Source organism: Trichosurus vulpecula, chromosome 2 (genome assembly GCF_011100635.1).
Source record: "Trichosurus vulpecula isolate mTriVul1 chromosome 2, mTriVul1.pri, whole genome shotgun sequence".
Lineage (NCBI taxonomy): Eukaryota > Metazoa > Chordata > Mammalia > Diprotodontia > Phalangeridae > Trichosurus > Trichosurus vulpecula.
Window position 1 is genome coordinate 426,448,180 of NC_050574.1, and position 288,358 is coordinate 426,736,537.

General features: G+C 37.8%; 4 protein-coding genes and 1 pseudogene across 7 annotated transcripts in view; 3 read left to right on the forward strand and 2 right to left on the reverse strand.

Moving 5' to 3' along the window:
• Nucleotides 1-36,472, forward strand: part of GABRR3 (gamma-aminobutyric acid type A receptor subunit rho3) — a gene marked incomplete at its 5' end in the record, with an annotated part of 51,100 nt that extends 14,628 nt beyond the window's left edge. The window contains 6 exons of the mRNA XM_036747321.1: nucleotides 8,772-8,995; nucleotides 14,344-14,426; nucleotides 16,955-17,095; nucleotides 23,753-23,905; nucleotides 31,536-31,732; nucleotides 36,170-36,472. Coding sequence (XP_036603216.1) covers nucleotides 8,772-8,995; nucleotides 14,344-14,426; nucleotides 16,955-17,095; nucleotides 23,753-23,905; nucleotides 31,536-31,732; nucleotides 36,170-36,472 — 1,101 coding nt within the window. The remainder of the gene's footprint in view (nucleotides 1-8,771; nucleotides 8,996-14,343; nucleotides 14,427-16,954; nucleotides 17,096-23,752; nucleotides 23,906-31,535; nucleotides 31,733-36,169) is intronic.
• Nucleotides 36,473-63,188: 26,716 nt separating this feature from the next.
• Nucleotides 63,189-113,778, forward strand: RIOX2 (ribosomal oxygenase 2). 3 transcript variants are annotated; one of them, XM_036747826.1, is made up of 11 exons: nucleotides 63,189-63,269; nucleotides 71,174-71,609; nucleotides 80,040-80,159; nucleotides 83,026-83,154; nucleotides 87,044-87,147; nucleotides 90,686-90,788; nucleotides 91,725-91,896; nucleotides 93,067-93,155; nucleotides 95,864-95,959; nucleotides 97,246-97,437; nucleotides 113,110-113,778. In XM_036747826.1, exons 2-10 carry the CDS (start codon nucleotides 71,178-71,180, stop codon nucleotides 97,402-97,404), a joined length of 1,404 nt encoding a protein of 467 aa, XP_036603721.1. In that variant the 5' UTR covers nucleotides 63,189-63,269; nucleotides 71,174-71,177; the 3' UTR covers nucleotides 97,405-97,437; nucleotides 113,110-113,778. The 3 variants fall into 3 exon arrangements, with proteins under 3 accessions (XP_036603721.1, XP_036603723.1, XP_036603722.1); XM_036747828.1 differs by having other exon boundaries at nucleotides 91,728-91,896; XM_036747827.1 differs by lacking the exon at nucleotides 63,189-63,269 and adding an exon at nucleotides 63,514-63,570.
• On the reverse strand, nucleotides 96,887-243,149 carry CRYBG3 (crystallin beta-gamma domain containing 3). 2 transcript variants are annotated; one of them, XM_036747824.1, is made up of 22 exons: nucleotides 242,858-243,149; nucleotides 226,918-226,984; nucleotides 213,712-214,136; nucleotides 182,919-187,869; nucleotides 181,440-181,487; nucleotides 181,098-181,213; nucleotides 179,694-179,841; nucleotides 172,776-172,912; nucleotides 167,936-168,050; nucleotides 164,582-164,617; nucleotides 153,680-153,810; nucleotides 152,397-152,523; nucleotides 147,793-147,935; nucleotides 147,554-147,680; nucleotides 146,576-146,608; nucleotides 130,438-130,547; nucleotides 128,409-128,535; nucleotides 110,477-110,616; nucleotides 106,365-106,488; nucleotides 102,533-102,691; nucleotides 101,285-101,444; nucleotides 96,887-99,970 (listed from the first exon to the last, which is right to left on the reverse strand). In XM_036747824.1, the coding sequence occupies exons 1-22, from the start codon at nucleotides 242,992-242,994 to the stop codon at nucleotides 99,882-99,884; spliced, it is 7,650 nt and encodes a 2,549-aa protein (XP_036603719.1). In that variant the 5' UTR covers nucleotides 242,995-243,149; the 3' UTR covers nucleotides 96,887-99,881. The 2 variants fall into 2 exon arrangements, with proteins under 2 accessions (XP_036603719.1, XP_036603720.1); XM_036747825.1 differs by lacking the exons at nucleotides 96,887-99,970; nucleotides 101,285-101,444; nucleotides 102,533-102,691; ... (2 more) ...; nucleotides 128,409-128,535; nucleotides 130,438-130,547 and adding an exon at nucleotides 134,852-134,928.
• Nucleotides 215,827-216,239, forward strand: LOC118840345 (annotated as a pseudogene).
• A 27,402-nt stretch (nucleotides 243,150-270,551) lies between the features above and the next one.
• Nucleotides 270,552-288,358, reverse strand: part of ARL6 (ADP ribosylation factor like GTPase 6) — a 38,975-nt gene continuing 21,168 nt past the window's right edge. The window contains exons 3-8 of the mRNA XM_036747786.1: nucleotides 286,690-286,751; nucleotides 282,739-282,807; nucleotides 279,525-279,619; nucleotides 278,813-278,942; nucleotides 275,273-275,328; nucleotides 270,552-271,960 (exon numbers count right to left, since the gene is read on the reverse strand). Of these exons, the coding sequence (XP_036603681.1) occupies nucleotides 271,935-271,960; nucleotides 275,273-275,328; nucleotides 278,813-278,942; nucleotides 279,525-279,619; nucleotides 282,739-282,807; nucleotides 286,690-286,751 (438 nt within the window). The 3' untranslated portion in view covers nucleotides 270,552-271,934. The remainder of the gene's footprint in view (nucleotides 271,961-275,272; nucleotides 275,329-278,812; nucleotides 278,943-279,524; nucleotides 279,620-282,738; nucleotides 282,808-286,689; nucleotides 286,752-288,358) is intronic.

A 288,358-nucleotide genomic window follows, 5' to 3' on the forward strand; every position in this document is an offset into this window, starting at 1 on the left:
TAGCCATTATTGTTATTAATCATTCTTACAGCTATGCCCCCATTTTCACAGCCTCTGAGGTTTTTCTGCATATCATTGGGCACTATGAAAAGGGTGCTAGGTAGAAGGTGAAGGTGTCCTCCAAGACCAGCATAGCTCAACTCTAAGCCTCTGTAGTTTGGGACTAGGCACAGTGCCTACAGAAATAGTCTGTCCTAGGTCCAGCAACAGAGCAGTTGGCAGAAAGAGAAGCTATTTACATTGGCTATTACAACACTGACATCTGGTCTGAAAGGATGGAGAATGAATAGTGAATGGTCAGCATTTCATTTTTGGTAAGTTTAAAATGAGAAGTAGGTGTTAATTACAATGAAATGAGCTTAGGATGTGTTACAGTGGTGACAGAGTGATATTGCTAATAAGGAAATAAAGAATCATGGAAATTTATAGTAATTATAAGATGCCTCATGTAAGGTGTTCATCTAGTCTAATTATCTCATTTTTCATTTAAAGAAAAAGAAGGCCAGAGAGGACAAGTGACTCCTTCAGGGCAACACAGTTAATTAATGTCAGAACTCAGACAGAAGTCTGGGGTTTGAAATTGGAAATTCTAAAAATTTGAATTGTAGAGTCTTCTCACCTCTCCACTGCTATGGCTAATCATGCTGAGAAACTTCCTTGTATTCAATTAAATTCTTTCAACAAGCATTTACTAAGTGCTTATTATGTGCTACTCACTGTTCTTGTCATGAGACAAAATCTTGGCCCTCAAGGAATTACCTTTCTAATAAAGGTGAAGGAGAAAGAATAAACATGTGTCAGGTATTGTGCTAAGGGCTTTACAAATATTATTTCATTTAAATCTCACAACAATCCTGGGGGGGTAAGTGCTGATATTATCCCCATTTTATAGTTGAGAAAACTGGGTGCATTGGCAATCAAGATGGGCTCTTAGCGCTTATTCAACCAAGTGCCCTTGAAGAGTTTGGCCTTTGTTTCCTTGATGAAATTAGGAGTCCTTGATGACCTCCTTGTCTCAAGGGAAAGCCTAGTTTACATGGGTTTGAGTGACATGTTTGTGACATCAGAGGCTTTTAGACCACGTGGGTTTAAGTCAAATTTTTGTGACGCTTTTAGGTCACGTGGGTTAGTCACATGTGTGATTCACCTTTGACCCTGAACAAGATATATAAACCCAGAGGTTGGCTTTCTCCTTCGGAGCTCTGAGCCACAGCAGGAGTGGCACATGACTCTGGGCCAGCCGTTGTTATGAGCTACCTGGCTTTGGAGAAAACTCAGATGTTGATGCTTCTCTGGTAACTGTATATTGTGATTTTGTCAGATGGGAATCTGTCTGTTGATTTGTGTTTATTTGCTCTGTTTGTATTTGCTCTGAAGCTCAGGGTCCTGGCTTTTCCTCCTGAGCTGAGTGAATGATATTTGTATGTTGGATTAAAGTAAGATTGTTAACCCCTTAACACTGCTTTCCTCAGTAAAGCAGATCAAAAGAACCTGTGTTGGCAGCTTTCTGTGTGCTGGTTGTTGGTGGGTCTTACACCCCTTCAGCAGCTGCTAGCAGATTGTTGCAACACTGGGGCATAGATTAAACCCAAGGTCACACTGCTAATAAGGGTTAGAAGTCAGATTTGAACTCAGGTCTTCCCAACTCCAAGCCTGGTACTGTATCCACTGCAGCACCTAGCTATCCCAATGATACCACCTAGCAGTCTACTAGACTAGAAATATATAGATTCTTTAGGAGCAGGATCAATATTAAGTTGATTTAACTGTTTTGATTTAGGTGTCACATTGCCTAGAGAACAAAAGCTTAGTCAAAGTGATCACTAAAATTCATGCAATCTCTTGTATGTAGTTTTTGATTCTCACACTTAATAAGGCACCATACATGCTTACTAAATACAGTAAGGTGAAAGCACTATCTAATTCAGTAAAGTGAGAAAAGTGATAATAATTTATGGATGGTGACATCCCCTAGAATTTTTCCTAGTCCAATCAAATTAGCATTTGCTAAGCACCTACTATAGAAACTGTATTAGGTTCAGGGTATAAAAAGACAAAAGAAAAAAAAAAACAAAATCCTCTGGTGGGTATTGAAAGACTCCTTCCTACCATTAGAGTCTTCCTACACTTTAATCCCTGCCATATCCTCTTTGATCAAGTAACATTTGCTTCCTTGCTGTTCTTCAAACGAGACACTCTATCCCTTGGCTCCTGGTACTTTTCATGGCTGTCCCCATCCTCAGAATGCTCTCCCTTCTCCACTCTACCTACTGACTTCCCTGACTTCCTTTAAGCCCCAACTAAAATCATATCTTCTATAGGAACATTATCCCAAGCTTTTTAATTCTAATACCTTCCCTCTCTTAATTATTTCCTGTTTATTTCGTATTGTTTGTATATATCCAGCTTGTTTGCATATTATTTGTTTGCTTGTTGTATCACTCATTACATTGTGAGTCCCTTGAGGTTAGGAACTGGCATTTGCCTCTTTTTGTATCCCTAGTACTTAGCACAGTGCCTGGCACTTAGTTGATGCCTAATAAATACTAATTGACTGTTTGACTAAAACTATTCCTATCCTTTAGAGTTTACATTAGACTGGGAGGATACAACCTATGAAGAGAAGTATATTATAATTATATATGATAATTATAATTTAAGGAAGGGAGAGTATTAAGTATTAAGAGAGATTAGGAAATGGTTCCCATAGGAGATGAGACATGTATAAGTTGAGTCTAGAAGAAAGCTAGGAATTCCAAGATTCAGCAGAGATGAAGAGCAAATGCATTCTAGAAACGGCAGGCGAATAGAGAGGGGACAGCCTATTTAAAAGTATGAAAGTGGGAGATGGAATGCTAAATTGTCTGGAACAATGAAAGCAATAAGCCTGGAAAGATAGATTGTGAAGGTCTACTACTACTACTACTACTACTACTACTACTACTACTACTACTACTACTACTACTACTAATCTGGGGTTATTGACTCTGAAAGTCATTCAACTGGCATTTATGGCACGATGCCAAGCACAGGGAAAGAAAGGCAAAAGACAGTCCTTACTCTCAAGAAGCATGCAATCTAATTTGAGAGCCAACATGCAAACTACTCTAAAAACGAGCTGTGCACGGGGTAAATTGGAAACAATCAACAGAGGGGAGGCACCTGTTTGCCTCAGTTTCCTCATCAGTAAAACGACCTGGAGAAGGAAATGGCAGAGCACTCCAATATCTCTACCAAGAGAACCCCACAGAGAGTCAGACTGACGGAAACAACTCAACAACAACAACCAATGTGCCAAGCACTGTGCTAAGAGCTTTACAATTATTATCTCATCTGGTCCTCACAACAACCCTGGGATATAGATGCTATTACTATTCTCACTTTGCAAGTGAGGAAACTGAGGCAAACAGAGGTTTAGTGACTTCCCTAGGGTTACACGGCTCTTCCTGATGCCAGGTCTCATGCTCTAGGTACTGTACCACCTAACTGCCTCGAGAAGACTGGAAAGATCCCAAAGAGATCACACAAGTGGGAAAGGGACCTGTACGGACAGAAATATTTGTGGCAGCTCTTTTTGTGGCAGCATAGGATTGGAAATCAAAGGGATGCCCATCAATTGGGGAATAGCTGAATAAGTTGTGGTATATGAATGTAATGGAATATTATTGTGCTATAAGAAATGAGGAGTATACAGACTTCATAATAACCTGGAAAGACCTACATGATATGATGCTGAGTGAGAGGAGCAGAACCAGGAGAACATTGTACACAACCACAGAGATACTGATTCTGTGATGACTAACTTTGATAGACTTGTCTCTCCTCAGCAATACAAGGCTCAAAGACAGCTCCAAAGGACTCATGATGGAGAGAGCTGGCTACATCCAGAGAAAGAACTGTGGAGTCTGAACGCAGACTGAGGCAAACTATTTGATATCTTTTTTTTCCTTTTTTTTTTGGTTTTGTTTCTTCTCTGTCATGATTCCTTCCATTGGTCATAATTCTTCTTTGCAACTTGACTACTGTGTAAATAAGGTTACTGCAAAGGTTTATGTAGAATCTATATCAGACTGCATGCTGTCTTGGGGGGGATGGGGGAGAGGAAGGAAGGGAAGAAAATCTGAAACTCAAGAACATGTAGAACTAAGTGTTGTAAACTAAAAATAAAAAATCTAATTAAAAAAAGAAGACTGGAAAGGTGGGCAGGGGGCAGGTTTGAAAGTGCTTCGAATGTCAATCAGAAAATTACATATTTAATCCTAGAAGTGATAGGAAACCACTGGAGTTTATTAAGTAGGAAGGTGACATGGTCAGAGCTGCATTTTAGAAAGATCGTGACAGCTAAGTAGAGGGTGGACTGCAGTCAGGGAAATAGGTTACTGTGATAGTCCAGGAGTGAGTTGATGAAGGCCTATACTACAGTGGTGGCAGGGTCAGAGGAGAGAAGGGGTTATATGTGAGAGGTATTATGAAGGTAAAATTGTCAGGCCTTGGCACCAGGTTGGATATGAGAAATGAGAGGGTGTGAGGAGTTGAGGATGACACCTAAGTTGCAAGCCTAGGCTACTGAGAGTTTGATGGTGTTCTCAACAGTTAGCAAGGAAGTTAGGAAGAAGAAAAGGTTTGGGGAGAGTGGGGAGAATAAGTTCAGTTTGGGAGTTTAAGATGTCCTTAGAACATTCAGTATAGGTCTTTGGAAATGGGAGACCAGAAGGCCACAGAGAGGATAGGTCTGGATAAGTAGATTTGGGAATCATCAGCACAGAGATGATAATTGAATCCATGGGAACTAATGAAATCACCAAGAACTATAATATATAGAGAAAAGAGAAGATGGCCCAGAACAAGATCCGGGAAAGGAGATTGAGAAGAAGACAGGGAAGAGGAGAATCAAGAGAGAGTAGTATCATTAAAAAAAATCTAGAGAAGAGAATATAAAATAGAAGAGGGTGATTGACAGTGTCAAAAGCTTCAGAGAGGTCAAAAAGAGAGGACTGATATTTGGCAACTAAGAGATTGTTAATAAATAAAAATGAAGAGGTAAGAATGAGGGATTCACTGGGCAGAGAGGAAAGGGAGAAGAAGAATGGGGGGGAATTATCTCACAAAAAAAGACACTCAAGGAAGAGCTTTTACATTGGAGGAGAAAATGGGGGAGGGAGTAGTGGGCAATGCTTGTACCTCACTCTCCGTTAGGATTGATTCAAAGAAGGAAGAATATATACACACACTCAGTTGGGTATAGAAATCTATCTTACTCAACAGGGAAGTAGGAGGAGAAGAATAAGATAGGAGGAGATGGAGGGAAAGGTGATAAAAAAAGAGTACAGATTAAAGAAGGTAGTGGTCAGGAGCAAAACAGACTCTTGAGGAGGAACAGAATGAAGAGAGAGAGAAGGATAAACAAAAGAAAATAGTATGGAAGGAAATACAGAGTTAGTAATCATAACTGTGAATGTGAAGGGGATGAACTCACCCATAAAACAGAAGAGGATAGGAGAATGGATTAGAAACCAGAATCCAACAATACGTTGTTTACAAGAGACATACTTGAAACAGAAAGACATACACACAGAATTAAAATAAGGGGCTAGAGCAGAATCTATTATGCTTCAGCTGAAGTAAAAAAAAAAAGGCAGAGTAACAATCATGATCTCATACAAAGTAAAAAACAAAAAAAAAGAACTTAATTAAAAGAGATATTTTAGGGAAACTACATTTTGATAAAAGGTACCATAGACAATGAAATACTATAAAAAGCTATCAAAAACTTTTACAAGTTTTTCTGATAAAGATCTCATTTCTCAAAAATGTAGAGAACTAAGCAAGATTTATGAAAATAAGAGCCATTCCCCAATTGATAAACGGCCAAGGAATATGAATAGACAGTGTTCAGAAGAAATCAAAGCTATCCCTAGTGACATGAAAAAAAATCCTCTAGATTACTATTGACTAGAGGAAGGCAAATTAAAATTCTGTGGTACCACTTCATACCTAACAGAAATGACAAATGCTGAAGGGGATGTGGGAAAATAGTAACACTAACAAACTGTTGGTGGAGTTGTAAACTGGTCCAACCATTCTGGAAAACAATTTAGAACTATGCCCAAAGGGGTATAACACTGCACATACATTTTGACCAAACAATACCACTATTACATATTATCTATATAATGGACCTATACGTACCCAAAAAAAGGATATGTACAAAAGTATTTATTTGTGGTGCAAAGGATTAGAAAATTGAGGGGATGGCCATCAATTGAGGAATAGCTGAGCAAGTCGTACTATATGATTGCAATGGAATACTATTTTGCTATAAGAAAAGATGAGAAGGATGATTTAAAAAAAACTGAGAAGTTCTACATCAACTGATACAAAGTAAAGTGAACAGAACCACGAGATCACAATACACAGTAACAGCAATATTGTAATGATGGTCAACTGTGAAAGACTTAGTTATTCTGATCAATACAGTGATCTAAAACAATACAGGACACATGATGAAAATTGCTATCCACCTCCAGAGAGAGAACTGATGAACTCTGAATACAAATTGAAATACAATTTTCTCACCTTTATTTCCTTGCTTTTTGTGTGTCATGGCTAACAGAAATATGCTTTGTACGACTTCACGTCATACTGTTTTTCTTCTCAGTGGATGGGAGTCAGACTGAAGGAAGGTAGAGAATTTGGAACTAAAAAAAATGTAATGTTAAATTTTTTGAGAGATAGAGATTGTTACTAACTTTGGAGAGAGCAGTTCTCATTAAAAGATAACTTTGAAAACCAAACTGGAATATTTAAGAAGAGAATGAGAGGAAAGGAGGTGGAAGCATCAGTTGTAAACAGCCTTCTCAAGCAGTTTAGCCACAAAAGAGAGAAGAGAAATGGGATGCTAGACAGTGGAGATTGCATAGGATCAAGTGAGGATTTTTTGAGAATGGTGGAGATATGGATGTGTTTATGGACAGTTGTTGTTTGTCTTTGACTTGCAATAAGAACAAGAGTGATTTGGGTTTAAGGCACGGTACTTAAGAAAGAAATCTAGCCCATAAACCCCAAGATATCTTTCAAGATTTCAGTGATCAAATTTACATTCCTTTGAACAGAGCACATGCAGGCAAGTGTATGAGACCCTATGTGGAAAGAAACAAGGGAGAGGAAGAAAGGAAGAAAGGAAGAAAGGAAGAAAGAAAGAAAGAAAGAAAGAAAGAAAGAAAGAAAGAAAGAAAGAAAGAAAGAAAGGAAGGAAGGAAGGAAGGAAGGAAGGAAGAAAGAAGGAAGAAAGGAATAAGAAAAGAAAAAAGAAAGAAAAAAGAAAGAAAGAAAGAAAGAAGAAAGAAAGAAAGGAAAGAAAGAGGAAGAACAGAAGGAAAGAAGGAAGGAAGGAAGGAAGGAAAGGAAGGAAGGAGAGGAAGGTGAAGAAAGAAAAGAAAGAAAGAAAGAAAGAAAAGAAAGAAGAAAGAAAGGAAGGAAGGAAGGAAGAAGGAAGAAGAAAGAAGAGAAGAAAGAAAAGAAAGAAAGAAGAAGAAAGAAAGAAAGGAAGGAAAGAAGAAAGAAGGAAGGAAGGAAGGAAGGAAGGAAGGAAGGAAGGAAGGAAGGAAGGAAGGATGGAAGGAGGGAAGAGTTGTGTTGCTAACTGGCCAGTTCCAGTTGGGTCCCCAGTGGTTGTTGTTTGGCCGTCATTCTCATAGGTTGTTGTTTGTCCTTCATTCTCACCTCCCATGACATCAGGTAGGTGATGCCATGACATGGAAGTGAATTGCACAGCACAGCAAGGGCTGTGCAAAGTCACCAGTCTCACTTTGTCCTCTGGAGCCATCTGGGTCCAGTGGCAAGATACAGAACAGGACAAATGGAGATGGTCCTCTTATAGGCAGTAGAGAAGTAGCCAGTAGACAGTGAGAGACTGAAGATAAATGAGAGAGTGGAGACAATAGAGGAGGCAATCTGTTGAGAAGATGGGATGGAATGGGATCACTTGTGCATATAGAGCTATTTGCTTTAGCCATTAGAAGGACCCCCTCTTCATGTGAGACAGCAGTGAAGTAGGAAAAATGGCAAAAGGCATCTGGATGGTGTGAGATGAGGAGGAGAGGAGGAGCTCTCAGCAAATTATCTCAATTTTTTTAACAAAAAATAAGGAAAGGTTCTCATCTGAGAGGGTGGCAGAATGGGAAGACATACTTGAGGTGATATAAAAAGGTTTGTTTGGGAAAGCCTCCATAATTAGTGGGGCAATAAGTAAATTTGTTGTTTAGTTGCTCAGGCATGTCCAATTCTTTATGACCCTATAAACCACAGCACATTAAAGCTGTCCATGGAGTCTTCTTAGCAAAGGTACTGGAGTGGTTTGCCATTTCCTTCTCTAGTGGATCATGGAAAACAGAGGTTAAGACACTTGCCCAGGGTCACCCAGCTTAATGAGTGTCTGAGGCCAGATTGAAACTCAGGTCTTTCTGACTCCAGGCCCAGCACACTATCTACTGGGCCATCTAGCTGCCTTCAATAAGTAAATTAAGGACATATAAAAAGATTAACTTGCAGCAATGATGTCCAATTGAGGTCAATAAGATTTTCCTAAATAAAAGAGTGGCTTGATCAGACTTGTGCTTTAGGAAGATGATTCTGGCAAAAGACTTTTCATGGAAAATCTCTAAAGAGGCTATTTAGTGGATACCTGGGATGGAATGCTCCCAGACTGATTCCAAGATATCATCTAGAAAGAGGTTCCTTCTAGGTGTGACTTTCTTTTCTCTCTTGCCTAGGACTTTGCAATGACCTTTTACCTCAGACATTACTGGAAAGATGAACGGCTCTCCTTTCCTAGCACAAGAAACAGAAGCATGACCTTTGATAGTAGATTAATCCAGAAGATCTGGGTGCCTGATGTATTTTTTGTACATTCGAAAAGATCCTTCATCCATGATACAACCGTAGAGAACATTATGCTCAGAGTATATCCCGATGGTAATGTCCTCTTCAGTCTCCGGTAAGAATAATGCTTTCCTGTCATAGACATCAAAAATGCTTTTCTTTTCCTACACTCTTTCAGATTAAACCAAATCAGGAGTGTGTCTGACTTCCTAAATATAAACTAGAAATTTCAAACATCTCTTTTGTTCTTTGAATTAAGTTGCGTCAGGGGCTGAGGAATGTTCTAGGTTTCATTACACCAAACATCATTTTGCCAAGTACAAGCCTCTTAATCTTAGAGAATGATTTGGTGAAGATTTTGTAACTTCAGCTACATCCATCCTGCTTTCCTATGAGATCCATGTTAAATACTTACTTGGGATCATTTTTCTTCTCAACTTTTTTCCTATATTTAAAATTTACTACACTTAAGTACATAGTAGACTTCAATGAGGTAAGAAGTCTCTTTGAAAACAGCAACAAAGAGGTCAAATCTACATAAGCATCATTAATGATTTATTCATGTTGATATATATATATATATATATACACATATATATCATATAAAGTATTGTCCTTTTTCTCTACCTGAGAATAAGAATCAGGTATGGAAGGGAACAGAGGCAACAAAAGAGAGACATCACCCAAAAGCAAAGTATCATTCACTCAGCTTTTCTCAGAAGAAAAACTTCTAATATTTAATAAAAATTCTATTCAGTTTCATCAGTTGATAACACCCATATAAGATGTGGCGCAAAATATATTATCAAGAATGTTACGAGCACATCAGGAGCAGAGCCAGTCACGTAAAGAGAATGAGAAATAACAGACAGATGAGGTAGTACACTGATTCCCCTAAGATTTGGAGGAAGGCATCAGGGTACTAGGTAGAATCTCTATGGAACATTTATGGTAGTCAAGAATAGCACCAAATGGTAAAGTAGAGAAGTTGCAATTTGCATCTGTAGAAAGAGTTTCTACACTGATGAAGAACAGATGCACCAAGAGACCAAGGCATTAGCCAACTAGTGGTACCATTGGTCATGGCTACATCAGAATGAAACATGAGCAAAAGATTAAAAATAATGCCATGAGTCACAGGACTAGCCTTTTCAAAACCCCTACTATTCATAAAAGGGCACCTAGGTGGCGAAGTAGATAGAATGCTGGGCATGGATGCAGGAAGACTCATCTTCTTGAGTTCAAATCTGGCCTGAGATACTTAATAGCTGTATGACCCTGGGCAAGTCACTTAACTGTGCCTCAGTTTCCTCATCTGTAAAATGAGCTGGAGAAGGAAATGGAAATCTTTGCCAAGAAAACCCCAAATGAGGTCATGAAGAGTTGGATGTAACTGAAAATGACTAAATAAAACACATTATTCATAAGCCTACATGGACAAGTGAGTTGACCTAACAATATTTTGATCATGTCTAAATTTACTATGGTCTTATAGACGTAGTCCATACCAACTTTGCCTACTCAGGGATTCCAAAGACAACATATTGTACATTTTTCTCTCCTCAAAGAGCTTACTTATGACCTAGTTTGGGAAATAAAACTAACACGCTGGAAATAACAGTGAGCCAATTATTTCTAAGTCTGTAAGTATTGTTGAATTTTAGAAGAGAAAAGTCAATCATGGCTAGAGTAATAAGGGAAGACTTCTTTGAGAAGGTGAGACTGAAACTGGGAGTTTAAGACTGGGTGGAATTAATAGAAATAGAAGAGAAAATCAAGGCAATTCCCAGCTAAGGGAATGACATCAGCAAAGGCATGGATGTAGGAGATAAATGCTATGTACTAGTGAGACAAGGAGACTCACCCAAATAAAGTGAATGAACAGTGAGAAGTGGGTGATAAGGATAAAAAAGTCAACTGCGTGCTTCAGATGTGATACAGTAGTAGGATGGTGGTTGCACACTTTTTGGTCCTATGACTGTACACTCAAAAACTTTTGAGAATACCCTTGCACAGAGTTTTGATTTATGTAGTTTATATCTGTTGATATTTACCATATTAAAAATTAAAATATCTTATTATTATAAAAATAGTTTTGACCTTGTAGACCTGAAAGGATCTCACCGTACCCTCTCCCAGAGGTCCCCAAACCACACTTCGAGAACTGATGTAGTAGGAAATAGGGAGATATTAAAGGCATTTGGAAAGTTGAATAATATTAAGAAAACAATGTCTAATGTCTAGGTCAAACAATAAAACTCCAAAAAGCAAGTTTTTGCCTGGAATTGTCCAAATAATATCTTTAGCTCCTATATGTACAAAATTTTGCATATGAAGACCAGTCATGGTCTGTTATCTTTCATTTCCTTTTTCTTCGGTTTCCTTATTCAGAATGGATAAGTACTAAAAACTACTCTCTTCACTGATCTTACCTCCTTGCCATATCATTTAGAGTACAACATATTCCTATCATCTGAGTCTTGTGTATGTTGAATGGTTTATCAATGATTAATTTTAGAAAGGGCTTCAGGTAAACCTAGACATTTCAATTTCTTTTCATCCATGTATCCCGGAGACTTTTTTTAGATGATGAAAAAAAAATGTTTGGCTCAGCTTAATACAAAAGAGTCATTGTTCCATGCCATGAACACCCTGTAGCAGTACAAGAAAAATAGTAGTAAGCATTTCTATCTTAAATTTTTATTCAGAAACTAAGTAGTAAAAGCACCAGCCCCAATCCTTACTAGGAATTAAGAGTACTACCACAGTATTTGATCAGGGACCTACTACTTTCCTATTACAGCTTTTGGAAGCAATGTCTTAATGGCTGAAATATGCTGAATTGATTAGATTACCAGTATCGTAATAGCCACTACTTACAGGTTTTGCAAAATGCTTCACAGTGATCTCTTTTTTTCCTCAAAACAACTCTAGGAGGTGGGTGCAATTTCTATCACTATTTTAGCCATGAAGGAACTGAATCTGAGAGAGGTTAAGTGACTTGCCTAGGGTCACACAACTAGTAAATATCTGAGGCCATTTATAAACTCAAGTCTTCCTGACTCCAAGTCCAATGTTCTATCCAATAGTCCACCTAAGTTACCCCTATTATTGTGATAGCCAAAAACAGCTAACTGAATGTTTGTGGGTAGAGAGGAGAGTTTTTGTCATAAGGATATGGCCTGTAGCTCTTGGTTCTTTTCCAGATGAATATTATAGTTGTTCATTATTTTCTGCCTATGAAGATAAAGAGATGTTCCATTCATTTAATCAACTCACAAGGTTGATGGAGTCAAGTATCTGTTGTCCTTTACTCTTTGCGAATGTGCTTGGGGGCACACTATTTATTTCTGATCTGCTTTTGTTCTAATGAATCCACAGCCAGAACTTCTGCTACTAGACAGGATCAGAACAATAACTTCTGCCTCAAGCCAGGAAAATGTAGAAGAGAACAGAATAGCAAAAAACAGTCTTCATCATTATGTAAGCCATTGATGCAATCACATGAATTATACATTCTGAAATAATTTATCTTAAATTGCTTTAGAAGGTGAGGAAGATAAGGAACTAAGTGCTATTTATAGCTCATAATGAGTCTTGGGCAAAGCAAGAAACCCAAATAAACTTCAAATATGAAAGACATTGGCTTGTAACAACTCCAACTAGCATTTGATTTGCAAATAAGGACCTCAATATTTAATTCCAACTTGACACCACGTCCACCCCCTCATTGACTCTGTATCCTTAAAAAGTCATTTTGTTTTCTTTTCTAGACAAGTAGAATGGGTTTTGTTCGGATGCCCAGGAACTCCTTGTTCTCCTCATTCCATTTCTTTCTATCCAGAAAATCTCCTTCTGAAACAAAAACTCCAAAGAAAACTCAGCTGTCTACTACTGGAACTAGTTTTACCTGATAAAAAAAATCTGCTTTCACCTTCGTCAAAGCTCTTTCTATACAGATATATGTTATGTAGGGGACACTAGCAAGGAGATAGCAAATTTTACTTCCACATGTACATGATATCCATATAGAAGATAGTGCTATAACAAGGCTGGTGGCTTTGAGGGGTCCAGGTTTCTACCTTCCTGGAGCTACAATCTAGTAGGGGAATAAAGTATTCATCTGTCATCAGTTTACTGTGATGGATGACATCTGAAATGCAAAGTCACTATCTCCCCTTCCTCATTGCTTCACTTACAACATGCAAGCCTATTTTTATCACATCAAAGTGTAACAACAATGTTACTTGCAGCTACTGTGGCTGTATAAGACCAATAACACCAGCACACAGGAGGGCTGCTGGCACAGGTGGTTTGATTTGCCTTTCTAAGGGAAGCAACTTTAAGGGGTTTACAATCTCACTTTAATTAAACATACATGTATCATTCACTTAGTTCACTGAACTTCAGAGCAAATAAACAGAGTTATAAACAGAGAAAATATAAACAGAGCAAATAACACAAATCAACAGACAGGCTTCTAGCTGTCTGACTAAAGCTATATATACATAGTTACCAGAGAGAGAAGCACTGACATCTGAGTTTTCAAAGGGTGGGGGAGAGGGGGTTGCTCCTTAATGGCTACCCAGAGTCTCCACACAATATTCTTCTAATGAGTGAGCCCTCAAGCAAAACCTCTCCTGTAGTTCTGAGAGTTCTAGCTTAACAGCTACCCTCAGAATATATATATCCTTTTTCAGGGCCCAAGGGCTTCACACCTCTTGTGACCTAATTAGCAAAAGGGTGTGGGCCTACCTACAAACAAAGGCAAGACTCTGACTGAGTCAAAGACACTTGATTGCCTTGGTGCTGAGAAGCATTCCAAAAGAAAAAAAACGTAAAAAGTCCCACTTTGCTTGCCTTTACACAAAGCTACATCCATCAGTGGACCAACTGGGAAGTGAATAAGCATTTATACCTACTATGTGCTAGGTATTTGCTAAATGCTTTTACAAAAACAATCTCATTTGATTTTCACAACAACCCTGTGAGGTAGGTGCTGTTATTATCCCCATTTTATAGTTGAGGAAACTGAGGCAAACAGAAGTTAAGTGACTTTCTCAAGGTCACACAGTATCTGAAGAAAAATTTGAATGCAAATCTTCTTTACTCCAGGCCAAGGGCTCTAGAGATCCACTATGTTACCAGCTGCAAATTGTTCCAGATGTTCTTAAGTAGACCCTATAGAACTGTATAATTATGGCCACTCTCAATGGCTGGAGATGGGGAGAAACTTTCACAGGAGACTTCCCATGGATGGTGCAACATCTACAGCTGTCTTCTCCACTCAGGCCTACAGTGTACCCAGCTCCAGGCCAATTTACTACAATGAAGATTAATAACTGCCTAATGCTTGGGAATATGCAGTGAATATGCAAATGATAAGAAAGCACAAGTCATCTTGCATACCCATTTCTCTATTTTGTGTAATGTGTGCTTTCCCTTGCACTATTTCTCTTACAGGATAACAGTTTCTGCCATGTGCTTTATGGATTTCAGCCTGTTTCCTCTTGACACTCAAAACTGTTCTCTTGAACTAGAAAGCTGTAAGTATTACTATCTGGTTTAATATATTTATGTTCTCTGTACTTAAAACATATACTGGTAGGGGAGCATATCATTACTAACTATATTGCATCACTGATGCAGGTTAAATGTATTTATTTTTTAAATAGGGTTATTTAGCTACAAAGGCAAATAATGGTCTTTTTCAAGTACTACTTTCAGAAAGGTCTATCTTAACATAATTATAGATTTTTCAATTTTTAAAATTATATCTTCTCTGATTTTTTTCAAATTATAGAGTTTCCAGAATGGTATTTAACACAGTTAAGTAAAGAGAATCTGATGCCCAAACATCATCATCCTATTCCTATTTAACACTCAACAGGAGTTGAATTGAATCAATTGAATATGAATCAATAGCCTTTAAGTCCTGGCTTAAAAAATTAGCCAAATAGTACACCTTGTTACTAATCCTACATTAGAATCACCGAATCCTAGGTGTAGAACTGGGAGGGACCTTCAAAGCCACCTAGTTCAATCCCCTCATTATCAGATGATAAACTGAGGCCTACATAAGTTAGGCAACTTGCTCAAGGTTACATAGATTTAAGTGACATACCTAGGTTTGGAATCCAGGTTCTCTGATTCCAAATCCAATGTGTCTTTTCACTGTACCATGTTACCTCCCCATATTGCATGTGTCTGGGACCTATAAATTTTTTTTTATCAGATCCCAGAAAGACAAAGCCACAGAAACAAACATCTAAGAATTCATCTGACTATGTAACCTTATCATAACCTTGACCAACTAGCACTTATGACTTCAACTTGAAATCCAATTTCAAGTATTTTCATAATGTCTACACAAACATACTCTTGGATAAACACTTCTTTTTAAATAGCAGAAATTTATTTTCTCTCTCCCCCAATTCTTGCCCCATTGGGGAAAAATGAAAAATAAGTTACTTGTAACAAATCCAAAGAATCAAGCAAAACAATTTCCCTCATTGGTCCTGTTCAAAAAATATGATTCCTTCCCAGAGTCTATCATTTCTCTACCATCTTGTCTTGAAACCCATGTTGTATCATTACTCAGTCATCACTCATTGTTACTACTGCCCAGGGCCATCTCCTGTTGTAAGTAAGGCCTTTCCTGGTATCTCCATCCACTCTTGTTGTTAGTGTCCCCCCCCCAAAAAAATTACTTTATATATGCTTTGTACATGCTCTATCCCTTCTAGTAGACTGCAAGGTCCTTGAGAGCAGGTAATGTTTCATTTTTGTTTTGTATTGCCAGAGCCTAAAACCGTGCCTCATGTGCAGTAGTCACTTCATAAATGGTTTTTGTTGTTATCGTTCAATCATTTCAGTTGTGTCCAGTTCTTTGCGACCCCATTTGGAGTTTTCTTGGCAAAAACACGGGAGTGTTTTGCCATTTTCTTCTCCAGCTCATTTTACAGACGAGGCAACTGAGGCAAATAGGGTTAAGTGACTTGCCCAAGGCCACAAAGCTAAGATTTGAACTCAGGTCTTCCTGACTCCAGGCCCAGCACTCTAACCATTCTACCACTTAGCTGTCCACATAAATGTTTGTTGACATCAAATCAATGAATCAAAGAGATCAAATTGTCTCAAATATGATGGTTTTAGTTTAAATTCTGTCTACCAAGGAACTTATCTCCCATATACAGCATTTTTTCCAATGGAACTAATTGCCCTCTATGAAGCTGCTCTCTTTAAAGAGTAGTAATAACCAATTAAATATTTGATTTAGGGTACATTGAAGCATCTACGTGAAGACTAGTATGCTACCTGTTACCTGATAATACATGGAATTATACAGGCCAAGAGGCATGATATTTTTCCAAGATTTGTCTGTAAATTCCAATCTTATTCCATTTTTTTCACTCTCTTTCTTGTGAGGATTTGCAGTTACTAATAAAATACCTCAAAAACATCTTTGGAAGATACAGTTGCTCTGTGGTAGAGTCCTGAGTTTGCAGTTCAAGAACTTGACTTCAAATTCCTGGTCTGCCACTGAACTAGCTAGTAGGACTTTGGGCAAATCATTTTACCTCTATGGGCTTCAGTTTCCTCATCTGATGATAGGACTGGATGGCCTCTAAGATCTCTTCTAACTCTAGATTTATGAGCTGTGATATAATAGAGTCCTATGACTTGATGACCTTTAAGGTCATTTCCAGCTCTAAATCTGTGGTCCTGTGATCATAGTCAGATCCTTCCACCAATCCTGTGGTATTTATATGCCCAAGGCATGTAAAGGAGTGATATAGATCTAGAGGTAATGGTTTGGCAACTATATTGAAAGAACCTTAGTTCACCATGCTAAGCTTGTGGAAACTGGACATTGGACACCAGGCATGCTAGTATAATTATTGAAAAATTTATATTTCTTTTGGATACGAGGACTGATCAGACAAGAAACATTTATTGAGTACCTACCCTGTACAAGGTTCTGTATTAGCTGCTGAAAGTCTCAGGGGTCTCTGGATCAATCCTCAAAGAGTTTACAATCTAGTTATAAGGATTTTCTTTTCTTTTGTTTTAGATGCATATAATGAGGAAGATTTGATGTTGTACTGGAAACATGGAAATAAGTCCTTAAACACAGATGAGCGTGTTTCCCTTTCTCAGTTCTTTATTGAAGAGTTCAGTGCATCTAGTGGATCAGCCTTCTACAGTAGCACTGGTATAGTATGTTATTTAACTTACTAAGAAGCATTTATTGAACACCTACTGTGCTATGCACACCTACTGATTTAAACTGGGCATTTATATCTAGTCAGCCAACTGACATATAGCAGTAATAAAGTTACTAATCTATTATTGGCCAAATTAAATGCTTTATCTAAAACTGCTCTGTGCTACATATTTTACTGTTTATTAGTAAGAGAATATACTTTTAAGTTTCACATTTACCTAAGGATCTCAAGGCATTTTACTAAGTTACACATGATTCTTACATCTGATGTTAGCCATAGCCCTCTTGGAATGGAGAAGAATGCCTGTATTGTTGCTGGTCTTCAGAAGCCTACATACTCATCACCAGGAATCACCAAATCTTGGAGTTAGAAGGGACCTCAGATGCCATCAAGTCCAATCTGTACCTGAACAAGAATCCCCCTACATTAATGGGGTCAGATTCAAGTAGCAACAGATCCCTGTGGGCCACATGTTGACGCAGAAAAACCACAAACTAATATTATCTATGTTTTATTGTATTTGTATTTATTTTGTTAAATATTTGCCAATTTCATTTTAATCTGAGGGCCCTTTGGAGTTTTGCAGCCACAAGTCCTATACCTCTTCTCTACATCATTTGTCATTCAGTCATGCCCAGCTCTTTGTGACCCCATGAATCAAAGTACTCCAATGCTATCCATAGGATTTTCTTGGCAAGGATACTGGAGTGGTTTGCCATTTCCTTCTCCAGTAGATTAAGGCAAACAGGTTAAATAACTTGCCCACGGTCACATACCTAGTAAATGTCTGAAGCCAGATTTGAGTTCAGGTGTTCTTTTCTGACAGTATCAGCCAGTATGCCAGCTATTCCTCCCAACTTTGAGTCATCTACAAAAATTTAATGAGCATGATATCTATGTGTTCACTCAAGCCATTGATAAAAATATTAATTGTCGGAGAGTCAAGTACGTATACTTGAGGACACTCCATTGTAGATATCCTTCCAAGAGCATCAAATCTTTAATAAATCTTCTTGGGGTCTAGTCATCTAATCAGTTTCAAATAATGGACTAGATGTTAATATGTGGGTTTCTAAGTCAATATGTGCAAGCAGTGATCCTTATGTATGGTTTAGTGGCTTCTTTTTATTTGAGTTTGACACCATTACTGTACAGAAAAAGTATAGAACAAATGTCCTCCAAACCTAGCCTATAGATCTCCTCTAAGAAATGACAGAAGAAAGAGCTTAGCTTCCAATTCTCAACCTCTGAGATAACTCATGCTAGTTACACGACATTCTCTCTACCTCCCCTATACTTCTGTGTTGGACTTAGTCAGCCGTGGTATTTCATTTTGGATTTTCTATTTTTCTGGCCACACGTTTGAATCTGTCTATAACTCTTTGACAAGTTTATGTCTCATTAAAAGATATGTTTTAGTTATTTCAAAGTGAACTTCAAATTCTTAGCATTAAAAAGAAAACTGTAACTTCTAACAAAAATGGAGAAAAATATGTTTTTTTAAAAGATTCTTCATATTTCTGAGAGCATTGGTAGTTCCAAAAAAAAAAAGTTTCCTTTCCTTTTGGTTTAGAGCTGTGATTTTACTGGTATATGTAGCTTCCAATTAGGAAACTACCTCTATCAAAGCAGATAGGCAACTTTTGCAATTTCTAATCTTGGATACACTGAGAGGTTGTGACTTTCCCCAGGGTCAACAAGTTAGTGTCTGAAGTGGGATTTAAATCCAGGTCTTTATGGTTCCTAATCCATCACTCAGTCTATTCTTGCTGCCTCTGTAATTGGTAGGTTGGTATAGTTAGAATCATGACTTGGACTTCATTTATAAAATGTAAGATAAAAGTATTTTGTAGAATTTTTGATTTTGTATCAATAATAACTACTGCTGGATGTGACTGACCATTCTCTAAAGTTCATATTTTTTAAAGAAGAAAAGCTAACATTTAGAAACTTCCAGATGTTCCTGCCTCTCAGGTGTGTATTTTCTCCCTTCCACACAACTGATAAGTGATTAAATATTTGTATCCCAAGCCAGTATTTTCACTGATCTGTTCCTACTAAAGCACCCTTTAAATATCTAATAAGGCATCTCCCATCTACACATCAAAATTATTCAAGATTGGATGATTAAAAGATATAACAACAAATATAACCTTATTTGACAAACTTAAAATAAAGCTATGTGCTCACACAGAGTTGACCATTGTCATGGAGGAGATCCAGCAGAGAGTTCCAGTCCTGCCTCAGGTCCTATTTGTGTGACCTTGGGCAAGGTATTCAACCTTCCTGAACCTCAGTCTCTTTATATATAAAATGACGTGGGTAGAACATGATGGTCTTTGAGGTCCTTTCTAACTCTAAATCTATGACTACAACTGTATGATTTCTACAGATACTAAGGTCCTTCAGTTGCTCCTATTAGTTGATGACATTAAGCCCTGAAGCATTGTAGAACCTCCTATAAAATATATGCTACTATACTAGAGAGTTTAGGCTACCATCTACATGGGAAAAAATCAAGTCGTTAAAGAATATCATCCAAATCATGGAACATATGCATGGTAGACGGACACCCCACAGAGCTTAGATCTGTGTGTCTACATCTTCAACAGTCAGCACAAATGGACAATGAGTTGACCCCAGAATTAAATAAAATAAAACAGGCTGGGAAATCACAGAGCTCTTTTAATAGCCCTAAATATCTTTCATTTATTTAGTCCTGATGGTGTAGCATGGCTGAAAACCAGATTTCAAAGAGTTGAGGAGGAAGTATATGGTGATGAAGTGGTGACATGGTATAGACTGCTTGACTGTGAAGGGAGATAAGATGGAATATGGAGGGGGTGGAAGGAGAGGAGTCTTTAGGGCTTGGGAGACATGAGCACATCTACATGAGTAGATGGGTGGGAAGGTAATGGTAGTAGTAGTAGGAAGGGAGAGATTGAAAATTCATGATAGGGGATGATTGTTAAAATCAGAAAGGTGGAGGCACAATAGTAGAAAGAGATAGTATCACAGATCCCTATAAGACAATTAAGCTTGTAGGGACACATTTTCCTCCAGGACAGAAAGGAATGAAGAGAGAATGGGTGATCATGTTAAGAAATTTTTAGGAATAGAGACAAACTAAGGGAACTATAGTTGTATGGCTTCAAGTTTCTCAGTGATGGAGAAGAAGGAAATATGTATTTATATGGCACTTACTATTGCTAGACACTGTGGTAAGGGCTTTTTATATCTCATTAGATGAATGAAGAAACCATCTGCTATAAGCACAGGGGTGTAGGTTGTTTTTGAAAGTTTAAAGAGAAAGGCAAAGGTTGATGAAATTGCTGTGAAGCAATGATCTAGAGAGGCAAAATCAATCAGGACAGGATTACCAAGAAGCAATGAAGGCCTGGAAGAAGTTATGTTATTTTGGAAATTACTACTACACCTAGACTCACTATGAATCCTTTCATTTCGAGCAAGCCAGCACTTAATAATATTGCCTTCTATGTGCCAGGCATTATGCTATTATTATTATTATTGACTGACTGACCAAGTGACATTGGATTATATTCATTGATTAATTTATCTATTCAATGCCATACCAATTGAACTACCAAAAAATTATTTTACAAAGCTGGATAAAATAATAACAAAATTCATCTGGAAGAACAAAAAGTCCAGAATATCAAGGGAATTAATGAAAAGAAATGCTAGGGAAGGTGGCCTAGCCATACCAGATATCAAACTGTACTATAAAGCAGCAGTCATCAAAACTACCTGGTACTGGCTAAGAAACAGAGTCATGGATCAGTGGAATTGGTTAGGTACACAAGACTCAGAAGTCAACGACTATAGCAATCTACTCTTTGATAAACCCAAAGAATCCAGCTTCTGGGCTAAGAATTCACTATTCCACAAAAACTGCTGGGAAAATTGGAAAATGGTACGGCAGAAACTGGGCATAGACCAATATCTTGCACTGTATACCAAAATAAAGTCAAAATGGATTCATGATTTAGAAATAAAGGCTGATACTATAAGTAATTTGGGAGAGCAGGGAATAGTGTACCTATCAGATCTATGGGAAAGGGAAGAATTCATGACACAACAAGAGATAGAAAGCATTACAAAATGCAAAATGGATAATTTTAATTATGTTAAACTGAACAGTTTTTGTACAAACAAAGCCAATGCAACAAAGATTAGAAGGGAAGCAGAAAATTGGGAGAAAATCTTCACAACTAATATCTCTGATAAAGCCCTCATATCTAAAATATACAGGGAACTGAGCCAAATTTATAGGAATAAAAGACATTCCCCAATTGAGAAATGGTCAAAGGATATGAACAGGCAGTTTTCAGAAGAAGAAATTAAAGATATCTATAGACATATGAAAAAATGCTCTAAATCACTATTGATTAGAGAAATGCAAATCAAAACAACTCTTAGGTACCATATCTCTCCTGTCAGATTGGCTAACATGACACAACAGGAAAATGATAAATGCTGGAGAGGATGTGGGAAAATTGGAACATTAATACATTGTTGGTGGAATTGTGAACAGATCCAGCCATTTTGGAGAGGAATTTGGAACTACGCCCAAAGAGCTATAAAAATGTGCATACCCTTTGACCCAGCAATACCACTCCTAGGGCTATATCCCAAAGAGATCACACAAGTGGGAAAGGGACATGTATGTATAAAAATATTTATAGCAGCTCTTTCTGTGGTGGCAAAGAATTGGAAATCAAGGGGATGCCCATCAATTGGGGAATGGCTAAACAAGTTGTGGTATATGAATGTAATGGAATACTATTGTGCTATAAGAAATGGGGAAGATATGGACTTCATTTTAACCTGGAAAGACCTACATGATATGATGCTGAGTGAGAGGAGCAGAACCAGGAGAACATTGTACACAACCACAGACATATTGATTCTATGATGACTAACTTTGGTAGACTTGTCTCTCCTCAGCAATACAAAGCTAAAAGACAGCTCCAAAGAACTCATGATGGAAAAAGTTAGCTATATCTAGGGAAAGAACTGTGGAGACTGAATGCAGACTGAGGCCAACTATTTGCTATCTTTTTTTTTTCTCTTCTCTTTTTGTTTTGTTTTTCTCTTTCATGATTGATTCCATTGGTCATAATCCTTCTTTGCAACTTGACTTGCGTAAATAAGGTTAATGCAAAGGTTTATGTAGAATCTATATCGGACTGCATGCTGTCTTGGAGGGGATGGGAGAGGGGAGGGAAGGGAGAAAATTTGAAACCCAAAAACATGTAGAACTAAGTGTTGTAAATGAAAAATAAAAAATCTAATTAAAAAAAATAAAAATCTTGGGGTTATGAGTCTTTGCGCTACTCTACTAATGGCTTGTTAAATGAAAATGGCACTAAAAGGCACCTATGACTCCTCTCTTTGTGCCTTTACCAGCATTTCAATTGGGTCATTGACCTCTCTTGGTGCCTTGCTGGCTGTCCTCTGGGACTTAAATCTATGTGAGATCTTTTGCAATCTCCATCATCAGCCAACTAGAATCATTGGCATTTGGGAAAGGGTTTACTTAGGAGCATTCCTGGAGAAGGACTTCTTTAACTGGCCTGATAGACAAATCATCTCTTTTTCTAATTATCCACTTGAGGGAGGAGACAATTTAACACTTCAAGTTTTGAGCTTCACCTCCCTAAATTTATGACCAACAGCTTGCAATAATTTAGGTGTTGCAGATAGTGATTTTTTTCTCAAATGTTATGTATTCTAACCACAGTTAGGAAAAATTTGGAGATTTGTATGTTTTGAGCAGATAACAGGAATGCAGAATACAACCTTAAAATATTTTGTTAGATTGGCAAAAGAGCTTCCTAATTATATTTACAATATTTGGTTGAGATTATAGAGAAGCTACACAATGCCTGCTAGGCCTCCACACAGTGGAGGGCCATAATTATGGGTACCTTTTTAAATAAGTCATGTATCTGGACTTGAAAAACTGCTCTTAAATGTTCATAAGAAGGTGAAAGCATGTATACTAGAGGGAAATAAAAGGGATAAAGATACTATTTCTTTACTACAAAATGCTGTCTCTGCAGTGAATACTTTTCTGTTTTCTGATATTTTGCCTTTAGAGGAACTACACACAAAAAAAAGCTTTTTGAAACTTAAAAAAAAAAACAAAAAAGACATTCTAGGTTGAACTTAGACTGCCCCTGTCCAATAGTTACATTGAAGTACTTGGAGCAAGCTGCTTTGTTTACAGAAAACTTGCAAATATTTTTGAAGAAGTTTAACTGCGAACTGTCCCTGAAGATTGTCTACAAAGGACAGCCTGCAAAATACTCTGTCTGAATTACAGTAGCAAAATTCATTGAGATCCTTTAGCCCAGAAATTAAACAATCATACTTTCAACATTTACTTCTTGGAAATAACTTACCATATTCTTGATTATGTTAGTAAGTCTTGTTACCTGTGATTGGAATGTAAGCTCATTGAAAGTAGGAATTGTTTTATTCTGTGTATTTATACCCTCAGCTCCCACAACAGAGACTGGCACATAGGAAGCATTTAATAAATACTTGATTGATAGTTGTGAGGGGGATAGAAGGGTAGGTACTTGTACTAATGGAAATTCTTAACCTTTTCCCAACAGGTTGGTACAACAGGCTTTTCATTAACTTTGTGCTAAGGAGGCATATTTTCTTTTTTGTCCTGCAATCCTATTTCCCAGCCATGCTGATGGTGATGCTGTCATGGGTTTCGTTTTGGATTGACAGAAGAGCTGTTCCAGCCAGAGTTTCATTGGGTAAATCTTCATGAACCTTTCTGCAATGTTAATGATTGCATAGGCAGTTGAGGGAAAAGAAGGGGGAAGTGATTTGGGATGGAATGCAGAGGTTGTTTAAATGTTTCCGTGTGGATCCTTCCTCCAGACAATGGTAATGGCCAGCTGAGATTGGAATCAGCCATTAGCCATCAGGGATGAGAGATGTTTGGAGATGCTTTTATTTATTTTTCATCTTTTGTTCATTTATTTGTTTTAATTATTTATTTATATGTATGTACATGTATAGATATGCATATATTCATATATACTTATATGTATATACATACATATATTCATACATATATATGGAGAGAGGGAGAGTAAGAGGGAGAGAAAGAGAAAGAGAGAGAGAGAGAGAGAGAGAGAGAGACAGAATGTATTAAGTGTTCCAAGCACTGTGCTAGAGATACAAATACAAGAAAGCAAGATAGTCTCTGCCTCAAGGAGGCTAATGAAAGAAGACAAAACATATAGGAGAACTGGAAAGGCAGAGAGGGACAGGTGAGGCAGCATGGTATTGAGTAGCCAGGAAATAGTTTGGAAGATGCCTGAACCTCAGAAAGATTATGCCAAAATTCACCTGTCAGAGCCAAGGGAGCCAGGAGTTGAATGCCGGTTATAGGTGAGCAGGAGGTAGAGGTGATGGTCTGACAAGACGAGGCATGAGGGCTGTTTGTGAAGCACTAAGGTAGCAGAGAAGTGATATACTGAGTTGTTCCCATATAATCAGGCACAACTAACTATCAACAAAGATTGAAAAATAAGTCAAGTATAACTTTAGCAGTCCCATCTTTATCTTTCTCCTTTCTTCAACTTCCTTTTCTCCCTCCAGTTCACTCTGCCATAGATCTGATCCCCCATGTCAAGGAGATAAGCTTTCTGATCAAGTACTTAATACTAAGAAGTTTCTGACTCAATAAATCACCCCTCCTCAATGTGTTTAAGTTAAGGCTGTGTCACAGGGAGATAACAATGTTTGGCACAAAGAATTTTATTTATGATGGTAGAATTTCAGGTACTATGGCCTCTGAGTTAGGAGTCAGTTGACAACAAGGGGACTTTTTCAATGCCTCTCAGAGCAGGATACATAGACAGATGATTATTCTATTGAATATGCTACTTGCTACTCTGAAACACATTGAATTATGAGAAAGATAGAAACTAAATTTCGTTGTAATTCATGGACTTAAAAAACCAGAGATCCAGATTAAGAACTGAAAGGAAGTTCAGACATCATCTAATCAAACTCATCTCATCAAACTCTTCTCATTTTGCAATGCACAGATGAAGCAGCTAAGCCCCGAGGGGTTAAGTAATTTGCCCAAGGTTATACAAGTAGTACATGGAAGAGCCAAGATTCAGACTCAAATCTCTCTGAATCCAGTACTATTTCCACTGTACCAAAAAAAAACCATCTTATTTCTACTAATTTTGTTCTTTCTCACATAACAGTAGCCTTAGGCAGATTAAAATAAATGGTTCATAATCATTATAATTAGTGCCTAATCTCTGCCAGGAAGGGTGACACATAAGTTAAATATTCATAAATTGTAAGCATCTTTCAAAAGAGTACTAGGGTTATACAGGCATACCTTGGCAATATTGTGGGTTCAGTTCCAGATCACCACAATAAAATTAATATCTCAATAAAGTGAGTCACATGAATATTTTTTGTTTCCCAGTAAACATAAAAGTTATGTTTATACCATAGTGTAGCTTATTAAGTGTGCAATAGTATTATGTCTAAAAAAAACCAATGTACATACCTTAATAAAAAAATATTGATTACTAAAATAAAATGCTAACCATTATCTGAGCCTTCAGGGAGTCATAATTTTTTTGCTGGTAGATGGTCTTGCCTCATTGTTGATGGTTGCTGCTTGACCAGGGTAATAATTACTGAAGGTTCGGGTGGCTGTGTCAGTTTCTTAAAATAAGACAACAAATGAAGTTTGCCTCATCAATTGACTCTTCCTTTCACTTGAAAACTTAGAGGCCATTGTAGGGTTATTAATTGGCCTAATTTCAATATTGTTCTGTCTGAGGGAATAGGGAGGTCTAACGAGAGGGAGAGAGATAGGGAGCAGCAGGTCAATGGAACAGTCAGAACATGCACAACATTTATTAATTAGGTTCACCGTTTCATATGGGCGTGGTTTGTGGTGCCCAAAAACAATTCCAATGGTAATATCAAAGATCATTTATCACCATAATATATAATAATAAAGAAAAAGTTTGAAATATTGCAAGAATTACCAAACTGTAACACAGACTTGCTCAATGGAGGGTTGCCACAAATCTCCAATTAGTGAAAAAACACAATATCTGTAAAGCATAATAAAGTGAAGCACAATAAAACAAGGTATGAAGGTATTGTCCTTTATCATTACTGTTCCTCCACTACAGAACTACTCCAATACCTCATTGTGGTACACAGATGATCCCGGGTCCTTGAAGACTATGCCTCAGAGCACAAGCTCTGGCAGATCCTACTAGCTTGCTGCCTTCAGGTATGGACCTGATCATAGACATATAGACTATATGTCTATGTCCTCTATCTGAGGAACAGCTAAGCTAAATTTGCGAAGTCTATTCAGGTCAGCTTCAATAGAATGAATTTTTCAGCCCCAGAAACTCTCAGAGACCATTCCCTAAGTCATAGAGGAACTGCGATAAGTCTGTGTAAGGAAGGAGGAAGGAGAAGAGAGGGCGAAAGTGTTTATATAGCACATACTATGTGCTAAGCACTGGGTTAAGTGCTTTACAAATGTCTCATTTGGTCCTCACACCAACCCTGTAAGGTGGGTGCCTTTTATTATTCCCATTTCATAGTTGAGGAAACTGAGATGAATGAAGGTTAAGGAACTTGCCCAGGGTCACACAGTCAATAAGTGTGTGTGGCTGGATATGAACTCAGGTCTTCCTGACTCTAGTAATATCAATTCTGACCTATATGATAAAGCTTTTTTCTCCCCCCTCCCACTTTTTTTGAGGCAATCAGGGTTAAATGACTTGTCCAGGGTCACACATCTAGTGTCTGAGGCCAAATTTGAATTCAGGTCCTTTGGACTCCAAAACCTGTGCTCTATCCACTGTGCCACCTAGCTGCCCCAAGCTCTTTTCTTAAAATATATCAGCTACCACATCATAAATATGTAGTAAAAAGAACTGTTATAATTAATATGAAACTGTATTCTTCCTGGCATACATATGTATGAGGCTTAAGGACGATTTAAATTCTTGCCCTAGGCAAGTCATTTAACCTCCCAGAACCTCAACTTTCCCCACTGTAAAAAATAACAAGATTAGACTAGATAGGCTCTAAGCCTTTCTGATTTTAAATATATGACCGTATTAGCCTAAATAATCTTGTGATTTGGGGAAGGATTATACTTCCTGCCTTCACAGTATACGAGGCACATTGTTCTGTCAACGGCTTTATTTTGTCAAGGGCATGTAACAACAATGTTACTCACAGCTGCTATGGGGGTGTAAGGCCAATAACACCAGCACACAGGAGGGCTGCTAGCTCAGGTTCTTTGATCTGCTTTTCTAAAGGAAAGCAACTTTAAAATCTTACTTTAATCAAATATACATATATATATATGTGTGTATATATATCCATATATACACATATATATGTGTGTATATACATATGTACATTTTTATATGTATAATTCACTTAGTTCAGGGGGAAAATCAGCACCCTGAACTTCAGAGAAAATACAAACAGAAATTACAATCAGAAATTATATAAACAGAGCAAATACGAACAGCAAAGACCAACAGATAGGGTTTCCAACTGTTTGACCAAAAGCAATACATACATAGTTACCAGAGAGAGAAGCACCAACATCTGGGTTTTTCAAAGCCAGGTTGGGGGGTGGGAGGCTTCTTCAGGATCAGAGGGCATCACAACCCTCATGACTCAGGCTCATATGACTCAGACTTCCATGTGACTTAAGCAGGTCAGGTGGGCCTATTAATGGATGGGAAAGATCTTCCCATTAAGCAAAAATACATTAGCAATACAGGCCATCATCATCATCATCATCGCAACGTTCACATAGCACTTACTTTGTGCCAGGCATTGTACTAAGTGCCGTATAATTATCTCATTTGATCCTCATAACAGCCCTAGGAAGTAGGTATTATTATGACATTTTACAGATGAGGAAATGGAAGCAAACAGAGATCGACTTGCCTGAGGTCACACAGTTAATAATTGTCTGAGGTCAGATTTGAACTCAGGTCTTCCTGACTTTAGGTTCAGTTCTATACACTGCTCCATAATAACTACCAAAGGGGTATGAACCAGGACTGGGTTATGCACAACATAGCAGTAGAAGTTTTTCCTTTTGAAGCCACTCATAAATTAAAGCATGCATCCCAGCTAACATAGATGCAATTCTTTTCCTCAACTGGCATCCAGCTTACCCCCTTCCATCTAGTTATATTTGTAACCAGAAGAGATAATATTTGGAAAACTAGGGCTGGACTTTTTATCCACCCTTCATATTTACAAAGGCGTACAATTGAAAGGAGTCAATAAACTCAATTATGCCTAGACATTAAATAAGGTTTTGGGCAACCCCTTTGTGGAAAGATATAGATAGATAGATAGATAGATAGATAGATAGATAGATGGATAGATAGATGGATAGATAGATGGATAGATAGATGGATAGATAGATGGATAGATAGATGGATAGATAGATGGATAGATAGATAGATAGATAGATAGATAGATAGATAGATAGATAGATAGATAGATAGATAGATAGATATAGGGCTCAGGAAAGAAAAGAGAGGGATGTCTAGCTCACTTTCCCTTCCACATACATGTATGGCTCTCCCTTCCTTCCAAGCCTATAGCAGGAAAAGGTTATATTCATTTCGAGGTGAGCATTGAGTTTTTGTTTTGTTTTGTTTTTTCCCTCTGATAGACCTGTCTAAGGTGGAAGCAAATCTCTGGGGCAAGTGGATCATCAGAGATGTTTCCCAGCTGATACACAATAGGCTAGAATAAATTTTGATCAGACCAGGAAACTTTTTCTACCAAAGGTCCTTATTTCTTGAAATCTTATAAACTTAATAATCAACTTCTTTTTCCTCTCTGTTGCCTTTAATTCTGCTTCTCCCTTATATCAGATCTCCTCTTGGGTCCTGGTTCCTCCCCCCAAGAAATATTAGACTGAGGCTTATAAGGAACAGAGTAATCTGAGGTTAAAAAAAAAATAGTACAGTTAACCCTTTCACATCACGACTTTGCCCACTGCAGTTTTGATATATCTCAGGTCAGCATAAGAAATTAAATGAGATTTTTGGGGGGAGTTTTGAGGAAGCCACAGACAACACGTGAAGACCAGCAGATAACACAGAAAAAGTTTAGAAACTCAGAAATAATATATATCTATATATAGTATTGTATGATATCAATATATTTTATCTTTTAATACCATAATTCAGACTTCTTCTCTGGTACAAAGGGAGGATCAAAACATTTTACAGGGATTTTCCAGATTATAGCAGGTGGGGGGAGGCAGGGAATAATATGCCCTTAACCCCCATAATGTGGAAAAGATAACTGTAAATGTTTTTACTTATCAATCAGCTAGAAAAGCTAGTGCACAGGCACCAAAATGGGAAATGGGGTATCATATATGAGGAACAGAAAAGCAAGTTTGACTAGGTCATAGAATATATGAAGGAAAATGATATAGAATGGGGCTAGGTTGAGGCCCGGGTTGTGAAGAGCTTTGAATGCCAAATGGAAGAGTTTCTATTTGTTCTGAGAGGTAATGGGCTGGGAAACAATGCTGTGACCTGTCGCAATTCGGCCACAGTCCAGACCTTCTGAATTCTGTCCATCTGAATTCAGTATGACTAAAGTAAGCAGGAGATTTGCATTTTCTTCATGCACATTCATTTCCAGGTAATACACCCCAATCTCCAGAGCACAGAAGATTACCCTACTTCAGAGTGTAGGGAATAAACTAAGGTCTCCAATAATGTTGCACAGATTTGTGGGAATAGTGGTGGCAATAGTAAGCAGACCAGCAGTAGGTGGCACAGTGGGTAAAGTGCTGGTCTGGAGTCAAGAAGACTCATCTTCCAGAGTTCAAATCTGGCCTCAGATATTTGCTAGCTACATGACCCTGGGCAAGTCATTTAACCCTGTTTGCCTCACTATAAAACGAGCTAGAGAGGGAAATGGCAAACTACTCCAGTATCTTTTCCAAGGAAACCCCAAATAGGGTCATGAAGAGTCAGACACAACTGAAAAACGACCGAACGACCACGAGAAAATAGTAATACAGTAGTAGCAGTCGTAGCAGTGGCAGTGGTAGTAGTAGTCACCATAATGGTGGTAACTGCAGCAGCAGTGGTGACTGACCTTCATCTAGCTTCGCACAATGCGTTTCCTATGTTCTCTCATTTGCACCTCACAATAACCCTGTGAAGTACGTACTTATAGGCACTATTACACTATTTTATAGAAATGGAAACTAGGCCACTCCCTTTAATAAAGTCTGTTTAGCAACCAAATTGGAAGACATTCCATCCCTCCATTCTCATCCTGACATCTGCTTTATCCGTAGCTTTGTTCACACTATCCCTTGAAGCCTTTAATGCAACATACTCATCACTTTCCTTCCTTCATGGACTCTCTTAGTTGCCATTTCCTCAATCAGGCCTTCTCTGACATTCCCTGACCCCAGGTGACTGACTTTTCCATCTTCAGATTTCCCATTGCATTTTATCTGACCTTTGCACTTTTCAAACTCTCACTCGCATCATAGTTATTTGTGTAGGTGCTTCCCCACCCCCACTCCTTTAATAAAAAGTTACTTGAGAGCAGCTTCTCTATAGTAACTATTCCTGCATCCCTAGTACCTAGCTAATCATCCCTGATCAAGAGAAGTGGGAGAGGGGGGCAGGAAGGATGGAGAAAGAGAACAAAAGATAAGTAAAGAGAGGCAGAATGATCTTGAATTTAGATTTAATAAATGCATGCTTTAAAATTTGTTCCAACTTGGTTTTAGCATTATTTTATTTATTTATTATGTTAGCTATTATTGCTTTGATGTTAAAGTTGTCAGGCTATAAACAAGAAATTGGTTACGTGGATTAATCCAGTATAAGGTTCAAGAGGTTCTATTGTTACTTACTGTGGAAAAGTACTGAATTTAAGATAAGAGCACCTGGATTTAAAAATTGGCACTGCCACTTACTACATGTGACTTTGAACATATCACTGTACCTTCCATTGCCTCAGTTTCCTCATATGAAAAATAACTAGATGATTTCTAAGATCCTTTCCAGCCCTGAATCTATGATAAGGCACATGGAAACACAATTTATGTAGTGCCAGGCATTTTGCAAATATTGTTTCTCTCTGCAAGGTAGGTCCTATTATTATCCCCATCTTATAGTTAAGGAAATGAAGGCTGAGTCAGAGGTTAAGAGACTTGCCCAGACATACAGCTAGAAAGTGTCTGAGGCCAGACTCAAACTCAGGTCTTCCTGACTGCAGGACCAGCAGTCTCTCTATGAAACTATGATCTTACTTCATTGGATTTATAATTCATTCTCTTTGATTTGGCAGGTATAACTACTGTGCTGACGATGTCCACCGTCATCACTAGAGCCAATGCCTCAATGCCTCAGGTGTCTTACATCAAAGCTGTGGATATTTACCTATGGATCAGTTTTCTCTTTGTGTTCCTGTCTGTCATTGAGTATGCAGCGGTGAATTACCTCACTATGGTGGAGGAAAGGAAGCAATTTAAAAAGAGAGGGAAGGTACAGCCTCACATATTTGGTTTTTTCCTGTGTGATTCTTTTTGAAAAAGTCCAGTCTCACATCCAAACGCTGACTGATATAAGCCCAATATGCTAAGCCTTTGTTCCCTCATATTCCTTCACAAAGTACAAGTTTATAAAGTTAGGAAAATAAATTGAGACCCATTCTTGATATAAGGATACACTAGGAGTCCCTTAGCATCCTGGTTTGATCAGGGAGAATTACTCTTTCCTCATCCATGAACAGAACACCTCTTAAAATGTAGTCTGGAGCAGAAGTGGAAGAGCTAGTTAACATATAAATAGCAAATCCACTTTCAAGCTTCTAATAGAACAGTGTCCTCAGGGCTTATTTTTTCCTTCATGCTCACTAGAAGAGGGGAAGAAATAGCGAAGGTAGAGATTTTAAAATTAAAATTTTAAATTTTAATTAAAATTTAATTTAATTTAAATTTTTAAAATTAAATTTAAATTTAAAAAGAATCCTAGACCAGGAGCTGGATGGCCATTTAGTCCACCTTCCTCATTTTGCCAGTAAGGAAACTGAGGCTAAGGGATGTAAAAGGATTTATCCAAGGTCACAGAAGTAAGCAGAAGTGAGATTTGAACCTAATTCCTCTGACTGAAGATTCAATACCCCGACCACCGAATTTGGGGCAGCTAGGTAGTACAGTGGATAGAACACCAGGCTTAGAGTCCGGAAGACTGGTCTTCCTGAGTTCAAATCTGGGATCAGACACTTACTAACTGATTGACCCTGGGCAAGTTCCTTAACATCTTTGCCTCAGTTACCTCATCTGTAAAATGAGCTGGAGAAGGCAAAGGCAAACCACTCCAGTATCTTTGCCAAGGAAACCCTAAATGGGGTCCCGAAGAGTCTGCATACCACTGAAATGACTGAACAATAATCCTTGAATTTTGTCTTCTTCCCATCACATACAAAGAAGATAATCAGCCTCCTGGGCCCAAAGAAGAATAATCAAGCCCTTTGAATAGATTAGCTTTCTCACCTCTTTCTCCATTTATAGTAACTTATAAATTTGAAGAATCATAGACAGAAATCTGGAAAGGACCCTAAAAGTTGTCTAATCCAAAGGGGACTTTAACAGATAAAGAAGCAGAAGCACAGGAAGCTTAAGTGACCTGCCCAACATCAAAGAAGCAAAGCCAGGATTATGAACCTATAACTAAAACTCAACAAGCCCTAAGATGGATGGTCGGTTTCTATGGCTTACTTGATGAAGCACAGCTGTACAGTAAATTAGAACAATGGATTTGAAGTCAAAGGACCTGGGTTAAAATCCTGGCTCTGATACTTCTTACCTGGAAACCCTGGGAAAGTCTCCTAACATCTTTGGGCCTCAGTTTGCTTATCTGTGAAAACGGAGGTAATAAGACTGTAAGACACAAATCCCATGAAATGCCAATGTGTTACTGCTGCCACTCCTATCTATTACCAAAAGAGTTAGTAAGTATTGTTTGTGCCTGTTGGGGCTTGAGCTAAATAATTTGTGAGCTTAGAAATTGGAGAGAAATTGTGGAAATAACCATTTGCCTTTATATAAAAATTTCATTTTCCCAGTACTTTCCTCACAATAAATACCTCTGTGAGGAAGGTTAGGAACGTTTTATTAGCGCCGTTTTGCAAACGGGGAAAACAAAATCTCTTAAGCACTAAGCGGCTTGCCCTAGTTCACACGGCTAATAAGATTCTTAAATAAGATTTGAACTCAGGTTTACCAGAGTCCAAGCCTAGTACACTGTCTGTTACATCATAATACTTCTCATGGAATACAGAAACAGCTGACTCAAGGTATAGACTCCCAGGCAACTGAATTCAACTCAACTCAATTCAGTAAATAGGCATCAAATGTCTCTGATCTGCAAAACACTGCGCTGTGTGCTGCGGAATGTATAAAGGCATCCACGACCTACCCTCAAGTGACTTATAATTTGGCAGGATTGGGAAAGGTTATGTGTCTGAGTCATCACGTCCCCACTTTGGGGTTCTCTTGGCAAAGGTACTGGAGTGGTTTGCAACTGCCTTCTCCAGCTCAGTTTACAGATGATGAAACTGAGGTAAACACGGTTGCCCAGGGTCACACAGCTAGAATTCATGAAGATGAGTCTTCCTGATTCCAAGCCCGGTGTGCTCTATCCACTATGCCATCTAGCTGCCCCTAATGAAAGCATGTACTAAAACGCAAGGTAATAGTAGTAATAACGGTAGCTAACGTGTCTATGGCACTTTAAGGTTTGCCAGCATTTTACAAATATCATCTGATTTTGCCCTCTCAGCAACCTGGAGAGGTAAGTAGTATCATTGTCCCCATTTTACAGAGGAGCTGACTGAAGCAGATAGAGGTTAAATGATGTGCCCAGGGTCTCACAGCCGGTAAGGATGTGAGGCTGGATTTGAACTCAGGGCTTCCTGACTCCAGGTCCAGCACTCTAGCCAGTGTGCCACTTTGCTGCCTTTGCAACAGTGGTCCATAACAGGAATTAAAGAAGAAAAATGTTGAGAGGGAGAGTGGCAGGGTCATGTCGATGCTAAGAGGGGGAGCACTAAAGGGGCAAGCGAGGCCGGCCTGGTTTTAATCTTCTTCATCTCAAAAATATCTTCCCAAACGCTGCCTAAATTTTTTTTTACTTTATTTTATTCTACTCCCTGAAATTTTACTAACCACAGATTCATTTGAACTAACATGCATATTCTTTTTTTTTATAAAAAGCAAATGCCTCTGGGAGAGTTGGGCTTTCAGTCACTCATACTTTAATGATTATTAATGCAGTCAGATCTCTTTCTGTCTGACACAGCATTGAGATCAGCAGCCCTGAAGGAATAGAGTGTTTTTAATTTAGGCAAGTACGCGGGCATCTCTTTCTCTCTCTCTACACATGTGTATATGTGTGTTTGTGTGTGTGTCTGTATATATGTATGTATGTATATGTGTATATTATATACATAAATATGTATATACATATATAATCTGCACATACATGTATGTTTATGTGTGTGTGAACACACACATGTTTCTTAAGAGAGTTTTAGGTGCTTAAGGGCACTGTCACCTAAATCATTGCCCATAGAGGACACTCCAAAAATATTGAATATATGCCCCTATTAGAATGTAAGCTTTTACAAGTGGGGATTTTTTCATTCTTAGTATTTGTATCTCATTAGTTTAGCACATTTTGTAGTAGGAGAAATGGTTGGTTTTGTACAATTCAGTTCTTGGGAGTGAGGAGTAGGGCAGGTACAGTTGTGGTATTTAAGTAAGGGATTTAGGAAAGGAGAAAAGGATGAAAGGCCAGAGGAAAAGAAGAAAGGGAAAAAGATTTTGTCAAAGGCAAATTACGTATTTCCAAATTTAGCTTTTGAGGAAGGGAAACTTTCTTGCTTCTCATTTGTTGCTGTTGTTGGGTCATTTTGGTCGTGTGTGACTCTTCATGACCATATTTGGGATTTTCTTGGCAAAGATACTGCAGTGGTTTGCCATTTCCTTCTCCAGATCATTTTACAGATGAGGAAACTGAGGCAAACAAGGTTAAGTGACTTGCCCAGGGTCACCGTTAGTTTAGTGTCTGAGGCCAGATCTGGATTCATGAAGATAGTCTTCCTGATTCCAAGCCTAGTGCTCCTAACTCCACCGTCTCCTCCAAGGATCTAGGATTCAGTTCAGTACTAATGATATTAAAATCCTGAGATCCTTTTCAAAGGACGTTGTCCAACCAAGTTGCCCCTATGTTATACCTGCGAAGTTTCAGGTTTGTTTGTTTTTTTTAATCTCAGTTGAAGATTTAACAATTATGTCAGTTAAATTTCATCTTACTGGATTCAGTCCAACCTTAGCCTATCAAGATCTCTTTGGATCCTCATTCAGTTATCCAATCTATTTCCTCTCCCTTTCAGTTCTATGTCATCTGCAAATTTGATAAATAAGGGACTCATAGGTGAAAACCTATCATTTGGAGGTAAGAAATATAATGGGAATTTACTACATAAAGTTGAAAGGAGGTTGTATTAGATGAATATCAAATGGCAGTAATATAAGCTCATATAATATTTTTTAAAAGTCATAAAAATTCTCTGTAGAAATGACCATTTGCCTTATCAAAAAATCTCTGTGGAAAAAAAAAAGGTCAACTATGATGACTATTCCCATTTGACGGGGAAGGAAAATGAGGCCCCACAGTAATGAAATAACTTGTTTATGTCACACATAAAAAACGACTGAAACAGATTCCTTTAAAAGGAGCCCAGATTTCTTTAAATCAAGCAAAGTTCTATTGAATGAAATAAACAGTAAGTCAATAAATCCTTAATTATTGATTAAAATCTGTCACTTTTTCATCCATGGAGCTGCCCCATGTATCTGTTTGTTCCATTTTATAGCTCATGATACTCACAAAAAACTCTTTTTTTTTTTCAATCAGATTTCTGGAATATATAACATTGAAGCAGCACAAGCAATGGCATTTGATGGTTGTTACCATGACAGTGAGACTGACATTGACATGACCCCCTTTTCTATACATTCAGAAGAGTACCCAGTGAACAGCAAAAATCCCAGCATTCCCACCACTGATTCAGCTCAGCTGGAGAGGAAGAAGTCTTTGAGAGGCCATGTTGGCAGAATCATTCTTAAGAACAATCATGTCATTGACACATATTCTAGGATTGTTTTTCCTGCTGTGTTTACTGTATTTAATTTTTTTTATTGGGGCTTCTATGTATGAACAGAGATTATCAGGAGCCACTTTGTGTAAAAGCTATCCCTGTGTTCAGCAGAGAATTAACAGAAATGGAAAAAGAGGGTTGCCCAGTTCCCCTGGATTGGAAAGGCTTCAACGTTACATTTGGAATGTGTAATGGATTTGTATCTGTAGCACTCAGAGACCCTTTCACCTGTGGACCTCCAGAGAGCTACCCCAGGTTCTAGGAACTTTGTGGATCAGAATCTTCTCTATATTATTGCCCACAAGCCCCCAGTGGTGTATTTACTTTGAATAGTCTGCCATAGGACATACTTCATTCAAAGCAAAGACATTTAAGGAAATAACATAGTAATAAAATAATGTTCTTCTCATAAACTTAAATCTCACTCTCCCACAAATTGTATACATCTTTAATGAGAAGAGTTGGCACGTATAGGAAGTACATGCAATACTGATTACTCTGGCCTCTGAAGTTCAGGTATGTTGCATTTTACTACTCTTCCAGGATTTTCTGATACCTTTAAGGAGGTTTGGGGGTATCCAGATTCTCTGTCATTGGCTCCAGTCTTTGCTAATGGTGTTTCTTCAAGCATAGGAAGTCCCCTGAGCCCTAGTTCCATTTAGCCACTAATGGTTGGATTAGCTTTTACAGAGCAATATTTACTTTAAAGGTATAATAACAAATACATAGTTGTAGCCTCTAACACATGAGGCATTATCTATCTTCTCTTCCTCACCCCCCACCCCTGCCCCTGCCTCATACCTTCTCATTCTTTGGGGAGGAGAGAATTAATTTCATAGCTTATTTCACTTCTTATATAGCACAGACCCATTTCCAATTCCAAAACCCACCTTGGACTCAAGTCTCAGGTACCCTGGCTTCTCAGGACTTCCCTGCTAAACTGACTAGCTTTGAGGATTCCCCCTAGAATCCTAATCCCAAGGCTGTCATAGCTCAAACTCTTGGGTCTATAGGGATTACCACCTGCACCTGAAACTGGGGACAAATGAAACAAAACAAAAACAGAAACAGCCAACCTCACTAATTCAGTCAATGCACCAACATTTAGTTAACCTTCACTCACACAGGAAAAAGAGCATGCAGAAAAAAATAAAAGAAAAAAAGAGTGAAACTTTCCCAGTTTGGCACTTTGAAAGACACACCGCGTTCTGGCTCTACTACTCATCAAGGGAAGCTGTTCCCACTCATGTAACAGAACATAGGATATCTTCTCAGAAGCAGATACCCTGGCATTTTCCAAGTACTGCCTCCATTTTAGGTGACCTGGGAATGCTCAAAGTCCCTCTTACACACAGAGAACATACAAATTCAGAAAACCTGTGCTTAGGGGAGACATAGAAGGACCTCTCAGGCCTTAGATACTGCAAGGTAACTGATGTCTTTTTATCGACACCCTCACATTGCATTGTACTGGGCCTGTTTTCCATTTGAAATTGTACCCAGCTGCTCCATGCTAGGAGTCACATCTTCACTCCTCCCCAGAAACCTAACATCTCCACTCCTCCTTGTCAGTCTCCAATTGCTCAGCTGTCTTCAGGGCCACCTAGTACTATTTCTACCACCCACTGTGGGGATCCAATGCTAGTAAGCCTTTCTCCTAAAGAAGAGTTCTAAAACTCTTTCAGCCAGATCTTTCACACATACACATAGAGAGAGATATGTGTGTATATGTATACATGCACATGTATATATATGCACATATTGACATGTGCATGTGTGGAGAGAGAGAAAGAGAGAATGAGGAGCAGACCTTCTCAGTTTCCCTGTTCATACTCTCCAGCTCAGCCCTTTCTTAGCCTAGGGAAGGGTGGCTCTGGATTCAACCTGCTGAAGCATAAAAGAATGCCAGATGAAGAGCCTAAGGGGAAAAGTAGGGACCCCATGCCAAACCTGGGAGTAGGAGGCTTGGATTAGGTTTAGAGGGACAGAAATCCTCCTCAGTGCTTCCAGCATGTCCATATTCCCTCAGATATTGCTATTACTTTCCTTCTGTCCACAAGGGTAGAGTGGCATGTTCTCAAATCCCAGGTTTCAAACTTACATCTCCCTCATTCACATCTTTCCTACCCAGCCTCACTATACATTCAGCTCATGTGGTCAGAGTGAAGTTGAGATGCTCCCAGCCTGGTTTTCAGATCAATTACTTTCTGCCTAACGTCCAGATATTTGGCCTGACAATTGGGGTACCTTGCTCCCTACTACTAATCTGCTCCTCACTTCATAAAACTGGGAGGGGAAGACCCTCAGGGTTCCTGGACAAAAGAGTAGTAATCACACCTAAGAGGACCATGATATCAACAGGGGTCCTTTGACAATTGGTTGCTATTTTTATTCTCTCCCTACCAATAGTAAGCACTTTTGCAGATGTCTGTTAGTCTGATTCATGACATAAGATTGTCCTAAAGTCTAAATTACTGCAGAAACTGAAGGAATGCCCTGAGGGGAAGGGAAGAAGGGAAAGGAATAGGTTAAGCATCTTCTATGTACTAAAAGCTTTCCAAATATCATCTCATTTGATCTACAAAGCAGATGCTATTATTATCTCATTTTTACAATTGAGGAAACTGAGGCAGACAAAGGTTAAGTGACTTTCTCAGGTGCACATTGCTAATAGGTATTTGCAGCTGAATTTGAATTCATTTTCCTGACTTTAGGCCCGGCTCTCTATCCAGTGAGCTTCCTAGCCGCCAAAGGGAGGGGAGGAATAGACAATCATTGGTTGTTGTTATGTTTGTCCTTTGTTTTTAAAGAGGACCATGATATCAGGGAAATGATGCCATGACTTGCTGTCGACTTTGATGAAAGTGAGGGAGGGCCGTGCGAGGTCACCAGCCTCACTTTCTCCTCCAGAGCCATCTGGGTCCATTGGCCTGATATTCACCAGGATGACTGGAGATGCCCCAGGATGCATTGGGAGACTCTGGCCCTTTCAGGCTAAGGCTTTTTCAGGTTCTCACTTTGAGAGAGGTAACGCCCATTCAGGGAATAGCCCTCTCTAAGAAGTTAATCAAGGGATGACCCCTTTAATCAAAACTCAAAAAAAAAAAATAAAACTGGGAGGGGAAGACCTTCAGGGTTCCTGGACAAAAGGGTAGTAATCACACCTAAGAGGACCGTGATGTCCAGAAGGTGCTGTCACAATTTGCAAGTGAACTGGATTTAAGTGAGGGAGGGCTGTGCAAAGACACCAGCCTCACTTTCTTCTCTGGAGCCATCTGGGTCCCGTGGCAAGATATAGATCAGGACAACAGGACATGGCCCAGCCCTGGTTGCCTTGACCTTTTTCAGCAAAGGTCTTTCTCAGGTCTCAGTTTGTCTGAGGCAACACACATTCAGTGTTTAAGGCTGCATAAGAAATGAGGCCAAAATGGCCTCTTTTACCTAGTCAAGAAAGAAATCAATCTGGGAGAGAAAGACCCTCAGAGTTTCTGGTCAAAACAGTAACAATTTCTATTTACACTCATTCTGAACCACCTAAACAACCTGCCCAGAGGCCTAAAGGAGTAGCTTTGAAAGTCACCAAACTTAATGACAGAAAATAATCTGGACATGAAGAGAATCTGGCTTAAACAATTAAAAATCACAAGGAAATAAATTTCTGAGGGAAAGAAATCATATATATTTTAATGTATTCTAGATTCAAACACTGACTCTTCATACTTCCTCAGTTTAAGCTCTATAGCCACTGAGGGATCCAGTAATGCCAAATGCTGCAAACAAAAGATACTAATTTCTTGGAGTCTAGTGAGCACATCAGTTTGTCCACCAGATAGCTTCCTCTTCTCAGGATGGCAGAAATGGAACAGTTTCTCTACTGCAATGTGGCGAGTACATTTCATTTTAAGGGAGGCCTTGGATCCCGTATCTATCTCAAACCCACTCAGAAGTCTCTTCTTACTTCACTATCTTCCTTTAAATGACTAGTCAAATGTGCATTTGTTACACCCTGCAATCTTGGAAGATCCATCGATATTTTGTAGATAAAGTGTAGCTCTAACACTTGTGTTTCACGTCAGACTACTGAAGATGTTATTGGGATAGGGACTCAAAGAAAAGAAAAAAAAAAACAAAGAAGGAATCATCCTAGAAAAATAAAATACAGCTAGCCTATGGCACCTGTGATTGCCTCTGATCAAAACCTTAGTCTCTTTGGTAGAATCAAGTAAATCAGGGCAACAGGGTATTAAAGAAATGTTCATTTGGGAGAAAATCTCAAATGATCAACATTCACTTCCCAAATTGAAGATGCTCCTGTTTCCTGTGATGGTAATTTTATAAAACAGATTGAACACAAAACCAAGTGCTTGTTAGGCTGTGTGATGTGTTCTGCTGACATTCCTGGTTAGGGATTTGAGGAACAGCAATAAAATTGAAAGTATGAACCTTTCCAACTTGGGTTTTCATTTTCATGTGATCTTTTCAAAGAATGATCATGAAATTAATCAAAATGATTAGAGGATTCTTTTTTGTGACACCATAAAGAGAGAAAGAAGTAATTTTCTGTAAGTTTATCTTCCTAATAATAGGCCTGGTTTTTGCCTATGAATAAAAGAGAGGATTAGCAACTTATATATCTGGGTGATGAAGAAAAACACAACCCTTGCTTTTCCTACACTCCTTATTCCTTTTTCTGGACAGGTTTATGATGATCCATGTTCAACCCATAACAAATCTGTAATTTATGCAAAAGTATTCTAGACATTAGCATCTATAAAAAACCATTAAAAGTTGAGCCAATGTAATTATTCTAACCCTCTAAGACTATAAATTGCCTAACAGTTAGCAATCTGCATTGGTGAAGAGTGAGTCTTAATTGGGATTCCTTACAGCAATAAAATCACAAGTCACCCTCCCCCTCAAAAAAAATATTAAACCAAAAACCTTCCTCCATCTTATTGTGGTTTGACATTTTTCTTAACTCTTTTAAAGTTTGATTTGGTGGCAATAGAAATTTATTTGTATTGTGATTTCAAAATATTGGACCAGATTAATACAATATGTGGGTCTTAGGAAAATTCCTGTTAGCAAAACTGCTCACTACAGCTGGATTACAGTCTGTGGTTTTGATTCTATTTTGTATACATTAAAAGCCAAACAAAGTTGAGTCTATGAATGTGCTATAGAGAATTCTTAAAATCTACATTATTTTTCCTACCTTTTTCCCCTAGTTTTGAAGCTAGTGCCTTAAGCTTTTCTAATTTGCCTTCTTTTTTAAATTATAACTTTTGGAATATATATTTCCCTTAAACATTGTCCTCTCACAGTGTTAATATAAACATATTACTTCTTACATCTGGCAGTGCAAATGAATGAATGTTTATTATACTAAATGTATACTCTGTATGCTCCTGAGAAGCACTGAAGTGCTACTGTTGGCCAATCAAATTTGGATTTTGTTCATTTATCTTTTTTAAAGTCATATCCTATTTTTCTGTAATAAATGTCTAGCATTAAATGTTGACAAAATCACAGGGAATTGCCACTGCATTCAAAGGAGCTCATAGGCCCTTAGTCAATTTCCTTCTGCCATTAGGGGTCTCTTTGTCAGCCAGGAAGGAAGGAAACAAGCATTTGTTAAATGCTTATGTGCCAGGCGCTGTACTAAGTGCTTTAAAATGTTACCTCACTTGAGCCTCAAACAACCCTATTAGGTAGGTGCTATTTTTATTCCTATCTCACAGTTGAGGAAACTGAGATAGACATGGTAAGTGGTTTTGCCCAGGGTCATGTGGCTACTGTCTGAGGCCCATTTGAATTCTGGTCTTCTGTGCCTGCTCTGTGCACTGTGGTGCCACCCACCTGCTGAATCCTCTTATTATTAAATGATATTGGCAGGAACAATTTTAATTAAGGAACAATAAATTTGCTATTTCAAATCTGATATAAGTAAAATTGAAAATTCCAGTTGTCTGGAGAAGACATTAATGGTGGACATTATACAAGTAAGAATCTTCTAATTTTTGTTTTCACTGAACTGACGGATCACAATCCCAAACAGATGGTCAATGATTGCCTCAGTGAGGGATAAGTGCAGAATGAAATGCAGGGATTTTAGAAAAAATAAGCTGCTTTCAAAGATTACAAAAAAAGCTAGTCCGGGCCTGTAAGCATCCTAAACATAGCAATGCGAAATTTCATACTGGCTAATTTGGAAGTTCTAAGATTACTTTGCAGAATTTTCTTACAATTGTGGGAAATTTAGGTCTTTCTCTTTATAGATATATAAATTGTGTTCATGTTGAAAGGAAGGATATCAGACTTATAGCACACACCCATTGTAAGTTACACAATGCAGACATACATTCGTAGACCAGATTTTAAATGGAAGAATACAAAATAGAAATCTTTTCGTGAAGAAAGAAACTTGTCCGTTTGTTCCTGCTTCATTCACTTAGATGGGGCAGCTACTCTTCTGCAGAATAGAAGCTTTCCACATTTCTCCGAAAGGCTTGAGATGTCTATTTTGTCTCCTTTTTTCCCCTAAGATCAGAGGACCACGTCCACTCATTTTATATTTCTCAAAGGAACTTTCTAGGTTTATTCACTTCCCGTGTTTGCATTGGTCTTTACGTAAGGAATGCTTTGTTGTTCTCTATTCTAAAGGATCCATTTCCTTCCCTCCCTCCTCATACTGTATGTAGAATTACACTCAATTTTCCAAGGTAAGTTGTTTTCAGGTGTAAACCTTTTGTTTTTACCTTTCAGCAAGATTTTCTCCTCATCTTTTGGCCAAGCCATTTTGTTCACTGAACTTTTGCTTGTATTTGTTGTGGAATTATTCTCTTCTTCTTGTTTTACTTTGCCTGTTTCTTTGAACCAACAGTATTAATTATTTAGGGGCTGGGAGGTTCTGGTTATTCATATTTCAAGCTTCAGTTCTTGAATTTAAACTTTGTGCCAAGTCTAGGCTCTGACTCCTCTAGCACTCTTAGGTGATTTGGATAGGGTTTCATGGGTCCTGTCACCTCTGTCATCTGAATGCTCCTGGCATCGCCATTATGAATGAAGTGACTGGCACTAGACCCCACCCCCTGCCTCATTCCCTGACTTCTGTCTCAGTCTCCTGTTGGTCCACTAAGAATGCTACCCTCAGCCCTACTTCTCTCCTACATTTTCATAATCCCTTATTAGTAATTGATTCTGTCTTTCTCTGTATTGCTAACAGGCCTTAGTCAGATAATTGGAGGTTGTACTGATCTCAGGATTCCCAAGAAGCCCAGGCACCCACAAGCTGATTGGACCCTGATGTGGATCTTATTTCTTTGAGAAGTGCACAGGGAGGACCTATGTCCTTGCACTGTGACCTGTGGGGACAAGCTATACCTCTTGCTAATGTTCTGACAAGTCAGGGCTGGGATATGGCTTCAGGTCCCCAATTAACAGGATTCATGCTGACTTAACCCACCCTTCCCTCTAACCCTTGCAGGTTAGTCATTCAGAGCACTATCTAGCTTCAGGCCCAATTACCTGAGCTCATGCTGGCTTCTCTGGTACTACGCCCGCTCTACCAACTTCCAGTTTGTTTCTTGAGGTTTATGCTGGCTTCCCTAGGGCATCCCCAGGCTGAGTCCTCTGTCTTGAGAATTATTAGGTGAACTCATTCTAGTTTTCCTTCCTTCCATTCTTTGACCTCTGACCATCTTTTTGGGCAATTCTAGACTGGATGCAAGAGTTTGCTTCTCTTTCTCCTTAGTTTTCTTCATCATTGTTCCATCTGGGATCCTTTACGGAATGTGTATGAGAACTGTGCTTCTATTCAAACTTTCCATCACTCTCTGAAGATCAAATCTGGGTTTATTAAAGGGAACACTATTTCTTTCAATCACAAATCTAGTATCTGTTGGAATCCATTCCCACAGGCTGATCTGCCTCTCCAGGGAATAAATACATAACCCCTCGAATGTTTAGTTTTAACTTTGCTGGAATCATCACTGATAACAGTGTAGAAAGAGAGAGCAGATGGTGGAGAAGCAGCTGGGAAATGCAACATGACAACAGCAGCAGCAATGATGTAATTTTCCATCGCAGGCTAAAGGGGAAACATGGGAACTCATGGGAGTTACCAGAGAGGCAGAGATTAATGGCAGCTAGTGTCCATTTCAGAGACTGTTTCCTTATTGTGCTATAAGTTGTTGTTGGGTTTAGTTTTTTTTTTTTCTGATCTAGTTTTGCTTCTCATAAACATCTGTAGTCAACTTATACATATGAATTTCCTGTGTGAATTTGCTAGAATTCTGGGTTATGGCAGGATAGCGCTGGTTACTCTAAGCACACAGAAAGAAAATTGCTAGGAAGCTTCCTTTCTAGCTCAGGGTGAGATCTCAAATATGGTCCAAATGTTAGAGAATTTCTCTAAATGAAAGAATATTTTATGAGCCCCCCCCCCACTTTTTAATAACATCATAAATTCCCAAGAACAGAATTGAAATGAAACCTGGATTTTGTTATTGTTGATGTTTTCTGTCTGTCCTTCATAAATTAAATATAGAATTTTGGCTTGGAAAAAATAAAAGGAAGCATCTCCCTCCTTTCTGTAGAGAGGTGAGGGGACTACAGTTGAAAAGTGAAACCAGATGTACTGGCAAATGTTTAACAATCAGCTGTTTGGGAAAAGAAAAAGTATACTGATACCGGAGATATATTTAAGTTTAATTTGCATTATAAACATTTTCTCTATCACTTTCTTAAGTCTGTACACTTAATAAAACAATAAATTAAATCCTGATGTGTAGCATTCGCTGATTTCCAAGGTGTAAATGCTCACTCTGAAAATGTAACAATTAGCTCTTTCCAGCCAGTTTAAGCTAGCTCCAGCACATTTCAGATGTCAGAGAATCTACATGTCAGAAGGCTTCAGTTTCCCTCAAGGGAGTTTTTTAGGTGAAGAAGAGTATATTTGGAAATGCCCATGACATAAAAACAAAAGACATCAATAAGAAATTTGAAGAGAAACACAGGCTCTAATATCTCCAACCTTAAAGGTCTTTTAAAAGTCATCATGAATGGTAGGCTGTGGTCAAATTTAAATACATCTTTTCTAGATGTGTTAACTCATTATATCACATTAGTGTGCGTGCACACACACACACAAACACATAAAACAGATCTATTTGAGTGTTTACATGTATATGCATGTATATCATATATCTGTGTATGTATTCATATATACTTACATACATGTATTTATATATACACATATGCAGAAACAATCAAATATAGACACATGGATATATATATATACAACACATTGCATTGTTAATGTATTGTTAATGGAGTGGGAAGATGTTTCTTGACCATTAATAGGTCGATGTGACCTGCTTGAGTCATATGGAAGCCTGAGTCCCACGAGCCTGTGGTGGGAGGAGCTTGATGAAGGGTTGGAGCAGGAAGTTGGAGTGAGTTGGAGCTTGGGGAGGGAAAGCAAGCAGAAAGAGCAGACAGGGAGTGATTTTGCTTAAGGGAGTTTGTTTGTGGAGAAGGCTTGACTATATCACCAATGTGATACCCACAGGGGCTGCTATGAATATGCAGGCGAATTCCCAGGTTTGAATCGCAAGATATAACAGACTCTCTTCATTGAAGATGAAACCAAAACATTTATTCAAACACCAGAAAGCCAAATCCATCACGGCAATAAAGAAATCTATACACATTATCAGTGAAGGGGGCACCATCTCCAAGCCTTCCCTCTGTCAGGTCTCCACATGTACATAGATTACTTGTATAATATATACATATATAAATACATAAATACTCAAATGGATCTATTATCTCATTGCCTTGGGAGTTCTCTCCAATGATATAGATTGACACAGATGATCACAAACCAACTATGTCTGCCCCACTCTCATCCAAATTCACCACAATGTGCTAACAGCTTTCTTTGTTCCTGTCTCCTGATACCTAGATTGTATCAATGGGCATTCTGGACATTCATCTGTCATCTTGCGCTCTTGTCATATTATGGGTCTATAATGTCTATCATGCACTTCATTGGTGACATCATTTACTCCTGTTCTTCAGAATTCCTCACTGATTCAATGTTACATCCTACTATAAGCCACATCCACCATGTGGCTATCTATTGCCTTCTGATGCTGCTCTTCTCTGGTTCTTTGGAAACAATAGTATTCCAGGTCTTCCTACCATATAGAAACACCTGTAAAAAATGGTTTGTTTTTTTTGTTGTTAAAAAAAATGGGCTATTCCTGTTATGGGAACCTTGAGGCTATTAAATGTGCTTTTCAGTTTCCCAAAAGCAATCCAACCCACTCTCCTCTTCCTTTTCAAATCTAGGTCCAACTCGTTGCCCAACAGTATGATTTGTCCCCTAGACAAGTTCTATAAGGTATCTATTGAGAGGCATATTGAAATCTGGCTTGTTTCTGGGGTTGTTTGAGTCAAAAAAATCAATGCTTTCTTCCCAATAGCTTTACCCACTTTGGCATAGTTGCCAAGAACCGTAAAGTGGTAAGTATGACCCACCAAATGTTGCCAGCCATGGTAAAGAAAGAGTATCATGAAAAGCATGGCACAGGTTTTATGATAAGATTCTTGTGTCATTTAGTAAGAACCAATTTGGATAGAACCAATCAATCTGAAGTGTGAACTAGATGTAAAAAAGGCCTGGATAACTCCTTGAATCAATCAATCAGTCAATCATTCAAACAGTATAGGTGTGGTTACAATTATATTCAGATAAGCTGAGGGATTTTAGTCAAGCTCTGTGGGTCAGGTACAAAATCAACAATTTTATCTGGAATTGGGCATTCAAGCAGCTGGCAGTTTAGTGGTAGGAGCCATTCTGGACAAGTCCCTAAAAATAATTGCTTGGGGTCAGAGAGAAGAGCTTCAGCCTCTGCCTCAGTTTTAGTTTTATCAAACCTTCACCACTCCTATCCCCACCCACACCACAAGGAAGATCTTGTGAATTTCAGAGGACTAGAAGATCTGGATTTATTTTATCATCATTCTAATCCTAGGAATATCCCTGCAATGTTTGACACAGTGTCTGCATCAAGAGCCAAGGACAATCAATACTAAACAAATTAAAGAAAGGTAATTTCAGGACTCTACAAGTAGCCCAGTATAAAAGTTATACTATGCCCAAAGGGAACCATGAATAAGCCCAGAAGAGGCAGGAAATGACTTTCAGGAACCAGCCCTTGAGTTAACCCTTGGCCACATGCCCAACCATTTATCCTGGTTATACCAGGGTAAATTAATACTAGTGGTTTATCAGTGGTCAACAGATATGAACAATCAGTTCTCAAAAGAACAATTGCACACTATTAACAGTTGTATGAAAAGAATGCTACAAATCACTAAGAGAAACGCCAGCCAAAATAATGCTGAGGTAATACCTCGGACCTGAAAATTAGAAAAGATGACAAAAGACAGGAATAGTCAAAGTTGGAAGGTAAAGGGGGGAAAAATGCACAATAATACATTGTTTAGGAAAATATGGATTCTGGAAAACAATTTGGAATCATGCAGATAAGGTGGCTAAAAATGTCTGTATCTGTTGACCCAAGGAGATCACTGACAAAAAGAAAGGCTTTATAAAGATCAAGATATGTATAGCATCACTTTTGTGGTAGTAAAGCACTAGAAACAAAACGGATGTTCATTAATTGGGAATAACTAAATAAAATGCAAAATATGAATGTAGCAAAATATTGTTGGAATACAAAAAAATGAAAAACATGATGAATATAGCATGGAAAGACTTACATGAACTGATGAAAACCGAGGAGCCAAATATATGTGTGTGTGTGTGTGTGTGTGTGTATGCACACACACACACACACATATACACACAATAACTACAACAATGTGAATGGACTAACAGTCACAAGATGAATGTGTGTATATATAGCTTATCCTCAAAGAAGAGATCTAAGAAGAAATCTCCCCTTCCTTTGCAGAGGTGGGGGGAAGCTTGGTCCACAAATGTGAAATATTTCCTGTAACATCAGATTTTAGAGATTTTTGACTGATTTTGCTAGAGGGTTCCTTCTTTTTTCTTTTAATCTGTCAGAAGAGCTTTCTGAGAGGGAAGGAAGAAATATGATGATGTAAAAACAAAAGGTAAGAAAAACTTTTTTTTCTTTTTTGAGACTGTCTCTTTGTTTAGCTCAGGTTGGAAGTGGAGCAGCCACTCAAAGGCCTGATCTGCTGCTAGGATGGATGACGTGGAAGCTTTGACCTGCTGTGTCTCTAACCTGGTCCTTTTCATTGCTCCTTAGGAAACCTGATGGTGCCCAACTCTTCAGGCTCATCTTTTTGGTCCCAGACTTAGTGTAGACTCCTGATCAACTTTGGCTTTGTTGTACCTCAGAACTCATGAGCTCAAGAGATCTACCAGCTCCAACCTCCCCAGTAGCAGGGATTACACCATGGCTTGCAAAAATCTTTCTTTTTTAAAGAAAGAAATAGTACATGTTTTGGAGGACATTTCAGGAAAAAATGATAGAAACATAAATCCATGCATCAGAAAATACTTTTGGAATAATCTTCCAACACAAAATAACTTAAAATAGCTTTTTATTATAGGGTTGCATCCTGGGTGAGACAATGTTTGAAACTAAGTGGTGAATCAATGGTAAAATAGTCTCAAGATCTGCCAAACATTGTTCAAAATCACAGCCTAGGGAGAAAGAATGGGAAGAGAAGCCTTACATGAATGAGTTCGAATTCTTTGGTGGAATGAGAATGGAATAAATTGTATTATTTGATTAACTTGGATGTTGTCCTGGTCTAGGTTGTTACACACTAGAGGGTTTTAAAAATATTGAATAGCCAGTGTCTCTCTTGTTAGTCAGAAACAAATATTTCTATGATGATTACTAGGCAGTCAATAGGACAGTAAACTATGAAATGTTATCATATACGATGCACTATCAAAGCAACCTCATTGCCTCTACCAATAGAACAGCCTCCATATCAGAGGTATCAAACACATGCCAGAACCAAATTAAAATGCAATTAGGAAATTTTTAACAAAATAAAGAAAAAGACAATAAAATAGATAAATGTCGATATGTGCTTTTCTAAATCAATATGTGGCCTGCAAGAATCTTTATATATCGTCTAGCAGCAGCAGAGTTTAGTTTGGCACCACTACTCTACATATGGCTATTTCAGTATTGCCAATGATTTATTTCCATAGGCATGGTATAGTACAAAGAGTGAACCTGAAGACCTGAATTCAAATCCTTGTTCTTTCATTTGTTTCCTTTGTGACACTGGGCAAGTTACATCACACTCAGGGCTTCTGTTTATCATATTTTAAGATGAGGTAATTTGATGGTTTCTAAAGCACCTTCCAGCTAGGTCAATGTTGTTCTTGGTTTAACAATTGGCTCATGCAAGATACACTTTTAAATTTAATCTGCATTATTTACATTTTCTCCATCACTTTCTTATATCCAAACAATTAACAAAACAACAGATCAAGCCCTGATTCGTAGCCTTCTGAGTTTTCTTCACACTGAAAATTTTTTTTTATTTTTTTATTTTTTTTTAATTTATTTATTTAACATATTTGGTTTTCAGCATTGATTTTCACAACAGTTTGAATTACAAATTTTCTCCCCATTTCTAGCCTCCCCCCCACTCCAAGATGGCATATATTCTGGTTGCCCTGTTCCCCAGTCAGCCCTCCCCTCTATCACCCCCCTCCCCTCTCATCCCCTTTTCCCTTCCTTTCTTGTAGGGCAAGATAAATTTCTACGCCCCATTGCCTGTGTATCTTATTTTTTAGTTGCATGCAAAAAATTTTTTTTGTTTTTGAACATCTGTTTTTAAAACTTTGAGTTCCAAATTCTCTCCCTTCTTCCCTTCCCACCCACCCTCCCTAAGAACTCGAGCACTTCAACCTAGGCCACGCATGTATCATTATGTATAACCCTTCCACAATACTCATGTTGTGAAAGGCTAACTACATTTTGCTCCTTCCCAACCCATCCCGCTTTATTGAATTTTCTCCCTTGACCCTGTCCCCTTTCCAAAGTGTTTGTTTTGATTACCTCCACCCCCATCTGCCCTCCCCTCCATCATCCCCCCCCTTTTATTTTTTTTTATCTTCCTCCCTCTTCTTTCCTGTGGGGTAAGATACCCAACTGAGTATGTATGGTATTCCCTCCTCAGGCCAAATCTGATGAGAGCAAGGTTCACTCATTCCCCCCTCACCTGCCCTCTCCCCTCCTCCCACAGAACTGCTTCCTCTTGCCACCTTTATGCTAGATAATCCACCCCATTCTATCTCTCCCTATCTCCCTCTCTCAGTATGTTGCTCTCTCATCCCTTAATTTCATTTTATTTCTTTTAGATATCTTCCCTTCATCTTCAACTCACCCTGTGTCTGCTCTCTCTCTTTTACATATATATATATATATACATATATATATATAAACACACACATATATATATACACACATACATACACATGCATACATATACACATAGATACATACATACATACACATTCACTTATATATATATACATAAACATATATATATGCATATTCCCTTCAACTACCCTAATACTGAGGTCTCATGAATCATACACATCATCTTTCCATGTAGGAATGTAAACAAAACAGTTCAACTTTAGTAAGTCCCTCGCAATTTCCGTTTCTTGATTACCTTTTCATGCTTCTCTTGATTCTTGTGTTTGAAAGTCAAATTTTCTATTCAGTTTTGGTCTTTTCACTGAGAAAGCTTGAAAGTCCTCTATTTTATTGAAAATCCATATTTTGCCTTGGAACATGATACTCAGTTTTGCTGGGTAGGTGATTCTAGGTTTTAATCCTAGCTCCATTGACCTCCGGAATATCGCATTCCAAGCCCTTCGATCTCTTAATGTAGAAGCTGCCAGATCTTGGATTATTCTGATTGTATTTCCACAATACTCAAATTGTTTCTTTCTGGCTGCTTGCAGTATTTTCTCCTTGATCTGGGGGCTCTGGAATTTGGCGACAATATTCCTAGGAGATTTCTTTTTGGGATCTATTTGAGGAGGTGATCGATGGATTCTTTCAATTTCTATTTTGCCCTGTGGCTCTAGAATATCAGGGCAGTTCTCCTTGATAATTTCTTGAAAGATGGTATCTAGGCTCTTTTGTTGATCATGACTTTCAGGTAGTCCAATAATTTTTAAATTCTCTCTCCTGGATCTATTTTCCAGGTCAGTGGTTTTTCCAAGGAGATATTTCACATTGTCTTCCATTTTTTCATTCCTTTGGTTCTGTTTTATAATATCCTGATTTCTCATAAAGTCACTAGCTTCCACTTGCTCCAATCTAATTTTTAAAGTAGTATTTTCTTCAGTGGTCTTTTGGACCTCCTTTTCCATTTGGCTAATTCTGCCTTTCAAGGCATTCTTCTCCTCATTGGCTTTTTGGAGCTCTTTTGCCATTTGAGTTAGTCTGTTTTTTAAGGTGTTGTTTTCTTCAGTGTATTTTTCAGTCTTTTTTTGGGTCTCCTTTAGCAAGTCATTGACTTGTTTTTCATGGTTTTCTCGCATCTTTCTCATTTCTCTTCCCAATTTTTCCTCTACTTCTCTAACTTGCTTTTCCAACTCCTTTTTGAGCTCTTCCATGGCCTGGGACCAGTTCCTGTTTTTCTTGGAGGTTTCTGTTGTAGGCTCTTTGACTTTATTAATTTCTTCTGTCTGTATGTTTTGGTCTTCTTTGTCAGCAAAGAAAGAATGCAAAGTCTGAGACTGAATCTGGGTGCGTTTTAGCTGCCTGGCCATATTCCCAGCCAACTAACTTGACCCTTGAGTTTTTCAGTGGGGTATGACTGCTTGTAGATTACAGAGTTCTATGTTCCACGTTTGTGGGGGAGGTGCCAGCTCTGCCACACCGGCACTGCTCCTTCCCCAAGAACCCCCAACCCGAACTGGGCTTAGATCTTCGGCAGGCTGTGCACCCCTGCTCTGATCCGCCACTTAATTCCTCCCACCAGGTGGGCCTGGGGCCAGAAGCAACAGCTGCTGCAGCTGCCCCACCTCCACTGCCCCCGGGGCTGGAAGCTGAACTGCGAACTCCTTCCACTCCCGCAGCTTTTCCCACTAACCTTCTCCGCAGCCTTTGGTGTTTGTGGGTCGAGGGGTCTGGTAACTGCCGCAGCTCACTGAATCAGGGCGCTAGGGCCCCCTCCGCCCGGCTTCTGGTCTGGATGGTCCACGCCACTCAGGCTGGGCTCTGCTCCACTCCGTTCCCAGCTCCCATCTCCCAGCTCCGAGCTCCGAGCTCCGAGCTCCGTGTGGGATAGCCCTCACCCTGAGACCATCCAGGCTGTCCTGGGCTGGAGCCCTGCTTCCCTCTGCTGTTTTGTGGGTTCTGCTGTTCTAGAATTGGTTCAGAGCGATTTTTTATAACTTTTTGGAGGGTCTCGGTAGGGAGCTCACACTATTCCCTGCTTACCAGCTGCCATCTTGGCTCCGCCCCCCCACACTGAAAAATTAAAGTGAGCTCTTGTGAACCAATCCAAGCTAGGACCTGAATACCTCTGCTTCCAGGTCTAAGTCCTGCTGGTCTGTGGCCATTTTGGTATTTGAGCGACTGCTCGGTAAGAAGTCATTATGATATGGCCCCCAAAATCCTTTTTTTTTTAAATAAAGAAAGAACTTGCTCCTTTATCATGATCTACTCATTCACCATTGGACCTTTGATTTTATTGGTATAAGGAATTCTCAGTGAAGAAACTCCTTCTACCCACATGGATCAGCATGGCTCTATACCTTAGAGTCTTAGAAAGTCACCCAGGGCATTGACAAGTTAAATGACTTGTTCTTAGTCACACAAACGATATGTGTCAGAGGCAAAACTTGAACCCAGGTCTTTGGGAATCTGCCACCAATTCTCTCTCTGATATATAATGCTGCCTCTTAGACATAAGTAATATTTGACAAATTTTCAATGTTTGCCCTTTCCCAAAGCTTCACATGACATTTTGCCCACCAATTAGTAGTCCTATGGAGCTTTATACATTGCCATTTATTTTCTTTTTGCTCATAGACAATACATGCACTAAAAATTTACCTCAGTAGATAAAAGAGATTAAGAAAAAGTATTCTTCAATATTTTCCCTTTAAATACTTTGTTATAAAGAAGGACAATTTTCAGTACCCAACAGATAACATAACCATTCAGATTAGCTCATGTATCCTTACTGACATTCGGTGTGAATGAATACTGGCCTCAAATCAAGAAACCTGAGTTTGAATCTTGGCTCTGGTGCTTCCTACATCATGAGCTGTGAGAAATAATTCATTTGGACCCCTTCTCTATTCCAATCAGTATTAATCAGTCTGATATTTTACATAAATCATATACGGATGATTACATAAAAATAGGTCCTTATAGTAGGCCTTTATAGTAGGCCTCAAACTTTAACATAATGTTCACTACTTGTTTACCAGTTATGAAGCTCACTTGTGCAAGCACAAGAATGCCGACAAAGATATCTCCATCCTGCATGGGTGGGATACCTTGATTCTTTGGAAAGTTCCCCATCTGATTTTTGTACTTCCTTATTGCCGTCTCTTGTCCAACATGAGCAGGTGATCTTATGACCATCTTATAGTCACTTAGTCAGCACGGATGTCCCCTGTTTCACCCAACCCATGACTCCCCTGCTGATATATCATTTTTGGCTCTCAAGAACAAGGTCTATCAACCAATGAGATTCTGTAACTTACCATGCCTATTTTGCATATTTGGGTACCAAACCCTATAAAAAGAAGGTCCCGAGAACCAGCAGCATATAAGATTATGAGGAACATATGAGGTCCACTTCACTGGAGAGGGCCATGGACTCTCTGATGAAGTGCTATTGGCTTAAAGTTCTACCTCAGTGCCTTTCTTGCAGATTGGACAATTTTTTAATTTTTGAATACCTGTTTCTTTGTAAAATGGTCAAAATAATTCGGGTATAGAGCAGAGGTGTCAAACTTACCTTCCAGCCAGCATTACTCCTGCCCCAAACAGATTAAAATGTAACTGGGAAATGCTTAACAAAATAAATAAAAAATATAATAAAACATAGATAATGCAATGTTGCAGTTTTTTAGGTCAGCATGCCTCCACAGGGGTCTATTTCTGTTTCAGTTTGATACCACAAGTGTAATGAAGACCAGGGTTCATGTCCTACCTTTGCACAGACTATATGATCCTGGTTAAGTCATTTAACTTCTTAGTGTCCCAGGCAGCTCTTTAAAATGATGCACAAACTATGCCCATAAAACTGTGCATAGCCTTTGATCCAGCAATGCCATTACTAGGTCTGCATATCAAAGAGATCATAAAAAATGGAAAAGGACCCACCTGTAAAAAAGCATTTATATAAGCTCTTTTTCTGTTGCCAAAGGGTAGGAAATTGAGAGGATACACATCAATCGGGGAATGGTTAAACAAGATGTGGTATATGACTGTAATGGAATACTATTGTGCTATAAGAAATGATGAGCAGGCAGATTTCAGAAAAATCTGTAAAGACTTACATGAACTGATGCCGAGTGAAGTGAGAAAAACCAGGAGAACATTGTACATAGTAACAGCAACACTGTGTGAGGATCTGCTTTGATAGATTTAGCTCCTCTCAGCAATACAATGCTCTAGAATTCCAAAAGACACATGATGGAAAATGCTATCCTCCTCCAGAGAAAGAACTATGAAGTCTGAATGCAGATAGAAGCATACTGTTTTCCTTTTTTTCCTTTTGTGTGTTTTTTCCCCTTTTTTCTGATTCTTCTTTCACAACATGACCAATGTGGAAATATGTTTAATATGATTGTACATGTATAGCATGTATCAAATTGCTTGCTGTTTTGGGGAGGAGGGATGGGAGGGAAGGAGGGAGGAAAATATTCAGAACTCTAAGTTCATAGAAGTGAATGTTGGAAACCATGCGTAACTGGAAAAAATAAAATACTATTAAGTGGGAAAAAATAATGAGCATATTACTGATGTGCATATGGGAAAGAACTTTCTCCTTGGCAAATTCCTTGCAACAGTGAACTCCTGGGCTCAGACTAAAAAAACAAACAAACCAACCTTATAAGGTTCTTGTGAAGAAAATACTTTGTGAGCCATAAAGCATTATATTAAAGTTCGGTATTATTGTTATTATTATTATAGTCACAGCTCCTCAGAGAAATCAAACAGGATATGACTAAGTACATAAAATAGGAATTGGGACAAAAATGTTAACCATTACTCTAAACAGTATTACTGTGTTCTTTCAGAGATGTTAATTACAGGAACACCAAGGAGCCCCAGCTCTGGGCTCAGGCAGATTACCTTTTATCTTAGGCAAAGGTTGACCTCTAAAGAGTTAGGCTCTTCTCTTACTCTCTGGCTCATTATAGGAATGGCTCACCATTGGGTGTCTCCAAAGAAAAAGGATTAATAGGATCCCTTCTGGAAAAGTACTTGTATGGTCTCGATTGGGAAAAAGCCATAAAATACAGTTATAAAGTGAAAAACCATAAAAATTTAAACTCTGAAAGATGGAAGCATGGACTTAGATATTAAATATAACTTAGACACTGAGTCATAACTTAAGATACTATGACCTATGAAAGCCAAAACAAGAATGTTGTGACCCATATTTGACTGGTACACAATCTATACACAAGCTTATATTTGGGTATAACAAACATTGGCTTAACTCCCAAGCTCATTACTAAGCAGAAAACCAAAAATATCCACCAATTAGCAGAAATACACTTTCTAGGTCCTCCTGCCTTTGTCAGTTTTCTATAATTACCACAGGCATTTTGGGGGTTCTTAGCAGGGATCCACTGAACTGTCTGGCCACCACCCCAGACCAAAGATTGCCCCCATTTTGCAAATATTCACAATAATTGATTAAACTACTACCTATTATCAATCTAGAGCCTCTTCCTTCGGTATCAAAAGAACACTCAACATTTATGGGGGAGGTATAGGGTTCCCCAGCCAGGGGAATTCTGTACTTTACAGTACTCAATATATATAATAGATCAGGCATAGGACAGCTATTTGTTTTCACCACCATAAAAGAAATACTTAAAACACAAAAAGGTTTATCAGTGTTCAATGACAAATACTTGAAACAAACTAAAACTTAAAGGATCCCCAAAAGAAATACAGAAATAATAAGGTACTCAAAAGACTTATGGAATCCCATTACCTCTATTACATTCTCCCTGGAGGTTGGTGCGTGAAACAATATGAAAATATTTTGTGGGACTCCTAAACAGTTTATTGAGAAAATTATATACAGTAATTGCCAAGAAAACCCCAACCGAAGAACAACAACTGTGCTAAATGCTAAGTATATTAAAGAGAAAGGAGGCAAATATTCTTCCTATTGCTTTGGGGTAGGGGTATAGACAAATCTCCAGCCCTCAATAGAAAATTCCTGCAATTACTTCCAAAAAGATCTAAAGGAGTAACAGGTGGGTGGGTAGAGCATACGTTCCCTTTAGCACTGTCTGCCACAGGTTGAGGAGAGATTTGAAGTACTCATAATATTTGTCATTGCTGAGTAACAGCTTATGTGCTAGTGAATATTTTTGCATGTCCATTTTTTGTAATTATCTAAAAATTACATATTATATAATTTTATATTGTCATTATATAAAATTGTATATAATTTTGTATAAGCTCTGCATGAGCTGACATGAAATGATGCTTTTTGTATTTTGTTAACTCATTTCTGAGAAGGACTTCTGGATTTTATATTTCTCCAGTCTTTGTTTCTGTTTTACCTTGTTCTATGCTGTCTATGAATTGTTGTGTTTGTCCTTTGTTTTTGAAGAGGACCATGGCATCAGGGAAATGATGACATGACTTGCAGTTGACTTTGATTTGAGTGAGGGCGGTCACCAACCTCACTTTCTGCCCCAGAGCCATCTGGATCTAGTGACCAGATATTCATCAGGGTGACTGGAGATGACCCAGGATGCAACGGGAGACCCTGGCCCTTTTAGGCTCAGGCCTTTTCATGTACTCACTTAGAGTGAGGTAAAGCCCATTCAGTGAAATGTCAGGGTACAGGGTGGCATCCGCCTGGAATGAATTCAGGCACTCAAACCATCTTTCAGTCAAGGAGCAAATTTTATTGTAACAACAATAGAGGTAGGCAGGGTTCCTAGTGAACTTGCAACTTATCGGGGTGAGACTTATGCTTATATACAAAAGGGACAGTGAAAGGATCTAGATGGGATTAAGGAGTGGTGAGTAGCCTGGGGTGGGCCAGGTGCAATAGTGAAGGGAATCTCAAATAAGCTAATTAGGTGATCAAGTAGTCTGGTGTAGGCCAGTGATCTGGGCTGCTTCACCGTAGAGGAAAATTCATAGCCTTTAGAGGTCCAGGTCCCATCACCCCATCAATAATAATAAAGAACAACAATAATAGTTAGCATTTCTGTTTACATAGTTTATATGTGCCAAGTGCCATGCTAAGCACTTTACAAATACTGACTCATTTGATCTTCCCAATAAAACTTTTTTTTTTACAGAGGAGGAAACTGAGGTAGATGTAGTGGTAAGAGACTTGACAAAGCTAGTAACTGTCTGAGGCTGGATTTTAATTCAAGTCTTCCTGACTCGAGGTCTAGCATTCTGACCATGTCAATTCTTTGTTCTCTTTAGTACCATTTTTCCTCCTTATAAGCACTTTGGGGACTGTGATTTTAGGGTCCAGGTGTGGTAGTTTCACTATCCTTGATGGAGAAAACCATTTGTCTCATTGATTTTTATAAATCCTTTTTTGCTACTTGTCTTCCTTCAATGTTCATCCTTAAATGCCCTTGGGATGATTTTGCCTCCTTGGTCTTGCTTACCAACCTTTAAGGTGATCTTCCTTGCCACTACTTTTCTCTGTTTATTACACAATGACTCTCTTAATTTTCCATCATCCTTCCTATATATGTATGTATGTATTGTATGCATGTATATGTGTATCTATATACACACACACACACACACACACACATATATATATATATATATAAACAAGTTTATGTTCTAATCTAGTGTTGTCTTTGACAGCCATCTCTCCTTTTGGCAAATAAATTATGTATTTGCCAAATTTGCCAAACTATATATTTGCCAATTATATATTTGCTGCATAAAGTTTTTTTCCTGAGCTCTGTGGGTCTTTTTTGCGGCAATTAATTTATATTGGTTAAGCTTCTTCGTAAATATTATAATTGGAATGGGTGTCATCGTCATCTCATGTGGGATTGCCAATTACTTGTTTAAATAGTTGAGTTTTTAAAATTTTTTTCCCCAATTTCTCTCTCTCTTTCTCTCTCTCTCTCTCTGTGTATATATATATATATATACATATATATATACATATATATATACACATTTAATATATGTATAATATATATAATATATATATTTTCCCCTTTATCTTTTTTTTTTCCTAATTCTGATCTTAGCTTTGACAAATCAATAGTCTAACTCTACATAGACAACTGACCCAGGGTTAACCTGCCATTGCATAGCTCAAAATCCAGCAAGAGATTTGTAATAACTCAGAGTGCAGTATCTGTGATAGTCATCATGGTGTACTCCACTCAAGCTGTTTTCTCCTAATGGTAGCCAATCTTATGGGATGTCCCATCTTCCAGTAGGCTGCAAAATCTGTATGCCCAGAATTCACTATTGTCTATTGTCTACATTGTCTATATTATTAGAAGTCTAAGCAATAGTTGTCAGAACCCAAAGCCACAGTTGGGGGAGAGAGTGACAGAGACAGAGTAACAGGGGAAACAGAGGTAAATAGAGACAGACAGAGACAGAGGCAAACAGAGAGAAAGAGAGAGAACAAAAATTGTTTCTCCTTTTAAACTGAGTCCGTGGCTCTTGCTGCTCAGTTACCTCAGACCAACCCTGGAGCCTCTAGTAATGTATGATCCGTGGTAAGGGTCCAAAACATGCGCCTATCACCTTGCATGCTCCACAGGATGGTCCTTGTCATCCCAAAGCGCAACTCTTTCAATGAGTTCCAGAACATCTATCAACCCCATGAGGCTAGAGTGCATGCTCCATGGTCTCAACACTGATACAAAAAGCTAGGAGAAGAATTTTGTATTTTATCCCACAGAGAAAAGGGAGCCATTGAAAATTTGAGTAGGGGTGTGACATGGTTAAATATGGTTTAAAAGGATCAATTTGGCATTTGTGTGGAGTGGGGATTATGGAGGGAAGAGAATGGGAGAGCAGAAAGGAGCTTAGACAGGTGAAAGAAGATAAGGACCCTAAATTAGGTAGAGGCTTTGTGGGAAGAGAAAATAGAACATGTATCAAAGATGTAATGGCCATAGGATGAAGAATACTTAGCAACTCATCAAATAAAGGAGGGGGGTGGGGTGGGGGAAGGACTGTGAGGAAGAAGGAAAATTCAAGGATGACACTGGAAACCCGTTTACTGAAAGGATGGTGGTACCTGGACATCAAACATTTATTAATGTCCTACTATGTGCCAGGTACTATGCTAGGCCTCACAGCAAAACAAACAAAATGGTCCTGGCTCTCGCTGAATTTTCATTCACAGAGCACCTTTAGGTTTGCAAAGTACTTTACAAACATTATCTTATTTGATCCTAGGAGGTGGGTGCTATTATTATCTTCACTTTACAGATGAAGAAACTGAGGTTAAGTGGCTTGCCTGGGGTCACACAGTTATTAAGTGACCAAGGCCAGATTTGATTTAGGTTTTCTGGATTCCAAGCTTGGCAATGGAGCACCACTTAGCTGTCTACAGAGAGGGGAGATGGAATGTCTTGTAAGGAGAACAGCAAACGTTTCAGTTTGGCTGTAATGTAGAATGTTAAGAGCAGAGTACATGAAGGATAGCCATGTACTATAAGCCTGAAAAGTTAGACTGAAGCTAGACTGTGAAGGGCTTTTAAGAACCAAACTTTTGAAATTCATCTTAGAAATAAGAGGGAGGAATTGGAGTTTCTTGATTATTCTTTGTTTGCTGGACTTCCAAGTATCCCTAGAGTGACTAGCTTTATGTCTGTGAGAAGCGTGGTTTTGGGGATCACTGGACTTCCCCAAATTGTGAGAACACGCGGCTTTGGGGATCATTGGACATCATTGGACGTCCTAGGCAGGACCAAAGTCCTGAGGAAGAACCCTGTGATAATCCCTAGGGAAGGCTGTACAGACCACAGGACTCCCAGGGGAAGACCAAGTGGTAGTCACCCCTTAATCTGTGGGGATCACAGGGCCTCCTAGGGGTCAGACCCTAAGGAGAACCCAAGTGATGGCCCCTTAGGATGGCAGTAAGATCACAAGGCTCCCAACACAGGGCTGGAAGTCCCAAGTGATGTCCCCTTAAGAATGCTGTGCAGACCACAGGATTCCCCAAGGGAATCCAGAGTAGTAGCCCTCTTAACACCACAGTGGGAAATCACAGGACACCCCAAGATAAGACCCAGCAAGCTTCTGCTGCCTAGTGCTTCCTTTCACTTGACCTTAGGAAAATCCATGTGACTTGCCTATTCTCACCCAAAGAACTCAAAACCAGAGTGGGCAGAAAAAGGCATTTTATTTCGCTCCTTGAGAAAGCAGGTGTAGCGTTCCTGGGAACACTCACAGTGATACAGCTGTAGGAGCAGGGGTAACCATTCCCTCCACTCCTGTTAGAGTTACGGTTAGTTTACAGTCTTCGTTTTTTTACATAGTTTTCCTAGGTTATACAGTTTATATGAATAGGATAATAAGGATACAGAAGCAAAAGTGAAGTTAATTAGATTTTCCTTGTCTTAGTTTAGGATTAAACTATATTCTTTTACTTCCCCTACTTTCCCTCTTTAACATATGCAAATTATGCAAATCAGTAGGCCTGGATTCTTGGCCAAGACCAGACCCTAGATAAGCTTGAACTGGTTCAAGTGGGTTTGGCCTCTCTAATTCCCTAGACTGCCTTCTCAAAAAGTATGCACAAGCCTCTGACCTCTCACCTGACCAATCTTGTGGCCTGGTCTCCGCTAAAGCTGGGGTGGGGGAGGGCGGGGAAGCACACCTTTAGCTCTATGGAAACAAAACTCCTCCTCCCATTTCTTACAATGTCTTATTCTTCTGTCTTTAAATCTTGCACCTAGGAGGAATCTACTTACTATTTGTTTAATGACATATGCTGTCACCTCTACATAAAGCCCTTCTCCCAGATATCAAGAAACAGCATTTCATGGGATCCCAAGTGTATTTTGTGTTTATGTATATTTTGTTGCTGTCATTTTTCAGTCACATCTACCTCTTTATGACCCTGTTTGGGGTTTTCCTAGCAAAGATACTAGACTGATTTGCCACTTCCTTCTCCAGTTCATTTTACAGATGAGGAAACTGAGGCAAACAAGGTTCAGTGACTTGCTCAGGGTCACACAGCTAGTGTCTGAGGCCAGATTTGAATTCAGGAAGATAAGTATTCCTGACACCAGGCCCAACACTCTATCCACTGTGCCATCTAGCTGTCCTATATTCATATATACAAAATAGTTATGTTTTATATACAATAAAACCTGTAGATAATGTTAATTTGTGGTTTTCAAAGAGCCCGTGCAAGCTATCCTTTAGAAAAGGGCATAAAATAGAAAACTTTAGTTGTAAGACCTTCAGGAAGTTATTTGGTTGGGTTACCTCACCTGTAAAATGAAAGCATTAGAATACCTATCTTTAAATTCCCTTCTCCAGTCTAGTGTAGGTTTCTATTCTATAGTTTTCCTAACTCAAAGGCATTCTGCTGATGCCCAGCCTGTATGTAGTAAGCGGTTTAGTCTCACTTTTTCTTCCTAAATGTCCACACTTCCTTATTGACTCAAAGAATCTTTCTCTGCCTAATTTAATACCGTATACAGCCCAGGTATACTCTTCTGCATGAAGACTTTCCCAATTGCCCCTCCCCTACTTTATACCGAACTTCTTTGTATATATTTGTATTTATTCATTTTATATTTATGCTGCTTATATGTAAATACATATACACACAGACATGCATACATATACAAGTACCAAGAAGGAAACTATCCCTACTTGAAGTGACCTTACATTCTTATGGGGGTGGGGAAGCAAGAGAGGTGCAAGTGTGCATACGTACCACATGTACATACATGCACACGTGTGTGCATATATATAATTTGGGGGGAATTATATATACATCTATAATAGGATGTGTGTGTGTGTAGGTATGTATGTATGTATGTGCGTATGTGTGTATATTCCCTACTTGCAGTCGGTTTACATTCTCATCGAGGTAGGAGAGGGAAACAAGTGCAGGTGCATGTATGTGTGTATACACACGTACATGTGTGTATTAATTTCATATATAATACATACATACACAGGTTATATATAAAACTTGGATTACATATACACAAAAAGATCGTAGGTGTGTCCATGTGCTTACTGGCACTGAGCTTACATTCTAATGGGGGTGGGGGAGCGAGACAAGGGCAGCTCTGGCTTGGTCCCGAACCCCCAGCGCTCAGGGTGACGGTTCTCCCCACCCGACCCCAGGAACCAGACCAGGCAGTCCGGTTCGGATCCCCACTGATGACGGAGAGCCAGCCTGGAGGATCCCCAGTCCCCAGCTGCGTAGGGGGCCCTGGCAACTGCCCCGGCGGCAGACCCCAGGCCCCAGCGGTCCCGCCCCCGCCCCTCGCCGCAGCACGCCGCCCCCGAGCGTGGCCACGCCATCTCCGCCCCGGGCCGGCGGCTGCTTCCTCCGCCTCTTCCTTCTGCACGTGGCGTTCGGGGCCACATGCAACAGGCCCCGCCGGTAAGTGGGGGACGGCGCCGCTGGCTTAGCGGGGCTCTGTGCCTCGGCGTAGGTCCCCGTGCCCCGCCCTTCGGAGGCCCTCTCTAGCTGCCTGCAGCGGCAGGTGGGCGAGAGGGCAGGCTCCCGCTTGACCGCCTGGGCACCCCCGGCCTGGTCACAGTGTTGGGGGGCACTTGACCGGACAGCGTCCGTGATGACCCTCGGGCAGCCCCGCATTGATGCGGGGGGGAGGGTCTATGGACCTTTTAACAAACCCCAGGCGCGGGGTTCCCTCGGAAAACAGGGGAGTGCGCGGTGCCTGGTATGCGCTCTGCCCGCCACCCCGAGAACTTGGAGTGAAGGAGGGGAAAGTTTGGAAATCTGGCTGGCCACCGCGGGCGGAGGGGCGGGGAGCTCCCCGAAATAAATCAGCAGCGCCTTGTAATTGCAGCCGTGCACGCCTCAGGAGCCTTAGTCTGCCAGTTTTCAATTCGGGAAAGTTGGGGTCTGGGGAGATTGTACTTGCATAGGATTAAGTACCCATCCTTTGGTCTCTCCTGAAGAATCCTTGAGGTGCTTCAGACTTAAAGGTTCTCACAGACCCGCAATATGAAATAACCGGGGCTGGTGCCACTAGATGTGCGACTTCTGTGATAAATGCTGAGCACGTGTTCTGTGTTCGCTTGAGTTCACACTTTGATAACAGTGGTCCATTTTTGAGCACTTTAGCAAATGGAACTTTTCTTACTTCTGACATATTGTTTTGAGATACAGAATCGTTTAGAACTAGAACGAGTGTCAAAGGCCAGCCAGCCCTCAGGATGCAAATGAAGCAGCTCAGGCCCAGAAAAATAAGTGACATAGTTAGAATCTGAACCCAGGCCCTCCTACTTCTGAACCTCTGCGCCCCTTTCCATCGTAGTTGGGTGGGGTAGAAAGATCACCCAACCAGTGAATCACGGGGAAACCTAGTTTGTAGGTCAAGCGAGTCATTCTTCCTGTCGCTTTTGACAGCTGGCATGGGTAGACTAGGCCCTGATAATTCGGGGTTTTCTTACCCTGTCAAGTTGTAGGGCCAATGGCAGGGTTTTTTTCCCTTTAAAATTATATTAAAAACAGCTCACACAAAACTAAGTAGATGCCGCAAGTGGCTTACATATTTAGGATTCTGAAGTTTGAAACTTGAACCGGTAATGGGGAACATACTAGCTTTTTCAGTAAATTGCCAAAACCTGCCCTTCTATGTCTGTAGCTTGTATCCGTTGTTAGGCTGATAATTGAAACAGGTTACTCAGAGCACCACTTCTCAAGTTTAGGACTTGTAAGAAAGACCCAGCCAGTGTTCTGTCCTGATCATGTTACAGCAGAGAGGAGGGTCTGAGTAAACATTTATCTCTAACTAGCATTTTCTGGCAAAGGTATAGGCATACATACTAATTTTCTTTTAGGGTTTTTGTACCCCAAAGTGGTTTCGTTCTAACAATTTAATATTTGCATTGGCTGGAGTAGTATATTTTGAGTCTTTTTAATTTTTTGGTTGAATTGTGGAACTCTTCCTGATATTTTTATTTTTAAATACATTCCAATGAAAGTGGCTTTCAAGAGTTCTGATTTTCTCAAAAATTTTTTTTACACTAAAACTGCAGTGTGGGTGCTCTTATGTTTTTGTGGATTCTGCAACCAAGATGAGAATTGTATGTAACTATTGTCCAGTAGATTGTAGACTCCTAATTGAAGCCTCAAATGATTGGAACATGAGCAATATGGAAGCAATAAACTGATGGCTCTCTATATATATATGTGTGTGTATACACACACACACACACACATATACAGGCTGAGGAAAGCTTTTGTAATGTGATTTTTTTGGTGTTTTAATAATAATAGCAGAATTTTTCAAAGGCACCTTTCATTTTGGGTTTCTTTTTGAGACATTTAAGCATTTGATTTTTGGTGATTATATTGCATTTTGAGAAAAAGAACATTTTAAATTTACACTATTCTTAGAGATAAAAGACATGTGGGTGTAAAAATAACCATTTCTTTTTAGAAAACCTTTAGCTACGGGGCCTCAGAAGTTGGTTTGTGGTTGGGTTTGTGTATGTGGGTGTGGAGGAAGGGGGAGGACTTTTTAAAATTCTGAATTAGTTGGGAATAGCACTCACTGACTCAGCTGACTTCTGCACCTTTTCCTCCATCATTCTGGCTTACCAAGTACTAACAAGGCCCGATCTTGCTAAAGTTATTCATTCTCTGATGATGCATGATTGAAAATTGTAGCTGCTGTAGACCTGAACAGATAAGGAGTTAGTGTTTTCCAAAAATATGTTGATTTCCAGAATCAGTAGGATTCCAGAACTTTTTTTAAAACCCCTGCACCTCCCTATAGGTGTTTATATATTGTGAAGTGTAGCATTGCTGTACATATTTTTTTTAAATTTATTTTTGTATTCACCAAACACAACTGTAGCCCTAGCTCCTTTGAGATAATGGGGTTATTTTTTGTCATTCAAAAGCAAGAGTCAAACCTGTGGCACTCAGCTGCATAGAGAAGTTCGAAGTCTGAGATAAGATTTTGAAGTGGGACACTCTTGAGGCTCTAATCCACTCCCACCCCCAGTCCTCCTCTTCATTTTATAGGTGAGGAAACATTAGGCTCATATAGGTTAAGTGAAGTGCCCAAGGCACTGTTTGAAACCAGGTCTTCAAATCCAGGACTCTTCTTGGGATATACTATAGTATATACTATACTATACTTCATTTAACTAAAATTTATCTCCAGATCTTAATTTACAAATGAGTTGTTTTTGGTTTGGTACTTGAAATACATTTTCCCATAGAAACAACTATTGATGGGGCTTCTACCAAATCCCACAATACAACAAATATTTTGTAGTTGCAGTAGGGGAAAAATGATACCATTACAATGCTATTAATAAACTTCCCTATTTAAAAAAAATGTGGGATAGCTGCCTGGGAAAGTACTGGGTTTGGAGTCAAGAGACTGGATTCTGTCCCTGCTTTTGTGATTTTGGCCATGTCCCCAAATCCCTCTGGGTCTCAGTTTCCTTATCAGTAAAATGAGGAGGTTGTTCTGGATCAGCAGTCCTTTAACCAGACAGCATTCTCTCCGTGCCTTTAGTAGTCTTGAGTTCTGCTGAGGAAAAGCAGTATTCATCATTTACTGGCCTAGTCTTCTGGTGATACTAGTAGCCAAGTAGAGATTCTTAACTTGGGATCTGTAAACTTGTTTTTAAAAAAAAATTTTAATAACTATTTCTATATAACTGCTTTACTTTATTATCCTATGCATTTTATTTTGTATATTTAAAAATAACATTTTGAGAAGACAGACAAGATTAGGAACTTCCAATTTTATTGCATGTTAAAAAGCAATATCTCATAAGATAGGAAAAAATTAAGAACCCCTGGTGTTGAGTCAGTTGTTTTCAGTTCTGTTTGACCCTTCGTGACCCCATTTGGGGTTTTCTTGGCAAAGATCCTGGAATGGTTTGCTGTTTCCTTCTCTGGCTCTTTTTTACAAATGAAGAAATTGCAACAAACAGGGTTAAGTGACTCACCCAGAGTCACACAACTACTAAGTGTCTGAGGCCAAATTTGAACTCAGGAAGATGAGTCTTCCTGACTCTAGGCCCAACACTCCATCGACTGTGCCACCTAACTGCCAACAGTCCCTGATAGAGCACTTTACTTTCTCATTCGATCCTCACAACAACCCAAGCTTACACAGGCTCTCAAATCTCAAACTAGAGGTACTTGGGAAACCATCCATGAATTGAGTACTATTAATATCCCCATTTTATAAATCCAGAAACTGAGTCTCAGACAAGCCAGGGTCACAAGCCTAGTGTCTAAGGCACAATTTGATCCCAGCTCTTACTGACTCCAGATCTAGTGATGGGGGGGGGGGGGGAAGGGAGAAGGGAATAAGCATTTATTTCCTGATAGATACATAAAAGTTTATGCCAGGCACTGTGTGCTAAGTGCTTTGCAAATACTTCCAAACCTACCTAGGTTGGACCTCAGATGAGAAGCACACAGAGAGTAGTTAATCTCATGTTTCGAATCTTTTCAGTGTGCTGGAGTCTGCCACTTTACATTTTGCTGAGAAACCAGTGATTATTTTGAGAACCCAGGATTGCTTCCATTCTGTGTTGGAATCCAAATAGCATGCTTATTGGGGGGGGGGGTCGCTAATCAGAATAAGTGAAATGTAATAGTTTCTTATTTAATGCCGAATGGCTTGAGGGGAAAAAAAAATTTATTGTTGATGTAAACAGTAGAAAGACTTCTGTATGCCCTCAAGAGCTTCAGAAACTGATAGCACTTGTTCTTTGTGCTGTAAAATTTATCAAATGGATTTTGTTCTTCATACGAGTGTGTCATGAGTCATTCCTGTTTTTCTGGATCATAAGTGTGATAATGGGGGTGGGAGAAGAGATTTAATGCGATATATTTGGGTAAGAGTTGGAAAAGAAAGGATGAAATCAGTTAAAGGGCAGCCAGATGGCACAGGTGGACAGAGCACTGGGCTTGGAACTTAAAGACTCATCTTCATGAGTTCAGATCTGGCCTCAGACACTTAGTAGCTGTGTGACCGTGGATGAGTCACTTAACCCTCTTTGCCTCAGTTCGTCATCTGTAAACATGAGCTGGAAGAAATGGCAAGGCAAACTACTTTAGTACCCTTGCCAAGAAAACCCCCAAATAAGGTCACTAAGAGTCAGACATGACTAAAACTGTTTTGGTCCAAGGGGCCTTGGGAACCCCGAAATGCAAGGGCAGAATGCATGGGTCTGCCTCGAAAGAATTTGACCAGTCACTAATGGAGTGAAACAAGGCTTTGTGCTTGCTCCCATGCTTTTTAGCATGATGTTTTCAGCCATGTTGTCAAATGCTTTCAATGAGTGATGGGGGCACAGTCTCTGGGAGCCCCCTTGAACTCCCCTTGAGTCTTCCAACTGGATCTGGCCTTCCCCTAAGGCCATGGGTCTTGCATTATCATTGGGTCCAAGTCTCTGCCTAGCCTAGCCCTCTATCGTCCAGCTGTTTCCTACCCATAATCCTGATCAAAATATCTATACCCTAGTTCTGTTACCCTAGCCCTCTGTTGTCTGTCATCTCCATGTAGCCTTCAGCTATTTCCCACCCTGGAGTCTGACCTCATCTCAGTCCCAGCAAGCTCCTCCCTCCCTAAACCCCTCCTCTAGTCACCCAGACCACCCCTCAATCCCTCCCACAATCTTTGTGTATATAATCTTCTATCTTGCTTCCATGAAGGTGCTCAGATTCAATCTCAGTAGGTTGAATCTGGCCCGCTTGTGAAAACAGGCGTCACAAAGGGTGGGATTTCTTAAGACAACCCATTATGGCAAACCCTTAATAAACTTTGTCTTTTCCCTTGGCTGAGAAGGCTTGAGTCGAATTCTTTCGGCAGGACCTGGCATGTCAGTACTTTAGGGTGTCGCACCCCTCAATCCCAAACCTCTTCATGAGGATGAACATGGCATCAAGGTCTGCTGCCACAATGGGAAGGCTTCCACTTGGGAAGGCTACAAGTCAAGACCAAAGTGGAGGGAGTATTGGTGCATGATTTTCTGTTTGTAGATGATCGTGCACTCAATGCAGCCTCTGAAGGTGAGATGCAACAAAATGTGGATCGATTCTCCGCTGCTTGTGCTGATTTTGGCCTAACAATTAACACCAAGAAAACACAGGTGCTCCATAAGCCACCACCACACCATCCATATGTGGAGCCATCCGTTACAGCAAATGGAGTTTTGAATGCTGTGGATAAGTTCACTTACCTTGGTAGTGTACTTTCCAGGGATGTACACATTGATAATGAGGTTAACACATGCATTGCCAGAGCTAGCTCAGTGTTGGGGAGGCTCTGAAGGAAAGTATGGGAGTGAAGCAGTATTAGACTGATTACCAGACTGAAGGGCTACAGTGCCATTGTGCTAACCTCATTGTTGTATGCCTGTGGACAGTCTACCAGCGCCATGCCAGGAAACTGAATTGCTTCTGTTTGAATTGTCTTAGAAGATTCTGAAGATCACCTGGCAGGATAAGGTACCAGACACTGAGGTCCTTACTTGGAGTTAAACTGCTAAGCATTAGAACTCTGCTTCAAAGAGCGCAACTCCAGTGGGCTGACCACGTTGTCCAAATGCAGAATGTGCACTTGCCGGAAAACTATTTTATGGAGGACTAACACAAGGCAGGCTTTCACATGGTGGTCAGAAGAAGTGATACAAGGACACTCTCGAGGTCTCTCTCAAGAAGAACTTTGGAATTGATTGACATGGGTGACACTGGCATAGGACTACTCACCTTGTCATTCCCACATCAGAGAAGGTGCTGAGCTCTATGAACAAAGCAGAATTGAAAGAGCTCAAAGAAACACAGGATGCACAAATTTAGAGTATCCACCCCAAATGTTCACATGGACTATTTGTGCCGGACCTGTGGTAGAGCTTTCTGAGCTTGTATTGGTCTGATCAGCCACAGTCATTCACGTTGAAACTTGACTCTAGCATAGCGATGTCATTTTGGTCCTCTTCCAGAATGAAGGACAAAAACCTCCTAACATACCTCTCCAGCTGCTTTGATACTGGCTACTTGCCCTTTCCTAGGAGGTATAGGACCAGGCTCCCCTTCTGGTTCCTCTCCAGATCTGGCTCTCAAATTTTACACCTACTTGTTCCTGGACTTTTGAGCTCATGTCACAATGTCTAAAAACCCTCCCTCCCCTCTGCCTTCCCGCCCCCCCCATTTGTTGAACCTTAACTGAAGGGTTATGCTTATGCCAAACTCCCTCTGAAGAACTCTTCTTTGAGGGAAGAGACTATTTGTGACCCAGCGTTTGTGGTTTGTGGTTCTTTGGTTCCTTGGTGTTTACTATTAGGGAGAATTCCTTAGTCTCCCAGAATGCCTTAGTGTCTGTGGGTCAGAAACTTTGAGTTGTTCTGATTTGAATTAGGCTGGTGAATCTGGCCTTAGGTTTTTGGAGACCAAGGTAAAGTCTCTTGGAGTTCAACTGGAGCTTCAGCTCGTTAGATTATAAGCTCCTCGAAAGTAGGGACTTTTTGCCTCCCTTTGTATGCCGAGTAGCACATTACCTGGCACATAAGTGCCTATTGTTTAATTGATTGATACCCACACCCATATTTAGTGGATCTTTGTAGAACTTTACCCTCAACTTGTCCAGTATCCTTTCTCCCATGGGAAAAGGTTTTTTTTGTGTGCATGTTTTGCATTTTCTCTTTTTGTTTCCTCCTTCTTGATTTCTCACTATGGTTTTTTAACTTGGGAGGAGGGGGAATGAGAATTACAAGAAGAACTTGGTTTGTCCTCAGACCAAGAAGACTAGACCTCTTAGGAGAATGGTATTCAGCTTGGTTTATGGACTATTTGCCATTAGATTAAAATGTATTTTTTTTTAGGATATGGTTTTGTTTCCCAGCGTTGGGAGTGTTATGCTATCCTATTTAAACAAATCTGAAAAAACAAAACAAAAACAAAAGGGGCAGCTAGGTGACGCAGTGAGTAAAGCACTGACCCTGGAGTCAGAAGGACACTTGACACGCTAGCTGTGCGACTTTGGGCAAGTCACTTAACCCCAATTGCCCTGCCATGCCCCCTCCAAAAAAACCCCACAGATCTGCTTGGTGCGTAGTGTAAATGATTATGTATGGATTTTTGGGAGTTGGGAGGAGGACACGTCCATCAGGGATGGAGAGAGAAATAAAAATGAAAGCTTTTCCTCATCTCTTTGAGAGCAGTAATTGTTTTGATACTGTCTTTGTATCCCCAAGATCTAGACTAAATACTTATTAAATGCCACTTTATTGAATTGAATATTGGTTGATTCATGGCTTGGCTTTTTATTCCTAAAACAGGACCATGTCCAGGGATGGGACAAATGCAGATGTGGCCATGGAAGGAGGGCCCAGTCCTTGTAAGCGTGTGAAGGTGGAGGCAGTTGCTCCTGTTTCACCTTTGAACTTTGACAGCCCTGATGCTTTCTTTGAGAGCTTGATATTTCCCATCAAGATAGAGACTTTTTTCGAGGAATACTGGGAGCAGAAGCCCCTTCTAATTCAGAGAGATGATCCTTCACTGGCTGCTTACTTTCAGTCCCTTTTCCAGTTAACAGATTTGAAGAATCTGTGCAGACTGGGGATGTACTATGGAAGAGATATAAATGTGTGCCGATGTGTGAATGGCCGGAAGAAGGTGTTAAATAGGGGTAGCAAAGTACACTACCTCCAACTGAGAAAAGATTTTGATCAGAGAAGGGCAACTATCCAGTTCCACCAGCCTCAGAGATTTAAGGTAATGTCCAAGCCTCTCCTTGCAGAATGTATTGCTTCCATCATTTGAGTGTGTGGCCTATATGTTTTACTAACTCCACTTGGGATAATTCTTGAATTATAAGGTTGGATTCAAGAATTCATCCAGTCTCCTGTTCTTCTGCTGTGCTGTGCATATCCCAGTCTGAGAAAAGCTAGTGACCTTTTGAAAAATATAGCAGCATGGTAAGGAGATTTCCATAGATAGAAGGAAATAGATGAACATTATTATCAAGTGCTTCCTCTGTGCTAAGCCCCAGGGATAGAAATACAAGCAAGCAAGACAGTTTTTGGCCCTAGGAACTTACTTTCTAATGGGGGAAGAAAAACATGAAGGAATGCAGGAGATGGGAAATGTCTGGAAAGGGAGAAGGTATCTTCACAGGGCATGGTGAAGAACCTGCAAGGGAGTGCCATGGAAACCTTGGCCAATCAAATCAAGGAGGAGACGCAAGCTTCTAGTCAGGAGGATGTGGAGGTGGTGGTCTGAGTAGGAAAAGTATAATGAGAAGATGGCCTGGGCCCTTGCCCCTTTTGGTGACATTGTCCCAGTTTCCTAGAACTCTGGTTGCAGATGTCTGCAGATATCACTCTACTGAGCCACCAGAAGATTTTAGTGAATCTGGCTGTGATGGGTGAAACTTGTCTAGCCAAGACCTCCATGACCCTCCCTTGCAGTCTCTTCATTATGCCCCTGTAAGGATATCTTCTGACTTTCTAGATGACTCCAGGCTCTTGTATTCCTTTGTGTTTTTCTTTTCTAGAATGTAAGCTGCTCAAGGCCAATGGCTGTCTTGATTGTAATTTCTGTCTTCAGGGCTTAGTTCAGTACAGGTACTGCACATGAGAAACACTTAATAAATGCTCATCTGTTCTATCTGTCTGTCAATCCATCTGTCTGTCCTTATCTGTCTGTCTGTTTATCTATCTATCTGTCAGTCTCCTTACTGGTAAATTTACCAGTGCATCTGGTGGCTTATTAGGAAGCCAACAGAATCAAAGGAATTTTCTTTTCAAAGTTGAAATCATTTCTACTTGGAGCTCATGTACAGGTAAGTATTAGCTGTGTTTGGGCCAGGCTACCAGCAATATCTATCACAATATTTTGTTGTTGTTTGGCTCTTTGTGACTCCATTTGAGGTTTTCTTGGCAAAGACACTGGAGTTGTTTGTCATTTCCTTCTCCAGCTCATTTTAGAAATGAAGAACTGAGACAAACAGGGTTAAGTGATTGGTCCAGGGTCACACAGCTAGTAAGTATCTTAGGCTGTGTTTGAAATGAGATCTTTCTGATTCCAGGGAGGATGTTCAATCCACTGCACTATCTAGCTGCCCCATATTACAATATAAATAATGCTCATTTGTGGTTTTCTGAGTCACGCAGCTATAGGAATCCATTTGTATTTGAGTTTGACACAACAGTTTTTTCCCCTGCCAATACTAATGGTATGGAAACCCTCCACTCACACAGACAGAGTCTCGTGTGAAACTTAAGTCTTAAAGAATTTCTTGTAGCACTGAGTTTGTAAATGGCTTGCTTGTGGTCAAGCAGCTAGTATGTGTGTATCAAGAGATAGGACTCGGATACAAGTCTTTTTGACTCAGAAGGCCAGCTCTCTATCCATTATGCCACATTGCTTCTTAGTACAAAATAAACTATATTATTTTAGAAGTGCTTGGGGATTAATTTTCGTAGAGGAGTTACAAGAACCATATATGATTCCATTCCCACTGGACATTATCTAACATCTTTATTATTTCTCTTCCTCCCCACCTTCTTCTTAACTGTTCCCTTTACACACTGATACAAGCTCACTTGTAGGCAATTTTTGCTCTTATCATTTCCATAAGACTTATCTCTTCTCACTTTTCTCATTTGTATATTATTTCATCCATTCTAGACAGTTCTTTTATCCTTTTTTTGGTTGATGATATAGCTAAAGTATTAAAATTTTGTTGACTTTAGTATTCATCACCACCCTCAGCTCATTCAGAGATTTAGCACTAATAAAAATATTTGTACAGTCTTCTGTTATTCATGGTATTCATTTTTAATTACCGTCTTGCTTCCATGTCCCGTATGTATTTGGATGCCTCTCCTCCAATTTAACAAATATTAGTTTATTTAAATGGGCAATTAGGTGACAAAAGTCAATAGAGTGCCAAGCCTGGAGTCAGGAAGATCTGAATTCAAATCTGGCCTCAGACATTTACTATACCTGTGTGACCTTGGGCCAATCATTTAACCCTGTTTGCTGCAGTTTTCTCCTCTGTAAAATGAGCTGGAGAAGGAAGTGGCAAACCACTCTAGTATCTGTGCCAAGAAAACCCTAAATCAGGTCACAAAGAGTCCGACATGACTGAAAAACAACAAAGTATAATTAAATTCTCTTCTAGGAATAGATCTTTCCCCACAAATGCTTCCCTCTTCCTAACTTCCCTGTCACTATCATGGGCACCAGTTTCATCCAGGTTCTTAACCTTAGGTGCCATCCTTGACTTCTTACTTTCACAAAAACCTTGCCTCATGTCCAGTCTGTTGCCAAGTCCTATCAGTTCTGTCTTCCTAACATCTCCAGTATCAGCTCCTTTTTCTCTTGTCATGTTCCCACAGCCCTGGTGCACATCTGCGTCACCCTGTACCTGGATGATTGAAGGAGTCTTCTGGTTGGTCCCTTAGACTCATGTCTCCGCGCCCTGCCCCACCCTCCCCCACTCCATTTCAACCTCCACTCAGCTGTCGAGGTGGTCTTCCTAAACTATATGTATAACCATGCCACTCACTCTCTCTGCCATTCAATAAACTCCAGTTGGTCCCATCACCTCCAGGATGGAATACAAAATCCTGTTTGGCTTTTAAAGCCCTGTATAATTCAGCCCCTTTCCAGTCTTCTTGCATCTTACTTCCTTTCCTCCAAGTACTTGTTGACCTAGTGACAGTGGCCTACTTGCTGTTCCTCATGCCCAGGACATTCGATTTCTTGATTCCCTGAATTTTCATTGGCTGTCTCCCATGCCTTGATTCTCTCTCTCCTCATCTCCATCTTCTGATTTCCTTGAGTTACTTCAAGTCCCAACTAAAACTTTATCTTCTGCAAGAAGCCTTTTCCAGTCTCCCTCACTGTTAGTGCCTTCTCTTCTGGGAGTATCTCCAATTTATCTGGTCTGTATTTTGTTTGTACTCAGTTGTTTGCATGTTGTCTTCCCTACTAAACTGTGAGCTCCTTAATTAAGACCAGGGAACTGTCCTTCTGCCTTTCTTTGTATCTACAACACTTAGTTTAATGCCTGGCACATAGTAGGGGCTTAATAAATGCTTGTTGACTTGACTGGACTTTCATCACCTTCCATTTCTAATATACCCCCTCTTTCACCTAGAGAGCCATTCTTTATAACAAAGAATAAAAAGGAAGATAAGGAAAAAGCAATTCAGCCAACACACGAATTGAGTACATCAGCACAATAATGTTCCACCTCTGCAAAAAAACGGAAGTACATTCTTCTAGCTCTTTCTTTGGTGCCAGGCTTGGTCATTATAATTATACAGCTTTCACAGTCTTCCCAGGCCTTCCTGTATGCTTCACATTCATTGTTTTTATGGTTCAGTAATATTCCATTACATTCATGTTTTGTTGTTGAATCATTTCAGTTGTGTTGGACTCTTTGTGACCCCATCTAGGGTTTTCTTGTCAAAGATACCGCAGTGGTTTGCCATTTCCTTCTCCAGCTCATTTTACAGATGAGGAACTGAGGCAAACAGGGTTCAGCGACTTGCCCAGGGTTACACAGCTAGTGTATCTGACAATGTATTTGAACTCAGGTTTTCCTGACTCCAGGTCCATTGCTCTCTCCACTATTACTACCACAATTTATTTAGCCATTTCCCAATTGATGGGCATCTTTGTTGCCTAATTATTAGCTGTCACAAAAAAAGTGCTTCTATTAAGTATTTTGGTTATCTTTGATATCCTTGAAGTATATACCTAGTACTGGGATCTCTGGGTCCAAAAATCCACATTAGTCAATCAAGTACTTATTAAGCGACTCATACGTGTCAGATTCTGCACTAAGACACTGGGGATAACAAAGAATAAAATGCTCTTTATGCACAAGAAACTTAGATTCTAATGGAGGAGACAAGTACGTACCTAGGTATACATAGCATAAATATATAATGAAAAAATACAAAGTGGTTAAGTGCAGAATAGTTTAGGAGGGCAGAGTACTAGCAGTTCCAGTAATTGGCAGAGGCTTCCTACAGAAGGTGGCACCTTCCAGGCATGTGGCATGGCCAATATATGGGAGTGAGAGAGGGCCACTTTGCCTGATTATAGCATGAAGGATGTAATGGTAATGGTCACTGAGGCTGGAAAGGTAGGTTCAAGTTTTTATTTTTTCCCCCATCACTGGAGTTGATTGAGTAGGGAAGTTGCATAATCAGTTTTGCCCTTAAGGAAAAAATGTATTTTGATAGGAGTGTATATGACCAGACTGGAGTGGTGAGAGACTTGAGGCAAGGAGACATTTGCAGCCTGGCGAGTGCCTCAGCTAAGGTGGGAGCTCTGAAGATGGAGAGAAGCAGTCAGATGTGAGAGATCCTGTGAAGCTAAAAACACCCAAGATTTGGCAGCTTGATTGTATACAACTAACTCCAGTTCAAATCCTGGCTCTGTTGCTTACTCCCAATTATGGCCTTGGTTCTCTCATGTGACCCATCTGAGGGAAACTTAATTTCCCTCTGTAAAAAAAATGAAGCAGTTGGATTAGTTGGCCTCTAAGGAACCTTATGAGCTCTAAATCTAAGATCCAATGACAGTACTTGAGAGATAGGGCATTGTTATTAGAGAGATTGCCTGAATTGCTGATAATTTCTCTCTTGCGTGTGGGAGCCTGAGTTTATTTGCCTGCAGAGGATGATAGGAAGTTTATTTTCTTTTTTCAGGTCTCCTGTTTGCTGTAACTAGAGCCTGGCAGGAAAGGCATTTTGAGATCACTTTTTCAGAAAAAAAAAAAACCAAAAAACAGTGAAGTTACTTAACAATTTTATCATCAAGAGATCAATAGAAAGTTATGGAAAGTGCATGTTTTCTGTGGGTGTCCTCTGCACCCCCAAATATCCTTTGGTTTTTGGAATGCCCCTTTGCTGAGTCTTGTAACAGATCTAACAAATTCTGGAAAGCAGCCTTGAGAAAGTGACTCGGCACCTTCCCAGACCTCTTCCTTCACCTTCCTTCACACACAAATCTTGCATGTACTGTCTTCCTGTCTCTGAGGTGGCTGTGACCTTAGATCTGCTGCTCAACCTCTTGGCTGGGTTTATTGGAACAGGAAGAGTTTGTTTCTCAACCTACAATACCCCTCCCTGGCCTGATTGGCTTGTACAGTTTCTCCCCTCCACTTTTCCTTCTTTCTCTCTCCCTACCCCTCAGTTGTACTAATATCATTGTTTTCTTAGCATCTCCAGCACTTAGGACAGAGCTCAGCACCTAGTACGTGCTTAAGGAATGTTTCCTGACTTGACTTGATGACTTGGTATCTTAAAAACTTAACGATAGGTGAAACATACACGGGATGGAGGAAGGGGCAGTTCATTTCATTCTGTAGTTGTAATGGTGCTCGGGTGATTGGCCAAGCATTGTTGCAGGGGTTTAATTCTGATTCATTCATCTGGTTCCTGTGAAAAGGTTGTGGGAGGCCTCTGGCAAGCTACAAGAGCCTTGTTGTTCAGCAGGTTATAAACCTGATTTCATTTTTATTTTTAAGCATAGGTCATTGGTTCAGATGACAGGTAATCACATCCCAGGATTGGGATGCTCTGAGGGAGGGGGATCATTGACTCTCCCTTGTTTATTGCTCTTTCAGGACATGCTCATGTTGCCATTCTAGTTTACCCGGAAATGTTTGTGTAAAGAGAGTTGTTTTACTGTGTGTAAGAAACCCTGATGAACATGGTGTGTACTATGAATCAAAGTGTTGGTACTTCCTTTTCTGTGAGATTGGTAAAGAAGCACCAGCAGCTTTGTATGAAAACAGTTATTATTTCTACAGCATTCGGTTTTAAGTAGTGTTTTGGACTGAGTGGCAATTGAGGTGGGACTGTGGGAGGAGGATTTTTTTTTAAGGTGCGGTTTGACAGTGAGATAAAATTTATGGTAGGGACATTTTCGTTTTTATCTTTGTATTCCCAGAACCTAGCACAGTACCTGGAATATAGCAGGTGTTGAATAAAAGCTTGATGAATGAATTATTGATGGAGTATAGTTACTTTATACAGAGAATTCTTAGTGCAATTTTGAGCTCTGATACCCCAACAGAAAGCCGTTGAGGTCATTTCCCACTCTAAATTTGTGATTTTTTACAATCTCATTAGATTTCTCCTACGTTTTTGTAAATTACTTGAATTTGGGTCATCTAAGTGGCAGCATGGTGCTGGATTGACACCTGACGTCCTGGGTTCAAATTCTGAGTTAAGCTTTAATAGCTTAAAACTACATTGAGAATTCTGGGACACCCTCTGTGTGACTTCTGGTCTTCAGCAGAATCTTTGCTTTAAACTTTATGACTTTCATGGAACCAGTAGTATATGAAATTAGAAAATAGAATAAAGCTAAGTTAGCCTCCTTCCCTTTCCCATTGTCTCAGTAGTTAATGTTGGACTACTCTGAATGTTACTCTGTGAAAAGGCAGTTATTTATATTCTTGGACACAGAAAGAGACAGGAGGAAAGATTCATCTCAGCCAGTTTTTGGAAAAAGTCAAGTTCAACAAGGCTTAGCAAAAAGGGGGATAAAAGCATCCAGCAGCCAAGGAGTGTTTCCAGGTTAATGAAATGCTCATTAGTTCAGTAAGCAAGGTGCAGAGTGATGGGAAATTTTAAGAAGGATAGGTGAAAGCACTTATTTTGTAGACTAAGTTGTCCAAGTCAGAGATCACTGGTTGAGAAAAAGGCCAGATGGCAGATAATCATAGGCTAGCATTGAGATACTTTGAGAGGAAGATCATCAACTCCCTTGTTTATCCCCATTTTGGGACACAGAGAGCTATTCCAGTTGACCTGGAAATACCTGGGTGAAGAGCTACAACTTATACACAGTCATTAAAGAATCTCTGAGGCTTAGAGGCAGCATAATATGCTGGAGAGAGAGCTGATCTCATGTTAGGAAGATTGCAGGGTCCTGCCTGTTTCCCTGAGTAAGTCACGTAGTCTGTTGGGGCCCCACCCAAGCCACTCTCCAAGTGTAACTTGTAGGGCAGATGCTAGACTTCATTGTTAGAGAGAGTTCTTTCTCAGTTGCTTCCTATTATAGCAGTGAAGTTATAAGTCTCATCTAAGAAAAATATCTCCCAGGAATCCTCCAGAAAGAGCAGTGCCAAACTACTTTTTAGGCGTTGCAGTGGCTAGAGTTGTAACAGCCCAGGGGTCAGGAAGAGCCGATTTCAAATCTGGCCTCAGGCACTTCTAGCTGTGTGACCCTGTGCAAATCACTTCACCCTGTTTGCCTCAGTTTCCTCATCTGTAAAATGAGCCGAAAAAGGAAATGACAAAGTACTCTAGCGTCCAGGAAGAAAACTTCCTCCCTGGGTATAAATGTAAAGCTCTTTGGGAGCCGCTCCCAAAGATTAGCTTTTCACTTTTGGGACAGCTTTGATTGACACAACAGTTTTCCTTATATCAGGCCTAAATTTGTCTCTTTGCAACTGTAACTCATCACTCCTAATTCTGCTATCTTAGAGTGAGAAGAGCAAATCCAATGTCCGATCCCTTCCATTGCTTTTTTGGAGCCATAGAGATGCCTAGAGGTTTCTAAAAGTAGCCTAGTAGCCTAGACAAGACATTTCTCACAACGTTTTTATACTGATCTAATTTCCCCCTTTTTAGATAGTGGTAGTAGTAGAGCAGCAGCTGCAATTTTTATGGTGCTTAAAGTCAGTGCTTTACACATGTTATCTCTGTTGGTCCTGACAACAACATTTTGACGTGGGTGTTTTATTATTTTTAATTTAAAGATGAGGAAACTGAAGCTGAGAGAGGGTCTGTGATTTGCCCAGAGTCACACAGCTAGTAATTTGAACTCAGGTCTTCCTGACCTCAAAGTCAACCATATTACTTAGCTTTTAAATTTTTTTCCCCCTCTGATACTAATGGAAAAAACATAAGTTCTGGAGTCAGAAGATCTGGGTTCAAATGCCATCTCTGACATTTGCTACCTCTGTGACTTCAGCACCAGGCATATAGCAGGTACTTAATACTTACTGACTGATTTTCTCTCCCTTTTTCTTTTCAGCCTAACCTTGCTTCTTATACCCTATGACACTTAAGTCTTACCTAATTCATATGATTTGGGGGATGGGAAGGGAAGAATGGAGCTGTGGAATTGTCTTTATTTCTTTCTCTTTTTTTTTTTTCTTAAAAGGATGAGCTGTGGAAAATCCAGGAGAAGCTAGAATGTTTTTTTGGATCTCTGGTTGGATCTAATGTTTACATAACTCCCTCAGAGTCCCAGGGCTTGCCCCCTCATTATGATGATATTGAGGTAAGAGTTATTTCAATACTACTTTTCTTTAAAAATGAAAAGTGAGCTGCTAATGGCAAAAGAGGTTTAAGATACCTCTACCTATCTATATATCTGTGGATCTATGTAACTATCTACATATGTTTAGATACCTATAACTGTGTTTATATCTGTCTATAGAGCTGTAACTATATATGTGTATAAATATAATCTACCTACCTACCTCTGTGTATGCATGCAGATATTTAGGTACATGTCCCATAGTAGATTTGAAAATATTACATGGTTTGTAAAATTTTTCCTGGCAAGTGTCCCAAAGACCATTGCCTCTGCCTAACTCATTCCTCATTAAGCCTTCCCACCATATTTCCACTCCATAGCACCTTGTTGTAGGTCTTAAGCATTCCCCTACACGAATTAAAACATAAGAAATAAAGGCTTATAACCCACAATAAAAAAAAATTATTCCTGGCAGTAAATCTTTGAATGTACTGTTTTCTTAGTCCAGACCTATTACGGTACTATCTTGGCTTTAGAGAAGGTAGCAAGATATTTAATTTCAGGTACCTAGACACATACACAGACACACACACACACACACACACACCCACCCCCGTCTAGAAACAGCCTGCCCAAGACTCCATTCTGGTTGCTCCATGGACCTACAAATCTTTATGTGTCTACTGGATTGCAAAGACCTTGGGAAGAAAGATTATGGCTTATTCTTCTTTGTGTATTCCAGAGCCTTGTATATAGTATCACTCAATAAATAATTATAATATTAGATTTGGGTTGTTTTTTTTAAAGATCATTTCCAAATAAAAGTAACAGTGTTAGAGGTAACTGTTGCCAGCTCTCCCTTTGGGTTTAACAATTAGGAGATTATTGGTAACTTTGAAGAGATCAGTTTTGATTGAATGGTAAGTTCAGAAGCCAGACTGTGGAGAGTTAAGAAGAGAGGGAGAGAGGAGAAGTAGAGGCCCTCATCATAGGCAGACTTAAGGAATTTGGCCGCAAAAGGCAGGAGAGATATGGGACAATAGAAGGGATGGTTGGCTCAAGTGAGGGGTTTTTGAGGATAGGGGAGGACATGAGTGTGTTTGTAGGAAGTAGAAAGGCAGCTAGTAGACACTGAGAGAATGAAGATGGGATGATAGGAAGCAGGGAGAGATTGAAGGTAAGTGAGAGAATGGGGATGGCAAAGGCTGGAGGAAACAGAAGAGGAACACCTACAGGTGTAGCGGGGTCTGCTTTGGCAAGAAATGCCACTTTATTTTGTGAGACAGGGACAAAGACAGTGGCAGAAGGCATCTAGAGCTAGATGATGTGAGATTGTAGAGATCTGAGCAGTTTTCTTTTAAGACTTCTTGAAATATGGTGTCTAGGCTCTTTTTTTGGGATCATGGCATTCAGATAGATAAATGATTCTTGAATTTTTCTCCTTGAGTTCTTTTTTTTTTTTTTACCAAGTTGTTGCTGGGAGGTGCCTTGTGTTTTCTTCTTCTTTTTTTTTTCCAGTCTTTGGACTTTGTTTTAACATTCCTTATTTTCTCATGGAGTCATTGGCCTCCCTTTGGTCTGCTCTAATTTTTAGAGTTTGTTGATAAGGCGAGGTTTTATATTTCTTGTGCAAAGTGATAGTTCTCATTCCTAACTCATTCTAATGTAGGTCTCATTTCTTTTTTAGTTTTTTCCCTAACACTCTCATTTCGTTGACAAAAACATATTTAACCTTTTAAAAAAAATTCTTGCTTCATCTCTTCTGTGAATTCTTGTTGAATTTGTGTCTAAGCTGTATTTTTCTTTCAATCAACTGCTGTCATTTTCTTGTTCTGGGTTTGTATCATGAGCATCTCTGTCACCATAATAGCATTTTATGGTGGAATTCTTTTTTCTTTTTTGCTCACAGCCTGACTTTCAGCTCAACGTTGGGGCTAGCCTCTGGTCTTATTGATGCATTCTTGGGACATTAAGTGTTGTGTTGTTCCAGAATCTCAGGGACAGCTCCGGCTTGGCGTGTGCAAGCTTTCCATGCTCCCAATTTCCTGACCTGGGTTTTGGCTATGATTTTATAGCAATTGATCAGCTTTCTTTGTCAGACATGATGGGTTTTTTTCTTTATTTAATTTTAGTTTCCAACATTCACTTATATTTCGAGTTTTAAATTTTCTCCTCCACCCTTCCTCCCCTCCTCAAGACGGCATGCAATCTGATAAAGGCTCTACGTGTACATTTTTATTAAACATATTTTTACATTAGTTATGTTGTAAAGAAGAATGAGAATGGGACAATCCACGAGAAAGAAAAAGCAAAAAAAGAGCATTCAGACGATAGTTTTTTTAAGGGAGTAAAAGATGTTCAAAGCCTTTTGAGCTGCTTTGAAAAAGTAGAGAGAATATTTTTCTCTTGTTTGATGTGTCTTTACAAGTTATGTAATTATTTTTACCATTGAAAGTTCATGTGTCAGCAGTCATAATTTAGAGCTAGAGTTCTTAAGCTGGAGTCCAAGGCCTTGGGACCATGTGTAGATTTCAGGCGGTCTATGAACTTACAAGGGGAAAAGAAAATTACAAGAAAATTACAATTTCCTTTCTAAGCTCAATTATTTTATTTTACATATTTAAAAATATTATCCTGAAAAGGGGTCCATAGTTTTCACCAGACTATAAAAGGGATCCATAACATGAATGAAGTTGAGCATCTTTTCTTGGAATTGGAGGGGGATAGAGGTAGGAGGGGGGCAGAGTGGCACCTCTTTATGTGGAGAAAGAAACTTTTTTTTCCCCTTGAAATTAAACTTCTCATTTATCCAGGATCTTTTGAAGGCTAAGGGATTTAAGGAATCAGGAAACTGTCCAACACTTGTGGAATTTGTGCCTCTTTACAGGTGTTCATCTTGCAACTGGAAGGAAAGAAACACTGGCGCCTGTACCAACCCACTGTGCCCCTTGCTCGCGAGTACAATGTGGAGTCAGAAGACAGGATTGGGGCACCAACACATGAGTTCACATTAAAGGTATTTGACTGAAGAGTGGTATTACTCTACTTTTAGCTAGCTTGTAATCTGTTGTTGTTCAGTGATTTCAGTCATGGAGTGGTTTGCCATTTTTCCCCCCAGTTTACAGATGAGGAAACTGAGGCAAACAGGAGTAAGCGACTTGCCCAGAGTCACACAACTAGTAAGTGTCTGGGGCCAGATTTGGAACTCAAGAAGATGAATCTTCTTGACTCCAGGCCCAGCATTCTATCTCCTGCAGCACCTAGCTGCCCTGTGCGTATCGTTGTTGTATACTGAGTGCAGGTTCAGGATGAAAGTTTAATAGCTTGTGTAGTGACCACCTGGTGCAGGCTGCCTTTACTCCATTCTGTGAAAAACCAGAGCTTCAGTCTTTGCCATCCAGCATAAGGGCAAGTCACTCAACCCTCAGGTCACTCAACCCTGTTTGCCTCGGTTTCCTCATCTGTAAAATGAGCTGGAGAAGGAAACGGCAAACCACTCCAGTATCTCTGCAAAGAAAACGTCAAATGGGGTCACAAAATAGCAACAAATTCTGTTTGTCCTAGCCTACCTCCTACTGAACAGACATCCCCACAGGACAGCATGGTTTTGTGCACCAGGTAGTGGTGCATTCTTATTACTGTTAACTTGATTTTCCGAAAAGATTCATTTCCACGTTTAACTGGAGCTTTATGCCCGCCCACTCCCACCTCACTCCGCCTCCACCTTCATTGTGGCTTCAACACTTAGGCAACAGATTCACAGACTCTAACTTTAAAAATAAATGTGCCCTTAGAGGTGGTGACATACATACCTTGATTTCTGACTGACCTGGTATAGTGTGAGTGGGTTTAATTTTTCCCTTTGGGGAACCAGTAAGTACATGTTCAGGCACAACCCTTTTAGGGAGCATCTGGGTATGTTCTCTTGAAATGTCGGCCTGGCCCTGCAGAGAGCACGTGCTCCCAGGGTGCCTCCAATAGAAGAATTTTTGTTTGGAAAATACTTACGAATTTCCTTGATGGGGGGGGGCAGTGGGGTATTGTTATCCTGTGCATTCCCTGGCAAAGGGCAGCCAGCGTGCCCCTAGTCTTTTTTAAAACTCAGTATCTGAATGTTACTTGTAAGCCAGGACTTAAGACAAGAAATCTAAAACAGAGAATGGTTTAGGGGAAGGAATGCACAACTCTCATTTCTTATTCTCTTAGGTGTTATAGCGGATAGAGTGCTGGACTTGGGAGTCAGGAAGACATGAGTTTACATCGTGCTTCAGAGTCTTACTAGTCATGGGAACTGGGCAACCTCAGTTTCTTCAATATGGGGATAATAATAGTACTTAACTCCCGGGGTTCATGCGAGGATCAAGTGCAATAACATCTGTAGAGTGCTTTGTAAACTTAATTAAGCACTGTCATAGCTAATATTATCATTATTACATTTAGTACTATGATTACTCCTTACAGGGGTCCTTCTAGTTTCACAACAGAAAGGTAATGTTTAATTTGAAGCTCTCCAGTGAGTCTCTATGATTAACAAAACAAATTGTCTAGATTGTGCCCTTCATTATTTTGATTGTTAATAAAAATATAATGGTTTATATCTTCCTTTCCAGATTTAAAACTTTCCTTGCCCTTAGTTAATTGGAAAAAGACTTCTTTTCAGAATGGACTCTCCGTCTCTTAATGGCCTTTTTAAAACACAATTGCCTGACTTTTTTTGTTCTTGGTTGAACACATTCAAGTGGTTGTTCTAAGCCACTATGGCTAAATTGTCAAATATCCCTTAGGCTTAAAATCCCATTACATAAGGCCAGTTTTCAGTTGCTGGCTATGTGGGGTACACCTATATTACCCTCCCTTCCCTGGACTTCTAGCCCCTGATTTCACTGATGGTATGGGGCTGGGGAAAGATAGGGCAGGCATATATTAAACGTATCTTCTAGTGACCACACTTGTCTTCAAAAGATATGTTTAACAAAGTTCTGTGGAACCCAGAGGGATTTTATAGAACACAGTTTGAAAATCCCTGCCCTAAGGCATTAATTTTTTTGAACAGGATGTCAGCTATCTCCATAGCTCCGGACCCACCCTGGGCTGAATACAACTGTTAATTACTGGAAAAAAGCAGTGTAAACTTTTCATATTAATGTACACCTTCATGGGAGTAATTTCCTGCTTAAGGAAACTAAATATATTTAATAATAAATTAATGCGCAGCTACGTGGCTCAGTGGATAGAGTGCCAGGCCTGGAGTTGGGAAGACCTGAAGTCAAATTTGACCTCAGAAGTCAAATTTGTGTGACCCAGGGCAGGTCACTTAATCCCGTTTGCTTCAGTTTCCTCATCTGTAAAATGAGCTGGAGAAAGAAATGGCAAATCTCTCCAGTATCTTTGCCAGGAAAACCCCAAAAGGGGTCACAAAGAGTTAAACTCAACTGAAAATAACTAAAAAATAAAATTAATAAAATCTTAATAAAGGAAAAGGAAAGTAAACACCTATTCAAAAATTTTCCTTTTTTGACAGTTTGCTGTATAAAATGCTTTGGTCACCATTAGGATTTGGGGGAAAGTGTATTTTAGAACCACCAGGAACCATGGGGAGGGAGAGATGAAGAGTAGGCAGGGCCCAGAACCACAGGAATGGAGTTGATGGCTTACATAGAGCCTGTATTTCAGGTTTAGATGTGTGGGGTATTTCTCTTTACAGTGTTGTCTTTTATGTGGAAAGCTAGGCCAGGCAACATATGTGAGGACTCAGCTTATTAAACAGGAACGTGAACACACATCAGAGTCACAGAAGGGAGTTCAGAAGTCATTTAGTCCGTCATGTACCTCACAGCATCTCTGTGATATTTCTCCAAAGCTGTTATGTGGGCTCTGCTTGGTGACTCCAGAGAGGGATAACACATTCCTCCCAAGGCAGCCCATTCCACTCTGGATGAGCTTTCATTATTAGGAATTAGGCTAAACAAAATCTCTGTTAGCAATTTCCACCCATTTTTTCCTAGTTCTGCCTTCTGTGACCAAAAAGAACAATGCCAAACCCTGGGTACTTGAAAACAACTATTATTAGTAATCTAAAGCTTTAAGCTAACATTCTCAGATACGACATGGTTTCTTGGTACTTTGGAATCCTGGTGGCCTTTCTTTTGGTGGTCTTCTGGCTTATCAGTGTTTTTCCTAAAATTAAGTGTGTGTGCAGAACTGACCATGTTACTTCAATCTTGGTCTGTCTGACCAGATTGACTAAAACCAGGACTATCACCTCCCTTCTTCTAGACCTTCTTTTTGTGTCTTGGATGACTCTGGCAGACTGCTAAAGCCTATGGACCTTTTCTCAGAATAATGTTTTTAAATGCATAAAATGAAATACATAGAATTACAAAGGAAAACAAAAATATTTTTTCCTGTACAAGTTTATAGACCCCTTGAAATCAATGTGTTCCAGGTTAAGAACCCCTATTCTAGAAGCTGCGTCTTTAATTCGGCTTAAGATCACATTAGCTCTTTTGAGTGCTGTGTTACAATGGTGACTCCTTTGAATCCACCAAAATCCCCAATTTTTTTTTTACATTAACTGTCATCTAGCCATACCTTCCCCATCCTGACCTTGGGATTTTTTGAACCCAGGTACTTCTGCTTCCCCCAGGAATTAAGAGTTATACAAGTTGACTACTGGTGAATGGGAACTTGAAAGTGAAATAACCTGAATGGGATGATTTGGGGACACCACTGCCAATAAAGCCTTATTATCAGCATCCAGATTGCCCTGTGGGTCATTACACAATAGTTTAACGGTATCCAGGAGCTCAAACTCAAAGCCTTTGAAAAATGGGAGCAGGGGTGGGGAGAAAGAGTTGACGTTCAATTATAATACTCCTTTTTCCCCCTCCCCCCCCATATTTTAGCCAGGGGATTTGTTATATTTCCCCCGAGGGACCATCCATCAAGCTGACACTCCTCCTGGACTAGCCCATTCTACTCATGTGACCATCAGCACCTACCAGAACAAGTAAATATCCTTCCACTCTTCTCGCTGTCTCCCACTTTGAAGGACTCATTGACACAGCCACTGGTCACCTTCACGAAAAGGGTAACAAGGGGTAACCAGAGACTAGTGTCTCACATAGGGAGTCAAGGCCCTTCAAGAAGATTCTGGTCGCTAACTCTCCTGTCCTGGGTGAATTCTTTATTGTCTTTAGGTGTGGTTTTTCCCTCTGAAATAATGGTAGGTCAGACAATGAGAGTAACTAAACTTGCTCACAGAAGTGTTTTGAAACCGAATGTGTGAAGAATGATTGTAAGTGGGTAAGTGCCACAATCTGCTTTCTTAGTTAACAGAAAAAAATATGTCCCTGGACCAATTAGTGAGGTTGTTTATGTATCTGAGCTTCTTCCTTCTAGGCTTTCATTTAGCATATGTGTAGGAAAAGCCAGAAAAAGCAGTTATGAGCATAATTAGCTGTGCTGGAATTGTTTTCAAAACTTGCTTTCAAAACTATATTCAGCTTAGAGCAACGACTTTTTTACATGTCCATGAACTTTAAAAAATTGATAATGGTATTTCAGCATAATCGATTTCCCTTGTAACCCTATATTTTTTATTTTATTTAAAAAAAAATCAAAGGGTCCAGAGGCCTTACCATACTGTCAAAGTGGGAGTGGTTGAAATTAATAAAGTTACTGATCTTGTAAATCTAGTTAGCTAATGTCATTTGCTCCTGGTTTTTCAAAGAACTTCTTATACTTCTTTCGCTCAGAAGTATAAAGAAACAGATATCAATCCCCACCTCACTATTTCTAACAAACCAAGTCTTCTATTAGTCTGCATTGTTATGCTTTCCAAATGTGTGAAATAGTGTCATTTTATAGTCTAATTGTCTGGCCACGTTGAGGCCTGCACTGATATTGGTCCCGATTTCACCTGTGGTCTGTTCATTCTTAAAGTGACAAACGGGTATGAAGCCTATGAATTTTGAAGTGTTCCTTGTCATTTTCACAGGATCCCTTCAAGCAAAATAAATATTTATACCTGTGGTGTGGTGTGTAGATTAATTCCATCCTCTTCAAAGTAAATTCCAGAATTTGTATCAGTCACAGACTCTGGAAAGGTATATTGATGACTCCTACTTCCCAGAACCAGTCTCAGTCAATAAATATTTGTTAATCTCCTACTGTATGCCAGGCACAGTGTCATGCCCTGCCAGAAAGGCTATTAATTGCCTTGCTTTCTGATCTGTTGGTAGTAAGCCCTGGAGGCAAAAATATTTTGTGCAGCTAAAAAGATCTGAACCTGTTTTGGATGTTGAAAAATATAGTAAGAAATGTAGAGGTGAGTGTAAAGCGAAGCTGCTCAGAAAAGGTTCTAGGAGTATGTGGATATTTGGGGGAAGATGAAGGAAAGAGATGGTGTGTGACCCTGGGCAAGTCACTTAACCTCTCAGGGTTTGAGGCAACTCTCTAAGATGAAAGGTTGCAAACAGCCCGTCAAATTATATTGAAAGAGGGAGCTTCCTTAATGTAGAAGTTCCCTGTATCAGTAAAACCAATCAGTCAGTCTGTGTGCTAGGTACTGTGCTAACTGGGGATACAAGAGGCAAGCAAGTTCCTGCCCTCCTCCCAGGGCTAGTCCTATTTTGATAAAACTTTTTAAATCATCTTTTGTGGGCTTTCTGGGAGTGAGACACAAATGCGAATGTTGCTTGGCTGAGGGAAAATCATGCTGTAAATTTCTATGTTGGTTCAGTAGTAAGCAGTATGAAGTCTGCTAGTGACACAGGGAAAAATATTTCTTAGAAGTAGAAACGATCATATCTAACATTTAAGATTTACAAAGTACTTCATATATACTATCTCATTTGATCCTCATTACAATTGCAACAATGGACAGGTACTATTATTATTCCATGGGCAGCTAGATGCTCAGTGGATAGAACACTGGGAATGGAGTCAGGGGGACCTGAGTTCAAATCCAGCCTCAGATACTAGCTGTGTAAAATGGCAAACCACTCCAATATCCTTGCCAAGAAAACCCCACAGATGGTATTGGCACGAAGAGTCAGACATCGACTGAAAGACTAAACATTATTCCTGTTTTACAGAGAAGGAAATTGAATCTGAGTAAAGTTAAGTTACTTGCCTAGAGTCACAAAGTTAAGGCTGGATTTGAACTCTGGTCTTCCTGACTAGCTTCCTGTCAGACTTTCTTGCTGCCAGAGTACTGTTTCTTAATCTGACTACGCAGGAATTCTAAATTCTCCATGTTAATTAGGAATAGAGAAAGCGTGGATAATTGAAACCTACAGATAACCCAGCTTATTCAGGCCAGTAGCTTTTACCTTTTCCCACAACAGACCTCTTAAACATTATAGAACGTGTTCATTTGAGTTTGCTTCCTTTTCAAGCTCTAGACCAAATCTTAGGGGACTGCCCCTTTTTGGTGAATTATCCCAGAAGGAAACTAGACAGAGGAACAGCAGAACAAAGGACTGGAATACTATTGCTGAGAAATTGGCTTAGGTTGGTTTGCCAACAATTTAATACTGTGTGTCTCAGTGTTGTAAAAAACACTGAGTCTGTACATGGGCAGTTAAAAAAAGATTTAACCTAAGATACCCTTTGTGTTTTTTAAAAAACTTTTTCTCATTACCAGAAGACAGTTTTTAATGGTTAACATTAGCTACATGGACTAGCAGTCATGGTGTTTTAAAGGTATTAGTTTACACAATGCAGCATCACTCAAATTTAAGTTTTTCTTTTAGCATTATGTTCTGGTTTTTTTCCCTCAGATTCTATGCTGTTAGCATCTTAAAATGTAATTGGGTACATGCGCTGGATTCTGCCATTTCCTAGGAAGTGGTTCTTACAAAAATTGTGTTTTGAGACTTGTTTTTCTTTGTTCTCATGAATTTCCTGTTTCATGAAAGGATATGATTCATTTTTCCAATGGCAGCATAAGCTAGCTTATGAAAATGCACCAGTACTTTTCAGCTTCCTTCTTTGAACTTATTCAGGGGTCAGGGATTGAGGGAAGTGGGTATAAGGATTGAAGTTTTCTTGGGTGAGACAGAACATGATTGCTGGTGTATTTTCATTCATAGGCACAGGGCATTATAAAGCCATTCACAGTGTATATAGTCAAAGAAACTTTTAATCCTTGTCATTAGTATCTTATAAAGGATTTGTAATTGTAATTTTGTCTGTTGGCCTTCAATGAGTGATTATGGCTAGAATTGATCACCTGAAATCAGTATGGTGATGAACTTCTCCAGATGGTCCATCTTCCTTTTGAAACTTTTCCATCTAGACTTGCTAGAGACTGGGTTCTGTAGGCATAGCCTTTTCACTAGGACATTAGTGGTGCACACACATATATGCACATGCATATGCATACATATCCATATGCACATGTAAAACTAGAGCTTCACTTCCCATACCTTTGGGAACTGGGCTTCTAGTCTTAATTATTTCAAAGAGAGAAACTAGAAAGGACCTTTGCTCATTTTTGTATGCATGTATGTATATGTTTTTTTTTCCTTTATGTGCTCCAGTTCATGGGGAGATTTTCTTCTGGATGTGATTCCTGGGCTTCTCTTTGATACTGCAAAGAAAGAAGTAAAATTTCGGACTGGCATACCACGGCAACTACTTATGGTAAAGAAACTCAGAGGGGTAGAGGTGGGAAGAAAATCAGCAGACTCAATATCGGTGTCAGAATAGATTTTCGAGGTTGCAGCAACAATGGGACAGGGTTTCTTTCTGGAATACCTCAGATACTTTCCCACCAGACATCTCCTGAGTGAACTAAGCATTTTCTTATCTTTGTGACCAGGGTAGTATGTAGTATTACAAGATATTTATGAGTGACATGAGTCAGAGAACCAGGGACAGTGATCAAGATAGGACAAGGAGAGCTGTAGCCTGGGCAAGGGGCTATAACCTTTATCAAATTGCTTGCCTTCTCAATGAAAGGATAGGGGAAGAAGGGAAGAAAAGAATTTGGAACTTAAAATTGTAAAAAACAAATGTTAAAAAATTTTACATGGAATTGGGAAAAATATTTTAAAAAACCTTGGTGGGTCAAGCTCTCCTTAAAGAAGGTAAAGAATGATCCTTTACCCCATTTAAATCTCTCTCTTAAATAAAAAAGGATACAAGGAGTCAAAGTCACCCTTAGAAACTGTCCCCTTCCTGATCCATGTTCATAAGTTTATAGTACCTGCTGGGTAGATGGGTGGTGCAGTAGATAGAACAATGGGCCTGGAGGCAGGAAGACTCATCTTTGTAAATTCAAATCTAGCCTCAGACACTTACTAGCTGTGTGAACCTGGGCAAGTCATTTAACCTCATTTGCCTTAGTTTTCTCATCTATAAATGAGCTGGAGAAGGAAATGGCAAACCATTCCAGTGTCTTTGCTAAGAAAATGCCAAATGGGGTCGTGGAGAGTCGCACATGACTGAAATGAATAAACAACTGGTTAGATGGTACTTGGGAGTGTTGTCCTTGAGTGTATGCTACTGAACTGGGACTGGTGTAAGGAATTCTCCTCTTTGGATTCATGACAAAGGTTGTTTTGTTTTTTTTCCTAGCAGGTGGATGACATAACTATTGCAACAAAGAGATTAAGTGGCTTCCTGAGGACTCTTGCAGACCAGCTGGAGGGTACCAGAGACCTGAGATCATCTGAAATGAAGAAGGATTTCATTAGGAGCAGATTGCCACCATACTATTTGGGTGATGGTTCCAATCTCTCCACCCCAGGTGAAATTTACTGTTTACTTTTTGGTACCTGACTTGGTTAGATTTGTGGTCCTACTTAGACCTATTATGTAGTTACCATGAGGGAAGGAAAGAGCATAAAGTTGTCATGGACCTGGGGCCAGTATTAGTGTATTTTGTCATTTTGTCCTGTTAGTTTTAGGAACAACGTTTGATACCCATTAATCCAAAGTATATCCACCATTATCAGGTAGTGTTTTAAGCACTGTTCCAACAGCAAATCGAGAGTTGTGTAGTAGGAACAAAGAGATCCCAACAGTGACGGATAAAGATCCCTACTACATCCACACATTGGCTTTACCTTGCCCCTTTCTCCCCAAAGAATCTCATAGATAATTGATGGGAAGACTTAAGCAAAAGCCACGTGAGAACAAAAGGTCTGCAATAGATTGCATTCTATATCCTGAAGGGAGAACTTCATAGATGCTTTGAAATACTGAAGTAACTTAGTTAATGACTAAGCTGGAATCATGAACTTAGCAGATAACCTAGAATCTTTCATAGGAGATGCGGTTTTTGTTTTGTTATTTTGCTCTGGGGTGGTTTTATTTTTGGAGTTTTTGTTTTTTGAAATTTTTTTGGCCTTTTCTCTGAGCCAGTATATTTTTGCTTGCACAAGATTTTGGTATATTCATTCATTCAATTCACAAGAACCTTTGAGTGTGCCCAGTGCCGTACTCTTATTTTATGTCACTTATGAATGAACAAGATGTTCCCATTAGGCCAGAAGTTCTTAATCTGGGAACCATGAACCTGGTTTTTGTTGTTGTTTTTAATATTTTTATAACTGTATTTCATTGTAATTGGTATGTTATTGAGCCATGGATTTCACCAGTCTGCCAAAGGGTCCCATGACAAAAATGGTTAAGAACCCCATAATTGTTTAATCATACTTCCTCCCACAGCACCCTCACATCTTGCATATTGGGATAAGGCTAATTTAGGGAAGTAGTAGGTTAGTATTTGATTTGCTTGAATTAGAATAGGGGAACAAGGCCATTTGAGGAAGTAGTCAAGATCTGCTAAAATAAAACAAGTTGGAGAGAACACTTGGGCATTTGTTTTGTTTGCATCTTTTATGATCAGTTGTATTCTCAACTAGTTCAAATCTGAACCGTTTTATTTCTCTTCCTGAATGGGGTTTTACTGTAGGTGGAAAGTTCCCAAGATTAAATAGCCGAGTAAGACTGCAATTTAAAGACCACATTGTTATGACAGTGGAGGCAGACAAGGATGCTTCTGTGAGTATCAGTGAACCATGGTCTATGCTATGCCTCCCTTTTTAAACTGATTGGGCCCTTACTCTAAGGCATCACAACAAGAGTCAGTATCACATTTTTAAGGAAATTATAACTGGATAGTCCTGAGCTATCCACAGCTCTCTGTTAGTGTCTCCTTAGATCCTCTGCTTAAGGGATCCTGTTGGTCTTGATGGTAATAGAATTTGGAACCATACAGGAACTTGTATATGATACACTCCAAATCATATTGGTAGCAAGAGGTGGATTCAGCATTCTAACTGTCCAACATATCCAGGTGCACATGACTTTTGGATATCTTTATATACCACTGTTCTACAGGATCATATATTTAGAGCTGAATAAGACCTTGCAGGTTATCTCTTTCAACCTTCTAACTTTACAGGTGAGGAAACTGAAGCCAAAGGAGGTTAAACGACTGCCTAAACAAGTAATAAGTAGGAAAGCCGACACATTTGAGCTCTAAGCAGTTAAGAATATACCTTAAAACCAGTCTTCATTTTGACTGCCTCTTCACACTTCACTAACATGAATCAATCATCTGAACTCAAAATATATCACTATTTGCAGCTAGGTGGCGTAGCAGTTAAGAGTTCCAGACTTAAGAGTCAAAAGACCTGAGTTCAAATTCTACCTAAGACAATAGCAATGTGACCCTGGGCAAGTTGTTTGCCTCAGTTCTCTCATCTGTATAAAACTACAGCATCTAATCTGTGAAGCACTTTGTAAATCTTAAAGAACTGTACATTGAACATTGCCTCTTTCTCTCTTGAGAATCTCATGGGAGGATTGATGGAAAGACTCAGGCAAAAGTCACACAAGGACATAAAGTCTGTATAGGTTGTATCCTACACTCCAGAGTTTTCCCCTTCTTTTTCCCATCACATTCAGCCAGTTAGAAAGCTATGTTTAGTCTTCCAAATATCTCTCAAATCCATCCCTTCCTTCCTTGCCCCCACTGCCACCCCTCCGTCTGTCCCATAGTAGAAGTACCCTGTTGGCCACCTATTGGTCTTTCTGCTTCTTAGTCCTTTCCTTCTTCATTTCGTCCTGCCTATAACTGCTGGGTTAATTTTTTCTAAAACAGCTTTTTACAAAGCTCTCATGTGCAAGAATCTTCTCTTGCCTCCCCATTGCCTTCAGATACATACAAAGACTTCATCTTGGTGTAAAAAAACTTCCTAACCACTGTACCACTGAGCAGCACAGAGAGGAGTGGAGTTATTGCTTTAATGTTTATGGTCTTCAAACATCCTTGGAGGATCTGATTGACTACTTAAAAGGGTACTTGGAACTCAAGATGGTTCTTCAAAGAACAATAGTTATGTTTTATCATATGGTTTACAATGCTAGGTAAAACTAATAAAATTATCATCTATTCTTATACCAAGGAAATGTTTTGTAGATGCTATTTTGCCACTCCCAGACAGGAGTTAGGATACCTTAACAAGCTGTTCAACACCCCATTACTGGATTTTTTAAAAAAAAATTTGGTCATAAAGTTACATTCCCTTCATGTTAATCAGTTTTCTTTATGGAGTAGAGAACTTGGAACAAATCAGGAGAAGTTATATGCAAGTACAAATAGGTTCCATGTAAGAAAACCTTTTGTCACTCCTCGAGCAGAATGGGCTGCCTTAGAAAGCTGTTTCTGTTCCACTTGCTGGAAGAAAAGGCTAGGTGACTCTCAGTTATGTTATAAAGAAGATTCTTTGATTAGATCTGAGGTCTTTTCCAAATCTGTGGAATCTAAAATTCTTGCTGTTAAGGAATGTAAAGTACTTCTTGCATAACTCTGCTTAGGAAGTAGGCCAGTACTTTTAAAACATGCAAACCAATCCATTCAGAACACATGTAAAATTGTAGCATCTGCTTCTGAAGATACTCAAAAGAAAGGATTTAGTTTCTCGGGTTTCATCACTAAATATTTCACATCACCTTAACAAACATCATTGAGAATTCTTATAAAAATTTAAATCCATCTCTTCCAATTCTTATGATCTTGCCTAAATTCAACCTTGTTTTTTAAACACATTCTACATGCTGTTTTTTTAGTCATCTATAGGAATCCTTTCGCTTCAACTAAACAGGCTTATTACTATGACTTTGCTCATACTTGTCTCCTTGTTGATAATGTTTTCCCTACTTCTTTCTCTCTAAATACTTAAGGTTCACATGAGAAAACCCTTTTCAATCATGAAATCTTCCACTTCCAGCCAAATTGTCCTTTCCATCAGCTGAACTCTTGTGACCTTTCTTCTATTGTTAATTTATATCTTATAACTCAGCTTTCCATGTATAAGTGTGTATCTCTTATCTGCCTAGCTAAATGATATGATTTTATAGAGAGAATGACAGATAATAATGGAAAATCCATGTGTTCAATTGCCCACATAATGTAGAGACCTATGGAGGATTTTTGGGAGGATATGAACCATAGTCACACAATTAAGAAGTATGTATGTGTATATGCCCTTGGGAGAATGATGAGATCACAGATCCATTCTTTAGTTATAGTTTTGGACTTTTCACTAAATGAGATACTCTCTTTCTGCCAAATTAGTGAAGCTTTAGAGTATGTAGAAATTCATCTGTCAAAAACAGTAGTTTTCAACCAAAACTTTTTAAAGTTCTTAATGCTACTTTAACCCTGCAAATTTTGTAGCTAGTGACTTTTCTTTCTTTTTAAGGATGAGACTCAAGAACAAATGGTTTACATCTATCATTCTTTGAGGAATAAGCGGGAGACACACATGATGTTTGGAAATGACAATGAAACAGCAGAGGTTTGTTTCTACTGAACTGAATGAATACACTTTTTTTGAGTTTGGTTGGTAAAAGTAGTAATGTTTTGAAGTTATTTTTGCTTTGAGGGTAGTTTTATTTATTATTGGTTGATGGGCAGTAGCATAGCTTTCTTTATAACATTGCTTCCCAAACTGTTCTTTCAGAAAATCTTGACAGTATTGAGCTATCTTAAAAGAGCTATTCATTCTCTCAGTTTAGCAGATCAGAGACTTAGTGCTAAAGACTTAACAGGTCTTCTAGTTCAGCCCTTTCATTTTATGGAGAAGGAAGCTGATGCTCAAAGATAAGAAGTGACAGAGCATCATTTAGAAGTCCTTTCTTCATAAGCTCTAACTCCTAACCTCACTTCTTCAGGGCACAAGAGAGAGCACTACCCACCACTAATCGGCTATGCAAATACAGTCCTTCACTTTTTCTCCAATATACAAGGTCCCTCCCTGCACCTTGTGGTGTACTTATAGAACAAATAATCTCTTGGTCTAGGCCAAAGCACTGTTTCCTAAAGAGTCCATGTGCTTACCATTTTTGGTTCTATCAATATGTTTTAAGATCTTGAGTGTTTAGTGGCCAAATTAGTTGCTTCCATGAGTTTTTGATTGAAATGTGATTCTTTGTCATTTAAAGTTTGACGATATGATAAAATAAGGGGCAAATGAATAATGCAAGAAGGTTGCTGCAGAAGCATTTTTTATCATAGGATCTAGGGTTGAAAAGGACTTTAGATTTTAAAGATGAGGAAATCCAATTTCCTTTCCCTTTTACCATAATGCTTCCCCTCCTGTGACTCAATATATAAATTCTCTACTTTAGACCACTAACACTTTTGAAGCTTTAGAGTGGTTAACTCTTGGGAGGCTTACAGGGTAAGGACTTAGGAGCAGGACGAATGAGGAAAGAGACCATAAAGGAATGAGAATTTGTTATATTTGGTCATGGTAGTCATTGGCAATTTTGACAATCAGTATAGTAGACATAGTATTATACTTAGTAAGTAATGAGAGAAACATTTAATGCCCTTTATCTGTCATACTTATTATTTTTATTTGTGTGTATCTCATTTTTTGTCTCTATTTTCATGGTTTCCAGCAGGGACAATCAGTATCTGTCACTCAGAGTCGTCATATCTTTCTCTAATGGACATAGGATATAGGACTCTCCTAGATATCTCACTGTAGCACTGAAATTTCCTCATAGACTATCAAGGTTTTGTGGGATATAGTTTGGGAAATGTTGAACTAAGTGGGTTTTTTTTTCCCCCTTTTAGGCTCTTGGACTTCGCTTCCCTTTATCTCATAAGGATGCCCTGAAACAACTTTGGAGTTCTGAAATTATTTCTGTTAAGGAACTGAAACTTAATACAGATGAAGAGAAAGAAAACTTGGTGTTAGCACTCTGGACTGAATGCCTAATGGAAGTAATCTAGTGCCTTTGTCAAGTCAGCACTTCCTATAAAAGGGTAAAACAATTTTTTCACTTACTTAATAAAGAATCATTTGCTATCTTTGCTTAGGCCACAGGGAAAATTGTCTTACTTTCTGCCTTATCTTCCAGCCAAATCTTCATCCTGTTTTAGGAAAAAGGTCCATTTAGGATGGTTCATTTTAAACTACTCCCAAGATCAGTTTTCAAAGTATTCTGAATAGGAATAAAATGGGCATCTTAGTTAAAGTAAGGCTATATTAGCCAATGGGAGCTGCCCCAGCTTTGCTAAATATAAGATTCAGGTGGCCAGATCTAGCCCCTTTAAAACAGTACTTGTATGAATATGTATTAAGTTATCTGGCCACTTTTATTTTCAGAAAGGGGCATTTAAAAAGTGAAGAAATCACATCTGTGTATATGACAAATTTATTTTATTTAATCCAGTGTTGTAAAAAAAAAAAAAAAAGCACAACTCTGATTTCTTTTTCAATTTAAATGTGGTACCTGGCCTTGTTCTTTGGATATAGTAACTTTTTAAAGACCATCCAAACTTGTTGCTCTAGAAAGAAATTCCTTAAAACAATTTAGAAGAAATTTTTTAAAAAGAATCTCGTTTTTACAGTAAAAATATACAGGTTTCTTGTATGTGTACACAAGGAAAGCTTCCACTGAAAATTTTAAAGCCTTCAGTTTCTACTGTTACATAAAGTTCCATTAAATAACACTGGCATAGCAATGAGATGCATTCACATCAATGGGTCCATTGGATTTTTTACAAATGCTTCTTGAAAGGAGCCAAGATGACAAAAGGAAAAAAAAACCTGCTGCCTCTTTAAGTTTTAAATACCAAACAAATAGTAACGCTTAAATATTTACATTGAAAGATCAGGTTACTATAAAAAATTCAGAATAGCAAATCTACGTCTGAATTTGACTTATTTACTGCTAATTTACATTCTAAAGTGCAAGGAGGCTGATAGATGAAATAGTTTTCATCTGAGTATATAAAAATAGAGGTGTTTTCATATGCTTTCTGGCAAGAAATTTGGGGTGTTTCAATGCATTTTTAAATCCAGCCCAGAATAAATTATTTACTAGGACAGTGAAAAAGTGGAATTAATTACCTGAAATATATCAAAGATTATTATTTCCTACCTGATTGTGCTGATTGCCTGTTTGGCTACTTAAAATGTTTTATAAAAGAATGAGGGGTAGAGGGGACCCAAGGAGGCTGTAATTTAAAGAAATCTGCTCAACCTATATTTTAGAAAAAAAAAAAACTGGTTATGGTCCAGGCCTAAAACACAACTTTGCTTTAATTTCAGCTTTGTACCATTTCAACTAGACAGAATAATAATTTGGCTTTTCTTTTTGGGAGAGAGTTCTCAAATATTGTATGTATTATGTAAAGTAGAAAGAAAAGTAACTTCAAAACAAACCTGAGTCTGAATTTAATGCATCTGGGATCAGTAAATAGGAGTTAGATCCATACTGCCTTTTTTTCATAATACTTAAATTACATTGTCTTTTCTATTCAAAGGCCTTCATTCTTGTCATCTGTGCTTTTTCAAAAATAGAAGGTACCCATCCTTTAAAAGGAATAGCATCATGCTGTTGAGCAACAGGAACTATCACATACAGAGTTGTGCTTTTAATCCTGGAAGAGTTGAGGGTTTCTCTTTTAGTCACTCCCAGCTAGTCGCTTTGTGTAACATAGTGCTTCAGGTATCAAAAAAGGTAATGCTTTAGAAGATGGATTAAACCGCTTTTCAGATAACCTGAAAGCTCCTCAGTTCTTCCTTATTGCTCTGATTCTGACAAAGGTATTAGCTAGCTTGACCTGTATAGTTCCCCATGATACAGAAATATACACAAACACACACACTTGCATGTGTGCATGCACACACACAATCATATACTGTGTCATCTATGTAGTTACCCTGTGGTAGTTATTAATAGCATAAGTGGAATGACAACTCTTTGAGAACACTAACCTTTGGCAACAACACAAATTTGAGCCTGGCTAGCCAAAGGCTGAAGGACTTTTTGCTTATTTGTGTTGGATAGCTTTCTAGGGAAAAAACAGTCTAGAGTGATGCACAGTATACACTGTGCCCCCAACCAGCATCCCCATCAAGAAATATCACAAAAAGGAAAGATGAGCTCAAAAAGAAGAGGGCATATCACAAGAATCCAAGTAATCTGTCATCTTAGTGATAGAAAGCTTCTATAAGTTTATGTAGGAAGTGGCAAAAATGTTTTAACTTCACCCAGCCTGTCCATGGTTAAAACGCAATGGTTTAGGAATCCATAAAATCCATAATCCATAAAACAGATTAAAGAAACATGAAAACAAGTTCATTATCTGCTTATGTTCAAGTGGCCTGTGACTTCAGTAGCTTCCTTTTTCACATGCTTAAGACAATGAGGGACAGTTCCACCTTCCTTAACTCCTCTTGATGATGATGGTGATTTTATTCACAATATTTCAATGTCCCATTGCTGTGTAGGTTCCCCCTCTATAGGCTGGTTTATTATTATATGGGTCTTATCACAATAACTTCCTCCTAAAATAGGGAAAAACAAGGTAGTTAAACTCGGGATGTAACTAATTTACAAAGTGCTCTGAAACAGGTCAAGAGTTCATGGAGCCACACGTCTACTGCACATTAATCTAGAATATATTTCAATCAAGTTTAAAGAAAGAGCAGGAGGACTGGGTCTTGATGTAATGATTAGCATAAAACCATCAGTATGTTTCCATGAGAGTATTATGTTTCAATGTCAGGTACTCTAACAAAGTCTATTTGGGATGGAGAAAGGGAAAGTAGGGGTGGTCATTAAGGGGAAAGGGATGTGGACTTGTGATTTCATCAGGAGTAGTGGAACTTCTGGTTTGGAAAATCCTTGTCTTAGAGAATAGCTTAAGGCAGGGCTGTCCAAAATGCAGCCATGGGCTGCCTACAAGCATAGAAATTTACATAAATGCTTTAGTAAATCAAGCTGAGCTACCGCAGAGCTCTCACTAAAATGGCAAATCAAAATATATTTATTGTTTCTATAAAAACCTAAGGTTGGACAGCCCTGGCTTAAGGCATTGAGAAATCAGGGCCATATAGCCAGTGCTGTTAGAGGTACAACTCAACCCAGGTTTTTAATTAAATTGGCAGGTATGATCAAGGAAATAAGCATTGTGACAAAATTTGGGAAGACCTAGATTCAAAACCCTTCTCATTTAACTAGTTATATGACCCTGGTCAGGCTACTAAAAACTCTCAGCCTCAGTTCCCTCAGAAGTAAAATGAGAATTATTTAATAATGGTCCTTACATCACCAGGTTGTTGTGAGACTTATATGAGCTTATGGACATGAGCCTTAGAAGTCATCTAATCCAATCTCCTCCTTTTAAAGATGAGAAAAGTGAAGCTCAGCACTTTCCACACTTTATAACTATACAAAAGAAACTATCTGTAGTCAAGAGGCAGGAACAGAGAAGATGGTTTGAGAAAGTACAGGAATGTTTCTTTTTTTCCAAACAAGAGTAAAATATAGCTTACGGGGTATAGTAATTGTGAAAGAAATAAAAAATATGCTGTAGATAAGGAGAAAATCCATTTACCCATCTAAGTGATTACAAGTCCTCTTAATTTTTTCCTCTCCACTAAGGTACTTTTCTTCCATCATCCATGCAATCCAGTTAATTTATTTTGAATTGGTGCCCATGTAGGCTTTTTTTTTTAAAAAAAAAATGTATAAATGTGAAAGTAACATTCTCAGAAATATATATTGGGGTTGCTTTGACCTAGATTAATGTTTGGATAAAAAGACTCTAAGTAAATGTGCAATTATAAGATGGAATTTGAGACCCTGTAAATTCATACCTTTAATGTCAAGGACAAGCTGGTCATTAAGGTAAGAACTGATGGTTCCGTTTTTGTTCATCTTCCACTTTTGCCTAAGCTTCCCATGTTCATTCCATACAGCTACTTTAGCTCCAGGTACATCTTTTCCACCAATAACATCAAGACATGTATCATTTGCCTAAAATATTGCAAATAGATAAAACTGTGATGGCAATTGGAACAAAAAGGGTGAGTTCCATTCAGAAACGGCTCTTTTACTTTATTTCATTTAATAGAGAGGTTATATGAGGGTAACCTGATCAAAACAAAAACTGTTTTCAGTTTATAAACATGCTGAGCAAAAACTCAGAGAAAAGAAAAAAAAATAACAAATACCCAAAGATATATATTATGAACTTAAGGTCCTTTATAATGTGAACTAGATAAAAAAATTCACTTTTCAATTAATTTTCAATCTAAGTTTTCAATTAGATGTGCTAGGGTGGGGGAGGATAGTCTCACTGAACATAGCTTTTGCTACCTGGAATTTTTCTTTGAAATAGACCATTTTTTTCATATGCCATTGAAGATAGGAGGATAAATAGGAAGAGGCTCTCTTGCCTGCCCAAATGTCATGCTCCCCATCTTTTAAGAAAGAAATGCCTGTCATAAGATTTGAAGACATTTAGAATTCTGCAACATTTTTATAATTGCTACTTGTTTAATGATCCAGTGGCATGTAGCAGCATCATTTGCATTTATGCCTTTGGATCTCAAATACAAGAAAAATGAAGGACAGTGAATTGGATGGCAACAAAATTTTTCCTCCTCATTGTCTTTCCTTTTACATTCAACAGAAGCATGCTTCAAAAGTTAATTTTATCAAGACTAGGAATGTTTTTGCCTTTAGTTATCCATACTGTGCTGCTCAGGGTTAGATCTTACTCTGTTGTGCAATTACATTTACCATGTTGTTGTCTAGTCGTTTCAGTCATTTCCAACTCTCCATGGCCGCCATGTGGGGGTTTTCTTGGCAAAAATGCTGGAGCGGTTTGCCATTTCCTTCTCTAGCTCATTTTACAGATGAGGAAACTGAGGCAAACAGGGTTAAGTGACTTTTCACCCAATTAGTAAGTCTGAGGCCAGATTTGAACTTAGGAAGATGAGCCTTCCTGACTCTGCCTGGCACTCTATCCACTGTGACACTTAGCTGTTTACATATAAAATATCGGCTTAAAAAAGGAACAGGATTAAGGCGATAATGTATCAGTTTTCAAAGTCATTTACCTTGGATTTAAAGAGTCCTCGACAGTAGTACCACATTTGGGTATTTTTTCCATTATAAGGAGAAATACATACTGACATTGACCTCAAATCAGTTAGATTTCCAGTGACTGTTAGATATTCACCTTGGGCTCGGTTCTTTATTCTGATGTATACCGAAGGCTAAAACAAAAGAGACAGAATTTATTCAAACTGAGGGTGGGGTGGGGGTGGGATTTAACTTTGGCACTTAACTAATTTCCCAGACAAACTGGAGACTAAAGCAGTTGTTTCCACAGGGTGGAAAGGGATACATTTGCCTGTATGCCATTTATACATTGAGACCTGCCTATGTTTGGGGGGAGAAGAGGGAACCATCTATCAGAGTACAATGGAATTTTGACTGGAAAAGGGCCTTCTTTTATTTTACAGCAAGGAAACTGAGGCCCAGAAATGACTCAAAGTCATAAGCTAACTAATTTGACTCTTACTAATATCTCAACTTGGAGCTTAAAAATATCCAAGGCAGCATGGAAGCTGGGTGAAAGGGCAATGCTAAATAAGTAAACAAGTAAGGTAGTAAAACCTTGAAACTTCAGATCTAGTGGCAGTTGAATAGGAACCAGGTTGAAGTCCAGGAAGCAAATCAATCTTGTAAATGGAGTGTCTTGATCATCTTTCCTTTCCACCTCAACAGTGCCTTCTGTGAACATTTTCCCCTTGGTTCTACTATCAGACTGTTCCTTTATCTCCTTTTCTAGATCATCATCCTTCTTTAACTTTGAGTGCCTCCTTCCTTCAAAGCTCTGTTAGGACCGCTACTCATTTTACTTTTTTGGGGGGACCTTATCATCTCCCATGCATTTGAGTGATAACTGCGACAGAGATGGCTTTCCAGTCTGTGTAAGCAGCCTTCCTCTTTCTTGTGAATTTCTTTTTTATATTATTAGGGGGATATTTCCAACCTTGATCTTCTCACAGATGTCTCTAATTCAGTATGCCTCTAACAGAATCCATAGTATTTTCCCCTAAACTTCCTTTCTCCCCACATCCTCAGTTAGTCGCCAGATCTTGTTGATTCTACCTCTGCTTCTCTTGCTTGCATCCTCTTTTCTTTCCTCACACAGCCACCACTATGAAATAGCCTCCAAACTGGACTCCTTCCAGTCTCTTGGCTCTAATCCATCCTTCACACAGTTCCCAAAGCAGTAGTCTCAGAACTCAAATTCTGGTGGCTCCTTATTGCCTCTCAGATAAAATAACAAGGTCCTAGGCCTGCATTTTTTGTCTAATTTCATCTTTACACATTTGTACACTTTTTATTCCAGCCATACTGGCCTACTTGCTATCCTCCTACCCCTGAGCCTTTGGACAGATGGTCTTTCATATCTAGAATGCATCCCTTCCCTCTTAGCATCCCAAGCTTCCTTGAAGATTCAACTCATGCCCTCCACAAAGGCCTTTTCTGAACCCCTCAACTGTAACTATTTTCTTCATCTTTAATTGGATTTCTCTGTGTACATGTTGTTTCTCCCTACTAGAATGTAAGCTCCTTGAAAAAATTTTGGTTTTTGTTTTATATCTCCAGTACATAGCACAGACAGATAGTGGTATAGTAGAAAAATCATTCCCAGGAGTCAGAGGACTTGGGTTCATATCCTCTTTGTGACCTTGGACAAGACACTCAACTTCCCTGGGCCTCACCTATAAAATGACAAGGTTAGGTGAGAGGTCCTCTGAGGTCCCTTCCAGTCCAGATCTGTGAGCCTGTGTGTGTGAACAGGCTTAGAGAGGTAAAAATTTAGAAGGTTACAGTCAGAAAGTGGAATTTCCAAGTGCAAGATCTTAGAGTTGAATGTAGTTCCAACTACATCCATAAGCTGGTGAAATTTAAAATGCAAGTTGAGGGGGTTATAGCAGTATCAAACAATGTTGAAGTCCTTGGGGATAATGGTAGGAAAAGAATAAGCAGAATGCAAATACAGAAAAAGAACAATCCTCTGATCATCTGAGAAGGTGATCTGGGAAAAACTGGAAAGGTTAAGAAATGAAAATAATAGGCACCTCTTTCTAGGATCAAAGATTTAGAACTGGAAGGTTAGTTAGAGGTCATCCATTTTAATCTTCTCATTTTAAAGATGAAGACGCTGGAGCCCAGGGAGGTCATACAAGTAACAAGTGGTAGATCTGGAATGTAAATTCAAATTCTCTACCTCCAAATCCATCACTCCTTCCATTCTACAATGATTAGTTTTGAAGAGGAGGAGGTGTAGACCAATAGCACGAGGGAGTGGCAGGGCAAGTGAAGGTGTTTTTTTATTGATGACGAAATGGGTTAAGGGAAAACTGAAAATGGGAATGGAGAGAACAGACATCCAGAGGAGATGACCTCTTCAGCCAGTCAGCAAGCACTTATTAAGCCACACATTATGATGAGCACTCGGCATTCAAAGAAAGGCAAAAGCAGTCCCTGCCTTGGGAAAAGAATATGTGAAAATAAAATAAGTATATACAGCGAGATTCTGTACAGCAGATGAAAGATAACCTTAAAAGGGAAAACTCAAGTAGATGAGAAGACTGAGAAAGGCCTCCTGTACAAGACAGCATTTGAGCTGAATTTTGGGTTTGTAACCTCACAGCAATCACTGACAAATTGCTCTCCTACTGTCTATTCAAAATCAAGTGCTGTTGATTCTTCAAAATGTTTCTCAGAGTTATGTTTGACATTCTCACTGCTACAAATCTATTCCAGCTACTGCATTATCTGTATATTGTTGTCATAACCTCCTCAACAGGCTTCCTTGTCTAATCTCTCCTTCAACCTCGTTATTTCAGAGATGTGTGATTTCATCGGTGCGAGCATTCTGTCTTCAAAAACTTCTGTGACCAGAAAATTAAATGGTTTTAAAACCCAGATTTACCTGTACAAGGTGATGATATGAGGATTTTTAGTGGCCTGTAAAAAATCAATGGCATGGCACCAAAAAAAAAGCTAATTTGATTTTTAAGCTGTATTGAGAAGCAGTGTCCCACACTCCAGAACTAAGAAAACTACAGCCTCACTGTATCCTTCCTGGTCAGGACACTTTTAGATGCTGTATTTTAGGAAGGACATTAATAAGCCGGAGACCAGAGGACAGCAATCTGTATGGGTGAAGAGCCTGAAGACCATGCCACATGATAGTCATTTAAGGACACTAAGGATCTACGTCTAGAGAAAAGAAAATTTTGGAGAAAATGGGGGTGGGGATAGCTATCACATGGGAAAGAGATTAGACTTGTTCTGCTTGACCTGATAAGCCCAACTAAAGAAAGGGGTACAAGTTGTAAAGAAAAACTTCCTGACAGTTAAAAGTGATCCCCAAGTGGAATGAGGTGCTTGGGAAAGTAGTAGGATTCCCCATCAGAAAAGGTCTTCAGACAAGAGTTGGATGATCACTTTTCAGATCTGTTCAGGTTTGAGCTGAAGCAGATCGCTTCTAAGGTACCTACTATCCATCATTCGGTTAAATCACTTCATCTCTCTGAGTCTGTTTTTTCATCTGTTAAATGGGGTTAATAATCCCTATATGACATTGCTTTAGGATCTAGGTTTAGAGCTGGAAGAGATCTTTGAGGTCATCTGGCTCAACCTGATTTTACAAAGGAGGCTAAGGCCCAGAAAGGGCCACACAGAAAATATAAGTGTCAAAACTAGTAATCCTATTGATGTCCTCTGACTCTCAATTCTCTGCCCTTTAAATTGTTCCACATTGCCTCATTAGGTTATTATGAGGAAAGCACTTTGTAAACCTTAGAGAACATTGTGAGTTATCATTATGTGAAGTACTAGGAGGGAAAACTTTTTTCTCATTACCTGTTTGATGGGGCGGAGAGAACCAATTGTTTTCCAACCACTGAACGCTGACCAGTTTGAAATCTCACTAGGCTCCAGCAAAATTTGTCTTCCCAGGAAATTAGATCCTTCATAAGCAATCCAACTGAATAAAAGAAGAAAGTGAAGATTTCAAATATGCTGAAATATAAATATATAAGTTTAGTGGAAACTACCAAAATATGGTAGTATTTTTCATACTATGTTTGATTCTTCACTCCAGTTTTCTAGGATTATATGCATAAAAGCAAAAGATGTACTCTTGTATAAAAGCTATATATCATTTTCCTTCAATTATATGAAAACTTTCTCCAGATTATTAGAAGGTAATCTCCAAATCTGCTAATTGAGTGGGCAGCTAGGTGGCATAGTGGAGAAAGCACTGGGCTTGGAATCAGGAAGACTCATCTTCTCAAGTTCAAATCTGGTTTCAGACCCTTACCAATTGTGTGAGCCTGGGCAAGTTACTTCACCCTGTCTGCCTCATTTTCCTCATTTGTAAAATGAGCTGGAGAAGGAAATGGCAAGCTACTCCAGTGTCTTTGCCAAGAAAACCCTCATACGGGGTCACAAAGAGTTAGATATGACTGAAATGGCTAAACAGCAAGCCAATTAAATGGTAAATAAAAACATTTATTCAAGTATATCTGTGTGTACTCTGAGGTTAGTCCTAAGCTGTGCTAAGATGTACTATAGCACATCAGTAAGAAACTCCACTTTTTACAATTAAGAATGTTTCTTTGAAGATGCTTTGACCTGGATATGCCTTATGACTACTCCCATCAGTCAAGATTTCAAATATTAGCATACTTGAAATTGTATTCTCAGTATACTTAGTCATGTGATCTGCTAGGTAGTGTATGATTGCCACATGTAGTTTTCCTTGACCCTGATGATACAAGGATCTAACCTACTTTTAATAGTGGAGAAGAGGGAAGGTCTTAGAAAAGCTACTGGGAAAACATTAGTTCAAACACACACCATAGCGCTTCATTCTTGTGTTATATTACCAGTCGTACTTTGCCCCGACTTCAGGTTACCCCTACAATGTACCTTTTCTAGTTGGATATAGCTCAACTGCAATGGAGAAAGCCACACTGTCATGTTGACTAGGTTCACTACAAATTTACATCATCTAATCTCAATTAGGTACTCACTGCTCAATCCCTTTACTGGTTCTATATGATTGATCACCTTACCCACTCCACAGCAGCTATTTAAAATCTTTCCTTTGCTTCTCAAATCCTCATGAACCACTGCCTTTTGTCGTTGAAAAAATAAAGAGCCATTATGAGCTCCTCCTTTCTCACTTCATATCCTCAAACTCCTTATTCTTTCCCTCTTTACTTCTGCCTCTAGAAAAAGAGGTGCCCCTTTTCCTTACCAAGGCCAATTTTTCTGCTCATGATCTCATTCTCTCTTGTCTTCTCCAGGAGCTTGCCCCCTCAACCATTATCTTTTCCACTACTCCAAAAAAAAAATCTTTACCTGACCTTACCATTCATGCTACCATCCTCTACATCCTCTATCCTTCATTTTATGGCTAAACAACTAGAGAAAACTGCTTATGCTTAGTATTTTTACTTCCTTTCTTCTCACTTGCTTCTAAATTCTTTCCACTCTGGCTTCCCACCAAAACCATTCAACTGAAAGTACCTGGTATAAATGATCTCTTAATGGCCTTTTTTCATTCTGCATATTTGACCTCACTGCAGCATTTCTAACTATTGATCACCTTCTTCCATATTTTCTTGCCTCTTTGGGTTTCTGTGCCACTACACTGGATCCCCTCCTATTTGTGTGGTCCCTGTTCAGTGTCTGCTGGATCTCCATCCATGTCACCAACATTTACTTTAAGTGTACCCCACAGCCTCTTTTATGTCCTATATTATCTCAGTTGATCTCATCAGATCCATTGGTCCAATCATAATCTTTATGCAGATGATTACCAGATCTATATATCCAGACCCCAACTCTCTCCTAAGGTAGTCTTTCATGCAACAACAGGACATTTCAAACTGGATGTCCCGTAGGCATCTCTAACTCACAATGTCCTGAACACGGCTCATTATCTTTTCCTCAGACCTTTCTGTTTTCTGAATGTCTGTGTTTACTTCCAAGAGTACTGCCTTTGTGCCCAGCCACTGAGCCTTGCAACCTCAGTATCATCCTCCACAGCTCACTCCCCTCCTACATATCGCATATATTGATTGCAATGGCTTTCCTGGGTTCCTTCATTAAGTAAACAATTATTTATTAAGTGCCTGTTGTATATCAGGCACTGTGCTAAGAGCTGAAGATACAAAAAATGGTAAAAGACAGTCCCTTCTCTCAAGGACCCTAGTCTAATGGGGTAGACAAGAAGACATTGAGGGAATGAACAACAAACAAATAAGCACAATCTATATGCAGATGAACTGGAAATAACTGACACAGGGAAGACACTAGAGTTAAAAAGGATTGGGAAAGATTTTCCTGTACAATGTGGGATCTTAGCTGGACTTGAAGTCAGCTAGTAGGCAGAGATGAGGGAGACCTTTCAGGCATGGGAAATAGCTGCTGAAAATGCCCAGAATCAAGAGACCAAGCTCAAGTCCTACCTTCTGCAGAAGGCCTTTCCTAGTCCCAACTTCATCCCTCACCCCTAGCTCAGATGTCTGTGACTTACCTGCCCATTCATATTATCTCTTTCAACTACTCTGTATATGTCTAGCATTACCTAGTTTTTATATGTCACCAAAACTAAAATGTTGCTTCACGCACACAAAAAAAGGTTGAGATCCTCTCATCTATACTCATCGCCTCCATTTCTTTACCTCCTGCTTACTTCTCAACCTCTTGCAATCTAACTTCCAACTTCAATTTCAACTATTCTCTCCAGTATAAGCAGTGGTCTCTTACCTACTAGATCCAATGGTCTGTTCTCAGTCTTCATTATGCTGTACCTTCCTGCAGTTTTTGACTGTCAACCACTCTCTACTCTTGTATGTTTCTTTATTCCATTGCCTTGTCTGTTTGAGCTGCCCTCTCATTTTTCCACCTTCCTCTCACCACTCCCTAGAACCTTTCTGGATATTAGCCACATCCCACCTATTAAGCATAGGTGTTCCCTAAGGCTCTATCTTTAGCCTTTTTCTCTTCTCTCACTCAACTCTCACTCCCTGGGTGATCTCGTCAGTACCCATCTGGTCAATTATCATCTCCCTGAGGAATTCATTCTTCCAATTAAAAAATATGAACAAAAAGTATTACCATCCTCCTAGACATTCAGGTTCACAATCTCAAAGGTTTGGCTAAACTCTTCTCTCTCTTTTAATCTACATAACATCTCTTGCATCCCTCTTTTCTTTCACAGGCCCTGAACTGCCTCTTGTATTGTGGTAGTCTCTTAACTGTCCTAATTGTCTAGTATCCAATCCATCCTCCACCCAGCTGTCAAATGAACATTCCTAAAATACAGGCTTGATCGCCTGTCACCCCTACTCACAAATCCTTAGTACCTCCACATTTTGGGGAATTACTCTTGTGGAGCATGGTTAGGCAGATTGTAGAATCAGAAATAGCTGGTCTGAGGCACATTCTGTGGGAAGTCTTTGCTGAATCTTCCAACTAGCAAAGCCTTTCCACTACAGAAATGACATTAAATACTCAAACAGGGTCATAGTATTTGTGGTTTCCTTTAAAATCAAGTGGTTTCTCACTAACATCTCCTATTTCTGGTAGTTATCTGATGTCCTCTGGTTCAAAGACCAATTATATATTTCTCTAGTACGGTGACTAAGGAAATCTTCCATTTCCTATATTTTAGACAGTATGGTATGATTATTCTATCGGTTGTGAATGAACAGTAATTCCTTTTTTGGGGGGGGGGCAGAGATGACTATCTTCTGAACTACACCTTGGAGAATGCTGACTGGTTCTACATAGACAAAAGTCCTTTTTACCTACTTTGCCCTATTATCTGTGAGAAACTCCAGCATAGGAAGAATGTCTTGAGAACAGGACCATGCTAGTAGAGCTTTTAAAATACTAAGTAATTTTATCTGATGCTCAAGCCAGAGGGATGACTAGACATAAGCTGCTACCATACTTACAATCCACTTTTTACCCACACTGATTGTGTGTAGAAGTAGAGATCCTTATTGAGAATTGAGTTGATCGCATCTCCTAAATGGAGTTCTCTTCCTTCACAGTGTTCCAAAGCAAAGAGACTGATGAAGGGTTCTTCAAAAACCTAGTAATACAAAGTAGATATGCTGTTACGCATATGGAATATGCCAGTCACAATTCAGCATTGCTTATATCTAATTTATTCTCAAGTAAATAAAGCCTAATTCTTCAAATAGGATCTTAGTCTAGGTTTGTCATCAGAACAGCACTGAAAAAGGATGGCTTCAGCTTATTTATTTTTACAAAACAAGGTTGACATCCAAATAGTAATACTTATTATATATTAGCATAATAGAGATAGCACAATGTCTGGAATACAGAGTAAGAAAGAACTGTGTTCAAATGCAGTCTCTGACTGGTGGTATGACCATGAACAAATCCCGTAACTTGTGGGCAAATCTGGTTGGTTCTGCCTCTGCCTGTCTTTAGTCATGAGGAGAGTAAACATCCTAGTTCAGGCCCCTATCACTGCCTCATTTCTCTCCCATCTCTAATCCATCCTTCACACAGCTGTCAAAATGATGTTCCTAAGCCACTGTGGCACTCTTCTGCTCAGAAAGTTCCAGCAGCTCCCCATTAATTCAAAATATATAACAACAACGTTGCTAGCAGCTGCTGTGGGGGCAACATCAGCACACAGGAAGGCTGCCAGCACAGGTTCTTTGATCTGCTTTTCTAAGGAAAGCAACTTTAAGGGGTTAATTAAACATACATATACCATTCACTTAGTTCAGGGGAAAAAGCCAGCACCCTGAACTTCAGAGCAAATACAAACAGAAAATATCAACAGGTCAAATAACACAAACCTGTAGATAGGCTTCTAGATTTCTGTCCAACATCTCAGTACATAATTACCAGGGAAACACCAACATCTGGGTTTTCAAGCTGGGGTAGGCTCTTAATGGTGGCTGCCCAGAGTCTCCTCTAGTCACACCATAAGACACTCTTCCAGTGAGAGAGAGCCCCCAAAGGCAAAACACCAACCTCTGAGTTTATATACCGTGTTCAGGGTCAAAGGGCATCACAACCAAGCACTCAAACCTATGTGAACTAGGCTTTCTTGTTTCTTAAGCAAGTCATCAAAGACTCCCAGATTCAATCAAAGAAACAAAGGCAATTGATTACTTCAGTGCTCCAAAACCTGAAACAGTAAAAAGGTCCCACCTTAATTACCAATGCAAGATAACATACAAACTCTTTGGCATTTTAAAACCCTTCCAAATCTTGGTCCAGGATATCACACATTATTCTCCTTCATAACTCTGCTTGTACATTATCTTTCATCTCCCATCTCCATACTTTTCATAGGCTGCCTGCTTCCAATGCCTGAAGGCAGGGAGGCATGTGTGCCTTCCTTTCCCCTCCTAGAAAGCTTAGTTTCCTTCAAAGCTTAGCGAAGTAGTTTTCTACACTGTATCCTTTCTTAACTCTTATCTCTTCATCTTAGCTTCTAGTCCCCTCCTCCATAACTTTTATTTTTTTTTAACTTTCAAGTATATTGTCTTCTGATAAGATGCAGGCTTTGGGGACAAGGGACTGTTTGTTTTAGCTTGGCATCCTTGGGGCCTGGCACAGTCTCTGGCACTTTAAAAACACTTGCTGACTGTCAACAAGTCTGCTAGACATTTAACAATAAGCAACTGAATGAGGGCTTTGAGTAGTTTTCAAAGGAAAGGAATGCCAAAAATAATGTGTTTATGGTTTGAAGATTCAATCCCAAGTACCTTAAAGACTACTGAAAATTTCTTTGTGCTAAGTTTAAGAATATTCATCTCTTTGACCTGGCTGTGGCCTGATGTTACTCTGGCCAGGAACCTCGGCATCTTTTGTAGTGGCCAAAAGGCTGAAGCAGATCACCAACTTATAACTCTGAAAGTTGATGGAAGTAGGCAGGTTTCCTTGCAAGCAATAATCCAGTCCCCAAAAGGTGACTTGATACATGGTTCCATTTCAGAGTTAATGGGTTTTCCCTCTAAGGATCCTAGTTGAAGTATTATAGTTTAACAAACATTATGCCACCATGCTTGTTTGCTACTCCTATTGTCCTAATCAGCTTTTCTATCTTTGTCAGTACTTTATAGTTTGAGATATGGTAGGACCCCACCCCCTCTTTCCTGTTTTTTAAAAAATTACATTTTATAAGATTTTTGTTCTTTTGTTGCTTCTGATAAATTCTGCTATGATTTTTCTACCTTCATAAAGTTTCATAAGCATGTCACAGAATGATTAATTTAGGTAGTAGTGTCATTTTTATTCTGTTGGTATGGTCAACCACAAGCAGTTAATATATCTCAAATTATCTAGCCTTATATTTCTGTAAAGAATATTTTAAAGATGTATTCATACAGTTCTTACGTGTCTCAGTAAGTGGATTCCCAGACATTTTCTACATTCTACGTGAGTTTATTTTATATCTTACTTTGCTGAAGTTACTGTTTCAATTAATTTATACTTAAATCTCTAGGTTTCTCTAAGTAGATAATCATATCAACTATAAAAGTTGTCAGTTTGTCTATGCTTTTTCCCTAAATTACTTTTTCTTGTCTTTTTGCTATAGAGAGCATTTCTAGAACTTCTCTTCTGGATTTTGCCATCATGCCCCGGGAACCATCATCATGCTGCAAGATCACTTCTGTCCCGAACTCACATCTCATCAACTATCTTTTGCCCTTTCCTCCAACTGCAGTGGGTAGAGACAACAAGCTTCTCCCAGAATCTCCTTTTAAGGGGGGCACTTGTTTGAGCTATCTCATTTTCCACCCAAATGCCCTTCTCTGGATGGCCACTATGCCATCTTGCCTCCAATGTAACTTTTCAGCTTTCTTTTACATGTTGCTTTTCCCCATTAGACTGTAAGTTCCTTGAGGATAGGGACAGTCATTTTTTGGGAGGGGGTTATTCTTAACGTTTAAGACAGTGTCTGGCACAGTAATTAAATTTAATGTTTAATTACTGATTGACAGTGATTACTAAGTGATGACCATGAGCATCCTTGCTAAAATTTAGGCCAGATCTTACTGGAAAAGCCAGCGTTTCTGGCATTTCTCCATTATGGCTCTTGGTTTTAGATAAATATTATTTACTATGCTAAGGAAAAGTCCATTCTTTTTAGTGTTTTTAATAGAAATTGGTAATATAATTTGTCAAAAATTTTTAAAATCTGTTGCTATAACTGTGACTGTTTTAATTATTAATATGCTATAAATATATTTGCTTTTTCTGATGAGGAAACTGAGTCAAACAGAATATATTTACTTTTTCTTTATTTATGAAGTTTTTATGCTGTGGCAAATGGACAATTTTTGTAAAGATGCCAGGTACCTTGTGTACTCTATTCTTTCCCAGTTAGTAATGAAAAGACCAACATCTAACTGTGTGTGTGTGTGTATACATATGTTTACTTACACATATGTTCTACCCTCCTTTGACTGGTTTAGATAAAAATGAGGTTATATCTATTCCTCTTACCCCTTCTTGTATTGTGTCCTCCACTTCTGCAAAATACTAAGTTCCAGTCCACTCTTTCTTCTTTACTCTCTAGTATATTCCTTTCCCCTTCCCTTTTCTTTCTCTTTGTAAAAACCAACAGAACAAAACAGGCCCTGTGTTTGTCTTACTTTCCTCTATGACCCTTGAAGAAGTTAAAGTTTTAAGACAATACTTATTTCTCTTCCCCCTATAATCACTTCACAGTCCCTTCCAAATGCTTAACTTTATTTACCTTTTAATATTTCTCTTGACCCTTTTATATTTCAAAGTTGCTATTCAGTCTTTTCATTGTGAAGGCTTGAAAGTCCTCTATTCCATTAAAGGTTTTTTCCCCCATAGACATTTCAGGCTAAGTTCTTCTTGGTTGTAAGCTTTTTATATCTTGCCACTTGAAATACTGTACCCCAAGGTTTCTCCTTTTTAATACTAGCTGCCAAGTCTTATACTCCTGCCTATAGTACCTAAAACTGATAGTAATCTAAACTCATAGTAATGTAGATTAGTACTCCATATGTTTTCCAGGCACTCAGCTGCGCATACTTGCCAGTACTGATTTAATTCAGCCATTTACTTATCTCATCTAGTTTTTATGAAAGCTAACATTTATGTAACATTAAATACACACACATTTTTTCTACTTTCAGGAAGTCACTGAGAGCTGATATATGTTTTTTTATAATCTCGAAAGTTAGGCCTCTATTATTATAAAGGAATAGGCTTAAGAGCAACTGAGATTGAAGAAAAGAAACCATCAATTACATGTAGCTCAAGAAATACCATTCAACGCCTACCAGGAAGATTTTAAATCAAAGCTGAACAGAAACCACACGTGCAGAAGTCCAATCTAGGCTCTGTAAGTTAAACCTCTTCAATTTTGCCATTTATTGAACCACTTTATTAGTTAAGTCAAAAATTGAAAAGATGAAGGTATTTGTTTACTTTTGCTGCTTCTTTACTGCCATAGAGTTGAATGAAGTAATTCGATAGATTTTTGGTTATCTCTTGTCCATTTTCAAAGGACGCTATGGTAGCATGGCTGTGTGTATGTATGGCTCAAAAACCATTCCCACCTTCTCTCCCACACTGCTCACACCTCATGTATCTTTTTCATTTGGGGGCAGATCCATTGCTCCTAGCGTCCATTGGTAGCAGGACTTAAATCCCAGCTTTTTCTCCTGAAAGGTCATGATTTTCCTTGACCATTTCCTTGTGGCATTTCCATCCTCCCAGATGAAACATGTGCCTTTAGTATCTTCCTTTAGCGGGTGTGTGTGTGTGCATGTGTGTGCGCTCCCTGTTAGCAGCTTCTAACACCACCTTGTTGTCCAAAAGTGGACTAAGAAAATTTTCATTATAAAAAAAACTATGAAGTAGAACTGATAGGAGCAACAGGCCACTACTACTGTCCCTCTTTACATTTCCTCACCAGAGAAGCAACAGAAGTCCGGGTTATGTTATAAGTCATGCATCTTCACATCATTCAGTATTTAGCCACTACCCTATAAGACTGCTTTGGTGTCGACTCGCAGACTTGAAACAAATCGGCTATTTCTTTCAGATTAATCAGTTACCAAATATATCTTTATATTGCCAATGCGATTGATACCCACAGCAGCTGCTAGGAATATGCTGGCATATTTCCAGGTATGAATCACAATATATGACACACTGTCTTCCTCAAAGATGAAACCAAGGTATTTATTGAGATACCAGAAATACCAGGTACCATGCAGGGCTCCGCCCCACCCTCCCCTCCCCCCAGCCATCTCCATGTCTTCCAACCTCTGTCAGGCCTCCCCATAAATAAGCTCCCTTAGGCAAAATCACTTCCTCTCTCACAGTACTAGCTGCTCAGCCTCCCTCTCTCTCTTCCAGCTCTGCCCCTTCAGCAAGCTCCTGCCACCACAGGCTCCATGTGACTCAGGATCAGAGTAGGTCACATAGGCCTATTGATGGGCGAGAAACATCTTCCCATTGCATTATATTCTTATGCGCCTATATATCAGATTCCAATGGATCCATGGATTCCAAATTTGCCACCCAGTATTAGTAGAATTAAGAGCACTGGCAGGGCAGCTAGGTGGCGCAGTGACTAGAGCACCGGCCCTGGAGTCAGCAGGACCTGAGCTCAAATCTGGCCTCAGACACTTGACACACTTACTAGCTGTGTGACCTTGGGCAAGCCACTTAACCCCAATTGCCCTGCCTTCCACCCTGCAAAACAAAAAAAAATAATTAAGAGCAATGGAATAAAGCAGAAGACATAAGAGATGACCAAATAGAGAGATGGACCTGGAGTCAAGAAGACCTGAGTTCAAATTCAGACTCAGGCACTAATTTTGTGACCTGGGGAAATTACCTAATCTCTGTTTACCTCGGTTTTCTCATCTCTAAAATGAGGATAATAAAAGCACCTACCTTCCAGCTGTTGTTATTTTTGTTTTTATTTAGCTATTACAGTTCTAAGCGATAGAATCATTGGAATTCAGATTTAAAGTGATAATTAGATCATTCAGCTCAAAGGACTTGAGACTACTGAAAGTATTTCAAAGTTTTGTGATTCTGATAAGCCATTTTCCCTTTAACATTAACAATTACTTTGTAGCATTTCACCAACAGCTGGCAAATATAAATTACTCCGTTTTTTGGCTTAGATTTTGTTTTCTCCCCCTTCGTGGTCCTAAATCATGGTCAATGCATGGGAATAACGTAAAAGTAATAAATCCAAAATACCACCCATTTTGAGGGAATAATCTGAGACAGAAAATGCACATCATGTTAAATGCTGCTTGTCTTTAATTTGGGCTTGTTACACATGATTTCATGACTTATGCTAAGTGAAAAATGAGACACTATGGAATTACAAATTATAAAAAACTTTCTAGTTTTCATCCTGTTAATAGTGAAATGCTCTTTCCAGGTCTTTCTACTCTTCAGGCTCCTTTGCTGGAATCATTATTTATGTTCCACCCCCTTACTGTGGGTCCCCACCATTTGTAAGGTTATCTCCTGGTCTCTCTTCGTTTTTCTCTTGCTCTATATCCTTTCTTGGTGATCTTATCAGATCCCAGGGGTCCAATTATCAAGTATGTAGATAATTCCTAAACCTATATATCTACCCTTAATTTCATCATCTGCATAATAGGAGATGCATACAACAGTATGTAGGAGATGCCTAGCTGCCATCTCATTTTAGATATTCAATCAATGGATATCCAAACTCAGCATGTTCAAAATAGAACTCATGTGTCTCCCTAAACTTGTCCCACCTCCAGATCTCCCTATTTCTCTTAGGAGCACCACTAGCATCCTTCAAGTCATCCCGGTTTGTAGCATTGGAATCATCCTCCATATCCAATCATCTGTCAAGTCTTATGGATTCTACTTTAATATCTCTCAAGCTCATTCCTTTCTCTCAATTCACATGACCTCTGCTTTAGTTCATACCCTTATCACTTCTTACCTGATATATTTCCTTTACCTTCTAAATAGAAACCTGGCTTCTAATGGCTACCTTCTCTAATCCAACTACACACAGATGCCAGAATAAGTTTCCTAAAGCAAAAGTCTGACCACATCACCACCCAACTCAATACTCATCAATGACCTCCTCTTGCCTCTAGGAAAAAAACACAAAGTTCTGGCTTTTGAAGCCCTTTGCAAGCTGGCTCCGGCCTATGTTTCCAGACTTTAAGTTTCAGCTGTAGTGGGCAACTGGCTTTTCCTTGAATTCAGCAGTCCAACTCCTACCTTCATGCTGGTGTATGGGCTATCTCCCAGACTTAGAAAGTATATCTTCACTTCTGTCTCTGTCTCCCCTGGCTTTCTTTAGGGATCAGCTGTTATATCATCTCCTATAGGAAACTTTTCCTGATATCATGTTCTCTTCTAACTTATCTTGAATTTACTTCTCTATTTTTTGGAAGTAAAATGTAAACACCTCGAAAGCATGGACCATTTTTCATTTTTGTTTCTGTTTCCCCAGAACCTGTCACAATACCTCGTGACATACATACATAAACATAAACATACACACACACAAGAGAGAGGGGGAAGAAGTAGAGATGTTGGAACCTGTGATTTCATCAATGTAAGGAACTCCTGGTGTAGAAACTCTGTCCGCTCATGTAGAGAGATTAAGCATGTCAAGACAAAGGACCTGAATCCAGGCCTTTCTGAATCCATGGCTGGCCACATATCTACCGAGGCATGTGATGGATAAAATGCAGGGCCTGGCATTAGGAAGACCAGAGTTCAAATCCTGCCTTAGTCCTTTACTAGATGTAAAGTTACTGTGGCAAACTACTTAACTGTTTGCCACAGTTTCCTCAATGATAAAATGCAGGGCTTTTGTGAAGATCACAGGAGATAATAAGTGCTTAGCATAGTGACTAGCACATAGTAGAATAGAAAACCGAAGAGAAAATAAATCCCCACTAGAGCATGTTTCCTTTTATCTTGCAAACAGTAGGTACTTACCTGCTCCTGATTTGATAATGCATTCACTACATCCTTCTAAGATACCTTTTTCTTCTTTTTTATGGGAGGGAAGTTATGTATATTACTAATCTGTCTTTCTTGTTTATAGCACCCCAACCATAATGAAGTCAGCCTCCTAGACCTTCCTTTCCATTCCAATATATCTTGTTTGTTTCATAGTCCTTTCTCTACAAAATGTTTGTAATAAAGTTTTATCTTTTTGAAATAGATCACAGAATTACATATCTAGGACTAAAAGACCTCAGAGGCTTCTACTCAGACTTTGATAGGTTTAAAAAGTTATGCAGTTTTGGAATTGCTTTCAATGGCCAAAGCAAAGATACTTAAATACATGTACAGAATAGAAAGAGGCTATATAAATTTAACTTAAATTTACTAAATGTAAAAGAATTCTATTACAACCTAGTTTGAATTTAGGTTCTGGTGTCATTTTCCTTAAAACCTAACTGCATTTAGTATAAGCCTTCTGTGCCTAACACCAGCATAATTAAGTTCCATGGCATGGAAGAAAACTTGAAGACAAGTCCCTCTTCTGATACAGAGCATTAATGATGGTGTGACTATGATCAAGTCAATTAACCTTGTAGAAACCAAAGTAATATTCTATGATCACAAGGTGAATTTGGTTGAGAGAGTTTCCTTTTGGAGATTCATTATACTGCTAAAATCACAGGCGCAAAACAAAAATATGTGCTATTTAAAATCCCTAGGAAATTTTACCACTAATAAAAACAACTCTGCATCATCACACTTGGTGTTTGCCCTAGACCTCAGAGAATAGAGTGATCAGATTCATGAAATAAATTCTTAAGTATGTAAATTTCGTCAGGTTCTAAATTTTGTCTAAAACTTTACCAGGCCTGGAAGCTATAAAGGACCTTCGATCCAAGCTGTCTACTTAAGATATTCTATAAGCTAAGGATGCCAGATCACATTTCTTAAAATAGCTATAGGTTTCATCTCTTATTTGGGTTCTATCCGCAAAATCTGAGTCAATTGTTACATAGTTTTGGGAACACCTATAATATAATGCAGTAGAAATCTGGTTATATTCAAAGGGAGCTCCATGAGATGTTATCAGGTAGTAAGATACAAGGTAAACAACTCTTGCTATCCCTCCCAAAAAAAGTGTTTTTTAAAAAAATATAATGGAGGATGGAGGGAAAACTTATTAGCACTGTTTTTTTACTTTTAAGAATAAGATGGATATTTCTGGGGCAGAGCCAAGATGGCGGCTGGAAAGCAGGGACTTGCGTGAGCTCCCCACCACATCCCTCCAAAAACCTATAAAAAAATGGCTCTGAACAAATTTTAGAACTACAGAACCCACAAAATAGCAGAGGAAAGCAGGGATCCAGCCCAGGACAGCCTGGATGGTCGCTGGATGAAGTTTATCGTGCAGGGAGTAGAGGGGAGTGGAGCTCAGCATGGGTGGTGGCAGGACCAACCAGACAGGGAGTGGAGCGGAACAGGCCCTAGCGCCCTGAATCAGTGAGCTGTGGCAGTTTGCAGACTTCTCAACCCACAAACACCAAAGACGAGAAGAGAAGGTTAGTGGGAAAAGCTGTGGGCGACAGAGTTCGCCACCGCCCCAGGGGCAGCGGGGGAGGTGGAGCTACACAACTACAGCTGCAGTTACTTCCGGCCCCAGGCCCACGTAGTGGGAGGAATTAAGAGGCGGATCACAGCAGGAGTGCATTGCCTGCTGAAGATTTGCGTTAGGTCCGGGTTGGTGGTTCTTGAGGAAGGAGGAGTGCTGGGGTGGCAGAGCTGGTTGTATAGAAATAGCTCTGAAATCAACAGCGCATCCCCTCAAGCTTGGAACAAAGTTTTCTTTGCTCTACAAGCAGTCATACCCTGACAAAAAACTCAAGGGTCAAGTAAGTTGGCTGGGAACATGGCCAGGCAGTGAAAATGCACTCAGATTCAGTCTCAGACTTTGGAAACTTTCTTTGGTGACAAAGAAGACCAAAACATACAGCCAGAAGAAGTCAATAAAGTCAAAGAGCCTACACCAAAAGCCTCCAAGAAAAACATGAACTGGTCTCAGGCCATGGAAGAGCTCAAAAAGGATTTGGAAAACCAAGTTAGGGAAGTGGAGGAAAAACTGGGACAAGAAATGAGAATGATGCAAGAAAACCACGAAAAACAAGTCAATGACTTGCGAAAGGAGACCCAAAAAAATACTGAAAAAAATATTGAAGAAAACAACACTTTAAAAAATAGACTAACTCAAATGGCAAGAGAGCTCCAAAAAGCCAATGAGGAGAAGAATGCCTTGAAAGGCAGAATTACCCAAATGGAAAAGGAGGTCCAAAAGACCACTGAAGAAAATACCACCTTAAAAATGAGACTGGAGCAAGTGGAAGCTAGTGACTTTATGAGAAATCAAGATATTATGAAACAGAATGAAAAAGTGGAAGACAGTGTGAAATATCTCACTGGAAAAACCACTGACCTAGAAAATATATCCAGGAGAGATAATTTAAAAATTATTGGACTACCTGAAAGCCATGATCAAAAAAAGAGCCTAGATATCATCTTTCAACAAATTATGAAGGAGAACTGCCCTGATATTCTAGAGCCAGAGGGTAAAATAGAAATTAAAAGAATCCACATATCACCTCCTCAAATAGATCCCAAAAAGAAAACTCCTAGGAACATTGTTGCCAAATTCCAGAGCTTCCAGGTCAAGGAGAAAATACTGCAAGCAACCAGAAAGAAACAATTTGAGTATTGTGGAAACACAATCAGAATAACACAGGATCTGGCAGCTTCCACATTAAGGGACTGAAGGGCTTGGAATACAATATTCCAGAGGTCAATGGAGTTAGGATTAAAACCAAGAATCACCTACCCCAAAACTGAGTATCATGCTCCAAGGCAAAATATGGATTTTCAATAAAATAGAGGACTTTCAAGCTTTCTCAGTGAAAAGACCAGAGCTGAATAGAAAATTTGACTTTCAAACACAAGAATCAAGAGAAGCATGAAAAAGTAAACAAGAAAGAGAAATCATAAGGGACTTACTGAAGTTGAACTGTTTTGGTTACATTCCTACATGGAAAGATGATGTGTATGATTCACGAGACTTTCATATCATAGTAGCTGAAAGGAATATGCATACACACACACACACATATATACACATATATATGTGTGTGTATACATATATACATATGTGTGTCTATGTTTGTATATATGTAGGTGTATATATATATATATATATATATATACACACACACACAGAAGGAAAACAGGAAAGAGAAATCATAAGGGATTACTAAAAGTTGAACTAAAGTTGAACTGTTTTGTTTACATTCCTACATGGAAAGATGATATTTGTAGCTCATGAAACCTTTCTCATTATTAAGGTAGTTGAAGGGAATATACATATATATAGACAGAGGGCATAGGGTCAGTTGAACATGAAGGGATGATATCTAAAAAAATAAAATCAAATTAAGGGATAAGAGAGGAATATACTGAGAGAGGGAAAAAGGGAGAGATAGAATGGGGTAAATTATCTTGCATAAAAGTGGCAAGAAAAAGTGGTTCTCTAGGAAGGGAAGAGGGGGCAGATGAGGGGAAATGAGTAAATCTTGCCCTCATCGGATTTGACCTGAGGAGGGAATACCTTACACACTCAATTGGGTATCTTACCCCACAGGAAAGAAGGAGGAAGAAGATAAAAAAGGGGGGGTGATAGAAGGGAGGGCAGATGGGGGTGGAGGTAATCAAAAACAAACACTTTCGAAAAGGGACAGGGTCAAGGGAGAAAATTCAATAAAGGGGGATAGGTTAGGAAGGAGCAAAACAGTTAATCTTTCACAACATGAGTATTGTGGAAGGGTTTTACATAATGATACGCATGTGGCCTATGTTGAATTGCTTGCCTTCTTAGGGAGAGTGGGCGGGGAGGGAAGAGGGGAGAGAATTTGGAACTCAAAGTTTTAAAAACAGAAGTTCGAAAACAACAACAACAACAACAACAAAAAGTTTTTGCATGCAACTAGGAAATAAGATTCACAGGCAATGGGGCATAGAAATTTATCTTGCCCTACAAGGGAAGAAGGGAAAGGGGAATGGGAGGGGAGTGTGGTGACAGATGGGAGGGCTGACTGGGGAACAGGGCAACCAGAATATACGCCATCTTGGAGTGGGCAGGAGGGTAGAAATGGGGAGAAAATTTGTAATTCAAACTCTTGTGAAAATCAGTGCAGAAAACTAAATATATTAAATAAATTAAATTAAAAAAAAGAATAAGATGAATAATTTTTTCTTCCTCAAGCAGGGACCTTGAACATGTCAGGGAGAGGGCATAGTGAAAAGTGAGGATAATAAATGATAACAAATAACAAGCTACTAGTATGACTACTCCCCTCTCTGCTGCTCCTTTTTCTCTTCCTCTTCCTCACAATTACCTAGCACTTTAAGATTTACAGACACTTGCAAATCAGGAACAGAATTAGGAAGAGTAAATACTCTTCCTATCCTCATAAAAATAGCAGAATTCCTATAGCCTGAAGAGTACTAGAGTGGAACTACCATCACTGTGCGTAGCAGGGGTCAAACCTGCTGTCTCAGTGGCCATAGCTTCTTATAGTAGTAGGAAGTGGTCATGCAGAGGTCTAGAGGAGATGTGAGCATTAGGAGGAGACTAAAATTTTCCTACCATCTGCCAAGGGAGATTTTTATTAACAAGGACAACAAACACAATTGTCCCAGAAATCTCCCCATAGATCACCATCACTGCATTAATCTGTACAGTAAACATAAATTTCAATAATACATATAATTGCCAATTTGCCTGAAAGATTTTTTTTTTCATTTTAATGCACTGTTACCCAAAATTCAATCTCCCATATACTCATAAAATTCTCAGGCTTGCTTCTAAGGCCCTTCCAATAAGACTGTTTACCTTCCCAGGTTTATTTCATGACTCCCCTACACATCGTTCCCTGTCCTATTTCCTGGCACATATCTGAAAGGTACAAGCCCTTCTTCATCTCTACATCCTGGAATCCTTAAGCTTCCTTAAAGTGCCATTTAGGCACCACCTCCTGTGCCAGCCACTCCTGACTCCACCCTCTCACACAATTGTGAGTACTCTTTTCCTTGAAATTGCTCTTGAAATAATTCTGAATTTCCTCATACGTATACTTGTTCTGATCCTCAGTAGAAATAAACCTTCCCGAGAACCGGGGCTGTTTTTTTCTTAGCAGAGAACTTCAGTACCACACAGCAGGTGCTTAATAGATTTTTGTTGAATTATGAATTGACATTTCGGCCATTTATGAAAGGATCCATAGATACCTGTTTTGATTTGCAGTGAGCCTCTGCATTGTAATCAAGTTTACAAACCAAAAAAAAATGTTATTTCAAATTGATTAGCACATTTTTTATAAAGCTATAATGTCCCATAATAGTTATAAGGATATGCTAGTGAAACCGAACTTGAGAAATTGTTCCAATGTTCATGTTTACTGACACTGTAGAAAAGCAATTGGCTGATAAATAAATTATTCCTATAACAGTATAGACTAGTTAGCTACCTCAAATGTATATGTGACTAAATATTATGGTAAATATGATGAAAACCACTTTATAATTTAATCTCCCATCCCTATCATTCCCATTCTTCCTCCAAAACAAATGATTGAAGTATAGACGATACTCAAGGCCCTGTTCTTATACTTTTCTCAACACTCAGTAATCTCACTTAGTCCCGTGGTTTCAATTATCATCTCATGTCACATGCAAATAACTCTTAAGACCTATATACCTTACTAATTCTTCTTAAGCTACCACTGGCCTTCTAGTCATGCATGTTTACAAACTCAGAGACATCTTTCACTCCTCTCTCCCTCGTTTCCTATAGCTAATTAGCTGCCAAATCTTGTTGATTCTGCCTATACAACATTGCTCTGACCTATTCCTTCCACTTATAAATTCAGACCCTCATCAGCATATCCTATTAGCTACCTAATTAATTAGCTATTGTGTTAGCTTCCTAATTGTTCTCCTTGCTTCAAGTCTCTTTACTCCCATTTGTTTTGCATGAAGTTTCCTCCTTTAAGGCACAGGTCTGATCATGTCAATCCTTTGCTTAAAAACAAAATCAAACTTTAGTAGCTTTCGAATGCAAACTTCTAAGCCTTGAATTTAAGGTCTCTATAATCTGGCTTTAAACTTTAAAATTTTTCATATTTAGTTCATACTATTCTCTTCTAGCATTCAACACTGTAGCCCTCCTGGTATTCCATGTCCCACCTCTATACCTCTGCACAGACCATCCTCCACATCTGGAATGTACCCTGGTCATGTTTCTGCCTCAAAATCCTTTTTTTTTTTTGAGGGAAAAATTATACTATCCTTTCCCTTCTCCCCCAAAAAATTCTATACACACTGAATACAAAAAGAGGATTCAGGATTCTACATGAAACTGTAAATCTCCATTTCATACCACTTGCTTTTAAAAATATCATAAATACACACATTATTTTCAAAACTGTCCTATTGTGCTTCCTTCTGGTGTAACTTCTTTTTTCTTCTATTCATTAAAAAAGGTTTTCAGTGGTCTTCTTTATTTTGGCATTACTATTGCTAAGACCTTCGAACTCCAAAACACTCTCCCAATAAAAATGAGTCTACATGCCTAAAAATGTCTCTCTCTGAACCTTCTCTGTCAGCAGGTAGGTAACATGCTTCATCATAGGTCCTCTGCAGAAATGGCTGGCCATTGCATTGATCAAAATTCTTCATCTCAAGACACTTGACACACTTACTAGCTGTGTGACCTTGGGCAAGTCACTTAACCCACACTGCCCTGCCTTCCCCCTCAAAAAAATGTAAAAAGTTCTTATGTCTTTCAAAGTTGTTTCACTCTGCTATTTTGGCTGTGATTCTGCTACCTTCATGCTACATCAATTTATGCTACCCAGGATTCTCAAAAAAAAAAAAAAGCCATCTCGAGTCATTTTATATAACACAATAATATTCCATTACATTTATATGCTGTGATTTGTTTGGTTTTTCCCCAATTACCTCAGAAGCAATCTAAGATATTATTTTGGTTTCTAGTTCTTTTCTGTTCTCTTTTTTCCCTCTTTTAATCCTTCCTTCAGGATCAGGAAGCTTGTATTGCTTGTGTCTGTCTTTTTCCTGGTATTATTCTCCCTCCCTCCTCCTTTTCCCTGCCTGATACTATGTTGAGTTTTATACGTTTCTATACCAAACTGTTTCTTGTGTCTGTGTGTATATGTTCAATACTCCCTGGACCATTTCAGATAAGGAGGTTCATCTGATGTCCACTCCTCTTACCCCTTCCTCTGTATATTCTTCCTCTCACACACTCCCCTTTTAAGAAATAGCAAGTTTCCTCCTCCTCCTTCCTCCTTTCCACATTAGTGTATTCCTTTTATCCTCCCTTCTCTTTATCCTCTTCAAACAAAATCATTCTACCACGAAGACCTCTATTTTTCTTACTTAACTCCCTCAATACCCTTTCAAAACAGTAACATTCTGAGGGAGACATTATTGTTTCTTCCCACTCTTAGAATGGTAACACTACATCATCTTAGAGCTCCTTCAAAATGCTCAATTTATCTTTCTAGGTTGGTCTTCATTCTTGTGTTTGTTATATTTCAGAGTTCCTACTCAGCTCTGGTCTTTTCATCAGAAAAAAGAAGGCAGGAACAAGCAAAATAAGCTCCCTGATCCTAAAGAAAGGATTAAAAGGGGGAAAATAATAAACAACAGAAAAAAAAGTCCTCTATTCATTAAAGATCCATTTCCCTCTCGGTAGGAAAATACTCAGCTTTTTAGGCTAATTTGTTACCGTTCGTAAGCCATTCTTTTTTCCTTTTGGAATTCTGTATTATTTCAAGATCTCTTTTTATTGTAGAAGGTTTCAGGTCTTGTGTAATACTGACTGTACTTTCTAAACTGATTCTTTCTGGTTTTTTCTTTGACATAGGATTTCTGGATTTTAGTTATGACCTTCTTAGGACTTTTCCTTTTAGGAATCGGTGGATTCTATCATTACTTTTTCTTTTTACTCTAGATCTAACATATCTGATCAGTTTACATTTATCATTTATTGAAATACAGTATCCATACTCTTTTTTTAAAGTCATAGTTTTCTTAAATTACCTCTCCTTCACCTGTTTTCCAAGTATTTGTGATAGCAATTGTGTTTCTTACATTTTCTATTTTTCAGTTTTTTTATTTTGTTCAATCTTGTTTGGTTTATTCTAGTTTTCATGGAGTCTGTGAGCAAAGTTTATCACTTTCCCTTTTAAGTTATTTAGTATCTTTCCAATTCTTTTCTCTAGAGCTTTTATTTTTTAACTCATGCTTCATGTCTTCTAAGAATTCATGTAGTCCTTGTGGGAGATACATTTTTTTCCTTTGAGACTTCATTTGCAATTGCTATGGAGTTATTCCTTTTTGACAACCAGATAATAATTTATTTTTTTACTGGTCAATTTTTTTTTAATTTATTCATCTCTTTATCTTTAGCTCCTGATTTTGTACCTTGTTCCAGGCCCATGTTCTGACCACTGCTGCCAGGCTGTCCTGCTTCATCACCTGGCTTCTTGTGCTGATTTGTACTTCTTTGGGTTCATTCTTGACAGTTCAGAGTGCTGGATCTTCAGAAGCCTCTACAGTGTCTCAGAATAGAGTACTGCTAGAGACCTCGTAACCCCTGGGCCTACAATGTCCCAGTCTAAGACCTATAGTACCAAGCTTGTCACTACTCATGGCAGCTCCTCTGGGCTTCAGTGTTTCCCCCCCTGGGGTTTTCTGACCACCTTTGGGCTTTTTCAGAAGCCTTTGGGCTTCTTCTCCTGCCCCTTTAGGACAAAGGATCTTGCAGGTTACCTGTGTCTAGTTTCTGGCTAACCTGGGAGGCTGCAATCTGGTGTTGACTTTGCTGGTAGGGCCCCCTTTTCTATTGCCCTTGTGTTTCTGGCTGACTTTATGTGCAGTCCTGGGGTGGAACTACACTTATTAAAGTTTCTCATTAGATTTCTTGATTCATTATGGTGCAAAGTTCCAAGATATTTCTAGAGTAGGTATGATGAAGTTGAGGGGTCTGCCTCCTCTTCAGGTAATTTTCTTGGCTGGAAGTCAGTCCTTCTCTTCCTTCAAGGCAGGTGCCACCTTTACCATTGAGCCTTTTCTAGTCCCCCTGGCTTTAGAGTTCTCTCTTTCTTTAGTTATATGTTGTATAATTCTAGTAGCATATAAGTTCCTTGAGGGCAGGAACCATCTCATCTTTGTTTTCCAAGTATCAAGTATATATACTTTGCACATACTAGTTGCTTAATAAATGTTAACTGAATTTAATTTGAACATTTTCCTCATGTAGTATAAAGTCTATCCAAACATAAGATCTCAAAGTAAAAAATGTACTTACAGACTTTCCTCCTTAAATTTATTACTACCACCACTGGTTACAGAACTATATAAAGATTTTGGTCCCATTTTGTGACTGAAACTATCTTTATCACCTTGATGTTCAGTATTTGTGGTTCCCTGGGGGCCTGGGTTTATTGGCTCGAGTCCTCTTGCTCCCTCTCGTTCTTCCTCCCCTACTGTTCCTTTCCTTTACCCATGCCACCCACTCTCATTTGATGGGGATTGCCCATGGCTTCTCCCATGAGACCTCCCCTTTTTGTTGTTACCCTGTAAATATCCAAGGCATTGTCTGAATTGCAGGCTCTTTCCCTGATATAAGGAGTCCCACATATGTGTGCCTTTGTCTTATAACAAATCAAGTTACTACCCATATCTTGTGGAGTTGTGACTTTTGGTTAATACATCCTCTAATATAAAATAAGATTTCAATAAGGTTCTTACATATTCAATAGGCTTGAGGGATTTGACTGTAGCTGGAGAGCAGCCACAGGAAGTAAGGTCAGCATAGAGGCCTTCTTCTAATATACACTGGTTACTTGTGACATCCTCTTGGCAATGCATGAGCCAGCTGAAAGATCAAAGTATAGAAAATTTAGTCAGTTAGCAATCATTTACCTCTACTCTGTGCTCAGTATTATGTTATGGGCTAGAAGTAAAGAAAACATCATTAGGCAGGAAGGACAACACTATTAGACAAAGAGACAAGATTCATACACCTAAGATAACTATAGAATAAAGTAATGCAAATCCTGTAGAAATTCAAAAAGATTATAGGCAGAGAATGACTAAAGAGTCCTGAATAATGACTTAATGGAAGAATTTGGATTAGTAGTAAAGGTTAGAAAAGAAAGGAACAGCAAAAATAAAGGAATAAAAATAAGTGTACTTGGCAGTAGGGCACAAAAAAATGGATGATATACATTCATATGCCACAGTCTGTTCCACCTTTCCCCAGTTACCTAAGAAGCAATGTAAGATAGTACCTAAGTTTCTAGTTCTTAACTGTTCTTTATTATTTTCCCTCTTTTAACCCTGCTTTCAGGATCAGTTAGCTTATTTTGCTTGTGACTGTCTTCTCCTTGGTATTATTCTCCCTCTTAACAGAACTCCTTTTCCCTGTCTGTTTCTATGTTGAGTTTTATGCGTTTCTTTACCAAACTGTTTCTCTGTGTGTTCAATCCTCCTTTGTCTATTTAAGGTAAGAATGAAGTTTCTCTGATGTCTTTACTCCTTCTTCTGCATCTGTATAGTCTTTGAGAAGCAACAAGTTTTCTCCACTTTCTTCCTCTTTCCTACCTCAAAGACCTTTATTTTTCTTAACTCCCTCAATATCCTTTCAAAACAGTAATATTCTGAAGGAACACTTGTTTCTTCTCACCCTATTAGAATGGTAACATTACTTCATCTTAGAGCTCTTTCTACATGCTCACATTTATCTTTCTAGGCTGGCCTTGATTCTTGTGTTTCGAAGTTCTTCTGTCTTTGCATCAGAAATGCTTGGAAGTCCTCTATTCCATTAAAGATTCATTCTATATCCCACCTTTCCCCCTGGAAGATATCCAACTTTTCAGGGTAATTTGTTATTGTTTGTAAGCCAGTCTCTTTTTCTTTTGGAATACTATATTCTAGTATTCAGGGAGTTTACTACTTGGGTAAGGTTTACCACTTTTCCTTCTAAGCTATTTATTCTACTTCCAATGCGTTCCTCCATAGTTTTTATGTACTTTTAAAACACCCTTACTTCGTTTCTTCTGACATTCATGTAGCTCTTTTTAACCTCTGCTTGCAATTGTTGAACTATTCACTCAATCACTGGATAGTCAATAATTTTTATTTTAGTTATTTTAAAAATTTACTCATTTCTCTAGCTTTAATTCCTGAACTGGAGATTTATGCTACATTGTAGCTCTCTCTGTTATCTCTGTTACTTTTGGATGGGATGAGTAGCTGTTTGCTCTTGTCCAGGATTTCCTGTGTTCCTGTGCTGAACTTTTTTGAGCTGCCCTAGTTTTGCTCAGTGCATCCTCTCTCCTTGCTCCTTTTGGACTTAGATCCTTGCTCGCTGAAAGTATCTTTGGTAGCTACCTTTTCTATTGTCCACAGGTTTCCAGACATGAGAGGAGTCACTTAATGTAGTCTCTCATTGAATTTCTTGAAGATTTTTCAGATAGGTGGAAATTTCAGGGTTTTACTGAGTAGATAATCTATATGGGAAGTGGGCATTCTGCTTCCTATGCAGGACGCCATCTTTTCAGGTAGTCTGTTTTTGATTTTTAAAGGAATGATCTACCTTAAGAGGGTATGCAAATCAGGATTTCCCACATACTGAAATCACAGGTCCTCAATTCCACCAAACAAAATAAAGAAAAAAAATACTTATTACATGCACAAGGAAAACTTCAATAAACTTCTGAGCATTAAGTATATTACATTTTTAAATAAATATGAATATTTGCACAAAAATACTTACCATCCCCGAAGAACCTTAAATGAATGTGGTATGAAGTTTGTCATATCAGAAATATGGTCTGTGAAATCTACACAATTTCCTTGGAAATTTGATTGATCATATGCTTTGAGCTGTAAGAAAATAAAACCACAACTGAAAACTGGGGGGAAAAAGTATCTAAAGTATCTAAAAGCCAAAACAGAGTCCATCTTCTTTATGCCCGTAAAATCACAGAAATCAGTGACTATTTTAATGTGTATCTTTCAACAAAAACAGAGAGGAGAATCATCCATCATACAGTTCATTTCTGGATAATAGTATTGGAGAGTGTCACTTCATAGATTTACTCTGAACAAAACTTTATCATCTCACTGGACACGGAATTAGGAAGACAAGAGTTGGAATCCAGCCTCAGACACTTATCAACTATGTGACCCATGGTAAGTCACTGGAATTCTGCCTGCCTCAGCTTCCTCTTCTGTAAAACGAAGGTAGTAATAGCACCTACCTTTTGGGGTTGCTGTGAGGATCAAAAAGATGATATTTGTAAAGTGCTTTGTAAAACTTAAGGGAGCTATATGAATGCTAGCTATTACATTATTATTAATATTATCATCTGCCATGCTTCTAAAAATATTCTAAAAATAAATTTCATTTATCACTTTCTTCACCTTCCCATATTAAGTTCTAGCCACAGTGAGATCAACCTGGAAACAAATCCATCCTCTGAAATAAATTAAAATTTCTCCTTCCAGAAAACACTACTTGGCAAAAGAGAAAAGAGAAAATTCTTTGTTGACCCAACATTTTGAAGAGGAAGGAATAAATCAGTGCTATGTTTCTCTCTACTTGACATCGTAAGCCATTAAGGGAAAATAGGGGGATACAATAGAATAGAATCAATCCATTAATCAACAAGCATCTATCATGTGCTAGGCTCTGAGGATACAAAGACAAAAAAAGGAAACAAAAATATTCTCCCCGCCCTCCCCACCCCACACACACACTTCGGTGTCATTCTGAGCTGACATTTTATCAAGCAAAGTCAACATGACATATAAAAGTATATAAAATAAATACAAGATAATTTTGGAGAGGAAGACAGTAGCAACTGGGAAATCAGCCAAGAAGAGCTATGTTTTAAATGCTTCTAGGTAGAGATGAGGAAGGAGTACATCACAGGCTCAGGGGATGGCCAGCAAGTGCAAAGATTCTGAGATGTGGGTTGGAATGTTGGGTAAGAAACAGCAAAAAAGCCATTTTGGCTGGACTAGGGAGTATGTAAAGGGAAGTAATGTATGGAAAGTGAAGTTTAGAAAACCATGTTTACATCACTTTATGAAGGGGTTTAAATGCCAAAGAGAAGAATTTGTATTTAATCCTAGAGATAATAGGGCACCACTGGAATTTATTAAGTAGGAGAGTGATATGGTAAGACCCATGCTTCAAAAAAATCACACTGATGGTCATGTGGAAGATGGGAAGTAAAGGGGAGAAAGAAACTTGAGCCAGGAAGACTAATTATAAGGTTCTTACAATTGTCCAGGTAAGAGATTATGAGAGGTTGAAATATGGTAGTAGAGTGTAGAGAAAGTTATTTATGTATGTAAGACATGTTATGGGATTAGAATTAACTAGATTTGGAAACTTATGAGATATATAGTAAGAGAGAACAAGGCACTGAGGATAATGCTGAGGTTTTGAACCAGGGTGACTGGAAGAATAAAGATGCTTTTGAGAGAAATAGGGAACTGCATAAAAGTTTAAATATCTTTCTGTGGAAGATTTTAAGATATTTTAATATTTAATATAATATCTCTTAGAATTGAAGGGGACTTTAGATTTAACTAACATTTAAAGTGCTTAAAACCTTACAAAACGCTATCATTGTGGCTACTTAACATATACGGCATATGTAGAATAAGTAGTTGGCACAGTGGGCAGAGCACTAGCAAGGGACTCTCAGACTAGTTGTGCGGCTTTGGACAAGTCACTAACCAGTCTGCCTTTAATTTCCTCTTCTGTAAATGAGGATAATAACAGTACCCACCTTACAGGGCTGTTGTGATGATTAAATGAGGTAATATGTGTAAAGTGCTCTGCAAATCTTAAAGCACTACATAAATATTATTATTGTTAAGAAACTAAAGATCTGAGAAGTAACTTCTCCACGGTGACACACTGAGGACCCTAGGATCACAGATTCAGATCTAGAAAGGGCCTTCCTTGGAGTTTATCTAGTACAATATTTTTACTGTGTAGAACAGGTTTGGTAGAAAAGAACAAGAGTCAGACTCTGGACCCTGGTGGTCCTCTCACTCCAAATTCTATGCTCTTTCCATTATATGCTCTATCTCTAATACTGTGAAAATCGAATCAACAGGGATTGGCAATTGACATCAAACAAGAGAAAAGGAGGATTCATAGAAGTCTCCAAGGTTTCATTTATTAGGTAAATATTAAGATGCTGGTGCTATAAATCAAAGTAGAGAAATTAGTAAAGAGTACAGGATTTGGAAGAAAAGAGAGGAATTCAAGTTTCATGCATGGAGAATTTGAAGTTTCATTCTTTAAGGAGGTGGGAAGCATGCTTCATCCTAGGGCCCCCTTCAATTTAAATTAGTCATGGTATTGACTGCCCTTCAATTTTGCTTATCTTTACAATGTTGTTAATGTAAGCTTAATATGTCTTCCTAAGTTTCTCTGAAAGCATCTCCTTCATCATGTTTTAAAGGCACAATCATTACTGAGGGCAGGAAGGAGCACACTGAGTGCCAGCCCACGAGTCAGAAAGACTCATCTTCCCGAGTTCAAATCTGGCCTCAGACCCTTATTAGGTCTGTAACCCTGGGAAAATCACTTAATCTTGGTTGCCTCAGTTTCCTCATCTGTAAAATGAGTTGGAGAAGGAAATGGCAAACCACTTCAATATCTCTGCCAAGAAAACCCTAAATGGGGTCATACGTAAAGTATTGGACAGGAATGAAAAATAACTGAATGACAAGTGAAGTTTCTCTGAAATCATCCTCTTCATCATTTTTAATAGCACAATAATATTCTATTACATTCACATACTATAATTTGCTTAGCCATTCCCCAATTGATGGGTACCTCCTTATAGTTTCTAGTTCTTTGCCACAAAAGACATATGGGTCCCTTTCTTCCTCCTCAGTTCTTTTTGGGGATATAGACCTGGTATTTCTATAGCTGGGTCAAAGGGCATACCCAATTTAATAACTTTTGGGTCATTTTTCCAGTTTGCTTAGCACAATGGCTAGACCAATTTGCAGCTCCACTAACAGTGTACTTCTTTTCACTCAGCCCCTCCAACATTTGGCATTTTCCATTTTTGTCAACTTTTTCAACCTGATGGGTACGAGTGGAACCTCAGGGTTGCTTTAATTTCACTTCTCTGATTATTAGCAATTTGGAGCATTTTAAAATAGGTACCAATACTATATATTTCTTTCTTATACACTCTTATCTTTTAACCATTTATCATTTAACAGACTTAACTGTTAATGGAGTCTTTCATATATATATATATATATATGTATGTATAACACAGCATTATACATAATAGACATTTTTATTTCTATAATAATGTTGTATTACATATATACTAATATATTATGTATAAATTGTGTGTATGTATATATGTATGCACGTAAACACACACATATGAATGGTCTTCACACTGCAGAGTGATTTGATTTATTGTTTGACCCCAGAAAATAGAATATTAGAGAGAAGTTTCAGAGTGTTACCTCATATCATACATATATTAAGTATATATATGCATGTGTGTATATGTGTGCACAATACATACATACATACATATACATATACACACATAGCTCTAAAATCTAACTCTCTGAAACTTCTATTCGCTAGTGCTAGTTCTGCTTTCTGGGGTCATATGGAATAAATCTAATCCTTCATAATATAACCCTTCAAATATCTGAAAACGATGATGATTATGGCCCTCTAAGGTCTTTCTTGTTTAGGCTAAACATTTTCTAATTCCTTTGGTTGATCCTAACATGCAGTCAGGAGGTGCTATGCTACGGGGAAGAGAGGAATAGATGTAGACTTAGAGGACCTGTTTTCAGATCTCAGCCCTGCCAATCCAAAAACTGTGTGACTTCAGGAAAGCCACTTAAAGTCTTTAGTTTATCATCTGTAAAATGAGGAGGGCATAGACTCTGTGGTTCCCTTCTAGCTTTACATACATGATCTTATGATGTAATTTAGCACAGTGCTTGGCAAATAGGTGTTTAATAAATGTTTACTGATTGATTGATTTATTGATTAATTTACTTGCCACTCAGTGTCTTTCCTAAACTGCAGTGTGAAGCCCTCTTTGAGCCCAGACTCTGTCTTCAAGTGTGTTGCTTTGTGACATTTAAAAATTTATTATTTATGCCATTTATACCTTCATCCAAGTCATTGACAAAAATGTCAAACAGCACATGTCCAAGTAGAGATCCTTGGAACACTCCATTGGAGATCCTGACCAAGGTAAAATTGAACCATTAACACCTATTCCTGAAGTTCAACCATTTGACCAGTTATAAATGTCTTAGTTATTATTATTATTAATATACATTAATAAATGCATGTAGCTCTAGACAGATATCCCTTCAAAATCATCATCATAACAAGTAGGCAACCCCATCCCCCATCAAGCCTAACAGTTGTCAATGACCATCAAGTCTCAACCTCTCCAATAACTGGATCAACAGAGTATCTATTCACAAATATTCCATAACTCCTTAACAAACAATAATACTTGAAAATAACTGTATGACATGTTCACACCTTAAACTAATTTTCCTGGCTTGCTAACAGAACCTGCATGGGGAAACCCAAAAATTCTGCCGAATAAATTATGTTCTATACTTGAGGGACAATGATAAAATATACCTTAGTTGTATACTGCAGCGCTAAGTTCAGGTGGATTTGCATATAGGAAAATTAGTCTTGCTTTGTAATGCTGGAAATATGTTTTAAAAATGCAGAATGCAGGGGGAAAAGTCTGGCTTAAGATTTAAAACAAAAGTTGTAAAAACTGCTGAATTGCTTTTAAAATAAATGCAGCTGCAACACAAATGGGCCAATATAAATAACATTCTTCAGAAAGAAGGGTCATGAAAGAACAGTTATCATTAAAGGAAAGAGGACACTATGTTGTAAAAGCAACTTCTATCAATTAATTAATCATACCAGAAATAAAAGGCAAGAATCACAGTCTTAAGCAAATAAAGGAAAGAGTGAAATAGTATGTTCTTTTCTATTCTGACAACTCAAGGGACATCCTGAAAGTCCAAACATGGAACAGGAAGTATATGCAGATTTGCTGACTAGATCATCTGAACAAAAACAAGCAATGAAAAAACTACACACAAAGAAAATTTAAAAAAAAAACACCATAAAGTATTTCTAATGCCAAGTAAGTAAGCACTTGTAGCCAAAACCTGGCTCATATCCCTGGGAGTAGCACCATGTAGCCTAGATGACTTCCAACTGCAACAATGGATTAAATTCACTGAATTTAAGACATATTAATTTTTGTAGGACATATATCTAAGCACAAAGTAAATTAAGTAGTCAATTATAGTAAGACAAATTTGTGCTTAGGTATTTAACTTTCTTCCAATGTCATTTTAGCCTAATGTGCCATTGTAACAAAAGCTCAGGCAGGATCTGTCAAGCTAGAAAGGATTTGAATATGGACCTATATCTTTTGCCCAAAGACCAGCCTAAGTATGTACATGCTCATTACATCAAGCTGGATGCAAGGTGTTTGTTTTATCCTGTCAGACTTCAAAGGCTATCTAATAAGTTAGAGAGGGGCTGTTAGCTGCACTGATAGGAGTGCCCATGCTTATAAAATTACAGATTTGTTAAGTATCGAAGGAATGTATGAACAAAACCAATTTGTATTTGATCAATATTCATATTATTGTAATATATTTTTTTTTATTTAAAAATGTAATTGAATGGATCATGCACATTGTTTCTTAAGATCAGTTACCTACAACTATTGGGCACATATTGCTATGGCTTATCTTACTTTTTTGGATGGTGGATGGTAGTGAGTACTCTATCATTATGGAGGTCTTCAAGTAGAAATTAGAAAGCTATTTGTGAAGTGGTATTGCAGTAGAGACTCATGCTTCATTTGAAAATTACATTATATGACTTCTGTGATTTCTTCCAAATACTACATATTGATTCTGTTACTATTCTACCCAAATTTCAGACATAGAGCTTAGTAGAAGTAACTAAGAATCCTTGCAGATAAAACTCTATTTCAGGGATGGTAAAATCACAAATGGTATTTATTAGAATGCTGAAAGAACAGTTAAGCAGGATTATTTATATTTCTCTAGCTCCCATTAATCCTTCTTACCCTTTTTCTCTTGGGCATAATAAAAATACCCCTAAAAATTACAAGAACTTAAAAAAACTTTCTCCCTCTTACTAAAATATTCTATATTAGTACTTATTACTCATTCTCTCACAGAAAAGATATTTTAAAAGGATATAACAGGATATACCTATTACATTTTGGTCATCAAAGTTTCCTATGGTTTTCAGTTACTGGGACAGTATAACCAGGTGTACAAGGATGACTGTCTTCCACAGACTGAAAAATGAATTTGTGCTAGGTAAAAGTGTAGGCAAGAAAGAGAAAAATTATAAAGTTGGCCACTAAAAACAGCTGCCTTTATGCTGGACAGTCTAAAGCTGATTAATTTACACATGCTTTCTTTCAGAGTTCTGGCAAATATCCCTAAACTATCAGAGACATTTACTTTACTGGCCACTTAGTCACGTGCCAAGAACAAAGGGTACAGATATCAATAGGCATTTTCTGCCACTTCTTGGACAAAGTTCTGCTCGGAACCAGAAAGCAATATTAGAAAAACCAAAATGATCCCTGAGAAAGGAAAGATCGTGATGAACACTGCTCAATAGAATTCCAATCATTCTTTTAGGGCAGAGACTGTTTCATTTTTGTTTTTGTTTTTCATAACTCTTAGCACAATACCTTGTGCACAGTAGGTCTATAATGGCTGTTTTTTAAAATTGATTTGATTTTTATCCTTTCTATTTTCTCCCAGGAAATCTTTAGAATTGGATCATTCTAAATTCTGTTCAGCTTTCAGTTCATTCATACTGCTTCAAGAGAAAATATTTTAAAGCCTATAGTTGGTCTACAAAACAATAAAATAAAGAAGAATAGAAGGAAATAAGTATTTAATAGAATAACATAATTCTATTTAGGAGGGAAATGTTTCAATCAGGCCTGTGTTAATCTTTTTTTAAAAAAATTAGGACCAAAAAAGCTGTTGAAATGGAAATATAAAACTGAACAAAATTGAGAAATATAAATAACACTGTAAATGTGTACAGTATATTATGAAAAATATAAATGCTTTTCCATGTAAAATTAAATCCAGAAGACAAATTTATATTCAATTATTTGAAAATAATCTGGGTACTTTGGCTGACCTTTTTATCCAACTATCCCACTACTTGAACACGTACCCTTAAAGACAAAGATTCCAAGATATTTACTGTAGCACTTTTTTTGTGATAACAAAAAAGTGGAAACAAAGTTGGTGCCTAACAATTACAGAGCGACTGAAAATTGTGCTCAACCAATAAAACAGAATGTTATTGTTATTGTGCTGAAATAAAATAATGAGGAATGCAGAGAAACAATGGAAGACTTCTAAAGATGTAAAACCAAGATAACTGTACACAACAATAATAATATGCATTTTAAATATACTAAAAACCCAAACTCATAGTAATGGCAATGGTTCTGAATGTTTCATACACTATAATATGTGGCCAAGGTCAGTGGATTTTTTTTACTTTTATTCTTTTATAACAAGATAGCATCTTATCAGGATTGGCTGTGGTCTGAGAAATAAAAAACATTTATAAATTTTGATTAAAAGAGCTTTATTGAAAGAAATGCTAGGTTTGACATGGATTTGTCCTGATTTTTATTTTGTTCTTAAAAAGTGGCAAAGCAAAGAAAAGTATCCCTGTGTCTCTTCTCACTCCCCTGCACTATTCTTACCATATATAAGACTTAAGAGTCACACACTCTCTTCTCTGCTATAGTAGGAAAAATTTTTTTAAAAGAACTCAACAATGACAGCTTATAGCTACAATTAATCTAAATACATATTGGTTTTCAACAATGAAATGGATCTCCCAGCACACAAACAAAACTTACAAGTAAAACTAACTATCTCCTTGACCACTTCCATACGGTTGTTTTACTTTTAAAACACTTTCAACAATATATTCCTTACAATTTACTACTACTGTATTTCCCCATGGATAAGACGCATCCTTTGTTGGTTAGCAAAATGGGCTCCTTAGCACTTAGTGCCCTTGAAGAGTTTGGCTTTTGTTTGCTTTGAGTAATTCAGTGTATTACATTGAGCCTTACTAGGTGCTAAGCCCCAGGCCCAAACCCCTATTAGGTGTGGAACCTATGTGGGTGTGGATTGGTGACTGGGTTGGGGCCCAAGGTGGGGCTGGCTAAGGGGAGGTGCTAACTCCAGAGCCATGTCCTATTAAGTGTTAACCTAATCTATGTGGATGTGAACCTCCCAGGGTCCTAAGGGGAGGGGCCAACTCAAGAACCAATCACCAGAGCCTAAGCTCTGGTCATTCAGATGATGTTTGATGATGGCTGAAGCCCTATAAGAAGGGAGGACAGAGCCATTTGTGCAGGGTCTCAAGATGGTGTTGATGAGGAGTCTCCTGGGCAGCTGTAGCTAAGGAGCCCTCCAGCTTGTAAACCCGGATGCTGAGACTTTGTTGAACTCTGGTAACTGTGTACTGGGATTTGAATCAGACAAGGTCTGTCTGTTGATGTTTGTAATTTGTTTATATTTTGCTCTGAAGTTCAGTGTGCTGGCTTTTTCCCCTGAACTAAGTGAATGATATTTGTATGCTGAATTAAAGTAAGCTTGTCAACCCCTTTAACCTTGCTTTCCTTATTAAAGCAGATCAAAAGAACCTGTGCTTTCACAGCATGCTGGCAGCCTTCTGGGTGCTGGCTGTGGGTGGATCTTATACCCCCACAGCAGCTGCTAGCCGGATTGTGGAAACACCCTTTTTCGAAAAATTTGGAGTCTAAAAACTGGGTGTGTCTTATACAGTGGTTGTAGATTTTTTTACTTGCACTTCCTGCTTTTTTGCACTTGTCTTTGCGCTCATTGTTTCACATTTGTTACTGGTATATTAGGTTACATTTTACCACATTCTGCCCAGAAATGGCTCACAAAAGATTTTCGTACAGTGCTGAATTCAAGTTAAAAGTGATCCAGTTTCTCTCAGCCCAGGACAGCAGTCTGTCTGAGCACAGAGCCTGCAGCTGGGCGGAAGTAGCTAGGTTTGAAATTTGCCTTCTTGGACTCCCCATAGCCAGGATGTGCAAGTAAAATGGCTCATATCCCGCCCTTGAATAAACCCAGAGAATAAAAACTCAGCAGAAACAAAGGAGCCAGAAGGGGGACTTCGGTAGCGAGAGAAGTGGGGAAGAGGGACCTTCCTGTGGTGGCAGAAGGAGACTAGTGGAGGAAGAGAGGTGTCCCAGCAGCCCTCACCCTAGCAGAACAACAGGAGTAACTTAGCCCTAGGGGGTGGAGCTAACTAACATCAACGCCAGGACCCCAGACTTGGCTTTGCACAGCCAGGGGAAGTGGCAGACACCAACACAGACACCAGCTGAGACCACCCATGATGTAGAACAGTCCTGGGGAAAAGGAGACTCCCAGGAGCCAGACCACCCCTCCCCCACACCTCACAAAACCAAAGACCATAGCACATAAAGCTAGATCCCAACACAAGAAACTTGGGACAGAGCCCCCTGAGCCTCAGAAACAGAGATCCACTTCAGAAATGAGGAGGGAAAAAAAAAACACCATGAAAAAGAATTTTAAGAAGCTCTCAAAGACAACTAACTCATATTATGGAGGCAGGGAAGACTAAAATACCAATTCAGAAGAGGACAGCATGAATACTACACCCACATCTGAAACCTCAAAAGGGAAAGTGAAGTGGTTTCCAGACCAAAAAGCATTCCTGGAAGAACTCAAGGAGGACTTTAAAAACCAAATTAGGGAGGTAAAAGAAAATATGGGAAAAAAATTCATTGAGGAAAACAAATCTTTAAAAGGTAAAATCGGGGAATTGGTTAAAGAAATTCAGAATATAAATGGAGAAAATGTCTCATTGAAAAGCAAAATCAACCAAATGGAAAAGGAGATAGAGAAGATAAAGGAAGAAAACAAAACATTAAGAATTAGAATTAGGCAAGTAGAAGCTAATGACTCTATGAGACATCAACAATCAGTCAAACAAAATCTAAAAAATGAAAAAATAGAAGAAAACGTGAAATATCTGACTGGAAAAACAACCGACCTGGAAAAATAGATCCAAGAGAGACAATATAAGAATCATTGGTCTATGTGAAAGCTATGATGAAAAAAGAAGCCTGGACAGTATCTTCCATGAAATCCTTAAAGAAAATTGCCTGGAGGTCCTACAACCAGAGGGTAAAACTTTCATCAAAAGAATCCATCAATCACCCCCGGAAAAAGATCCCAAATTGAAAACTCCAAGAAATACTATAGCCGAATTCCAGAACTACCAAGTCAAGGAGAAAATATTGCAAGCAGCTAGAAAGAAACAATTCAAATATCACAAAAATACAGTCGGGATCGTGTAGGATCTTTCAGCTTCTACATTAAATGACAGGAGAAATTGCAATACGACATTCTGAAGGGCAAAGGAGCTTGGACTATAACCAAGGACCAACTACCCAACAAAACTGAGCATAATTTTGCAGGCAAGAAGACGGACATTCAGTGACACAAAGGAATTCCAGACCTTCCTGATGAAAAGTCCAGAGCTCAATGGAAAATGTGATTTCCAAATACAAAACTCAAGAGAGACACAAAAAGGTAAATGGGGGAAAAAACCCTAGTTAATCAATCAATAAGGCTAATTAATTACATCCTTATACAGGATTATTTTGTTGTAGATATGTTTGATATATGTATATATACACATATATATGTCAATCTTGAGAATAGTACACTTATTATGACAATTGAAAGGGATATTCATAGACGGTGGATGTCAGTATAAAATAACCGATATAATGATAAAAAATATAAATACAGAGATATAAAGGGATGGTTCTGGGAGAAGAGGTAAGGAAGTAGCAGAAAAGGGTAAATTATATCACAAGAAGAGGCACAAAAACATATTGTAGTAGAGGGAAAGAAAGGAGGGAGAAGAGCAGTATCTTAGCTTTACTCTCATCGGGTTTGGCTCAAGAAGGGAATAACACACCCTGATACGTATAGAAATCTAACTTGTCCTATGGGGAGTAGGAGAGGAAAGGGGAGAAAAAGGGAGGGGGATGGTCAGAAGGGAGGGAAGAAGTAGCAAGTGGAAAACGGGAAGATAAGGGAGGGGAAGCAACAGGGAGGGTAAACTGAGGAAGGTGGCGGTCAAAAGCAAAACTTTGTTGAGGAGTGGAAGGGGAAAGGGAGCAATAAAAGCATAAACAGGGGGGAAATAGGACGGAGAAAAAGGCACAGACAGTAATCATAACTGTGAATGTGAATGGGATGAATTCTCCCATAAAACAGAAAGGGATAGCAGAATGCATTAAAGACCATAACAGTACAATATGCTGTTTACAAGAAACACATCTGAAACAGGGGGATACATACAGGGTAAAGGTGAAAGGCTGGAGTAGAATATATTGTGCTTCAGCTAAAGTAAAAAAAGCAGACATAGCAATCCTAATCTCAGACACAGCAAAAGCAAATATAGATCTAATTAAAAGAGATAAGGAAGGACACTACATCCTGCTAAAAGGCACCATAAACAATGAAGCAATATCATTGTTTAACATATGTGCCCCAAGTGGTATGGCATGCAGATTCTTAGAGGAGAGGTTAAGGGAGTTACAGGAAGAAACAGACAGCAAAACCATGATAATCGGAGACCTCAACCACTCCCTCTCTGAACTTGATAAATCTAACCTCAAAATAAACAAAAAAGAAGTTGAGGAGGAAAATGGAATTTTAGAGAAGGCACATATGACAGACCTCTGGATAAAACTGAATGGGGATAAAAAGGAATATACTTCCTTCTCAGTGGTATATGGCAGCTACTCAAAAATTGACCATGTACTAGGGCATAAAAACCTCACAATTCAGTGCAGAAAGGCAGAAGTAGTCAAAGCATCCTTTTCAGATCATGATGCAATAAAAATTATTTGAAATAAAGAACCAGGGAAAAATAAGCTAAAAACTAATTGGAAACTAAATAATCTAATTCTAAAGAATGAGTGGGCCAAAGAACAAATCAGAGAAACAATTAATAACTTCATTCAAGAGAATGACAATAATGAGACAACATACCAAAACTTATGGGATGCAACAAAAGCAGTTCTTAGGGGAAGTTTTATATCTCTAGATGCTTGCAGGAATAAAATAGAGAAAAAGGAGATCAATGAATTGGACATGCAACTGAAAAAGCTAGAAAAAGAACAAATTGAAAATCCCCAATGAAATACCAAATTAGAAATACTGAAAATCAAAGGAGAGATTAATAAAATTGAAATGAAGAAACTATTGAATTAATAAATAAAACCAAGGGCTGGTTTTATGAAAAAACCAATAAAATTCATAAACCTTTGGTCAATTTGATTTAAAAAAAGAAAGAAAATCAAATTACCAGTATCAAAAATGAAAAGGGTGAATTCACCTCCAACGAAGAGGAAATTAAAACAATAATTAGGAATTATTTTGACCAATTGTATGCCCATAAATTTGACAACCTTAGGGATATGGATGACTATCTACAAAAATATAACTTGCCCAGGTTAACAGAAAAGGAAGTAAAATTCCTAAATAACTCCATCTCAGAAAAAGAAATTGAGCAAGCCATCAATGAACTCCCTAGGGAGAAATCTCTAGGGCCAGATGGTTTTACATGTGAATTTTATCAAACATTTAAAGAACAATTAATTCCTATACTTTATAGACTATTTGGGAAAATAGGTGAAGAAGGAGTCCTACCAAATTCTTTTTATGACACAAATATGGTACTAATACACAAACCAGGAAGAGTCAAAGCAGAGAAAGAAAATTATAGACCAATTTCCCTAAAGAATATTGATGCGAAAATCTGAAATAAAATATCAGCAAAAAGATTGCAGCAAATTCCCAAACCAGGAAGAGTCAAAACAGAGAAAGAAAAATATAGACCAATTTCCCTAATGAATACTGATGAAAAAATTTTAAATAAAATATTAGCAAAAAGATTGCAGCAACATATCATGAGAATAATACACTATGACCAGGTAGGATTTATTCCAGGAATGCAAGGCTGGTTTGATGTTAGGAAAACTATCAGCATAATTTGATCATATCAACAACAAATCTAGCAGAAACCATATGATAATCTCAATAGATGCAGAAAAAGCCTTTTACAAAATACAAAACCCATTCCTATTAAAAACACTAGAAAGCCTGCAGCAGTTACCAGACTTCTCAACCCACAAACACCAAAGAAAACAGAGAAGGTTAGTGGGAAAAGCTGCTGGGGACAGAGTGTAAGAAGGAGTTCGCGGTTCGGCCACCACCCCGGGGGCAGCTACAGAACTACAGCTGCAGTTGCTTCTGGCCCTAGGCCCACCTGGTGGGAGGAATTAAGTGGCAGATCAGAGCAGGAGTGCAGAGCCCGCTGAAGATCTAACTCCAATCCAGGTTGGAGATTCTTGGGGAAGGAGGAGTGCTGGTGTGGCAGAGCTGGCACATCCCCCCAAGCTTGGAACATAGTACTCTATACTCTACAAGTAGTCATACCCCACTGAAAAACTCAAGGGTCAAGTAAGTTGGCTGGCAACATGGCCAGGCAGCGAAAATGCACCCAGATTCTGTCTCAGATTCAATACCACTTCTAGGGTTGTATCCCAAAGAGATCACACAAGTAGGAAAAGGACCCATATGTACAAAAATATTTATAGCGCCTCTTTTTGTAGTAGCAAAGAATTGGAAATCAAGGGGATGCCCATCAATTGGGGAATGGCTGAACAAGTTGTGGTATATGACCGATGGAATACTATTGTGTGATAAGAAATGGGGATGATACAGACTTCGTAAGAACAGAAAAACCTACATGATATAATGCTGAGTGAGCAGAGCAAAACCAGGAGAACATTATACACAACCATAGATATATGGATTCTGTGATGACTAACCCTGATAGATTTCATTCTTCTCAGCAATACAGGGTTCAAAGACAACTCCAAAGGACTCATGATGGAGAGAGCTATCTACATCCAGAGAAAGAACTATGAAGTATGAATGAAGATTGAGGCACACTGTTTGCTCTCCTTTTTTTTCCTTTTTTTTTTTCTTTTTTTGTTTTTGGTTTTTTAGTTTTGTTTCTTCTTTCTCCTGATTCATTCCATTAGTCATAATTCTTCTTTACAACTTGACTACTGTGTAAATAAGTTCAATGCGAAGTTATATGTAGAAGATATATCAGATTCCATGCTGTCTTGGGGCAGGGTGGGGGGGGGAAGAAAATCTGGAACTCAAAATTATGTGGAACTGAGCATTGTAAACTAAAAATAAAAAATCTTAATTATTAAGAAGTGATCCAGTTTGTAAAAGTGAATGGAAATCATGCTGCTGAATGTAAGTTTGGTCCTCCTCCAGCTGATAAAACAATCCGAGACTGGCTAAGGGAAGAAGAAACCCTACTGAAAACTCCACGGCAGAAGACAGCCATGAGAGGCAAGTCAGCAAAATGGCCTGATTTAGAGAGGGAATTGAAGATATGGATTGAAAAGCGAAGGGCAATTGGAATTCCTGGGTCCACAAAGATGGTTCAGCATGAGGCAAGAAGAATTGCTGATGAAAAAGAAGTTACTGATTTCAAAAGAGGGCACAATTGGTGCTTCAGGTTCATGAAACGGAATGGACTAAGCATGTATACATGCACCAGACTTGCCCAAAAGATGCCTGAAAGCTATGAGCAGATGAATAAAACTTGAGTTCAATAACTTTATGTAATATACTTTTTTTTCAAATTTCGGGCCCCCAAATTAAGGTGTGTCTTATACATGGGGAAATATGGTATTCACAAATCTATATCCAACTTAGGATAAAGAAAAGGAAAAGAAAATGAAGACTGAGAATGAGAATGAGATGGACATTAAAATGACATAGAAACCTACAAACTGAAGACTGAGTTTATAAAAGTAGAATCCTTTTTTATATAAACATTCCTAGTTACTGAAAAAACATGTGCCATTCGTTTTTTTTTTTAAAGAGTACACTGAAGACAATACATAGTGGGAAATTTTATACTGTTATCACACTATATGATATCATTTATCATTGAGAAGAATGTGGTATGAGACGGAGCAATATTGGACAAAATCCTAGGATGGTTAGTTACTGAAATACCAAATGAACCTTAGTATAAGGCAGTTTCTTGTCATGACCTTTCAGGGCAGAAGTATAACGAGACCTCATTTTTATACAGCGCTTGATACGCCGTATCATATCTTGATCTAGAAATTTCAATGTAATATTTCTGAATAATGACATCATTCTGATTTTTTTTTACATCAGGACTAGGAAATAAGAGAAATGGTAATTACAATATTATTGCTTCCTTTAAGAAGAAATGTGTTTACAGAAACATATTTTTACATTTAACAGGTTAAGCAAGGAGATTTCAATAATAATTTTATTCACAAAAAAACCAGTATGAATGAATAATAATGTGGCCCAAAGGAGAGGATAGGTATTGGGGAAAAATAGTGGCAGGGACCCAAAATTATCCTGAAGTGGTATGAGTTGCTGACATTGTTAGAGAAAGACAAAGGAAATTATGACTAATCCAGTGAATATAAACATTGACAAATGAATGTTTACCTTACAAGGTACCAAATGTATTTATAAACCAGCTTGCTATTAGGTAGGAGATACCAGAGCAGGGGATCTTATAGAAAAAGTAGAACGATTTACACAAAGCACTTTTAAAAAGTTAAGAAGTAAAAATGATGTTTCTTTTAACATACCAAATATGGAGGCTCATTTATCCCAAGAGGTTCCTGCAAAATATAAATATATTTAAAATTATTTCAAAAACTGTGCATACACAGTTCATTTAATGGCAAGGGAAAGATGAATGGGTGGTGATGGAGAAGAATTCAGGAAGACATCCACTGACCTATCTATGCCTATAGTGTTGATAAAGATTCTGCTGTTTTATTTTAGTCACCTTCTGGGACTAACACCGCTGGCACTAACCTTCTGAGCTACACTGCAAGCCCATTTTATACCAGGGGTTCTTAACCAGTGAATCATGAACATAAAAAACATGTATTTTGCCAACTGTATCTCAATATTATTCCATTTTAATCCTGTATTTTACATTTGATTTTATGATTTAAAAACATTCTGAGAAAGGGTCCTTAGGCTTTACCACTCAGCCAAAGGAGTCCATAACACACAAAAAAGTCAGGAATTCCTGCTTTGCCCTAAGGGGCCCAGTGATTCTTGTGGCAAATGACTACAATGGCTATGTTCTCAGGGATCTTCATCTAAAGCAGGGGTTCCTAACCTTTGCTCTGTTACAGACTCCTCAGAACAATGTTTTAAATGCATAAAACAAAATACATATGATTACAAAATAAACCAATGGAGTTAAAATACTTAATCAAAATATTTGAAAAACAAGTTCATGAACATCAGGTTAAGAATCCTAAAGGATCCTCTTCTTTACCTATGTTCCTAAATAGTCCATAGCCAACAAGAGTCAATTGTCTGAAGCTTGACCAAAGGCAATGAGCTGTGGTATTCACACAAGTGGTATTTAACAAGTTACCTGTGCTGCCTTTTAGAGATGTTTATATTTACATTATATGACCTCACTGTGGTCAACTCAAAAGGAAACAAAACCAACCAATGACCTAAATAATTTTTTACTAAAGTATTTATAATTTAACTGATAGACTTGCATGCATTTAACTGGTAATATTAGAAAATTAACTCACCAGTCTAACAGGCCTTATTGACATGAGCTGGTTGTTGGATCCTCCCCAGTCAAAAAAACTCTTATATTTCCCTTTCTCTAGTATATACTGTTCTCCACAGAAGAACCGCTGTCGGTAGCCAACCCAACTAACAGAGACAGAAACCAAAGTTAGGAAATTTAGCAATACCACACAGGTAGAGAAGCTGTCTAATTTTGATAATAAAAAATACGTTGCATATCTCTGAAAAAAAAACTTACACTCCACTTTTAACATGAATAGATCTTGTTTCATTACCAAACCCGACTTCTTTCAAATCAGGAACATCTCGATTAATGATATTAACAAACTTTGAGTTTTCTACATCAGACTCAAATAATGTGACTGAAGATTCTATAAAATTCTAAAAAGAGGAGAAAAATGAGGGGAAACACAAGTAAGTTGTTTTATAGAAAACTGTATTTTAGGTTTTTTATAAGTTAGAGAATGTACGTACAAGGGATTTCATGTAGAGCACGACCTCTACCTCAAACCAATTTTTTTTGTTTATTCCTATTACGAGGTGGGCCCTTTGAATAATACAAATTACCTCCAATTTGAAATATTCCAGAAAATAACAATTGTGACCATTGAATGATGTCATTTTCTACTTTAGTTATGCTATTTTAGTAAGGGAAAAAATTTTCTTACAAATAGAGCTATCTTAAAATTGAATAGGATTTGCGATCCTTCTCTGGAGTTCATCAGGGCAAGGCTGGATAAATGGATTCTTGTATAGGTATAGTTTCAACTAGATGTGTGTAATACATACATGTGTATGCATGCTCCAGATGAGGAGTGGGGAAAATGGTAGGGCACAGTTTTCTATTTTAATTGCAATATTTTACATTAAAATGAAAAATGAAAATATAAAACCAAATGAAGAGAGAGGCACAAGAATTATTTATTTACCAAAAAAGTAGAAATGAAAATATAAAACCAAATGCTTCGTCTCTATCTCATTAACTATGAACCCATTTTTTGGGCTCAATTATCAGGTCTCCAGGAAATCTGCTATGGTTCTACAACTGTCTATCAATATCAGTTACTTATCCTTTACATTTTTCTTGCACTGTAGACACTGGGGTAGGTATTTCATAATTCCGAATTAAGATTTTCCTTTTTGAACAATTATATTTTTAAATGCAAAGGAAATATATGAAAATTAAGCAATATACTAGCCAAGAAAGCAATAATAAGTGCAACAGTTTTGTTTAAAAGTAAATCATCCTCCATCACTCTTCAGCTAGAGCATTCATATTCTCTCTCTTTTTCTCCAACACCTTTTCTCAGATTCTTGATGTAGAGAAGGATGCATCTGTTTGGCCCTTTTCTGTTTAAAAATCTTATTAATGACTTTGATAAAGGCATAGAAAGCATGCTCATCAGGTTTACAAATGATACAAATACTTTTGTATTGTATACACAAAATACTTTTGCATTGTAAGGAATGAAGGGACAGTTTCAGAGAAACCTGGGAAGACTTGTATTAACTGATGCAGTGTGAAGTGAGCAGAAGCAGGATAATGCATACAAAAACAGTGAAAAGAAAAATAACTTTGAGAGAGTTAAGAAGTAAAACTCTTTCCTTTTCTGCCATCCAATTTTGGAAAGAAAGATAGAAGAGGTATAGATAGGGGGAAACTGGTGGGAGAGAGGGGGAGAGAAAGAAGGAAGAAAAGAAGGAAGGGAGGTGGGAAAAGAGAAGAGGAAGGAGAATAGAAGGGAGGATCAATGAAGCATTAATAAAATGCACAGAACAGAGAACAGGCCACAAAGTAATACAGACAAGTAGGACAGCTTTTACAGTTACAGGTTCAATTTATTACATACTTAAAAAGAAAAGTAAGCTGTATGTGAAAAACTTGCCCAGGGTCAATCAGCCAAGATTGCGATGTACCATTATTTGTTAGGAATATCATATCCTCTATTGAACTTAAATAGCTTTAGTTTCAGGTACACAGCTCTATTTATATTTATATTAAAGTATTACATATATATATATAATTATATTCATATCAAAAGAGAAACTAATTCATTCAAAACTGGGTAGAGGATGTTCTGGATAATCAGCTAAAGTTTCCTTAACCCATGTAAGCATAATAGACTAATTAATGTCTAATAAATGTTACATCTTGTCTATTATGCTTTGCTTTATTTTTTTAAGATATACTTTAACATTCATTTAAAAAACTTTTTGAGTTCCAAATTCTCTCCATCCTTCCAGTCCCTCCCCTAAGCAATATGATATCCATAATCAGCAAGAAAAACAAATGTAAGACACTATGCTTCTATCTGCTCTCAGAGTTCATCAATTATCTTTCTGGAGGTATATTAGTATTTTTCATCTTGAGTCCTTGGATCACTATCTTGCTCAGAGTACCTAAGTCTTTCACAACTGATCATCCTTACTATATTACTATTACTATGTATAATGTTCTGGTTCTTTTCATTTCACTTTCTATCAATTCACCTAAGTCTTCCCAGGTTTTTCTGAAACCATTCTGCTCATCATTTCTTATAGCACAATAGTATTCCATTGTAATCATATACTACAACTTGTTCAGGAATTTTTTCAATTAATGGGCATCACCTTAATTTCTAATTCTTTGGCACCACAAAAAGAACTGCTATAAACATTTTTGTGCATATAGGCCCTTTTCACTTTTCTCTGATCTCTTTGGGATACAAACCTAGCAGTAGTGTCGTTGGATCAAAGGAGATCAAAGGGCTTTATAGCCCTTTGGGCAAAGTTCCAAATTGTTCTCCAGAATGGTCAGAACATTTGACAATTCCACCACTACGGCACTGGTGTCCTTATTTTTCCACTTCCCCTCCAGAATTTGACATTTTTCTTTTGTCATGTTAGTCAATCTGATAGGTTTAAGGTGGTACCTCAGAGTTGTTTTAATATGCATTTCTCTAATTAATAATGATTTATAGCACTTTTTCATATGACTATTGATAGCTTTGATTTCTTCTTCTGAAAACTGCCTATTTGTATCCTCTGACCATTTATTAACTGGAGCTTCTTTTTATAAATTTGACTCAGTTCTGTATATTTGAGAAATAAGGTCTTTCTCAGGGAAATATGCTATAAATTTTTCCCCCAGGTTCCTGTTTCTCTTCTAATTTTAGCTGCATTGGTTTTGTTTGTGAAAAAAACTTAATTGATGTAATTATCCATTTTACTTCTCATGAACCAACCCTACAATCCTGGTCTGAATCCCAAGTAGTATCTGGTCATAGTGGATGATCTTTGGGATATTTTGCTATAATTTCTTTGCTAGTATTTTATTTAAAGTTTTTGCATAAATATTCATTAAGGAAATTAGTCTATAGTTTTCTTTTTCTGTTATTGCTCTCCCTGGTTTGGGTATCAAAACCATATTTGTGTCACAGAAGAAATTTGGTAGGACTCCTCCTTTACCTCTTTTTTCAAAGAGTTTATATTGTATTGGTATTGTTCTTTAAATAGAACTTTGCTTGATTTTTAACAGAAGAACTGGATAATATCAGGGAAGCTTTCAAATGTGCCAGTCATTCTGGAAGACAATTAGAAATTGTCCTAAAAAAGTGACCAATAGTTCTATACTCTTTGACCCAGAGATAGCACTGCATTGACTTCATAGGGAAGTCAAAGAGAAAAAGGTCAAATATATAACAAAATATTAAGAGCAGAACTTTTGTGATAGCAAAAAACTATAAATAAAGTATATGTCTATCAGCTGGGAAACAGATGAATAAATTGTGGAACATGAATGTAATGAAACATTACTCTGCTGTAACATATGACAAAAGAATTCAAAGAAACATAAGATGATATATATGAACTGATCAAAAATGAGTAGAACAAAATAAATGTAAAATAAAACACAAAATTGAATGCTGTGTAATTATAATGACCAAGCCTGGACCAGAAGAAGAGTTTAGAAAATATGCCTCTTTTTTTATTGGGGAGATGGTATGGAGCATGGGGATGGGGAATAGGAGAGTAGAAAACCGCTTATACTTCCAGATACAATTATATGTGGGTTAGTTTTGCTGAACTACACATTTTTTCAATTTCTTTGTTAATCTTTGTTTAAAAGGAGGTCTGTCCTCCTTTAGGTGGAATAATATTATATTGGAAAGAAGATGTGATATAAAAGCAAAAGGCATCAATTTTAAAAAAATAACAAAAAACTGGGCTTGTTGTAACTGAACATCAACAGAACATCTATTTGAGAACTTCAAAGCCTGTCCTCAATTAGAGATGAAGAACTACTACCAAGAAAAACAGATGTACTTTTCAAAACTGTACTTATCAGTATACTTCTTTCAGATGTAAGTAGTTTCTAGCTTACTTTATACTGACATGTGTAAGCATAAATATGGATTTCCCTTATTTGTCTGCATTTCTACAGAATCTGGATAGGAATTTATCAAAGCCTGAGAGAGATGACTAGGAAAGAAATAAAACCTTGAAGGATAGCTGGTAGAAATGGGCTCTGTAGCCATCTTAAAGCCTGTTTTAATTAAATGATCCCAGATACATGTTTAGGAATTTACAAGGCAAAAGTTATGATGTATTTTTAAGAGAAACTAATATATACTCATAACCTCTGAGTGTAAAAATTTGTCTCTCTGAGCATCCTGAGACATCACTGTAAAGATGTAAGAAGTAACAGATGTTTCATAATGTATCATGGCAATATGGCAAATAATACACTGAACCAGGTACTTCAATCTCATGATACTCAGGTGTCAGTAACATTTTATAATTTTCTAATCTGCACAGAATTATGACTGACTTTCAATGATTTATAAAACAATGAAAACTTACTGCCTGTAAGTACCGGAAAGACATTAAAGTGCTATTCAATGTCTCCCAAGTACTGATGTCTTCATATTCTCCCTCTTCTAGCAGATACTGTTGGCCTTTAAAATGTTCTTTTTCATAGGCAACCCACCTAGATATGCACATAACACAAATTCAGCAGTTAAAAAAGTTGTAATCAGTGAGTGTAATAAAGAAACAATACAAATAGCTTTAACTGATTATTACAAATCTAATTCTACAACCCAACAATAGTTTTCTTTTGGCTTAAAAACAATGATCCTTAGAGCTGTGAGGCTTTTCCCAAACAAGGGATTAATTGTAGGGATACAACAGAACCATCTCTTTTGGAATGTTTGCAATGTGATCTTATACCATATGTTTCAAAACAAATGGAGTCATGTTAGAAAAAAAAATACAAACAAAAGATAAGTACTACCAAACGGAATCATGTAAGATCATGCCTGTTTTTAATTGCTTATGCCCATGGGCTCAATCTTAAGGCTTTCTTTGGTAAATCGTTTATCCAAGGCTTAAATCAGAAGATAATGCCACTCCCTAGATGTCAAGATCATTGCCGTTTGGGAGGGAACTGGTAAAAGCAACTAGGGAAGTCTGAGTTGCTTTGCAGGAAGAGGTATAAAGACATCTACAGATGTTTTCTGTCAAAAAATAATTTGGTATCACCATTGGAGATGACAAGAAACTGGAGGGAAGCAAAATTATTACCTGCCTTCAAAGCAAACTGAATGGCCAATAAAAATAAAAACAGTAAGTTACACAGAAATTAGGTAAGTAAAATCATCTCTTGATCTTAATATAGAGTTTCATGAATATATTATTATTAAATGCCTTTCTATTGTCTTCACTTAGCAAATGATATATGAATATCACCTCTATCTGAAATAATATTTTCATGGGAAATTTAAAAAATCAGCTGCAAAAAATTTAATGAAAACAAATTTTGCACAGCCATTATAATTTGAAAGGAAATTTTATTTAAAAAAAGTTAACTACAATCAACCAAGCAACAAGCACTAGTTGTGGCCCTACTATATGCTAAGCATATATCCTGTGCTAAGCACTAGGGATACAAAATAAAACATGAAACAGTCCCTATTCTCAATGAATTTACATTCTGTATAAGGGAAGGTGACATGTGCAACATGTACACATACAAGAAAATATACAAAACAAACATATGAAAAATAAACACAATGCAATTCATGAGGCAGGTCAAAAATATTTGGAGATCAATAAACAACTAATATTCAAAATCTGCCACTCACACTCCACCAATGACACGAATTGATGCAATTCCAAAGAAATTCTCATTTCGGAAAAGCTCTGGGACAGAGTCTACATGTTCATTAAACTCCTTGGCCTGCCCAAGGAAATGTGTTTTATCATATATAATCACCTAAAAGATGAATGAGAGATATTCAATGTATAGAATAGCATATATTTTACTAAATTTAAACAAAGAAATCAAAGGAAACAAGATAAAATAAAACAAGCATCTCAACATAAAGAATTTTAAAAGCCAAAATTCATCATCATAAAGGCACATCTATATCAACCAGCTAACTTTTGTATATATTTATATAATGCAGTGTACTAACAATGTATTGGGGGGGGGGTCATTCCTTACTTTATAAACGAGGAATTTCAGAAAATAAAACTATGTAGATGGAGCTTAGGAAAAACAGTGTACCTTATGTTGAATTCTACTAGAAAGCATACAGTTACCATGAGCTTTCAGTACAATTCTATAAACAATGTATTGATAAATACTGATAAAGATGCTTCCTGCAACACTCAAAATCCTTCCACATTCTTTACTGAATATTGCCAATATTTGAATTGAAATGGACAATTACCAAAAAATGTAAGACAAAACTAAAATAGTAATAATAGCTTATATGTTGGTAGTGCTTTAAGGTTTGCGAAACCTTTACATAAATTTTATACATGACACTTCATATAAATGACTTCATTTGATCCACACAACAACCTTATGAAGTAGGGACTTACAGGTATTATTAACCCCATTTTACAGATGAGGAAATAGGCTCATGGAAAACAAAGTTTGTTTCATTCTCATATACCTTCTTCCTAACAGTGCCTGGTACATATTAAGTACTTAATAAATGCTCATTGAAGTAATGAATAAAATGAGGCTCAGAGAAGTCAGGTGACTTGCTAGTAGTTGTTACATAATAACAAAGTGTCAAAAGCAGAATTCTGAACTCTGGTTTCTTCCAATTACAAAGTGAATGTTCTTTCTACATGGAATTCTTCCTCTATTTGTATCATGTAAGGAAAAAACCCACACAAAAATAAAAGGAAAATAGGACAAATAATTAAGAAATAAATTTCTACCATATAACCTATATATCTAGTCCTTTCTTCTCTCTTATTCAATCCAAATTCATCTACTACGTGTTAAATATCTCTATCTGAATGTACCAACAACCATCTCTGCAATTCAAGTTAGGCAAAACTGAATCTCTTATTTTCTACCTCTCCTATGAACTCTATTTTTGTGAAGGATACCATCATCTTCCCAATCACCCAGGTTCATATCTTCAGACATCTTTGACTTCTCCCACTTCTTCCAACCCTTCTTTCCCCCATGCCACCGATCAGTTGTCAAATCTTCCAGATTCTACCAGATCATCTGCCACATCAGCTTCCTCTTTTAATGCTACTACTATGTGTCCAGACTGTTTTAATAGCATCTTAATTGCTCTCCCAGGCTCTAGTCTCTGTCCTCTACCAATCTATCCTCACATAGCTGCCTCAAAGTCTTCTGAAAGTCTAATCATATCATTCCACTGCTCAAACATCTTCAAGTGGCTCCCTATTGTCTAGAATAAGAAGTGCATTTCTCTTCTTGGCACTTAAAACCCTCAACAATATGTCAACAATGTACCTATCCACCTTCCTTTATATTATTCTCCTCTTATATTCTGTACTCAATCCAAACTAGATTAATATCATGTCAGTTATCTCATTCCTCATGCTTTAGTACCACTCCCTATCCCCAAGCTAGAAGAAACTCTTATTTTGCCTTACAAATTCCTTATCTTCCTTTGGGATTCAGTTCAAGTTCTGCCTTCTCTCAGAAGCCTTCCTGGATATTCCTTGCTAATACTGGTATCTCACTCACCAAAAATTTCTACACTTAGCCAGTTTGCTCCTTGGTCCCTCAACTCCCTTCCCTTATACACAGCACAGTGCCTAGCACATAGCAAAAGCATTTAACAAATGTTTGTTGACCTGACTTGTGTGATATTGATCTGTGCATGTCCTATCTTCACCAGTAAGATATAGCCTCCCTCCCTAAGGGCAAAGCCTGGGTCAAGGATGGGGAATCTGTGGCCTCAAGGCCACATATGACCCTCTAGGTCAAGTGCAGCCCTTTGACTGAATTCAAATTTCACAGAATATTTCCCCTTTGACTGAATCCAAACTTCACAGAACAAATTCCCTTAATAAAAAGATTTGTTCTGTGAAGTTTAGATTCAGTCAAAGGGCTGCTCTTGAGGGGCTAGAGGGCCGCATGTAGCTTTGAAGCTGCAGGATCCCCACTCCTGGCCTGGCTCATTTTATCTTGATACTGCTAGCAACTAGCAGAGACAGCCTTGCTTATTGTAGGCACTAAATAAATATTTGTTGAATTCAATTCAGGCATTTATTTTATAGTTGAACATCAGAACAAAACAAACAGAATAAACTCTGGTCAGTCTCAGAAAACAGTAGCTGGTGCTTCACACATCTCTTCTCCTTCAGAATTCTACAAGTGACTGGGCTTTAGTTCCATGACAAGGGCAACCAGATTCCCCAGATTCATAGTGGTGAGTGGTGGAAAAGCTTTTTTTTAGCTGTAGCTGGGACAATTTTCTGCATTATAGGCAGGAGAAATATATAGACTTGTCTCCAACTCCCAAGATAATTTAGGGAAAAATTGTGTCCACAGTTACAGTGATAGGGCCAATGGAAACAGAATAAGTAAATGCCTGCTGAAGACTGTTATTTGTTCAAAAATTATGAATTCAGACTATACAAGATCTTACAGAATAACTGTAATATAAGGCAGTAAGTCTGGAACTCAAGGAAAGAAGAAATAATTTTTGGCAAACAGAGATGAAGGGAAACAGGAAAAACTCCATGAAGGAAGTAGCATTAGAACTGGGTCTTGAAGAATAGGCAGAATATTAATAAATAGAAACCTAGGAGTAGGAAGGACAAGCCAAATGGATGGAAATAAAAGTGGTTTTTAAGCACTAGCTAGTAATACAATAAGGCTAAAGTTTAAGATACACGTAGGAAATAAATAGGAGAGACGAGACTAGGAACATCGGCTGGGATCAGATGACAGAGGGCTTTAAATGTAAGGCTAAGTAAATTGTACTTTATTTTATGCACAATGAGGAATCAGTCATTTAAGGTTTTTGACTGGGGTGAAGTGGAGGGGGATGATGTAATCATGCAGCTGTCACAATCAAAGGTGTGTTTCAGCAAGACTAATCTAGTAAAGCTCAGGTTAGAAAGGAGTTGGGGAATAGTCTAGATGTGGAGAAAGCGGTCAGGAGGCTTTATAATAGTCTAGACATAAGGATGATAAGATCCAGTACTATGGTGATATTTGCTAGATGAAAAGAAGGAAATGGATAAAATAAATATTTGGAAGGCAGAATGGGCATGATTTGATAACTGAATAGAGTGGAGGAGGGGTAGGAAAGGTGGTACAAGGAGCAAAAATCAGTCAAAAATGACTCCAGGTTTAAAGCTAAGTGTCTAGGCAGGGGTTCTTAACATTTTTGAGATACGGACCTATATGGCAGCTTACTGAAGCCTAAGGATCTTTTCTCAGGGGATTACAAAGAAATCAATTATAATGAAATATATTTATCATATTAGAAGCAAAATCTTTCTTCTCCTGTATTTATCTTGAAATTAGTTTTATTTGTAATTAATTCATCTTACACTGATTTTTATTTCTGGAAAAGCACAAAAGGTGTAACTGAAACAAAATCATATTCCAAATTTTAAATAACTTGCTTCTTTTTACATCTTATGAAAACAACAGGGGGAGGAGCCCAGATGGTGAAGTTAAAAGCAGGGACCTACTTGATCTCTGGCACAAATCCCTCCAAAAACCTGTAAAAAATGACTCTAAACAAATTCTAGAGCTACATAACCCACAAAATGACAGAGTGAGGCAGATTTGCAGCACAAGACAGTCTAGAAGGTCAACGGGAAGGGTCTATCATGCCAGGCTGGGAGCAGAGCTCAGCTCAGTGTGACCTGCGCTAGCACAGACAGGGCTAGAACAGGCCTCAGGGGATTAATCACTTGCAGCTGTGGTGGCTTCCAGACTTCTCAACCTACAAACACCAAAGACATTGTAAAAGGGCAGTGGGAAAACTTGGTTGGACCTGGGTGAGATAAGAGTGTGATCTGGCCCCAGCCCCTGGGGCGGTGGAGGCAGCAGTGGCTGCTTCTGGAGCTCCAGGCCCACAGATGGTGGGGGATCAAGCGGCTGATCAGAACAGGACTCCAGGGATCTCTTTACTGGCACTGAGGCAAGATTCTCTTGCTTTGCCCTGCTTGGATCTGGGTTGCATTCCTAGGTGGTGGTCCTGGGGAGAGAAAGTGCTGGTGTAGCAGAGCTTGTGGTGGCTATGGAGAGGGAATCCTCTTCACAGCGCCAGGGCAGAAAAAAGTGTTTGAGGTCACTCACAGACCAGAACACAGGCTAGGAGAGCAGTAAACACCTCCCCTTGGATCATACCACCTCAGAAGAACTGAAAATTTACAGGTGCCTAAAAGTAGCTCTGAAAACAGCTACGCAATACCCCTGAAGCTTGGGACAGAGTTCTCTCTACTCTGGAAACAGAGTCCTACCTTGAAAAAGACCTCAAAAGTCAAATAATTAATTGGCTGGGAAACTGAGCAGGTAGCAAAAAAAATAAAAAAAATAAAAAAAATAAAAAAAAAGCTCAGACTACAGAATCTTACTTTGGTGACAAAGAAGATCGAAACACAACCAGAAGACAATAAAGTCAAAGATCCTACATCAAAAGCCTCTAAGAAAAATATGAATTGGTCTCAGACCATGAAAGAGCTCAAAAAGGATTTTGAAAATCAAGTAAGAGAAATAAAGGAAAAATTGGGAAAAGAAATGAGAGTGATGCAAGAAAATCATGAAAAACAAGTCAACGGCTTGCTAAAGGAGACCCAAAAAATATTGGAGAAAATAATATTTTAAAAAATAGACTGGGGCAACTAGGTGGCACAGTGAGTAGAGCACCCACCCTGGAATCAGGAGGACCTGAGTTCAAATCTGGCCTCAGACACTTGACACACCTATTAGTTGTGTAACCTTGGGCAGGTCACTTGACCCCAACTGCCCTGCCTTCCCCCTTCAAAAAAACAAAACAAAAAATAGACTAACCCAAATGGCAAAAGAGGTCCAAAAAGCCAGTGAGTAGAAGAATGCCTTAAAAAGCAGAATTGGCCAAATGGAAAAAAATGTCCAAAAGCTCAGTTCAGAAAATAATTCCTTAAAAATCAGAACAGCAAATGGAACCTAATGACTTTATGAGAAATCAAGAAACTATAAAACAGAATCAAAAGAATGAAAAAATAGAAGACAATGTGAAACATTTCATTGGAAAACCACTGACCTGGAAAACAGATGATCAAAACATGAGCCTACATATCATCTTTCAAGAAATTATCAAGGAAAACTACCCTGATATTCCAGAACCAGAGGGCAAAATAGAAATTGAAAGAATCCACCAATCACCACTTCAAAAAGATCCAAAAAGGAAAACTCCTACGAATATTGTAGCCAAATTCCAGAGTTCCCATGTCAAGGAGAAAATATTGCAAGGAGACAAAGAAACAATTTGAGTATTACGGAAACACAATCAGGACAACACAAGATCTAGAAGCTTCTACATTAAGGGAACCAAGGGCTTGGAATGTGATATTCCAGAGGTCAAAGGAGATAGGATTAAAACCAAGAATCACCTATTCAGCAAAACTGAGCAAAATACTTCGGGAAAAAATGGGCATTCAATGACATAGAGGACTTTCAAGAATTCTTGATGAAAAGACCAGAGTTGAATAGAAACTTTGACTTTCAAATACAAGAATCAAGATAAACATCAAAAGGTAAAGAGGAAAGAGAAATTTTTTAATCGTTATTTATTTGATATTTTTAGTTTTCAGCACTAATTTTCACAAGAGTTTGAATTACAAATTTTCTCCCCATTTCTACCCTCCCCCTACTCCAAGATGGCATATATTCTGATTGCCCTGTTCCCCAGTCAGTCCTCCCTTCTGTCACCTCACTCCCCCCCTCATCCCCTTTTCCCTTACTTTTTTGTAGGGCAATATAGATTTTTATGCCACATTGCCTGCATATCTTATTTCCCAGTTGCATGCAAAAACTTTTTTTGAACATCTGCTTTTAAAACTTTGAGTTCCAAATTCTCTGCCCTCTTCCCTCCCCACCCACCCTCCCTAAGAAGGCAAGCAATTCAACATAGGCCACATGTGTATCATTATGCAAAACGCTTCCGCAATACTTACGTTCTGAAAGACGAACTTTATTTTGCTCCTTCCTATCCTATTCCCCTTTATCCAATTTTCTCCCTTGACCCTGTCCCTTTCCGAAAGTGTTTGCTTTTGATTACCTCCTCCCCCTATCTGCCCTCCCTTCTATCATCCCCCCTTTTTTATCTCCTTCCTCCTTCTTTCCTGTGGGGTAAGATACCCAATTGAGTGTGTATGGTATTCCCTCCTCAGGTCAAATATGATGAGAGCAAGATTCACTCATTCCCCCTCATCTGCCCCCTCTTCCCTTCCAACAGAACTGATTTTTCTTGCCACTTTTATGCGAGATAATATACCCCATTCTATCTCTCCCTTTCTCCCTCTCTCAATATAGTCCTCTCTCATCCCTTAATTTGATTTTATTTTTTTAGATATCATCCCTTCATATTCAACTCACCCTGTGCCCTCTATATATATGTATATTCCCTTCAACTACCCTAATACTCATGAAGTACATACATCATCTTTCTATGTAGGAATGTAAACAGTTCAACTTCAGTAAGTCCCTTATGATTTCTCTTTCTTGTTTACCTTTTCATGCTTCTCTTGATTCTTGTGTTTGAAAGTCAAATTTTCTATTCAGCTCTGGTCTTTTCACTGAGAAAGCTTGAAAGTCCTCTATTTTATTGAAAATCCATATTTTGCCTTGGAGCATGATACTCAGTTTTGCTGGGTAGGTGATTCTTGGTTTTAATCCTAGCTCCATTGACCTCCAGAATATCATATTCCAAGCCCTTTGGTCCCTTAATGTAGAAGCTGCTAGATCTTGTGTTATCCTGATTGTGTTTCCACAATACTCAAATTGTTTCTTTCTAGCTGCTTGCAGTATTTTCTCCTTGATCTGGGAGCTCTGGAATTTGGCAACAACACTCCTAAGAGTTTTCTTTTTGGGATTTCTTTCAGGAGGTGATCAGTGGATTCTTTCAATTTCTATTTTACCCTCTGGCTCTAGAATATCAGGGCAGTTCTCCTTGATAATTTCTTGAAAGATGATATCTAGGCTCTTTTTTTTGATCACGGCTTTCAGATAGTCCAAAAATTTTTAAATTATCTCTCCTGGATCTATTTTCCAAGTCAGTGGTTTTTCCAATGAGATATTTCACGTTGTCTTCCATTTTTTCATTCCTTTGGTTCTGTTTTATAATATCTTGATTTCTCATAAAGTCACTAGCTTCCACTTGCTCCAATCTAATTTTGAAGGTAGTATTTTCTTTATTGGTCTTTTGGACCTCCTTTTCCATTTGGCTAATTCTGCCTCTCAAGGCATTCTTCTCCTCATCGGCTTTTTGGAGCTCTTTTGCCATTTGAGTTAGTCTATTTTTTAAGGTGTTATTTTCTTCAGTATTTTTTGGGTCTCCTTTAGCAAGTCATTGACTTGTTTTTCATGGTTTTCTCGCATCACTCTCATTTCTCTTCCCAATTTTTCCTCTACTTCTCTAACTTGCTTTTCCAAATCCTTTTTGAGCTCTTCCATGGCCTGAGACCAGTTCATGTTTTTCTTGGAGGCTTTTGATGTAGGCTCTTTGGCTTTGTTGAGTTCTTCTGGCTGTATGCTTTGGTCTTCTTTGTCACCAAAGTCTTCTTTGTCACTCAGACCAAAGTCTGAGTCTGAATCTGAGTCCGTTTTTGCTGCCTGGCCATGTTCCCAGCCAACTACTTGATCCTTGAGTTTTTCATGGGGGTATGACTGCTTGTAGAGTAGAGAGTGCTTTGTCCCAAGCTTGAGGGGCTGTGCTGTTGTTTTCAGAGCTATTTCTACACAGCAAGCTCTGCCACAGTAGCACTCCTTCTCCCCCAAATACCACCAACCTGGACCACCACTCAGATCCATGCATGCTCTGTACTCTCGCTCTGATCTGTCACTTAATTCCTCCCACCAGGTGGGCCTGGGGCCAGAAGCAACTGCAGCTGTAGTTCTGTCCTTAGTGCTGCCCCCCCCTCTGCTGCCCCCAGGGCAGTGGCCAAACAGGGAATTCCTTTCACTCTGTCCCCGCAGCTTTTCCCACTAACCTTCTATGTTGTCTTTGGTGTTGGTAGGTTGAGAAGTCTAACAACTGCCACTGCTCACCGATTCAGGGCACTAGGGCCTGTTCTGCCTGGCTCCTGGTCTTGTTGGTCCAGGCGCAGCTCATGCTGGGCTGTGCTCAGCTCCACTCCCAGCTCCCTGCGATAGACCTTACCCGGAGACCATCTAGGCTGTCCTGGGCTGGAGCCCTGCTTCCCTCTGCTATTGTGTGGGTTCTGCAGTACTAGAATTTGTTCACAGCTATTTTTATAGGTGTTTGGAGGGTCCTGGGGGAGAGCTTTAGGCAGGTCCCTGCTTTCCAGGTGCCATCTTGGCTCCGTCCCCCAGGAAAGAGAAATTATAAGGGTCTTATTAAAGCTGAACTGTTTACATTCCTGCACGAAAGGATGATATTTGTAACTCATGAGACCTTTCTCAGTGTTAGGGTATTTGAAGGGAATACACACACACACACACGCACACACACACACACACACACACACACACACCCATTGTGTCCTTCATTCTCTAAGAGGATCATGACATCAGGGAAATGATGATGTGACTTGCAGTTCACTTTGAGTGAGGGAGGGCTGTGCAAGGTCAATCAGCCTCACTTTCTCCTCCAGAGCCATCTGGGTCCAACAGCCTGATATTCACCAGGATGACTGGAGATGGCCCAGGATGCATTGGGAGACCCTAGCCTTTTCAGGCTAAGGTCTTTTCAGATTCTCACTTTGAATGAGGTAATGCCCACAGACGCTTTTCTGATAACTATGAATTGTATTTGGTCTGTGTATAATGTATGTTTTTAATTTGTTAGTATTTGCTGAAGTTCAGGTTGCTGGCTTTTCCTCCTGAATTATGTGAGTTATATTTGTATGTTGGATTAAAGTAAGATTGTTAACCCCTGAACGTTGCTTTCCTTAGTAAAGCAGATCAAAAGAACCTGTGTTGGCAGCATTCTCATTGTTGGGCTTCTGTTGGTCTTTCACCCCCACAACAGCTGCTAGCCGAATTGTTGCTACAGGGGATGAAAGGGGTGGGGATGACAGAAGAGAGCACAGATTAGGGGAGGAGGTAGTCAGAAGCAAACACTTTTGAAAAGGGACAGGGTTAAAGGAGAAAATAGAATAAATGGGGGTGAGATAGGATGGAGGGAATATAGTTAGTCTTATACAACATGACTATTATGGAAGTGTTTTACATAAAGACACACATTATAACCTATATTGAATTGCTTGCCTTCTCAGTGAGAATGGGTGGGGAGGGAGGAAGGGAGAGAATTTGCAGCCCCAAGTTTTAAAAACAAATGCAACTGGGAAATAAGATATACAGGAAATGGGGTATAGAAATCTATCTTGCCATACAAGAAATAAGGGAGAAGGGGATAAGAGAGAGGCGTGGGGTGACAGAAGGGAGGGTAGACTGGGGGAAGGGATAATCAGAATGCATGCCATCTCGGGGGGGAGGGAAGAGACGGGGAGAAAATTTGGAACTCAAAATCTTGTGGAAATGAATGCTGGAAACTAAAAATAAATAAACAATTTTTTAAAAAAACAAAGAAAAAACAATAGGCACACTCCCCCTTGTAATAGTATAGTTTGCATTTTACACCACTCTATTTAACTCTTATTTCTCTTCCAAATACTTTGTTACCCCTCTCATTCCAGTTTCTCATTACATCTTAGAAATATGATCTATCGTCAGCCCTCTGATCTTCATTTTTCATGCTGGTTTCTTTGGGAGATCTAATCTACTTGTCATACATACAACTCTAATTTCTATAAGGATGACTCCTAAGTCTTGATTATTCTCCAACTCCAGAACCATGTATCTAATTAGGTGCTGAATATTTCCTCATAGCTGTCCAGTTATCACATCAATCTCAGTACAGCAATATGAGTCAATAGTGTGACATCATAATAACAACAATATTATTAACATTTATATAGTGGGTTGAGATTTGCAAAGTACCTTACAAACACTGTCTTATTTTATTCCGATGACAACCCTGGGAGGTAGGTGCTATTATCTTTTATAGCTAAGGAAACTAAACAGACTGGTTAAATGATTTGCCCAGGGTCACACAGCTAAGTATCTGAGGCTGAATCGATACCCAGGTCTTCCCCACTTCAGGTCCAGCACTCTGTCCACTGTGTAACTGAGCTGTCTGCATAATAGCCTAGAAAACTCATACCATTTGGGGGTAGATTAAGAGTTGCATAGCATCTAACAATAAGGAAGTGATAGCCCCACTGTTCTCTGCTCTGGTCAAACATAACATCTGCTCAGTTCTGGGTACTACAATTTAAGAAGGACATTAACAAGGACACTTGCTAGGCACTATGGATAAAAAAGAAAAAGAAAAAAGTATTCCCTGACCCCAAGGAACTTATGTTCTAATGAGGGAGACAACATATGCCTAAATCTGTACATAACATGATTTATGCAGAATAGATGAAAGGTTGCCTTAAAAGGGGACTTTAAAAATTAGGGGGACAGAGAAAGGCCCTCTACAAGACATGGGGTGGATTAGAAATTAAACACTTACCCTTAAATTCATAGGCATTTCCACCTTCAATCCACCCTAAGGATAAAAAGAAAATTTAAAATTTAACATACACATACATGTATATAAATGTATTTGAAGAAAATATCTGTGATTCATAAATTGTATAAGAATCTGAAATTAATAAAGACTACTTGTGGTAGATTTTATTATAAATTGAGCAAGAGGTTGTTAATATCCCTGAAGCATTTATATTGAATTATACCTGCAAATCAAAGGCTCATATAAGTCTTGGTGGCTCTCACTATCAAGGAGACGAGGGCATAGAATACCATATTTCAAAATACGAAAGATAAAGTTTTACAATAAAGAATAACCTATCTGGGGAAAAAAAACGGAGGTTATAGTGACATAAAACACATCTAAAGGAATCTTGATGGAAAGACCAGAGCTAGGTAGAAACTCTGAAATTCAAAGAGAGGAAGATAAACACTAAAAGGTAAATAGATTTTATCAACTGAAGGGGAATATACAATGAAAAGGACACCTAGGTGGCACAGTGGATGGAGAGCATCAGGTCTGCAGTTAGGAAGACTCACCTTCCTGAGTTCAAATCTGGCCTCAGACATTCTCTAGCTCTGTGACCCTGGTCAAGTCCCTTAACCCTGTTTGCCTCAGTTTACTCATCTGTAAAATGAGCTGGAGAAGGAAATGGCAAAGCATTCCAGTATCTTTGCCAAGAAAACCCCAAATGGGGCCACAGAGTCAGATGCTACTGAAACAACTGAACAAAAAATATGATAAACTCTTGGGTTCGTTGTTGTCCTTCATTCTTCAAGAAGACCAAAATGCCATTACCGTGTTGGGTTCAAGGTACAGTGTGTCTGACTGTAGCTGATAAGACCAATATAAGCTTGGAAGGCTCTATCATAAGCTGGGCACAAATAATCCATATGAATATTTGGAGTGGAAATGGCTCACACTTCTTTTGACTAATGCAATTCTGCTTTGCTCATAGAGCACAGTGCCTCCTTTGATGTGGGCATGCCATGCTGGGTGGTACTATGCTAGTGTTTCCTAAGTCTCACAATCAATTCCAAAGTTCTTCAGAGAGACCTTGAAAGTGTCCTTGTATCACTTCTTCTGATCTCCATGGGAGCACTTGCCTTCTGTGAGTTCTGCGTAAAATAGTCTTTTAGGCAAATTTCTATAATAAAGGCCTCAATTCTCAAATATATAGAGAATTGCGTCAAATTTATAGAAATAAGAGCCATTCCTCAACCAATAAAAGGCCGAAAGATAAAAAACAGGCAGTTTTCAGACAAAGTCATCAAAGCTATCTATATGCATAAAAAATACTCTAAATCACCACTGATTAGAGAAATGCAAACTAAAACAACTGTGAGCTACCACCCCATACCTATGAGATTGGCTAATATGACCGAAAAGGAATATGACAAATGTCCGAGGAGATGTAGAAAAATTGAGAAACTAATGCTCTGTTGGTGAAGTGGTATACTGATTTCACCATTCTGTAGAATAATTTGGAACTATGCTCAAAGAGCTATAAAACTGTGCATACCCTCTGGCCTAGCAATACCACTACTAGGTCTGTTGTTGAAGTGTGGTGGGTCACTGTGTTGATCAGTTACTGTCATTCACAGTTGATCTTCATTACAATACACAATATTACTGTGTACAATGTTCTCCTGGTTCTGCTTCATTTTGCATCAGTTCATATAAGTCTTCCCAGGTTTTTCATCATTTCTTACAGTATCCTATCACATTCCTGTACCATAACTTGTTTAGCCATTCCCCATTTGATGGGCATCCCTTCATTTTCCAAATCTTTACCACCACAAAAAGGGCTATGGTAGTATTTTTATACAAATGGGCTCTTCACCTTTTTCAATCAATCAATTAATCAATAAATAACTCTTAAGCACCTACTATATGCCAGACATTGTGCACTTTCTCTTTCATCTCTTTGGTGTACAGATCTAATAATGGTATTGCTGGATCAACGCATAGGCACAATTTTATAGCTTTTTGGGCACAGTTCCAAAATGCTTCCCAAAATTATGTTCATAGTTCTAGCAACAGTGCTTTAGTGTACCTATTTTCCCACATCCCCTCCAGCATTTGTCATTTTTTGTCATCTTAGCCAATCTGATAGGTATGAGGTGGCGCCTCAGAGTCATTTTAATTTGCATTTCTTTAATTATTATTGAGTTAAAGAATTTTCATATGAGTACTGATAGCTTTGATTTCTTCCTCTGAAAACTACCCGTTAATATCCTTTGACCATTTATTAACTGGGAATGGATTTTATTCTTATAAATTTGGTTCAATTCTCCAGTTTAGAAATAAGACCTTTATTAGAGAAATTTGCTGCAAAGATTATTTTTCTGCTTTTGGTCAAATTTTACCTGCACTGGCTTATTTTGTGCAAAAACATTTTAATTTTATGTAATAAAAATAATCTATTTTATTTCTTGTGAACCTCCCTTTCTCTTGTTTAGACATTTCTTGAACCTTACTCTAATCAGCACTGGCTCAAAGAGGAAATAATGTACACAATAAGATGAATATAGAAATCTATCTTATCTGACAGGGAAGTAGGAGGGGAGGAGATTAAATAAAGAGGGGTGTGGACTGACAAAGAGGAGGGCAGATCAGGGGAGGTGGTAGAAAGAAGCAAAACACTGGAGATATGGGAAAAGGTAAAAGGAAAGGGAGGACAAACATGAGGAAGAATAGGATGGAGGGAAATACACAAGTAGTAATCATAACAGTGAATGGGATGAACTCTCCCCATAAAACAGAAGCGGAGAACAGAGTAGATCAAAAACCCAGTATCCTACAATATGCTGCTTACAAGAAACACACTTGAAGCAGAGGAAAACTTGGAAAGACTTGGACGAACTGATGCAAAGTGAAATGAGCAGAACTAGGAAAACACTGTATCAGCAACATCATGTGATGATCAAATATGAATGACTCTTTTAATGACTTTTAATCTGTTTCTTCTTCCACAGTAGTGATGAATATTGATATACATTTTACATGATGGCATATGTATAAACTACATCAAACTGCCTACCATTTTCAGAAGAGGGGAGGGGAAGGAGGGAGGGAGAAAAATTTGGAACTCAAAATCTTATAAAGATGAATGCTAAAAATTTTCTTGATTTGTAATTGTGGGAAAAATAAAATAATATTTAAAGCAAAAAATGCTTTCTGTGTGAAAGCCTTTTGTATACTGTGCATATTTAGTTTTGAAACCATAGAAGAATCAAGGAAGAATATAAGCTATTAACTTCTATTTGATCTGGGAAAAGGAAAAGGGATGTTGGAGCTGTTTGGGAAAATGAAGTATTATTTAAATCTGCTCACCATTTGAAGTGGATGCAGTGATTTCATTTCAGATGCTGAAATCTCAAAGAGTCCATGGCCTTCTTCCAAAACTGTCACTTGTCCCTTAAAATTAACATCTGGGAAGGCAAGCCAACTAAAAGAGAAGACAAAATGGTTAGTTCTGGTACTGCTAGGCCCCCTTCATATTTTTTTTCACTTACTCCATTGATATTCTTGATCTTTTTTCCTACAGATGAATTTTGTTACTATTTTATTCTAGCTCCATAAAGTAGTTCTCTGGCAGTCCAATCAGTATGGCACTGAGTAAGTAAAATAATTGAACAGTGCACTGGACCCAGCTTGAACTGCCTCTTAAGAACCAATTGTTAAATTTCCAGTGTAAGCATTTATACTTTGGAAGTTCTTAATCCTAGTCCTATAAGAGTTATCAATTAATCAATAAAAAAGTATTTACTAAGAAACTATAACCTAGGGGCAAACATAATTACACCAAATAAATCGACATTGACATAGCCTTCCAGCACCTCCACTGGGTTTGCCATTAACTTGCCAGCTATTATACATAATTTCCTGGTGTTTACTGTATTAGCCTTATCAGTGCTCAGGTCTGAATTATGGTGCTAGGAATGACTACATGAAAGAATTTATCACATCATAGACAAGATGAATTGAAAATTAGACAATCTAGTCATAGTAGCCCTCGAGTGATAACCTCTATAGAGCATAGCCATCCCAAAGCCTCAGTTTGCTCTACTGAGACATACTGCAGGCCCAACTGATATCAAATGTGCCTGGCTACAAGCCCACCCCTCTCACAGTCTCACCAGATACAGATATGTCCGGCTAGTTCTGATCACTTCTTGCAATGCTGACTGGTTAATTTCCACAAGATTACTATCCTTAACTACTTGAACCCAGGCTAACTCTCTAACAGGCCTGTGTCTGACACATGCAAAGAACTCAAGAATAATGGCAACACTAGGTTCCTTGCTTCTTTACCTCTGAAGAGTACATATGTAAAAAAGAATTGCTATAACATTAATAGATTCATCACTCTAAAAAAGAGAATCAACATACATTATTTGAAATGGAAGTTAGCTAAGCACAGATACCAATAAAACTGCTCCCAATCTAAGGACTTAGTCATAGCCAACACGTCTGTATCACATTAACATTTCTATATTGTCTCTCTCATACTCTGATCTTTGAGTGAAGCCAGGGTTTAGGACATATAGTCCCTTGGCTTTTCTTTGGGAAGAATGGGACATAAATTAGAAGTAGCTGGATCCTGAAAAGCAAGGATTTAAGCAGGAAAGTAAAGTTTAAGATGAGCATATTACTATCATACAGGAAATCAACGAAGTTAATAATGTCTTTTACTTATGTTTACTAAAACAATCATTTTGAATTTCTTGGATTTTTCATATTGATAACAATCTTCATGTCACCTTTATTCAAAGATGCTATGTATATTAAGAATAACTATATATTTATACCCCAATCGTGTAAGCATATGCTATTCTGATGTCCATGGTGAGAGGTGCCAGAGATCTAATGCATGTCACCCAAACTCTTGGAATTTTATAATCTGAGCTACACTCTGCACCAGTTCTAGAAACAGCTTAAGGAACAGTATTTGATTTTTAAATAAAATTTTATTTTATTTTCAAAGATTAGCTTTTCTCTCTCCCAACTTCCTTCCCCTGCCCCCAAAGAAAAAGCGAGAAAAACAAAACCCCTGGATTTTGGCTATGGTATTCCTGGAAGTTTTCATTTGGTGGTTTCTTTCAGGAAGAGACCAGTAAATTCTTTCTATTTCCATACTTTCACATCTGGGCAATTTTAAATTTTCTTGAAATGGGATGTTTTAGGCTCTATTTTTGATCACTGGGTTCAGATAGTCCAAAGATTCTTAAATTTTTTCTCCTCAGTCTGTTTTCTAGGTCGGTTATATATGCTATATACCATCTCAAATATTCTTCTATATTTTCAGTCTTTGACTTTGTTTTAATATTTCTTGTTGCCTCATGAAGTCACTGGCTTACATTTGGTCCATTCTAATTTTCAGAGGATTTGTTGCTGGAGCAAGTTTTTGTACTTCTTGTGCCAAGTTGTTAACCTCCTTTCTAATTCTTTCTTCCATAACTCTAATTTCTTCTCTTGTTTCATGTCTTCCAGGAATTCTAGTTGAGTTGGTGCCCAAGCCATGTTTCACTGAGGCTTTGCTTACAGTTTTGGGTTCATTCTCTTTCTCTGTGTTTGCATCTTAAGCTGCCTTACCTCCACCATAATAGTTCCTAATGGTGGGTTTCTTTTTTTATTTTGGTAGCTTATTCTTCCAGTCTACTTCCTGACTTCAGATAGGGATAGGACCTATCTGTTGCTGCTTTCTTGGGGTATTGGATGGTGTGTTATTCCAGAATCTCAGGCTGGAGACCTGCAAGTATCAGTGCTCCCAAAATGGTCCGATGTACGACAGTCATAGATCACATGATCACATTGCCACTGTGATCTGAGTTCTACATGTTACTGACCTGGGTTTGGGTCTGTGCAAGAGTATGCTGTTGCTGGACTCAACTCCTAACAGTCACCTGGAAAGTTCTATAGGTTCAAAATGATAGAATTGTAGGCTCCCTTTTGGTCTAGGTTTTCTCCCTTAGTTGTTCCTCTGCAGGATGGGCTAGATGCTGTAAACCACTCTCTGAGGTCTTCTAGGGGTCTGAGCCAAATTGCTACTGCTCCCTGTGAACTTGTTCCTATGTATACTGCCTAGGGCCCTCCTACCCAGAACACCACTCTCCTGAACAGATTTCCTTCTGAGTCCACACTAGCTTTTTTACTTGGGACTGGATAGTAGACAACAAAGCTTCTAATTGACATCTGTTCTCAAAGTGCCCCAGTATGGGTCTGGGGGTGCCCCAATATGAGTCCTTTCTCCCAGTGCTCAACCTCTTCCTGGGTGCTGGAGTTCTCTGCCTAAGAAGCATGCTTCTGGCCCAACCCTGTCTCCCATTTCCAACGACCTCACTGACTGTCTCCCTACTCTAAGCTAGGCTGAACAAAGCACTAAATATGACTTTTTTCCCTGGGTTTCCCATCAGGATTCACCTTGATATATTTTCTAGCTCTGTTTGGATGAGTTTGTGTGGAGAGCCCAACACACTGCTTCCTAGCACTCCACCATCTTGGCTCTCTGCTTCAAGAATGATATCTGAAATAGTATCAACCCCAAATTCTATTCCAGTTCTATTAACACCCAAGAATGTAGGGGAATCTGGTAGACTGGATCAGTTTTTTAGCTTCCCTAAGAGTTTTGAGCTCTATGTGATGAAGCCCTAGTTTGAACCAAAAACTATTCATTTCTAAACAGAAAATACAAGTCCATAGGAAGAGATCTTGAATCAACTTGCATTCCAAAACTATGTAAGTATGTATGTATATATGTATGTATGCATATATGTTATCCAGGGTCTCCCCCAGGCATCCTGGGCCATCTCCAGTCATCCTGGTGAATATCAGGCCACTGGATCCAGATGGCTCTGGAGGAGAAAGTGAGGCTGGTGACCTTGCACAACACTGCCCCCGCCCTCACTCAAATCAAAGTCCTGTCATCATTTTTCTGATGGTCCTCTTCAAAAACGAAGGATGAACACAACAACCTGTGAGCAACCACTACTTCTCAAGAGAGATTATTCTATTTTTGGATCAGTCTGTGATTGTTTAAAAGTTTTTCTTTACATTAACACTATGTACTCTGGAACCAAAGAGAGCAAGTCTTACCTTGCTCTTTCTTAGACAGCCCATCAAATACTTGAAAACAGATATTTGTTTCCCTCCTTCCTTTCTCTATACCTCTTTTTTTGGGCTTCCATACCTCACTCCTAAATCATTCTGGGCCTAAAGTCCATTAAAACCCCAAGACCTTTCCAAATGAATTAGAGTCTTGTCTATCTATACCTTTCTCAGTTTGCACTTCTGAAACTGAGTTGTTAAAATTACAGGCTTAACTTTATATTTATCCTTCTTAAATTTCATCTGATTAGATTCAGCCTAATTTTCTGAACTGTATTGTGTTAGCTGTCCTTCCATGCTTTGTATCTTGTGTGATCTATGAATTTGATAAATGCTTTTATGTGAAATCACTAATAAACATCAGCTGATAAAGGCAAAATCCCTAAAGGCATTCCCCTGGAGACTTCCTTCCAAGATGAGGAACTACTACTGAATGTCACTGAAACAATTTTAACTGGCTTCCAATACACTTAAATTTAGTATCTAGGAAAACTATATATCCTTCCCTAATCTCTTACCTTCTTAATTTGCTAACATTTCTATTTTAAATAGCAGTGAGGAAATGGGGCATTCATTGCTTCACTCCTGTATTTATTGAGAAATCCAGGTCTCTGACTATAGCCTGCTCTGTAGCTATAAACAAACATTTCACCTCTTCAAGCCTCAATTTCCTCGTTAGTAAAATGAAGATTTTTTAAAAATTGTATTGTGAAGAATATACTTTGCAAATTGTAAAATGCTATATAAAGGTGAATAGTTACTACTACTACTGCTACTACTACTACTACTACTACTACTACTACTACTACTACCACTTCTATTAAAAAGACTATGTCCTAGAAGTTGGAGTTCTATAATTATGGGTGATAAACACCAATAGAGTGAACAGAGGCACAGAAAAGCTAAGCTTACCTGTTGAAATAGTCACCCAATTAGCCAGCAAGTGGATAGAACAAATTGGCTGTACTGCAGACAAGGCTGTATAACTTCTTGGCTGACTTAAAGTTGACTTTCTATCTCTCTCCTATTCTTAAAGTTACCATTATGAAGGCACATGAATACTTACACTCCTGCCTTCACAGAAAATGACACTGATCTTGGTAAATTAAGTTCTTCTAAATTGCCAACTGATCTTTGTAAATAGATAGGGCAACATGCTGCATCAGACTGTGGGCAAAGTTCTATTTCTGGAACACTGCAGTCCTGAAAAAAAAAAAAGATAATGGATTTATGAAAGTTACCTAGAGTTGTTCAGTACACCACCAAACCCTATTAGTATAGTAACTATGTATATCTTTTCAGTATCATTAGCCATCTTGTATAATCAATCACATATTCATAATAGCTGTTACAAAATGGAGCTTAACAGAATTCAATATGAATTTTGGTGAAATTCAGGAATATTCAGTCACTGAATTACTTGAATGCCAACTACCTTTAGGTGGCTGGTTTTCCTAAGTAATAAGAGAAGAAGTAATTAAAATTAAAATTAACCTCATGAAGGCAATTCTATGTTGGTATATTTATATTCAGAATGCTCCAAAAGTATAAATTATAGGTGAGAGAAAAGCAAATTTGCTTGAATGTATATTACCTTTTTTGGTAGGGACTATGGATTTGGGGCAGTACCTCAATTTACCTGAGTTATTTTTTCATTCTTAAATAATAAATGGAAAACTTTTTATAAAGTGCTAATTTGTCCTCGATTTAAAATTATATGGTTTTGTTCCCCCAAAATGATCATATCTTTATTCCCCAAAGATGTTTTATTCTCTTTTATATGTTATAGCATTCAGTAATTTTTTTTGTTTCTTCCTTCAAAACATTACTGCTCTCTTTCCATTCATACTATCACTCATCTCAGTATCTCATGCTTAGATTCCTGGAGAAGCCTCTGCCCTTGGCTTTTTCCCACTCAAATGCATCTTACATACTACTGCAAATTTCAACTTTATAGAACAGTTTCCACATTGGCACTTCTCTGTTCAAAAAGTCCTAACAGCTTCCTATAGTCTATATGTGAAATATAATTTCCTTTGCTAAGTTGCCAAGGCCCTCCATGCAATATGGTTTCAACCTAACCATCCAGAGTTACTTTCCAATTTTCCTCCAATGTATTGGGCTCCTTTTGGTTCCCTCAACATACCATATTCCAAGGTTCTAAAAGTGTGTTTTGAGAACCTCTCAAGAGGTCCATGAGATCAAAACTATTTTCATAATAATACTAAGATGTTTTCATTTCTAACATAGTAAATATCAATAGATATAACCCACACAAACAAAAGCTCTTTGGAAGGCACCTCAATAATTTTTTTATAGAGTAGAGAGGGAGCCTGAGATGAAAAAATTATTCATTTCTACCTCCAAACATTTGTTCATGCTACACACAAGCACACACACACGTATATGATATATCTCTATGATAGAGATATTCCACCCCTCTATGACTTTCCCAGCCCTCAGAGATCTTTCTCATTTCTTTGATCTTTTATAGAACTTTTATTTTCTGTCCCGTACCATATAGCATTTAATTATATATTATTTTGCTCTATTTCCTTTGTGTTAGCCTTGTCTAACCAATTAGAATACTTGAGGCTAGGGACTATGTCAAACTTTTTTGGTATTACATAAAATGACTAGCATAGAACTGGAAATGTAGAATTTATTTAATAAATATAGTCTAAGTGATTATATAACTAATCAATCATTCAGCAGCATAATTTTGACTTATGAAGTTTCAAAAATAGCCAACAGCAATAAGTTTTATAAGGACACTTACTAGAAAGTAAGTAATAAGCTCTTATGGGGTTACCTCAACAAGTTTTGAGTTTCACTTCAGATATTACAGTTCCCTGAACTTCCTCATGTTACTCCCAAATGTTTTATTTTTTAAAAATCATAATCTCTAGAAAATAGTTTCTCAAAGGTGTCTAATGCCCCTTTCAGCTCAAAAATCTGTGATCCTGTGGATATGAAAAGAAACCCAAGCAAAGTTAAATTTCCATTTTCCCCCCTGAAGGCTGTTTGTCAAACTGCAACACATTAACAATGCCAAACTACAAAGGTATTCTTTAAATTATAAAGAGTTGAGTATTTCCTTCCCTTGAAAGGCTCTAATCTAGTTCAATTCATAAAACAATCAAAAATATCCTATATCTCTACATGTTGCTACATAAGTTTCTTTTGTTAGTTACTCACATCACAATAGAGAGCTACTAATATTGAAAACACAGCTACCTTAATATCTCCCCAGAGGTCTGTGGTACAGTAACTAAGTTTCCTTTCTATTATACTATGTTTGTTCATTTGTTTTGGCGAAGTGGGAGGAGGCTCAACTGAACTGCATAAAGCAAAACAGCATAAAGCAAAGAGTGAGGAGTTGTCAGGATTAAAATGGATATAACCCATAAAAATAGTTAATCTAACATCAAATTTGTCCTTAGCCACTTTTTCTAAAAGCTCAATCCATTGATCCTTTATCTCACTTTATTGCTAAATGAGAAAAGGCTTACTTTGCTTTATAATCATGTGGTTTTATTTACAGAGAGTGGGTGGTAGAGAGGAAGTTTTTCCTTCTTCTTTTTAAGGTTTCTACTAATACTATGGCACTATGTTAAGTGATTTTTACAAATATCTCATTTGAGCCTTACGACAACCCTGAGTGGTGGTGCTAAGTCTAATGACATTGATCCACCATGGATAGAACCTTTGTATTTTTTCAGCATTGGTAGTGAACTTACGCTGATTCATCCTTACACTCTCCTTCCACAATTACCTTGTGATCAATAGGACTTTTTTTTTAACTATAGATATTGCCAACTCAACATAAAAACATAAGCAGCCTAAACAAGGACCGGATCCTGTGAAACAAGACTACTTTGGTACTAAATCAGAAAATTTCAGGCTCTGGAAGGATCTTTGAAACCTTACAGGCCAAGCCATAACTGACCTAGAGGTATCTCTACAACACTGTCCACAAGTGGTCAGACTGTCTGCTAGAAGACCAATGGGGAGGAATCCCATACTCCCTCACGAATGCTGGCCACATTCTGAGAGTCCTAATTGTTAGTAAGTTTTCCTTACACCAAACCTCAGTCTTTTGCTTTGTGACTTCCATTCACTGTTCTGTCCTCTCGGGACAAACAGAACAAGTCTAATTCTGCCTCCAACATAACAGCCCTTCAAATAAACATTTGAAGATAATTCTCATATCCTCCAAGTCTTCTCTTCTTTACTTAACATGCCTAGTTCTTTCAAATTATCCTTATATGTCAAGATATCCAAATTCTCTTCTTAAATTGTTTGTTCCTTTCTGGCTACAATCCAAATCATTAACATAGTTACTAAAATGTGGTACCCAAAATTTAATACAATATTCCAAATGCTGTTTGATTAACACAGAATGCAAGTTCTGTCTTCTGGGGGCTATCACCTCCTTCATTTGGGATGCAGTGTGGTGGAGTACTGGATTCGGGGCCAGAAATACTTGGATTCAAATCCTGCCTCAGATATGTACTAGCTGTGTGATCCTGGGCAACTCAACTAATTTCCCTGTGTCTGAGTTTCCTCATCTGTAAAATGAAGAGGTAGAAGTCAATGCCTTTAAGGTCTCTTTCAACTGTAAATCTATGCTCCTATGGTATTATAGCACTAAATAAAGTCTAGGATAGAATTACCTTTTTTTTTGGTTGCCATGCAATCTGATACCTGATATTGAATTTACAGGTCATTAAACTCAAACTTTTATCTACCCATGCCTCATTTTATCCTGTACTTGATTTTTTATTTTACACAAACGTAGAATTTTACAGGGCAGCTAGGTGGTACAGTGGATAGAGTGCTAGTCCTGGGGTCAGGAAGATGAGTCTTCCTGAATTAAAATCTTGCCTCAGAGACTTACTAGCTGTGTGACCCTGGCGCAAGTCACTTAACCTTGCTTGCCTCAGTTTCCTCATCTATAAAATGAGCTCAAGAAGTAACCGGTAAGCCACTCCAGCATCTTTGCCAAGAAAACCCCAAAAGGGGGTCACAAAAAGTCATATACTATTGAAAGAACAAACAATTTTTTACCTTTATCTATAATATAGTTCATCTTATTTAGACCTGGTCCATTGTTTAAGTTAATCTTTGGATCCTGATTTAAGTGACATTTTAGATATTACTCTTAGATTTATGTCACATACAATTCTGACCAGCATGCCTTTTGTGCCTTTATCTAAAATGTTGATAAAATTATGCACTGAAGCTGTCTTGAAATAACTGTCATTTTGTTAAACAAAGCCAAAATTGGAGACTCTGCTAAAATAGCGCTAGGATAATGCATTTTGTCACTCCTATACTGCTCCTGAAGATTCAATTGTCATCTCTATGCTGATGATATTCAAGTCTACTTCTCTTTCCTAACTTCTAGAAATTTCAAAGTAGATACCCAAGAGACATCATAAATCCAACATGTCCAAAACTGATCTCATTATCTTTCCCCTCTTCCTAATTTCCCTATTACTGCTGAAGGTACCACCATCCTCCCATCCTCCTCACAGCCTAGAAGTCGTTCTCGATTCCTCACTCTTTAATCATGATCAGCTGTCAAGTCCTCTACTTTCCATCTTTGTAATACCTCCTGTACAGTCCCTCCTCCCACCTTCTTCTCCTCTGACACTGATGCCATCACTCTGGGGTAGGCCTTCATCACCTCAAGTTTGGACTGTTACAGTAGCTTGCTGTTGTCCCAGCCACAAGCGTCTCCCCACTGCACTCCATCCTCTATTTAGTTATCAGTTGATATTTTAAAAGGGCAGGTTTGACCATTTCCCATTTTCCCTACTCAATAAATTCTAGTGGTTCCCTACCAGCAGAGGTGTCAAAACACACAGTCAACAACACTCCCTAGTGAGGCCTGAATCAGATTAAAATGTAATTGGGAAATATTTAACAAATAATAAAAATACAACAAACAGATAATATTTTAAAACTGAGTCAACATGCAGCCTGTAGAAATCCTTATGTACAAATTAATGGTCCTCTTGTCTACTAAAGTCTGACCTCACTGACCTCCAAGATCAAATATGAAATCCTTGGTACTCAAATCCCTTCATCCTTATCACTTTTAGTCTTTTTATACCTTACTTCCCTCAAATGCTCTGTGACTGGTTGACAATTGCTTCCTTAAAGTACCTTGCACAGTGATACTCCATCTTCTCACTCCAGGCATTTTCAATCACTGTCTCTCATGTCTGGAATTCTCTTCCTCAGCACTGTCTCCTGTCTTCCCGGCTTCTTTCAAGTCTCACCTAAAACCCTACTTCCAAAATATCCCCATTTAACTCTACTGCCTTCCTTTTGACTATCTCCACTTTATCCCAGACATAGCTTGTTTGTACACAGTTGTTTGCATGTTGCACACCATTAGCCTGTCAATTCCTTGACTAGAGGGGCTGTCTTCTTCTTTCTTTGTATCCCAAGTGCTCAGCAAAATGCTTTGCCTATAGTACGTGTTTAATAGAATTTACTGACTGACTTTTATAGTCAAAAAAGTTCAGTTTTGAAGGTTCTAGAGTATTAAGAAGAAAAGAGTATGACCAGAAGAAAAAAAAATATAAGTGAAATGCAGATAATCAGATAGGAAAAAAAGGAAAAACAAAACATGGAAGATGAAAAAATTAGAGTAAGAATGGGTATCACGGGAAATGCCAGTTAAGAAATATTGAACTGTTACTCATTGTAACTCTTCAAAGGCTGTATCTGTCTGTATCTGGGATGTTTCGGAACATGCCCATATCTCCTCCCTAAATAATTGGTAACAATATTTGGACCATATTACAATAATGAGGTGGGAAGAAAAAAATGTGTGCAATAAATCTGAAGGTGTATGTGCATATGTATGTTACGTATATACACACATGTGTATGTACATGTGTATGTATGTAAATATATATATATATAATATGGATACAATTTTCTCATCTTTCCTATCTGATTATCTGCATTTCAGTTACCATATGTTGCTTTTTCTTCCAATCATGCTCTTTTCTTCTTAATACTCTAGAACCATCAAAATTAAACTTTCACTTTGCAGGTTAGAGTTTTACACACACACACACACATGCACACAAACACACATACAAGACTAATCTGAGGAAATGAGAACTTTCAGCAGAATCACTCCCCTGTTGTCCCTTTTCTATGACCAAACCTCATAAGGCATAAGCAGAAAAATTATGATATATGAACAAACTTTATAATACACAAAATCCCAAAGAGAGAAGGTAAAGAATTTACAGAATTTAGAAATGAACTATGGGCTCATATAAACTTATTTCACTGCTTACTGGCAGCCTTTTCTCAAAAATCCAGCTAAGAGACTGCTACAAATTTATAAAACAGGCAGCAAAGGTAATATTAGAGGACTCACTCAATTGTAGCAAAGATATAATTATAGTTTTCTAGTTGCAAGGGCAATCTGAAGTGATATTACAGACTTGTTTATCACTTAGCCCAAAAACAAAACAAAAATTCCACAAATTCAGTTGTGAGTTTAAGCTTAGAAATCCTTGCTAGGAAAAGACATTTGTTCATTTGTTTATTTTAAAGGAGAGCTCAGATTTGTCTCAATGTCCCTAAATACAATTTTCCTTTCCTATAAGACAAAAAGTTAAACCATGAAAAAACCCCACAAATAACTCTGTTGTAGAGACATGATGATATACTCATCCACTAAAGCATACTACTGGTAATTTTTAGTATTCGCCAAATAGATGACAAAAAATCCTTATTTTTCCTTTTTTCTAAATAATTTACAATACTACATTTAAAAATGCAACATCAAAAGTCACATCTTCATGCACAAATGTCTAAAGGAAAAAAATTAAGTTAGCAATTAGATTAGTACCATTTGCATCAAGTATTAACTTTTTTTAAAATGCAAGTATGCTATAATTAGACTCCCTTCACAACAAAAACATTGACAATAAAGCACTTTTGATACCTTTAATACTCTCTTGATAGAGCCAATCACAAAATTTCTCGTTTGGTGCTTTTTACTCCGAAAGATCCAGTCACGATTGAGCACTTTTTCTCCTTCTTCTAAAACACTTTTGCGACCTTGGAAATGTGGTTTTTCATATAAAATCCAGCTAGAGTGACAGCAACAACAGCAACAACATCAAGGTACAGATAATTTGTTTTAAGATGCTATTAGACAGGCACATGAGGATATTATGATAAGGCACTGAACTTCTGATATCCTTAAATGTTTATAGGGTTTACCTTTTTCCATGACAAGTATAAAATCCTGCTTTTAAACAGGATATATTTTAAAATCTTTACCCAATGAGACTATTAATAAAAAAAATAAAAAAGAACAGAAACACATGAAATTTGGAAAGGAAAATATTTTTTGCCAAAGTCTGTGACACAAACATGTATCTGAGTATATGTATATTTACACACACATGTATACATTCACACATATTCACTCTGAGGGCACACAAAACTACAGCCCAACTTTAACAGCTGATATGTATTACACAAGATAAATCCAATAATAAATTGTAATGATTATTTCAATGATAAGGCAGGCACATTATTAAAGGGTAACATTATCAACACTAATAGGACTAAAAATTTTCTGTGACATTCTATGCTTCTACTAATTTTAGTTAAATGCACGTGAAAGTATTCATTTCCTAGTAATAACTAACCAAAAAATGAGGTTTTCTATTACCTTTCTATCAAGGGACATTTGAGCTACACGAACTACATTAAGAAATTTTTTCACCCTTTGGTTTCCACATTTGTGGACGTCTCAATATTTTTATGGGCATTTTCAAGTGTGCATTGAAATGACCAAGGTGATACATTAGAATTTTACTTGGTTCATCAAATAATACCATGAAAACATAATTAGAAGTATTGGTTATGATACTCTACTGACAGATGTATCGGATTAGCATATGAATGTGATTTAAGAGTCAAGAAGACCTGGATTCAAGTACCAACTAGCAGCACAAGCATGGACAGGTTACCTCATTTCTGTAAAAAAAAAAGTTCCCAATCTGTAAAATGGGAGTAGTAACAGCACCACCTCCCAAGCTGTTCTTAGGATCCAATGAGATAATGCATGTGCAAACCTGAAAGAACATCCATGTAAGTTCTTAAATACAGACGGCAGCGTGGCTTATCAAGGCAGCTGAATTAGCTTACCTTTTCTGCCAAAAAGAAATGAAAAGAATATTCACCACATCATAAAAGCCTAATTAGGTTTCCTTCTATCAAAGAAACTATATATGAGAAAGGGGATATTACCTGTGTAGATATAAAATAAATGTAAGGAAAAATGTACATAACTTCAGAAAATAGACTTTAAAAAATTCAGATGAGGATTGCTTACCATCCTCTTACAACTCTGATGAATGCTCCATTTGGAAAGGTCCAGGATGTAGCATCAAGAATGTTATTGTAAATCTCTTGTTTATATTTGCTTCCATGAAGGTCATAGATGACCATCTGAAAATATACAATGACTAATTTATCAGAACAAATAAAATGTGCTAAAATTGTTTCTAAATACTCAAAAAAACTAACTAGTGTAGATGCAAATCTATGGCAAAATAAATCCTTTTTATTCTAAGTCACTTAAAAGAAGATGTAAGTTTCTTTTGCCTCTCCCCAAAGCATATGCCTCTCCTTCCTCTCTCTCTTCATGTGGTCTACAAAAAACAACTATCTTTACCTTTCCAGGTCTGGGGTTACTTCTCAGGCTTTGCTTATCAATGGGATTCTGAAATTACAAAAACAGAAGAAATCAGTATCCAAGGAACAGTTAATTGGATAATATAATTTTCAAGTTCTGAACTTAAAAAAACTCTTCCATTACATTTTTTGGCTGATTTTAAAGCATTATTCCCCACAATGTCTGACCAACACAGGAAAAGAGAGATAAAGACTGTGGCAAGCCTAATAAAAGTTGCATCAACTCAAATACTAGTAAAAACCAAACCAAAACAAAACAAAAAACCTATGTAGAACAATTTATCCAAAGAGGAAATGAGTATATTTAAATGGAGAAAAACAATTGCATTTATAAAACATTTTTCTAACTAAAAAGTGGGAGTCCTAACCCCCCTTTCAACTATATTTCTCTTAACTGCCCAAAGCTTCCTTCTACCCTACCTTGTATAACATCAACTTTCCATGTGAATAAGGTAGACAGCTAAGAGTAAAAAAATGAGATTTATCTTCAGTCACCTGTTTCTTGTCTGAATTACAGAATGTCTTAATGTTTTATGCATCATCTACATGCATAAGCAGTCATGTATTTTACTGTGTTCATTGTTTAAACTCCAGAAAAGAAAAGGGGAAAAAAAGCTACTGATAAAAGAAGCTAACAGAAAACTAATTCATGTTTTACTCTTTATTCTTAATTTGAAATGTATTGTTATAGGAGAAAAAAAGAACAGAATAAAACTACTAATTCTTTTGTTACCTAGGAGTTGTTGGGAGTTTGAGATCCTTACACAAAACATTTTAAAATAATATTGAATATATATATGCTTTCAGTACACAAACATGAGTAAGTATAGATATATGCAACAAAAGTAGCAACTTTCCAGAAACTGTATCTTGAAAACTTCACAATATTCTCACTTAAACTGGTTTGAAAATTAAATATCAGCAAAGAACTGTACAAATAAACTGCTTTTTAGTATCTCAGCATTAATATTAATTAAATGGGGGGATTCTCTTTGTTTAAAGTAATAATAACGCAACCAAAATTCCACTAAGATAAACAAATGTACACTTTATTTAAGGGATCACTATCTAAAAATGCAGACCTATATTACTGCTGAAAAATCCAAGTAAGGAAACTCTCTCTTCCAATGCAGAACAGCAAATTATAATTTTAGAGAGTTCTTAAGGCTCAGAAGAGTTAGGTGAGGTGACTTGTACAGTTATACAGCAAGTATGTGTCAGAAGAAGAAATTGAACACAAATCTTTCTAACACCCAGGGCTAGTCTATTCACTATATTATGCTGCCTCTCCTAATGCTACTTTAAAATAACAAAAAATCCATTGAACACACCTCATCAGAATCAAATATCTGAATATACCCCTTAGATTGTATCACTACAAAAAACTATAATTTTATCTCATACATATACATATATATATATATATCTTTTAATTAAATATTCAAGTAAAATAACTTACCTCTGGACAAGTACTTAATTTGGGGACTGGTTCCTGAAGATTACCTCCAAACTTGTGTCCTTTCTCAGGCGATAAGGTTTTAGTAGTTTGCAAATACTGATTATAGACACTCTTGAAAGATGAATGTAATTTAGAACTGAGGTCAGACTTTTGAAGAAAAGGACCTGGTGTGTGGTAAAGTAAGGACCTGTCTTGCCACAGGACAGTTTGCTGATTAGAGGTAGTGGGTTCATTTGAAAGAAAAAGTGGCATTTTGGAAGATCTAGTTCCTTCTTGGTCCTCTCCTTGATAAACTGTAGTTGAACAATCTGGAAGTTGATAAGTAACATGCTCTTTCTTTCCAGTTTTCAGAATAATCTCTTTATGTTGTGGTCCCTCCTCATCCTCATCCACTACTTCCTCTGTCTCAAGCTTTTCTGCATCATCAAAATTCATCCTTAAACGCTCTGATACTGATTGGAGAAGAGACAACACAGAGGAGGGTTGACTAGCACCATCTCTTGATTTTGCACTAGATCCACGGTGACCTGGTGAGACTTCACCAGATAGGATATCTTCCTGAGAGCTGTCATCTTCATAAATAGGAGATAAGGCTAAGGGATAGACTTTGTATCTTTTTGCCTCTACTGATAAGAACATTTCAGAATTGTCAGTATCAAATATCTCACCGGATTTACTTTCCTTCTCAAAGTGATGAACAAGGTCAGTTCTACTTTCAGACCTTTCACATACCAGAACGTGCGGAAGCCCATTGGTGGACTCTTCAGGAAACACCAGGGAATGTGTTCCCCCTTCTTTGGCAGATAAATACCGACCCTCATCTTGAAGGGGTTCTTCATACAAAATGGTGAAAGAAGAGTTACCTTGCTCATCTTGCGGCATAAAAGCTAAACGTGATTGTTCATTTGCAATGTCATAATCTAGACCTCTTTCTTTTCCACACATTGCAGTCATACATAGATTCTTTTCTGTCCTTAGTTTGGAATCTTCAGGTAAAAAATCTGGTGTCATAAGGTCAATGTTTCCTTCACAATCTTTATTCAACATAGGTAATTCATATCCCTCAAACTGTGACATAGCTTTGTTGTCACATAGCACCACACTTTTCTTTGTTTCTATAGGTCTCATTTCAGTTTTTCCAAAATTCTCTTCAGTATCCATCTGGTATACCTTTTCCACTTCAAACATGGCAGGTATCGCTTTACTTTCCTCAATATTCCATTCAGCTGTCTTTTGATTCATTTTTGCTATTTCTAAGATAGTGGGTTTTGCTGTATCAGCTTGTGTAACATTCAACTGAATATCATCTTTGCATGTTTTTTCCGTTTTTAACTTGGCAGATGTCATTGTAGTTTTTCCAACATTCCCTTCAACATCCTTTTCAAATGCCTTTTCCAGTTCTATCATGACAGGTGTCATTTCATCAGTGTTCCTTTTAAATGGTTTTCCCATTTTGAAATTGTCAGGTGTACCTTGTAGTTTTGTAATATTTAACTCACTTCTTCCATATGATTTCCCCACTTCTAACACTGAGGGCATCAGCTCATTTTCTCCTGCATTTAATTGAGCATGCATTTTGCACATTTTCCCCGTTTTTAACATTGAGGGCATCAGCTCATTTTTTCCTACATTTAATTCAGTACTTTTCTTGTATACTTTTCCCATTTCTAGCATAGGTGGTGCCATCTCAATTTTGCCTATATTAAATTCAGCATCTTTTCTGTATACTTTCCCCATCTCTAACACAGCAATAGGCAGTGATTTATTACTGTGTCCTGGTAGGCATTTTTCATTAATACATACAAGACTATCAGAAAAACTGCTTTTGGATGTACTAGGTAAATGAGTATATACTTCATCATTCATGAAAGGGGGCCACTCGAAATTTAAAACAAGTGTTCCAGTATCTTCTGTCTGGGTTTTGTGGCTACCCACACTCTCTGTTTGGGATGGTGCTTTTTGCGCTTCACTTTCTTCTTTGTTACAGGTTAATGGCATACCTTTATCATCTAAATCTTTAAGGGATATATTCTCTGATATTAAAACATCTGAATTTGGCAACTCTACATTATCAGATTGTTCAAATCCATTTCCAGCATATAAAGTTTTTTGGTAAGGCACTATTTCTCTTCCTTTAGTTGAATCTGTGTCATTGTTTAAATTAATTTTAGCCAAAAGACTTTCTGATTCTTTATTTTTACTAAGTTTAGTTATGCTTTGGGATTCTGGCTGTTCAGAAGCCAAGAACCCTTTAGCAATATAATGTGGTTTAACGATATCATTGTTCAGAATCTTTGTGGCATTGGCCATAACAGTACTTCTGTTATGGTTCCTGGGCTTAGTTTTTCTGTAACGGCCATCTATCAGTTTTTGTTGGGCACCATGAATAACCTCACTGACCAATTCCCTTGCTTTGATTATTAATAAATTGGACACATCCATTCTATTGGTATCAATAAGGAGATTCCTCTCACCAACAGTAGTTAAATCACAGGCCTTTTCTTCTCTTTTGTCTTCTGACACATCTTCAACACTGCACTCATCCAAATGGTCTGGTAGCTGAATCAATGTCTTTTCTTTTTCTTCTGATGTTTTTTTTCCAGTGGACTCTTCTTTCAGGGTAACTGCATTACAATCCTTGTAGTTAATGCCTATATGTGTGGATTTTAGTTCTTGCCTGACAGAGTCCAAAATTATATCAACCAACTTCTCAGCTGTTTTAACCAAATCACTGTTGGAGACCAGAGGTGTGTCATGTGCTCTTTTCCTTATCCCTGTGTCCTCAGCTGATGCTTCAGAACACTGTTGGCTTGAGCTGTTAACTGACACTGTGGTACTACCAACTGTTTGAGCATCAGCTTCCATGGCATTTTTCAGCACAGCAGCAGTTAGATAATTAGGACCTCCCTTTCCTATATGAATCTTAGGCACATCTTTGCCATGTTTATGACACAAGGTCATTTCTGCTACTGTCTGATTAGCTTTTTCAAATTCCCAAAGGCAGCTATTAGTGGACAGCATCACAACTAAGGGATTATCTTCATGTGTGAGTTCTGTAGTAACTTTCGAAATTTCAAAATTATCTTTGGGTTTAGATGAGTTAATTAACATGTTAGCTTCTTCAGGCTTACTGGTGGAACTGTCACCTAATAAATTATTTTTTTCGTAATGTCTCTGAAATGAGGCTGTTTCTTCTGCTCTCAGCATAGCGGAAACCTCAAGAGAACTTTTGGCTTTTAATTTAGAAGTGATTTTTGCCATACTGATATCAGAACCCAGAAACTGTAAGGTGCCATCATCTTGGGATTTAGGTAATATATCGGAGGAGCTGAGCCGTATTCCAGATTTGCCAAAAATTTTAGTGGCGTCAGTGTCTCTAGGTTCATGAGGACCAAGAGAAATTTTGTTTTCATCATATGTCACTGACCCTATGACTTTACTGTCATGGCCATGAAGCAAATCCTCTGCCACACCACTCTCAAGAACAACTGGGGTTTCATTTTGGGACCTACAATAACTTTGTGATGTTACCTTCAGGTGCTTATCTTTAAACTTAGACTCAGATGGAAAAATCTCAGCTTCGTAAATCTCTTCAGAACCCATATCAGGAAGCACTAGATTAATCTCCTTTAGAGTTGTGGAATGAACAATTCTGTCTCGTTCATGCTCTATAGAAGGACTCCTATTTTTTAAAACGGGAGCTTCCCACTTTCTGAAGCTGTCACCTTCAAAGTCAAAGGTAGAAGCTGAATCATAAAAATCAGCCTTTTCACTTTCAAGAATTGGAGATGTTTTTTCATTGTTAACATCTGAAGACCCAGGTAAGACTTTGGCCAGTTCAAGATTCTCAGATTCAAAGGAAGGGACTGAAATGTGGTTTCTATTAACTACTTCAAGTTTCAGTTCAGGTGTTATGCTATTTTGTATACAATCTACCTTTTCTGACTCATTAACAAACTTTATAGAGGGATGGTCATTCTGAATTATTATAATGCCTTGAGACACTTTATCTGATGGCCCAAAATCAAAGCTCTTGTTTTTTGTTGCAAGACTATAATCGGTGTCTTTCAGTAAAGATCCAACCACTTCATTTTTTGCATGTAATATGTTAGCTGAAGATAAGAGTGCCCTACCTGAGGAGATTTCTTTTTCCTTTGTGTTTTCTTTAACTTGCATATTTATTTGTGAGTCTTGAATAACTGATTTGTTTTCTTCATTCATATGTTCTGTATCTGTTTCAGCTTGACGATGATGAACAATGTTGCCAAAGTGATAAGATAGTGAACATTTGCTCTCCAGCAGTCCCAATTCATCATGTAAAGTTGTTTTACTTGGACTTGGCAAATTTTCATGTTTGACTGTCTCTGATTCTTTATTAGTTAAACCCACATTCAGGTCAGAAAGAACGATGCTTGGGGGTTGAAAATGTTCTCCTCTTTGCTCTGATGCTTTATCATTCTTGAAAAAGTTGTTTTCTAAAGTGGTTTTTGGATTCACTATCCCCTGAAAAGCAGGATTTCTAGGGTCTTTGGTATCATTCTCGAATAACACTGATCCTAACATATCATTGTCTGTTCTGTAAACTGGTACACAATTTAAAGGATGATTATAACAGGATTCCACTATAGGACTAGAGATCGTTTCAGTTGATGATGACGGCCTATTTAATATAGATTCCTTATAATTACTGTTATTTAAAACAGCATCTTTTAAAGGGTCTTTGAGTAGATCTGCGTTGTTCTTGATTGGTGAATCTGGAGAGATGAAAGCCTCAGATTCACTTCCAGTTCCAGTTTGAGTACTTGCACTAGAATCAGAAGTTTCATCTGTTATTTGTACAGAAGTGGAAGTCTCTAATTTGGTCTGTTTCTTCAAAATTTTCAAAATCTGTCTGGGACCCCGGTAAGTTGAATAGGTAATTGAAGATATCTCAGGTTCACCTTCTATTTTTCTATAATGAGAAGTTTCAGAGTATCAAGAAAGGCAATTAACACACTATATTAATATCAGAAGTTGAGATGCAAGTCTTATCCATCACTAACCACCACTCAAAACTTAACAACAAAGTGCACATCTCTACAACAACTCAATTCAATAAGCATTCATTAAACACCTATTATTGTTCTAGGTTCTGAAGATACAAAGATAAAAATCCAAGTCCCTGCCCTCAAGGAGCTTATGTATGTTACATAATTCAATTTTCACAAGATATTTGTAAAATAGGTAAATCAAGTAATAATAACAGCTAACATTTATATAGTACCTACCATATGCCAGGTACTGGGCTAAGTACTATACAAATATTACCTCATTTGATCCTCACAACATTGGAAAATTGGCACAGAAGAGGAAACTGAGACAAACAGAGGTTAAGTGATTTGCTCAGGATCACACAGCTAGTAAGTGTCTGTGGACTGTATTTGAACTCATGTCCTCCTGGCTAGGCCAGGTGTTCTAATCACTGCACCACCTAACTGTCTGGTTTTATTCTTCCTACTTTATAGATAGCACATATATGGATCAGAAAAGGTTACAATGATTTATATAAGATCACATACCCAGTAAGAAACAAAGATAGAATTTGAATTCAGGTCTGCTGCCTCTAAATGCAGTGTCCTTTACATTGCCTCACAGCTGTTTCCCTCTCTATACCAATTTGAAAACTATTAAAAACTGAACTTTAAGCAACAGAACTGAAGTTAAACGTGGGTGGGGCTAATTTCTCTGTACTTATTTTTAAAGGAAGTGATAGTTTTTGACAAATTTATAATGTTAGAATTTCAGAGAGACCATCTAACTCATGTACATGCATTTTAAAATATTTTTTTACATATAAATGCTTATGTCACACACTACAAAGTACAGAGAACTAGAATTCAAAACACAAGCCCATTATATTTTTGAAAAAGCAATGGACTTGAGGGCCAAAAAGAACACGAATTCCAACCTCCCTTTTGACACTAATATCATGACACTAAATAAGTTAACTTTTCTGAACTTCAGTTTTGAAAATTATAAAATAGGGATAACAATACTGATATTGTCTACATTACAGAGTGGCTGTTAGGAACAAATGAGATCATGAACATAAAATCGTTTGCAAATCTTTAAAGCACTAGAGTAACATTAGCTGTCATTAGTTGGTCTAGTTCTACCATTATCTATGAGACCCTAGTTGAAAAAGCTGATTCACTTTTCTGTGCCTCAGTTTACTCATTTGAAAAATAAAAGGGTTGTCAAGATTAGAAGGAAAGCAGAAAGCTGGGAAACAATTTTTACAGCCAGCATCTCTGATAAAGACTTCATTTCTAAAATATATAGAGAAGTGAATCAAATTTACAAGAATACAAGTCATTCCCCAATTGATGGTCAAAGGATATGAACAGGCAGTTTTTAGATGAAGAAATCAAAACAATTTATAGTTATATGAAAAAATGCTCTAAATCACTATTGATTAGAGAAACATGAAAACATCTCTGAGGTACTCACACCTATCAGATTGACTAATATGATAGAAAAGGAAAATGATTAATATTGGAGAAGACACAGGAAAATCGGGACACTAGTGAATTGTTGGTGGAGTTGTGAACTGATTCCAACCATTCTGGAGAGCAATTTGAAACTATGCCCAAAGAACAAGAGCCAGCAATATCACTACTAGGTCTGTGTCCAAAAGAGAGCATAAAAAGGGGGAAAGGACAACACACACATAAATATTTATAGAATTTCTTTTTGTGGTGGCAAAGAATTAGAAATTGAAGGAATGCCCAACAATTTGGGAATGGCTGAACAAGTATGAATGTAATGGCATACTATTGTGTTATAAGTAATGATGAACAGGTAGATTTTAGAAAAACCTGGAAAGACTTACATGAACTGATGTTGAGTGAAATGGGCAGAACCAGGAGAACGTTGTACACAGTAACAGCAACATTTTTCGAGACTCAACTATGACAGATTTAGTTCTTCTCAGCAATACAATGATCCAAAGCAATTCCAAAAGACTCATAATAGAAAATGCTATCCACATCCACAGAAAGAACTATGGAGACTAAATGCAGAGGAAAGTGTATTACTTCCACTTTTGGGGGATTTTTTTTGGTGGTGGTTTTTTCCTTTTGTTCTTTTTCTTCTTTCAGAACATGACTAATATGGAAATATGTTTAATATGATTTCACATGTATAATCTATTTTAGATTGCTTACTGTCCTAGAGAGGGGGGAGGGGAAGGAGAGAAGGAGAAAAATTTGGAATTCAAAATCTTATAAAAAATGAATGTTGAAAACTATCTTTACATGTAATCGGAAAGAAAAAAAATAAGAGTTATACAAGTGGATTTCTCGGGTTCCTCTTTGTACAATACCACCCCCTACCCCCACTATCTGTAACTGAATGATTTAGGAACCTGGTATTTTTTTTTAAACATTTTTATTTAAAGTTTTGAGTTCCAAATTCTATCCCTCCCTCCCGCCCCTCTCCCAAGAGAGTAAGCAATCAGTTATAGGTTATACTCGTGCAACTATGTAAAATGTTTCCATAGTAGTGATCTTGTACAAGAAGCCTCAAATAAAAGAAAAAATGAAAGTGAAAAACAGCATGCTTTAGTCTGTATTCAATCAATATCAGTTCTTTTTTCTGGAGGCAGATAGTATGTTTCATCCCTAGTCCTTTGGGATTGTCTTGGATAATTGTACTGATGAGAATAGCGAAGTCATTCACAGTTCTTCATCAAACAACATTGCTGTTAAACATACACAACATTCTTCTGGTTCTGTTCACTTCACTATGTATTAGTCATGTAAGTCTTTACAGATTTTTCTGAAATCATCCTGCTCATCATTTCTTATAGCATAATAATATTCCACTACAATCATAGACCACAGATTTTTATTAGATTTTTTTTATCTTTAGTTTACAACACTCAGTTCCACAAGTTTTTGAGTTCCAAATTTTCTTCCCCTCCCCCCCCCTCACCCCCAACATGGTACGGGATCCGATATATATTCTACACATACCTTCACATTAAACTTATTTACACAATTTACACAATATCCAAGTTGTAAAGAAGAATTATGGCCAGTGGAATGAGAAAAAAGAAACAAAACCAAAAAAAAAGGAGGAAAAAAAAGAGAGCAAATAGTTTGCCTCAATCTGCATTCAGACTCCACAGTTCTTTCTCTGGAGGTAGATAGTTCTTTACATCACGAATCCTTTGGAGCTGTCTTTGAATCTCGTATTGCTGAGGAGAGCCAAGTCTATCAAAATTAGTCATCACAGAAGCAATATGACTGTGGTTATGTACAATGTTCTCCTGGTTCTGCTCCCCTCACTCAGCATCAGATCATGTGGGTCAGGGCTGTTCAACCTCAGGCTTTTATTGAAACAACAGACAACGATTTGCCATTCTAGTGAGAGCTCTGCAGTAGCTCTCATTTACTAAAGCATTTATGTAAATTTCTGCGCTTGCAGGTGGGCCACATAAATCACACTGCAGGGCCACATTTTGGACAGCCCTGATGTAGGTCTTTCCAGGTTATTATGAAGTCCATATCTTCCCCATTTCTTATAGCACAATAGTATTCCACTACATTCATATACCATAACTTGTTTATCCATTCCCCAATTGATGGGCATCCCCTTGATTTCCAATTCTTTGCTACCACAAAAAGAGCTGCTATAAATATTTTTGTACATACAGGTCCCTTTCCCACTTGTATGATCTCTTTGGGATACAGCCCTAGAAGTGGTATTGCTGGGTCAAAGGATATAGCCCTTTGGGCACAGTTCCAAATTGCTCTCCAGAATGGCTAGATCCATTCACAACTCCACCAAACAATGTAACAGTGTTCCAATTTTTCCCACATCCTCTCCAGCATTTACCATTTTCCTGTTTTGTCATGTTAGCCAATTTGATAGGAGAGATGTGGTACCTAAGAGTTGTTTTGATTTGCATCTCTCTAATCAATAGTGATTTAGAGCATTTTTTCATATGCCTATAGATAGCTTTAATTTCTTCCTCTGAAAACTGCCTGTTCATATCCTTTGACCATTTCTCAATTGGGGAATGACTTGTATTCCTATAAATTTGGCTCAGTTCCCTGTATATTTTAGAGATGAGGCCTTTATCTTTGATAACTTTTTGAAAGATATTGTCCAGGCTTTTTTCTCATCATGGTTTTCAATTTTCCAGTGAGTAATTTCATATTTTCTTTTTTTTTAACTTTTTAGATTTTGTTTTATTGTACTTGATGTCTCACAGAGTCATTGGTTTCTACCTGTTCAATTCCAATTTTTAAGGAATCATTTTCTTCAGTGAGCTTTTGTACTTCCTTTTCCATTTGGCAAATTTTATTTTTAGGTAGTTACTTTCCTTGGTAAATTTTTGTGTATCTTTTCCCATGCTACTGACTTTTTTTCATGATTCTCTTGCATTACTGTCATTTCTTTTCCCAGTTTTTCTTCTTCTTCTCTAATTTGCTTCTTAAAATCCTTTTTAAGCTCTTCCAGGAATTCATTTTTGGGCCTGAGACCAAATCAGATTTTTCCTTGAGGCTTCACATGGAGACGTTTTGACACTACTGTCCTCTTCTAAGTTTATGCCTTGATCCTCCCTATCACCATAGCAACTTCCTATAGTCAAGGTGTTTTTTTGTTTGGTTGGTTTTTTGCTTATTTTTTCTGTCTTTTTTTTTGACTTTGTGTTTTTTATGTGAGAATTGGGCTCTGATTCCGCAATGTCCCAAGTTTTTTGTTCTGGGGCTCTAGGTCTTACTCCTGGCTTTCACTGGGATTCAAGGATTAGCTGCTTGCTTTACCTTTCCCTTCCCTTTCCAGCTTATAGTGGGGAGTGAGGCCTCCCTGGTGGGCTCCCTTGGGTGTGGTAGGTTGCTTGCCGGCTCTAGGGAAGGGGCCTACTGCTCAGTTGCTATGGAAATAGGGTCTCTCTACTGACAGACCCCAGGGGCAAGGTATTGCTGTTGGTTAGCTCTGGGATGAGGCTTAACTACTCTTCAGCAATGGGGTCAAGGCTTTGCTGGTGGCCTGTACTGGGCGTGGGGTTGCTGGGGTAGAGCTTTGCTGCACTGCACAGACTGCTCATTTGCACAGAGTGCTGCTGGCTTGCAGGGGGTGGGGCCTCACTGGTGGACTGCCCCACTGGTGGTTTCCCCCAGGCTTGGAGCTTTGCTGCAGGTCTCCTATTGTGAGGCTGACTGCTGGGGCTGTTGCCCTTGAACCTTGCTCTCCTCCCACTGCAGCGAGACAGACCTTTCCTTCTAACATAAGCTGCTTCCCTGCTCCTAGACCAATTCTGAGGAGGTTTTCTAGTTGTTTGGAGGAGAATTTGGGAGGACTTCAACAGGTTCCTTCCTCACTCTGCCATCTTGGCACCAGAAGTCTCCTGGTATTTTTAAGGGACAAATTTTGAGCTATCAATGCACTAATTATGTTTAAATTTCTTCATATCCGCTCCTAAGACTCTCCAAATCTTCAAGGATGGTATTTCTGGAAGTGCCCTAGGGGACAATCTGCCTCTACATTACTATACATCTCCAATCTTTATCTTTGGGCTGTTTTATTTTTTCTTCATCTGTTTGTGAGCACACACCCATATATGTTTTAAATAAATAAAAATAATTCTTATCAAGGGTTGCTAAGATGTCAAGAATGACTGACCCAAGCCATACATCCAGCTCCAAAGAAAAAACCCTAAGAACAACCAACAGCACTCAGTATCAGCTTGTCAGTTTCAATATTAATAAAAGCAACTGAGGAAAGTAATAGGTTCCACTACACTATGAAATACTCATACCACATCTGGAACTGTACGGGCAGTTCAGGACATAAGAGCAAAATCAGCAAAGTGAAAGAGGGAGGGTAACTAGGATGCTGAAGGGTCTTGAAAGCACATCCTAAAACAAATAGATTAAGGAATGGAGTTGGGAAGGAAAGGCTGTGTGTTTAACTTGAAGAAAAGAACAGAGAAGGGGAGGAAAAAAACTGGCATGGAATATCTGAAGTTTTTTCTCATAACAGAGACAGTCTTATTTTTGTTGCTCCAGGACCCAGAATTATAAATAATGAGTGGAAATTAGAGAAGAAGACTTCAGATCAATACGAAGAAAAACATATTAACAAAAGAAATACAAATTTCCATGGTAAAGCAGGAGTCCTTGGTTTAGAATCAAAGAACCTGTATTCAAATCCTAGCTCTGCTTCAAGGAAATCTTCGGTAAAATCACTTAACCCTGCCTGGGCTTCAGTTTTCTTATCTGTCAACTGAAGAAGTTAGAGTGAATGGTTCCTTTCAGCTCTAAATCATACGATCCAAAAAGGAATTGGCTCTCTGAGTACTGAACTTCCCCTTGGTAGTTAATCAGAAGGTAAAGAAGCCACTTTCAGAGATCTGAAGAAGTTTCCTACATTAGGTAAGAGAATGATTAATTCTAAGATCCCGTTCTCTAAAGTTCTATGATTCTAACATTCCAGCTATAACTACTTATGGGATAATGCCTTAGATGAGAGAAAATAGGATAAAGAAGAAATTATATTTTAATTTCAAAAAATGCAAAAAGTTTACCGTTAGTCCACTAAGCATTTGATTCTATATTGGAATCACTCTATTCAATAAATGTAAACTTGTACAGCCTCTTCATTCTACTACAAAAACTTTTTCACTTATTTGTGTTTTCCTCATTTTGCTTTATTACTGTTTCTTTGACTTTTCTTTTTTTAAAAAAAAAGAGGTCTAATTTTTCCCTTGCAAGAACACAAAATCATTACAACTCAGTTTACTTCTTCATATTTCTGTCCTTCCCTTCACCTACTCATAACACCAATGCTGGTGACTCAAATTCATGTGACTTAGGCTTTCTTGTGACTTAAGCAGGTCATCAAAGACTCTCGATTGAAACAAAGGCAAGAGTCAAAGGCACTTGATTGCCCTAGTGCTGAGAAGCACCCCAAAAGAAAAAAACAAAAAGTGCCGCTTTGCTTGCCATTACACTACTATATGTGGATGATATTTGGCAAATTCTGCAACCTCTCAGCACTTTTTACTTCAGATCACACCCTTAACTATAGTTATCCCTCAGGGTTCTATCCTGGGCTCTCTTCTCCCTAATACTTGATGATCTCAGCAGCTCCCATGGATTTAGTTACATTTTCTATGCTGGTGATGATTCTCAAATCCACTTAGCCTCAGGCTCTCTGCTTACTTCCAATTTCACATCTCCACCTGCCTTTCAGACATTCAAAATGGATGCCTAGTAGGCATCTTAAACTCATTATATCCAGAACAGAACTCATATTATCTTTCTCCCTAAATCTTCTCCCTCTTCTACTTTCCTTATTTCTGTAAAGGGCAACATCATCCTCCTAGTCCCTCAGACTCACAACCCATGAAGCCATCCTGGATTCCTCATTACCTCTCACCTCCCGACATCCAAACTATTGTCAAGGCCTACTGATTTCACCTTTGCAACATCTCTCAAATATTCCCCTTTCTGTCCTCTGATACTGCCACCATCTCTAGTGTAGACGCTCATACCCTCAGGCCTGAAGCACTACACTAGTCTGCTGGTGGGTCTGCCTGCCTCAAGTCTCTCCCCACTCCAACCCATCAACCCCCAAAATGATTTTTTTAAAGCACAGGTCCCTTACTTCATAAACTCCAGTGACTTCCTGTCACCTCCAGGAACAAATACAAAATGCTCTGTTTTGTATTCAAAGCCCTTCACAACCATGCCACTTCCTACCCTAATCCCCAACACATACTCTTTTTTAAAAATTTATTTATCTTTAGTTTACAATATTCAGTTCCACAAGCTTCTGAGTGTTAAATTTTCTCCCCCTCCCTTCCCTCCTCCCTCTGGAAGACAGCATGCAATCTGATATAGGTTGTATATATACATTCATATTAAACCTATTTTTATATTAGTCATGTTGTAAAGAAGAATTATAACCAATGGAATGAACCACGAGGAAGAAGAAACAAAACAATAAGGAGAGAGAACAAATAGAATGCTTCTACCTTCATTCAGACTTCATATGTCTTTGTCTGGATGTGGATAGTATTTTCCATCATGAGCCTTTTGGAGTTGTCTTAGAACCTTGCATTGGTGAGAAGAGCCAAGTCTATCAAAGTTAGTCATTGCACAATGTGGCTGTAACTACGTACAATGTTCTCCTGGTTCTGCTCCCCTCACTAAGCATCAGTTCATATAAGTCTTTCCAGATTTTTCTGAAGTCGCCTGCTCATTTCTTATAGCACATTAGGATTCCATTACATTCGCATAATACAACTTGTTCAGCCATTCCCCAGTTGATGGGCATCCCCTCAATTCCCAGTTCTTGGCCACAAAAAGAGCTGCTATAAATATTTTGGTACATGTCTACCCTTTTCCCATTTGTATGAAGTGGTATTGCTGGGTTAAAGGGTATGCACATTTTTATAGCCCTTTGGGCGTAGTTCCAAATTGCTCTCCAGAATGGTTGGATCAGTTCACAACTCCACCAACAATGCATTAGCCAACACATACTCTTTGAACCAATAAGATTGGCCTCCTCATTACTCTGCCGACAAGACACTATCTCTTGCTCCAGGCATTTTCTCTGGTTATCCCCTATGCCCGGGAGTACTCTCCCTCTTCTGCTCCAACTACTGATCTCTCCAGCTTCCTTTAAATCAGAACTAAAACCCCATCTTCTACAAAGTCTTCCCCCCTCTCAATTCTAGTGCTTTCTCTCCTATAATTATTTCCTATTTATATTGTATATAGCTTGCTTTGTATAGATTTCTTAGCATATTGTCTCCCCCATTAGATAGTAAGCTCCAATCTGTCTTTTGCCTCTTTTTTGTAGCACAATACCTGACACATACTAGGTGCTTAATAAATGTTTACTGATTGATTGAATGGTAGGCTTGAATGAGACAATTTCTGAAGTCCCTTCTAGCTCTCAATTTATGATATAATAGAAGGGAAGAGAGTCAGACAATAGAGAAGCAGAACAGAGTGAAATACATAGTCTCTTTTAAAGCACCAATTAAAGGGTTGCACATTTAACTGGCAAACATAACAGGAAGTGAATCATCTCAGTCTCCATCTATTAAAAAATTTTAAATCAGCAGCAGCAAGCTGCTTATATGTGCCTGGAGTTGGAGCACCTACCCTGTTAAAGGGAAAGTCAGTCTTCCAGAAGTGGAGCCAACATGAAAACCTTAACTTTTAAAAAAAAGAACTTGAAAAAGATACTTGAAAAAGTATCTTTTTTCCTAAAATCAGCAGAATTGAAAAGTGGCAAACTTGGGGAAAGGTTCTTTATTTAGCTATCTGTATGAAGAACTGATTCTTTGTATAAAAAATTCTTGAAAAGTTTATTATCTTAAAGGGGAGGTTATGCCATATCCAAAACTAATAGAGCAAGGTAGGAGGAGACTAGTCCAAAAGTCTACAAAATCTTCTATCATCTAAAGTTAGAACACAGAAAAAATTCATCATCCAGCTGATTCATCTGCTTTTCTGTACATTTTTCTTCCTGAAGTACCTTCTCTCCCATTTCAATTCTACCCTTACTACAAAACCCAGCTCAAGTTCCATGTCCTCATTGTCAGCCTTCATTAGTGTTCATAATATCCTGTCTAATCCCACAAGCACTTATTGTGCATATTAATCATGATACAACATACTATCTTCTCCTAAAACCCATGGAACTCTCAGTCACTCTACTCTAATTTGCTTTCCCAGGTCATCAATTCTGCTCTATCTTTATTATCCTTTGTAGTTCTGACTTTACAGTGAACTAACTCAACTTCATAATGTTCTCTACCCTTAAATTTCTTGCACTGAGTATAATACCTCAGGAGAAAAAAAGGATATTTAATGAAATGGAAGACTGTCAACCATTCCTGATGAAAAGACCAGAACTGAATAGAAAATCTGACTTTCAAATGCAAGACTCAAGAGAAATATAAAAAAGGTTAAACAGGAGAGAGAAGTCATAAGGGATTCAATAAGATTCAATTGTTTACATTCTTACATGGGAAGATGATACCTGTAACTCCTAAGAAGTTTGTCATTATTAGGGCAGTTAGAAGGAGTATACATAAGAAGACACAGGTGTGAGCTAACTATGATGGGATAATATCCAAAAACTAAAATGAAGAGGCAAAAAAGAAGGATGCACTAGGAGAAGGGGGAAGAGAGAGGTAGAATGGGGTAAATTAGTTCACAAAAAAGAAGTGTGAAAGGGGAAGATGGAGGGGGGAGGTAGCAAATAACACTTGAACCTTACTCTCATTAGAATTGGCTCAGAGGGAATAAAATACAAGCACATTTGGGTATAGAAATCTATCTTACCCTACAGTGAAGTAGGAGGGGAAGAAGATAAGGGAAAGGGGTGAGGTGGACAGAAGGGAGGTCAGATGGGGGAAGTAAAGGTCAGAAGTAAAACACTTTTGAGAATGGACAAGGTGAAAGGAGAGAGAGTAGGATAAACAGGGGAAGTAGGCAGGAAACACACAGGAATCATAGTTGTGGAAAAAATTTTCAGCAAATTTCATGATAAAGACCACATTACTCAAAATATATAGAGAACTGGGTCAAATTTATAAGAATACAAGTCATTCTCCAATTGATAAATGGTCAAATGATATGAAAAAGCAGTTTTCAGATGAAGAAATCAAAGCTATTTATAGTCATATCAAAAAATGTTCTAAATCACTACTGATTAGAGAAATGTGAATTAAAACAACTCTGAAGTACCACCACACACCTACCAGATTGGTTAATATGACAGAAAGAGAAAATTACAAAAGTTGGAGGGGACATGGGAAATTTGGGGCACTAAAACACTGTTGGTGGAGTTGTGAACTGATTCAACTATTCTGGAGAACAATTTGGAACTATGCCCAAAAGGCTCTTTGACCTAGCAATACCACTACTAAGTCTGTATCCCAAAGAGATTTTTTTTAAAAAAGGAAAAGGATCTATATGTACAAAAATATTTATGGCAACTCTTTTTGTGATGGCAAAGAATTGGAAACTGAGGGGATGCCCATCAGTTGGAGAATGGTTGAACAAGTTGTGGTATATGATTGTGATGGAATACTATTGTGCTATAAGAAATGACAAGCAGGATGCTTGCAGAAAAAAAAAACCTGGAAACACTTACATGCACTGATGCAAAATGAAGTGAGCAGAACCAGAAGAATGGTATATAGTAACAATACTGCAGAATGATCAACTGTGAATGACTTAGCTATTTTCAGTAATACAACGTTCTAAGTCCTTATGATGAAAAACGCTCTCCACCTTCAGAGAAAGAACTGTTGAAGTCTGAATGCAAATAAAAGCAAACTTTATTTTTACTTTATTTTTCTTGGGTTTTGGGTGGTCTGTGTTTCCTTTCACAACATGATCAATACGGAAATATATTTTGCATGACTGCACATGTATAACCTATATCAAATTGCCTGCCTTCTCACTAAGGAGGGAAAAGGAAGGAGGGAGTGAATATGGAACTCAATTTTCAACAAATGAATGTTAAAAATTGTTTCTACCTGTAATTGGGAGAAGAAATAAAACTTTTTTAAAAAAGAGAATCATCACAGAAATGGTAATTAAGTCTATGGAAGCTGATGAGATCACCAAGTGAAGTAGTGTAGAGGAAGAAGAGAAGAAGACCCAAGACAGAATCGTGAGGGACACCTCCTCTGGAAAAACCAGGAGGGAGTGATATCCCCATAAGGCATTCTTAATAAATGCTGTTAAATTGAATTTTATTTGGGAAAATCTCAGTCCTGGACTTTAGCTTCCTTATTTGTAAAATGAAAATGTTGTCCCAGAAAGTCTTTCAGTTTTAAGTCGTTTATTATTTTTCTTCTATAAATATACACCTCACCTCCTCAGGTATAAACTTCTTGAACATAAATGACAATTTGTTTATGTTTATTTTCAGCACTATTCCATGCATTAGGAGTAGAGAAAATATCTGTGATAATATAAATTGAACCTCATAAAGTATTTTGTTGTCTGTTTGTTTTTTAAATATTCAACACGAAATTTCAACTCTGATTTATCTTTCTTAAGTTACACTGCAAGAGAAGAAAACAAACTCTGGCTCCTCTTATTCTGCCCAATATCTGGGGAGAAAACCTCTCAAATAATAGTTTTTAATTCACAAGACAAAAGTCTTACATGCATTTTTAAGTGTCCAATTCTACATTTCTTTTTCTTTTTTTAAATTAAGTATTCTATCTCTTCCAGACCGGTTAGTGGAAAACATGAAGCAACATTTTTATATTTAACCTTCACAGAACTGGAGAAGGGCAGGGAGAACAACAAAGGGTCAAGAATAGCACCAGACCTTGGATCCAGAGCTGTCTCTCATCACTGTGCTTCTTTATGCCAGAAGAACTTTTTCTCCTCATAGACTAGGATGCAAGCTTATGGAAAGCAGGAAGTGTTTCTATTTTTGTTTCTGTTACTGCACCTAGCAACACACCTTATACACAACAAGTATGATATAAATGTTTGCTGAATTGAACATAACCAATAACTTTCTTTGGTATGAGATGTGGATTGGGGCAGTAATACTACAAAATTAAAAAGTTTTGATAAGGAGAGAGGGTTACTTAAAACTTCTGTCATGCAAATTAAACATGGATGTTAAATTTTATAGGTAAACCTGCAGAACACAATTTGTTTTTCCAGAAAAAATTCTGGAATAAATTCCTTGCCACTGTTTCCAATTTTGTATCACAGTTTACTTTTCGGAATTCTATTCAAATCCATTAATAAGCAGCTTTGCCATTAAGATAGTAATAGGCAACAGTTAACTTTGACAAAGTGACGATGGGCGTGTTCTGGTCTGGGTTTGACTAAGTAAGGCCAGTCCTCTAGCAGTTCAGTAAGGGTTTTCCATAGATATGGCATTGGAAATCAGTAATTTCATTAAAGAGAACAAGCACTCAAACTCAGCAGGTCTCCATACAACTTGGCCTTAAGTGAATATTCTTAGGATAGACAATACTGACTTTTGTAAATGACTTAAGTGTTATGATGTGACACTTAATTAATTAATAACATGTTAATATCAATATTTCCACCTTTTTAATAGCTTATTTTGTATTTTCATAGTTAATTCCCTATTCTGTTGGCTTATTCAAACAGGTTGTTTGTTTAATCTTATATGAAACTCAAAGTATCTACAACAAACTTGTCAAAACATGCTCATTTTCTTTCCTGAATCTCAGTACATTTCTTTTCACTAACTTTAAAATGGATAGTAACAATTACTATATAATTTTAACAAAATATTTGACAATAATAATGTTTTAAGGTTTTGGTAGGCAGAAGTTATGTAGATTAATAAAATTAATTGTTTAGTCTTAAATCCAGGTGGGTATGGAAATGCATTGTAGTTTGGCATTGTAATTTTGGAATCCCAAGTCTTCATTTAATGATTAATTTCATATAAATTTCAACAAAGATTTCACTGTAATTTATACATCAATTTTTAATAAGTACCTGGCACTTAATTTTAGGAATAGGCATAAATTTTGTAACTATATGAAATATTATGCTAGAATAAATTGAGAATTATCACATACTATAAATACAACCTTTAAAAATAATTTTAAAAATTGGTCCACTCCCTATTTTTGCGTATGGAAAATTAAAATGCAATTAGATTGGTGTTTTAAGAGTAGCTTACAAGTTTGAATGAGAAAGTTTTATTTAAATTCTTTAACTCTTTGTAACATTTGTTTATTGAGAAATAACTAATCACTAAAATTTCACTAGGGCCAAATAACCAAATAATCAGCGATGAAGTTTTTATTGAAGCAATTGAAGAATTGAAATCTTCCCCTGTAACTGCCTCCAACCCCTTGTGGTAGGAGCAATGTTCTAACCTCTGCTCCAATGCAAGTTATGTTGGTTTTTCCTTGAAAGTTATTAAGACCATTTCAACACTTGGTTGGCTCCGGGGCCCTAAAGACTCACACCATTGATTTCTACGAAAAATGCCTCAAGTTTCTTTAAGGACTCCAATGCTTGGCTGGTGGAAAACAATGTGTATTCAACAAGTATATTTTTCTTCTTTTTAAGACACTAACTTTAAAACTCCAAGCTATTCAGGAACATAAATCCTTTCATGTGTGGCACTTCCTTTTTAAAAAATCTGTTTTCTAAAAGATGATGCCAAGATTTTTCCATACCTCATTTTAACATTTAACTGCATTTTGCAATTATTTAACCAGTCACCCATAACTCTTGACATGTTACAATTCAGTTACATACTTAATAACATTAAGCTGCTCTTCTTCCCCTTCAGGATTTGGTCCTTTCTTTATTGAAATAAAAAATTTGATGATTTCCAGGGTCAAGAAACAAAATAATGAAGTGAAATATTTGTACCTTCATCTTGCTACTTGAAAGGTGGTTCCACTGAACAGTGTTCTCCACGTAATTTCTCCCTCAACTATATAATGTCTCATGAACCCCAACCCCCCAGTCTAAGATGATACTACTCCAAGAAAGGTTAAGGTATCAGAAAGTGTAGTGACTAGGGTTACTGCCTGTCCAAAGTCCTACTAATATTCTTTTTTTTTCTGTTAACTTTATTATATTTTATATAATTTAATCTCACAAATTCCATCTTTCCTAGTCCTAAACCCAGAAATAATCCATCTCCTTTCCCTGCAAAAAAGACCTGAACTATGGCATGACTTAGGGAGGTTTCAGTCATTTGCTTTTCTGATTTTTTGAACAAAATTTTTCAATAAAATAACATTAAAAAGTTTTAGAAAAAATAAAGAGTACTATCAGTACCCAAGGCCTGACCAGTCAACTGTAAAGAATCATTCAGGTAAAGATAATGCATCCTGCCAGTCCATTCATTTTACTCTTTCATATGTAAAACAGAATTTCATTCCTTCAAAGCCTGCAACATGGTAGTGGTTTACAAAAGCCTTTTTTTATACCTTCCCAATAATTTTTTTTAAAAAGTTATCCAAAGCAAAAGAAAATCAGACACAAAATTCCAACAGATGAGGCCATTCAAAAATCCCACAACAAGGAAGATCTTTATAGTAACTGACCACTGGAAATTTATGTGAGACTGATGTCATGAGCTAGATACAAATATTGATCTCAATACTATGGAGTCATTCTTCATATATGGCCATCCAAGTGTTTCAAATGATAGCAGTACTCATATTTACATGTCATTTTTAAGGTTTACAAAGTAGTTTCCTAATAACAACATTCCTATGATTTAGATAAAGAGTGAATGGTAGAATGTGGAGAGGAAAGCTCTCTGGATTTACAATAAGAGGACAGGTGTTCAAAAATCTCAGCTCTTCCTCTTTATTCTATGTGTAACCTTAGATTCACTTTTACCTAAATCCATGATCCTACAAACCTCATTAGAGTAAGCTGTGCTATCTCCTGGTTACAGAAAGATTAAGGGTCTTGTTCAGTATTAAACCATAAGTAACTGTTCTATGTCATGTTTTTCCTGATTCTAACCTTACAAAAACATTCCTTTTGCAGTTGCATTTAATTTCTCTGCTATCTTTGACAGAGAAATCAGATAATAAAAACCTTTGTGTTAGAAGTCATTGTCAACCAGAAAGCAATGATGAATAAAATATAAATAGCCTTAAAATGTTAATGTATGTTAATTGGAATCATATATCCAAATCAACGCAAAACTTTTTAGCAATAAATTTATTATATGTAGCCGTAGATCTTATTAGTGGATATAGTGCTGGGACTGAAGTCAGCAAGATTTCAAATCAGGTCTCTGAAACTTTTTAGCTACATGAAGCCTTGATAGGTCACAACTTCTGGCAATTTCCTAGAATTTATTTTATTAAGTTGCGATCTGCTTTCATCCTTGACAAGGAGATTCCTACACTGAAGAAAGTTCAGCTCCTTTTTTTTTGTTTTTGTTTTTCTTGGAGGAGGGGGACAGAAGGGTTGTGACAGGGGTGGTATTCAATAATTTACTGTTTAAAATTAGATACAACTTCAGAGCACTTTAAATACCATACCCTTCTCAGAAAGGACCTGCAATTGAGGAAGGGAGTTAGAAAATGCAACCATTTCAAGTGGTACACATGAAAAAGTCAAAACAGAAGGGGACTTGGCAGGACTTATGTAAGCAGAATGAATGGCACTGTTGCTTCTGGTCACCATGTAAAATTATTATCTAATTTACTCTTAGTGGATAAAACAACCTATTCACGTGTTTGAAGGCTAAGACTGATAGGAAAAAATTTTGAAGCAATTCAGCAAAAACTCCAAAAATTGTGACACAGTAAAGGATTGTAATGAGTTTATTTTTCTAGAAAATAAGTATCACTTATGGGCCATCAACAAAATTATCAGACATCCAAATTTAGACATCTTGGAAAAATACCTAATTTTAATAAAAAAGACTATAATGGAAATGAGGAAGAATTAGAGAAAACTAATGAAGAGCAAAGTAAAAATGAAAACAAAAAAAGTATTAAAGTCATGTTAACATATAAAAAATAAGGAAAAGAAATTTTGGCCAATCACTTAACCGCTAACATTTCTGAAGAACCATATTCTGTATCATGAGGGCAAAGTTTCTCTCTCTCTGCTCTGAAATATGCAAACACCCTTGTAATAGCACTATTGTTTTCTTTTTTTTAATTTTATTTCAGACTCAAACACCAGAACATGAACAGAGAAAAGAAAAAAAAACATATACCAAGTAAGAAAAGGGAAAAAAGCATGTCATGTGCATAGCAGAACATTCAAAATATGTAACAATAAATTTTCATTTCAAGAAAACCTGCATGATAAACACCACACGTTACGTTGAGAGCTATCATTCTTCTCTCAGCTTCCTTGTAAGTTTTCTTTTGTTCTCTGCTGTGCGCCTTTTACTTTGTTCTTTTTTTGACCTTCCTCCTCTCCTCCTACATGCCCCGCCCCCCCTTACAATTAAGTGTGGCTATGTTACTATATAAATATATATATACATATGGATATATGCATATATACATATATAAACATATACTTTCCCTAACAAATTCTACTCCTGATCTTTGTTTTTATGCTTGTGCGTATCTCATTTCCTATCCCTCCTGACTCCTCCACTTCTACCTGCTACCTTGCCCTATTATTTAGCCTACCCCCCTCCAAGGATCCTTCCCCTATCCTCCCATTCCCATAAATCTAAACACCCTTCTGTAGCCCCCTATACTCTATTCCCTTACCCTCCCCTCTAGAGATCTCTCTTTTATCCTCCCATTCCCATTGATCTAAGCACCCTTCTATACCCCTCTTCAACCTATTCTCTCACCCTCCCCTCTAGAGATCTCTCCCTTGTCGTTTCCCCCTTCCCTACTGTGTTGGTAAGCAAAATGGGCTCTTAGCACTTAGTTGGCTTTTGTTTCCTTTGAGTAATTCAGTGTATTTCATTGAGCCTTACTAGGTGCTAAGCCCCAGGCCCAAACCCCTATTAGGTGTAAAACCTATGTGGGTGTGACTTGGTAACCAAGGTGGGGCCCCAGGTGGGGCTAAGTAAGGGAGGACCTAGTTTACACATGAGTTTGAGTGATAGGTTTGGGACATCAGAGGCTCTTAGACCACGTGGGTTTAAGTCGCCTCTTTGTGACGATTTTAGGTCACGTGGGTGAGTCGCATGTGTGACTCACCCCTGACCCTGAAAAAGATATAAAACCAGAGGTTGGTTTCCTCTTCTTTGGAAGCTCTTACCCACAACAGCACTAGTGTCTCTGGGCCAGCCCTCATTATGAGCTCCTGGGCTGAACCTAGATGTTGGTAACTATGAAGCTGTATTTGGTTTGTCTGTTGATGTTTGTAATTTGCTCTGAAGTTCAGTGTGCTGGTCTTTCCCCTGAACTAAGTGAATGATATTTGTATGCTGAATTAAAGTAAGCTTGTCAACCCCTTAAGGTAGCTTTCTTTAGTTAAACAGATCAAAAGAACATGTGCTTTTGCAGCGTGCTGGTAGCGTTCTTGTTGTTGGGCTTGGGTTGGTCTTACACCCCCACAACAGCTGCTAGCCGGATTGTTGAAACACCTATCCCCTTACCATTTTATTCTTCTGAATTTAGAAGACTTTTATACTCTTCTAGACATATATGTATTGTTCCCTCTTAAACCCATTCCCGATGAAAGTAGGTTAGCTGAACTACCAGCCCTTCTCCCCCATCTAATTTCTATCAATTATTCCTCTTGTACCTCATTTGTATAAAATAATTATTCTTTTTAGCTGTTCCTAAATTGTTTTACTTTTTAAAGTCATATCATACTCAAGCCTATCCCAATCTTTCTTAGGAACTACCCAATTACTAATAACGGTCTTAGACATATGTTTTACATTTTACATACATAAAAGGTAAACAGTTTGTCCTTACTAAATCCTTTGCAATAAGTCTTTGTTATGTATGTACCTTATGTTTCTCTTGGTTCTTGTATGTTAAATCTTCTATTAAGTTCATGTTTTTGCTTTTTTAAACGAAGTTTTTAAAGCCTGACAGTTGATCATTTTTTTTCATTCAGGATTACGCTTAACTTTTCTGGGTATGATATTTTTGGCCAGAGCCCCCAGCTCTTCTGCTTTTCTATATAGTGTTCCAAGACCTGTGGTCCTTTAGTGTCTCTACTGCTAGGTCTCATGATATTCTAATTGTGCCACTATCATATTTAAATTGATTTTTTCTTGTTGCTTTTAATATTTTGTCCCTTAGCTGGGTGTTTTGGCATTTGACTATAATATTCTTATGACTTTTCCTCATAGGATCTCTTTCAAATGGTGATCAATGGATTTTTTCTATTTCTACTTTCCCTCCTTGTTCTAATGCTTCAGGACAATTTTCTTTAATTATTTCTTACATTATTGTTTCAAGATTCTTTTTTTGATCATAACTTTCAGATATTCTGATTATTCTTATGTTTTCTTTCCTCAATCTGTTGTCTAGAGAGTTTTTTTTCTTATGTTTCACTTTGTCTTCTATTTTTTTCATTCTTCATATTTTGTTTAGTTATTTCTTGACATTTTATAACTTTGCTGGCTTTGCCTTGCCCAATTCTAAGTTTCAAGGTGTCATTTTCTTCCTTAAGATTCTGGATCTCCTTTTCTAATTGGTTGACTTTTCATAATCTTCTTGTTTTTCTTGGATTATTCTTATTATTTATTTATTTTTTTTTAGTTTTTCCTCCATCTCTTTCATTTGATTTTTAAAGTCTTTAAAGTTCTTCTATAAATTCTTTTTGGGCAGGTGACCATGTGACATTACTCTTTGGGGTAGAAATGGGTTTCTTTGTTTCAAAATCCTCCTCCAAAGATGAACTCCCATCTTCTCTATTCCTATAACTTTCTATGCTTGGATTTTTTCTCTTTTGCCTGTGCAATTTTTTTTTTTGCAGTAATAGCTTAATTTGTATAATCAACTCTAGTCCTGGGGTATGATGGATGGTATCTCTTGCCCCAAATCTTCAATTCTCCCCTCTAGCCTGGAACCAAAGCCAAATCTCCAGCTAGGGGTGTTCTGCCCCACTGCTGGGGTGTGTGCTGGTTGCTTCTCACTCCACTTTGCTCTCCACAGCAGAGGTTCCCTTGATCTTCCCTGGCTCAGGTGCCCCAACTCCCCTCATTATCCCAGGGGTAAAAGTTCCAGGGGTAAAAAGTTCTGGTGGCTGGGGCTGGGCAGCCTTCCAACCCAGCTATCGCCAGGGCTTGATGCTTATTGTTAAGTGGACCCTAGCCTGGAGGTGTTTACTCTTCACAGAGACCAAACCTGGGATTTTTCTTCAGATCTTCTCCAATCATCCCAGGAAGACCCCTGTTGTGTCCCTATTCTCATTTATTTTTACCTGCACTTTGCTCAACTTAAGGTGTTATTTTACCTCCTTTGTTGGGGGAAAGTCTTGAGAGCTTGGAATTTTCTGACTTACTCTGCCATCTTCCCAGAATCCTCTCCAAGGTTTATCTTCTTAAGCTAAATAACTCTTAATTAAAAGTCTTCTTACTGTCCCATTTTTTTCCTTTCCTCTTTAATAAAATGGGTGCTATGTATTGTAAGCTTGGGAAAGCTGATCCAGTTGCTATTGCAAGTCAATAAAATTCATTCCCTTCTTCAAAGAAAATTTTACAACTGTGAAAAGAATCCATTTAAATTAGTCCCTCAGAAAAAGGACCAATGCAAGTTGTTAATCATTAACATTTGTTTTTTACCTTGATAAAGTAAGGAACATTATTCTCACAATGATGGGGAAACTTCACTATCAGCATTTAGACATGAATTAGCTGAACTGGTAAAGAAATTCACAAAAACTCTGACAGAAGCCACCCTCCCTCATTTTGTCCACCAGCTTGGTAATGTTTTCAGTCACTTCATGTCTCTGGATCTCATTTTCTACATGCACAAAAGGAGAAAAATAATTCTTGCACTACCTCATTCAAAGGGCTATCTGGAATATCAAAGGAGATAATGCATGCAAAGTCACAATATAAATGAGCTATGGTATTGTTATTATTACTGCTTATATCACCAAAACACGAATTAGATTGAAAGTATACCATATAGAGGAGAAAAGATAGGTCAAGAGTTTTTCTTTAAATTTCAACCCAGTGAGGACAGGCTTGAGAGGTGTAGTAGCAATTTAGATTTGAAGATCTTTTCCACCCATTAATAGGCCATGTGACCTGCTTATGTCACAGGAAGTCTAACTCACATGTGGTGGGAGGAGCTTCCTGACAGGAAAAGGAAGTTATGTCACAGGAAATGCAAAGAGAGGGAGAGACAGAGAGGGAGAGAGAGCATGTGAGCAAGCAGTTACAGCTACTAATGGCCACCCTTGTGATGGTTAGAGCTGAACAGATTGTGACTTAGCTGTACTTTGGCTTTGTTTTTGTGAAGACACCAGCAGGGGGTCGGAGAGGTTTTGGGATGGCAAGGCTCCATGTTGTGTTATTATGTATGGAATGCTTTACCGCTCTCATAGATTGGGTAAATGGCTTGTGGGACATGGTTCTCTGGTGTCTGACTAAATGGTTTACTTCTTCTACCATCTATGTGGAGAGTCTCATAGACTTTGCGATACAGAACCGGCTACACATTATGACAATTATCATCTACATTTTTATTTTTGCCTTACTGATACAAGAGACTGGAGAAGATCCAGGAAATTACAAGTCTCTAAAGATGAAAGAAAGAGCCCAACTGTGTCAAAGCAAGGAATGTGAAAACTAGGGGGTAAACAACTAGAATGAGCAATAAGTGGAATGGGAAATAACTGGGATTGTCCATAAAGAGATCATGTCAAGAGGTGGTGACTTCCCACTCATTAGGAGTTTTTGAGTATGTCTCCAAAGGAGCTTTTTAATGACAGAAGCTGAGCACTGAAAAAGTACAAGTTCAGGGATATGTTAAACTCCTAGCTCATCAGTTACAAACTGTTTGAAAAAGAATGCCTTCTACAAAATAAGGGTGCTATTACCTGCTGAGGTAGTTCATTACGCTATTGGACATTTCCAACGGCTGAGAATATTTCTGGGGTCTAGTAATACAAATCCATTCCCACAGCACAGCTCTTTAAATAACTGAAGACAACTACTATATCCCCACTTATTTCTCTCCCCACTTCCTATCTGTAATGGCATTGTAAATCTGAAGATCTTCCCATCTATTAACAGGCCCACGTGATCTGCTTAAGTCACATGAAGCCTGTGGTGGGAGGAGCTTGCTGAATGGGCGGAACAGGAAGGGTGGAGCGGCACAGAGGAAGCTGGTCAGTGCAGTCAGAGTTGAGGAAGAGAGAGGAAGCGGGCAGGCAAGCAGCTAGCTGTGAGTTTTTGTTTGTGGGAAGGCCCAAGCGGGGGGAAGGCTTTGGGGGGTGGTCCCTGCAGTGATAATGTGTATTAACTTCTTTGTTGCTGCGATGGATTTGGCTTTCTGGTGTTGGAATAAATGTTTGGATTCTGACTTCCATATGTTAGATCTTGCGATTCAGAGGTGGCTTGGCAGGTGATTCTTTCACGAGCAGATGGAGAGGGAGGGAGCAGGGGAGGGGGAGGATCTAAGCCCATCGCAGACTCTGCTGCTGCTGCTGCTATCACCCCCTTACATCCCATCCCCCCACTCCTTGCCCCAGCGGCAGCAGCTTCTGCCAGGGTGTAGCCAGCCCTCCCATCCCGGGTCTGGCTGCCCTCTTGCTCCTTCCATCTGACTGGCACCTCATTACTGCATTCCTGCTTTCCCTTGTGCCTCCACCCCGGACCCCATTCCTAGATGGGACACAGCACTGCCTTTGTGGGGGGGGAGGGGAATATATATTTGTGATTTCCACATTGGGCAGCTGCCCAGGCGCCCACTTTGGAGGGAACCCTAATTACAAGTGCCGTATTAACAACTGGTTCCCCAAACTCAACGTAAAATTAGGCACTGGTTCTGCCAAACCGGTGCAAACCGGCTGAATCCTACCACTGCATGTCCCTTAGGGTTCTAGTCTGGGCCTTCTCTTCTCCCTCTCCACTACTTCACTTGGTCATCTCAGAAGTGCTTTTTGGTGCTTGACATCTAGGCTCCAGGTATTTTCTCTGGCTATCCCATGTCTAGAATCCTCTCCCTCCTCAGCTCTTCATACTGCCTTCCCAGGTTTCTTTTTAGTCTTAACTAGAATCCTATCTTCGAAAGCAGGGCTTCTTAAAATTTTTCCACTTGTGACCCCTTCAGTGCTTCTTAAACTGTGGGTCATGACCCCATATGGGGTCGTGACAAAGGAAGTTTTTCCCAATCCATCTTAACAGCCCCTCTTGTAGTTATTTCCTATTTATCCTATATATAGCATGTTTACTCATATTTTTTTGCTTGTTGTCTCCTTGATTTGATTGTACGCTTCTTGAGGGTAGGGATTGTTCTGCCATTCTTGCATCCCCAGCTCTTAGCATAGTGCCCAACATAGCAGGCACTTAATAAAGGCTGATTAACTGAAAAATACGAACAGAAACATCATCAATTTCTCAAATCAAAAACCAATGGTTTTAATCCATTGTTTTCATCATTAAAAATAAAGTTAATGTTAAGTGATAATATTATTGCAGAAGAATGATCTTGGTGTCCAAAAAGAATCACAAGAAAAGCAATTAGGAGACCTGTGACTCCCAGGTTTGTCAAAAACTTGTTGGGTAATCCAGGATAAATTTCTTACAGTTCCCTGGACCTTGGCATCTAGATTTACACTATCTCCTTCTTGTCATATCTGCATGAAAATACTGTGAAAAATATCAAGTCCTATCAAATAAAAAGCATCAAGTATAACTACCTTATTAACCTGTAACTGCCTTATTATTACACATATTTTTGAAACAATGAAAAAGTTGTTCATCCAGTGGCTTAAAAGATCTCTTATGATTTCAAGCCATATAGGTTAAATTTAAATTTGTGAGATGTATGAACGCATTTGTTAATTAATCAGCTAGGTGAGATGGGGATAGATACAGCCCGGGGCCTGTAATCAGGAAGACTTAAGTTCAAATATGGCCTCAGACCAGTGTGTGTGATTCTGCGTAAGTCACTTAATCTCTGAATTGGTTCCTTCATTGTAAAATAAGGATGATAATAATGGCACCTATCATCTTCCCAAGTTCAAATGTGGTCTCAGATGCTTACTAGCCATGTGACCCTGAGCAAGTCATTTAACCCTATTTGCCTCAGTTCCTCTTCTATAAGATGAGCTGGCGAAGGAAATGACGAACCACCTCAACATCTCTACCAAGAAAACCTCAAAATGGGGTCACGGAAATAAATGAAACAACCAACCAAACAACAACAACTTCATAGTTCATTGTAAGGATCAAAAGAGTAATTATAAGCAAGTACAAATAAATATCTATCTGTAAGGCACTTTCCTGTAAGGTACTTCATAAATGCTTGTTCCCTTTCCCCCAACTAAAAATCACTTTCTTTATGGTCATCCTTCTGATCTTTTCACTTTTGCTTATGATTTACCCATGCTTGGAACAGAACTTTCCTATTCCATCTCAGTCAATTAAAGCTCCTCCCTTCTTTTCCAGGACAATTCCATTGCCACTTCTTTCATGAAATCTTCCCTGCCTTCTCTTCCCTCTATCCCCCACCCAGGTGAAAGAAGTCATCTTCTCCTCTTCCAATTTCTCATGACACTGCTTCCTGGCTCTCCTTTGACTCATTACATTCTACCTTCTATTACATTTGTGTATATGTTTTAGCTTCTCCCTCCTTCCCCCTTAAATTCTTTGAGGGCACAGAATATGTACTTTTACATAATTTTATCTCAGCACCTAGCACATTGCTTTGCATGGAGTATGCACTTAATAAACACTTACTGAACTGAATAACATGTTTAATAAATAATCATTTATGTTTTATAGTCACAAAATAAATTCTTTTAAGCTTACTTGAGCTATTAGTATTTTATTAGTAGCTACAACAATGATACCCTTATAGTTAGCCACTGCAGAACTTTTTCACTGGGTAAGAGTCCAGTCAGAGGTTCCCAAAGTGGGCAATACCACCTCATGGAGGGTGCTGGACTAATCTAGGGAGGTACTAATAGCCTCGGGTACAATTGGGGGGTGTCAAGTAAAAACAAGGGGGCAGTGGTAGCATAAGGAAAGAAGAGAAGAAAATTTTGAAAAGCCATTCGTACATGTTTCATCTGTTGTGTAACAACAGTGATTACATTATTTTTCAAATAAACACACAAAATACAAGTTATGACCAATCAGTGGTCAAGTCCACCAACAGGTCTTAACAAGCAAGTGTTGGCAGGCAGGTGTGTCGTGCATTGTAGGAAGTCTAGCGGGCATCAACAGGAATATGTGCATGTAATGACTCATTTACAATACGATACTATATAGTTACATGACGCAATATTGCATCATCAAAATTTCAATGCAGGGAAAATCCCACAAATTTACAATTATTAAATTTAAGATGTGTAATTTTTTAAAAATATATTTTATATTTTTTAAATGATGCAAGTTTCAAAAAAAAACTGTTAAAGGGTTAAAGAAAGATTTCCAGGGGGGATACTGAGTAATTTTTTTTTGAAAAGGGGGTGGTAGGCCAAAAAAGTTTGGGAACCTCTAGTCTAGTTGATAAAGTTGAGGAATAAAAGCTAGTGTCAAATCTAATAAGATATTTTAGCCTATTTCAAAAAGACAAAAGGTTGGATTCATTAACAATAAATGAAATCTCTTACAATTCACTGATTATTTTCTTCCACTGAAACCTAATTAATGAAATAATCAAAATGTTAGAACCATTTTGTTTTTGAAAAACATCTATCTAGGATACAATCCCTATCCACCTAAAAGAGGAAAGACAAAATAGCAAATATTTCCAAAATTAGGAAATCTAAAATTTAGCTATTCTTACTACAATTACAGTACCAAATATGTATTAAGACTGTCCCAAGAAAGATCCATCAGGCCTGCTTGCACAGTACATAGAACCATGGAATGTTGGAGCTTGAAGGTGTCTTGTCATCAAGTCCACCGTACCTCATTTTCTAGAAAATGAAGCTAAAATCCTGACAACCTAAATCCCTTGCCTCTATTAAGATAACTAAATCAGGGACAAGGAAAGAAGTAGAATTTAGGTCTCTTACCTGCTCATCAGCTCTTCTTTCATTCTCCCTTTCTGTACATTACACACATTCATTAAACAATGTAATATTCTTATCTAGTGACCCCTTCATATTTGAACAAACTAATTCTTGGTTAAATAATGCTTGGAACTTACTTTAGGAATTCATTGCTTTCTTGTTCACTATCTTGTGTTATATCTTCTGAAATAGCATCTGACAGATCAATTGAAGTTGGCAGGTCTTTTTCTTCAGTTGCTGGACTTGGTTTTTCCAGAGGCAAGCTGCTGCATATGTCACTTTCCTTTTTAAACTCTTCTTCATGAAGAACAAGGAGATTGTGTGAATCCTTTTCAGTTTTGTCATGTTCTCTTTTGAGGGTTGGTTGCTGGGGGGATTTTGCTGAGATATTAAATAAGTTACCAAGGAACTGGAAAAAGCCTTCTTTTGGCTGTTTATCACTGTCTACAGTCTTAGCATCTGAGGGTAAACCGGGAAAGCTGTCTGGCTGTTTTGAGTCGTCTTCTGGTGAAAGATTAGCTGATTTCTCAGAATGGCTCCTACTGTCCTCACTTCGGGAAATCTTAAAAAACAAAATTAAGAAGAGATCATGAATAAAAATTAATTTAAGTACACACATATACATGTGTATGCATATATATGTACGTATATATATATTCCTATTTTTAGAGAGATATTGTTATGCCTTTATAGGAATGTTGAAAATAACCACAATTAGCAGGTGTTACGAATTAAGCTAGGAGTAAATATAACAAGAATGAATAAAGAAAATTGATTTAAGATTCTTAATTGGAAAAAAAAATCTTAGCATAAGTACAATAAATCCCAAAGAAATAAAAAAATTCAAACATCAATTATATTAGGAATAAAAATAACAATAATAATAGCAACTTAATTACAATCCCAATGAAATGGAGGCATCTTAGTTAGTAATGTGTCACAGACTATTTATGTCTCCACTGCACCCTTTCCTCCCCAAACCCCAACTAGCAATTGTTAATTCTTTAGAAAAAGTTGTATTCCATGACTAGAAAACTTTTTTAAAAAATCACCAGTAAAGTACTATAATTAAAAAATGATCTTGTGTTTGAGGAAGCTAAACAATTTCACAGAAGCAGTTCAGTCTGCTTTCCCACTTTTATTCAATGATGGGCTTAAGTTAAAGTAAAACAAATTCACATATATTGCTGTGGCTTCATAGTAAAGAAAGCTAAGTTAGACACATTAAAGGGTTACATTATTCTTTAAACAAGAGAGGTTAAATTAAAACAATCAGAAAAAGGTTCCCAAAATATTGCAAAAGTGTAAGAGTTAAATTATTTCAAGGTACTTCTTCAAAAAGTTTTACTGGTGAGGGCACAGCCAAGATGGTGGAGTACAGGCAGGGACTCATCTGGGCTCTCCCCCAAACCTCTCCAAATACCTGTAAAAATGACTCTAAACAAATTCTAGAGCAGCAGGACCCACAAAAAGACAGACTGAAACCAATTTCCAGCCCAACACAACCTGGAAGGTCAACAGGAAAGGTCTGTTGCAATAGGCTGAGAGAGGAGCACAGTTTACCACAAGCCATGCAGCAGAGACTGGGCCCCAGCAAACTTGGAGCAGGCCTCAGGAGACTGAATCACTGGCAGCTGTCGTGATTTCCAGACTTCTCAGGCCACAAAAACTAAAAACAACTTATAAGGCCAGTAGGAAAAGTCTGTCTGACCTGGGTTAGAGAGAAGTGTAGTGTAGTCCAGTCCCAGCCCCAGCAAACCAGGAGCAGGTTTTGGGAGTTACTGAATCAGCAGCAACTGCTTCCAGAGATCTCAGCCCATAGATAGTAAGGGGATTGAACAACTGATAAGAAGGAGATTACAGGGGTCTCTTTGCTAGCACTGAAACTGGACTCTGATGCTTTGCCCGCACTTGGATCTGTGTCACAGTTCTGTGGCAAGGAGGAGTACTAGTATAGCAGAGCTTGTGGAAGCAGTGGAGAAGGGATCCTCCTCAGAGTTCCAGGGAAGAAAAGAGTACTTGTGGTCACTCACAGACCAGAATACAGGACAAGAGAGGAGTAAACCTTAGATCTTACCACCTTAGAAGAACTGAAAACTTACAGGTCCCTAGAAGTATTTCTGAAAACAGCTCCACAAAACCCCTGAAGCTTGGAACAGTTTGCCCTCCACACTGGAAGCAGAGCCACACCTTAAAAATGAGTTAAAAAAATCAAGTAATAGCTCTTTCCAACATCTTGCAGCACTGCCACCATGGTGCACATGAATGTCCTGGCAGATGCTCTCAAAAGCATCAACAATGCAGAAAAGCGACGAAAACGCCAGGTTCTCATGCTCCAAAGTAATCGTGCAGTTCTTAACTGTGATGATGAAGCATGGTTATATTGGCGAATTTGAGATCACTGATGATCACAGAGCAGGGAAAATTGTTGTGAACCTCACGGGCAGATTAAACAAGTATGGTGTAATCAGCCCCAGATTTGATGTTCAATTGAAAGATCTGGAAAAGTGGCAGAACAATCTCCTACCATCCCGTCAGTTTGGGTTTATTGTGCTTACAACCTCAGCTGGCATCATGGACCATGAGGAGGCAAGACGAAAACACACAGGAGGAAAAATCCTGGGATTCTTTTTCTAAGGGTGTAAAACAAACATACCAATAAAATGCTCCAGTGGGGAAAAAAATCAAGTAATAGGCTGGGGAGATGAGCAAACAACGGAAAAAAACTCAGACTATAGAAACTTATTTTGGTGAAAAGGAAGATCAAAACATACCCTCAGAAGAAGACAACAAAGTCAAAGCTTCTACATCCAAAACCTCCAAGAAAAATATGAATTAGTTTCAGGATGCAGAAGAGCTCAAAATGGATTTGAAAATCAAGAGAAGTAGAAGAAAAAAATGGGAAGAGAAATGAGGGTGATGCAAGAAAATCATGAAGAACAAGTCAATAGTTTGCTAAAGGAGATCCAGAAAAATACTGAAAAAAAATAACAACTTAAAAAAGAGACTAGAACAAATGGCAAAACAGGTCCAAAAAAGCCAATGAAGAGAAGAATGCCTTAAAAAGCAGAATTAGCCAAATGAAAAAGGAGGTCCAAAAGCTTACTGAATAAAATAATTCCTTAAAAATTAGAGTGGAGCAAATGGAAGTTACTGACCCTATGAGAAATCAAGAAATTACAAAACAAAACCAAAAGAATGAAAAAATATACACAAGACACAGTCATAAATGACTATAGTAATCTACTGTTTGATAAACCCAAAGACTCCAGCTTCTGGGATAAGAAATCACTTTTTGAGAAAAACTGCTAAGAAAATTGGAAAATAGTATGGCAGAAACTGGACATAGACCAACATCTTACACTGTATACCAAAATACAGTCCAAATGAGTACACAATTTAAATATAAAGACTAATAATATAAGAAAATTAGGACAGCAAGAAATAGTTTACCTATCAGAATTGTGGAGAACAGAGGAATTTATGACCAAACAAGAGATAGAGAACATTGTAAGATGCAAATGGATCATTCTGATTACATTAAATTGAAAAGTTTAGGAGGGAAGCAGAAAATTGGGAAAGAATTTTTACAACCAGTGTCTCTGTTAAAGGCCTCATTTCTAAAATATAGAGAGAACTGAGTCAAACTTATAAGAATACAAGTCATTCCTCAAGTGATAAGAGGTCAAAGCATATGAACAGGCAGTTTTCAGAGGAAGAAATTAAAGGTATCTATAGTCATATGAAAAATGCTCTAAATCACTACTGATTAGAGAAATGCAAATCAAAACAACTCTTAGCACCACATCACACCTATCAGATTGGCTAACATAACAAAACAGGAAAATGATAAATGTTGGAAAAGATGTGGGAAATTTGGAACACTGATGCATTGTTGGTGGAGTTGTGAACTGATCCAACCATTCTGGAGAGCAATTTGGAACTACGCCCAAAGGGCTATAAAAAATGTGCATACCCTTTGACCCAGCAATACCACTTCTAGGGCTATATCCCACAGACATCATAAAAATGGGCAAAGGACTCACATGTACAAAGATATTTATGTCAGCTCTTTTTGTGGTGGCCAAGAACTGGAAATTGAGGGGATGCCCATCAATTGGGGATGGCCGAACAAGTTGTGGTATATGAATGTAATGGAATAATATTGTTCCATAAGAAATGATGATCAGGTGGACTTCAGAAAAACCTGCAAAGACGTATATGAACTGATGCTGAGTGAAGTGAGCAGAGCCAAGAGAACATCACATGTACAGTAACAGCCACACTGTGCGAGACTGACTTTGACAGACTTAGCTCTTCTCAGCAATGCAAGGACCTAAAACAACTCAAAAAGACTCATGATGGAAAATGCCATCCCCACCGGAAAAAGACATTTGGAGTCTGAATGGAGATTGAAGCATACCATTTGCTCTTTTTTTGTTTTCTCTTGTTTTTTCTTTCTCATAGTTCCTCCCATTTGTTCTAATTCTTCTTTACAACATGACTAATGTGAAAATGTTTAATAAGAATGTATATGTAGAGCCGATATCAGATTGCATGCTGTCTTGGGGAGGGGGGAAGGGAAAGAGGCAGAAAAAATTTAAAACTTATGGAAGTGAATGTTGAATACTAAAAATAAATTAATTAATTCACAAAAAAGAATGAGGAGGATGAAATTGGAATTGGGGGAGTATTTAAGGGGAAAGATAAATTAATTCAGTTTTGAACATGTTGAGTTTAAAAGGTCTACTGGATATACACTTTGAGATATCTGACAGGCAGTTGGAGATGCAAGATAGGAGGTCTGTAGAGAAACTTGGGCAGGACAGGAAGATCCTTGGCAGCTGAAATCATCAAGTGAAGTAGCAGAGAGGGAGAAGAGAAGGTCCAGACTAGAACCCTAAGCGACATGTATGGTTAGTGGGTGTGATCTGGAGGAGGACCCAAAAAAAGAGACTGAGATTGAGAAGGAGTAGTAAGATAGGTAGGAGGAGAAGTAGGAGTGAGTGGTATCCCAAAAAACTCAAAAAAAGAGAATATAAAAGAAGAGAGGTTGTGCTCCAGTATCAAAGGCTACAGAGAGGTCAAGGAGAAAGAATATTGAAAGGTCATTGGATTTGGCAATTAAGAGATCATTTGTCACTTTGGAGAAAGTAGTTTTGGTGGAATGATGAACACTTACATGAATAACACTTTATAAGGTTTATAAGAAGAGAGTGAGAGGACAGAAAGTATTTTAAGTGGCCTTTTCAAGAAGTATATGCCATAAAGGGGAAGAGAAAATGAGGCTGGTGACTTTGCACAGCCCTCCCTCGCTTAAATTCAATTCACTTGCATGTCATGGTATCACCTCCTTGATGTCATGGTCATCTTCAAGAAGAAAGGACAAACAACAGCCATAAAGGGCAGAAGAGATATAGAATGATAGTTAACAGGATGGAATGATCAAGTCAGGGTTTTCAAATAGGAGACAGGGAATGATTGAAAATAAGTGAGGGAAGAGATGACAGAAGGAAAAATCTGTTGGAGTAAATGCGATGGAATGAAGTTACCTGAGCAAGTAGAGATGAAGATAAAGACACCTTATCATGTGAGAAAGGGGTGAAGGAGGAGTAAGTGGCTGAAGGCATATGAGTAATGTGAGATGAAAAGAGAAAAAGAGTTCATGACAAAAGGCTTTAATATTTTTTCTGTAATATATGAGTCAAGTTTCTCAGCTGAAAGGGTAGAAGGAACAGGAGCTACTCAAGTTTGAACATATGAAAAAGTTTGGAAGAGCCACTGTGGAGAGTGGGGTAGTGAGTTGGTGAGGTTGGAGTAATAGGACTGACTAAAAGCAATGAGAGTCCAGTTGAGGTTGTGTAACATAAATTTGTAGTGGACCCAACCAGAATGATTGTGATTTTCTTCAGCTTTGCTCAGCAGCATGTGTGTAGGAGTGAAGACGGGATGGTGGAAATGACACAAGGCTGATGCTTAGCAACCCTGGCTGGGTTAGAAATTCAAGAGAAGTCAGTTAAAGTTGAATTGATTCACGAAGGGATCAAGATGGAAAAAAAAGAGACTGGCTAGTGCAGAGAAGATGGCCTGAAAGAGAGGAGTCAAGGGATTGGAGGTCACAGTGTGGGTGAAGAATATTTTGTAAGATAAGGCAGGGGAAGAGGTAAAAAGCCAATAAATTAGGTTTGAACAAGGGGTTTTGGAATTCTTGAGCATGGGGAAGTAGTACCCTTGTGGGTGATACCAAGATCAAAGGTGTGACCATCTTTGTGTGTGGGTGATATTGAGAGTAAAGGAGTAGGTCACAGGAAATGAGTAGCTTGAGGTTAAAGTGTTTTGAGAAACAGTCAATATATATGTTGAAGTTTCCTAGTATGAGAGCAAAGGTTGGGGAAGAAAGGAAAATTATGAGCTACGTGATGAACTCACTGAAGAAGGAAAAAGAGTGGACCTTGGAGTCTGTAGACCAAAGCGACCAGGCTTCTGATTGGATAACAAATATAAATACTAAGAACCTCAAAGAAACTGAGGCTGATGGAGGTTGAGAAAGAAGCTGAAAGTAGCGAATGAAAAGCAAGGAGTAATCCAACTTCCCTGACTCAGCCAGTGAGCTGAGGAGAATGAGAGAAAGCACAGCCAACATGCCAATGAGGAGGGCAGGGTGCTAGATTTCAGATTAACTGGTATATGGATGGAGAGGGAATGAAATTAAATTTATAAAATGGTTCAGAATCATTTTTAAAATCATCTTAATAACCTAAGCTCCATTTAATTTAATTTGTAACTAAATAAATGTGAAGGTTTTCTCTGAAAAGGGTTTATCATACATATACACACACACACACACACACATTATATACACACACATATGTGTGTGGGTTTATCATACATACACACGTGTGTGTATGCATATATACATATATACACATATGTGTATGTATACACACATATGTGTATATATATATATATATATACATGTGTATATATAACTAGCAGCCATTCCATAATAGAAAAGTATTCAAAGGACAATGAGCAAACAGTTCTCAAAAGAATTGCAGCATTTCACAACACATAAAAAAATGCTCCAAATCACTATTAAGAGAAATGCAAATCAAATGAACCCTGAGGTTTCTCCTCATACCCTGCAAATTGTCAAAGATGTAAAAAAAGGCAATAGCCACTGTTGAAGGGGCTGTGGAATGACAGACACACTAATATAGTGAATGGATCTGTGAAGCTGTACCACCATTTTAGAAAGCAATTTGGAATTAGAGATTAAAAGTGACTAAAATGTCCAAATCACTGAGCTGACCCCAAGGAAACCATCAATAAAAAGAAAGTCCCCACATACACCATATTTGCAGCAGTACTTTTTATGATAGCAAAGAACTAGAAAATAGATGCTCATTGACTGTAGAATGTTTAAGCAAATTGTGGCACAAGAATCTAGAGGAATATTACTGTGCTATAAGAAATGATGTGGGGGGGCAGAGCCAAGATGGCAGCTGGAAAGCAGGGACTAGCGTGACCTCCCTGCCGAGTCCCTCCAAAAACCTATAAAAAATGGCTCTGTATCAATTCTAGAACGGCAGAACCCACAAAAGAGCAGAGGGAGCAGGGCTCCAGCGTCCTGGATGGTCTCTGGGTGAGGTCTATCCCACACAGGGCTGGGAGCGGAGCAGAGCCCAGCGTGAGCAGCGTGGACTAACCATACCAGGAGCCAGGCAGAATGTGCCCTACCACCGCACTCAGATTCAGTGTCTGACTTTGCATTCTTTCTTTGGTGACAAAGAACATACAGACAGAAGAAGTTAACAAAGTCAAAGAGCCTACAACAGAAACCTCCAAGAAAAACATGAACTGGTCTCAGGCCATGGAAGAGCTCAAAAAGGATTTGGAAAAGCAAGTTAGAGAAGTAGAGGAAAAATTGGGAAGAGAAATGAGAAGGATGCGAGAAAACCATGAAAAACAAGTCAATGACTTGCTAAAGGAGACCCAAAACAATACTGAAAAATACACTGAAGACAACACCACCTTAAAAAATAGACTAACTCAAATGGCAAAAGAGCTCCAAAAAGCCAATGAGGAGAAGAATGCCTTGAAAGGCAGAATTAGCCAAATGGAAAAGGAGGTCCAAAAGACCACTGAAGAAAATACTACCTTAAAAATTAGATTGGAGCAAGTGGAAGCTAGTGACTTGATGAGAAATCAAGATATTATAAAACAGAACCAAAGGAATGAAAAAGTGGAAGACAATGTGAAATATCTCATTGGAAAAACCACTGACCTGGAAAATAGATCCAGGAGAGAGAATTTAAAAATTATTGGACTACCTGAAAGCCATGATCAAAAAAAGAGCCTAGATATCATCTTTCAAGAAATTATCAAGGAGAACTGCCCTGATATTCTAGAGCCACAGGGCAAAATAAAAATGGAAAGAATCCATCGATCGCCTCCTCAAATAGATCCCAAAAAGAAAACTCCTAGGAACATTGTCGCCAAATTCCAGAGTTCCCAGATCAAGGAGAAAATACTACAAGCAGCCAGAAAGAAACAATTTGTATATTGTGGAAACACCATCAGAATAACCCAAGATCTAGCAGCTTCTACATTAAGAGACCGAAGGGCTTGGAATACAATATTCCGGAGGTCAATGGAGCTAGGATTAAAATCAAGAATCACCTACCCAGCAAAACTGAGTATCATGCTCCAAGGCAAAATATTAACTTTCAATAAAATAGAGGACTTTCAAGCTTTCTCAGTGAAAAGACCAGAGCTGAATAGAAAATTTGACTTTCAAACACAAGAATCAAGAGAAGCATGAAAAGGCAAACAAGAAAGAGAAATCATAAGGGACTTACTAAAAAGGAACTGTTTTGTTTACATTCCTACATGGAAAGATGATGTGTATAATTCATGAGACCTCAGTATTAGGGTAGCTAAAGGGAATATACATATCTATATCTATATCTATCTATCTATATATATATATGTGTGTGTGTGTGTGTGTGTATGTATATGTATGTGTGTATGTATGTATAAAGACAGAGTGCACAGGGTGAGTTGAATATGAAGGGATGATATCTAAAAAAAAAATCAAATTTAGGGATGATAGAGGAACATATTGAGAGAGGGAGGAAGGGAGAGATAGAATGGGGTAAATTATCTCTCATAAAAGTGGCAAGAAAAAGTGGTTCTCTAGGAAGGGAAGTGGGGGAATGAGCAAATCTTGCTCTCATCAGATTTGACCTGAGGAGGGAATAACATACACACTCAATTGGGTATCTTACCCCACAGGAAAGAAGAAGGAAGAAGATATAAAAGGGGGGATGACAGAAGGGAGGGCAGATGGGGGAGGAGGTAATCAAAAACAAACACTTTTGAAAACGTACAGGGTCAGGGGAGAAAATTGAATAAAGGGGGATAGGATAGGAAGCAGCAAAATAAAGTTAGTCTTTCACACCATGAGTATTAGGGAAGGGTTTTGCATAATGATACACATGTGGCCTATGTTGAATTGCTTGCCTTCTTAGGGAGGATGGGTGGGGAGGGAAGAGGGGAGAGAATTTGGAACTCAAAGTTTTAAAAGAAGATGTTCACAAAAAAGTTTTTGCATGCAACTAGGAAATAAGATATACAGGCAATGGTGCATAAACATCTATCTTTCCCTTACAAGAAAGTAAGGGAAAAGGGGATGAGGGGGAGTGGGGTGACAGAAGGGAGGGCTGACTGGGGAATGGGGCAATCAGAATATATGCCATCTTGAAATGGGGGGATGGTAGAAATGGGGATAAAATTTGTAATTCAAACTCTTGTGAAAATCAATGCTGAAAACTAAAAATATTAAATAAATAAAAAATGATGAAAAAAAAAAGAATAAGGTCCACTGAAGTAAATCTTATTTCCAAAGCAATCCAGCCTCTGTTCCCAGAGAATGGATCCTGAAGGGCCCTTTCTTTATGGGGAGCTCATAGTCAATGGAAACATTTCATACATCCCAGAACTACTTTAAAGTTCCTGACTCTCAGACTTTGTCCTCTGCTTCCATTCGCCCCTATCCCAGACCATTCCTTCCAGTGCTGTGTGCACCTCCAGAAACAGGAAATACTTAAATCGTTTCATCCCAGGTGAAAAATTCCTGGTTTTATCTATATATACTTGCATTAAATTGAATTGATAATCATATTAGCTATTTTGTGTATTCTTCACAAAAAAATGTTTTTAAATAATATCTTCTTAAATATTAATTTATTTTTTAGTTTTCAACATTCATTGCCACAAGATTTTAAGTTCCAAATTTTCTCCCTATCTCTCCCCTCCCCCCACCCCACCTCAAGATGGCATGTATTCTGATTACTCCTTTCCCCAGTCTGCCCTCCCTTCTATCGCCACCCCCCCACCCTCTTCCCCCTTACTTTCTTGTAGGGAAAGAAAGATTATTTTCCCCGCTGCTGTATATCTTATTTCCCAGTTGCATGTAAAAACAATTTTTAACATTTGTTTTTAAAACTTTGAGTTCCAAATTCTCTCCCTTCTTTCTTCCCCACCCACCCTCATTGAGAAGGCAAGCAATTCAGTATAGGTTATAATGTGTGTGATTATGCAAAACACTTCCATAATAGTCATGTTGTGAAAGATTTACTATATTTCCCTCCATTATATCTTGCCCTCCATTTATTCTATTTCCTCCTTTGACCTTGTCCCTTTACAATTAAAAGTATTTGCTTCCGACTACCCACTCCCCCAATCTGTCCTCCCTTTTATCATCCTTCTGCCTTACCGTAGGGTAAGATACCCAATTGAGTGTGTAAGTTATTCCCTCCTTAAGCCAAATCCAATGAGAGTAAGGTTCACTCATTCCCTTTCACGTCCCCCCACTTCCTTTCCATTGTAAGTTTTGCTTGCCTCTTTTATGAGATAAATTTTCCCTTTCTACCTCATTCTTTCTCCTCCCAATATATTCCCCTCTCACCCCTTAATTTTATTATTTACATATCATCCCTTCATATTCAACTCACCCTGTGCCCTCTGTCTCTGGGTCTCTCTCTTTATACATATATATATATATGTATATTCATATTCATATATGTTCCCTTCAACCACCCTAATACTGAGAAAGGTCTCATGAGTTACAAATATCATCTTTCCATGTAGGAATGCAAACAGTTCAACTTCAATAAATCCCTTATGATTTCTCTTTCCTATTTACCTTTTCATACTTCTCTTAATTCTTATATTTGAAAGTCAAATTTTCTATTCAGCTCTGGTCTTTTCACTGAGAAAGCTTGAAAGTCCTCTATTTTATTGAAAATCCATATTTTGCCTTGGAGCATGACACTCAATTTTGCTGGGTAGATGATTCTTGGTTTTAATCCTAGCTCCTTTGACCTCGGGAATATCATATTCCAAGCCCTTTGATTCTTTAATGTAGAAGCTGCTAGATCTTGTGTTATCCTGATTGTGTTTCCACAATACTCAAATTGTTTCTTTGTCTCTTTGCAATATTTTCTCCTTGACACGGGAACTCTGGAATTTGGCTACAACATTCCTAGGAGTTTTCCTTTTGGGATCTTTTTGAAGTGATGATTGGTGGATTCTTTCAATTTCTATTTTACTCCTTGGTTCTTGATAATTTCTTGAAAGACGATGCCTAGGCTCTTTTTTTGGTCACTGCTTTCAGATAGTCCAATAATTTTAAAATTATCTCTCTTGGATCTATTTTCTAGGCCAGTGGTTTTTCCAATGAGATATTTCACATTGTCTTCTATTTTTTCATTCTTTTGGTTCTGTTTCATAGTTTCTTGATTTCTTATAAAGTCATTAGCTTTCATTTGCTCCATTCTAATTTTTAAGGCATTATTTTCTTCATTAGCTCTTTGGACCTCTTTTGCCACTTGTTCTAGTCTATTTTTTAAGGTGCTATTTTCTTCAGTATTTTTTGGGTCTCCTTTAGTAAGCTGTTGACTCGTTTTTCATGATTTTCTTGCATCACTCAAATTTCTTTTCCCAATTTTTCCACTACTTCTCTTGATTTTACAAATTCTTTTTGAGCTCTTCCATGTGCTGAGACCAATTCATATTTTTATTGGAGGCTTTGGATGTAGGATATTTGACTTTGTTGTCATCTTCTGGTTATATGTTTTCATCTTCTTTGTCACCAATGTAAGATTCTATAGTCTGAGTTTTTTTATGCTGTCTGTTCATTTTCCCAGCCAATTACTTGACTTCCAAGCTCTTTGTCAAGGTATGACTCTGCTTGCAGAGTAGAGAGTTCTCTGTCTCAAACCTTAGTGGTTTTGTACAACTACTTTCTGAGCTGCTTCTAGGCAACTATAAATTTTCAGTTCTTCCCAGGTGGTATGATTCAAGGAGAGGTGTTTACTCCTCTCCTGGCCTGTGCTCTGCTCTGTGAGTGACCTCAAGTACTGTTCTCTGCCTTGGAACTTCGAGGAGGATTCCTTCTCCACAGCCACTACAAGTTCTTCCACAGTAGTACTCTTCACCCCAGGAACCGCCACGCAGGACTGCAACCCAGATCCAAGCAGGGCAAAGCAAGAGAATCCTCTGTCAGTACCAGCAAAGAGATCCCTGCACTCCCACTCTGTTCAGATGCTTGATCCCTCCACCGTTTGTGGGCCTGGAGCTCTGGAAGCAGGTGCTGCTGCTGCTGCAGCAGCCACCTCTACCGCCCCAGGGCTAGGGCCACACCATGCTCTTCTCTCACCCAGGTCTGACCAAGTTTTCCCACTGACCTTTTACTATGTCTTTGGTATTTGTGGGTTTAGAAGTCTGGAAATTGCCACAGCTGCCAGTAATTCAGTTCCCTGAGGCCTACTCTACCCCAGTCTGTGCTGGTGAGGTCTAGGCTGGGCTGTATTCTGCTCCCAGCAAGATGCGACAGACCCTTTCTGTCGGCCTTCCAGGCTGTCTTGGGCCGGAAACTTGTTTCACTCTGTCATTTTGTGAGTTCTGTAGCTCTAGAATTTGTTAAGAGTCATATTTTAAAGGTATTTGGAGGGATTGGGGGGAGACCTCAAGCAAGTCCGTGCTTTTACTCTACCATCTTGGCTCCATCCCCCCACCAAAACAGTATCTTTTACTTATTTCTGAGAAAAACATCAGTTGAGAAATTACTTGTAATTTAATCTCCCTAGTCTTTTTTTCCTGGCATTATCTTTCATACAAATGTAGTAAACACAACTTAGACTAAAAATGATATTATTTTTGAAAGCTCAAATAAATGTCTTAGAATGTGAGAAACTTAGTAGGCAGAAAATATAACAAGCAGAGTACCTCCTTCCCTCCCTCCATTACCAGACACACATCTGTTAAATCAACTATACCTTTACTGGCTCTGTTGAAGATGTATTTTCTGTTTTCTGACTTATAGTGACAGGCCCATTTTCAGGACTGCAAAATAAAAACCACAACATTTTTTTAAAATTTAAATCAATTCAACAAATAAATTATCAGAAACTGTTTTCTTTTGGTATTTATATCTCTAGCACTTAACATAGTATCCTGCGTACAGTAAGCATTTAATAAATGTTTGCTGAATTTAATCTCCCACAAATAAGCATAAATAATAATATGTGCCAACTGAGAGAGAAGTGTAGTCTAGCAAATGTATAAATATGAATAGCATAATTAACATAATAATAAGTACAGAAAAAATTTTGAAAGCTTATACACAACTTGAATTCAAATATGTAGTAAGTGTGTTATTTCTACACCAAGAAATTTTTTAGAAATTGTATTTAGGGTGAACTAGGAAGTATAAAATTATAACAGTGAGAATTATTAGAAGTAGGGAAAACAAACCCCATAATGAAGTTTGAATGGATTAAAACAGGAAAACTTTGCTAACTGATTTGCTCTAATTAACCATTTCAGAACTGACTATAATACAGACTTGGACTTTGACAAATAGAAGATAATGTGTTTCTAACAAATTTTAAAATGTTAAATAATTTCTAAGAGAGGTAGTTTGGCACAGCAGATAGAAAGCAAGTCTTAGAGCCAGGAAGACCTGGATTCAAGTCCTACTACTGATATATCCTGGATATGTGACTCTGGTCAAGTCCTTTAACCCCAAGGTTAATGCTTAGTGCTCTAGGTCAATGTTAAACTCAAATAGAAACCAGGGCCACTAATACTTATATAAGAATCCCTGTGGGCCACATTTGACTAAGTTTTAAAAATGTGATCATATTATCTATGTTTTATTGTATTTTTAAAAATATTTCCCAATTACACTTCAATCTCGTTCAGGCGTTATACACCACATACTGACTGAGGTGTTTGACTCCTCTGCTCTAGGTAACTCTCAAGAATAAACCTTGCAGATATAATGCCTACTTGGCACTGGTAGAGGTAGTTTTTTCACCTGTGAGTGGTCCTTATGAATGAAGTCAGAGGGCCAGTTCCTATCTTTATAAATAAATAATAATGAGACAGTTTTCCTAATGTGATATTAGGAAAGTTCCAAACAATAGGTGATAGTTTAAAAATACATTCTGACCTGAGGCATGGAATATAAATCTTAAGAATATTCAGTTTCTTAGTTCTATTTTAGCTAAGTTGGACACTGATCATCAGAAATTTAGTCTCTTCCTTATACACAGCTAGATCACTTGATACTTAAAGGTGATAATGTAATCCATACTAATTAATGAGCATGAATCAATTTAAAAAAAAACACATAAAGGATACCTAGTGATCATTAAAGACTAACAACCAGTCTATAAATATCCAGTCTCCCAGAAAAAGGATGGGGGGGGGGGCAGGGTAAGGTAACGTTACAAGAAAAGGAACGAACAACATCAGTAATTACCTAAGTTGTAATTGTCATCATCTGTCCAAAGCTTAGCAATTTTTAACTGAGTCCTTTAGTATATAGCCTAAAAAACCTTAAGATCAAGATGCTATAGAATGGGAAAACGTAGGAATAAGATTCAGCAAATTTTGAGGCAAAATCAAAAAACTAAAACTAGCAACAATTAGTAAAAAAAGAAAAACCTAATTACTCTAGGTGTTTTTAGAGAACTTCACATAAGTAACATTTAGATAGTTACATTGTGTTACATTTTTAATTAGCTAAATTTAAGTCCCCATATTATGGTGCTTTGCTTAATGAGGAACAATGCTTTGAGGAAGTGTGATATACAAACAGAAAAGATTATGAGGCAAACATAAAAGATCAGACAAAGTTTAATGCTTTAAATATCTTTAGGGTGAATGTTAATTTTCAATGGATAATTTATTTATCATGGTAAATTACTTACAAATTGGCAAAATCTTCATATAGTCTTTTTTTTAAATTGTAGAAACCATGTATCAAAATTGAAATTCTATTGCCCTGAAATGTAAAAATTACTTGCATACCATTCCATTATACTAATATATTCCATATAGTATTATATTTTTAGTTTTAAGCTATTAAAGCTTAAAGTGCAGTAAAGTTTCTGGGACATCTTATACTTTGTACTATTTTGGTTCATAAAAATTCATTAATTCCACTAGAAATATTCCCTTTAAAAATTCATAGATAATTGATAGTTTTTAATCAATCACTGATAATTTGTATGATAAAATTTGACATACTGCTGATGCAAAACAGATTTTTTAAAAACTTAAGTCAATCTAAAGAGAGAAATCAGAAAGTCCTGGTAACTGGCATCCTTAAAGCATGTCAAATCAATCTATAATGATTTATTACTTTTTTTAAAAATCAAGTAAGATTATCTTTTCTCCAGGACAAGATAATATTTTATTAAAAGTGACACATAAACTGTCTGGTAATCTCAGCCAAAAAGCCAGGGATCTGAGCATGATCAATTTTTAATTAGGCTAGCAATAATCAATAAACTGGGTCACTGGTCTCTCTCAAAGACTAGACCCCCTAGTGAGGCCTGACAGGGTCATTTAAACTTGGGTCTATCTTCCTTCTTCGCCTGACGGTACATCATTTGGACCTTCCCTGGAAAAGGTAAGAGATCCCAATTGGTAGACATTTAATAAGGAGGTAGGTTAAGAGTTATCTCAGCTCCTCCCTATTATTTCCTCATTGGGAAAGAGAAGTAATCTTCAGGTGATAGGATAGGTCTGCAGCAGGGGAAAAAGGGTTGGCCTTCAGGTGTGGTGGCTCATGGCCCTCTCCAGCAATTAAGGAATGTTAACTGCTTGATGGGCATCAACAGCCTTTAGTAATCTTGGCTAGAAAATCAGAACCATCTCAAGCAGGACTCCCTCTCTCCCCACTTTGGTTTCCCCCTGAAGAACAGATCAACCCTAACTTTAACAAAAAAAATAAAAGGCCAGGAGAGTCATCCCCTGAGGAAGGGCCCAGTCTAAGCTGGTTCTTTTTTTTTTTTCTTTAAATAAAAGTAAGGGTCCCAGGTAAAGAAAACAAGTGCTTCAGGGGCTAGGAGTATACATCCTATAAGATTATTAAATTAAATTATTTTATAATACTGCTGTAATGTTCTTTAGAAAAGCAGGATTTAAAACCAGGAGCAGTAGCGCATGTACACTTTGAAGTCCCTAATGCTGAGGAAGTTAAGATTGGTAAATCACTTGATTTCAAGAGTTCCAACCTGCAGTAGGCCTAAAACTCAGGTGGTATCAGCACTAATAGGGTGATGAGACCCCAGAAGCAGAAGGCCATCAAGCTGCCAAAGGAGGAGTTATCAGTGCAAGTCAGAAAAATGAAGGTTAAAGCTTCCAACGAATCAGTATTTGCATCAGGCCCATGAGTAGCCACTGTACTTCAAGCCTATAAATTGGAACAGGGAGAGCTAGGCTAAAAAAAAAGTGCAGAATAAGAAAGTTGGCCCCAAAAAAGTCCATTTCTTAGCATGATTATAATATTGCAAATGGCCTGATAGTATATGTACATTTTGTATGTAAAATCTTGAAGTCATTTTTGTTATTTTAAAGGGTATCATGGAATTATCAAATAAAATTTCATTTCATTTCACTTTAATCTTCAAAATGTTTTCTAACAGTTTTTTTGGATTGAGGAGAGGGTCCGGATGCCAAAGACAATTACAAATGCTATGTACTTATATAATATGTAAATTCCATATATATTCACATGCTTTAGATTTATAATAGCCCAAGAACTGAGGCTATTCCATCCACTTCATCTGGTTTATGGATTTCTTGGACAATCTTTACCTGGGTAGGTAAGTGGGTCAGGCCCTGACATTCAAAGAATTATAGAGAATAAAAGATGAAAGTAACCTTGGAAACTATCTAGTCAACTCCTTTTATTTTAAAAAATAAGAAAACTAAAGTACAGAAAATTAAGTGATTTGTCTAAGGTCTGACATGTAGCAGGACTAACTCAACAAATGGTATAACAATACTTTTACTACCTCCATCAGTACTATTGTGAGGCAAGCCTTTTGTAATTTCAAAAGTGCTCAATCAATATGAGTATTATCACTATCTTCTACACCACTGATTACCATCTTTTGGCTTCATGTATCAGCGAGGCACTAAAGCAGGTCAGTTAACAGTGCTGTTAGCTTTTTTGTGCCTAAGATTTGTATGTGCAGCTGTGTTCAGTGACTGAACTGTTGAACTAACAAGAACACTTCTTTGCCTCTGCTTTTCCAGCTTTTTCTTCCAGGGCTGCCTTTAACATCTGACTAAATTATGGACCCTGATTTGGAAATTACTGGGTACTAAATATTGAACAGGTTGCCATGTAAATTGGTGCTATTATTATCATCATGCCACTGTTTACTGATCTAATTAACACTGTGATCTGACAGTAAACTGATAAATCACTAAGAAGTCAAAGTTGCATATCTCAGTTTTTATTATTTATTAAATGAGGATGTTGAACTAAATGACCTCTGAGGTTCCTTACAGATCTAAATCAATAATGCTATGGAGAACATAAGCCACTTTCTATCTGTTTCCACCTTTCCTGATCCCCAAAACTTAAGTTTCCAGGCTCAGGTTACTCTACTACTTCAGTACAGAGGTTGTAGTGGACCATGAACCTCATAACTGACCATTCACTTCCATCATTAACATTCTGACAGGTGACCATTGTATACATTTACTTGCATTCATGTTTGTAAATCCATGAGGAAATTCATGAGGAGTTAGATGACAATGTTAAGAATATAAAATGATGTGCAGACAGAGGTCTTTTGGGATAACATGTAAGATTCTTAAATTTAGCACAGAAAGAATAACATTAAGGAAGACACTAAAAATAATACACGGAGGCTAAATATATAAGGCTGTATAAGTTGAATAAGGAAGTCATTTGATCATTTATTTTAAAGGGAAAAAATACATTCTATATTCAAATATATTCAGTATGTACTCTAACAAAAAACTGCTGTTTATCTCACTAATATGTTAGTATTCTCTTTTGTATTTCATCCCCTTATAAAACTGTGAACTTCATGTTCTCATGGAGGACACGGACTGTCTTATCTAAATAGTGCTTCTGTATCAAGCCTGATATACTGTTAATGTATGTTTGCTGAATGAATGCTGGATTCAGCAATTTTAGATGAATACTGTACAAATAAGACACTGATTTTAATCATCAGGTCCATGAAACGTAGAAAAATAATTTAGAGGTGAAACAACCCCACCTATTTAGGGTCTGCATAGAAGTATAGGGAATTAAGGTCAATCTCACTAATTAATCTATGGGGAGATTCAGGCAGAGTATGTAATGGATCCATATAAACCAGTTATGCATAGTTTTATGAAGTGGACATGACAGATTCATGACTTACAGAATTAAACAAGTAAGTTTAGGTCCATGCCTACACTGGCATCAAGCAAGTAGCAAATTTACAAATCAGTTTCTTTACAGATAAAAGATGAATAATAGCTGCCACTAGATTTCAGTAAAGTACAGTATCCTTCAGTAAAGTACAAACATCATTTCTATAAATGGTACAAGTAGAAACAAAAGCATTTAAGAAGAAGGTAGCTTTGAAGCTAAACAATCCACCAACTAACAGAAGGGAATCCTCTTAATGTTTCTCTGTTTTCACTTTGGTCTAGTAAGGTTTAACTAATGTACTACTGAAAATAGAAGTACCAGGCAAATGACCAAGCCTATGCATTTTTTGCCTATTTTTAAGAGAAGTGGAACAAGTGGTTCCCCGTAATACTATGGCATGTAACATATATACTGTTGCACACATGTAACATACACATATAACACATATAGTTGCAATAGGGGCATGTATTGTATCCTTGCATGCAATCTATATATATAGGTGATTACTGAATATAATTCTATTATATTTATTATGTGTCATATTGCATGTGACTTTCTTATATTTGCGCTGTTGTCATATATACTATGATTACGTTAGTTGCATGTTCAATGGCCAAATGCACGCAATTCGAACATCAATTCAATATATTATGTACTTGTATATGCACTATACTAGGTGGGATGACTGCCTATGACTATGTCATATGCCAATTTATGCTGATTATGATGTATGATGCAATTTATTAGGAGTTTTGATATTTGTTACTCAAGGAAAAATATAGAAAGATAGCATGGTTTTCACGGGCTATAATATAACACTAAACTCGTGGTTTTTCTTTGCTTGCTTTGTGCTTTGTCATATTCTGGCTGGTGAAAATCTTGCTATTTCCTCACAAATGGCAAAAAAAAATAATAGTAATGCTATCACACTCAATTCAACTATTTATTAATAAAGCATCCACTATGTGCAAAGCACATAGTATATTAGGCATAAAGATACACAGACAAAAACTGAATACTCCCTACTCTCAAGTTGTTTATATTTTACTGGAGGAAAATAAGTGTATGAGTAAAAAACAAACTACATAAAAAGTGGTACAAAGTAATTTTAAGAAAGATAACTAACAACTGGGGAGATCAGGAGAGACATCGTGTATCAACTGATAGCTAAGCAGTACTTTGAAAGAATCTGGGGAATATAGGAGGTGGAAACATGGAAGAAGAGTTGTCTAAACATAAAGGGACCACTTGTACAAAGGCATGGAGGTATGGGACGAAAAACCATGGAGCAGGAAATACCTAACAGGCTAGTTTGACTATCAGATTCCCAAAGGACCATACAGCCCCTTGGGGGGGCAGGGTGCTGGAACAACAAGGCGGGGGATGTAAGGGGGTGGTAGTAGCCTCAGGTGGAACTGGGGGGCACTGAATAAAAATAAGGGGAGGGTGGAAGCATAAGGAAAGAAGAGAAGAAAAATTTAAAAAACCATTCAAACATGTTTCATCTGTTGTGTAAAAGTCATAGTAATTACATTATTTTCTAAATAAACACATAAAATGCAAGTTATAATTGATCGGTGGTCAAAGTTGGCCAAGCAAGTGTTGGCAAGCCAGCTGGGAGTCCAGCATGCATTGGCAGGAATATGTGCATGTAATGACTTGTTTACATACAATACTATACAGGTACATGATGCAATACTGCATCATCAAAATTTCAATGGAGAAAAAAAATCACAAACTTAAAATAAACTATTAAATTTAAGATGTGTCATTTTTTAAAAAGTATTTCATATTTTTTGAAATGATACAAATTTCAGAAAAATTGTCAAAGGGTTAAAGAAAGTAGATTTCTGGGGGGTGCTGAGTAATTTTTTTAAAAAAGGGGCAGCAGGCCAAATAAATTTGGGAACCTCTGGACTAGATTATAGATAGTGTGAAGAATACAGTTATCCCTTCCACTTAGCAGGGGATAGGAGCAAGGCACCCTGCAACCTAGAAAATCCCCATAAAACTTTTTGGCCCTCCCTGCATACCAGAGAAGTCATCTGAATTATTATGGTACTACAAGATAATATGTTGATATTATACAATATGTATATTTTATGCATTTCTGAGTTTTTAAACTTTTTCTGTGTCATCTGCAGCTTCTGCAAAACTCCCAAAAGTTCCAATTTAATGTCTTATGCTAACCCGGGATATATCAAAACCATGATGGGGAAAGTCACAATATGGAATATTGTGAGTGGAATAACTGTAATATAAAATAAGACAGCCAAGCAGAGGTAACCAGGAACTGATGAAGCTTTTTTTGGGCAGGAGAGTGACATGATTAGATCCGTACTTTAAAAGGAATATCGGTTTGGCAGACATTCGGAGGATGGATTATTTGAAGGAAGTCCTGGAAACAAGAAGAACCATCACAATACTCCAGGCAAAAGATGATAAGAGTCACAACAAGGACAAAAACTGTATGAGTAACAGAGAAGAAAAAGGACAGGTGTGAAAAGTAATGTAGGGGTAGAATTTATAAAACTTAGCAACTGATAGGATATGAAGGTTGAAAGAGAACACTACATTATAACTTCAATGTTAGAAATCTGGGTCACTGGCAAGAAGAATGAGAGTTCCATTTTGATATGTTAAAGTATAGATGCCTGCAAATATTGAGGTAGAGATAAATTTGGTTTGATTATGTAGATTTGACAGTACTCTGCATGAATAACAGTAGAACCCTTGACAGCTGCTGAGATTCTATTATGACAAAATTTGGAGACTATGGTAGTCTTTGTCAACCTTTCAAAAACATAATTGAACTGGAATAGTTTTTATATGGTAGAAGTGTTTACTTCTAAATTAGTGGAAATTTACATTAAAGGTTGTATTTAGACCCAGACAGAAAAAAAAAATCTTGTTAAAATAAGCAAATTAGTAGGATCAAAGGTTTTAATTTGGAAAGGGACCTTGGGGATCTTCCAGTCTAACTTTCTTATTTTATTCAAGGAAACTAAAGCCCAGAAGAGTTAAGTGACTTGCCCAAGGTTCTCACAGGCAGCAAAAAGCAAAACCAAAATTTGAATCCAGACTTTGTAATAGTTAAGCTTTTGGCAAATTCTGTTTCTTCTGAACTAGCCAATAAAACAGTAACTACTGAATCAAATTGTAAAAAAATAGAATAAGCCATTAAAATTCATGGAATCAGAGGTAAAATTTGAGAGTAAAGTATTTATTAGATTTTTTCAAGCAAAATTAACACTAATAGGAAAAGTCCCATATACTTGCTTTTCTTTTTCTTTAAAAGCTATTCAGAACCATTATGTATGGAACTTAGTAGGTCCTCAAGTTTAATCTTAACACCATGACTTTTCAATCACAAAGAAAATGTTTAAAATTAAAACAAAATGTTTTTTTTAAATAAACAAATACTGTGATGTGCATCACAAATGACGAGGTGTTTATTTCCTTGACTAATAAGCGTTTACATCCCTTTTCACAATATGCCTTCACACTACTGTGATATTCTTACTTATTTTGGGAAAAGGTAGAGGTCAAAAGAGAAAGGATTATGGGCTACTGCACCAGACATTTCTTTATTTCATCAAAAATCTATCAACTATCAATCTCATTTCATAAGACAGCACAAAAAATCAGTAGGATCAAAACCTAAGTAAACAAAGTTATCAATGAATTTTCTCCCCTAAAATTTATTAAAATGTCACATTACATAATAAACCTAATTTACCCAAACCTTAAATGTTGTCACAATCATGGGCTATTTATTACAATATATGAAGTACTACTATATGCCAATTTAAGATGTCTTCTAAATTCAGGAAAGTGAATTAAAACTCCACACTTTATAAAGGTATTTTGCTACTTACTAGAGGTATGCCGAGTCTGAAACTTCATTCAAAACCATTTCTAATTCTAACCCCCTTCTGAGGAGTCTTCTCCATTGGGTAGCTCTCTTCATACACAACTTAAAAGCAATTCATAGCATTTAGAACTGAAAGAGAACTTAGAGATCGACTACTCCATTCTCTTCATTAAAAAGAAGACAAAACAGGCTCAAAGAGTTTCAGTGACTTGTCCAAAATCACACAGCAAATAGTAGAAGCAGGAGTCTAATGTTGACTTGTAACATCAGCTCTGATTATAAGGAGATACTACATCTAAATATTTTAAGTTGAGATCAGGGGTTCTTATCTAATTTTATTGTCGTGGACCCTTTAGCAGGCTAGTGAAGCCTTTGGACTCCTACTCATAACAATGTTCTTAAATGCATAAAACAAAATAAATAAGATTATAAAGGAATCCAATTATACTGAAATATAGCTATCAAAACATTTCTTTTAAAAACAATTTCATGGACAACAGATTAAGGATCCCTGAGCTAGAGTGACCAACACATATGCCCAGGATTCAAATATTAATAATTGATTGTCCTGATATTTTGAAATACTCAATCACACACAGCTACTAAATAAATGGAAATGTTTCATTTACTAACAAAAAGAAAATGAAATTATCTTTCTGCTACAATGAAAATAAATGTACTTCATGATAGGGTACAACATCACCAGGATTTCAAAAATCTTTTGGAATAAAAAATCTTAAAAGTAGATACTTTCCTACGTTGGTCTAGGATTCTTCAAATCTGTAGAAGCAGGAGCAAAAGATGAGGAGAAGTAGGGTCATGACCCATCATACAGTTCGTGTTCTGATTCCCTTTTATCTAGGTGACTTAGAGTGGAACAAAAAATGAAGGTGTGGGATGTCAGCACACTGTTAATACTCTAGTCCCCCCTCCCTTCATTACCTGAACCAACTATCTAATCCATGCTGAGAAAAAGTATCAAAGTCATCACCAAAAAATGTCTTGAAAGTCCCATATATTATGTTACTCAATTTAGGGTGTCTTTCATAACATTTCACATGTCCTTACATAAAAGGAACGCAAGAAAAATAAAAGAAATATTCACTATAGAATATTGTATCAAATATGTCATGGTGGTTCTCTTTTGGAATACAGTCTCAATTCTTTTCCTTAGTTAAAGTCTTAGGTAAAAAATCATCAAGAGGCCATTGCCTAAAATAATATATCTCTCTGGGGGCTACTGGAATCCCTAGTACATGCCACTTCTAAGAATATGAATTGATGGGGGGAATGGGGGTGGAGCCAACATGGCAGCTGGAAAGCAGGGACTTGCTTCGGCTCTGCCCCAGGTCCCTCCAAGCACCTGTAAGAAATGGTTATGAACAAATTCTAGAGCTGTGGAACCCACAAGATAGCAGAGGGAAGCAGGGCTCCAGCCCAGGAAAGCCTGGATGGTCGCTGGGAAGGGTCTATCCTATGGAGTTGGGAGCGGAGCTGAGCACAGCCCAGCATGGGCCACGCCAGGACCAACCAGACCAGGAGCAGGGCGGAACAGGCGGTAGGGCCCAGAATCATTGAGCTGTGGCAGTTACCAGACTTCTAAACCCACAAACACCAAAGACAACAGAGCAGGTTAGTGGAAAAACTGCTAGATCAGAGTGTGCAGTTGGCCCCAGCCCTGGGGGCGGTGGAAGTGGTGCAGTTTTGGGGCTGCTTCCAGAGCTCCAGCTGAGGTTGCTTCTGGCCCCAGGCCCACCTGGTGGGAGGAATTAAGTGGCAGATCAGAACAGGAGTGCAGAGCCTGCTTGGATCTGGGTGGTGGTCCTGGTTGGTGATTCTTGGGGGAGGAAGAGCGCTGCTGTGGCAGAGCTTGCTGTGTAGAAGTAACTCTGAAAACAGCAGCGCAGCCCCTAAAGCTTGGAAAAAAATACTCTCTACTCTACAAGCAGTCATACCCTGCTGAAAAACTCAAGGGTCAAGTAGTTGGGTAGGAACATGAAAAGGCAGCAAAAACAAACTTAGATTCAGAATCAGACTTTAGAATCTTCTTTTGGTGACAAAGATGATGAAAACATACAGCCAGAAGAAGTCAACAAAGTCAAAGAGCCTCCAAGAAAAATATGAATTGGTCTCAGGCCATGGAAGAGCTCAGAAAGGATTTGGAAAAGCAAGTAAGAGAAGTAGAGGAAAAATTGGGAAGAGAAATGAGAAGGATGCGAGAAAATCATGAAAAACAAGTCAATGACTTGCTAAAGGAGGCCCAAAAAAATACAGAAGAAAATAACACCTTAAAAAAATAGACTAACCCAAATGGCAAAAGAGGTCCAAAAGACCACTGAAGAAAATACTACCTTAAAAATTAGATTGGAGCAAGTGGAAGCTAGTGACTTGATGAGAAATCAAGAAATTATAAAACAGAACCAAAGGAATGAAAAAATGAAAGACAATGTGAAATATCTCATTGGAAAAACCACTGACCTGGAAAATAGATCCAGGAGACCTAATTTAAAAATTATTGGACTACCTGAAAGTCATGATCAAAAAAAGAGCCTAGACATCATCTTTCAAGAAATTAGCAGGGAAAACTGCCCTGCTATTCTAGATAGAGCCAGAGAGTAAAATAGAAATTGAAAGAATCCACCCATCGCCTCTTGAAAAAGATCCCCAAAAGAAAACTCCTAGGAATATTGTCGCCAAATTCCAGAGTTCCTAGGTCAAGGAGAAAATATTGCAAGCAGCCAGAAAGAAACGATTTGAGTATTGTGGAAACACAATCAGGATAACACAAGATCTAGCAGCTTCTACATTAAGGGATCAAAGGGCTTGGAATATGATATTCCATAGATCAAAGGAGCTAGGATTAAAACCAAGAATCACCTACCCAGCAAAACTGAGTATCATGCTCCAAGGCAAAATATGGACTTTAAATAAAATAGAGGAATTTCAAGCTTTCTCAGTGAAGAGACCAGAGCTGACTAGAAAATCTGACTTTTAAACACAAGAATCAAGAGAAGTGTGAAAAGGTAAACAAAAAAGAGAAATCATAAGGGACTTACTAAAATGGAATTGTTTTGTTTACATTCCTACATGGAAAGATGATGCTTGTAATTCGTGAAACCTTTCTCAGTATTAGGGTAGTTGAAGGGAATATACATATATATAGACAGAGGGCACAGGGTGAGTTGAATATGAAGGGATGATATCTAAAAAAATAAAATCAAATTAAGGGATGAGAGAGGAATATATTGAGGGAGAAAGGGAGAGATAGAATGGGGTAAATTATCTCACATAAAAGTGGCAAGAAAAAGCAGCTCATTGGAAGGGAAGGGGGGCAGGTGAGGGGGAATGAGTGAATCTTGCTCTCATCAGATTTGACTTGAGGAGGGAATAACATATACACTCAATTGGGTATCTTACCCCACACGAACATAGGTGGAAGGGGATAAAAATGGGGGGACAATAGAAGGGAAGGCAGGTGGGGGAAGAAGTAGTCAAAAGCAAACACTTTTGAAAAGGCACAGGGTCAAGGGAGAAAACTGAATAAAGGGGGACAGGATAGGATGGAGGGAAATAGTCTTTCACAACATGACTATTTATGGAAGTGTTTTGCATAATGATACATGTGTGGCCTATGTTGAATTGCTTGCCTTCTTAGCAAGAGTGGGTGGGGAGGGAAGAGAGAGAGGAGAGAATTTGGAACTCAAAGTTTTAAAAGCAGATGCTCAAAAAAAAAAAGTTGTTTTTGCATGCAACTGGGAAATAAGATATACTGGTAATGGGGCATAGAAACCTATCCTGCCCTACAAGAAAATAAGGGGAAAAGGGATGGGGGGGGAGTGGGGTGACAGAAGGGAGGGCTGACTGGGGAATGGGGCAATCAGAATATATGCCATCTTGAAGTGGGAGGAGGGTAGAAATGGGGAGAAAATTTGTAACTCAAAATCTTGTGGAAATCAATGCTGAAAACTAAAAAATATTAGAGTATGGAATTCAAAAGAAAAGAAAATGAATTGATGATATCCTAACCAGAAAGTAAGTTGGATTAGATGATCAATCCTATCCTCCCTACTTCAGTTCCAAATCACTGGAAATATAATCATTGACAAGGATAAAACAGTTTCTCTCCTTTGTCCCCACACCCACACCCAACAGACACCTAATTGGCATTGTTTGGAAAGCTACTACTGAATCTGACACTTTGGAGACCTTAGTACAAGGGAAGATTGGGAAGATTCAGATTTACCATTGTAATTGTCTCTAATATAGAAGTCATTATTTACTAAACACAGCATTTTCATTTTGAAAATATTCCCTAAATATTAAGTCTGTGGAAAACCAGAGACATTTATATAAAATTGAGTAAAGCTCTTTATTAAGGATTTAGACCTTCACTCAGAAGATGTTCCTTTCATCTTGAAATAAGAGAAAATCATGACAAAAACTGCATCCCTTGTACATCTTGTTAAAATCACTAAATTGTATTATCATTACATATAGTACTACTAAGGCATCTCATTTGTTTCATTAAACTCTTAATGAAGACTTTGGCCCTTCAGTTCCCATTACTCAAATGGAAACTTGGAGTTTATTTTTTTTTAAATGTCTTTCCTATTTTCCCCAACCCCCTTTGAAAAGTGGTAGTGGAAATCTGTTAGCTCCTTATTTAAGATGAAAGCAAAATGAACAGTCATCCGATATGTATATAATTAAAATAAGCATTATAAAAAAAAAATCCCAGCCTTTTCCTGTAGATAAAGAGGAAGAGAAAAGAGGTAGTGGCAGGAAGATATGGCACAAGTAGAATTAGCTCATGCAAGAAGGGAGTTGACTGAAGAAGTGCCTCAAAAGCCAACCTCAAATCTGCTAGGAAGACATTTCTTTGCAGTTCCACTTACTGTATTTAAAGCATGGACCTTTCATTCCTATCTCTGAATAAAATTACTAGGCCAGAAATATAGTTTTAACCTGGATTCACATACTTCCATAGAACTTTCAAGTGGTAGTCTGTTTGAACACCCTTATATATGATCAGTTCCACACTTTTGCTGAGATGACAAGGAACATTCTAAAAAAACTTTAATTATCAAGCCTTTCTTCATATAGTAACAACAGTTTTAACTGATGCACAGTGTAGTGATAGTGTAACAGTACTATATAAAAAGAAAGTAAAGAGGAATGCATGGTCATATAAGCACACTGCTTAAGAAGTTTGAGTTAGGCTTTTTAAAATACGAACCAGTTAAAGTGGAACCTCTCAGCTCTCACCAACCAACAATGACAAAAATACCTTAAGCAACCTTATAAGAATAGTGAATTGTAACAACAAAAGAATGATACTTTTAAGAGCTCAATCTTGTTTGTCATTGACCCTGGCATTAGGTGAAGAATAATTTCTCCTGTTTTACTAAAAGGGAAAATGTAACCAAAAAAATGAAAACCTAGAAACCAGGTAGGAGTCCATCGCAGTTAGATAATTTCTTTTTCTCTCACTGATCATTAAAGTACTCTGTGGCAGATGAAGTCTCCTAGATTATGTATAATTTTTTTCCAGCAATTTTCTAGTTTATGACTATAGTGGGGGAGAAGAGAGGGAGAAGATAGAGAGGGCAGCTTTCCTTTTAATCAAAAGTTTAAAAGTGATGGGGAGTGATTGTTTCTAGATTTTTTTTAAAAGCTTGAGGATGAAATGGATTCAAGGAAGTATATTTTAATGACAGATAACCACGAACTTTACTATGACTGTTTCATTTTACAGCAGGTGGGACGGGGAATTGGTGACAGAGCAGAGGGAACGACAGGCCAAGAGTACCAGTTTCTGGAAAGTCTTGGGGAGCTCTAGGCAGTTGACTGCCTAAGAGTGTGGTGAGGAACACAGCTAACGCTTCAGAATCCGGCCACTGGTGGGTTCTCTCGCTAGTGTTCGAGTTCGGGCGAAGTCTTCAGCATTCAATCTCGTACTTGTTTGAGTCATGAGGCTTTGGACAATGAAAATAACAGGATGCTCCCTGGCCACCGTGTGAAAGCATCGGCCAGCCTGCCCCGCCCGAGTCCTTCTGCCTGCGGCCCAAGGTCCACCCCAGGCCACCTCCTTCCCAGCTCGGATTTCTAGGCTTCAACTGACAACCGTTTTCCATTCGAACCTGAGGGGCTGGCGGGGGAAGTGACCTGGACCAGTGGACGTGGAGAAGTGTGTGTGAGAGAGAGAGAGAGAGAGAGAGAGAGTGTGTGTGTGTGTGTGTGTGTGTGTGTGTGTGAGAGAGAGAGAGAGAGTTTTGTGTGTGAGAGAGAGTTGTTTGAGTGTGTGAGAGTTTTGTGTGTGTGTCTGTGTCTAGGGGGCTGTAACAAGACAGGGAGAGGATGTCCAAGTCCAGAAAGCCCCCGGAGTTGGGGGAGGTGAGGAGGGGACTTAACGGTCGAGAGGTCAGGCAGGAACCGTCCCCAGATATCGGCGCTGGTGGCTGGGCAGTGGCGGGCCAGTGACCAGGCGGCGGGGGAGGCCTCGGCCGCTGAGAGGTGGGAGCAGAAGTCTCAGTTAACTTTACAGGCGAGTCGGCGCCGCGTCTGGGCGGAGTGAGCCCGGGCCAGAGCCGCCCCGCCAAGTTCCCCCCCACCCCCTAGCCCCCTCGCCCCTGCCGCCCCCGCCTACCTGGGAGCGCCTCCAGCCTGGGGCTGGGTCGCCGCCGGCTTCTCCTCCTCTTCGTCCCGGGAAGTGCTACGAAGAGCGAAGAACCGGGAGAAGCTGGGCCAGGAGGAGCCGGCCCTCCTCCGGCCGCCGCCGGACATCTCCGCGGGGGGAGAAGCGGCCGCCTGCCCCGAGCAGCGGGGGAGAGGAGTGGGAGACCGGCCGGCGCGCGCAGCGCCGCTCGCGGATTCCGGGGGCTCGGGACCCCGGGTCGGGGGCGGGCCTGAGCGGGGCGGGGCGGACCCGGACTTCCCGGGCTCCCTCTTGGCTCGCGGCGCAACTTTTAATCCATTACCAGGGGACTATCCTGGCGGGAGAGAATTGCCAGTGCCGGGACTGGAGCTGGAGTGCGGGGCGAGCCAGCCAGCAGCTGCCGCGCCCCGGCCCGCCCCGACCCAGGAGGAGCCAGAGGCGCCAGCACCGCCCCCCGCCCCGGGGAGCAGGGCGCCCGTGCAGCCCGAGCCCGGCGCCCTTCCTGCTCAATCCCAAACTTGCTTCCCCCGCCCCACCCCCGCTTGTAACTTTTGAGTACTGGGAGGGTCCCTGCGCTCCTACCCACCCCAACCTCCGCAGCTGTATATCTAAGTCGGGGGAAAATCTCTACTTAATCTAAAGAGAAGGCTCAGGCCACCCTCCCAGGGGAAAGCTTATTTATTACTAGCAGAGGGTAGAACACTTGGACCAACTCAAGCTTGTGAGTTTTCCCCAACTGGTCCAGGGAAACTTTTGTATATCTATACACATAAGCTAACGAGGGAAAGAGACAGAAGACTCCAGGGAAACGTGTGTATTTTATATACACACACATATGTGCATATATGTATATATATGTATATATTATATTTATATATATATATATTTAATAGGTGTGTGTGTATGTGTATGAGTTGTAATTGTGTTTGTCCTTGGTTCTCGAAGAGGACCGTGATATTAGGGCAATGATGACATGACTTGCAGTTCACTTTTACTTGAGCGAGGGAGGGCTGTGCAAGGTCACTAGCCTCACTTTCCCCTCTAGAGCCATCTGGATCCAGTGGCCTGATATTCACCAGGAGGACTGGAGATGGCCCAGGATGCATTAGGAGACCTTGGATAACATACATACATACATACATACACACACACATTTTAAAAGTGCTGATTAAAAACCAAACCAAGCCAAAACAAAACATGAGTAAACATAGTCAAATCATTTCTCCTTACCCAAGGACTTAAATGCAACTTTAGGGGTACCTTTCAAAAATTGCATAGACACCCATAATATAATAAACATGCAATAAATGTATATTTATAATATAATATATAATAAATATAAATAGATGTATTATATATGTAAAAATCTAATAAACATAATTGACTCTGACTCATTTCCCCCACCCACCCATGGAAATCCTTTGAACTTCTGGATCATTCAGCTATACTATGCCAATAAAAGGAGTGCCCTCAAGGGTTTTAAACAAAAAACTACAGAAAGCACCAAAAAAGACTCTCCCTGTCTGAGTTCCAAATATAGGATACTACACTCAAGGCTGCCTTTCCACCCCCACCCCCCCCAACACATTTATGCAGTCCACATGGCCTTCAGTAGCACAAAAAAAAAGTCCATTTTTGCTCTTTGATGACATGCCCTATGCATGGTAGTTCCTCAACTCAGTTCTAGTGTTGAGTGGGTTGCTTCCCCTGTCTGGTATGCTGAGGTAGAAGAAATACACCTGGCAGCTTTCAACTTAGGTCTCATTCCCGGTCCCTGTGCTGTCAGTCAGACAACTAGATTTATTAAACACCATGTGCTAGGTATTGTGCTAAGTGCTGGGGTAACAAAGAAAGGTCAAAAGCACTATGTCTCTCAAGACTCCTGTCTAGGGTCTACGTGGATATAGGAGACATCAGCACCTGCCTCATTACAGGCTTAGGTAGGACTGCAGCTCTATCTTAGGTCCTCCTGGTACTTCCAAGTCTTTATTGTGTGCTCTTTGTATCTAGCCTAGTCAATTGGCTGACATCTTGAGAAATGTCTGAACCAGGGAACCTTGCAGTCTGTGTGCCTCCAGTCAGGCTGGTAAGCTGGATGACTGCTCCTTTCAGCACTCTTACCCTCATTTTCCCTAATATCACTCATGATCCAGTACTGATCAAGAAATATATACTAAAGATATATTTTCCTTATGTTGCTTTTCTATTATATGTGAGCATGTGTGTTTTAGGAATTCTCCTGAGCACATATGGAGAACAGAGGGGGCAAGCAGGAGGAGGTTTTAGGGGCTTCTCTTTTGTTTTTGCTCTGTTCAATAAAATATGTGATTACAGCATGTTGAGTAACTGTATTCCGTCTTGGAAGATGCAGTGGTAAGATAAAGGGTCGTGATCAGAGGGAGGAGCATCTGGATTCAAGATAGATACAGGTAATATTCCATTTCATGCCCATAGATAACCTGCATCTGTTCAGGATGGGTTTGAACTGCTCAGCACTGCAGCTTGAAGAAACAGGGTTGGCAGTAGCAAGGAAGCAATCTAGGCTGTTGCAGGCTAAGCAACAGCCAATGGGTCTTGGTGGCCAGTGGGCATATTTCAGCTTTTAGGAAGGTTGCTCTTAGCAAGCATCAGAGAGGAACTAAAGTGGCTACTTGGCTGGCTATCTAGCAAGCTACTGGGACACTGTACTCCCTTGTTGGATAATTAATATAGTGACACACTGTCATATTGTGAATTTAAGAAAGGCAACACACAAGCCTATCTGGACTGATTGAAATGTTACAACTGTCATGTAAGTATCATACTTGGCTCCTATGAAGTACCTTACTTGATTGGTCTCCAAACTCATTCCTACTACCATGTTTGCCACCTCAAGGTTTGCCAGGATTTCTAAAAGGGAGGCAAATGCAGCCTGTAACAATATCCTTTTACCATATTTTCATCCAGCTATGTTAATACCACTCAGGATCTTTTCTGAGAGCACCTTCTCTTTCTCCCTGCTCATCCCAAGGACTCTAAAATTTCAGCAAAATTAAAAAAAAAACTGCTTTTCCTCACGAAAAAAAGTTTTTTTTTTAAATCCCTGATGAGTCCTTTATAGATAAAGAAAACTAGCATCCAGGGCTGCTAGGTGGCACAGTGAGTAGAGCACTGGCCTTGGACACTTTGACACACTTTCTTAGCCGTGTGACCTTGGGCAAGTCACTTAACCCCAATTGTCCTGCCTTCCCCCCTAAAAAAAAAAGAAAAGAAAACTAGCATCCAAAGAAGCTAAGTAAATATAGCTACTTAGAAGCAGAGCGAGAAGTAGAACCCAAGCTTCCTCTCTTCTAATCCAATATTTTCAGTATTTTGCCACACTAATTCCTAATTAATTTAGAATGACAATAAAATACAAACATGATAATATCACATATCACATATGTGACAACACATTATTGTCGCCACAAAAAATGTAAGCAAGAGTCAAGTGTGGCTCCAAAACATAAGTCTTTTTGTCAGAAAAGTCTGCCCACAGGATCAAATGTATGCTTGCACCCTAGAGTACAGTATTTACCATGTGGCAGGTGGCCCAGTCATATTAAGAGAGCTGTCAACATCAAGAACAGCACCAACCCATGAAAACCAAGCAGATGGAACGGGGCACTTTGCTAGTTGCTTCCTGTTAGAGTAGCTGTATATGGCCAAAATGAGGTAATGCCATTCTGCACAGGGCAGCAAAAAGTCATCACCAAACATTGACTCTCAGTTCAGAGTTAAGGAAAAAAATCTAGCTCCACTATGGTTCTTTAGCTTGCATAGCTACAATTTTCATTAAGAACCACTAAAGCAAATGAGAAAGAAAAACATGATAGCACTTCCCATTCTGTTATACCCAGATTATCATGGTTTGAACACATAGGGGAAACCCCTTTGCCTTGATGCTTCATTAGGAGCAGGTGGTGGATTTTTAAGTAATTGGACAATCCTACTTTAACAGGACCCATGAAGTCACACAGTCTTTGTTTTTATGGAGAACATGAGAATGAGATTTTTCTTCACAGAGCATTCTTATAATAGCTAATATGAAGTGTACTAATGTAAACTAAATTATATTTACATATATTCCCACTCCACCTACCAATACAGTGCAGTTATAGCAGCTTCATAAAGTGAAAGTGTTCTTTCCCTCCTTTTGGAATCTCTCATATAATTAACTTTAATAAAAATATCCTTGACCAAAAAATGTAATTATTAGCTAATGCCAAAGCATCTGTATTCTGAAAACAATTTGCATACTGAAAGAAGAAATATTTCTTTGGCACAAGTATACAGTAGGACAAACACATTCCGAAATAATTGCTCATGTGATTTCAGTTTGCTCATTGCTTGAGTCACATAATCTGAAATGCACTACCATGTGTACTGTATTAATTTTATTAATGCCTAGTTAATAATGCATCCCATAAAGATGGTTCAGCATTCTAATCAAGTCATTACCATGTCAAAAACATCATATATTCCCCTCTTTCCACTTTATCCAGTTGTTTGTAAAATTATCTATGAAGTTAAAACATAGAGTACTATATTTTGTGGTATAGTAGGCATTTTTAAACATTTTTTCTTCCGGAAAACAAATATTTTAAAACCATACAAAGTACATTTATGGGGCTTCATGAAACAAAACTTTAGAATAAAAGTTGATATGCCAAACCAGTTCTCCTTTCCCGTATTGAGGTCTTAGAATATATAACCTCCCAGCAGTCCATTGCTGACCTCTCTCTCTATGGACACTGTTCACAGTGTGTTTTGTTGCAAGAAGCTCTAAGAAAAGACACACGGGCAGCTGCTATTGTGAACAAATGCTTTGGTGCAGCTGGAAACAGTGCATGTGCATATTATTAAGGATGAACCCTAATTTTCAGTTGAAGCTGTTGTGGGATTTTACACATATTTCTCCTATACAATTTCTCTTCAAAATGAGAATGTAAAAATTTATCACTTGCTACAATATGGAGTGTTCACATTTATCTGGTGCTTAAGGTATCAGATTCTAAATTTATTATACTTACATAGGTAAATCAAGCTTGCCAGCATCTTAAAAATGATAAAATAATAGAGTGATTGAAATTAAAAGTCCAGGGAAGGTCCTTTTAAAATATTTCCCAAGTTAGTAGCCCAAACTAGGCCACTGTGGGCTAATTAAAAAATACTAACATACATGATTAATTTTTCATTTCTTCAAAAGTGAGGAGCAGCACATATTCTGATGATCCCATACTAATTATAATAAATAATTTGGTCTATCAAATTATCCTTTTGATTTAGAGGAATCTCTTTAATACAAGTTTGTCGAACTAAAACTTTAGTTGGCCTTCTAAGTACCAAAATGTTTTCAAAGGATGGTTACTTTACAGCTGGAAGTAACCTTTGAGATCTTTTAATCCAGAGCTGTCAAACACATGCACTGCAGACCACATGCAACTTACAAAACTCCCTTTGTGACGTGAACCAGATTAAAATGGAATTTGGAGATAGTTTAAAAAGTTAAAAAATACAGTAAAACACAGACAGCGGTAATATGTGGTTTTTGAAGTTAATATAAGGCAGGTATTTTATATGTATTATACATTAAACCATATTATGTATAGTTTAGTGGCTCCTGTTTTTTTTTGAGTTTTACATCACTGATCTAGTCCATCTACCTTGATTTCTTCAGTTGAGAAAATCAAGGCCAAAAAGTTTAAGTGACTTGTCTATGAACACGTGTGTAGTAAATAACTGAGCCAGAATTTTGAACTCAAGTGTCCTAATTTTAAATGGAAAACTGCTCCTCCTATGCCATGATTTTCAAACAGTCTATATGCTCTTACCCATTGTTCCTTTTTACTTCTCTTCCCAATACCAGGCACAAAATTCCCTCTTATTCCAAGAGGTCAATGAAGTAATTAAAAAAAAAAAGATGGAAGGAAAGAAGGAAGGAAACAAAGAAGGAAGAGAAGAAGGGAGGAAAGAAAAGAAATTCTTTTTTATATATACTTTCTAAATTTAATTTATTTAATATATTTAGTTTTCAGCATTGATTTTCACAAGAGTTTGAATTACAAATTCTCTCCCCATTTTTACCCTCCCGCCCACCCTAAAATGGCTTATATTCTGGTTGCCCTGTTCCCCAGTCAGCCCTCCCATCTCTCTCCCCACTCCCCTCCCATCCCCCTTTCCCTTCTTCTCTTGTAGGGCAAGATAAATTTCTATGCCCCATTGCCTGTGTATCTTATTTCCTAGTTGCATGAAAAAACTTTTTGTTGTTGTTGTTTTTGAACGTCTGTTTTTAAAACTTTGAGTTCCAAATTCTCTCCCCTTTTCCCTCCCCGCCCACCCGCCCTAAGAAGGCAAGCAATTCAACATAGGCCACATGTGTATCATTATGTAAAACCCTTCCACAATACTCATGTTGTGAAAGACTCACTATATTTTGCTCCTTCCTATCCCCCTTTATTCAGTTTTCTCCCTTGACCCTGTCCCTTTTCAAAAGTGTTTGTTTTTGATTACCTCCTCCCCCGTCCGCCCTCCCTTCTATCGTCACCCCTTTTATATCTTCTTCCTCCTTCTTTCCTGTGGGGTAAGATACCCAATTGACTGTGTATGGTATTCCCTCCTCAGGTCAAATCCAATGAGAGCAAGATTTACTCATTCCTCCTCTCCTACCCCCTCTTCCCTTCCTAGAGAACCACTTTTTCTTGCCACTTTTATGAGAGATAATTTACCCCATTCTATCTCTCCCTTTTTCCCCTCTCTTAATATATTCCTCTCTTATCCCTTAATTTGATTTTATTTTTTTAGATATCATCCCTTCATATTCAACTCACCCTGTGCCCTCTGTCTATATATATATATATGTATATATATATATATATGTATGTATATACACATATATATATACACACCTACATAAGTACATACATAGATATGCACATATGTATATATATGCATACACACACACACACACACACACACACACATATATATATATAGATATAGATATAGGTATATCTCATATTCCTTTCAGCTACTATGATATTGAGGTCTCATGAATCATATACATCATCTTTACATGTAGCAATGTAAACAAAACAGTTCAACTTTAGTAAGTCCCTTATGATTTCTCTTTCTTGTTTACCTTTTCATGCTTCTCTTGATTCTTGTGTTTGAAAGTCAAATTTTCTATTCAGCTCTGGTCTTTTCACTGAGAAAGCTTGAAAGTCCTCTATTTTATTGAAAATCCATATTTTGCCTTGGAGCATGATACTCAGTTTTGCTGGGCAGGTGATTCTTGGTTTTAATCCTAGCTCCTTTGATCTATGGAATATCATATTCCAAGCCCTTTGATCCCTTAATGTGGAAGCTGCTAGATCCTGTGTTATTCTGATCATTTTTCCACAATACTCAAATTGTTTCTTTCTGGCTGCTTGCAGTGTTTTCTCCTTGATCTGGGAGCTCTGGAATTTGGCAACAATATTCCTTGGAGATTTCTTTTTGGAATCTATTTGAGGAGGTGATTGATGGATTTTTTCAATTTCTATTTTGCCCTGTGGCTCTAGAATTTCAGGGCAGTTCTCCTTGATAATTTCTTGAAAGATGATATGTAGGCTCTTTTTTGGATCATGGCTTTCAGGTAGTCCAATAATTTTTAAATTATCTCTCCTGGATCTATTTTCCAGGTCAGTGGTTTTTCCAATGAGATATTTCACATTGTCTTCCACTTTTTCATTCCTTTGGTTCTGTTTTATAATATTTTGATTTCTCATGAAGTCACTAGCTTCCACTTGCTCCAATCTAATTTTTAAAGTAGTATTTTCTTCAGTGGTCTTTTGGACCTCCTTTTCCATTTGGCTAATTGTGCCTTTCAAGACATTTTTCTCCTCATTGGCTTTTTGGAGCTCTTTTGCCATTTGAGTTAGTCTATTTTTTAAAGCGTTGTTTTCTTCAATATTTTTTTCAATATTTTTTTTTGGGTCTCCTTTAGCAAGTCATTGACTTGTTTTTCATGGTTTTCTTGCATCATTCTAATTTCTCTTCCCAATTTTTCCTCTACTTCTCTAACTTGCTTTTCCAAATCCTTTTTGAGCTCTTCCATGGCCTGAGACCAGTTCATGTTTTTCTTGGAGGCTTTTATTGTAGGCCCTTTGACTTTGTTGACTTCTTCTGGCTGTATGTTTTGGTCTTCTTTGTCACCAAAGAAAGATTCCAAAGTCTGAGACTGAATCTGGGTGCGTTTTCGCTGCCTGGCTATGTTCCCAGCCAACTTACTTGACCCTTGAGTTTTTCAGCAGGGTATGACTGCTTGTAGAGTATAGAGTACTATGTTCCAAGCTTGGGGGGATGAACCAGCTCTGCCATACCAGCACTCCTCCTTCCCCAAGAACCTCCAACTCGGACTGGACTTAGATCTTCAGCAGGCTCTTCACTCCTGCTCTGATCTGCCACTTAATTCCTCCCACCAGGTGGGCCTGGGGCCAGAAGCAACTTCAGCTGTAGTTCTGTAGCTGCCCCACCTCCGCTGCCCCTGGGGTGGTGGCTGAACCGGGAACTCCTTCTTACACTCTGTCCCCAGCAGCTTTTCCCACTAACCTTCTCTGTTGTCTTTGGTGTTTGTGCGTTGAGAAGTCTGGTAACTGCCACAGCTCACTGATTCAGGACGCTAGGGCCTGTTCCGCCCGGCTCCCTGTCTGGTTGGTCCTGCTGCCGCCCATGCTGAGCTCCGCTCCCCTCTGCTCTGTACCCGATAGACCTCATCCAGTGACCATCCAGGCTGTACTGGGCTAGATCCCTGCTTCCCTCTGCTATTTTGTGGGTTCTGAAGAAGAAAAGAAATTCTTAAGCACTTAATAAGTACCAAGCAAGTTCTATGTTCATAAAATCAGCACAGGAAATTACAAATGTTCTATCCATCATAATTTTCTATTTTTAGCACAAATAGTTATTTGTTAAGCTCTGTCAACTCTATGACAAGGAAAGAAATAGATTGTGGTTAAATATTGATCATTCTCTGATCATCCATGCCACTTATTTACCCCATGTCAAATTCTCTGTCACTATGCATATTTTCCCAGGCTGCCTTTCCCCAATTTATAAATCCTGGGCTCAAGGAATACAAGTTAATTCTTATTCAGCATTAGCTAAATTGAGAAATGGCAAACACCATGGTCTAGTGTAAAGAATAACCAATTTTAAACCAGAAGAATATTTGTTTGAATTATGATTTGCCACTTAATACTTATGTGGCCTTGGACAAGTCTACCTCATCTCCTATGTAAAAGGAGGAATTAAATAATTTTTAAGATTTATTCTAACTCTAAATCTCACAATCCTTTATCATTCTCAAATACTATATAATACATCCCTACACCAGGTAGGAATTATTTTTGACTTTGGTTTCCCTCCTTTGTTTCTTTCCTAAATCTCCCCACTAATGGAAATAACAGATAGTTGCCTGTATGTGGAGGAGGAAGGCTTGAGAATTTGATTCTAGTCCATCTCAGTTGTCCCATCTATTATGGTTCTTCAAACTGCAGCACCACATTTTACCATCCATAAAATGAATAAATAAAAAAATGAAATCTTGAGAGATGTACAATAAACTTTAACATATTCTATGTCCTTAAAGATCTTTTCATAGTTATTTCTCATTTTATAAATTGTTAGAAACTATATAAATCCTTAGAACCTATAGGAAGAATTAATCTGTTGCTGAGACCAGGGAAGATCAGGTTTGAGTTGAGATGATAGGCAGTAGTATCTGTTTAATGGCAAAAGGCACTCAAGTAATATAAGTATGATCAAGGAAGATTAGTGTCAACATATTTCATAAACTTCCAATGTCTGGTGTATAGAATGTAAAATTTCAAAGGAAGAATAATGATTCCCAAGATGGGTTTAACGTTATCAGTCCATTCTTAAGTGTAGGAAATCACCACAATTATATTTTTGCTTCTATTCTATGCCCACAACATAGGCTTCTAGACTACTTCTGTAGTTCATCTTTTTTTTATCTTACATTTACTTTTTGGGGGGTCAAGCAACCAATTAAAACATATACAAATAATCTTCCAAGAATTTCCACTGGGCTTAATTTTAATTCGATAAAATGCTAGCTCCATTTCTGTCTGGCTGCACAGAAACTCTACGTTAAGTTATGAAACCAAAAGTAAAGCATCAAAAATTCAGTAAGTGTTCACACCACAGACAATAAACTTCTTAAATGCCTTTAATGCATGCCTTGTGCTATCACTGGAGAAAGGATATGGTATATATTTCTATCCATTTTCTTTTATCTCTCATCATTTAATGAAGAAAAATCTAAAGGGCAGAATTGGATCTGATTAATAATGATGATAGTACTTTTATAGTTAATATTACACACCATGCTTTCTGTTAAGCACTACAAATATTATTGCATTTGATCCTTACAAATGTACCATCAAATGTAAGACCCTATTATTATCTACATTTTGCAACTGAAGAAACTGAGACAAATAGAGGTTAAGTATCTGGTTCAAGGTTAGACAGCTCATAAATGGCTGAGGCAGGATTTGAACTTGGGTCTTTCTGATTCCACATCCAATGCTCTATCCATCGCACTGGGGAGTTGACCTTGAAAACCTCAATCTAGTTATAAAATTAACTTTCTAACACAAACTAGGGACTGGAAAACTGTTTCAGGATGGTAATTAAGTTGCTTTATATATACCGTAGAGCTGGAGATTTTGCTCTCTCAAACTACCATTCCAAAAGTGTACAGAGTTTGTTGTGCGTCTAATCATTGATCTTTCTCTGAGGAAAAAGTCCAGTCATCCCTTTTCTCGTTTCCATTGCCTGTGGGAATAATATTCATGATTCTATACCTCATATATACATTTTTTCAGTTATGAAGACTTTTCATAAGGAAAAAGAATAGACACTCTAAGATAAAGTTCTAAGTCTGATGGATAATTTATTGAATGAAGATACATCCCCAGAGGGATTTTTTTTTTAAACAGTGGAGCCTTTCTGCAGTCTGGAGCTCCTCACTCCTAGATTCTAAAGTCTCTTTACAAAAGGAATAACCTATTATTCTAACAAAGCCTTTTTTATATTCAGCATTCTTATTCTTCTAGAACAGCATTTCCAAACTTAATCAGACAAAGTCCTGCAAACAGAAAAGTTGCTTACAGTTTGTAGAGTAATGGAAAAAACTGAACCAGGAATGAGGAGACCTTGGGTTCTAGTTGAAACTCCTCCTACATTATAAGACTTACAGCAAGTTCCTTAATTCTTCTAGGTTTCAGTTCCCTCATCTGGCCAATAAGGTGTTTGGATTAGATAATCCGAAATTACCTTCTTACTGCAAAAATTTTTGATTGTAACTAAAAAAGAAATCAGTCATAATCATGAGCACCTACTGTACTAGATACATTAAAATAATCAATATTTGTTCATTGATTGATTTGGTGAGGCAAAATTTGTGTGAATATAATACTAGAAAATACAACTACTGCTACATGAACCATCAATGTTGTGAAATATAAGGGCTTCCTTAAGTTAATACGAAACAGTGTTTTAGTAAGCCATCCCCTATACTTTAGGCCTTCAAAATAATTGATTAAAAAGTAAACAGAAACGTCAAAGTATGAAAAGTATGAAGGTGGAGTACTAACAGCACTGATCCTAACATGACCTACATAATCTAGGTGTATAGCTGCCAAGTCATGAGCTAGACAGGTTAGACCAGCAGATCAGGCTGAAGAAGTCATAACACTGACCAAGTAATTCACTGAGAACTGAAAACAGGGCTGCAGATGAATGTTAAGTAGCTGAAAGTCCTTGCTTACATTGCCTTCAATGTCATATTTATCTGGAATGTCCCCTGGAATAAGGTCATATTTATAGCATCACCATTATAAAAGAATCAGAAAGACACTTGGCTCACCTTTATTTTTTTTAATAATATTTCATTTTTTCCCAATTACATGTAAAATTTTAACATTCATTTTAAAAAAAATTTGAGTTCCAAATTCTCTCCTTCCCTCTTTTCCCCTTCTCCCTCCCTTAGAAAGTAATTTGATATAGGTTATACATGTACAATAGGGCAGCTAAGGGGCCCAGTGCATAGAGCACTGGGCTTAGAACCAGGAAGTCTCAACTTCATGAATTCAAATCTGGCCACTGACACTTAGTAGCTGTGCGACCCTAGGCAAGTCACTTAACTCTGCCTATGAAAAGACTGGAGAAGGAAATGACAAACCATTCCAATGTTTTTGCCAAGAAAACCCCAAAATGGGGTCACGAAGAGTCAAACATGATTGAAATGACTCAACAACAAAAATACATGTGCAATCATGTAAAACATTTCCATATTAGTCATGTTCTCACATTTATTTTTAGGGGTATTTAACAAATGCCTTTTGATGACAGTGACTATAAAATGTATGTTTTATAATGTATTTATAAATAGTCATAAGTACTGTAAGTCATACCTGTGTAGCTCAGTTTCTGGGGCTACTGTCCCAAGTTTCAATTGCACACTTCTATGGATACAAATATTGTTGTAATACCTAAACTATGTAAAGTTAAAGCAGAGAAATAAAGATAATGACAAATATCCCTAATAAATATTAATACAAAAATAGCTGTTAAAATATTAATGGAGGGGATAAAACAATACATTAAAAAAGATTATAGACTTCAGGCTGGCTTTATACTAATAAAATAGGGTTGATTTAATATTAGGAAAACCATAAATACAATATCATCTATATTAACAATAAAAAAATTAAAAATCACATGATTATTTCAATAGATGCAAAAATATCATTTGACCAAATATAATACTAGCTTATGTTAACAACATTAAAAATTGGAACAAATAGACCTTTCCTTAATATTGTCAATAGTACCTATCTAACACCAAGAGCTAGCATTATCAGAAATGAGATGACACTATAGGCTTGTAAACAAGAATATTGAATAAACCAAAACTTTCCATTGTCACCACTATTACTATATTTAATGTAGTTTTAGAAATGCTAGCCACAGGAATAGCACAAAAAAGGAAATTTGAGGAATAAGCATGGTCAAAAAAAAGAACCAAAACTATCTTGTTTTGTAGATGGCATGATAGTCCTAGAGAGTCAACTAAAATTTAGGGAAATAACTGATAATTCAGTAAACTAGCAGAATATAAAATAAACCCACATAAATATTAGCTTTTCTATATATTGCCAAGAAAACCCAAAAGAAAGAGGCAGAAAAAAGGAATTCCATTTAAAATGATTACAGAATGTATAAAATATCCTGGAATCCAGATACCAAGAAACAGACAAGAATTATATAATTTCAACTACTAACACTCTTTACAGAAATAAGGACAGACCTAAATTATCAGAGAGGTATTAAGTGATTATAGTTGGATAGTTCCAATGTAATGAAAATAATAATACTACCTAAATTAATTTACAGGTTCAGTGCAATTTGACCAAAACTGCTAAAAAAAACAACAACAACAAAAAATAGGACTAAAACCAAAACCAACCAAACAAAAAATTTACCAGGAAAAACAAAAGGACAAGTATCTTAAGGGAAATTGTGAAAAATAAAAGGGGGAGAGGGGAAGGAAGGGGAAGTACTGGTTAAAAAAGATTGATCAGTGGAACAGATTACCTACAAAAGACTAATAAGCAAATAAGCCTAGTATCACGGTGTTCAGAAACTTAAAGATTCTAACTATTAGGGTAAGGATTCACTCATTATTTGACAAAAACTGCTAGGAAAGCTTGAAAGCAGTTGATAGAAATTAGGTTTAAACCAATAGCTCAAACCACATATCATAATAAACTTCAAGCTGATACAAAGTCTTGGATCATAGGAGGATAGGATCGTAGATCTAGAAGGGGCCTCAGAGACCAACTACTCCAATCCCATCATTTTACAAACGAGAAAACTGAGGCCAGAAAATTTAAATGACTTTCCCAAGAATATATAGGCAATAAGTGTCAAAGGCTGCATAAACAAACTAGAAGATCAGGAGAAGTGAGGCCTTTTACAACTATGGATAGGGGAAGAGTTTTTGAGTAAGCAAAGAAAATTTATTACAGGAAATAAAACAGACAATTTTGAAAAGTTTCTGCACAAACAAAATCAGTGCAATTAGAATTACAAGAGAATCAGTTGGAAAACATCTTTGAACCAAATTTCTCTGATTAAGGTCTGATAGTCAAGATACATAAGGTAGTGATAAAGAAATACATAAGAACAAGAGATATTAGTCAAAAGATACAAACTGGCAATTCTCAAAAGAAGAAAGACAAATTATCAGCAACCACATAAAATGCTCTATGAAAATAAAATAAAATTGAATTGGAAACATTTTCCAAATCTCTAATGATGAAAATAAGAATTTTTAAAGATCTGAGGCTCTACCTCATGCCTATCAGCTTGGCAAAGATGACAGGAAAAATGGAAATTGTTAGAGGTGCTGTGGAAGGAACAGCATTAATATGCTGTTGGTGGAGTTATAAATTGGTTCAGCCATTCTGGTTCAGCGATTTGTAATAGCCAAAATTCAAAATTCTGCATACTCTTTGATCCAGCTCTAACATTTCTTTATTTCTACTCATTTTATTGCAGTGTGATCATTAAAAATGTTTACTATTATTGTCTCTATACATTTTTGTGGAACGTTTTATGTCTTAGTGTATGGATACTTTTTGTTAAGGCATAATGCAGTGTTGGAGTATAGGTATACTCCTTTCTTTTCCCATTCAATAATCATCACAGATCTAGCATATCTAACTTTTCTAAGATGTTATTGAGGTCTCTAACATCTTTGTTTTTTTGGTATTGTTCAATTTGTCTATTCTGAAAGGAACACATTGATGTCCCCAACTATTATAGTTTTATGATCTATTTATTCTTGTAACTTTTTAACTCTCCCTTCAATATTTAGATGTTAAACAATTTAGCATGAATGTTAATTATTTATACTAATTGTCTATGTTGCCTTTAAGCATAATATAAGTTTCATTGATCTCTTTTGAGTCTATTTTTGCTGTTGCCTTTTCTGAGATCATGATTGTTACCTATATTTTTCCACATGAGGCTTAAGGGACTTTGCTCTAGCCCATTAATTTAACTGTGAATCTTTGTGTTTTGAGTATGTTTCTCCTTGTAAAGGCAATCAGTAAATGAGATCTTTCCTGCCCATATGAATAGTCTTGGGGGGGGGTGGGGCAGGGCTCTCAGATTCCTAGGGGGAGTTGCTAAGACCAGAGCTAATGGTAGGCACCTGAGTTCTGGTCGCTCAGATGACTTTCCAGTTGACGGAATGACGTCTGAGGATTATGTAAAAGAAGAGAACGCGGTTTGGAGATTGAGAAGTAGTAGAGGCAGGAGAAGGAGAAGAGGAAGTGGCGGTGGCAGCAGCAGCAGAAGTGGCAGCGGCGGTGGAAGCAGGCGCTACTGAAACAGGACTGACCCTCGTGCAGACCGGAGAGTGCTGAGCAAGTGCTTGAGGCCAGTGGGTAATCTTCTTACTGGAGGGCCCTAGCATTGGGGGGAAGCACCAGTATGGCTTGGCTTGCTGCCATAATATTTTTCTGTAACCTCCTGGTCACTATTGTGAGATGGGCATATTGGTTTTGGAAAGTTCTTGCCAGAATATCGAACTGGGGACACTGGTCCGTGGGTCTGCTACTGTGGAACTTGAATAAATGCTTTAACTCCTCTGCCTTCTACTTAGAGAATTCCTTATATCCTGAGATTCTGGACCATTCAGGCATATTCATGATTTTCTTTGAAATCATGAATTCTGCCTTAATGATATACTTGTACACCATGTATTGCTGGATTCTGTTTGTCAGTCCCTTCTGCTCTCTTCCATTTTTTGGGGTGAATTAATCCCATTCACATTGACAGTTATGACTGATGTTAATGGTGCATTTCCCCTTTCCTATTCTGTTTGTTCCCCTCTTTGCTCTCCAATCCCCTTTTTACAAAGAAAAGGGTGGTGAGAGAGGAATATGCTTAGTGCTACTGATCTATGCTTGATGTAATATGTTCCTGTTCTCCTATCCCTCTTGTCCGCTAGTCCCCTCAACCAGACCCAATCACAGGTTTTTACCCTTTCTTTCTTTCCTTTTACCTTTACACCTCCCCCTTATGATATTCTCTCCATGATTAGAATTTGTTTTGCCTATCACTAATATCTCTTTGAATCTATTCTCTTCTTATTCTTCCTTCTTCTTGGTCCCAGTTCTCTCTTGTTTTCATGCTAGACTGAAAGTATATCTATATCCAGCTCTGTGTGTGTGTGTGTGTATGTGTGTGTAAGTATGTATTTGTATGTGTAGTTCTACCCTCCACAGTTGAAAGTGAGGTTAAAAGGGGGGCCGATTGTCCCCATCCTTTTCTCCTTGTTTGTACTTCTTAAGTAATCTAATTATATGGGTTAATATGTCCTCTCTCCCTCAACCCTTTTACTGCCCCCAAAACATAATAATACTACTTCTGAGAGCTCTGTCTTACTTAAGTCCCCTCTATGACCCCTAATTACATAGGATTTGTATGGGACAATTGTTTCTACAATATGTTTTAGAATATAAACCCCTTCATCTTTTCACAGTCTTTTCCAGTTGCTCAAATGTATTTACCTTTCTATGCTTCTCTTGACTCCTGTATTAGCATTTGATAATCAACAGACATTTATTAATCATTTAGTATGTATCATATGCTGTGTAAATTCTGGGAATACAAAGAAAGGAAAAAAAAACCAAAGAACCCTGCCCTGAAGCTCACATTTATATTCAGTGAAATTTAGAGGTAATTTTGGAGGGAAAGTTGGGGGAAACAAAAAGGTTCTTGCAGAAGTTGGGATTTGAAGTTGAAGGAATTCAAGGGAAAGACAGGAGGTGAAGGTGAGAAGGGAGAGCATTCCAGGCAAAGGGAACAGTTGGTGAAAAGCCACGGATTCAGGAGATTGAATATCGTATGAGAAGAACAGCAAGAAGGGATCATAGAGTACGTGGAGACAAATCACACGTAAGAAGACTGGAAAGGCAGGAAAGGACCAGGTTGTGAAGGATTTTAAAAGCCACACAAAGGATTTTATATTTGATCCTGGAGGTAAGAGGGAGTTAGTTACTCTTAAGAGTACATGTTTCTCAGGGGGTAACATGGTCATATATGTGCTTTGGGAAGATGAATTTGGAAGCTGAGTAGAAAATGAACTGGAGTGGATAGACAATTGTAGTATGCAGGCCAACTAGAAGGCTATTGTTACAGTCTTAGGTGTGAGGTGATGACGGCTTACACCAGGGGGGCAGCTGTGTGAGTAGAAACAAAAAGATGTATTAAAAAGATATTGTGAAGGTAGAAATGGACTTGGAAACAGATTGTATGTTTGGGGTGAGAGAGAGGAGTAATTGATGACACTTGGGTTACAAAAGCCTTAGGTGAGTGGCAAGATGATGGTGCCCTTGAGAGTGACGGGGAAGTTAGGAAGAGAGAAAGGTTTGGGGGAAAGATAAGGAGTTGTGTTTTAGGATATGTTGAATTGAAGATGTCTGAAGGTCATCCTGTTTGGAGCTTCAGTAGATAGCTGTCTCAGGTCCTGTTGGCTAGCTGGAAGGCTCTGTAGGTTCAGAATGACAGAACCAGAGGCCAACCTCTGCTCCATTCTCTGTCTTTATTCATCTGTAGGACTCAGCCCCAGTCCATCCTGCTCTAAGGTCAGTGACAAAGCTGTAAGCTCACTCCTGGTCCTGACTCACTGCTCTAGTACACAACCCCAGCCCCCAGCTACCATTTACTGAATCCTCCACCCTGTTCCAGGTTGTCAGAAAGACACAGCTTCAGGCTTGCCCGTTTCTGCTTCTTTCTCTGGCACATAGCTGGAAGCACTGCATTTCAGCTCCTTTTCCAGTGCCTATAGGCCTCAGGCTGTCTCTGTGCTGACTTGGGCTGGAAAAATGACTGTGGTGTCTTTTTGGATTTCCTAATTACCACTTGGTCTAGTGCTCTTCCTTGATATTTATTGAAGTACTGGACCATACTATTTCCTCTTAGCCATCTTTGCCAGTCTCAGCCTGTCCCAGAAGACAATGGTTACCTACTTACCTCTACTAACATTGAATAGACCTTCTTGGATTCTTCCTCACTTTGCTACACACACGCACATACACACACACACACTCACAGCCAAGCCTACTCCTCACCTACCCTTCCTCAGTACTCAACAACCTTTCCTTTTTTGAGGTTTATGCTGTCATCTCTCTATATCTCTGTCAGTGGTATCCAAATTGGGTGTGGGATAAAAACATTACAACTTTTGTGTCTATTTATTTTTATCTTTAAAAAGAGAATCAGGCTTTACTAATATTAAAAAAATGAAACGATACTCGGTGCACACATCACACTTTTATATCTCACATGTGGTATACGGGTATCTCAATGGAAGAGTGGAAGTGCCACAGTGCAAAAGGGTTGATGGTGATACTCTCACTAGTCCATTTAATTTTCTGATGTATTGCAGATGACTTCTATGGAACTAAATAGATTTTTGTATTATATTATTTAGTTTTAGCAAAGCTAACCTTTACAAAAAAGTCAAAGAAGCCGTGGGTTGAAGATACTAATATCTTGAGCGCAAAAATGCCAGCAGTGACTGTAACAACAGTGCTGCTTGCAGCTGCTGTGGAGGTGTAAGGCCAATAATGCCGGTGCACAGGAAGCCTGCTAGCATAGGCTCTTTGATCTACTTTTCTAAGGAAAGCAACTTTAAGGGTCTTACTTTAATTAAACATACATATATCATTCGCTTAGTTCAGGGAAAAAGTCAGCACCCATAGCAATACATACATTAGTTACCAGAGAAAGAAGCACCAATATCTGGGTTTTCAAAGCCAGGTGGGGGGCGCTCCTTAACAGCTACCCAGAGTCTCATCTGGCCAAATCACAGGAACAGTCTTCCAATGGGTGAGGCCCCAAAGCAAAATGCTAACCCAGAATACGTATATACTTCTTCAGGGTCAGCCCACAGAGGGCATCACAACCACGTGACTCACTCATATGACTTAGGCTTTCTTGTGACTTAGGCAGGTCATTAAAGACTCTTGGTTCAATCAAAGACTCTTGGTTCGAATAAAGGCAAGACTTAGTGCTGAGTGTTTAGTGCTTAGTGCCTTAGTGCTGAGAAAAACTAGAACTCCAAAAGAAAAAAGAGCAAAACAAAAAGTCCCACTTTGCTTGCCACGACAGTGACCCACCCCCTACTTCTAATATAACTGCTTTGTCAGCCACATTATATGGTAAACCCTGATGACCTAATCAATTCTGACAAAGTCCATCAAAAAGATTAAAAATCACCATTGTTATTTGAAATATTGCTTTAAATCAATTATTGTTAATGCTGAATTTACCTCAAGTGAATACAGTGCTTTGAGAGATTAGTTAATGATAGTATGGAGCCATGATAATTAGTAGGCATAGGAAACCTTTTTATCTTTGAGGGTGTGTTCTATCTCTATGATCCAGAGCTCTGAAATTCCTCTGGCCAAAATTTCTTCTACTTCCATCTTCTCTTGCTACAACTCAATATTTCTGACCTATTTTTCATGTTCATTGCAACTCCTCCTCTCTGCTTTTCTACTCTATCACCCCTACTCTGGTTTCACTTTCCTCCCTTAGCAATCTTGAGACCACAGTTAATGAAATTTTATGCAATCCCTTTACCCCCTTGTCATATCTCAGCTCATTTCTTTCTAAACTCCAAACATAGACTATCCCCATCATCTTCCTTTTCCACTTCTACTCAAATGCTAATAAATAGTGGATTCACATAATGAATTTACTGGGTCTACTACAAATTTATATAATGAAGTTCAACGGTCGTACCCCTCAACTCCGCATTGCACAGTGTGTTGGTAACCAAAAATGGGCTCCTTAGCACTTAGTCAACAAGCGCCCTTGACTAGTTTGGCTTTTTCCCTGAACTCACTGAATGCTGTTTGTACGCTGGATTGGAGTAAGCTTGTCGGCCCCTTCACCTTGCTTCCCTTGCTTAAGCTGATCGAAAGAACCTGTGCTTTTCCCGGCGTACCTTACACCCCCACAGAAGCCGGATGGTTAAAAACAGCTTCCGTTAGAGCCAGACTGCTGCTACAGCTACAGCCACAGCCGAAGCTGAAGCAGGAGCTGCCGGTAGCAGAGCTGACCTACGAGAGGATTGAGGAGTGCTGAACAAGGACTTGAGGCCAGTGGGTAATCTTTTTACCATAGAGGGGAAACATGTATATGATTTTGCTTTATACCATCATGCTTCTCTGTGGCCTCCTGGTTACTCTTGTGAGGTGGACTTATTGGGCTTGGAAGCTTTCAATCAAAATACCAAAATGGGGATGCTGGTTTGTGGGTTGGTTACTGTGGAGCCTAAATATATGCTTTGATTCTTCTGCCTCCTACTTTGAGAATTCCTTATATCCAGCAGTTTCGAACCTTTCAGACATATATATGATCCTCTCTGAGATTATAAATTCTGCCTTCCTAATACATTTGGCGATGAGGTGGATGGGATTGCTAGATATAATATCTCTATTCAGAAGCAGAAGAACTTCAGAGGAAGAGATGAATATCACAGGGTGGGCGGATCCATTTTATTCCTCCCTAGCAAAGGAATTGGCTAAAAAAGCCAGACCCTGTGAAAACTGGGAACCAAGGCTACGGAGAGGAGATCCTAGGGATTTGGAAAGGTGTTTACAAGAGGTTGGGATTCAGTCAGGGGCATCACTATCTAGGCAAAGCTGGATAGTGTTATCAGCCTACTGGCTAGTATATGAAAGATTGAGATTAAGTGAAAGAGATGGGGGCACTCCTACCCCACGGCAAGAAGGGGAATCTCAGATAGCAGGAGAACAAACTGACTCAAATGAGAACTTTTCTATTAATGTGGCTAGGAGCAACAGGAGGCCAAATAAGCCAAGAGTGCATTCCAACCCAGCCCAGACCAAGCCTGACTGCCTGCTTTGTCCTTGCCATGGTGGCAGGGGAAGCGAGTGGGGGGAAAATGAGACAACATTAGGGACTGAGGCACAAAACACTACTAGGGTTCAGGACGTCCCTCGCATAGAGAATGGGAGATGGTTAAATACTCAGACAAGGGCTTGTCCCATACAAAGGAGGAAGACAGAAACCCAAGGTGACAATTCAATTACAAGGGAAATTCAGGAAGATTTCTCACCGCAAGAGGTCACGGATATTTTGAGTAGATTCAGCCAAAGAATAGGAGAACCATTAATATCTTGGATGGTAAGACTCAGTGATCAAGGGGCCAGTGGAATATCAGTAGATAGGACAGACTGTATGAGATTCATAGGTATCAGCCATGATCCTCTAGTTCAACAAGCTTTTAGAGAACATTGTCAGCCAGGAGATGGTGATGGCAGGACTACTCTGTTGGCGTTAGCCACTGTGGGATGCAATAAGAGATATGCTACTGATTCTATGTGGCCCACTGAGCACAGACCCTGGTATTCACTTAGAGATTGTATCATGAGACTAAAGGAGGAGGTAATGAAGACTGCTATCATGACAGGAACTGCAGACAAATATTACAATGATCCAATGGGACTCCCTCATAGGACTTTAATAATTAGGACAGCTCCCCCTGCTTATAAACAACTAATTTTGAATTTGTTACTTGGGGAAGTAGGGAGCCATCTTACAGCGGTGATAAGATTTTACAGTTACATGACTTAGGAGACCGCGGAAGGGATAGATCTCCTTGAGAGAGAAGGGTGAATAACCAGCAAATTTGGCGCCAAAATAGAGTGACAAGAAAAGAAATGTTTACTGCTCTACTGAGAGCAGGGGTAGGTTTTGAAATGATAGATGGCATTCCAACCAATGAATTGTACAGAATGTACCGATAAAGGACTCGATAACAGAAGAAACAGGGAAATAAGAACTGCTCCTGCAAACCCACAAGCCACTCAGAGGGAAGGTGACCTTGTATGATTAACAGATGAAAACTTGTACATCTGGGGAAAGGCTGGGAGGACAATCCTAGTCTCTACCTAGGATGGGATCCTCTTAGTTTAGTTTTCCCATTGTGTTTCCTTGTACATCTGAGGAAAGACTAAGATTGTCCTCTCAGCCTCTATCTAGGGTGGGATCCTCTTGGCTTCCTCATTATGGTCCTTTTGAAAAGAAACATTTCCCACCTGAGTTTGGCTCTGATATTGGATCTTTGCATAACTGAAATCTCAACCAAACTGGAGATGATTTTATTTGAAGGATAATAGCCCATACTTGCCTACTCTTTTTGTTCTTTGTTTTGGCTAAAGCTCGTTCTGTTTCCTTTAGGCTTAAGTACCCTGAACTTTCCGGTGACTGCCTAAGCACGTAGCATTCTTGGAATTCCTGCCAGCTCATTAAAGAACTGACCTCTGGAATGGGACTCTTTGGGGCAGGGACACCTCTATGTCCAATTTCAGCAAGAAGAAGCTACGGAAAATGAGACCTTCACCCCTTACCCCAAGATTTTGAGCCCAAATCGTTCGAGGCGGGGGGAATGATGATAGTGTTCTGTGTACTTATTTTGTATTATCCTTGCTATGTTGTTTTATTGTTATGATATTATTGATCCTATGTAACGGATACAAAGGTCTAGGGGTGGACATTTGAATTATTAACAATTATTTTGGGGATGATTGATTGAAAAGATTATTTTGCTGGGACCTAGGGGTGGGTCACATTTGAATCGTAAACCAGTATTTGGGAATGTCACTGAATGATATGTTTTGCTTTATTATGAACGATATGTTTTAGTTTCCTTCATAATTGGATCACAATGTATGTTCTAGGATACATGGCTGATTAGATTATGTATCCTAGAACAAGGGGTGGAGTGGCGTAGTCGGCAGGATACGAACCTGCTCGGGGAATGGGGCCGACAAGCTTACTCCATTCCAACATACAAACAGCATTCAGTTAGTTCAGGGAAAAAGTCAAACTATTCAAGGGCACTTGTTGACTAAGTGCTAAGGAGCCCATTTTTGGTTACCAACACACACAGCAGTCCTTTTCTTCTTTCTTGTTTGACTAACACTCTGCACAACTTGTGTTCTAAACCTTATCTTCAGCTACCATCCCTTCTCCTTCCTTTTAGCAGAGGGCCTTACCTCATACTTTACTGAGAAAACAGTGACCCTCTATTTCCATCACTTCCATATCCTCCAAAATTCACTGTCCCAAATCTCTTTGACATAATTTCTCCCTACTCTTCTCTTTTGCTCCAGTCCCAGGCTAACACTTCTCCCTCTTTTTTTATGATATCACCTTTCTGATGTCATGGTCCTCTTTGAAAACCAAGGGCAAGCAACAACTTGTGAGTAGCAATAGCTGCCCCACTAGGGACCCAATTGGCCAGTTCCAACGTAGCTCACTCTGTCCCTCCTTCCCTCCTCTCTCTCTGTCTACACAGGCTATTATAAACTTACCTGCAGGTGCTGTGCCTAAAGGAGTACAAATTTTGATCGCTGAAACCTTTCAAGATATTTTGGAGTTTATGGCTGAGATTTCCTTTTTAAGAACCATGCCTTAATCCCAAATCACTCAGCCTTTCAATAGGTCCCAGCCCAAGCCTCCTTTAGTCATTGTTTGGGCTTTGATGGCTCAGAGTGAGTGTAAATAGCAGTTGTTTCTGTTTTGGCTAGAAACCCTGAGGATCTGCCCCTCCCAGACTGATTTTATTTTTTTTGGATTAGGTAAAAGAAGTCCTTCTTCCCTCATTTCTTACCTATCCTTAATCACTAAATGTGCGTTGCCTCAGACAAACGGAGACCTAGATTATAAAAGCAAAGGTCTCCCACTGAATCCAAGGCTGTCTCCAGTCTCCTTGATCTATATCTTGCTAGTGGACTCAGATGGTTCTGGAGGAGTGAGGCTGGTGACTTTGCACGGCACCGCCTCACTTAAATGCAATTCACTTGCAAGTCATGACATCACTTTCCTGATGTAGGAATTTACAGATCTCTTTACTAAGTTTTAATCTCTCTATGTTCCCTGGTAAGTACAAACATGCCAAGATCTCAAACATCTTCGGAAAACAAAACAGCTTTCACTTGATTATGCCATCTCTTTAGGCTATTGTCCTATATTCCCTTTCACATTGAAACTCTTGAAAAAGACATAACAGGAACTGCCTCTGCCTGTTTACCTATCACTTAAATCTCAACCTTTCCCCATTTGTGTCTGGCCCCATTTGGGGTTTTCTTGGCAAAGATACTGGAGTGGTTCACCATTTCCTTCTCCAGTTCATTTTGCAGATGAGGAACTGAGGCAAACAGGGTTAAGTGACTTGCCCAGGGTCACACAGCTAGTAAATGTCTGATGCCAGATTTGAACCCAGGAAGATGAATCTTCTAGATCCTAAGCCCAGCACTAGAGAGCTGCTCCTATGCCATTAGTGAGACTTTATGCTGAGCTTTGTTGACTTTCTGGAGTTTGCCCTAAATACTCCTTTTGATTCATTATCATCACATTCCTGCTAATGAATGAATTTTTATCACTTTTTCTTGTAACAGCTTCTTTATAAAGGTTCACCAAATCAAACAGCTAGAGATCTTTTTCTCTCTTCAAAGACAAGGGATTTAAAAACCAAAAATACTTTTCCTTTTCTTAGAGAAAATTCACATTATCAGGTATATATTTATGCTACTTATTTCCAGATAGAGAGGTGATGGATTTATAGTACAATTGAGGCTTTTTTTACATGCTACTGTAGGAATTTGTTTTGCTTGATTATACTTCTGTAAGGGCTTGTAAGGAGTTTTTTTTCTTATGTTCTCAATGAGGAGGAGAAAGTGGTGGAAGGGAGAGAATTTGGAGTTAAAATAAAATTGAATTAAAAAAATAAAAGTGTTTACCATTGTCAAGATGATCTTGATATAAACAGATCCTTGAAACCATTTTTAAAATCTTCTACCTCAGTTTGATTTAGTTCAACAAACATATGATAAACATTTGTAGAAGGCTGCTAACTAGCAGCTAAGACATTAAGTTTAGATAAGCCATGGTCCCTTCTGAATATGCTTACAAGAGTAACCATGGCATAAAAGTGATTTAGCAAAGCATAGTTAGTTATATTTAGATCAGAGAATAACAGCTAGAAGGGACCTTAGATGCCATCTAATCCAATTACTTTATTTAGTAGATGAGGAACTGTGAGGAATCTTTTTCAGTTTCAACAGTCATTAAAACTAAGTATGTAAGTAAACTGAACCTAGAATGGGATCTATCTAGATAGGCTGTTTGTGTTCTTTTCTCTGGTTCAGAAGTGAGGTTCAAATGAAACTGCCTCCCTATAAACTTTTCCCCATCTCCTTTCCTTGTTTGTATAATCATATCCTTGTGTAATTCTTCTTTCTTCCTAGGGGAGAGACAGAGTCAGTGTTGCCAGGTAAGTCAAACACCTGACATCACTTTGACCACCATCAACCATGGTGATATATTAAGATAGAATCAACCTCAAAGGAGGAGAGGTTGCTGGTCATAGAGAGCACAGAAGTGGCCGCAATGTTTACTCTTCCTCCTGGCCTGGTGTTTTAGGACACATGAAAAGAAATTCATACAATTCTGGTGAAGGTGACCAGGGATGCAGTGTTTTCTTGAGAAGGCCAGATTTCCCTGAGTACAAAAAACATGGCAAAAGAATGAAAATAAGAAGTAGTTTCATAAGCATATGTATAGAATAGAATTTCCAGAGGGTACAATGGAAGGGGAGAAAAAGCTAGCTACCTCAGAGAAGTAGTTCTGAAGTGAACAGGGATGAAGGAATAGGGAGTAATAATAGCAGAAGAGAATTTTAGTAATAAAAGGTTGAAGTATTATTGATTTTTTTTTTACCCTTCCCAGTATGCAATGGTTACCCTGTACCAGACCTCAGCTAACAAGGACTGAGATGATGTTGATTTTCTTGTCCTTTCTGGTGTCTGAAGCACTGGTTTAGAGTAAGAGTCAGCCCATGGGTGAAATCTAGCTTCCCATCTTTTTTTGTATGCTCCATGAGCTAAGATAAGAATAGTTTTTAGATTTTTAAATGTTACGAAAAAAAATCAAAATAAGCGTAAGATTTTGTGACAGGTGAAGATTATATAATATTCAAATTTCAGTATCCATAAAGTTTTACTGGAACACAGCCATGTTAAATTGTTTATGTGTTGTCTATATCTGCTTTTGAGTTACAATATTAGAGTTGAGTATTTGGGACAGAGACACTCTTGTCACTTCACACTTCTTGGCACACTATCCATTGTGGTGATGTAGTTATAACTTGACAGCATTTTGTGCCACATTTTTAAAAAATTGCCAGTGCATATCCACAATATCAAAATAAGAGAAGTGGGCTTTGAATGAAGGACTAAAGCACAGTGGGATGTGTATTATTTTGTTACAGAAGTAGATGGCAAAGCACTGTTTATTATGCAATGACACAATAGCTAAGCCAAAAGAATACAATATATGTCAACATTACCAGTCTAAGTATTTGTCACAATACTCCCAACTCACAGAAAAGCAATGTTAAGAAAAATTAGAAAATTTAAAATGGAATATCTCTTCACAGCAGAATTTCTTGACAAAAGTGAAAATGAAAATGAGATTACAATTAAATTTCCAAGTAGCACATTTGTTAGCCAAGCAAGGAAAGCTGTTTATTAGTGGCAAGTTCACTAATTTGTTTAAGATTATTTGCCTTTTAGCTCAATTAAAATCATATACTTGTGGACTAATGTCAGCATTTGGCAGTACCTATCTGTGTGAAAAGACATTTTCAACAATGAAATATATCAAATCTTATAAGAGATGAAGATCAACAGATGAATGTTTGCAATCAAGTTTAATGACTAGGAATGCTAACTTCAAACCTCAATTAAGTGAAATATTATCCCTTCTAAAAAGAATTCCATTCTCATTATGAAAATTTGTAATCAATTATTATTAAGTTTATAATTTCATCAATAAAAATTTGTGGATTTGTTGAAATGTTTTCTTGCTTATCACATAAGTATCCATGATATACTTGATTTTACCCCTTGACCTGCATGGCCTAAAATATTTACTATCTAGCCCTTTACAGAAAAGGTTTATTGATCTCTGGTTTAGAGGGTTGGTGGATCTTTGGACCTTTGACAGTTGATGGTCAGTCTTTCTTCTCCATAATTTCAGACGAAAATATGAAAAATTAGACATATGTAGATTATGAGGCTTTGGAAACACAGGAGTAAATCACCACTTATATGGTCCTAATTATTTCTAACATATATTTAAACATGGGCAAGTGAGGCAGTATGGCACAGTGGGTAAAGGGCTCAGGTTGAAGTCAGTAAGATCTGGGTTTGAATCCTGCCTACAACATTTACAAGCTCTGTAGTCATGGACAAGTCATTTTCTTTGAGCCTCTTTTTCTTGAGCCTTTCATAATCTGTAAAACTGGGATAATACCTATATAGTACCCACTTCACAGAATGGTTATGAAAATCAAATTAGAAATGTATGTAAAATTGTTTGCAAACTTTAAATCACTACATAAATGTCAGCTAGTCTTAGAAAATACTGCTTTGTTATATTTTAAAAACTCATTTGCTTTCTCTAGTGAAAAAACTTCAACAGCTTAATATTGGTTCGGAAATTGTTGTTTATTTAAAGTCTCTGTGGACAAAGAAAGCTATTTCATTATTCCAGTGCATTGTATGATATCTTTATTACACATTTTTTTCTTTCTTGGTTTTTCCATTTCCTCAATTCAGGGCACTTAATAAGTTTAAACACAGTTATATATAATTCCTTTATAAATATGTCCTCATACCTGAGGCCATTTCCTTGTTATAAAACTTAGTTTTCCTCTTAAAAATGTATTTTCTCAGTAAACTGTTTGCTGCATAATTTCCTATGTGAAAGTTGCTTGTTTTCGGTGGCTTTAGTCAATGTGTTTATTGAAGAGAAATCAGTGACAAAATAACAGAATTTGTATATTTGATTTATAGGTTTTGCATGTATCTTCAAATCAAAAGTATAATGATACATATATGTGTGTGTATATGTATGTGTATATATATGTGTATATACGTATATATACACATATATAGGATTTTCCTGAGCTAAGCAATACAGTTTTGTGATTCATAATTATCTATTATGGCAAAGCTCTGTGACAAAAGAGGAGGCAATGTGGTAGCTTAGTGGCAAGAACTAAAGTCTAAAGCATAGAGTCAACCATAAAGGCCATACAAGGAATGAAATAACTTGCAATCAAATTTTTCCATCTAGAACAGAAATTAAATTGTCTACTTAGCCAAAGAAATGAAGTCCCACACTATCCTAAAAGAAATCACATTTTCCTTTAAATATTAGTTCAGTTTCAAATGACAATAAAATATACAAAGTGTTACTTGGTGCCATCTCAAAATGAACATTATTCTTTTCAGTCTGAACAAACACACAGTAGTTAATATATTCACTTCATATTTTATTAATGATAACATGTTATACTTAGTAACAAATTCAATACATACTAATAACCAGAGTCCTTTATGAGCATCTGTAGTTCTTTCGAAAAACAGAATTCACAAAGTTTCATCATGCACTAAATTATAAAAAATGAGACATCTTGTAAAATAAAGGATATTTTAAAAAAGATTGAGCCAGGACATAGAGATGGCATATATTTTACTTTTAAGTATACTAAAATGCCAAAAAGTGATTAAAATTGAATGCAGACATTTAATGGACTGATTATTCTAATGCCCTGTTAAGGGAAGATTTGGTCTGAATATGGCCTTAAAATACCTGAGAAGGTATTTTGCTAAAAAATACAAAGCTCATTCGTCTTGAGTCCATGAAGGCAAATAGAATAATATATGATATTCTTAAACACACATACAGGCAAAGCTTAAAACAAAAAAAAATAAAATAAACAAAGTGTGCTTTAAGAAATCATGCCTTGAAATGAAACAACTGTTGAAGTTTATGAACATCATCATGTCTTATAATCATTATCTTTTCATATCTTCACCGCCTGGATCTGATCTGGTGACAAGAAATAAAAATAAACAAGCATAAATCCTCACATGGCAAAAATTCACTATGTAATCCTGAAGTACATATAGCATACTCCAAATCTATACACATACACACATTTTTATAAAGTTTTATGCTATCACTCTGGAGATAGTGGCAGCATTTACTACAGTGGATAATAAAGTAAAATGTAAGCTAATCATACTAAGTGGGTATGGAATGCTTTTAAAAAAAGGTATTTTCAAAAGGGGGAGAGGAATAATTTATAGTTCTATAAAAGGAATGCATACTTTCTTAAGGTTTTACTAAACAATACACTATACTTTGTTGGGTATCTAAGAATCTTGCTTTTGTTTTCTAAAAAATAGGTGGTTTTACAAAGCCCAAAACACAGGACATAAGAGAACAGGGTCTTAGAGGCAATCTTCATTTTATACATGACTAATGTGATACTGAGAAAAGTAATTTTTCAAAATGAAACTTAAAATGTTAAACATGCACAAGATTTGTCACAAAATGAAGCAGATTTCTTTTGTTTTTCTATATTAAGATATGAGGGGGAAAAACAAAGTAATCCAATCTCTTGACTTTTTATTTTACAATGTCCTCTTTCATAATTTAACTTGACATAGATGTTTTTGGTCAGCATATCAGCAATAATGTGCACTAATGAATATAATTGTCTTTATCTGTTATTTTAAAAAACAGCTTAAACTGAGGCCTACAGTGCAGACACATTTAATAAGTGTCTATTGAACTGAATTATGGAACATATCTAAGAGAATTTTAAGACTCAGCTAAGATGCTGCTTCTTTTATGAGATGTTCAAGGATACTTCCAGCCCATTGAGCTTTCCTTTTAAAACTCCCAAAATACTGTTAAACTTTCTTATGTGCTTATCATTTTCTATTTTGTATTATTGCTATATGTGTACATCTTACTTGCTGTTCTAAATTATAAAGTCCTTAGAAGTAGTGATGATATTTTATTTATCCTTGTAACCCCCTCACCATCTAGCACCAGCCTTGCCTGCGATTGTAGGCATTAGGTAAATGTTTGATGAATGAATTCATTAAGCCATGAAAATATAATCTATCTACTATTATAAAAGTCAATATAACAAAGTACTTATCTTCCCAGATGAAATTATAAATAAGTTTGAATGATAAGAACACAAATATTATATTCATAATTTCTAAAAAATCCAGCAATTTAATAGTCATCGAGACATTTTCCCTATGATTTTGGATCACTACTGACGCCTAGTGGTAAAGTTAAAAAAGAACACATTTTTAGGAAACCCAGTACTATTCCTTTTACATATAAAGACAGTCCTGATGATCTACACTCCCTTCTCCAATCACCTTTGTAATCATTAATAGGCAACTGTAAATGACTGGCCAATCAATCAATCAACAAGCATTTCTATGTGCTAGGCATGATGCCAGGAACTGGGGAGAAAGGCAAAACTATCACTGGTCTCAAGCAGTTTATATTTTTAATGTAGAAGCCAAAAATACAAATAAATGGGCACATAAAAGATGCATATAGAGCACAGAGAAGGTAACCTTAGAGGGAAGGCTCTCACAGTTCAGGAAACTCCCGCAGAAAGTGGTATTTGAGCAGTCTTGAAGGAAGCTATTGAATCTAAGAGGTGGAGGTGAGAAGCTAGGCATTCCAATACCAGCTTCAGGGACAGTCCCGGAAATGGGAGATGTAGTGTTTTGTGTAATGAATAGTAGGTAGGCAATGGTTGTACCAATGGGTATAGGGGAGTAGAGTGTTAAGAAAGCTGGAAAGGTAGAAAAAGGACAGGTTGTGAAGAAGTTTAAATGGTAAAGGACCTTATTTTTGATCCTGGAGGGTAATAGTTCATTAAGTATATGTGTATGGTGGGTAACATGATCAGATCCACGCTTTAGGAAAATCACTTTGGTAGCTGTATGGAAGATGGATCAGAGTGAGGAGAGATCTGAGGCAGGGAGACCCACTAGAAAATTATAGCAACAGTCATGTGAGAAGTGCTGAGGGCCTGAAGAATGGAACTAGGGTGGTGACTGTGAATGGAGAAGAAAGGACATATAGGAGAGATGTTGTGAAGGAAGAAATGACAAGGTGTGACAACTGACAGGATATATGAAATGAGAGAGAGTGAGGAGATGAGGGTGACACTGAAGTGTCTGGCCAGAGTTAGGCATGCCCTTATTACCTTTAGAATAGGGTTTTTTTTCTCTGCAAGTTAATGGCTCTATGTGGGAATTCCACAAGGCCTCAATTATTTGAAATCAGTTTCTATAGAGAAAATGGCCACATCAGTGGGGTCACAGATCCATTGAAGAATTAGGGTTCTAAAGCATAACATGAGTTTAGGCCACCTTTGCTCTTCACACAATGATTCTTCTGATGGTACTTATCATGCAAGAGAAAAAAAAATGACTAAACTTTGAACAAGAAGTGGAGAAAAGGGAGGTTTAAAACATTAAGTCCTTGTTAATTCATTTCATTCATTATTCTACCCTGATTAGAGCAAGAAGATATTGTATCAAGAGAGCTGATTAAGATCTTAGAGATACTAATTATTGATTGTGGGCATTAGAAATGAATCCATCAAGAATGATAAAAAGCACCTGGTGTCATATGTGTCCTTTTGAAAGGAGTATCTTTGAATCTACACTAGATTCTGCTACTATTTACAATGCAAATTTAGGTGAAAAAATGTTTCTTTTCTCTCAAAATAAGATAATATTAGCTAACCTACTCCATGAAACTATCATTATGAGTAGTATAAAAATACATCTATAATTCAATTCAACAAACTTTTAAATACCTATTATTTTCAAGGCACTGTGAGCATAAATATTACACTCTTCACAATAACGTTACCCATAGGAGTTGGAGAGAGAGGGCATGCAAGATTTTTAAAAGGACAATTTGGCTCACACCATTAATGTTATTTTCCTGTTACTGATAACAAATGTTTGAAACCAATTACAGAAATATGTTAAAGATTCGACTAAAATACTTCCATTACTATATCATTCTGTACTTAGGTTTACTGTCACAAGTTTTAGAAAAAATAGTAATTACAGTTTTCATTTCTGGTTACCTTAAACTTATAAATTTTTTTGCACACAAAGCCTTAAAAATACAAAAAAATGGAGTAAGATTCTGAGTACTTACTCTGTAGTTTTTTCTGACAGCAGAATTAAGTGGAGGTAAGGAAAAAAAGACAGATGACATAATCAAAAGAAAACTTAGAAAAGAAATAATAGAGTAGAATGGAAACAAAGTGATGAAGCTATATTAAAATACCAGATGTACCTTGTAGCCAGTCTACACCTTCCTGTAACCCTTCTCCCTTAATGGCATCACTAGCACTGAAATAAAAACAAAGTACAAATCATTATAGTATACAAAGAATTATATTTTAAGTCTATGTACAGAGCTGTAATAATTCAATATCACATATTCTTCAAGTTTTATGAAAATTTGAAATGAGTAAAAATAGTAGATAAAAGCATCTATTCAAAAGTAAAACATGAGAGAGCTGTTCATAAAACACATTACATTTTTGATAAACAGTTTTGCCACCCTCAAAAAATGCTACTCATTAAACTATACTGACTTACCATCAATAGAACATGCAATTTCAGCTGTTTTTCCAGAATTGGCAATGGATTTATACTAAGGGATTTACAATGAACTTCCTTTGTCCCTGACTATTCCCTCTGAACTAATGGTGTTTATTTTTAAGGATAGTGTTATAAACTGACCATGGAACTAGGTCCTTTATCTGTCTAAAGATAATTGACATGTATAGAAAATCAATTCTCCAGACTATCTTACATAACATGTTCACTGTTTTACAGATAGCCACAATCAAGTTATAAAACTGATAAGAATATAAATTAAGAGATATAATGTCATTGATTAGACCTAGGTCCAAGTCCTTCCTTTTTTGATAGAGGATGGCATTGTGACTAGAGCCAAGTTACTTAATTTTCAGTGTCTCAGACAATTAAGACTAGAAATTATAGGTAAGCTGCCAATCTGTAGCATTGGAGTGAGTTTCCAGTCTTGCTGAAATCACAAGTCTTGATGAAGAGATATGATTTTGACCATTTTATGGAGAACCAAATATCCTACATTTTTAATAAAAATAGGTACACTGAATTTAGGTGTGGCTAAACAGATACACTGTATTTTCTGTAAAAGTTTCTATTCATTCAGTTCTATTCATTCATATAGTTAGGTCCTTTTCAAATAAGAAATAAGGTACTGCAAGAATAACAGATATATGCACTTAGCTCTTTCAGACTATTAAGCTTCTAATTCCTGTGTAATAACAACTGATATTTACATAGCACTTTGTGGTTTGCAGCTAGGTGGTAGAGTGGATAGAGTGCCAGGTCTAGAGTCAGGAAGATTTATCTCCTAAGTTCAAATCTGGCCTCAGATATTTGTCAGCTGTGTGACCCTGGGCAAGTCACTTAACCCTGTTTGCCTCAGTTTCCTCATCTGTAAAATGAGCTGGAGAAGGAAATGGCAAGTCACTCCAGCATTTTACCAAGAAAACCACAAATGAGGTCATGAAGAGTTGTACAGGACTAAAAATGACTGAACAACAACAAAAAGTACTGTATAGAATGAAAGTGATCTGAGTTAACTAAGAAGGGCACAGAGTCATAGATTTAGATCTGGAAGGGACCTTAGGAGGCCACTGAATGTTACCCCTTCATTTCACAGATAAGGAAACTAGGGTATTTAACCTCTTTCACAGGGTCACTTAGCTAGTGTCTGAAGTAGAATTTGTATTTAGGTCTCCTTGACTCTAAGTCCTAAGCACTGTGTCTACTGAATTATCCAGCTGCCTACCCCAAACCAGAAATTATTTTGCTTAAAAATTCAGAAACTATTTGATACTTAGTAAAGTATCAGAATTTGGCTTGTTACTGAATAATTTTAAGGCAGAAATGAGTATCAGAAGGCTTAGACAATCTGACTTAAGTTTCTTCTTTCCTCTTCATTACTCAAATGTCAGTAGCATTATTCTTTCCTTCTCTCTAGTCACAGAAAAAAATGAGATTCCCATTTCTCACACAAAAGCTAATTCTTTAATTTGTGCCCTAATTCCATTAGCTCCTATCTTCCATAGAATTCTGCTCCAAAAGTTATCCCCTTTCTCACGTATCTTCAATCTTTTTCTCTTTCCATTTGTCTACAAATGTATTTGAGTCTCACCAATCCTTTAAAAAACAAATAAAACTCCCCTTAACTCATTTAGCCCATTGATCTACCATCTTTTCCTTCCTTATTGTACTATTAAACTACTTGAAAAATTTGTCTGCTTCCATTTCCACAGTACCTACTTTTTTTTTCTCAATTCCTTATTATTGACTTCTAATCTTAGTATCCTATAGAAAGTTACCTAAGCACTATACCCAATGTTTTTGTTTTCAGTACTCATCTTTTATTTGCAGCTCTTAATACTACTTAATATGTCATCCTGATATTTTTTCCTCCTTTGGCTTCAGTATACCCACACAGATCTCTGACCTCTTTAATTATTCCTTCTTCACTCAGTTCCTTCTTCACTTCAATCACTGTTTTCTTCACTAGCTTATTTTTCTTCTGGACCCTTTAGTATGGACGTTATAGGTACTGCCCAAAGATCTGCATGCTACATATATAAATGTTCATGCAATTTTATTGTTGTGGGGAACTTTGGGTAAAGCGACAGACTTTGCCAATGCAGACCAACAACCATTTTGTAACTTTAAAAACTTAGCTTGCCTAGGGCCATATAATAATTCCATTTCAAAGGTAGGATTTGAATCCAGGTTTTTCTCCTCCACTACCATTTCTCTTTTCATTATTCACTATTTTCTCTATTCGTGCTGCTTCTTTACTCAAACTCTATGCTCCCTATGCTCTGCCTCAGCAATCTCATACAGTTTCGCCTACCACCTGGATAAGGATGACTCCTATATCTTTAAGCTTTGTGCCCAATCTTCTTGATCTCTTCACTGCTTCTGACATTGTTGGCCATCCCCTCCTACTATGCGCTCACTCTTTTTCTTTGTTTTTAGATATATTAAAGATGGATTGTTAGATATATTAAAGGTTGACTGCTGTTGTCTTCTTGTTGACTCTTCTCTTTCCCATCACAGACATTCAGTTACTAAAGTTCTATCAAATACAACTGTGCAATATCTCTTCAATTGTTACCCTTCTCTTTACTCCCATTGCCACTACCCTGGTTCAGGCTGCTGTTACTACCTTCTAAAATTAAGCCACTATCATAGAATTTGTTTATCACATCTCTTCTCTGTAATTCTCTGTAGCACCCTTTGTAACATTCTGAAATGAATGAGAGCATTGGGGGAAGAAAATAAGGAATTTTTAAGGGAATTTAGGGAAGAAAACATTTAGGGGAAAAAAGAGAAAAGAAAGAAGAGGTGAGGGACACTAAAGAAAAATTTTGACTATTTCATTTTTTTTTAACCTGTGGCTGTTTCTTTGGGTATATTTTGTTAGATAAGGTGTCAATAATTTAAATCAGCAAGAAATTGTTTTCCAAATATGCGATGAATTCATTTCTAAAAGCAATCAATGATTCAGAAGCTCAACCTTTTTAGTTTTTCCAAACATCTCGCATTAGTGCCATAATAATCTTTGGAATATACAATTCTGAAAGATAAACAACAAAGTTTTAAAGAAGCATCACATTATTAATGTCTGGTTAGTCAGTGTACAGGGTACATCTTTACTGCTGTGTTGTAGTTCAGACAAGAATGATCAAAGCTGAAAAGCATGCTTTTTTTTTTTAATGAGAAAGGAAGGGCAAACATAAAACTTTACCAGATATGCCATGGTTTATCCTTGATGTTTTCTAAAGACAGCAACTGGGACACTTTTACAGATGTTACCGCATCCCTAAGATCCATTTTGTTAGCAAAGAATAAAATTGGTATTCGGCGGTGCTTAATATCTGAGGGAAAAAATAAACCATCTTAAAGTTATCACAAATGAAAACAAAATAGGAACATGCTTAACATTTGTATGGTTCTATATTCTACAAAATACATTTTAAAATATATAGTCAAGAGATGATGAAATTTATAATTTACTACAGGCAGCAGTTCTGAACCAAACCTAAGGTGGAAGACAATGGAGAATTAATGATTTAGGAGTTCATTAGAACTTTGGAGAAGCAACCAGGTGTTTGCAAAAAAAAATCTCATCTTACTGGCATCACAAAAAAAGGTGCAATGGATTTGAACACTAAGAATTTGTTCCAAAGATTTTAACTTAAAGGGCAAATGTAAATTTCAAGAATATATTTCTTAAATTTATAACATAGTATATTTAAAAAAGTAGCTTTGAAAAAGCTGAGTCATGGTGTGGCTTTAATATAGCAAAAGAAAAGCTTTAAAACACTGAAAAAATAGTAAGCAAATGAAGCAAAGGAAATTATGTATCTGTGTCATATAAATTTTGGAAAATTTAACTGCATAACTACAGTGTAGTGTAGTTATTACTACAAAGTACTAGAAGATTAAAAATCACTTACCTGGATGACTTAAGAGAATATGAAGTTCTTCTTTGGCTACAACCATTCTTAATCTGTCACTACTATCGATGACAAAAATAATGGCCTGGCCTTCTCTGTGTAATATGTAAAAGTGAGAAGAAAAATTACAGTTGCTTATACAAATGACCAATAGTTCTACTGGCAGCAAATCAGGATTTTCTTTTTGATATATAAATATACTTTCCTCCAAATCTGCTTCACAGGATAAGGTGCTTTCAAACACATGCTTCCTCCAAGTATGGTCCCTAAGGACCATAAAAAGTTTTTGGAATACAGCATTCAAAATTTGTGAGGTAAAGTTGGGCAAATTTTTCATATAAGAACTTCAGAATATTAAAGAGTAATGATAACAACTGACATTTATTTAGTACTTTAAGGTTTGCAAAGTGTACTCACATTTGCTCATATAAATCTCACAACTTAACCTCTCTGGGCCTCATCTATAAAATGAGGCTTTTGGGGTCCCTTCCAGTTCTCAGTCTCTGATTCTAGAAGACTATGAACCCTTTCAGGTAGGTATTATAAATGTTATCATCCTTGTTTTCTACATGACAAAAATGAGGCTCAGAGAGGTCCAATGTCTTGTCCACGGCAACAGAGCTACTTAATGTCAGAGACAGAAGAGAACTCAGGGCTTTTTTGACCCAAACTATGCCATATAGCTTATTTAAGCATGGCAGAGTCTTAAACATGGTAGTCTTTTTAGCTGTGACTCAAATTAATGGGTAGAACAATTTAACTAGTGGTATTAAAAGTCATTTGCATTAGTTTGTATGTCTTCCCATGCTTCTCTATAGTCACCTTCATCTTTCTTATGGTATAATATGGTATAATAATCTTTCTTTACATTCATGTAACACAGTTTGTTCATTGCTGGATTCCTCCAACTATAAACTGATGGGTATTTACCATATTTCTAGTTCTTTCCTATTACAAAAGTGTTGCTATAAATATTTTGGTATTTCTGGGACCATTTTTTTTAACATTGGAATTCTAGGCATAGGAATATGCTTAGATGTGGGTCCTTTGAGTCAAAAGGTATGGAAATTTTATTCATTTTATTGGTATAATTCCAAATTACTTTCCAGAATGTTTGGACTATTCCCATCTTTTGTCATCATTGCAGATATTTCAGGTGAAAACTTCAGAATTGTGTTGATCTGCATTTTTCTTATTATTAATGATCAGAAGTGATCTTTTATATGCTAATAGTTTGCAATTTTTTTTTTTTATTTTTCGAGAATTCTTTGACTCCTTATCCTTAATGATTAAGCTTGGCCCTGAAGAACAGATATGAGACTATGTGTACCTCCTGACCTGTGGAATCCTACATATAGTGATGAATTTGGCTGACATGTGGATTAGTTTCAGTGAACTTTTTTTCCTCTTGATATTCTTTGATATTAGGAATTGTTTTATGGGAGAAGTAGCTACCATCTCTCATAGGTTCATAGATTTAGAGATGGAAGGGACCTTAGAAGTCATCAAATACAACCCCCTCATATTAAAGAGGTTAAGTGACCTGCTCCAGGTCATACAAGAAATAAGTTGGCAGAGGTGGGATCTGGACCCAGGTTCTCTAACTCCAAATCTTATGCCCCTTTCATTGCATTAGATAGCAAGAAATATTAAAAGAAAAAAACATTTGTAGTTTTCCAGGAAGTAACACTGTATTTTTAGGACAGAGTATGAAAATGTTGACTGACTTTACAGTTGTGTAGCAAAGCTATGGATAATAGTTTGCTACTCAATTTCTTGAATAAGAATATCAAAATAGGCTAAAATGAAATGTAATTAAAAACCTCTAAAAATTTCAAGTACACCAAAGCAAAATAACCAATACCTTAACAATGTTATATTATACCTCTGTCTACACTACTTGTTTCTTAAAAGATTAGCTTTATAACAATATATCACAAAATCATTTGTATGTAATTTTAACTAAGACACTATGACATTACGTGATAAACCTTTCAAAGGAAATATTGCTCAGTCTATAATTAAAACATAACTCTTCTAAATGCACTATTCCTCTCATCTAGTGGATTTTTAAAAACATGAAACCATGAATTTCTATTACGTGCAGTTTGTTTTCTAAAAGTGTATATTAAATATAACAAGGTAAGAAAATTGCTGTTCGTGCCCCCTTCTGAATGTGTTTTCTTCTGTGTATTTTTAAAATGTATTATTTCCACATTTAGTGGATTTTGAAAAAATGACCTTGGCATTCTTTAACCAAGTGGAAAAATCTAAGAGGTTTCCCGTGCTGTCCTAGTTCATCTTGTTCTATAAAATAACACAACAAAATTATTAGTGCCTAAGAGGAAGTTAGTATCAATATTTTCAAAATAAACCACAGAATCAACAATATGTATGTTTGTATACTAATATACTCACACATAGGCAGCAGCATGTAGTGGAAAGAGCACTGAACTGGAGTCAGAAGAACCTGAGATTGAATGGCTTCGACATTTACTAGCTGTGCAACCCTGTGCAAGTCACTTCACCTTTGAAAGCCTCTGTTCCCTCATCTGTAAAGTGGGGGGTAATAATATTTGCACTGCCTATCTCCCAGGGTTGTTGTGGGGGAAGTACTTTGTAAACCTTAAAACACTACATAAATATGAGCTACCATTGTTATTTGGCAGTAGGGCAGAACACACCAGTCAACACCAGAATCTAGTCCCCCAGTAATTACAGTTTTTAGACAGCACAACTATACATACAATAAAAGCAGTGCTGAGCACAGCATCTTGCACATAGGGGCTTCTTAATATTTTAAAAAATTAAATTGAATTTACCTGATTACTAAATCGTCTCGTAGATCACAACTAGGCACTTTCCCTTGAGACATTATATGAATTAGGAGAGAATTTAAAACCACATGCCACAAACCCTTTCAAGTCTATTAAAATTACCATTTATATAATCTGCTATGAATTGCCATTAAAAAAGAAACATCCACTTCATCAACTCACATTGATGCTGATTCAAATCAAATACTACATAAGCTTCTTAAGCACTTACTATATGGCAAACTGTTCAGCATAGAAGGCAATATGAAGAAAAATAAGATACAGTCTTTATCCTCAATGACAGTGTTAAGACACATGTCCAAAATACTTTAATACAAAATAGGATGCTAAAAACATAGAAGTATAAAATTCTATGGAATAACTGAGAATTTACTTACTTGTAATAATGTTCCCATAGGTTTCTATATCTCCCTTGACCTGACATGTCAAACACTGTGAAAGACAAACTGCAAAAGAAATTCCAGGCCAAACTAGGGTTACTAATTGGATATGTACATGCACTGCTAATTTTTTTTAAATTAAGAAATAACTCTTAGATGAAAGTTTTAAACTGAAGAGGCTTTAATTTTCTAGCTAAATAAAGTGACAGTGAAATGGGAAAAAAATTGCTAGTAAACATGGCTTTGCACAATATGGAATATAAAAAGAAATGATCTTTTTACTGGTCAAGTTACCAGAATTAATTTTAATGCTAAAGTATAATAAAAATTAAGTGAACTCCACCTTTTGATAGTTTTCAAATTATTTGCTTTGGAATGAAAAGGTAGTAATTGAGATTTATTTATCATTTATAATTTCAAATAACAACATAATTAGAAGTTTGTTTTTTTTAACTAACCTGAAGCAAATAAAAACCAGGAGTACCCTGGGATCCCAAATTCTCAAAACTGATAGAGAAATGTAAATTTGGATCTTAGGTTATATTTCTCACCAAATTTTATAACCACTGGCAAAGCCAAGATAGAAGCAGCAACTCAACACAATTTTCCTAATATTTTCCTCCAAATAACATGGAAATAATGCCTCAAATAAAATATTGGAGGGGCAGAGCTAACAAAAGATTGGGGTGAGTCATTTTTCCAGCCTCAGACAACTTAGGAAGTTGGCAGGAAAGGTCTGTGACATTGTGGTGGGGGCCAGCCTGGAGTTCTGAAGCTGCAACAACAGTTGTGGGCCTTGGAGGAGGCTCTGACAGCAGCAGCAGCAGCAGCAGCTTTGGGAGCTCTCAGCCCAGAGACAGAAGGGAGAATGGATAGATAGTCAAAAAGAGATTACAGGGGACCCTGAGCTGAAACTGAGCACAGGACCAGGCTCTGTTCAGTAAATCCATTGCTGATATGCAGTTCTGGAATCCAGTTCTAGGGGAGAGAGGAGCAATAGCACTTTGTGGTTTCAGGGGACCAGGGGCCATGCCTGAGTAAAGACCAGAGGACAGACCAGGAAAACAGTGACCACAACTCTCCCATGAAAATGCCACCTTGGAAGCACCAAAAACTTGCAGATACCCAGAATTAGCTTTGAAAAACAGTAGTGTAGAAGCTTGGGACAGTGCCCCTCCATTCCAGGTGCACAGAGTCCAACTTTAACATAAAGTTCAAAGTCAAGAAATAGGCTAGAAAAATGAGCAAACAATTAAAAAAAAAAACCTGACCGGAAAAGGCTACTATGGTGACAGGGAAGAGTAAGACACAAACTCAGAAGAGGCAAACAAAGTAAAAACAGCTACAAGCAAAGACTCAAAGGAAACTAAAGTGAAACTGTAGACAAGACCAACAAGAATTCCTGGAAGAGTTAAAGAAAGAGAAAAGAGTAGTAGAGGAAAAATTGGGAAAAGAAATGAGAGTGATGCAAGAAAATTATGAAAAGAGAATTGAAAACTTGGCAAAAGCACAAAAAATACTGAAAAAATAACACCTTAAAAACCAGAATTAGTTAAATGGTAGAGGCACAAAAATTCACGAAAGAAGAGAACTCTTTAAAAAGCAGAATTGGCCAAATAGAAAAAGCTCACTGGAGAAAATAATTCCTTAACAATTAGACTGAGCTACTAGAAGCTAATGACTCCATGAAACTTTAAAAAATAATAAAAAAGTCAAAAGAATGAAAAATAGAAGAAAACATAAAAGATTTCATCGGAAAAACAACTGACCTGGAAAATAGATTAAAGAGAGGTAATTTAAGAATTATTAGACTACCTGAGAGCTATGATTGAAGAAAGAGCCTAGACATCATACATCAAGAAATTATCAAGGAAAACTGCTCTGACATCTTATACCCAGAGGGTAAAATAGAAATTGAAAGAATCCATGGATCATCTCCTGAAAGAGATCCCAAAACAAAAATTCCCAGGAATGTTATAGCCAAATTTCAGATTTTCCAGGTTGAGCATAAAATGTTGTAAGCAGCCAGAAGGAAACCATTCAAGAATCATGAAGCCACAACCAGGATCAAACAAAATTTAGCTGCTTTGGCAAAGAAGCTAGGATTACAATAAAAAAAAAACTGAGCATAATCCTTCAGGGGAAAAAGAATATTTAATGAAGTAGAGGACTTTCAAGCATTCCTAATGGAAAGACCAGAGCTGAATAGAAAATCTGATATTCAAACACAAGACTCAAGAGAAGCTTAAAGGGTAAACATGAAAGAGAAATCATAAGGGACTTAATAAGGTTAAAGAGTTTACATTCCTATATGAAAAAATGATATGTGTAACTCCTAAGAACTATATCATTACTAGGGCAGTTAGAAGTCTACATAGAAAGAGGGCACAGGTGGGAGTCCATAATGTTGGGATGATCTTAAATAAAATGAAGGAATAAGAAAGATGGATGCACTAGAGTAAGGGGGAAGGGAAAGGAAGAATGGGGGAAATTATTTCACATAAAAGAGGCATGGAAGAAAGAGCTTTTACATGCAGGGGAAAATGGCAGGGGGATGGGCAATACAAATCACAGTCTCATTGAAACTGGTTCAAAGAGGGCAGAATAAATAAACAAACACACACACACAATTGGTAATAGGAATCTATTTTAATCAACAGGGAAGCAGTAGGGAAAAGGGATAAGAAAAGGGGGAGGTGAAAGAAAGGAGGGCATATAAAAGAAGGCAGCGGTCAGAAGCAAAACAGAATTCAGAGAAGGGAAAGGATAAAAAAGAGAGAGAAGGATAAATAGGAGAAAATAAGATGGAAGGAAATGTACAGTTAGTAGTCACAAATGTGAATGTGAATGGGATGAATTTACCCATAAAATGGAAGTGGATAGCAGACTAAATTAGAAACCTGAATTCAGCAATATGTTGTTTACAAGAAACTTACCTGAAACAGAAAGACACACATAAGAGTTAAAATAAGGGGCTGGAGCAGAATCTATTATACCTCAGCTGAGGTACAAAAAACAAAAAACAAAACTCAGGAGTGGCAATCATGATCTCAAACAAAGCAAAAGCAAAAATAGACCTAATTAAAAGATCTATTTTAGGAAAATGACATTTTGCTAAAAGGTACCATAGACAATGAAGTAACATAAAAAATTTTATAACAATTTTCTCTGCTAAAAGGCTCATTTCTCAAATATAGATAATGGAGTCAAATTTATAAAAATAAGAACCGCTCCCCAATTGATAAGTGGTCAAAGGATATGAACAGGCAGTTTTTAGATGAAGATATCAAAGCTATCTAAGGTCACATGAAAAAAAATTCCTTAAATCATTATTAATTGAAAAAACGCAAATTAAAACAACTCTGAGATACCACCTCACATTTATTAGATTGGCTAACATGACAGAAAGAAAATGACAAATGCTGGAGAGGATGTGGAAAAATAGTACTCTAACGCACTGTTGGTGGAGTTGTGAATTGGTTCAAACATTCTGGAGAACAATTTGGAAGTATGCCCAAAGGGTCATGAAACTGCAAATCCTTTGACCAGGCAATACCACTACTAGGTTTGTAAACCAAAGAGAGCAAAGTAAAAGAAAAAGAATCTATATGTACAAAAATATTTATAGCAGCTCTTTTGTGGTGGCAAAGAATTGGAAATTGAGGAGATAGATGCCCATCAATTGGGTGATGGCCCAACAAGTTGTGGTAAAAGATTGTGATGGACTACTACTGTGTTATAAGAAATGATGATGGCATATAATTTCTTCACTTTTTATTTCTGGTGACATGGCTAATATGGAAATATGTTTTGCATGGCTTCACATGTATAATTGACATCATATTGCTGGAGGGAGAGAATTTGGAACTCAAAATTTTCAAAAAAGAATGTTAAAAACAAATAAATCAAAAAATTTCAAAACCATCAGTTGTAATAAAATTGAGTTACCTGGATGTCTTGAATTTCTCTATACTGAATCCTATTGTTGGAACTATGTCTTGAGTTTGAGCCTATAAAAAGAAAAAAGTAAAGTTAAAAAAATTTAAATTAACAAAACCTTTCCTCCCCACAACCCATAAACTATAATAATGCCTCCATTAATACAGAATACATCTTTCTTTGTAAGGAAAGTCAAATTTCTGTATAGTCACACATCTCAGACTTTAAAAAATCCTAATGTTTGCAAAAAACAAAACAACAAAAAACTTAAATGTTTTAGCCAAGAGTATAAGCCACCATTACATAACAATGTAATGAACACTTGTCTCAGATGGGAAAACTTCTGATTTTGTGAATTCAGGATCAAACTTAGTATTGTATACTGTCAAACTGGCCAATATTAAACTCTGAGGTTTTTTTTATATTGAGAAACAACAACTAAAAGTTATTTCATGAATTTTAAAGTTAAATTATTTGAGCTAATAATATTGTGGTAAGGAAAGCAAAAAAAAAAAGGACTTTCTGTTTTCAAAACAAAGGAAGATAAACTCGATGTCTAAATTATAGGGAGATTTACATGAGAAAAGAGGGCAGCAAAAGGCATATTCTTCGATCAGCTTCTCAAAAAACCACCCAGTTTCCCCAAATTTGCCTTAAAATTTCATCAAATGCTTTAGCCAAAATTTAACTGAAGAAGCTATTCTGAATTCCATGATATTGATCAAAGTGCAGTAATTATGAAGATCAAAAACCTTGTATAGCAGCCTACAATATACTAGAGTGATAAAAATTAATCTTTGAATTTATTTGAAATATGCTTTATTAATAGTATTATTAATATTAATATTAATAAAATGTATTGATATCACCAGCTCACATTTATAATTTCTATAGTATTATACTGGCTGAACAATGCTTTATATAGGAATGGAAAAGCACTAATTAAGTGCTTATTATCTTCAAAACACATATACTGTATATTCTAATTTCTTTATAACAACTTTGAGATAAAAAGCACAAACAATACAGAAAAAATAAAATAGAAAATATACGCTATCCTTAAATATATCCTGAAGTTTGGTCAGACATTTACCATTAGTAGGTCCTCTAACAATACTAAGAACTCTATTCAAAGCAAAACAAACAGAACTCAGAAAAGCTTGTCTCTTGGTATCTTAGCAGTCTCCTAAGGATTATGAGAACATAAAAAGAGAATTATTATAAGAACAAGGCTTTACTTTGTTTCTTTACTATACATTTATCATACTGTAATGTTGTTCTAAAAACCACAGATATCAGGTTACCTATTACAAGTAATTAACTATTAAGAATAAAATTCTTAAAATTATTAATGAAGTCTTGCATTTTTCTCTTGATACTCGGAAAGGTTCATGACCTTATTGAACTCTCTTCACCAATAATTACCAAGCATTAAACACTTACTATGTGCCAGGCACCAAGGACATAAAGACAAAAAAAAATTAAACAGACCCTTATCTCCAGAAGCTTACGTTCTACTGAATGTAAAAGCAGATGGTAACCCCTCTGCGCCCTCTCATGCTATGACAATCTCAGATTACGAAACAAAACAAAACAAATGAAGATGAATCATTCAAACGGTTCGCCTATTGGACTTTTATATTCTACATGCTTTGTCATCAGAATAGCAGATGGCATA

What these genes read in the sequence shown, in the direction of transcription:
- CRYBG3 (XM_036747824.1), bottom strand. Translation starts at nt 242,994, where the DNA reads ATGTCCGGCGGCGGCCGGAGGAGGGCCGGCTCCTCCTGGCCCAGCTTC. An exon ending in AATTAAGTACTTGTCCAGAG is followed by an intron (nt 181,488 to 182,918) that starts GTAAGTTATTTT and finishes TTGTAATTTCAG; the next exon opens with AATCCCATTGATAAGCAAAG. An exon ending in TTTTCTGTGAAGGCAGGAGT is followed by an intron (nt 168,051 to 172,775) that starts GTAAGTATTCAT and finishes CTTCTCTTTTAG; the next exon opens with TTGGCTTGCCTTCCCAGATG.
- RIOX2 (XM_036747826.1), top strand. Translation starts at nt 71,178, where the DNA reads ATGTCCAGGGATGGGACAAATGCAGATGTGGCCATGGAAGGAGGGCCC. An exon ending in TTCCAATCTCTCCACCCCAG is followed by an intron (nt 91,897 to 93,066) that starts GTGAAATTTACT and finishes GTTTTACTGTAG; the next exon opens with GTGGAAAGTTCCCAAGATTA. An exon ending in ATGACAATGAAACAGCAGAG is followed by an intron (nt 95,960 to 97,245) that starts GTTTGTTTCTAC and finishes TCCCCCTTTTAG; the next exon opens with GCTCTTGGACTTCGCTTCCC.